The sequence below is a fragment of the Cynocephalus volans genome, chromosome 3, assembly GCF_027409185.1.
Source record: "Cynocephalus volans isolate mCynVol1 chromosome 3, mCynVol1.pri, whole genome shotgun sequence".
NCBI lineage: Eukaryota > Metazoa > Chordata > Mammalia > Dermoptera > Cynocephalidae > Cynocephalus > Cynocephalus volans.
Window position 1 is genome coordinate 60715825 of NC_084462.1, and position 288358 is coordinate 61004182.

Here is a 288358-nt window from a genome sequence, read left to right on the forward strand (position 1 = left end):
GCCAAGGTAAGCCAGGGAGTGGCCAGATACCTAGGGGTTAGTTGGAAATTACATTGTATCTACAGACCCCCAAGTTCATTCAGGACAGGTAGAAAGGATGAACAGAACTCTAAAAGAGACCCTGACTAAATTAACCATGGAGACTGGTGTGGACTGGGTGGTGCTCCTTCCCTCGGCCCTGTTTAGAGCTAGGAACACCCCCTCCTGGTTCAACCTGACCCCCTTTGAAATTCTCTATGGTACCCCTGCCCCCTTGACTTTACTGGGGGATGCCTTTGAACCCACTTGCCACAGTAACAGTGACTTATATGCCAGGTTAAAAGGACTGCAAGTGGTGCAGAAGGAAGTCTGGACGCAGCTGGTGGCCGCTTATGAACCTGGGACCCCCAAAGTTTCTCACCAGTTCCAGGTTGGGGACACAGTCTACGTAAGGCGACATCACTCTCAGACTCTGGAATCCCGCTGGAAGGGACCTTACCTGGTGCTCCTGACAGCACCAACGGCTGTGAAAGTAGGCGGGATCTCCGCTTGGATCCACACCTCGCACGTAAAGCCTGCACCACCAGAGGACCAAGGATCAAAAGACGCCGCCTGGAGAGCCCAAAGTTCCAAGGAACACCCCTTGAAGCTCAAAATTGTTCGGACTGGGGGTTCAAACACCTTAAATATTGTAAGATGAAAATTTTATTTTTTGCCCTTCTGTACCTGACAGTCTTTCCCAGGAGCCTGAGAGCTTCCGGCCCACATATCCCCCAAAAGTTAACTTGGTATGTTCTAAATGGGGCGGGAGATGAAATCTGGAACCTATCCAAGGTCACCACGGGAAAATGGTGGCCTGACCTGTTTCCCGATGTGTGCAAATTAGCCATGGGAGCCCCAGCCAGCTGGGATTTAGAAGGATACTTTGATGCTCACAAACCCCCTTCTACCCCCTCCCCACCGGGGAGCTTTGGGCTCAAACCGTGGGGGGGGGGCTGCTCTACTAAAGATTGGAGAAGTATGCTGAGTGACCTCACCTTCTATGTGTCCCCTGGGTTCCACCATGGCAGAGCACTAAACTATCAGTGTGGAGGCAAAGCAGATTATTTCTGTAAAGGCTGGGGCTGTGAGACCACGGGAGACACATACTGGAATCCCTCGTCCTCCTTGGACTATATAAAGGTAACTACTAATTATACCCACCTGTCTCCCCCTGCTGCAGGGTGGGCAGGCCGATTGGGAAGCAGCCACTCTAAGTGGAAATATAACCCTGCCTGTAATGGGTGGTGTCACCCCCTCCAAGTGTCCTTCACGGATTCAGGGGAAAAGGCCACTGGGTGGGAAAAAGGATTTATGTGGGGGATAAGATTTTATAAAGAGAGGTATGATGATGGGCTGTTTTTCACCATCAAGCTCGAAGTAAAAACACAGTATACTGCCATAGGACCAAATAAATACCTAGTTCCAGGGGTAAAACCAAAGACTACCCCAGCACCCCCAGGTACCCAACCAGAGTCCTCAGCCCCCACTAAAGGGTCCAAGACTAAGGCACCAAAGGGAATAACTCAGCCCCCTGAACCTAGGCCACAAGAACAACCTGGGTTATTCCACTTAATTTCTGAAGGCTTCAAGGTCTTAAATAGTACCAACCCCAATGCTACCCGCTCCTGCTGGCTTTGTTATAATGTTGCTCCCCCATATTATGAAGGAATAGCCTTCAGAAGTGAAATTAATACTACAACTGATGTCTCCAACTGTCGTTGGCAGCAATGACAGGTCAAACTCACTCTGTCAGCTGTTGCAGGGCAAGGAACATGTGTGGGAAAGATCCCCTCCTCACACAGCCAGCTGTGCAACCAGACTCTTAATTTGACTGAGTGGTCTGGTGACACATATCTGTTGCCCCTTCTAGAAGGATGGTGGGCCTGCACTACTGGGTTCACACCCTGTGTTAGCTTACAGGCCCTAGACGAGACCCAGGATTTCTGTGTCTTGGTTCGGTTGTTGCCTCGGCTTGTTTACCATCCCTATGAAGAACTATTATCACACTGGGATGAAAATAACAGGAACTACCGAACCAGAAGGGAGCCCCTAATTATCACGCTCTCTGTCCTCTTAGGCTTAGGATTGGGAGCAGCTGGGGCAGCTACAGGAGTTTCAGCTCTGGCTATTCAACATCAGAATTACCAAAGTTTACAGGCAGCCATAGATGCTATTAAAGAAATAGAAAATTCAATTACTAAATTAGAAGAGTCCCTCACCTCTCTTTCTGAGGTGGTCCTACAAAATAGAAGGGGACTAGACCTCTTGTTCCTTCAGCAGGGGGACTCTGCACTGCACTAAGAGAAGAACGTTGTTTTTACATTGATCATTCAGGGGTAATTAAAGACTCCATGGCCAAAATTAAGGAAGCCAAAAGAAAAAAAGAAAGAGAACAAAATCAGGGATGGTTTGAGTCATGGTTCAACTCCTCTCCATGGCTCACGACCCTCATGTCTACTGTACTAGGACCACTAGTCATTTTGGTGTTGCTTCTGACCTTCGGTCCCTGCATTTTAAATCACTTGCTAGCTTTTGTTAGAGAACGTGTTAGTACTATTCAAATTATGATGTTAAGGCAACAATATCAGGAATTAAACCAACAGGAATCAGTATTTCATGATTGAAATACCCACAAGAAAAAGGGGGGAATGTGGACCTGAACCCCTTCCCCCACCCTTAAATATTAACTGACTAGCTTTTCTGCTTCTGTAATTAGCTTGTGCAAGGTTTTACAAGCCCCTGCGGGTGGGACTTTCTGGTAAGGGCAGATAAAGGACTTCCCAAACCGCCCAAAGTTCACCCAGTTCCAGGAAGGGCCTAACCACACAAGGGGTGGGCTGTTGGGCAATTCCCCAGTTCCTCGTCTGTATACCTCCCCACTGAAAGCCACCAATGAATTTAAAAGTCACCTCAGGTGACCAATAAACTGTATACAACTCATCCTGTTGCCAAAGTCTGCCTACCAAACTGTATAAAAAGTTCTTATGTTAAGAGCTTGAGGCCACTTCTGTCCTGAAGATGGAGTGACCCCAGCATGCTGAAATAAAAAACCTCTTGCTTGATGGCAGCAATCTCTGTCTCCTGGTCTTACCAAGATGAGCCTTCCCAACAAGTAAGATTCGCACTTTCAGGCCAGTCTTACACATTAATTTATTTCAATTGGAAAGGAAACTTGGCAATGTATATCAAAAGGCTTAAAAACATACCAAACCTGTAATCCAGTAATTCAGGTTAGAATTTAGTCTAAGGAAATAACTCATTTTTTACATAGATTTAAACACTAGGATGTTTATGACAGCATAGGTTATAATAGCAAAAAAAAAAAAAAAAAATTGAGAACATCAAAGACTAGAGAAGGAAATAATAGGACAGCAGACAATAATATGTAACATTAAAATTGAAATTGAAGAATCATATTTATTATTGTAGGAAAAGCAGAGCACAAAATACGTATGACAATATATATATGTATTTTTAAAGTTTAAGCCCAGAAAAAAATTATCACTGACCAATAACATTATGGGTTATCATATGATTTGGTGTTTGGTTGTTTCAGTTGCATGCGTATATTCTATTAGTTCTAAGCATGTATTAGTTTTATAATTATAAAGGTCATTTTATGTCAAGCACACACGAAACAAGGAGTAAAGAAAGTACTTCAGAATAATGAAGATGTTCTTCTAGATATTTTATGTTACTTCAAAAAATAATATCCCAAAGGTAAAGTTATTACAGTAGAGTGAAGCAAAGCTCTACCAAGACCTACTGTGACCCACAAATGTGATAGTTTCTGCAGCAAATACAAAGATGAATAAGATAGCCCATAGTCCACCCTCATGAACCCTTTTTTCCTCTCTCTCTCTCTCTCCCCCTCCCCCCACGCTTTCTTTCATATCCCTCTCCCTTTTGGAGTCCCTGTGATCTGGTTGTATGAACTTTCTCAATGTCAGTACCATCTATGATGGTTAATTTTATGTGTCAACTTGACTGAGCTAAGGGATTCCCAGAGAGCTGATAAAACATTATTTTTGCATGTGTTTGTGGGGCTGTTTCTGGAAGAGATTAGCATTTGAATCAGAAGACTAAGTAAAGAAGATCTGTCCTCACCAATGTGAGCAGGCATCATCCATCGAGAGCCTGAATAGAACTAAAAGGTGGATGAGGGGTGAATTCTTTCTCAATCCCCCACCTCCCCATCCCACCTACCCTTTCCCAGTTCCCAGGCCTTCAGCCTCATATAGGGAGTTATACATCAGCTTCCCAAGTTCTCAGACTTTAGGACTGAATTGTCCCACTGGCTCTCCTGATTCTTCCAGCTTGCAGACAGCAGATCATGGGACTTCTTGGCCTCCATATTTGTGTGAGCATCTTGATAATAAATCTTTCACTCTGTCTATATCTTATTAGGTCTGTTTATCTGAAGAAGCCTGACGAATACACCTGCCTAGCCCAAGGCCGTGCTTTTGTCTTCTGTAATGGTTTCTGTGACAGGCTTCCTTTCCTCCTCTCCACTTTCCTCTGCCTTCCTTTCCATAATGATGGCAGCAGTCCTCACAGTAAGGATGCCCCAGATTAAGAGCCTGACCTTGCAGATCTCTATTGCCTCATCTCTTCTGACCATTTTACTTCTTCTCTACTGGACTATCTGTAAACATTGTCACCCCTGGACCTCGTTATCATGTGGCACCGTGTCATTCCCAGGACCTTGCAGTCCCCTTCCCTGACTACAACATCCTAGTCTTCCACCACTCTTCTTCCTTCCCACTGACCCCCTTCCAGATTCTTGTTACCCAGTCCCTCCTTGATCTGATAGTCCAGAATGCTCTTCCTGACCTTGGTCTCTTGGTAAATCATGTCAGTACTGCTCTTGTCAGCACCTTAATATGCAACCCTCGTCCATCCCCATATTTGTTCCTCTGCTGTGCCCACTTTGCTAATCCCCTTCCCTGGTTAGATCACATATACATGTATAACTAAATATTATTGAACATCTGCTCTGTACCATGGAGATCAGTAAAGAGCTGGGATATCCAGAGCTCATCATTTTTATTTTTATTTACTTATTTATTTATTTATTTATTTATTTATTTATTTATTTATTTTTAAAGATGACTGGTAAGGGGATCTTAACCCTTGACTTGGTGTTGTCAGCACCACAGTCTCCCACGTGAGCTAACCGGCCATCCCTATATAGGGATCTGAACCCATGGCCTTGGTGTTATCAGCACCACACTCTCCCAGGTGAGCCACAGGCTGGCCCAGAGCTCATCATTTTTAAAATCTACTTTTCTACTATTAAGTTAATAGAATGGGACGCAACTTGGTTCTGTGAATTAGAATGGACTAGATTTGTATTTGAATCCCACTTTTACCACCTTGGGCAAACCACTTCTCTACGCCTCAGTTTTCCCATCTATAAAAGGGGTTGACAACACCTCTCGGGAGGAAATACCTTGTAAGCTGATTGGAGCTCAAGGGTTCTGCTTGTCAACACTTTAGCAGCACATGACTAAATTCCAGCTCCTAACACAAGTTTCATAAAGAATTCCTTTCACCTCTTTTGTAGGCTAAGTGGTGACTAAGAACCTGGATTCAAATTCCAGCTCCACCAGTTACTTGCTCGGTAAACTTGTGCACATGGTTTAACCTGTCTGTGCCTTAGTTTCTTAGGACTTTGGTAAGATTGAAGGAGATAATACATGCATAGTATCCAGCACCTGGCACATAGAAATTGCTCACTAAATGTCAGTTGCTGTTCTCCTTTGGTAACTGTGAGGTATGCACCAGAGAGGAACAAACCACAGCATTTTTACCTGTTTTCAAAAAATTCCTTTCAACTCATTGTGTTTTGTGCTCTGCAAAGTGTAATGCCTGGCATATAATGATGATGATGGTGCTGATAATTACAGAAGCTAACATGTATTGAGAACTTAGTGTGCTCATGTATCAATGCATTAATACATGTACTTTACGTGTATTAGGTCAGTTTACTCTCACAACAATCTTATGATGTATATACTATTATTTGCTTCAATTTACAGATGAGGAAACTAGCACAATGAAGTTAAGTAACTTCTAAGGTCATATCACTAATAAGTGGAAAAGCCTTAATTCACCCTTGCTTTTAACCACTACTATATACTACCTTTCACTGTAAGTACTCAATAAATATTTGTTGAATGAAAGCATGTATTTATGAGTAAATCAGTGTCACAGGCTATGCTGAAAAAAAGGCATAAGAAACAGTCTATTAAATATTGCATATATTTTAAGGATGCTGTTTAGGATTGTGGTAGCTTGCCTCCAAGATGGTCTCTGCTAATTCCTTTTCTCCCTGTGCAAGCCATTCCCCCATCAACAGGTTTATTCTATTCTTTACCCTTTTGAAATTGGGTTTGTCTGTGACTGCTTTGATTAGCAGAACATGGTAGAAGTGATTCAGTGAGACTTCCAAGCTGAAGTCTTAAGAAGTCTCATAGCTTTCATCTGACTCTCTTGATGTGCTTCCCCTGGGGGAAGCCAGCAGCCATGCTATGAGGAAGCTCATGCTGTTCTAATGGGGAGTCTGTATGGAGAGAGATGTCTAACCAACCTCCAGATCCTCCAGTTGTTCCAGCCCAGGTATCAAATGTTCAAATGAAGAAGGCTTCAGATGATGTCAGCCTCAGCTGCCCTCTGACCACAAACTTATGAAGGACTCCCACCCATAGAACCAAGAGAAATAATAATAATAATAATAATAATAATAATAATAATAATAATAATAATAATAATAATAATAATAGTTGTCTTTGCCACCAGGCTTTGGTGCAGTTTCTTATTTAGCAATAGAAAATTGGAACAAAAATGTTTTTCATCATACCACATAAAGTCCTCTTTATTAGAACCCTTAGGGAAAATTTCCATTTAATCTTGGAACCAGGAAGAGTTGAGCAATTAATTGTCCCTCTCTCACCCACCCACATCCAACCATGGACATAGTGAATTGTACAATCCAGAAGATGACCCTTTCACTTGGCTGCTAAAATGCTCAGAACCAATGTTGCCTTGCTTGAGGCTGGTGTGACAGTGATCATTTGCAATTACAGCTTGTTTTTTATTTTATTTTATAGCCTCTCTGATTTTTTTCTTTGCTTTTAAAATTCCCACTTACAATTTATGTTAGCTTACATTTTAGGTACCCTTGTAGCTTTCTTAAATAATTTCTGTAACAAGGTAGGGTGTAATTAACAAAAATAAATATAATAATATTTTTCCAGGAACTGCACAAGGTTTACAAAAGGGTCACAAAGTTGAATAAGCCATGGTTTTGCCTTCAGGGAGAAAGATCCATATAAAAATAACTCTTACAGCTGGTTGGTTAGCTCAGTTGGTTAGACCATGGGGCTGATAATACCAAGGTCCAACGCTCCATCCCTGTACTGGCCAGCCACCAAAAAAAATAAATAAATAAAATAATTCTCGTGGTAATTATGCAAGTTGCATGTAGCAGTGATATGAGAAATACTGAAAGTGCTCTGAGAGTACAGAACGATTTATTCCATTGGTGGCATATGCTTTCTCAGAGCTGGGCTTTGAAGGTAGAAGGGGCGATTCTAAGCAAAGAAGAGAATGCAGAGGGATTAAATGCTTGGATGCCTGGTGAACCAATAGGTGATGTGGCTTCCACAGGTTTAGGGCCAGACATGCTGGGAGACAAAATTAGAATCAGAAGTTGGAGCTAAATTAACAAAGGCTTTATATTATTTGTTTCCTTCCTCTAATGCCATTCACTTCACTGGTCCACCTCTTAAAATGAGAGCTCAGACCCAAACTTCACACTCCAGAGGGAGCCTTACAAAAGCAGAGTGAAAGAAATCATTACATTCTCTATTCTGCATACAGTTTCTGTTAATGCTGCCTAAAAATTGCACTAGCTTCTTAACATATGACGTATAGCATGATGACAGCTATGTCATACAACCAACAAAAGATCTACAGTGGGGAAAAAAACTTTGGAAATATCTCTAAATATCAGCAAGTGTTGTTTTTGTCTATAAGACTGTGGGTTATGTTTATTTTCTTTAATTCCTTTGTGGTTTCCAGGTTTACTAAAATGAACATTACTACGTTTGGAATGTTGAAAAACAAAAATAAACTTTATTTTTTAATGCCCTTGATGCCATGCTAAAGAATTTGTATTTTATTCTGTAGGCAGCAGAGAGACATTGGGATATTTAGAGAAGTAATATTCCTATCTGATTTGGGAGGGATGCCCCCGGTGCCTTGCAAAGGTGTCTTGCTAAAGCCTCTGCATGCTCTGTTCCTCCAGGAGTACCATGTGCTGGATAACATTTCACACAGGATGGACGGGTTCCAGCCGAGGTCTAGCTTGGCAACCTCCCTGCTTCCCTGAGTCTGCTGTTGCTCAGCAACCCACGCATTGATGTCCTTTCTCCTAGGCCAACAGCTCTTCCAAATCTGCTCCCCTCTTCCTGCCCAGCTCTGCCTTACTTGCTCTCTACAGGTGACTGCACATCAGACTTTATTAAATCAAGATTCCGTGATGTGACTTCTTTCAACTTCTCTCTGCTCTACGGGGCTGACTGACCCATTAGGCACAGTGGGCATGTTTACTAAGTTATGCCCACAATACTTTGGGGGACTCTTGAAAATGTTTTGATTCCAGAAAAAGAAGAACTTTTGGGCTAAAGAAAATGTTTTAGTACATAGTATTACTATATTCGTCTTTATACGAATGTGGTCCTAAAAATTTTTTATATATTTTTGTGGAGGAAGGTGGCCACAGAGGCAAAAGTGCCCAGCACCCATGAAAGACTTATGTGATTCTGCTGCTCCATGTCACAATACCTCCTGTTTTAGAGTGTCACCTTTTTCCCTCCTAAGATGAAACCTTCCACTAGTGCCACTGATCTGTCACCTATAAGTATTATTCTAGAAATGTCTCTATCAGCTTCGGTCTTTACTGCTTCCTCGATCCTTCCCTTCATCTGACAAAGATTTCTAAGTGTCCCCATCTTGTAAACAAACAAACCAAACCAACTGTCACCTCCCCGCATCCTCCTACCTACTCCAGCGTCACGCACCATTGTCCCCTCACTGTCACACTTTTGAGGAAAGCTGTCTAGGCTCACCATCTCCACTTTGTCAATATCCAGTAATCCCAAAACCCAGTGGTTCCCAAACTTGTCTTCACATTAAAAATATCCAGGTAACTTTTAAACCTATTAAAGCCTAGGTTACATCCCAGACCAATAAATCCCAGTTTCTGGTGGAGGGATACAGACATCAGTCTTTGAAACTCCCCAGATAATTCTACTGTACAGACCAGTTTGGGAATCATTGCCTTAACCTTGCAGGCCACCCCCTTGAAGGTCAGCAATTATTTTCTAGTAAACAAGTCGAATGCTATCTACTTATTCTTTATCTTGCTCCATTTTTCTAAAGCATTGGAAATAGTTGGCCAAAAACTATGTAAAAACTCCTAGCATTCAAAGCCTTCCATGGCTTGGCTTCTAACAAAATTGGAACCTTGTGCTGCTTACATAGGTGGGTTTAGTAGGACATCATAAACAAAGTGGGGGCAGGACCTGGCATCTAGATATGGTACACCTTCTGTTACCTGGGATGGGCACCAGGAGGGTTGGGCCAGCTTCTGAAATAGAAGAACGTCCTGCTAGACAGGCAGAACTTGCCATCCACTCTGCAACCATTCTGTGCCTGCTATGTGCAGCATGGTGAGGTAAGTGCTGACAGAAGCAAACAGAAGATGCTATGGAGCATCAAGGGAGCAGTTACCCCCCACCCGAAGAAATTAGCCAGCCAGGAAGGGCTTCAAGGGGAAGGTGACTTTTAAGCAGAGAAAAGTATCCAGAATGTGTGGCAATAAGCAGTGTAAGTGGTAACCTGCGAAGCTGCTCAGAATCAGGAGGGAAGGAATTCACATTTATGGAACCTGACCTCTGTGCCAGGCAGTAAACAAGGCACTGTCACAGGCTGTTCTGCAGGAAGCAGACTCCGAGATGGAGGTCAACATGCAGGAAGTTTGTCAGGGAGTGTTCTTGGCATCAATGTCTGTGAAAAGAAAGGAAGAGAAACAGGACTGGGCAGAAGGAAAGTTGGGCTGTGTTGTGGTCTCGATGCAGGTCTCAGCTGTGCGCACAGGGGACTTTGAAGATCAGAGAGTTTGAACAACTTCTCCATAGTCATTCAGCTTACACATCTCAGAGCAGAAATTCAAATTCAATTCTGACTGCAAAGTTCATACTCACTCTAGGGTGTGCATTCCCAATAGGAGAGTTGGGGTGAGGAGTGATATTACCTTCAAGGGTATGAAAACTGGCTTTTGGGGGGCACAATTATCTTAGATATTACAGGGCTTGTAACTCTCCAAAGTTCCACAGAACATAAACACATACATACTATACTTGTGCTATTACAATTTCATGGGGGTGAGGGGGTGATTAAGGAAGAAATAGCTAAAAAGGCTAAGGGAGAGGCAATAAAACAAAAAGACTGAGAAACTGCTCTATAGAATACTTACAGTGGGGTTAAGAAGTATAATGTAAAACTAAGTATTATACACATTGGGACTAAATTATGGAGGAATTAGAAAATGCCAGGGTCCGGCACCTTGACCTCCCCTCTGGGCAATGGGTAACCATCTGGGAGTTTCAGTCAGGAAGTAGCGTGTGTTTGAGACATGTAACAGGAGCAACAGTGTGAAAGATGCACTGGCGATGGGAACAATGGAAGGTAGGAGGCCACTGCAACAAACCAAAAGAGAGATAGAGAGCCTGACTCAACCATTGATAATAGGATGGTGAGAAAAAGAGAGTTTCTCAAGAGATTAAAGAGGAAAAATCAATAAGATTCATAAACTAACAAATGTGACCATGAGCCTTGGTTGCTGGGAAGCGATGGTCCCATAAGCAGAGCAAATCTAGGGTGAGAAGCATGTTTGCAAGGGAGATAAGGTGAGAGTGAGGTTGCTGCAGGACAGCTGGAAGAGATATGTAAGGAAAAGGTGGCAATACTGGTTTGAAGCTTCCAAAAGAGGATGAGATTTGGGAGATTTTGGGGGGAATTGGATTGAAGCCATGGAGGTGGATGACGTTTCTGAGGAATAGAGTGCAGAGGAGGTAGAAAGCTGAGCAGATGCGTTTGGGAAATGCCCATGTGTAGGGATGGTGGAAGCAGTGGAGCCAGTAAAGGCATCAGTGAAGAATGAGGGTAAGAAATGCATACTTTTCTATACTGATGGAAGACTTACAAGGACAAGGGAGTCACAAAATCAAACATCCAGTGGAACATGAAGACATTTGATTTAGTTAATAAGGAGATGTTGCCATCTTTTGAGAGAACGTGTTCAATCTAGTGGAAGCCAAATTGCAAGGCACTGAGGATCATGTAGTGGCCAGGTGTTACTGTGACTGAGAGTCTGGACTGTGGAATCCGGTAGACCTGGCCTGAACCTAACTCTCCCATTCGCTAGCCTCGTGATCTCCCATTGAGCACTCTAAGCTCCAGTGACCTCATCTAGATACATCTGGATAATAACAAAGCCTACCTCTAGGAGGCTGAAGATCAAATGAGGTACATGTATGAAAGAGTTGGAATGTATTAGGTGTCCAATAAATTTAGTCACTCTTCTTGACCAAGCCTCTGGTGAGGGCAAGGAGGAAGCGGGTTGCCTTAGCTTCCTAGGGCTGCTATAATGAAATACCAAAAACTAGATGGCTTAAAACATCATAAATTTGTTCTCTCTTCATACACTTCTGGAAGCTAGAAGCTTGAAATCAAGGTATCATCAGGACCATACTTCCTCAAAAGGATCTATGGAAGAATCTTTCCTTGACTCTTCCAGCTTCTTTCTGGAGGCTCCAAATTCTTGGCTCGTGACAGCATCACTCTGGTCTCTACCTCTGTCTTCATATAGCCTTCTTCTCTGTGTCTCTCCATGTCTCCGTATATCCCTCTCCTTTCTTCTATAAAGACACCAGTCTTTAGATATAGGGCCCACCATAAATCCATGGTAATTTTTATCTACAGATTCTTAACTAATCATTTCTGCAAAGACTCTGTTTCCAAATATGGTAATATTCTGAAGTTCTGGGTAGACAAGAATTTTGGCAGGACACTATTCAACCCACTACATGGGTATAGAACATGCTGTAGAGGAGTCTGATGGTGAAGAGTAGGAGAAAAACATGACTGTATGTTGTTTCTAGGGAAGGGTATTTTTTTATAAGAAAGAGGAGACAGTGTTTGTGCAGGCAAAGGGAAGGATACAGTAAGAAGAAATAGAAAATTCAGGAGGGGATGCCTGATGGACCAAGGAGAGGAGGGCAGTAGAGAATCAAGAGCACAAATAGGACCAGGATTAACCAAAGACATTTCACCTGCAAAGTCAGTTGTAAACAAGAGAGGAAAGATAAAGACAGAGAAAGCATGAGGTCCTAAGTAGGGAAGCTGAAGGAGTTCTTCGCCTGCTCAGTAAGTTGTGTGGACAGTTATGGAATGAGAATAAGTGGAGGAAGGAAGGATTGGATTGGTTATCAAGGAAGGTGGAGGTTTGCAACATTGCCTGGAGTATGTGACAATGTGTGACCTCATGTTGAGCAGCAGTGAGGACCCGGCTGAGTTACGAGAAAGCCACTCATTGAAAAGGAACTAGACTGGTTAGCTCAGTTGATTAGAGCACAGTGTTGATAACACCAAGGTCAAGGGTTGGGATCCCCGTACTGGGTAGCTCCCCCACCACAAAAAAAGAATTTTGATGAATAATATTTACAGAACTTGCCAGCCATACTATATCAAACACTGAACTTTAGGAGGGAATCTCAGGACAGGTCATTCTTCTTTAAAACTGCTTATCTAATTAAAGAAAATGAGATCTAAGCATAATGTTCACCATTAAATCGGAAGAAGAAAAGAACACTATACAATTTAACATTCATCTGGTTTCATATTCAAATGCAAAAAACACTTCTAACAAACCCAGCCCCATTTTTCAATAATTTCCAGATGTACAAACTTTGAGGTGGGATTTATGGTTTACACTGAAAGAATGAAATCTTGGAGGGTGGGAGAGACAGTTGCGTTCTCTGTGAATCAGATATAAAATGACAGAGGGTTATCATTTCCATATGGATCTTGCCATAGATTTGGGGAATGACTAGACAAGGAAAATCATGTATCTACATATATAAGTATGCATACCAAATTGCATGACTGAAAGAGCTGGCTGTTATGATTTTTGTCACTATTTCTTCAAGGCTGCTGTAAATCAGAATGGTAATATTACCCATTCATAAGCAGATGTAAAACTTTGTTAAAATCTCTGCAATCAGGATTCATGGTCAAGCCTTGGGAGGAATCAGCAGGGATAAGGTGGTGGGGTCTTATATTCAGTATTTCAGGTTTGGACAACCCTCCCTTCTGCATCCCAATCTCCAGTGTCGAATCAAAAGAAGTAGAATTGCCAGGAGAGACCAGAAAACTGTTAGACCTGTTAGACCCAGGGTAGAAAGAGTAAGGAAACCAGAGTTAACTCAGCTTAAAAGGTAGCAGAAGCCCAAGGATAGCACTTGCCGTGATAGCCTGGTGGTTCTAGGACTCTACGTTCCAAAAGTTCCATTGAACTACTTGGGCAAGTCTAGTCCTCATACCTTTGAACACGGAACACTGTCTTTTTGCCTTTAGTTCAGTGACTTAGTATATCATTGACCTATCTATCCTTACCAAACAGGCCTTTGCTTTACTATGAATGCTTAACCAACACTGACCTGCCCAACTCTCAGTTGCTATCATTGGATATCTAACCCATGCCTTGTCTCTCTATCTGGAAGGTCCAAGAGAACAGGAACATCTGGTATCCCAAGTATGTTGAAAGATTTAGATTAAGTCAACCCACATACAATATGATTAAAGAGCACTGTGAAAATGTCAAATGCTATAAATATGGATAATACAATGATAACTGAGAAGCAGCTTGATAATTGAAGCCAATCCCCAGAGCTATCCTGTAATTATGGAATGATTGTGTCTGGTATGCCCGGAAGCGTGGTGAGGACCTATGCAAAGACACAGGTCAAATAATTTGCATCCCACTAATTTTTGTGATATAGTTTAAAACCAGGAAATGATGATATGCATTCTTAAGAGTTCTGATAATAAAGAGAATTTCTTGACTTGGGCACTGTATTAGTTAGGGTTCTCCAGAGAGGCAGAATGAATAGAATATGTCATAAATATATGAGAGGGGATTTATGAGGGGAATTAGCTCACATGATTGTGAAGAGAAGTCCCACGATTGGCCATCTGCAAACTGCATGCTGGTAGCGTGGTTCAGTCCAAGTCCAAAGGCCTCAGAACCAGGGAAGCCAATAGTGTCCTTGGTGTAAGTCCTGGAACCCAAAGCTGAAGAGCCTTGAGCTCTGATGTCCACATCAGACAGGAGAGAAGAGTGTATCCCAGCTTCAGCAGATAGAGAGAGAGCTTTGCCTTTTTTCTCTGTTTCTTGTCCTCTCGGGGCCCCCAGCAGATTGGATGCCCTCAGTATGGGCAGGTCTTTCGCACCCAATCCACTCAGGCTCTCATGCTAAACTCTGCTGGAAACACTCTTATGAATACACTTAAGAAGATAGCGTTACTAGGTTTCTGGGCCTTCCTTAATCTAATGAAATTGACACCTAGAATTAACCTTCACAGGCACCATCTTTCTGTCTGTCTGTCTTTACAGCATGTGTCCTCAGGCACCAATTGGCAGTTCTAAGAGACACTAGTTCTTCTACTGTACCTCTGGCCCTTGGCAAATCCATCTGAGTGTGAAATGCCGGAAAAAGATTTTCCCTGACCTGAATAGATGAGAAAGAAATATGAAAAATCAGGATACACACTTTTAAGATCAACAACTCCTAAATCAATAGCGAGGACCCCAGTGCAGTAATGGTGTTGCCTTTTGTTGAAAAGTTCATAGATATCTCCATTCTCCATTCAGATCTTGATGTTTGCCATGTCCCCAAATAAGACAATTGTGGTTTTTTTTTTTAGTCTTTAACTATTAAAGTTTTTTTTATTATTAATATTATTTTTTTACATTCTATGAAGTTGTTGTGGAGCAGTTGGGAGGGAGGGGGAGAGGGGAAAGGCGAAGGAAATGTGATGGAAGGAGGAGGAAGGAGGAAGGGTGAGATTGAGGCCTGTGGCACCCCCTCATTCCCACAGGGGAGATCAGGGGGCTTCCAGTGGTGGTTTGGTCATTGCCGGGCTGGATGCAGATGTCAGGGGCATGTGGCAAAAGCCCTCATCCCCCCACCACCCCAGCTCGGGAACCTGGGGCCCTGCTTGCTGTGACTCGGTGGTTGTCACTGGGCTGATTATATGTGTCAGTGGGGCATGGCTGAAGCCTTCAGCCCCCTACCACCCTGGCTCAGAAGAGCCCAGGGCACTTTCTGTGGCATCTCGGTGGTCATTGCCAGGCAGGCTGCACGTGTTGGGCAGGTGTGGCCAAGGCCCAAAGCCCCCACCCTTGGGACTGGCTAAGGCCCCCAGCCAGTCCTCCTCCCTTTCTGGCTTGGTAGCCCAGGGAACTTCCAGTCCTTCTAGGTGTTATACTCGTACTTTGGTGAAATGAGACCTTTACTAGTTAATATGAAACTTTATCTCTGGTTGTGGGTACTTTGTTTTTTCTTTCAGTTCTGTGTTGGGTTATTTGCTGTTCCTGCCACTTAAACTCTGAGCTGGAACTAATTTGTTGTCCTTTGCTTACTTCTAAAATGGGGGGACTTCCTGTGGGGACCAGTACTTGGGCTCTGTGGTTGAGCTAAATTGCTGCTTTGCTGCTGGTTCCCTAGGGAAGGCTTTTTATGTAGCTCAGGTTTTAATGGTTGACTTTGCAGGTACTTCTGGGTCTAGTGAGATCTGGTGCACCTGGGTTGTGTAGAAACTCCAGTCTGGGTCTGTCTGTTCATCACACTGCACCCCATGCAATTCTATATTCCTGACCAGTCTCCTCTGAGTGGTCCTATGCTGACTGGGGGGCAGGTCAGCTGTCCTTGCTGTGCCCCAATGTTCCCCCAGTGGGCCCATCTCCCCCACCAACTGTGCTCCAAACACTTCCTATGGGACATGGGATGGGCCATGCTCTGGTCCCTTGCAATGACTCACTGGCCTCTGAGCGGCTCCTTTTTTTCAGTTGTTGTGGCTCCTTGTTCCGATATGGGTCCACAGAAACCCTATTAGTGGTCTTGCTGGCCTGGGGGCCACCAAGGCCCTCTTGTCCCCTGCCACCCCAAGCACCTCCATCCAAACGGCACAGCTGTGGTTTTTGCCAGCTCTTGTTCCGAGCGCTCAGCAGGGCCAACCTTGAAGCAGCTGGGATTCAAAATGGTCAGAACAGTTTTTTCTTTCTGCCCTCATGGCTTCTCCCTCCTTCATGCACTGCATAGGTCTCTCCTCCTCTTCACCTGATCTCTAGCGGCCCCAGCTTGGCTATTATTGCTTTTTAATAGTTGTAAATTTGTTGATTTGTGGGAGAAAGTGATGCTGGGGACTGTCTCTTCCTCCATCTTGACTGGAAGTCAAGATAATTATGTTTTTAATTTGACTGATTAAAGCCTCCAGATGAGTGAACTCTTATAGATTTATTGTTTTAAACATGTTGTGGAGGGAGTATAAAGGAGATTGATATAAAAATATGTGCATACTCTGCAGTTTGCTTCCACACTCTATTTCACAGGTTTGTGTGCAGATGTATGGTTTCATTCTTGAGCCTCTCCCTGGGTAATCTCAACTTCTAAATCTTAAGCACCAGGCCACTCTCTCCCCACATCTTCAAACTACTATTCCACCTGCCTACTAGGCATTTCCACTTGAGTGATCCACAGGATGTTTTTACTTGAGATGGCCAAAATTGAGCTCAGTGTCTTCCCTAACTCCCATTCCTCCTAGCTGGACTCTCCTCCCAGGCTCCCAGCATAGCAAATAGCACTGCCCTGAAGCCAGAGCCAGAAATTTTGGCATTATCTTTGATTGCCTCTTCATTTTCATCCCCTATTTCTAATTGATCTCGGTCTTGCCAGTTCTAACATTTAACTGTCATTGAATCCATCCCTACCTTAAACCATGATGCAATCCTTCTTTCATAGATTGCCGTCTTAGCTTCTAGTCTCTGTCTCAATGGTTGTTCCCCATAAAGTTAGTTCATGTCATGTCCCTACTTCAAATCCTTCAGTAATATCCGCCTGACATAAGGATAGGTCTCAACTCCTTCACTTGGCCTGTGAGTCCTTTCTTATCTCTCTGACTTCATCTTTCATCCCTCCCCACCTCACAAGAACCTTCTCTCAACTCTTAAAGCAGCCCATGCTTTCTCAACCTACCCCAGTAGACTTTAAGCTCCATGAAGGCAGAAACCATGTTTGTTACAATCATCATCCTGTCCCTAGGGCCCAACACCATCCCTGGCCCTCAATATATGGGAGTGGTCTGTGGGTCTGTAGCACTATTCCATTGCACCTGCTAACGGGTCATTTAAAAATGTACAGTATTTTAATCTCCATATTTCTATCTCAAGTTCCTATCACATCAAGCCACCGTATTCTTATAAGATCGTTTGTACTGCGCTAACTATATCATGATCTCAAACCCACATTATTACCAGGGAAATGTGCATTAAGTAGGCAGCAGAGGTTATATGCATCATTTACAGAATAATTTTCTCCTGTGAATGATGAGGCTCTTTCTGGATAAGTCAAAACTGTCTTCGATAGTCACTGGTTTCACAGATCTGTCTGGGTGTTTGTCTCCCTCTTCTTCTAGATTCACTGTAAAACCCTTCTTATCTGGTCACCCTGTCTCCAAGACACAAACATCTGTCCCAACCCTCTTGAGGATCATTCCTTTCCTAGTCAAAGGTTAGTTTGCTATTTCACAGAGTGTTTCCCAGAATGTTGATGTTTAGCTGTGTTGCAGTTTCAATAGCTGGAGTTTTTGACAGAAGTTTTTTCTTTATGACTGACAACTTACTCCTGCTTTAATTTTGAAATGGGCACTCTAGGAAGGGAGAGTTCCACACACCCCCCAGATCCCCATCCCTACCCCAGTACTCTTCCAGCAGAGAGCAGAGATCTTTAAAGACCATTCCCTTCTTTCATGACACCTGGCATTGGAGCCTGATTCTCACATGCTTACAGAAAAACACCGATCATGGGTGACAGAAACTCCATTTTATTTATTTACATATTTTTTTATTTTAATTAATTAATTAATTGATTAATTATTATAAATACATGTGGAGTACAATGTTGATTTTTAATAATGGTGTAGAACGTGTAGTGGTTAGATCAGTATAGTTAGCTTACTCATCATTACAATATGCCGTCATTCTTTGTGTCCCTCCCTCTCTTTTGTGTCACCCCTCCCTCTCCCCCTGGCCTCCCCTTTTCCACCTCTAGTTTTCTAAAAATTCAGTGTATTACTGTGATTGTTTTTTCTTTCTTCCATTTCATTTTTGAAAAATCTAACGAGATATGGTTTACCTTGTTGCCTCACGTAACCTCTATTAAAGGAACTACTAATCTCTTAAATTTTAAGCAACAGAATTAGGGAAATAATGTTAAATGAGAAGTGATAGATTTCAAAAATATATCAGTAAATTAGGAGAATGCAGAGAGGAAAGTCTGAACAAATTCAGTTTAGATGCCAGTGTCTTCAGAGAACAAGGGGGCTGTTCTGCAGATGGCAGTGTGAAGAAAACGGCATGATTGGATGGAATGGGTTTCAAGAGAGGTTCTCTTCTCTGTGATCCTTCACCACTCTCACCTTGCCAGTCCCCAGCCCTGAATAAACACAAGCACCTGTCTCCTTTGTTCTTTGTCATGGTTGCTGAGCTTTGCTATGAAAAACTAGAGCATGTTATGCAATGTCAGCTGTGCCTTCATGCTGCTCATGAGTCTTCTTACTCATTTGCTGTTGACATCCTGTTACTAATCAGACCATGCCTGGTATTGTACATGATTCCAAAGCCACAGATCCAGAGAGACCAAGACAGGCCAAAACATGTTTAGAGGCTTAGAGACTCAAAACCATGGTTTATTGTTACTGGCAGACTGGGCTCGGCTTGCCCTCTTGCACTAAACAATGACTCAAAGGTCCAAAAGTTGGTGTAAGGATTGGAAGGTTTATTCAGATAACCAGTATTAAACTAAATGTCTAACCAAGCAAACAAACAAAGGGAAAAGTGGAACTGTGGGGTCCAGTTTATCCTAGTCCCAATTGGTGAGGCCAACCTCTTAATCACTTTTATTCCACTGACATAGTAATTGATAAAAACGGTTCCCCCCACTGTGGGCACAAAGAAAAGTACAGACTAGATTTATTTTACTTTATTTTTATTATTATTTTTTTATTATACATACATGTGGATTTAAATCAGAAACAAAGCACAGCCAGGAGCCCTCCAGGGTGCACCTACACAGTAGCAGACACAATCCGACCAAATAGCAGAAGAGGGCTCAGAAAACCAGAGAAAGGTAAAGAGAATTTTAGTGGCTTCCAGACTTCCAGTCACTGCGAAGCGTGGGAATGAATCCCACCACTCTCATGAATCCCCTGTCAGGGGGAACCTGCTTTTTGTGGTGTAGGACCGGGCTCCCCCACTCTGCTAGTCACCCTTCAGGGCAAGCTGTTGCTGGCCAGAGGGAGCAGCTTCTCACAGGCTGAGAGGAGTTTAAGCTATAGTTGTCCAGCACTCACTTTGAAGAGGAAGAAAAGGGAAAGAAAAAAGAAGAGTAAAAGAAAATAAAGTGTTGCTTTGTCAGAATCTAGGCTGGGGGCTTCAGGAGAGACTTACCAGCAGCAGAGCCATGGGAGCAAAATAGTCCCAGTGGCCACTTGCCTCTTGCAGCTGGAGTCTGCTCTGGTGCCCGAGGCTTTCCAACTTTCACTGGTGCAGATATTACAGCAGCACTTGTGCCACATGGGGTAAATCCCAGGGCCATTCCTAGTACCTAGAGTCCCCTTACCTCCTGGCTTGTATCAAATTAGGCTCTTGGGTCATAGAAATGAATAATGCATCCATCAGTAAAGCAAGTAATGCTTTATTAAAAGAGGAGATAGAAATGCACAAGGGGGGTAGATACAGGAAAGCTAGCCCCCCAAGGGGAGCTGTTCGGGGTCTTTTATAGGGAAAGGAGTTAAGGAGTACAGGCCAGTGTCACTGGAGTTAGTCCATTCTGTTCTTGCTGATTGTGTCAGGGGCGCATGCTGAGTTAGGGCTTTGATCCTTGTGCCTGCTCAGTAGGTCCAAGATGGTGGTGGTTTTCATTATCGTCACCCCAGGAGGGTCATTGTAGCAGTCACCTTGAAGAATTGTGCACATGGGAGAATTCCTAAAGGGGCCTTAAGGTTAATCTGTGACTTAATTTTTACAATTACAGTAAACAAGCTTTGGGGAGGGGTTTTACAACTCTGTGAATGTCTGTCTCCCCCTTATCTCAGCTTATTTAATCAGGACAGGCCATGGGGTAATCATGGGGGGAGTGCGGGGGGTCTCATGACTGAGGGGTGGAAAAGTAACAAAGTGTCCTCTGCAGGGAAAATGGAGTCAGTTTGGTTCACAGGCCTAGCCCTATTCTGTCTCATTATGAGGAATTCTTGAAAGAATATTTGATGTTTAGTCTGAAGAACAGGAGAGCTGATCTCAAAGTCTGATAGTCCTCCAAGAGGTTCCCAGGAATAGAAGTTGGACTAGCTGGCAAGGACTGTAGGTGGTCAATAGAAGGAAGAACCTTATAAGAGCACTCCAAAAATAGCATGGCTCCCTCAAGAGAGTTCCTTTTCACTGGAGCTGATGATTTCAAAGTTTAATCTTCAATAGGTGGCTGAACCAGAATTTTGGGATCCCTTGTAATCAAGAGAGACTATTATTCTGTGTTGCAGCTTTCAGATTTATTTTTTTAAATTTCTCATTGTCTTACGTACAGAAACACTCATTATAATTAAAACTGGGTTTCTGCCTAGGAGGAGTAGAATGGGAATGTAGAAAGACAATTACTGTATGGCATTAGAAGCGACATACTAAAAGAGTATCTAAGACAGCACAGAAGAGGGAATGACTACTGAAGAAGTCAGAAGGTTTTCTATAAAGGAGGTGGGTTTTAAGCTCAGTATTGTGGAATTAGGCCACTGTGTTCACACAGAAGTGGCAAGTATAGCCATTTTGGAAAACAGTATGAGGTTCCTCAAAAAACTAAAAATAGAGCTACTACATGATCCAGCGGTCCCACTTCTGGGTATATATATACAAAGGAATTGAAACTGGTATGTCAAAAAGATGTCTGCACTCCTATGTTCGATTCACCATTATTCACAACAGCCAATACATGGAAGCAACCTAAGTGTCCATCAGTTGATGAATGGATAAAGAAAATGTGGTATATATACCCGATGGAATAGTATACCACCTTAAAAAGACAGAAATTCTGTCATTTGAGACAATACGAATGGAACTGGAAGACATTATGCTAAGTGAAATACACCAGGTACAGAAAGACAAATACTGAATGATCTTATCAGTAGAATCTAAAAAAGTCAGTCTCACAGAAACAGAAAGTAGAGAGGTGATTACCAGAGGTGGGGGGGAAGAAAGAGGGGGAAAGGGAAGATTTTGTTCAAAGGGGACAAGTTTCAGTTAGACTGGAGGAATAAGTTTTAGTGCTCTATTGTACTACATGGTGGCTTCAGTTGATAGTAATGCATATTTCAAAATTGCTAAAAGAATATTTTCAATGTTCTCACCACAAAAAATGTTGGTGAGGCAATGTATATGTTAACTAGCTTGATTTAGTCTTTCTAAAATGTAGTCATATGTCAAAACATCACATTGTACCCTATAAATATACACAATGACTATTTGCCAATTAGAAATAAGTAAGTTAAGGGCCGGCCCCGTGGCTCACTCGGGAGAGTGTGGTGCTGGTAGCGCCGAGGCCGCGGGTTCGGATCCTTTATAGGGATGGCTGGTCCGCTTACTGGCTGAGCGTGGTGCAGACCACACCGTGCAAAGGGTTGCGATCCCCTTACCAGTAAAGAAAGAAAGAAAAGAAAAGAAAGAAAAGAAAGAAAAGAAAAGAAAAGAAAAGAAAGAAAGAAAGAAAGAAAGAGAAAGAGAGAGAGAAAGAGAGAGAGAGAAAGAAAGAGAGAGAGAAAGAGAGAAAGAGAGAGAGAGAGAAAGAGAGAAAGAAAGAAAGAAAGAAAGAGAGAAGAGAGAAAGAAAGAGAGAGAGAGAGAAAGAAAGAAAGAGAGAGAAAGAAAGAAAGAAAGAAAGAGTTAATAAGAAGTATCATGCAAATGTGCAGAATAATAAATGTGCACGGTATATATAGCCCAATGTGTACAAATGGCAAGAAGCTTTAAAAGTAGTTTAAGACCAGATTTTGAATAACCTTATAAGAGCCAAGGTTTATGTTTTTTGTAGGATCATGAAGAACCACTGAAGACCTGAAGCACAGGAATGAAAAGATAAGATTGGTGTTATAGAAAGTTGGGAAATGTTGTATGAGATAATGTGGACTTTGGAGCCACTGAGGCTAGAAGACTTCTGACTTTGTAGTGGCGCTGAAAGTAGGGAGGAACGGACGAAACAGATAATTATTTCAGAGATAGAATTGATGAAACTGAGATATGGGGACTGTGAGGAAGCAGGAGCAGTTGAATATGACTCAGAAACTTCTGGCTGGAGTGACTAAGTGGAGAATAAAAACAGTGCAGGAACAGGAGATGATCAAGAATTCAATTTTAAACTTATGTCAACTTAGAGGTACATGTGGGACATCCAGTTGGGACAGTCTGCTGATTCTCAGAAATATGGGCCTAGAGCCCAGGAGAGTGATGGAGGCTGGTAATAAAAAGTCAGAGTCACCATGATTGGATCATATCTACCCAGGACCCCTCCCTTCCTTTCTTCTGGAAGTAGAGCCGCCTTTATTTTGGGAACAGATCCTCTTTCCTACGCCATGGTCCCCACCATGAGGCTCTCTGCAGAGCTCCCAAGTTTTTAAATCACCACATCCCTCGGCCACTCTTGCTTGATCCAGAGGCAGGCTGGCATGATTCCTTCTTGGGGATTTTTTTTTTTTTTAAATTTAAATTTCCAACATATACAAGAGTATACAGACTAGCATCATGAACCCCCATGTACATCAATTTACAGCCAATCTTGTTTCAAATACACTCCTATCTTTTCCCTCCCCTCCCATATTATTTTGAAGCAAACACCAGATATCTGGGATTTCAGACTCTGGTATTGTAAGGTGTAGTAGGATGTAATTAAGATAGGAGTTGTCTGCAGTGATGTTTCTATCATGTTGAGGAAGCCAGGCTAAAATAAGAGAGGATGAAACTGGCCTAAAGAAAAAATAGGGAGAAAGAGTCTTAGTAGCTTTTGAGTTTGTGGTTCCTAATGTTCCAGAGGCCTCTGCACAGTTTGGTTAGTCAACCTGTAGATTCTCTGGGTCAAAAATCTTCCTTCTGACCCTAGCCAGGTTGAGTTGGTTATCTGTCCCCTACTACAAGGCGTACTGACTAATACACATCAGCATTTACCTAATGATTGAAGCCACCTTGGGGAGAGTGTTCTCTCTTGTAATAACAAATTTCCTCCACCCCGGATGTCCAAATCCTTCAGCACAAAGGCCACCTCTTTATTAACAACTTCCCTAATCCTAGTAGCAGGAAGTGACCTCTCCCATGCCTGGATCAAAGAGCACTTTATCTAAGCACCCTCACGGTATGTGGTATGCCTCATGTTCTCTTTTGTTCTAGAGCTAGTTAGGTGCATGTGTTAGCTTTCTGCTCCAAACTGTAAGCCACTTGACAGCACACAAAACTTTCTGAAGTGTTTTTTTATTTCATCTCACCTCCCAATATCACATACAGTGTAAGTTCTCAATAAATATTTGAAGATGGAATGAGAAAAAAGTTCAACTTTCGTAGATCAAAAGTGCAGTACTATTTAAAGGTTGGGGGAAATGGATGGAAAGAGATTTGGGGCAGTTTCTCTGGAGTCTTTTTAAGTCAAATCTGTGCAATAGGAAGGAGGTATATAATAATCATTTAGAAATACAGTCACAACAAAACCAAGAAAGCAATTTTATAGTTACATAATATTAATTTAATGAAAACATAAAGGCTTCCAACATGAAGCCATGGTTAACTGCCCTTTTCAAGAAACCTCCATAATGAAAACGTACTGAATTTTTTTTCACCTAAAAGAAGAATGCTATGTTTTACATCAGAGCTTCTCAAATTTTATTGTGCACTAGAAACACCTGGGGGATCCTGTTAAAAGGCAGACTCTGAGTCAGTAGGTCTGTGGGGGAGGGGGTCTGAGATGATATATTTCTGACAAGGCAAGCTCCCAACTGATGTTGAGGCTACAAGTTCATGGACCACACTTTGAGTAGCAAGAATGTATACCAGTGAGTCCCAAAAGTGGATGTCCAGTGAAACCACCAGGGAGCTTCAAAACCTACTGATGCCTGTGTCCCATAGATATTGTGATTTAATTCATCTGGGGTGTGGCTGGTCTTTGGAAATTTTAAAAAACATCCAAGTGATTTGAATGTGCAGACAAGTTTGGAAACTATAGCTCTATTCAATACAGAATTAGACTCAAAATGGCTGGATCTGAGTCCCACCTCTTCTACTTTCTGGCAGGCTGGGTTTCCTTGGACAAATAAGTTCATTTCTCTGAACTTCAGTTTCTCACCTCTGACAGGGAAGTGATAAACCCACTGACTGCTCTCTCAAGGAACAAACTAGAGAGGCATGGAGACGATTTTTCAGCCTCCGAAGTTCTGTATCCATATGAGGAGTTAACAAGAATGGGTCTGGATATTTCTATTCAACGGTGCTGGCCTTGACTCTTAAAAGAAATGACAGATGACAAAAAATTAACTTTACATTTCTAAATGCTACCATAGAAATTTTACATTCCTAAATGCAAAACAAATAAATATTGAAAAGGATGTCTTGGAATGAATGAGGTATTTCTATGTCTTGCCGGTCAGTAAACAGGAACATACTTAGTATCAAGGTGGTGTGTACATGAAATTAGATTCCTGAAGGTAGAAAAGGAAAAGGGTGAATTTTTTTTCCGGAGGAGAAAAGAGATGGACTATCACGGAAACAGACATCGTATGGAAAAACATACTAGTTTTGAGGGAAACACAGCAAATGAAGGGAGATCAGGAACTGATTTCTCTGCCTCCAGCCCTCCTTGCCAATGTGCCTTCTGGGTCTTACCACGGTCCTGCAAGAGAGCCACACTTCCAACTGGTGGACCTTCCTAGCCAGAGCCCAGAGCAAGAGAGGATTCTGCTGTAAATTCAGAATGTGATACAAGCAACCCTGCCACTTGGGCCATATGAATGGTGGATTCTGCCGTGCCAGAGGATTTCATGATGGGGAAGGACACCATGCAGGGTAGGAAAGTCCAGCACAGCCTCCCAGGGTTCTGGAGTCAGTCCGTTCCATCTGCAGCAGAGAACTATTACCATTTGAAAGCAGATCCTGGCATGCTACTGGGTCCGATCTGAGACTGTGCATCAGGATCTGGCACTGGCAAACCCACCAAGTCTTAGTAGGGTGGTTGCAAAAGCAGTGTACAATGGAAATAGTTCTTTTGAGATTAGGCCTGAACAAGTCTGGAGGGCACAAGTAAGTTCTACAAACAGAACATTTACCAATTCGTCCACTGCTGCTGCACCAGGGTGACGGCTCGTAACCGTGGCCTGCTGCGGAGGGCTCTTCTCAACCAGCCGATGGTGGAGGGTAGAACCCAAACCCGGATCACAAATCAGTCAGCTCAGTATGCTGGTTTGAGCTACAAATGGATTGGTGCCACTACAGCTCCACCTAGGGTCAGTCCTGAAAACCTCCCAGTGGACAGAGCTTCCGAAAGTACACCTGGTCGGCAACTTGATACAGAGCAAGAAGTTGCCGATGATACTAGACGTGTCATCTTGGGGAAGAGAAAGCAAATTTACTAAGGAAACGAAACAAGCTTGCCATGTGGTGTTGGTCGCCCATTTGGGTTTGTAGTTACGACTTCTAAGCTGAGCCAGGCACCCGGGATCTGTACCTTGTCTCTGGTAACATTTAGGTAATCGGGAGCAAGTACCAGAAAGCCACTGTGTGTTCAGCCAGGATTGGAATTTTGCCAAGTGAATGTGCTGGAGGGAGGAAGGCACAAGGAAGGGGAAGGTATGTTAGGAAACATTGTTAACGACGAGAGAAGACAGCACAGGGGAGGTGATGCGATATTGAAGATTTAATGGGGGAAAGAGGGAGGGAGGTTGAAGAGTTATTGAAGTGGGTTATTAGAGAAAGACATTTGGGAGGAAGCAAGACGTTCGAAAGGAAGGTTTCAGAAAAGATAAATTTACCGAGGGGTACTAGATCCAGAGTGTGGCAATGGGAGAAGAGGGCTGTGCTGGGCTGGCAGTGAGGAGGTTAAGGAATTGAGAGACCAGCAGAGTGAATAGTTAGACACTGAAGTCATCAAGAATTAAGGCAGGAGTGAGGGTGGAGTTGAAGACAAGAGAGCCAGGAGCCCACCTCCTTCATGAATGTGAGAGGAGTGGACAGGAAGTCTGTTGGGGACTGCAGAGAGGTAGGTGGCTGGTCGCATAGCTGCATGGCACAGGCCGTAAGGAGTTGGGTATTGTGAGGAAGAGAGAAGAGGAAGCCGGAGTGGCTCGGAAGGCACAACGGATCAAAGAAGATATCTTGGTCTCTCTTTCTGGCCCTCATCAGCCAAAACAATCTAAATTCAACAGCGGGGCTTGATTCAAACAGTTATCGGTTATTCAGAATTTATTGTTAGATGCAGGTAAAGCAGTAAGCCTCTGAGGCAGGTATTACCACCATTTGACAGATTTTGAAACGGTGAAGTTCCTCTACCCCTGTGCACAAAGCGGAAACAACCAAATAAGCCAAACAGATATAACTGGCATAAAATGAATGAATAGTTTGAAGTAAGAAAAAAGTTTTCACGCATAAAAAACTCTAGATCTTTGTGGTGTTGATGAGAAGTTCTTATTACAAAAGCACTACATGTTTATTGTAATATGCGATTACAGACAAGCAAGAGAATACAAAGAAAAGTCTTAATCCCACTCTATGATGTTAACTATCACTAATACATTAACATATATCATTAGACCATCCATATGTATACACACATATATATGTTCAAATAATTATATGCCTAAATAGGATCATATTCATATAGCTCTTTTATTCATCATAACTTATTTAAGCAATCTACCAATTTGGGGACCTTTGTATTGTTTAAGTTGCTGGTTATTTAAATTATTCCATGTTTAATTTCTGTACCATGCTCATGGGTTAAAATATGTTAACTAATTGTTTAATTCTGCCTCTTTAAACTTTTTTTCTTATGATTTTGGCTATTTTCATTTCTTTTTAAGATAAAATGTTCTGTTTATTTTTCTGCCCATATTTCTATTGGAAAAGATCAAAATTCATCTGCATAATCTTAAAAATCAATGATTACTACAATGCTTTTAATAAACAATTGCACTCTCCTTCTCTAGCTGTTTCCCATGACCTTTTTTTTTTTTTTCTTTGTCTTTTTGGTTCTTGTTTCCTGAGTTGGTTGCCAAATCTTGGGCTAAGTCAAAGTGTCTTCCTATACCTTTCAGATTCTTTGCCTTCTGTTCCAGAGCATGGAGTAGGTAGATAAGTACTTATTTCCTCTCTGAATTTATTGGGCTCTAGAAACTTTACTCTCTCAGATTTAACCTGAAAGAAATATTTTAATGCACAATTCCTAGATTTATTTGAGAAATCTAGAAAGAGTTCAACTGGAATGTTTCTCCAGGTTTGCCTTTGCTCTTTTCTGATCTTGTTATTATGTTGTCCATGCTACAGTCAAAATCTTTCAATATATTGATTTACCATAACACGTAAGAACCGCACCCATTATATGTAATTCCAGTGCTCTTCCTCTCTCAATCTGGGTTACTGCTATTCCAGGATAACTAAGCATCCCAGGATACAATTCACCTCCCATTCTCTCATTTCTACAGTCTCTGTAAGAAAGTAGACAGAAGTGAACATTTGAGAATTGGACTGAAGCTCTAAAATTATCTCCAAACCATGGTGCAGGGAACTAGAGCCCAAGAAGAGAGCAGGAATCTTGCTGGGTGAAAGAAACAGAGATTGGAGTTCAGGGCTACACAGGCCACTGGGGTTTGGGTCAGTGTACCTGTAAGAAGAGGGCCTCAGAAAAGGAATAAAAAAATCTGCAACAAAACAAAACAAAACAAAAAAAACAAGCAAACAAACCAAAAAACACTTCCATCATATCTTTGGCTGAATCCTAAGCTGTGCATTGGTAGGATGAGACTCCAGGTCACCAGGAAGCTGGAGAGCTGGGCAAAGATTTCAGTATTGTACCATGCTGAGGAGAATCTGAAGTTCAGGAGCAACCAGAGAGGACATACTTGGTTAACACCTGAGCTTTCGATTAAGACTCCAGAAAGACGACACATTAAAAATAAGGGTCATAGATTAGAAGTAAGGGCTACACCCTAGAAACAAGGGCAAAACTATAAGATTTACCCTAACAGAGCCTAAAACCAATCCTTGAGTCTCAAAATGATCAAGGTAATTCTTTGATAATTTAACTGTGTGCAAGAACAAAACTTAATGCTCGCTAAAGGAATATTACATAATCCAGAGCCTCTGCAACATTTGGCATACAATAAAATCATTAGGCATGCCAAGGGACAGGGAATACAGTGATCAATTACCAAGAAATAAAGCAGACAATAGAAGCAGACTCAGAGATGACCCTGTTATTGGAGTTAGCAGACAAGGACTTCTTTTGATTAATATTTTTTAGAAAATAAAGGAAAAGATGGACAAAACATATGAAAAGAATGAACATTTCAACATAGAACTGGAATATACTTTAAAAGAACCAAGTAGACATTTTAGAAATATAAAACCTGATATCTGAAATTAGGAATTTATTAGAATGGCTTAACAGCAGACTGGACACTATTCTCCAAAACAATCCTAGTTCAGTAATTAAAATCTCCAGTCTCATTAATACTTAAAACTTCATATTTTATTCAAAGTTCAGGGTGTTCCTCCTTTCCCAGCTTTAACCTATATTGTCTATAGTCAAAGGGGATTCGTTTCTTTTTCCTCACCTTAGTTTTCTGTCTCTCCTCATGCATCCTGCTAACCAGCATCTGACTCTCCAGAGTTGGATTAGGGCAGGATATAAAGGAGAAAATGGACAGGAAATTTCTTAATTGTGAATTTCTTACTATAGTGAGTGGGTGTATACTTTCCCTGGGCTTGGCAGGTGTAGAGCTAGGGTTGGGTCTGGAGCTCACAGACCCCTTGAGCCCATTCACAAATCCTTCGCATGCAGGTCTATGAGCTAAGTATCTGGCAAAAATGTCCTTGGAGCCTTGGTTGAAGAAGGAATAGTCTTTATTCAGCACACACAACACTATTAGCTAAGCAGTCCACAAGAGAAATTCAGAAACTCAACTGCTATGGCAAGTCCAAAGAGAAACTGAAACTGAGCAGCTACCAGCAGAGTAAACATGCTCTATTGTTAGACTTGAGCCCTCTGGCCCCAGCCTGCTTCACAAACTGCACAACACAAGAAAGCAATTAACTAGAAAGATACATGGGTGTACATGCCCACTAACTCCACCCACACAACTTGTTTATAAGAAATGTCTAGGGAGCCTGACTAAATTATTCTATTTTCCCCACAGCAGGGTTAAAAGTTAACTCTTTCTCTCCCATGGCATTTAAAAAGGTTTTCCAAAATCCCATCCACTTTACATTTCTGAGTTGATGCATTTCCTTCTGGCTGGTAGCTTGTAGTTCTTTTCTTAGCCCTGAGAATCCTGTGGTCCAAACCCACCCCCCACACGTTGGACTCACCTTTAACAGGATTCAAGAAGATCCTAAACTGACACACTCTTCCTTCTTCTACCAGAAACACTCACCTATTCTTTGTTGCAGCAAAATCTGGTAATTCAGTCACATACCAAAGTCTGTTGCCAGAGGAGTAAGCCAGTCTTTCCTAAACTAGATTTCTCAGCTGCAAATCAGTTGCCAGTCCATTGGTTTCTGAAACTTCAGGAGACACACACTGAGCTCTCCAATGGTCCCTTTGGAGCCCTAGGCTTGAAGTGAGGAGTAGACTCCCCAGCCACCCCAGTTTTTCCAAACATTTTGTAGGCTTGAGGTAGGTGGTTGGCTAAGGGTCATAAAATCTTTTCCCAGTCCAGGTGGAGGTCTTGCATCCCACTTTGAATTGTTTGGGGGCTGTGCAGAAAAGGGTTGACTCAGCAGGCTTGTAACATTCAATTTCTGCACATTCCAAAGAAAGAACAGGTCCCGGACATGCTCCTCGAAGATAACCTCTAATAAGAGTGTCTTTGTGTACCAGAAACTATACCAGATACTTAACGTTAACAATGTGATTTATGATGGGGGTCTTGGGCAACAATGTATCTATTTAACCTCTGGAGAGGTCAGAGACTGAGTAACTAAACCCTGGACACCAAGACTGATGAGCTTTCATGGCTGACAATACTTTGTGTGTGTTGCCACACGTTGTTCTGGGAGAATTAATTACTCTCTGTAAAACTCCACTGGGAGAGGACACATGGAAGCTCACACCTAGTGTCTCCTGGACACTGTGTTATGCACCTTTTTCCTTTACCAGTTTCCATTAATATCCTTCCACTGTAATAAACTGTAGCTGAAAAATAGCTTTTCTGAGTTCTGTGAGTCCTTCTACCAAATCACTGAACCTGAGAGTAGTCTTGGAAACCCCCAACACTGGCATCAAAACTGAAACTAAAATAGTTACTTTTATAGCATACTGCTACAGTATTATTTTTTTAAAAAATCAAGCCTTTAGAAAATTGTAAAGGTTAATGTAACCAACACCCATGTAGCCATCACCCAAAATGAATAAATACATTTTATCATATTTGCTTTAGTTCCTCATTTTATTTTTTGATTAATAAAACATGACAGACGCACATCAGGTTTCCTATGTACCCCACACCAGTCCTGGTCCCTGTGGCAATCACTACTTTGAAATTGGAGTATATTCTTCCATTTTTGGGTTTTTATACTGTTTTCCTGTGCATGTTTGTAACCCCTTATGAATTTACCTGTCATCCTAACATAGGGACCTTGTTATCTTCTCCGTATTGCTCCAGTTTCGTCAAACAAGTTGGCAAAGTGTTCATACTTGACTTAGTTTCAACTCAACAAATGTGTATGGGGTAGTCCTTACTAGGTGCCAGCCATTGTGCCAAAGGGCGTGGGCACAATAGTCTCAGTCTGCTACTTTCATGGACCTTCTAACCTGGTGAATATATTAACAGCTTGCTGAATTCAGTACATGTTTTCTGAATGGTCCTTCCTAAACACACTATTCCTTCATCACTTGAGGATTCTTCCACCACATCAGGTGTAAGCATGACAGGGGGAGAATATCAGGATTAGACCTGATATTCTAATATTAAGAATAGTCAGGGCAAAACATTTCTCAGGGCTTTTGGTTGCCTTGTTTAGAGCACTGATGCAGTATCCTGGGCTGGTTTAGACTCCCCAAGGGGGCGAGCTTTGCAGCTCAATGGTGGAAGGGAGAAGCAATGCTCTCCTCATAGACTCAATCACAAAGGCTTATTGAGTTATATTCCCTGCATATCAGGCTCAACAATCAAACCTTGTTCTGTATTATAACTTGGTCAGACCTCACTATGTGTATATATAGAGAGAGAGTACAGTGAGATCCACTCTATTGGCCATTGACTTGCTTCGATGGATTATTCTGTCTTTCTAGACCTTGGTTTCCAAATCTATAAGTTAAGATGGCTTTAAAGATCTAGATAACCTTTCAAGTCCTTGCTAACTCCAGGCCTTTAAAATTCTATGAAACTCAAAACAATAACCACCACCTACAAATTCCATGAACCTCTACAACCAGTGAAAGTTGAAGATACTAAGACAGGTGATTCTGTTTCAGAACTGATGTTCTTCCTGGATTCTCAGGAATATTGTTTTTATAATGTAAGGAAAAAGACTGTCCTGGTGCACGGAGTACTCCCAAGTCATTCTTTCTGTACTACAGTAGGAGCAAATGAAGTTTCATTTTCAACCAACTTTCATTCAGCAGCCATGTACTGAGCATTTTCTAAGTGCCCGGCAGTTTACCAGAGGAATGGCAAATCAGAAAGGGATCGGAGTTCACAGAGAGAAACAGGTGGCATGCAAAGGAAGTCCACAGGTGGAAATTTCTTTCAGGTTGGAAAGAGTAGGGAAGTTTTCATGGAGAAGGTGGCACAGCAAATGGATTCCTTTCATGTGCAGATATTTGTTTTTATTTAATATGCATTTACGGAGCCATCACTCCATGCCACGCACTGTACAATACAAAGGCCTAGGGATGCAAAGATGAACAAAGCACAAAGCCAGGTCCCTGACTGCAAGAGTTTCCAAGCAAGTATAGATTATGATAGTGTGTGACAGAGGGCAGTGGAGGGTGTTCTAACCAGAGTGGGGACACCCAACTCATTTCAGGGAGGATTTGTGAAGGTTTCCAGGAGAAAAGGGAGGGCTGGACTGGTGCGTAGAGGATGCATAGGAACAATCAAGACAGATAGGGAGAGGAAAGGCATTCTTTGCAAAGCTAACAGCCCAACAAAGGCATGGTGGTGTAAGGGAGCCCAGCCTACCTGGACTGCGATGAGTATTCCCATATCTCGAAGCAGAAGGCGTGTGAGTGGAGAGTGACGAAGTGAATAGTGTAGGCCTGTTTGTAGAGAGCTGAGTGATCAGTGAACAGACGTGAACACAGGTTCCCACTCAGGGGAAGCGAACCCTAATGGCACAGAATATTAATATCGGTAACATAAAGAAGCGGGTAAAAATGGCAGGCAGACATACCACAGAAACTCACGAGGCATGAATATTGGAAGCGTTGTATTTCAAGCGTGATGATCATTCCTAACACGTCATTTAACAACTCATCGTTTGAATAAAGAGAGAGGAAATGGGATTTATCATCTATTGAACAGTTGGATTTTCCATTTTCTCCTAAAGCGGAATGTAGTTCTCTTCCGGAAAACCACAATCCACAGAGGAGGAGAATATAACGAGACATAAATATAAATATACCCCCTGAAGGGCAGTCCACAGACAAAAAGCTTCTTTAGGAGATGTGCCAGTTGATGTCATAGTGAAGTCAGATAAAATTACTCATCATTATTCTGTCAACCAACAACAACAACAACAATAAAAAATGAGGGAAAACCCAGGGAAGGTCATGAAAACTGTGTCGATTCCAAATGATTCCAGGCAAAGCCACGGTACCAGGCACCTTCTGCTTGTGCTAGAATGAGTAAACAAGGGAAGCGCTCTTCTGGAGGCTGCTCGCTCTTTGCTCCACCTCTGAGCTCCCCTGTCCTCTGTCTGGATCCTCATCCACGCCCAGAAGCACAGCGCACAGCAGCATCTCAGGGGTCCAGCTCCGCCTCCCAGCCAGTGTTCTCCCCAGAGGGGGCAAACTTGCCAGCATGTGTTTTTAATCTAATGTGAATGCCTTGAGTCCTGCCCCGTGTTCCCCACAGCTCTTGCCAGTGTTGCTGCTTTCTACAGGCCTCTGTATACTCTGCACTCACCTCTGCAGGGCCCTGAAGCCCTTCCAGTTTTACCCTTGCAGAGCCCTGCAGCTGAGCATCCTGCTCCTCTGGAGACCTCTCCCATCTCCCAGTAAAAAAAAAGGGAGTGCAATTTCAGTTTGCATTAGAAGAAATATAGAGCCCGCAAGAGAGAGCCAGCTTTGTCCTGCCACAGTAACCTATTTTTAGGGTCGTGGTGAGGACTGGATGTAAAGCACTTACATGGCGTTTGGAACATAGACAGTGCTTCTAATTATTATTTTGTCTTCGGAAATAATAGATCTGCAACATAACCAGCGCCATCTCCAGCAGGAAGTAGCTTCAGAAGAATGATACCTCCACCCTTTCCCCCTTTTTTCCTATACTTAAAAGGCAGGAATAATAGATCTGCAACATAACCAGCGCCACTTTAGACAAGCCCAAGTACAAAATGGCGCCGCCCACCTCCTCCCCTCCCCTCCCCCCTTCCCTTTAGAGAAGCCTCCTGACTTAGAAACAAGTTTCCGGCTTCTGCATCGGTGCAGTTCTCCACCCAGTTACATCAACCTAATGGTCCCTCCCCCCCCCCTACACTTCGAGCCCAAAAGCAATATAAACTCTCGCAAACCCATTGTTGGGGCTGTCCACCATTTTCAGGGCAGCCCTGGGCCCTGTGCCACTCTGAGCACAGCCCAGAAGATTTCTCTCTTTAATAAAGCTTAAATGGTACCCGGCATTTCGGCTCACTTTCTTTCAGGAAACAGCGTTCCTTTGCCATAGACAGCACAGGACCAACCCCTCAGGCACCTGCTCTTCTCTGAAGCAATACAGGTGATTGAGCACCTGCATGATTAAGCAGGTAGCAATGAGACAGTGTCTCTACCCTCCGGGAGTCCATGGTTTATAGAAGGCGTAAGACCAGCAGGAATGGGTTAAAGACCTGGAGAAAGTTCAAAGAAAAGGTGGATGGTGGGAACTTGGGGAGGGAGACAGCCCTCACTCCTGGCCAAATCCCATTCCTGGTGCTGCTTTCTTGGTACCTTGTGCCTTGTGGGAAGCTAGAGGCCACCTGCCTGCCCCCGAATAGCTTTATTGTGCAGGGACTGATGGGCTGTGTTCTCAGGAGCTTCTGTCTGAAGCAGAGACACTCACGTGCCTCAGGTCTGGCTCTAGTCACAGTGTGAAGGAGGATTTCCCAGCACTAGCCTCCGGGAGCCCCGGAGAGAGTGGTGGGAGGCTTCACTCTCTGAGTAAAAGAATCCACCCAAGAGCAGTTCAGGCTCATCTCTCTTCCAAACACTGTCTAAAACAGAGTGCTGACTTCTTCACTCCTGGTCTCAGTTTGCTGGGTACTTTGCGGCACCTCAGTTGACACACTAGAGAAAGAAGAGAGGAGCAGCGAGTGTATGAGGTCATAAACACTCACTCAATGTTACTGGCACTGTGTCTTCACAAGCTGAGGATGTCCCTCTGGCATCAGGGTGACTCGTGGCTCGTGGGCACTCTTGGGAGGCAAAACCCTGTCCCTCCCCCCCATGCAGCAACCATAGTCATTGTGAGGATGGTGTGAGTGTACAAATAGCAGGCGACCAAATTTAACAATTGTGAAAAGATGATCTGATCTCAGGAAGTGACGGTGCTGCTGGGTGCACGGCATTGTGGATGTGCTTAATGCCAGTGGAATGTACACCTCAAAATAGTTCAGATGGTAAATTGTGTTTTATGCATATGAGGCTACTTCAAAAAGTTCAGGGAAAAATAGAAATGGAAGGTAATACAAATCTTTCCATGAATTTTTTGAAGTACCCTCGTATTATATCACAACTGAAAAAAAAAAATGATCTCGAGTGACCATGAATCAGTCTCCAGGCAGTATCCGGCCCCTTCCCAGCAGAGACACTGCTCGTAAAGTGAGACAACATCAGCTTCTGCGGCCAGTTGGCCCTACCCCTCACCACCTGTGTCATCTGGGCAAATTTCTTAACCACTTGGAGTCCTGGTTTCTGTTTAGGTAAAGTGAAGTGGTGTTGGAACGATGAAATGAGATCAATTAAAATTCTTCAGTACCTGGGTGACCAGCCATCCTGGTTTGCCTGGGAATCCCAGGGACATGAGGCATTCAATGCTAAGCCCACAATAAATCCAGGCTGACCAGGACAGCTGGTCACCCTAGCAGTGCCTGATTTGTAGTAGATGATCAGTAATGGCAGTTATTGGTACATATTACTACTACTTCTACTACCATAAATAGCAGCTAACACTTGGGGACTTACTATTTGCCAGGCCCTATTTTATGTGTTTTGCATGAATTAACCATTTAATCTTCATAATCAGCGTGAGGCAGGTAATTATTATCCCAGTTTTGTGGAGGAGGAAACCAAGCAGCCAGGATCTGAACCTAAGCAAGACTGGGTTAAGATCCTATGTTACATTATCTTCATCATTACGCTATGCCCTCTTCCACTAAACATATTAAGCACTATGTCCCAGGCACTGTTCTAAGTGCTTAAACTATATTAACTCATTTATTTCTTACAGTGATCCTATTACTATTATTCTAGAAGAAAAAGAAAGGAGGGCTTATTTAAAAGAATTGGAAGAAATGAATCAAGTACAAACTGCATAATTGCTGAGCCCATTATATAAAGACAAGGTGACCAACCCATCCTGGATTTAACACTGAAAACCCCACATCTCAGGAACCCCGTCAGCCTTGGGCAAACCAGAGTGGTTGCTCACTCTGTTTAAGGAGCTTCTACACAGTAGCAGGTCCAGGGAGGTCAAAGAAACAAAACAAAAACAAAAGAATTGATACCTGTCCAACCTTCCTACTTATCAGAGAATTGCAAAAAAATGTAACAACAAGGTTCAGTGTTTAGCACGAGTGAACACTTCAGGAAGCTGGCACACATCCACTGTTGGTAGCAGTGGTGAGAGCACACAATGAAATGTTGTGCGGCTATCAAACCGATGGAGTCTGTGTAGCAACACGGAAACATGCTCAGTATGCGAGGCTAAGTGAGAACAGCTGAATGCAGAACTGGGCCCGTGCTGTGTTTACCACAACATAACGTTTTTGCATAAATGTCACTGGGGCCTGGAAAAGGACTTGGAAAAATAAAAACATCTGATGTGTTAAGGGGGAGGGTGGTGGTGATTTTCCCCCCAGCTTCCATTGTTGCTGCTTAATTTGTTTGTCTAATAAATGCAAAAAAGAGGCCAACACCCCACATTAACCCACTTTCCTGTCTGCAGTGGGCCTGCAGCTCAGTGCTGGCCCTGCCCCTCTTAGCTTACCCGGTGACTCCAGGCTGAGCAACTCCTTCTTCCAAACCCCTCAGCTCTCACTTCAGCCCCTCCTGTGGCACTCGTCTGCCACCACCTTAGACCGGACTATAGTTTGGGGCCCTGAGAACAAGATTCCTGACCCATCCCCCTTCTTGTCACTCCAGGTGCCTGACAGACAATGGTCACTACAGAATTATTCTCTGGATCTAACACTCTGTTGATTTCCCCTTCCGAGTTTCTCTGCAAGAGGCAAACAGGGAAATGGAAGCCACAGTGAGGTGAAAAGAGCCTTTACGTCTCAAAGCTATTGGAAGGTAGATGATGAGGTGGGACATTTGGAACACTTCCCAAAGGAAGGATGGTAGGAAAGATGAAGGCAAAATACCAGTATGTTCCAAGGAAGATCCCCAGACCCACAGCTATGCATATTGGGACTTAGAGAAGGCAGAACACGAGCTGGAAGTTATCTCAGACAACATCTCCTTCGACCCTTCATTGTACAGACGGAGGAACCGAGGTCAGTGCGGGGAGTGATGTGCCCAAGGAGAGTTCCATGTTTAACACGTGTGACCCCCCCATGGGCCACCTTCACCGAATGGCAGCAGCTGTCTCTCCAGCCTACCAAGGTACCAGACACTTTCTATCGCTCATGAGTCATTCCCTTTGAAGGTGGCATTTCGATCTGAGGAGGTTGTCCCAAATATCAGCTCAGTTTCCTGAGCGTGGTAAGGACCCATTTGGGGCCACCATTGTCTCAGCCTGGATCACACCGACTAATGATCTAGCCTTAAATGAGGTCTTGGAGGAGACAGGAGAAAGAAGGGATAGATTTTTATGGAACATGAAGGGCTGGGGAGGGAAGCCCAGAGTGGATGGACATGGAAGGTTGAGGGGAAGGGTGGGGTCCCATGACTCGGATCATGGCGGCCAGCACGAGATAGCGGGGTGGTGCTGAGGGCGGATGTGGAGCAGCAAATGGAAGTTGTAGTCCAGGTGCCTCTTCCATGTACTAACTCACAACCTTGGTCGAATCTTCATAAGATTTGGCTTCCTCATTCATAAACTGGGGTAACAACACCCTCACTCACTACCAGTTATTGTGAGGATCAAACAAGGTAAGGTCATAGCATTTTATGACTAGTGAGAGCCATATTGTGCCTGCTGGGCAAAGGCGAGGCTGGGACAGACAAGACAGGGGTCTAGCCCAAGGTCACATGACACATCAGAGGCAGAGCAGGGGCTACCATGCAGTCCAAGTGTCTGATGGTGGGGACAGAAGTTCTCTGATAACTGTAAAAAGTGCTGATAATTCTCACTGGACCAGGGTCATCGTCCCAGCGGCTCAGTCAGGAGAGTTTGATGATGAATGAACAAAGCTTTGAACAAGAGTGCTCAGAACCCTCTGATCCTGGGAGCCGGCCTCCTTCCGCTCCAGGTCCCAAGCCTTCTGTCCTCCCCCTCGGCCACAGGCTGAACAGCATTTCCCACTGTTTGGGTGTGAGGGCCCAGTCCCCTCTGACACGGAAATGCAACACCATGAGGGGGATGTAAAGCAAAGCGGAGGAACACTGGGGCTGGTGCCATGACAACAGGATAAAATACCTCATGGACCATGCAGTGACTGTCACTAACTGTGTGCAGACACTGTTCCCAGTGCCTCACGATGATTAGCCCATTAATTCTAATGAGACTCCTGTGAATCTTCATTTTACAGATGAGGAAACTGAGGCACAGCGAGGTTCAGTAACTTGACAAAATTCTCAGTTAGTATGTAGTTGCGCCAGGATTTGAACCTGGGCACAGCGACACAAAGAGGCCATACGCTTCACTTCTCGACCAGGCAGTGAAATGCTTATTGTCCACACAGTGTGATCTGGCAAAAATAGAGCTAAGGGAAGTGGCAAAAAGTTGGTCCAACTCCCAACTAAGCTATTAATGTTCTGCCTAACCCCATCCGAGGCATCTGGAAGTTCTCTAGACCTTAGCTCCTCAGCCATGTAGAGGAGGGGGTTGCAGCGAGTGAAATCTAAGAGACCCATCAGCCTCACTGTGAAATATTTCCCTATTAAATCAAGAGTTTTCTCAACAACATTATGTGGTTGTCTGCTTAGGTCAATAGAGACAAAATCTAGAGGAAGTTTGAGGCTTCCAAATCAGAGAGAAGTCATTTTGCAAAATATTTTTAAAGGTGAAGAGAAATTTTCAAAAACAATTGAGGCATTTTCTTTTATTTCCAAAGGAAATGATTCAACCTAACTAAAGGTCACTAACGAAAGAGATGAAGTCAATCACGTTATAAACATCAGAGATTCAGCAATTCTTCCTGGCCAGCTGGGAGTCAGCCTCGGCTTCTGCTGTGGGTGTGTGTTTCTTCTTTAGGCTTCTGCTCAAAAGTACCTCTCTTTTTAAAACAATGGTTCTCAAGCCTGGCCGCATTAGAACCACCTGGAGAACTGTGACAATGTAGGAATGAAGAGACCTTGACCCAAGCAATTGGATCTGGGTCACCCTGGGAGGTCCAGGCATTTGTGTTGTTTTCAAACAAAAGCCTCCCAAGTGGAGCTTTTGTTTGAAAAGAGCATCAGGGTTGAGGACCATTGATCTAAAACAGTAGTTCTCAGTTTTTCACACTCACAGAATCACCTGAAGGGCATGTCAAAGAGAGCTTGCTGGAGTCTCTAATTCAGTAGGAATGGGGTAGAGCTTGAGAATTTACAGTTCTAACAAGTTCCCAGGGGACACTGATGTTGATGCTGCAGTCCTGGCACCCCACTTGGAGAACTACTGTTCTAAAACTGTATCTGCTGTTCTAAGAGCCTTTTGCGTCCAGTAGGGCAGGAGCTACTCAAACCTGGCTGCACGTTGGAATCCTCTGGAAGCTTTGGAACATACCGACGCTCTAGCAATACCTCAGACCAATTAAATCATCATCTCTCGGGATAGGACAAGTATTTATCAAAGCTCCTTGAGTGATTCCAATGTACAGACAGGTTGAGATCCACTGCAGCTGACACACACACAACCATAAGGAAGGCTGGGAAACTCATTCCTGTTACATAGGTGAGAAGGTGAACGTCAGAAAGACTAAGGCAGGCAGCTACAGTGCAGAGGGCCTGAGGTTTGAATTCAGACCCCCGACTCCTTGTCCCATGCTCTCTCCTTCCATACTACACACAGGCTGTTTCATGGCTGCCAATTTGGAGCAGGCCATGACCCAGGTGTGGGGCTATGGCTCTGGTCACAGGAAAGCAACACAGTCCCACAGCCTTCCATGGGAACTGTGACAGGCAGCGGGTGGCAAAATCTGAGAGATCCTGGGTGTGGGGAGGGAGTCCCAGGTGGACCCCAGCTAGGTGAGGCTGGATAGGACTGGAAGCCAGACAGCTCTTCACTCTTCAGAAGGGTTCCACCCCACCCCATTATTTTCCCTATGTGTTAAGTTCATTGAGGTGCTCAATGACATTTTGATGTTTGAAACATCAGGATCCACTTCCCCCACAGATAATTAGAGCTTCCGAATAGATGGCTTCCTTCTATGTTGTGAACACCTTTGATGGTTAATTTTATATGTCAACTTGACTGAGCTAAGGGATGCCCAGATAGCTTGTAAAACATTATTTCTGGGTGTGTCTATGAGGGTGTTTTGGGAAGAGATTAGCATTTCAATTATTAAAACTGAGTGAGGAAGATCCATTCTCACCTATGTGAGTGGGCGTCATTGAATATGTTGATGGCCTGAATGAAATAAAAAGGCAGAGGAAAGGAATCTGCTTTCTTCTGGAGCTGGGATATCTATCTTCTCTTGCCTTGGGACAGGCTCTCCTGGTTCTCAGGCATTTGGACTTGAACTGTGATTATACTGCTCCCCCACCCCACCCCCTCCCGGTTCTCAGACCCTCAGGTTTGGACTGGAACTACACCACTGGCTTTCTTGGAGGTGGCAGATCACGGGACCTCTCAGCCTCCATTATCATGTGACTCAATGTCTGATAATAAATCTCTCAATATATCTCCATATGTCCTACTGGTTTTGTTTTTCTGGAGAACACTCATACACCACCTTATTTCTTTTTTCTTTTTATAAAGCATGGTGCAATAAATTGAGGTAGAATCTTCTGGGTTCTGCCAGAAGGGTTCCTTCCAGAAGGTTCTACATGATACTTGTGGATGATTCTCTCAGGCAGAGTTAGGCTGGCTCCAGAGACATTCTAGACAACCTGACCCCAGGAATATGCTCCAGGCTTCTTTGTGGCAAACCAACATTGGGATTCTCTATTTTTTGAGGGCCAAATGCTCACCAAAAGAAATCAATTGGGATACAATACAAATATTGCACTTTATTTTGTAGGTAAGGAGGAGAGTTTATGGAATAGGGTGGGATGTGCTTAGAGCAGTGATTTGCAACCCTGGGTATACATTGTAGATACCTGATGGGCTTTAAAAACTAAGGGCTGGGTCCCACACAATGAATTATTACAATTTAATTGGTTTGGGGTGCAGCCTGGGCATCAGGACTTTTAAAATCTTCCCCTTTAAAAATATTCTTCCACATGTGTGTGTGTGCGTGTGTGTGTACACTGATACATATATTTAGTATAAATTGAATCATACTAAATGTATATACTATTTATTTTTAAATCTGCTTTTTTTGCTTTATTAATAGTCTACAAACATTTTTATATGGCAATAGATATTTATTTACAGAATTATTTAAGATATCCAAATAGTATGTCACATTGTGAATTTACAATAATTTGACATCATTCTATTGTTAGGTTGTTACTTTAACTTTTTCACTGTCACAAATAACACGGTAATATAAAGAATCTGTTACCTAATCTGTTTTGTGCCCAGCAATAATTATTTCCTGAGAATCAAAGTTTATCATCCTCATTACACTTCATCAACATGAGAAGTAGAAAATGGCATTTCAATCTTGGTTTTATTTCCTTTTTCAAAAAATTACTAGTGAAGTTGAACATTTGTGTATGTGCACGGTTGTATTATAAGGTCTACTTTTGCTTTGGTGGGTTTTGTTTGTTTGTAGCAATTTGTGTTTTTTTCTCTCAAGTGCTTCTTTGAGTCCTTTGTCTTCCATGTTTGGGGAGATGATAGAGAGGAATTTGGCTTTCTGGATGTACCTTACTCGTTTGCTATTTGGCCTTGTGGTGCCCTGGACTTCTTGCAGAATGTGATGAACACATTTTGGATGACATTCTAGACCTACTTAGACAGTATCTTGATACTCTCTTCAGACCTAGCATTCCACAGGCAAGGCTGGTTCTGTGAGTGCCAAAAGAACCTGGAAGCTGGAGCCAGCTGCTCCTGATGAAGTGCTGCAGGCAAAAACAGAGAAAACAGGAAGAACGCCCTTTCTTCCCTTTCTTTTCATTTCTCTCTAATTCCTCCTTTTGGCAAAACCTAGAAAGAGGCTGTCTGGCAAGGGATCTGGGAAATATAGTTTGCAGAGTCCCAACCTCAGCTCCATTTAGCAGCCTATAGAAGGTAAGGGTGGGTCAATGAGCCGCACACAGGTGAGACACAAGGAGCACACTGCTCCAGGAACGCGACTCACCTGGATTCAATCTCCCTCTGTGGCATCTGTCTCACTGTGCTCATGACCCTCTGGGAGCTCCCCTAACCAAAGTGACTCATTTCTAGTGCTGACTCGCTCCTACATCTATAGTCTACTCATGATCAGTGAGAGTTCTTCCTTCCTCATGCTGACCACCCACACGTGTGTTCTCTGACAGCCTGTTTGACCCTTGGTTTTGGAAGACTTACCAATTCAGTGGTAACTCCAGATGGCAAAATGACATCTGCCAACCAGGACATGAAGTATTTTCACTGCCATATTGAGGGAACACCACTAGACTATTAACTTGACCTTTAGAAAATTCTCATATAATAACTTACTGAACTCCTCCACCAGAATGTCATGTTGCACTCAATTATGGCTTCCCCCGGTCCTGCTGAGTCTCTGCATCTTGGTCACTCTGGCCACAGAACACAGGCCACTCTGCAGCTAAGAGCAGTAGAAATGTGCTGACCAATCTTTGGCTCATGTGAGTGGGAGATGCCCCTGTGGTTGCCATCCAGGACATGTCCTGTGTTTGCTCATGCAGAAACGAGCCAACAGTCATAAGCCCAGTGACTTTCCAATTCCACCTGCCACTCATGTGCAGGAATCTCATCTTTCCCTGCTTCTAGTTCTGTCCCATGACTGTTCCAGCAGTCTGCCTTGGAGATCCAGACACCAAAGCCTCGAGTCAGGTGCTCCTCAGAGTACCACGGCCAGCTCAGAGCACTTGTGGGAACCCGCCTGTAGCATCTGAAATGCCTCCACAGGGTTACAGCTTTCCACCGGCTGCCCTATCTCACCAATGAGGTATGCTGCAAGGGTAATGTAGATAAAGTCAGTGGTTTTGTGTCTCCTCTGCCCCTGCACACCCTCTCTCCTGCTTGGCTCTGGGAACTGTTCACAGCACACCTTCTGAACCTCTCACTCTGTGTTGTTTATTCACTGTTGTTGACCCTGAACTTTATATTCCATTTCTGCCTCTTGCTTTCTCCTCGAGACCCAGCCTCAGACCTTTCCTTGTGTCCATGCCTATCCTGTCCGGGACTAGCTCACCAGTACTGGTTTAGTTACATCAGAACTTTCTCTTTGGAACCCTGACCTCCAAGACCGGCAGTGACCCATTGCACTGGGGCCACTCTGACCTGCCAAGCAACCCCTTCTTCAGGTGGGTCACTCCCTTATCTCAGATTCACCCTGCATGACGCACACAGAGGTTTTCTCTGACTCTGTTCAAGGTCCTTGCCAGAAGAGCTAAAAGAGTGATTTTTGAGGAGGAGGATTTGCTGGGCAGGGGAGAGGGCCATTTTCCCACAGTCAGTCTTCCTTCCTCCAGCAGAAGCCATAGGAGCTTCAGAAAACAGCCCAGCAAAGCCACGGCCCTCCCTGGCCGCCCACCCACCGCTCAACCACGTAGCCAGCCACAGGCTTTATAGGGTGCCATGTGGAGCAAGAGCTGAGATTTGAGGGCACTAAGATCTGTTCCCCCAGCATGTGTATTCTTCCTCCAAACTTCCAAGCACTTGTAGGAGCTGTAACAGTCAACAGACAGGACTCTTGTTGACCCCTTGGCTTTCTCTGGTGCCTCCACTAGAAGCAGCCATGTAAACTCCGCTCTGTATTCTCTGGGAAAATGGAGGTGAGGACACTGTGCAGTTAGCGTATCGTAGAAAGCTCCTTGCAACGAAGTCCTTTTAGAAGTCTGTGCCAGAGAAAGTTCCAGCCCCTCAAGGAAAAGGCATGCTTTTTAATAGAAAGAATGATGTGAACCCAGTCTTTGTCTTTCCCTGGGCATGCTGAACCAGGAATATTGACAAAATTGGAGGAATTCCAGCTCCAGCCTTGTGGTCCATTCATCCAGGGAGTGTCTTTTTGTGCGCTTGGACCAGAGCCACCCATTCTCATCTGTCCTCTTCTGTTGCTATTGGCTCCCCACTCTCAGCAGGACAATGATTACAGGGAATTCTAGAGGCCCACAAGGACCCTGGAGATCAGTAGGGTGTACAAGAGGGAGGAGAGAAGCTGCGACTACTGGCACTCACTGTTAGCGAATACCCTAATGAATGCTGTGTCAATGCATGAGTGAACAGAAGAATGGACAAATAGATCTGTATTTGGTAAGGCCAATCTTCTCCAAGCTTTAGCTCTGCTGAGGGTGGAAATGAGGTATTCTCTGCCCGTTTAGCTACCTCAGGCCATGAAAGGCTCCACCACTCACCCCATGCTGGTCACTTTGATCTCTGGGCTCTTTCCTGCTCCTCTGTACTTTGCTTGTGTGGCAGGAGGCCGGAACCCCACACACTGCATTTAGATTCTGCACACTGGTTAGATTCTGCCAATGGTAGACACTGCCAGGAGACTGGGGGATGAAGAGGAAGAGGGAAGACCTTCCTAGTCTTTTTTCCTGTCTGCAGCAGCATTGTGGAGGGTGGACTCTGGGGTTCCTGCTCAGGCTGCAGTGATGATGGCTATGCGGACATCAGCAGCCTCAGCAGCATGGTGCTTGGTGAGCTGTGTCAGGTGGCATCAGTGCTGGCAGAGGTGATCTGGCTGCCTGGTGACAACAGCAGCAGCAGTGGTACAGGTGCTCACCTCCCTGGGCCCCACGGTGTCAGCAGCCTCAGCCTCACAATATCTAGGTCCTAGACTCTAGGTAACGCCATGTCCTGTTAGTGCTCTTACCTGGGGGTGATCCAGTTTCCTGTAGCTCTAGTCTCTGGCTAAGCTCATCTCTCCCTGTCTGCTCCTCTGGCCTTCCCAACACTTTTGTAACCAATTCCCTCTATTCAATTCCCTGTTGGCCACATATAGTGTGACTTCTGTCTTCCTGACTAGACATTGACCAACATGTCTTCCCTCCGTAGATCAAATAACCGCGTTAATCACTTGCCTAGACATCATTTGCTTCTGAAAATGATTCTGTGACTAAAGGAGGTTCCTCTTGGGGTGTGTGTCTTCTCATGTCCCTGCCCTTCTTGTGAGAACTAAGGAGAGGTTGATGTTGGCTGGAGTTAGCCCCCCTGGGTTTTCTTTGCATGGTCAGCTGCCCCTCTGCAGGGCCATCTTCATAAACTAAAAATAAATCAATTTCCTCATGGCTTGGAAAAATTAGACTCGCCAATTTCAGATCATGTCACTAGAGCCCCAGTTAGAGCTCAACTGTGTGAGATTAATGGGTGCAGTACAGCAAAGCAGGCTGATTTGCTAAAGAGCGCCTCTGGGCAGCTGAGGTCCCCCTTGGAACACGGCCGGGTGGGATTCTAAACATGAGAGGTCTGTCCTGTTGGTTTTTCCTCTATATTTTCACGTTCTGCATTTGCAAGATGCTTGGGTTCCAGTGTGTTTCAAGACCCATCTTCTCCTTGGCCACAAAGGAGTAAACGTTGGCAAAGGTCTGTGTCTTGGCCTCTGTGACATCAGTTGTTATCAGAGGGACTGTCACTGTGTTTTTTCCTGTCCTGATTCATTCCACAATTAGTAAGATGGGATGTTTACATATTTCTTGCCAAGGTACAAGCTGTCTGCTTAGATATGTGGACACAATTTTCTAAACTGTCACTTTAAAGTATACAATTTAGTGGGTTTTAGTACATTCACAAAGTTGTGCAATCATCACTATTATCTAATTCCAGATCATTTTCATCACCCCATAAAGAAACCCCAACCCATTAACAGTCACTCCCTTTTGCCCCCTCCCCAGCCCCTGGAAGCCGCTAATCTACTTTCTCTGTCTATAGATTTGCCTATTCTGGACATTTCCTATAAATAAAACCACATATGTGGCCTTTTCTGACTGGCTTTTTTCACTTAGCATAATGTTTTCAAGGTACACTCATGTAGTGGCATGTATCAGTGCTTCCTTCCTTTTAGTGGCTGAATAATATTTCATTGTATGGATATACCACATTTTACTTATTAGTTGATTGTCATTTGGGTTGTTTCAACTCTTTGGTTATTGTGAACAATACTGCTATGAACACTCATGTGCAAACTTTTGTGTGAACTTGTTTTCCGTTCTCTTGGATACATTCCTATGAGTGGAATTGCTGGACCGTGGGGTGACTCTATATTAAACCTTTTGAGGAACTGCCAGTTTTCCAAACTTCCCATGCCATTTTATATTCACACCAGCACTGATTTCTCTGTGGCTGCAATTTGACAGTGATTAAACTTACCTATACTTATAGTATCCAGGATCTGGGATATTTTCATTGAAAACTTAAGACCAAGGTGGGCACTGAGGTGAGGTTTCCAGGGTCTCAGTGGAGGTGATGCAGACTGGAGAGTTTGCTTCTCTGACTCCAGACATAGCTGTGGGAGTGTAGAAGACCACACTCATTTCCACACATAATTTTAGATTGTTAATGTCAGCTTAAAGAATGTCCTGGGGTAAGGGGTTTGCAATAAATGCTTGTGATTTTTATTTTTATTTTTATTTTTGTTCTTCGAGCATCTAAACTCCCTCTCTTCCTGTATTTGTAGAACACTAGACCATTTGAACCAAAATCTGAAAATGTCACCTACTTGCTAAGCCAGGATCCCTGGAATCAACCCACTACCTGGACTTTGAGGTGGAATCTGGTGACTATGAGACGTCCACACTTCTAATGAGAGGTGGTCCCACAGGCAGACCTAGCAGCACCATCAAGAATGGTTTTAACTTGCTTGTGATGTGGCTATATTTTCATGCATCCCACGAGGTACATGCATGCTAGATAAGGGGTTTCAAATCAGTAGCATGCTGGACAAAGCTGGACAGCAAATAAGTTTTGCTTGGCCTTCATGGTTTCCTAAAAATTGGGAAGTTTCACTGAAAAATCTGGATTTTTGAAAGAAAGTGAGCTGAGATGCTGGGTACGGTTCAGGCTTTATTAAAGGAAGAAAATCTGCTGGGCTGTGCTCTAAGAGCAGGCAGCCCAGGGCTGCCCTGAAAATGGTGGACAGCACCAGGTACGGGGGTGGTAGAGTGTGCCAAGGGCTGGCTGATACCATCAAGGAGGGTCATTATGCTAATGTGGATGGGGTGGAGAACTGTGTCCTTGTGGAAGCAAAAGGGGTTGCCGATTAAGTCAGGAGGCTTCTTGTAAAGGGAAGGGGGAAGGGGAGGAGGTGGGCGGCACCATTTTGTACTTGGGCTTGTCTAAAGTGGTGCTGGTTATGTTGCAGATCTCTTATTCCTGCCTTTTAAGTATAGGAAAAAGGGGAAAAGGGTGGAAGTCTCATTCTTCTGAAGCTTCTTCCTGCTGGAGATGGGTGAAGATAAGGAAAAAATAAAAGATTTAGGTGGTGGGGTATTGGTTTTGTGTGGGGAGGCTGTATTCCTCCGGGGAAGGGTCACTGATTCCAAGTGGCTGATATCCTCCTCGCAGGGACAATTCGGCGACCTTTTGGTTGGTGAAAGCCTGCATACGTTCCTGCAAGAAATTAGAGAAATACCAAAAGAGACAGGGACCAAAAAGTAGGATGAGTCCCAGCACAGTTGGGGGTCCTAGTAGGGGCATAAGCCAGGGTATCTGAGGGTTTAGTGAAACGGTTTAAGTTGTATTGGATCACCCTGGACTCATTTACATAATAACAGCATTCCTCCCCCAAGAAGAGGCAGGTGCCTTCCTTCTCGGCTGTAAGGAAGTAAAGGGCCTGACAGTTCTGTAAAGCAGCTGTGGACTGTCACGAGTGAGGTGACCTGTCACTGGAGGGAGGAGATGCCGTCTATGCTTAGTTCTTCTGAGAGTTTTTGATAGAATTGAGAGGCAGTAGCAGGGCCCGCTATGCCAGTACCAGTTGCAGGAAGGATCCCTGCCCCAATTAAAAAGGTACAATTAGTCCCCTACAGGAGCAGAGGGCACTTCCTGGGGGAGGTTGAAGTTAGTCCCAGTCCCCTCTGTCTGGACAGTAATATCAGGGGTGATCCAACGGAATATGCAAGAAGTCGCGTTAGTGGGCAGGCAGCAGGATAATGTAGTTTTACAAAGGGAATATATTCCAGTTTTAGGGCGTGGATGAGGAGGGGTGAGTGAGTGGTAGCATTTGGTGTTAGTGAGGCAGAGTGTGGGCAGGCCCCGCACGATGCTGACAGTCCCCACTGAGGTGAGATTAGAGGAAAGTGAAGAGACGTTTGTGGAAATGTTGTGGGCTGCATCGACAGGGAGGGGGATGACCACAAATAGTTTCTCGCGAAGTGGGAGACAGATGAGTCGCATGGGGACCAGTCTGATTCGCTGAGGACTGCATTGTCCCTGCGGACCTGCAACCTCCATGTTCCAGGTAAGGGGGAGCATTGAGATAGGAGGAAAAACAAGGGAAGGATGCGAAGGGTTAGGGAGCCAAAAGAATTTAAAGGGGACATTGCCACAATGAAATTGCTAACAAGCATCCTACCAATTGGAGGTAAAGAAGTGCCAGGAGAAATCTTCCTATAATGTTACACTGCTCTGGGGCAGCTGCCAATCCTGTAGCAAGTACTAGAAGAGATAGTATAATAGTAGCTCTTGTGTGAGGGACATGAAGCAGGCCTGCAAGAGTGAGAGAAGAATCACCAGGGGAAAGATCATCCTTCTTCTGGGATTGGGGGGAGAGCAAAGGTCCTGGAGATTTTCAGTTTTGTGGGTCCTAAAGTGGACAAAGTGTGAGGAGATGTCAGGTTGGGGGTGAGCAGGGGGACCCCTCTGGCTTGGTGTTAACAGATTCTTTGGGTAAAGTCTCAGGTGCTAGTTTTACCAAGGATAATTGATACCAAGGGGCCTTTCCTAGTACTTTTACTGCTGTGGGGGTGGTGAGAAGTACTGTGTAAGGCCCTTCCCAACATGGCAAGAGAGGCTTTGGGATTCAGATCTTAATATACACTTGCTGTCCTGGGCTCAGTTTAAAGTCTGAGAGGGTGTTGGGGAAAGGATGAGGTAATAGAAGGTTGGCCTGTTCCCTAAGAAGATCCTTAATGAGTGAAAGAGTAGGGAGATACTGGCCTAAAGGCCATGAGCTGGAAGAGAGGTGTGAGAGTGAAGGGCCTACTGTGCATAAGTTCGAGGGGGCTGAGGCCTGTGGGCTTGCAGGGGGGCAGCCCATAGGCGAGTGAGTGACTGGTGGGGAGGCCAAAACGAGGGACGATTTCTGAGGTGAGAGCATGCGTTACTGCTGTAGCATCCTCTGAAGTGCAGGGAAAAGCCTCAATCCAACCTGAAAAGATCCGCTAATGTTAGAAGATAACATGTCTTTTTTGTGGGGAGAGCAATATAAGGGTTGAAGAAGGCATAGTAGGAGTTCATAGCCTATATGAACTAAATTATGGAAATCGAAAAGGATTTGCTCAGCTTGTGTAGTAGGGAGGACATAGCAACAGGAGAGAGTATACCAGTTGTCCTTTCTCTGTGCCCCACAACTGTTGGAGGTGTTGTATTTCCTGGGGTGTGTATTGGGATAAGGGCATAGGGGCCATGAGAAGGACCTGAGCAGGAGAGGAAGAGTGGGGGTCTGATGATTGAGCAGCCTGTTTTGCAGTTAGATCTGCCAGTTTGTTTCCCTGAGCTATGGGGTCATTGGAGGTTTGGTGTCCTCTGCAGTGTGTAAACCCAACCTCCTTTTGGAGTTGTGCAGCCTCAGTAGCTTGTGTTAGATTTACTATGGCATAACTCACCCGGGGGGGGCGGGGCAGGCATGGAGGTGGTGCTCCCATCCATGAACGCTGTAACGGGATGCAGGGAGATGTGTGGAAAGGGATTGAGAAAGAGGTCTAAAGCCTCCATGCAATTGTGTTTTAAGGGTCTTGAGTGTTTTGGGATGAGAGTGGCTGGATTTAAAGGAGAGCGAGGTTCAAGGAGAACTGGGAGTTTTCAATGAAGGTAAGGTGAATAAATTGTAGGCGGGAAAGGGAGAGATTGACTTGGCCTTATGGCTGAGAAGGTCTTGACTGTTTGTTGTTTAAAAGTTAGTTTAGAGCTTTCTTATGTTGAAAGGGCAGCTGCCGCCAAGGCCCATAAACCGGGGCCCTTTCTCGAGATGTGGTGTCTAGTTATTTAAAGGTTTGTAACTGGGGAGAAAATATCTTGCCTTTTGTCCCAAAACCCTGACTGCCAACCCTTAGGTTTTGGTGATGTATAGGATAAAAGGATGAGATAGGTTTGAGGGAGATAGAGCTGGGGCTGCGAGGAGAGCAGCTTTTAATCTCTGGAAGGGAGAATGAATGGGCTTTGTGGGATCTAAGGGAATGGCAGAATCCCCTTTGGCTGCCCCGTAAAGTGGCTTTGCGAGCACACCAAAGGTAGGAATCCATAGGCACAGATGCCCTGCAAGCCCCGAGAAAGAAAGGATTTCACCCTTTGCGGTAGGAGTAGGGAGCTCAGAAATTAGACTCTTGAACTGAAGGAGAAGAAATCTGGGTCTTGCTGGGGGACACTCGATATCCCCTGGAGGCCAGGAAATTAAGGAGAGCAACAGTGCAGGCCTGTGAATCCTCATAGGAAGGGCTACAAAGGAGGAGGCCATTCACATATTGTATTAAAGTGCTAGAGGTTGGGGGGGAAGTTCAGATAAGTCTTGAGCTAAGGCCTGGCTGGAAAGTGAGGGCTATCCCGAACCTCCTGAGGCAGCACTGTCCCAGTAAGTTGTTGGGAATGGCGCATGTCAGGATTAATCCTATACTAAACAGTATGAGCCATTAGGCTTTATAACTGGAAGGATGGGAGTATTAAAAGGTGAGTGGGTAGGCTGTGAGAGATGAGAAGAAAGGAGTTTGTGTACCATGGGTTTTAAGCCTATTAGGTGTTTGTTAGCGATGGAGTACCGTGGGACATTAGTGAACAAAGAGGGGTTCAGCAATTTTACAAGGAAAGGGGAATGGTGCGTAACAATGCAGGGAGAAGCATCCAATACTAGCGATTAACCTTGTCCGAGGGGAAGGAGAAGGTGGAAGCCCCAGGGGCCAGGTCTGGGTGTGGCCTGTAACAGGAGTATTGTAGCTGGAGTCAAAGTGTTTAGGGTAAGAGTAGCTTTGAATTTGAAAAGAATGTCCCACCCCAGTAAGGGGGCTGGGTATTGAGACATTATTAAGAATTTGTGTGTGAATTGGGTGTGTTGTAGGGTGTAGGAAAGGGCTTGAGTGATCCCTGGGTGGTATTCTGATCCCATGACCCCTACTATTGTGATAGAGGACAGGGTTGTTGGTCCTGCATATTCAGGAATGGTGGAGTAAATGGCCTCTGTATCAATGACAAAAGGGATCAGCTTACCTGCCTCGAGGCAAGTTATCCTGGGCTCGTGTGTGGTGATCTCTGTGGGGGCCTCAGGCCCTGGGCATCGTCAGTCCTCCTCCTGGGCAAAGCTGAGAAGCTCCAGTAGGGATGGCCGTGAAGCCAAAGGCTGTAGGTTGGGGACTGGCACACTCCCTCTCTGGTGAGTGGCACAGTCAATCCCCCAGTGACCTGGCCATTTGTAGTGAGGACGGGTTATGACAGGCCCGTGCCGAGTAGCCCAGTCGACTGCATTTGAAGTACAGGGTGGCTTGCCTCTTGAGGCAGCCAGCTTTGGAGTATGTGAGCCTCGGATAGCATTAACCAGGAGCTGGTATTTGGTCTGATCTCTTTTACAGTTTTTTGAATATCAAGGGCTGATTGGGTAATGAGATGAGAGTGTAAGAGGGCCATGCATGCAGGGGAGTTTGGATCTATACATGTGTATTCATGTAAAGCCTCAGAGAGGTGGGTTAGGAACTCACTGGGATTTTCAGTGGATCTCTGTGTGGTTTCTCTAAGCTTGTCATAATTGACTGACTTGTGAGTAGCCTTTTGGAGGCTGTGAAGTAGGTGTATGATCATGTTATCCCGGAGATCCCGATCCCCGTGACTGGCCTGGTAGTTCCAATTTGGGTCTGTGCAAGGAACAGCAATGGCTCCCACAGGCCGCCTATTATTTTGAGTGTGTACTGGAGCCACGATCCAGACCTGCTCCCTGTACATGGACTCAGACAATTCTTTCCATCCCATCCACTTCACAGAAGGGTTATAAAAAGCTGGAGCTGAGACAGGGTTGTTACCTGATAAAGGGGGAGAAGGAGAGTAGTTGAGCTGAGGACGAGCATCTGGAGGTCAGGTGTGGGGGAGAGAGAGAAATGTGGAGGGCTGATGGATCAGAAGATTGATCCGAGTCTGGAAGGAGAGGTCAAGCGTGAGCTAGGAGAATTTGAGACACAGGACAGTTTTGACAGAGAGAAGAATGCGTTCAGAGATAGGAAAAGGCCTGAACTAGGAATCTCTACAGCTTTTGTCATTTTGGTGAGTGTCTAAATCAAGTGCCATCTTGCAGCCACTGGGATCCATTGTAATGAGGTGTTTGAATTTAAATGTCTCTCTGGAGGCTGAGAAATTGGCCAGGAGACAGCCCAAGGGTGTAGAGCATGGAGGTTTAGATCCTGAGGATCCCGTGTAGAGGGTGAGAAAGGGCAGTCAGTCCTGGTAGAAGAAGTGTGCCAGCAAACGGCATCCCCTTTGGTGCCCACCTTCTTTTTGAGAGAGTTGGGGGAACTGTAGAAGTAGGCAGGACAGACCCACTGACACCCTTAATTGAGGCCGGTGTTGGATGTGTTGGTTTGAAATGGCAAAAGGAGAGAGAGTCCCGAGTGTACCCAGTTCCAGCAGGTCCAGGAAGGGCAGCCGAGGGCCAGTCACCCCAGGAGAGAGGGGATTGTCCACAACATTGGCCAAAACCCTTCCCAGGTTTTGGCACCATAATAAAAGAAAGTGAGCCGAGATGCCAGGTACCATTCAAGCTTTATTAAAGGAAGAAATCTGCTGGTCTGTGCTCAGAGTGGCACAGGGCCCAGGGCTGCCCTGGAAAGGGGATAACACTAGGTGTGGGGGTGATAGAGCTTATATAGTGCCCCAAGGGCTGGCTGATACCATCAAGGAGGGTCATTATGCTAATGTGGATGGAGTGGAGAACTGTGTACTTGCAGAAGCAAAAGAGGTTTCTGTTCAAGTCAGGAGGCTTCTCGTAAAGGAAAGCGGGAGGGGAGGGGAGGAGGTGGGTGGTGCCATTTTGTACTTGGGCTTGTCTAAAGTGGCGCTGGTTATGTTGCTAATCTATTAATTTTCAGTTTATCTGAAAAAATCAGAAGCTCTGGCAGCCCCAGGCCAGCATTCCACATGAGGCAGCTCACGGGGTATGGTCTGAATAGCGTGTGAGCTCTTTGGTTGGTCTCTGTGTGACCTACCTGCTCCTCTTATTTACTTTACATACCTGCTTGCATTAAGACAACTGAATCAGTGAGAAATACCATGTAGGATTCCTTCCCACGCTTCACACAATACTTACTGTCCTGCCTGTTGAGTGCATGGGTCTCTGGATGAACTACTGTTCTAAGCACTTTCATGGAGGTCTGCAGTGAGCTGGCTTACTCTAGAACTGTTGCTTTGCCTCCCACAGATTTGTCACCCCTTTTCCCCTGGGTGACAGAGCCACCAAAGATTACTCAAAGCTCATCTCTTCTGAGCAGTGAGAAGCCCTGGGGTTAATCTCGCAGAACCCTCAAGCGTGGCATTCCTTCCATTTGGGAAATTAACCATGAATTGGTGTTCTCTTCCTGCGTTTATTCTCCAGACCAGCAAGTTACAGGAAGAGACATAGGTGGGGTTTTTGCTAAGTACAGTTTAACAAGTTTAACAATAGAAGCTGGTAACATGCAATTAAGTTGATACACTAACAAAAGCTTGATTTTAGCAAACATTCTCTTCTTACAGCAATTTCCCAGTATCTTTACATATCAATCAGTAACCTGTCTGTCTTTGAACCAGCAACCTTGCTGTGTTACAATTCTTTATCTTACAACAGAGACTTTATAGCCTAGGGAAAATTTACTGTCCTTTGCAAGGTCAATATTTGAAACTGCAAGGCTTTGGAAAACCAGGCCCTGTGAAGTACATTTGCTTTATGAATACTCCACATAGAACAGTGGTTTCCAGAATTGGCTGCACATTAAAGTCACCTGAGGAGTTAAATTAAATCAGTCTGTGGGAAAATAGCCTAAGTGATTCATCTTCAGGAATAGCTTAACAAGGGTTGCTTGACTAACTTGTGGTGTGATAACCCCTGAAAGTACACTTTCCCTAGGGTGACTTCTCAAGATGGAGGTTTGTCACCTTGTTCTTTTTACTTTTGGGTTCTGCTTTCTCCTCGGGACTTCTGGTGGGCCTTTTTCATGGACTTGTCCTGAGCCCACCCCTTTCCAACAGAGGGAAGGGGACAGTACATACCTTATAAGCAATAAAACTTAGGCAATGTTCAGGAAGATTGTGTACTCCATAGTAGCCGATGAGGAACTGGGGGAGGGACTTGCACACTAGGGAATAAATTGCTCAAAAAATGTAACTGTTTCGGGTGTGCCTGTTCATCAGACACCTGATCTTGCAAGACTGCCATTAAAATCTTGCTTCACCATACCTCATGTCTCCGTGTCCATCCTTTGGCATTGGACAGGAGAAGGCATTTCTCACAAGTCTCTGGGGTGGAACACAGGCAGCAGTGTGCTGGTAGGTGCTTCACAACAGATTCTCCAGGAGGAAAAGCCCTGAACTGTAGAGTGTGCTGATTTCTGTGGTGTAAATATTCCCATCATGGTTAATTTCAACTTTCCAATGTTGCCCTCACTGAATGCAGAGCTGGGAAGAGATGCTCGGTAGCAAACTGTTACACAGTATTTTCACTGTGCAGATAAAACAGATATAATTTTAAGAGTATAGGTAATAGTAAGATATAATAAAACTATTTGTAGGTGATGAGTTTTGAATATTTATTACTTTTATTTTTAATATACAATTTTTATTTAATTGTAAGTTTATATATAATTTAATTTTAAATAATGGCTGTGTTAAATACCTGACATAATTTCTGAAATTTAAAAAATCACCTCAAATAAGCTGGTCCAAGCTGGCTCTGACCCACTCTGAGACAAGCATCAGTGTTTTTTTTTGAAGCTCTCTAGTTTTCCAAAGTACAGACAAATTTGGGATCTACTGCTTTAGAACAATGGTCCTCAAACTCGAACATGCATCAGGACAACCTGGAGGGTTTGGTAAGACAGATGGCTGTCTCCTTCCCCACCTCCAATTTCTGATTCAAGAGGTCTTAGAGTGAGGCCCAAGAACTTGACCTTCTAACAAGTTCCCACGTGATGCTAATGCTGCTGGTCCAGAGACTCCACATTTTGAGAAGATTAAACACATGCTGCCTCAGTTCCCAGTCAGCTTCCTTTTGTGGAGCGTGCCAGGCTTGGTTACAGTGTCTGCCCTAATCCCTTCTGCTAGGTAGTAATTCCTACCCAGAGGACGGCAGGCATGGTGAGTGGCAGGTGCCTGGGAGCAGCGCTCTAACCTTGAAGATGCTGTGGGAGGCTCTGCAGCCCCTGCAACAGTGTGTGAGCCCTCACAACCCTTTTCCCCACCACACACACACACACACACACACACACACACACACACACACACACACACACACACACACACACACACACACACACACACACACATGCAATCCCAGGGCAATATGTCAGTGGAGGGTGGCTGGGGGGAGGGAGGAGCAAGCAGCCAAGCTATCATTCTGAAGGCCTTTACCAGCTCCCTTGAGGCAGTCCCAAGTGCCTGACCTCTGTCACCATGGAGATGACCAGTTATTGGTGGGCTGGGGTCTGGAGGAATGAGGACTGAGGCCATGCAAAGGGAGAGACAGCTTCTCTAGCCTTTTATGCCCAAAGGTTAAGGAAAGACAGAGCCTGTATTAGAGTTTTGCATAGAAACAGAACCAGTAGAAGACATATATATATTATGTATGTATATATGAGGATTCTTCAAAAAGTTTATGGAAAGATTTATATTATCTTTTATTTTTTCACAAACTTTTGGAAGTTCCTCATGTGCATATATAAGATATTTATTTGATTGTTATGAGACATGGGCTTACACGATTATGGAGGCTGAGAAGTCCCACAATCTGCTGTCTGTAAACTGGAGACCCAGGAGAGCTTGGGGTGTAGTGTGAAGGCCTGAGAACCAGGAGCACAGAGGGCAGGAGAGCTTGAAGTCCCAGCTGGAGCATTCAGGCAGAGAGCCAATTCAACCTTCCTTCACCTTTTTGTTCCATTCAGGCCCTCAGCAACTGGATGATGCCCATGTGCCAGAGACACAAATGCTAATCTCCTCCAGAAACACCCTCATGTACACACGCAGAAATAATGGTTATCCACCTATCTGGGCATCCTGTGGCCCTGTCAAGTAAGCATATAGTATTAACCATAACACAAGTATTTCGTATTTGGTCTATTAAGAAGTATAAGAGAGGCTTGTAATAATTTGTTACATTAGGTAGGAAAAGAAATAGGGGAGTTTATCAGGTTAGAAATAGGCAAACTGATGCAGGGCTTATTCTCAAAAGAGCTAATCAGATGTGACCTCTCTGAAGGCAGGGGTATTGTATTATTACTCCTCTCTGCCCACAGCACCCATGCCCAGGGCCTGCACAGAGCAGGATTTCTATATATACTTGCCCACTGAGAGAATGATATATGCCATTGTACCTCATAGTTGGATGGAGCCTTCTCTCTAGGTTCTTGTTCTTCCTAAATTCACAACATTATCTGAGAAGGCAGGAGCTGGAGACAGATTTCTGCGCATTCTTAAACAACTACTTAAAGTTTCTAAGCCTCAGTTTCCTCATCTGCAAAACAGATGTGCTATAACAGTACTTATCCTATAGGACTGACTGAGGCTCAAGTGACCTGGTGCATCAAAAAGTACTTAGTACAGTGACTGACAGTTAATTCACATTCCCTATTGCAGTACAGTGGGTTTGGAAGCAAAACTGGACTGAGGTTGGCACCCCCTACCCTACCCCTAGTGCTTCTGGAGGCACTTGAAAGTTGGGAAAGGAAGGTAGAGGGAGGATGAAAAAGTGCCCCAAACTGGGAATGGGTGGGGAATTAAATGAGCAGGTGTTAGGACGTCAGAGGGGACAGCATGTGGAGCATTTAGGGGACCACGTTCGAGGAGCAGAGGTCCCCAGCCTCACGAGTAACCCTGTGATGGGCACTGTCCTCACATCCTTTAGAAAAACCGTTTCACACAAATTTGGGAGCTGCATGTATAAATGAAATCCAAAGAAACCCTAAGAGAAAATCAAATTTAAAAAATATTTTGATGGCCCGGCTGACACATCTTTTCTAAGCATATGAGCATAGGCAGAAAGCATAAAGAGGGATGTACTGACTACATAAATATTCTTATCTACCCTGAGTTAAAAGGCTCACACAGTGACACTTAGGAGGCATCAGTAAATACTGATCGAGTGAATGAATGAGTAAACCAAATGAAAGGGTAAATTAGGCACTGGGAAAATGATTGCAACTTGATGACGAAAGATTACAGATTAAAATTCTTAATACATAAAGGAGTCTTATGAGATGATAAGAAAGAAAAGATAATGAGAAAGAATGAACACCCAAAAGACAAATGGGCAAAAGCTATGAATAGACAATTCACAAAAACAAAATGCAAATGGCTAATAAACTTAAAAAGCAGTGCAATTTTATTATCAAAGAAATGTGAGTTAAAACACCTAAGAAAAAATTTTTGTTGTTGTTTATCAAATTGAAAAAGATTAAAAATATACCATCTAGAAGTAAAGAATACAAGGAACTAGTTACCCTCATGCTCTGCTATTGGGAATAAAAAGAGCTGCAGTTTTTTTTCCCTTTAATTAAGATGTAATTCACATACTACAAAATTCACCCTTTTGAAGTATACATTTCAGTAGTATTAGTATATTTACAAAGTTGCGCAACCATTGCCACAGTCTAATTCCAGAACATTTTCATCATCTGCCAAAAACTCCAGAACAAGCTTGAAGCAGTCACTCCCTCTTTCCCCTTCTTCCCAGCCCCTGGCAGCCACTGATGTACTTTACGTCTCTATGGATTTGTCTGTTCTGACATTGTGAATATATAGAATCATGTAATATGTGGTCTTTTGTGTGTGGCTTCTTTCACTCAGCATAAGTTTTCAAGGTTTATCCATGTTGTAGCAGTGTCAGCACTTTGTTCCTGTTTATGGCTGAATAATATTCCATTATATGGATATACCACATTCTGTTTATCCTTTCATTAGTTGATGAACATCTGGATTGTTTCCACTTTTAGCTATTATGAATAACACTGCTGTGAACATTCATGTTTTTGTGTGAACATAAGTTTTCAATTCCCTTGGATATACATGTAGACGTAGAATTACTGGGTCACATGGTAACTCTATGTTTAAACTTTTGAGGAGCTGTCAAACTGTTTTTCAAAGTGACTGCACCATCTCCACCAGCATTATACAAGGACACTTCAAACAGTTAGTGGGAAAATAGAATTAAAAGATAATACCAATCTTTCCATGAACTTTTTGAGGAATCCTCAGATAATGGGTTCCTGCTGGGATTTTGATAGGGATGACATTGAATCTGTAGATCACTGTAATCAATTCGTGGAGTATTGCCATTATAACGATATTAAGTCTTTCAACCCACGAACAGGAGACGTCTTTCAATTTATTTAGGTCTTCTATATTTCTTTCAACAATGTTTTATAGTCTTGGGATTATAAATTTTGTATTTCTTTTGCTGATAATGCTTTTATTGTGATAAGATATATGGAACATGAAATTTACCAATTTAACCATTGTAAATGTACAGTTCAGTGGCATTAAGTACATTCACATTGCTGTGCAACCATCACCATCACTCATCTCCAGAATGTCTTCATTTTTCCAAGTGAAACTCAGTGCCCACTAAACAATAACTCACCATTATCCCCTTCCCCAGCCCCTGGCAACGACCATCCTACTTCTGTCTGTGAGTTTGACTATTCTAGGGACCTCATGTAAGTGAAACCGTACAATATTTGCCCTTTTGTGTCTGGCTTATTTCACTTAGCATAATGTCTTCAAGATTCACCAATGTTGTAGCATGTGTCAGAATTTCCTTTCTTTTTAGGCCTGTATAATATTATAAACCACACGTTATTTATCCATTTATCTGTCAACACTTGGTTTGTTTTCACCTTATGGTTATTGTGAATAATGCTGCTATGAACCTGGGTGTACAAATATCTGAGTCCCTGCTTATAATTCCTTTGGGTATATACCCAGAAGTAGAATTTCTGGATCATATGGTAATTCTGTGTTTAATTTTAAATTCATTATTATCTATTTGTTTTTTGTCTTTTTATATGTATTATATAATCATGGAACTATAATTTGTAAACACTAATTATTTGAATGTACTCTGCATTGTAAATAGACATCAGTTCTGTGAGCCCTTTAACACTTCCCATAATCTGTGAACTAATACGTGTTTATTAGCTAAGTGTGGTTCATGTAATCATTTTGCTGACAACTTGGAAGCTTGTCTCATGCCTCCTGCAGACCTGGGGGTCAGAACATGATCGGCATAAATGTCCTGGACTTTTTCTGTTAGCAGTGAGACTTGACACTTTCATCTGCCCTATACCTCTCACTCCACCTGTATGCCACGGCACCCCTGTTCAGTGTGGACACCCGCGAGGTTTACACCCATTCCTGGGTATGGAACAGTGGTGAAGATTCTCCATTGTTGACTTGCTGGTGAGTGACATCCTCTATCTTCTGACTCATGTATCTGCTATTTACACTCCAACCATGTTGTCTTCCTTTTCCCAGGCAGCACATAAAACGGGGAAGAACAGAGTTCAACCGAGAAGCTTTGGCAAGCAAGCCAACATGAAAATGGGAACAAGAGCCCTGGGACTTTCCTAAGATAAACAAAGGATTTAAAAGAAAAAAGCAATATTTAGCAGAACTCAAAACTCCCACTTCCGGAATAAGAAAAGAACTTGCTGCAAAGAACTCAAAATATTTAAAAGTAGCTCTAGTTTTTCCCCCCAAATTCTTCCTCTCGTCATAGCACCAAAAAAGAAACTGAGGTTAAGAAATATTTTTAAGATTGGAAAATACAAGTTTTTATGTCAAGGAAAAACTACTATTCCTTCAACTGGTCCAACTCAATGGCCCATCCCAACTCTTGGTTCATTCCTGCTTCTCCAAATGTCTCATTTCCTGTTAAGTTGCTATTGTCCCCAAACCTTCAGATTTGCTTGGAATCATGAGCCTTCCCCTAGGAAATTAATGTTCATGCATTTGCCCTTTTGCAGTAGTGAGTCAAAGCTCAAGACAGTTGTCAGATATCCCTCTTGTGCAGGCCAAGCCTTCCAAGGAATGACACCACAAAGTTGAGATGCAAACAGATGTGACGAGTCTGTTGACACTGGGCTAGGCATAGCCATGGGCAGAAGAATGGAACTTCAGGGGAGGAAACCACACAAAGACAGGATACACGTTATTTCCAGAAGAGTCATCAAGGATGTAAGCCCTACATGGCCCAGATTTAGAGCCCAGGGGGGCAAGTCCCTTGGGAGATCATATAGACCAGAACCTCTCACTTGGGATTAGTAAGTATTCTACACTGGGGGTCTGAACACTATGGTCTAGGGGCAAAATCTGATCCACTGTCTGTTTTGATATGACTGTCAAACTAAGAATGATTTAAAATTTGTTAAATGTTTGAAAAAACTCAAAAGAATAATATTTTGTGACAAATTAAAATGATATAATATTCAAATTTCAGTGTCCATAAATAAAGTCTTATTAGATCGCTGTACACCCACTTATCTACGGCTGTGTATAGGGCTGCTTTTGCCTTATAGTGGGAGAGTTGAGTCATTGCATCAGAGACCATTTGACCCATAAAGCCTGAAATATTTCTTCTCTAGTCCTTTGTAGAAAGTTTGCTGTCCCCCTTTTTAAACTCTTTTCCACAAAACCCAGCAGCAAGAGAAGAGGAGAAAGGAGGAGGGGAAGGGAAAGCCAAGCCACAACCATCACCTGCAAGAGGGTGAACCTAGTGTTGCAGGTAAGGAACAGGGTTTAGGAATGACTAATTAGGTCTGGCCCTTGTTTCCATGAGGGACACTCTGGATGCAGGGAGGAGGTGGGACATGCCCAGTGACTGTCTCCATTGAGCCTATGTGGTAGCTTCTCACCCTGTTAGGGCTTTTCCTGATCACTCAGTGTGTCTCTGGACCACCATTACAAGAGTAGCCATTCCTATCCTAGTCCCAAGGGAGAAAATGTTACAAGTTTAGCTCCATTTGAAAAGAAACTTGGCTGATGGAGAATTTGGATGTTGGTTCAAGAAAGATCTCATGTGGTGAAGCAGCAATGCTGGGTGCCATTGACAAACTCATGATCAGCCCCCCTCTACATTCAGTTTCTGCTCCAGTCCCTTTTCCAGCCCCAGGCTCAGGCCTGTATCCTGGCATAGCCTCGAGCTGGGGAGGATACTGTCTTCAGGCATCTCAAGGGTCATCTTGTAGAAAAATGGTTCTGTGAGGTCCTGGGGGTCAGAACTAGTACCAGTGGGTAGAGCCATAGTAGATGTGAACTCAACATGGGGAAGACCTTGCTCGCAATTTTTGCTGAGCAGAGCTGGAATCAGCTGCCTTGGGAGGTGAGCTTGCTGCTTTAACAGAAGTGCTGTGGGCAATCAGAAATGTGGTTGCATCAGAGGACCTCTGGGTGCTAGGATTATATGAGTCAGGGAACTCATGGTTCAAGTGGCGGAGTGAAAGAATGCAGACACTGAATACAGTAGCTCAGAGCATGGGCTTAGAAGCCAAAGCGGAACCAGGTTCAAATTATGGCTGTCACTTCCTAGCCAATCAATAAAGTTAGTGAAAATGAGCTTCAGCTTCCCTGTCTGTAAAATGGAGACTATGGTCCTTATCTCAATGAGATACTGACAGGGCTAAATCACAGCCCGTGTTAACAGGTAGTGGCTGGTGTTGGTGAATACTTATTACAAGGAATCTTTGGTAGGAAATTTTATCCGGGTTGTTTTTTCTTCCTCAGTTTTGAAACTATTTGAAGGCAGGGAATAGAGAAAATGAAAAAACAAATAAAACATCACTCTTGGGTCATGCACCGGCCTTCAGGCAGATGCTGACTGTCCTGTGTGTGTGCCTTCCCTCGGCTGGTGACATCAATGTGCACTTCATCAGAACTATTGCCTCAAACCACATTGTCAAATTTCTCCCCACAATTCAAGAGGGGTCAGCAAGAAGGAGAGATGCTTGTAGATGCCAAGATGGCAATGTGTTACAGATGGTGGTTGGCAGGGATTTGGGGATCAGAGAACATCACATTAATTTGTTTTTATATTTTCCCCAAATGTTTTACAACACCATTAATCAAGAAACCCATTTGGCTGAAAAACAAGTGTCGGTGGTGAGTGACGAATACCAGCTTCCGTCACTTTGCCCTTTCCTGGAAGTTTCTGAAGTTCTGGGCTTGCTAGCTTAACAGTTTAGCTGCCACTAAGGGTGGTTTTCATAAACCACAAGGTCTATCAGCTACTTTCCAGACATTAGGGAGGTGAGCCTATTTTCAAGCAAGCATAGGACAGGTCAACTTAACATCTTCTGTGGGAATGCAAATTCCTTGGACTCATTTTAATCCAGTTCTCCTACTGGGTGCCAAGCACTGTTCGAGACTTTGGAGATACAGAGGTGAATTGGACAATCACTGCCCTTAAGGGGATCCTCCGGTGAAAAATAACCAAGGCCCCTTTCAATGCAGAGTGGCAAGCGCACCATGTACGGACCAGGTGGCAGGGAGCATGGAGGGGAAACGTCCCTCCCAGGCCGGGTGCTGGACAAGGCTTCCGGCAGGGAGCATGCCCCAGTTGAGTTTCAAAGAGGATTTCATCAGAAGCTTAGTTGCTGTGAGGTCCGAGGTATGAAGGCCAGAGACAGGGTGGTGCCTGCAGGAGGGGTGATTTGCATTTTCCAACACCCGCAGATACTTTGTGAGCTGCAGGGTGGAGGATGGGCCAGAAGGATGAGATCGGAGCTCAGAGGCTGCTGAGGGGTTTGTGAGGAACCAGGATAAGCAAGGACCGCTTCTCTCTGTTGGCAGTCTTCATGATTTGTCTGGGATGCTATCCTCATCAGGGCCACCCAATGCTTGCTGACTTAATAGGAAGTCATATAGGTAGGCCTGAGTGGCGCTGGCTGTAAAGGTGTGTGTGAGGGGGTGTCAGAGGAGTTTCTACCGATCTGGACATGAAAGGGAAACCAGGCATGCTTGAGTTGTGCTGCACATCCAATTCAAATGTGAACCATTTGCATTTGAATTCAAGAGGCCCTTATTTAAGTCTGCCAGGGGAGGAAAAATCGCTTCTGTCAGGAAGCCTACTTAATCACGATCAAATTCAGAGCTTGTAGGAGGTGTAGGTAAAGGAGAGGAGGATGTGGTTTAAACACCCAAGTTGAAGGAAATAAGAAGGCACATGAATGACAGGAAACAGATTCTCAGGTGTATGTAGTATCTCCCACAGGCATCAGTTCCCTGCATCTTCAGAGTAGCATTTTATTACCCTATTTTATGCATGAAAACATGAGAGCACACGTAGGGGCTCAAGTTCAAGGCTCCTGACTCTGCCCAGGAACTCAATTCACTCCTTCTCAGCTTATCGTAAGGAAAATCTGGGAAGAGACCCTACTGTAATATAATGATTTTTTGATAACCACAGCACTCCCAACGGAATGAGGCATAGTCCTCTTGGCAGGTGTGGTAAACTGAGCAATGCCCGTCCCCCGCCCCCCACCCCTGCAAGATGTCCTCATTCTAATCCCTGGAACCTGTGAATATGTTACCTTAAGTGGCAAAAGGGACTTTGCGGATGTGATTTAGTCAAGGATCTTGAGATGAGAGATTACCCTGTATGACCTGGGTGAGCCCAGTGGAATCACAAAGGTCCTTATAAAAGGGAGGCAGGAAGATCAGAGTTAGCAGTAGAAGATGTGAAAATGGAAGCAAGAGGTTGAGGTTATTCGAGGAAGGGGTCATGAGCCAAGGAATGAAGGAGCTGTAAACAGCAAAAAAGGCAGGGAACAGATTCTCTCCCTCGGAGCGTCCAGGGGAACCAGCCCTGCCAACACCTTGATTTTACCCAGTGAGACTGGTTTTAGATTTCTGACCTCTAGAACTGTAAGAGAAAAAATGTGTGTTGTTTTAATTCACTCTGTTTGTGGGGACTTTTTAGAGCAGGCGCAGAAAACTAATACAGTTGGTCAGAGACATATTCCAACATGGCTCTGCTGGCTCAAGGCATCTTGAAAAGACTTATTGAGGAATGGCTAATGGAACTGATGATCCATTCATTCTTTTCAATAAATATTCTCAGTGATAGCATGGTTCTATCCTCATGGTTAAATTCAGCAAATATTTATTGAGCAATCAATGTCAGTAAACCATGTTTTTTTTCCCTCCAGGTAGCTCCCAATCTAAGAAGGGAGAAAATGTAAGTGCACAAATCCCAGTAATCAAGTCAAAAAAATACATGTCCTTAGAGGTTCCAAGTGTAACGGGATAAACTAAGGGAGGCAGCAGCTGGGGCAGGAGGGTCAGGGAATTGGTTCTAGCTGCTAGAGAGTAGGCACGGGGGTAGAGATGGCAGCCCAGATGGAGGCCTGGGTGAGCAAAGGCATGGTAGAGAAGGATGAGATAAAGGAAATGGAATATCCACAGCTTAATATTAACTCATTACCTTATTCCATAAATCAGACTAAAATGAGAGATTTTGTGGGTTTTGCTTTTCCTTCTATTGAGTAATTTTTATATAACAAATTCCTGGGTCTGGATGAATGGGTAAGTGGCTGTACATATAGGTCTGTGTGGCTTCTGATCCAGCACTAAATGAAAGTCAGAAACTTGCAGTGGTCTTTTCCAGGCCTCATGGGACCAATGCTACATTGCTGAGATCAATAATGACCACTTAGTGGGGGAGGGACAGCATGTACCGGTCCCATTTTTTATTTTTAAGACAGTTGTGCAATGCCACAGACTCATTCTTTGAGGCTAAGCTGAGCTTGGGTGAGCACCTGAATTGGATCCTTGGAGATTTGTGTGGTGACCCTTGTACATCCTTGAACACCTGCTTGTACAATAAGTGGCCACGAAGGCCTGCCCAGCTCCCAGATCCCAGACTGCTGCCCACTGCCATGGCCTCTTAACTTCCACCTGCAAGCTCTGCCCAGATTCTGCAACCATCAGGTCAACTGGATGCTTGCTCCACCTGTTATGCCTTATTTCTGAAACCTAGGCCTCACCTGTGATCTAGGGCTGATGACCATGCCCGTACCTGTTTCCTGGTGTCTCCAGGGGGTTAGTCTTCACATAAAGGGCACCTGGCTTCTGCCTCTGCCTCACCACTGGGCTTGCACTTGTCAACCTCTGAAGCCAATGGATGCTTTCCAGGCCGGATATTACTTTTCAGCTGTGTCATTTGACACAGTTGATGCTAATTTCATAATACATTGTTAAAAAAAATAATGGTTCCCTTTTGGCTTTCTTGACTGTTGGGAGCGAGTTCACATTAACATGACCAGAGGATACAAAGGTCAGAAAGAGAAAGTTGGAAAAGCATTCTATAATCATGAATAAACTGCATTTATACTGTTCTGAAGCCTCATTTAAAAAAACTTTTTATTTTGAAATAATTTCAGATTCACAGGAGGTTGCAAAGAAATGTACAGAGAAGCCCCTTTCTCCCCTCTCCCTTGCTCTCTTGTTAGTGTCTTACACAGCTACAGGACAATATTGAAACCGAGAATTGATATTGGTGCAATCCACAGAGCTCACTCAGATTTCACCAGTTCTGCGTGTACTCATTCGTGTGTGGGTGTGCACACGTACACAGCCCTGTGCAATTTTATCATGTTTAGCTTTGCATAACTACCACCTCATGAATACACTCAACTGCACCATCACACAAGACTCTCCCCATAACCACACCCATTTCTCCCTCCCAAGCCCCTGGCAACCACTAATCCGTTCTCCATCTCTGTAATTATGTAATTCCATGAATGTTAATAGAATCAAGCAATATATATGCTTTTGAGAGAAGTTTTTTTCACTCAGCATAATTTTCTTGTGGTTCATCCAAGTTGCATGAATCAATTGTCTGTTCTTCATTGCTTGTTTATTTACAAAAAGAACAACAGTTTGTTTCATGATATGAACGCACCATAGGTTTGGTTTTTTTTCATCTAGGAGGAATAGTTTCTGGCTATTATGACAAAAGCCATTATGAACATTCCTGTTCAATTTATTGCATGAAAAATAAGTTTTCACTTCCTTTGGATAAACGCCCAAGAGTACATTGCTGGGTTGTGTGTAAGTCCCCTTTTTTAGTCTTGAAAGGAACTGTCTAGGTTTCCAGTCAAGATGGCAGAATAAACAGTTCCCAGTGTCACTCTCTCCCACAAATCAACCAATTTACAACTATAAAAATGTAACAGCAGCCAAGCTGGGGCCGCTGGAGCTCAGGGGAAGAGGAGGAGAGACCTAGGGAGTTCGTGAAGGCGGGAGAAACTACGATGAGAGAAAGAAAAAGCTGCTCTGAGCATTTCGGGCTGCGGCTGTTTTAAGGCTCGAGCTGATGAGCACATGGAGCAGGAGCTGGCAGAAACTGCAGCTGTGCCCTTCAGATGGAGTTACTTGGAGGCAGCAGGGGAGAAGAAGGCCTTGGCGGCCCCCAGGACAACAAGACCACTAATAGGGTTCCCATGGACGCACACAGAAGAGAGGAGCCAGAACAGCTGAAAAAGGGGAGCCATTCAGAGGCTGGTGAGTCATTGCAAGGGTCCAGTGCAGGTCCTGTCCCATGCGAAGTGTTTGGAGCCTGGGCGGTGGGTGAGATGGGAACACCAGGAGAACACTGGGACACAGCAAAGACAGCCGACCCGCCCCCCAGTCAGCACAGGACCACTCAGAGGAGACTGGTCAGGAATGCAGAATTGCATGGGGTGCAGTTTGATGAAAAAACTCAGGCCCAGATCAGAGATTCTACACAACACAGATCCACCGGATCTCTGGAGAGCCAGAAGTACCTAAAAGATCAACTGTTAAACCCTGAGATGCACAAAAAGTCTTCCCTAGGGAAACAGCAGCAAAGCGGCATTTAGCTCAACCACACAGCTCAAGTACTGGTTCGCACAGGAAGTTCCCCCATGTTAGAAGCAAAGGACAAAAAATTAGTTCCGATGAAAAAGGTGATATTACAACTGATTCATCTGAAATACAAGGAATCATTCGAGACTACTATAAACAACTATACGCCAACAAATTTGAAAATCTGGAGGAAATGGATAAATTTCTGGACACACACAAGCTCCCAAAACTGAACCATGAAGACGTAGAAAATTTGAACAGACCAATAACAATAAAGGAGATTGACACTGTTATCAGAAGGCTCCCAACAAAGAAAAGCCCAGGACCAGATGGATTCACAGCAGAATTTTACCAAACATTCAAAGAGGAATTGACACCGATTCTTTACAAACTATTCCAAAAGATTGAAATGGACACAAATCTCCCAAACTCATTCTATGAAGCAAACATTATCCTGATACCAAAACCAGGTAAAGATATAACCAAAAAAGAAAATTACAGGCCAATATCCTTGATGAATATAGATGCAAAAATCCTCACTAAAATACTAGCAAACAGATTACAGCAACACATACGTAAAATTATTCATCACGATCAAGTGGGATTCATCCCAGGGATGCAAGGTTGGTTCAACATACGCAAATCAATAAATGTGATACACCATATTAATAAACTCAAACACAAGGACCATATGATCATCTCTATAGATGCTGAAAAAGCATTTGATAAAGTTCAGCACTCATTCATGACAAAGACCCTCTATAAGTTAGGTATAGAGGGAAAGTATCTCAACATAATTAAAGCCATATATGACAAACCCACTGCCAATATCATCCTGAATGGGGAAAAGCTGAAAGCTTTTCCTTTAAGAACAGGCACTAGACAAGGATGCCCACTCTCACCACTCCTATTCAACATAGTGTTGGAAGTACTAGCCAGAGCAATCAGAGAAGAGAAGGAAATAAAGGGCATCCAGATTGGAAAAGATGAAGTCAAACTGTCCCTGTTTGCAGATGACATGATCCTATATATCGAACAGCCTAAAACCTCTACAAAAAAACTGTTGGAATTGATAAATGATTTCAGCACAGTAGCAGGATACAAAATCAACACACAAAAATCAGTAGCATTTCTTTTCTCCAATAGTGAACTTGCAGAAGGAGAAATCAAGAAAGCCTGCCCATTTACAATAGCCACCAAAAAATTAAAATACTTAGGAATTGAGTTAACCAAGGATGTGAAAAATCTCTATAACGAGAACTACAAACCACTGCTGAGAGAAATGAGAGAGGATACAAGAAGATGGAAAGATATCCCATGCTCTTGGATTGGAAGAATCAACATAGTGAAAATGTCCATACTACCCAAAGTGATATACAAATTCAATGCAATCCCCATCAAAATTCCAAAGACATTTTTCTCAGAAATGGAAAAAACTATCCAGACATTTATATGGAACAATAAAAGACCACGCATAGCCAAAACAATGCTGAGCAAAAAAAATAAAGCTGGAGGCATAACACTACCTGACTTTAAGCTATACTACAAAGCTATAATAACCAAAACAGTATGGTACTGGCATAAAAACAGACACACTGACCAATGGAATAGAATAGAGAATCCAGAAATCAACCCACACACTTACTGCCAGCTGATCTTTGACAAAGGCACCAAGCCTATTCACTGGGGAAGGGACTGCCTCTTCAGCAAATGGTGCTGGGATAACTGGATATCCATATGCAGGAGAATGAAACTAGATCCATACCTCTCACCGTATACTAAAATCAACTCAAAATGGATTAAGGATTTAAATATACACCCTGAAACAATAAAACTTCTTAAAGAAAACATAGGAGAAACACTTCAGGAAATAGGACTGGGCACAGACTTCATGAATACGACCCCAAAAGCACGGGCAACCAAAGGAAAAATAAACAAATGGGATTATATCAAACTAAAAAGCTTCTGCACAGCAAAAGAAACAATTAAAAGAGTTAAAAGACAACCAACAGAGTGGGAGAAAATATTTGCAAAATATACATCTGACAAAGGATTAATATCCAGAATATATAAGGAACTCAAACAACTTTACAAGAAGAAAACAAGCAACCCAATTAAAAAATGGGCAAAAGAGCTAAGTAGGCATTTCTCTAAGGAAGATATAGAAATGGCCAACAGACATATGAAAAAATGCTCAACATCACTCAGCATCCGGGAAATGCAAATCAAAACCACATTGAGATACCATCTAACCCCAGTTAGGATGGCTAAAATCCAAAAGACTATGAACGATAAATGCTGGCGAGGCTGCGGAGAAAAAGGAACTCTCATACATTGTTGGTGGGACTGCAAAATGGTGCAGCCTCTATGGAAAATGGTATGGAGGTTCCTTAAACAATTGCAAATAGATCTACCATACGACCCAGCTATCCCACTGTTGGGAATATACCCAGAGGAATGGAAATCATCAAGTCGAAGGTATACCTGTTCCCCAATGTTCATCGCAGCACTCTTTACAATAGCCAAGAGTTGGAACCAGCCCAAATGCCCATCATCAGATGAGTGGATACGGAAAATGTGGTACATCTACACAATGGAATACTACTCAGCTATAAAAACGAATGAAATATTGCCATTTGCAACAACATGGATGGACCTTGAGAGAATTATATTAAGTGAAACAAGTCAGGCACAGAAAGAGAAATACCACATGTTCTCACTTATTGGTGGGAGCTAAAAATTAATATATAAATTCACACACACACACACACACACACACACACACAAAACCGGGGGGGGGAAGAAGATATAACAACCACAATTATTTGAAGTTGATACGACAAGCAAACAGAAAGGACATTGTTGGGGGGGAGGGGGGGAGGGAGAAGGGAGGGAGGTTTTGGTGACGGGGAGCAATAATCAGCCACAATGTATATCGACAAAATAAAAATTAAAAGAAAAAATAAAATAAAATAAAAAAAAATAAAAAATAAATAAAGAAAAAAAAAAAAAAATTAGTTCCGGCCTAGGCACACCACCAGCACCTTGGGGTCTTCCTGGGAACCAGAGGCTTGGATCCGGGGACTGGACCCCACTCCCACTTCCAGGAAAACTGTGCCAGTGCCTTGGGGCCAGCACAGGGAACAGAGGCATGGAGAAGGGGACTGGACCCTCCTCCCACAACCAGGCACACCATGCCAGTGCCTCAGGGCCCACCCAGGGCATGGAGACAGGGACTGGACCCTCCTCCCACAACCGGCCATGCCATGCCAGTGCCTCGGGGACCACCCAGAGACCTGGGGCATGGAGAAGGGGACTAGACCACCCTCCCTCAACCAGGCACACCATGCCAGTACCTTGGGGCCTGCCCAAGGACCTGGGGCATGGAGAAAGGGACTGGTCCCCCCTCCCCCAACCAGGCACACCAAGCCAGCTCCTTGGGTCTCACCTGGTGACCCGAGGCATGGAGAAGGGGACTGGACACACCCCACAACCAGGCACATGACACCAGTGACTTGGGGCCTGCCCAGGGACCAGAGACATGGATAAGGGGACCAGACACACCCCACAACCAGACATACTGCTAGTGCCAAGGAGCATACCAGAAACAGCACCTCCATGTAGGTGGCCCACAGCAGCCTCCACAATAACCATGGCTGCCGTGAAAGTGGCTAGACACCTCAAACACCACGCAAATGGTCCACCAACGACTGGAATGCATTCACACAAGGAGAGTCACCAGCAGAGTCAAAGAAAAGAAGAGGATCTCTCTTTCCCCAAAGCCCATTTCAGAGTGACAGAAGCAGCATCTGCTCTATGATAACATTGGGGGACCCGATCACATCTCTCAGCATTGGACAGATCATCTAGGCAACAAATTAACAGAGTAACCATGATTCTTTCAGAAGGAGAGAAGAAATCTAGGGTAACTAGAGGGGGGAGGGGGAGGAAATGGGGGAACGGGAGAGATTGGACAAGGAGCATAAAGAATAATTACGATTTGTAACAATACATATGCTAATAATATTGATTTGATCAACATATCTCAATGTTCAACCCCCAAAACATGTATAATTGATTTTGATTCAATAAATAAAATAAATTATTTAAAAAAAAAAAGAAAGGAACTGTCTGTTTTTCAGACTGGTTGCAACACGTTACATTCCCACCAGCAATGATTGAGTTATCTAGCTTCGCCACATCCTTGTGAGCATTTGGTTTTGTCTCTAGTTTTCATTTTAGCCATTCTGATATGTCTGTTGTGCTATTTCATTGTGGTTTAAATTTAGCTAATTCTCTAATGGCTAAAAGCCTCAAGTTGTTAGTAGGAAAGGGTCAGTTTATAACTCTATGACAATCCAGATTTTTAAAAAAATCTGTCTATGGTAACAACCCCAGTGCCCAAAGTATTATTGACAATCATTTAAAAATACCTCTTAATGTCTTTTCTCTCTTACTAATCTGGATATTTTCCTTCTTCTGTAGGCCTTTCTGCCATTTAAACTTAATGCATGGAAACTAAAACCCCAGGGAAGAGCAGGGTGGCCAGCATCTAAAACAATAGAGTCCTTTGTGTAGGGAAGAAAAAGTATGTGATGTAGAGAAAGTGCTTACCAAATAGGAAGAGGAGGTAGAAGTTCTTCTGGCAGGGGGAAGATGGATACTCAGAAACAATCAATCAATTGAAAGTTATCTTCCCACCATGTAGCAGATAATATTCTCAGCAGGTGGGAGATGTCAGTGAACAAAACATACAAAGATCCCTAACTTTATGGAGCTTAAAATGCTGTCCTAATCCAAAATTGTGAAAAATGAAACAAACAAACAAAAAGACCAAATAAACCAGCTGACACAACATATATGGAGAGAGAGTATCCATGTGTATTCACTGTCTTCCATTTCCCTGCTGCAGTCAGCATGGGCCAGGTGCAGTACTGCAAGGCCAATAGAGACAGAGAAGAAGGTGTCCAGGTCAAAATGGCTTGAAATAATATTCAGCTTCTCACAGCACAGTGAGCAGAGTGCAGGAGACCCAGAAGCTCCAAATGTCTAAATAGAGGGATTTGGAGGTGCAAGGAGACTAATAGATGAGCAGAGTTTTGGGTTCAGACAAGAGTAGAAGGACATGGGGCCTTGGAATTGGAGGCCAAGGCCAGGTTCATGGACTTCAGAGCAGAGATCAGTACAACTCTCAAAGAAATTAGGCAGGAAAAAAAAAGAAATTAGGCAGGAGACTTCTGCTTCTAGACAAGACGGAGAAACAAGATTTATCCTCCCACCTGAGTCAACTAATAACACAGATAAAATATGTAAAATAGTGGTTTTCAGACATTGGTCATCTGGTAACAAAGTCTAGAGATTACTGAGAGGGGGGAAAATATGAGGGGAGCACCAAAATTTTCCCCTTAATTTTCCCCAAATTTTTCAGCTTAATACCTGAAGATAATTTTTAGGTTGCAGCACAGAGAAAGGGAAACCAGGTAGAGCCTTTCAGTTTCTCTGAGTTGAACAGACAGAGCTGGGAGTTCAGAAAAGCCAAGGTGGCTATTTGGCAAGGCTAAGTGTACACACACACACACATGATTGCACGCACACATACACAGGAGAGAGAGCGAGCTATGGATATCTGCAGAGGGGTCTCTTGAATCTTCAACTGAGTTCTGATCGGTGAATGCTTGTGAAGAAACTAACCAAGGTCAGGGAAAAAACCACCCCAAAAGAGCACAGAGAACAATGCTGGTGCACAAACGGGACTGGCAATAGTCCATATTTCCACCAGCTAGGATGGGAAATCTTGTAATACATAGGGCATCAGGGAGAGTGCTCAGAGGGTATTTTCTCATGAAAGAAGGAAAATTAGCCCTAGATTATAGACTGCTCTGATCCCTCCTAATAAAGCAAGACTCAAAAGATCAACTTGAGGGCTGGCCCATGGCTCACTTGGGAGAGTGTGGTGCTGATAACACCAAGGCCATGGGTTTGGATCCCTATATAGGGATGGCCGGTTAGCTCACTTGGGAGAGTGTGGTGCTGACAGCACCAAGTCAAGGGTTAAGGTCCCCTTACCGAGCATCTTTAAAAAAAAAAAAAAAAAAGGATCAACTTGGTTTCAAGTAACTTAACTGCACCAGAACAAAGCTCAGTAGTATTTATAGGAGAAAAATATTTATCATCCATCAAGGTGAAATTTATGTCTATCATCCAATCAAAGATTATCAGGAATTCAAAGAAACAGGAAAAAGTGATCCATAACAAATAGAAAATTTCATCCCATACCCCTTCCTCCAGGAAGTAGAGCTTAATGTCCCTCTCCATGTGTGGGCTGGACTTAGTGACTGGCTTCCAATGAATAGAGTATGAAAAGGAAAAAGTCATAATTTTACAGTGGTGATACCTGGCAGAAAACACCTTAACTACATAGTAAAAGGTAACATCACCAGTTCTTCCCAATGCAGGTGGGCACCATCCAATCTGTTGAGGGCCTGAATATAAGAAAAAGGTTGAGGAACATGAATTTACTCTGTGCCTGACTGATCTTCTCCTGTCCTCAGTACTGCTGGTTCTCGAGCTTGCCATTCAGACCTGGACCAGAATCTATACCATCAGCTCTCTGGCTCTTATGCCTTCAAACTACACTACCAACTTTCCTGGGTCTCCAGCTTGCAGACAGCAAATCATGGAACTTCTCAGCCTCCATAATCACGTGAGCCAAAATACCTTATAATAAATCTCTTTCTAGATAAGAAAGACCCTAGTCAAAGCAATCCTGAGCAAAAAGAACACAGTTGGAGGTATCACACTGCAAAGCTGTATTAACCAAAACAGCATGGTACTGGCATAAAAACAAGCACACAGACCAATGGAACATAATAGAAAACCTTGAAATAAAGCCATGTGTTCACAGCCAACTGATTTTTGACAAAGGCACCAAGAATATTCATTAGGAAAAGAATGGTCTCCCAGGCTCCCCTGCCGGAATGAGGAGAGTGCCACAGGCCTTGACCATGACCTCCCTTCCTCCTCCACCCACACTATCCCCCTCCCCTTGCCCCTCCCTCCTAAGTGCTCCACAACATCTTAGAAAGTAAAAAAAATAATAATAATAAATTAATTGATAAATTTTAAAAAAGAAAAAGAATGGCCTCTTCAAAAAATGGTGCTGGGAAAACTATATCCATATGCAGAAGAATGAAACTAGACCCCTATCTCTCACCATAAACAAAAAAGCAACTCAACATAGATTAAAGACTTAAGTATAATACCTGAAACCATGAAACTACTAGAAGAAAACATAAGAAAAACACTTCGGGACACTGGGCTGAGCAAAGACTTTATGAAGAGGATCCCAAAAGCACAGGCAACAAAAAGCAAGATAGACAAATGGGATTATATCAAACTAAAAAGTTTCTGCACAGCAAAGGAAACAATTGACAGAATGAAGAGGCAACCTATAGGAATGGGAGAATAAATTTGCAAACTATGCATCTGACAAGGGATTAATATCCAGAATATACAAGGAGCTCAAATAATGCAATAATAACAAAAAGCTAATTACCTGATCCAAAAATGGACAAATGAACTAGACATTTTTAAAAAGAAGGCATACAAGTGACCAACAGGTATATGAAAAAATGCTCAACATCACTAATCATCAGGGAAATGCACATCAAAACCACAAAAAGGTATCATTTCACTGCAGTTAGACTGGCTATTATCAAAGAGACAGAAAATAAATGCTGGCAAGAATGCAGAGAAAGGGAAACTCTTATACACTTGATGGGAATACAGTCCTACTAGAAAACAGCATGGAGGGTCCTCAAAAAACTAAAAATAGAACTACCATATGATCCAGAAATCCCATTACTGGGTATATATTAAAAGCAAAATAAATCAGTATATGGAAGTAATATTTTCACTCCCATGTTTATTGCAGCACTGTTCACAATAGCCAAGAAATAGAATTAACCCGAGTGTCCATCAACAGATGAATGGAATACACAATGGAATGCTATTCAGCCATAAAAAGAATGAAATTCTGTCATTTGTGGTAACATGGATGAACTTGGAGGACATTATGTAAAGTAAAGTAAGTTAGGAACTGAAAGAGGAATACCGTATGTTCTCACTCATATATGGAAGCTGAAAAAGTTGATCACATAGAAGTTGAGAGTAGAATGGCGTTTACCAGAGGTTGAAAAGGATGGGGGCAGGGGTAGTAAGAGGTTGGTTAACATACAAAAGTAGAGCCAGAGAGGAGGAATAATATCAAGAGTTCTGTAGCACTGTAGGGTGACTACAATTAACCATAATTTATTATATACTTTCAATTAGCTAGAAGGGAATTTTGAATATTCCCAATACAAAGAAATGATACATGTTTGAGGTAAAACCACTAAAAAAAAATCAGTGGTTGTCAGGATTTCAGGGGTGAAGGGGAGGAATGAATAGGTGGAACACAGAGGATTTTTAGGGCAGAGGAATGAGAAACTATTCTGTATATGGTAATGGTGAATACATGACATTAAGTATTTGGCAAAACCTATAGAAATGCACAACAGAAAGAGGGAAACCTAATGTAAAACTGAGTTAATGATAATAATAGTAGATTAATATTGCTTCATAACTATAACAAATGTGCCACACTAATGTAACATGTTAATGATGGGAGAAACTGTCGGGGGCAGGGGGTGCATGGGAAGTATCTGTATTTTCTGCTCAATTTCTCTATAAAACTAAACTGCTATTAAAAATCGTCTATTACTCAGAAGGAAATAAAAAGTTTAAACACTGAGTTACCATATGACCCAGTACCTCTCCTCTTACTTTTTATTCATATAAAAACTTGAACGTGAATGTTCACAGTCACATTAACCATAATATCCCAAAAGTGGAAACAACCCAAATGTCCATCAACTGATGAATGGATAAATAAAAAGTGGTATATCCATATAAGGAAATATTATTTGGCAATTAAAAAGTACTGCTCTGTATCACAAGATGAATGAACTCTGAAAACCTCGTGCTAAGTGAAAGACGGCAGACACAAAAAGCCACATGTAATATGGTTATGATTCCATTTATATGAATTGTCCAGAATAGGCAACTCCATAGAGACAGAAAGTAGATCTATGGTTGCAGGGGTTGAAGGGAGGGAACCATGGGGAGCAACTGCTAATGGGTACTGGGTTTCTTTATAAGGCTATAAAAACATTCTGGAAAAAGATGGTGGTGATTGCACAACCTCACTTATACACTAAAACCTCTCAATTGTGCAGTGTAACACAGCAAATTTTATAGTATGTGAATTTTATCTCAATTTAAAAAATACAATGTTGTCACTGGAAGAATTTCAATAATGATATGCAACTGCCATCCTCTTTCCAGAGTAATCTTTCTAAAACACACTCCAGCCTGTTTTTGTTTTCCTTTAGGAATAGACAATGAAGGAAGATGTATTGACCAATGAACCTATTCAGAGAAGGAAATGCTCTCTAGCACAATGCTTCTCACGCAGTTGCTCTTCCCAGCACAGCCTCCTGACCATACTGGGAATGCCAGGCCCTCTCTCTATCTGGGTTGGGTCAGCATGCACTCTTCCTCTGATGCTCAAGAGTGCGTCTATCTGCATCCCGTCTGAGCTGGAAATACCCTTTTGTTCCCTCTGTTAGAGAATCATGTTCATGGGACATCACTGTTATTGGAAAATACAAACATAGCAGCACATGATGTTGTGAGGCTGCTGCATGGAAAAGGAACCAGAACACCCAATTGAGAATTTAAAAGGGGGTTTTTATTGGCTGGCAGGCGACTGTCTCTCCAAGAAAGCCTTGGAAGGAAGCAGCCCTGAATTTAAGTTTAAGGGGTCTTTAAAAGGTACATTTTTACATTAGTCACACAGTTAAAATTATCAATTAGTCACACGTTTACAGTTATCATATAGTTACATACATACACACATGCCCTCCTGGCGTGAGGAGGGGGTTTGGGGAGGCCTAGCACAAGCTGATAACAGAAGCTGAAACAAGCCAGTTAATCACTTAGGGACGGCAAAAACTTTCACAGGGCGGTTTCCTCCTTAGGTTGTCTAGATACATCCAGATACAGCTCTTGGTTTTATCAGTCAGGGACAGCATGTTCTACGGGGGGGGGGGGGCTAAAGAGCTGAGGGGTATTTTTAAACAATAGCATTTTAAAGCAATTCAAACAGTATTTAAACTTAATCTACTTTGTCACACAGCAAGCAGTTTCACAGAAGCAAATTGCGTATGTTATGAAAGTGGGGGTCACCCTATCTCATTTCCAACTCTTCTTTAGGAAGGAATCAAATCATTGATTCTTCAATGCTTAATTTATTATAAGGAGTTTAATTGACTGTACCTGTTCTCAGATGTAACTAATGAGGCGGGAGACCAGGCAAGATCCAATAGTGATGAGGAGGAGGAAGAGGAGTAGGGGGCCTGAAACTGTTTTTATTAAAGATGTTAACCAAGGTGACCAAGAGAAGAAGCCCTTACACCAATTTTTGTTGTTATTATATGACTCTTCTCTTTCTTTAATGTATTCTCTGACTAATGCAAGGCTGTTTCTTTTTTCTTAATTTGGGACAGGCTGTCCCTTATCCCAGAGTGGTTAGTATAAAAACAGCAAGTTTCTTATAATCCCCCTTGCTTAAGGAACAAAAGATTTAGGCCTCTCCTATTTTGTATTATTACTTTAGCTAGGGAATCCAAGGAGCTTTCTAATGTGCCCACAGAGGCTTCTAATTCCCCTAAGTCTAGGTCAATTTGTTGCCTTAAAGCTTTGAAGTTTTGATCATTTGTTATGAGAGCTGCGGTACTAATGGCAGCAGATCCTGTTATACCAAGGCTTACAAGCAGTGTAACTAAAACCAGGACGGCTCTTTTAGCTCTGTGAGCAAGAAGGTGTTGTCTTCCTGCTTGTCCCTCATAGAAACAAATCTGGGGAATGATGTGGACTAGGACACAGAATTCAGTTTCGTTAGGAGTGAGGAAATACTGGATAGCAATGCATGGGGTCAATCCTGTTAAACAAGTAAACCAGGTATTTAAAGAGGCAACCAGGTAGTTAGAGGCTTGGGATCCATGGCTAGTTTTATTAATAATTACTACATATGTGCATTCCTCTTTACAGGAGGAGCTCTGAATATTACAATTGGCAGTTTTTATATAAAGACCTTGGTTGCATAAACCACCAAGTGTGCATCTGGGCTTCCTTCCCCATGGGCAAAGCTTATTATTGGTGATTTCAGTCAGATTTAAAGTTCTAACAGTGCTGTTATTTGTACTGAAAGAACCATTTACATCTAGACCAACATAATAAGGGGGCTCTATGGGTATGGATGGACTGAAGGACTATCCCAGTGACAGTATCCCTTAATTCCCAGGAGAAGTGTTTAGGTTGATGGGGGCTGTCCCCAAACACAGGTGTTACAAGACACAAATAATTAAGAAAGCGAATGAGAAAGTCTTATCTTCAGGGCATCTTCTCTAGAGCGCCGGACAGTCCATTTTCTTGGTGTTGATCTGGTTCCAATGAGTCCAGTTCGGAGGCCCATTTGAGTTGGGTGTGATATATCCAGTGGCTCTTTCCTGCAACCCAGAGGAGGTCCCCTGGCTGGTGCGAATGTGGCATCAGGTTTTTCGTCAGCAGGTGGGCTTCTCGAACCAGATGATGAATTTGGCCCAGCACCTGTTGAAGGGCTTGGAGAGACTGAAGTAAGTTGTGATTAGTGATTTCAGCAAGTTTTTCATCCCCGAGACGTGGTAACAAAGGGGGTGGCCTTTCAAATATTATTTCATAAGGAGTGATTCCCTTGACATAGGGAGTGCATCTAGTTCTTAAAAGGGCCAAGGGGAGGAGACTCACCCAGTTTTTGCCAGTCTCTAATTTTAACTTAGTTAAAGTTTTGTTTATGGTCTGATTCATCCTTTTTACTTGCCTTGAACTCTGTGGTCTATAAGCACAATGTAAATGTCATTTTATTTGTAAAGCTTTTGCTAATAATTGGGAAATTTGGGATGTAAAAGATGGACCACTGTCAGACCCCAAGGATATAGGCAGGCCGAATCTGGGAAAAATCTCCTGTAATAACTTTTTAAGTGTTATCTGAGCAGTTTCAGACTTTGTAGGAAAAGTCTCTACCCAACCTGAAAAGGTGTCTACAAATGCCAAGAGACAGCGGTACCCATATTGTCCAGGTTTTACCTCGGTGAAGCCAATTTCCCAATGTTCTCCGGGACTGGATCCTCGTGCTCTGGTTCCTGCAGGTACCTCAGACTTTTGTCCTGGGTTTATTTGGGAGCAGACATCACAGCGTCTCACAAAGTCTTTTGTTAGTTTGTCCAAATTATGAATGTAATAATTTTCCGCAATAATTCAGTCATTTAGTAGCTCTGAGGTGTGTCCCTTGGTGGAGCTGCTCTTTTAGCAACGTTCCTAATACCTTGGGTAGGTAAATTCTGTGGTCTGGTAAAGCTTTTCATCCTGCATCATTATCTGAGGTGCCTAATGCCTTTGCATGAATGATTTCTTTTTTGTATAGTGTAGGACTGATGGCAATTTTGATACCGGTATGACCACCATGGATTTTGTTGGCCCCACTGGTTTTAATGTGGCTTCCTTTGCTGCTTGATCAGCAAGGGCATTCCCTTCCCTTGGGCTTCAACTGAGTCTTCTTTTTGGTGTCTTTGGCAATGTGTGATGGCCACCTTTTTAGGACACCAGATAGCTTCCAGGAGAGCCAAAATTTCCTCCTTGATTTTTTTTAATGTCCTTTCCTTTTGATGTTATTAATCCTCTTTGCTTATAAAGAGCCCCGTGTATGTGGGCTGTAGCAAAGGCATATCTACTGTCAGTATATATATATTGACAGTTTTGTCCTTTTCATATATTAAAGCCTGTGTTAAGGCTATAAGCTCAGCTTTTTGAGCAGAGGTGCCTCGGTCGACAGTTTGTGCCTAAATGACCCATTCCAGTGTCACTACAGCTGCCCTGGCATACCTGATCCTGTCAGCAATGAAGCTGCTTCCATCTGTGAACATCACCTCATCAGGTTCCATCCAGGGCACAACTGTCAGGTCAGGTCGGAGTCCTTGGAGGGCTTCTATGGTTTCAAGGCAGTTATGGAGAGGCTCCTTTGGGTTGTCATCTGGGAGAAGAGTTGCTGGATTCAAAGCTGTAGTCTTAACTTTATTTGAGGTTGATCCAAGAGCAAGGCTTGATATTGAGTGATGCAGGCATCAGTGAGCCAGTGCTCAGGAGTGCTCTTTAAAAGAGTTAGCACCAAGTGAGGTGCCACCAGGCTTATATCCTGCCCTAGCGTCAGCTTGTCAGCCTCCTTCACTAGCAGGGTGGCTGCCGCTATGGCATGGAGACAAGTGGGCCATCCGGCTGCCATATAGTCTAGCCTTTTGGAGAGATAGGCCATAGGCCTCTTCCATGGCCCTAGGGCCTGGATGAGCCCTCCTTTGGCCATGCCTTGTTTTTTAGTGACAAATAGGGTGAAGGGTTTATTCACATCTGGCAGGGCTAGGGCAGGTGCTGTGGTGAGCGCATGTTTTTGATTATCAAAATCCTTTTGCTCAACCTCAGTCCACAGTAGGGAAGTATGTTTCCCCCCCTGTACTGGAGTATAGGGGCTTGGCTATTTCAGCAAACCCAGGTATCCAGAGGCGGCAATAACCTCCAGCTCCCAAAGACTCGCGAATTTCTTTCTTATTTTGGGGGGTTGGGATCCTTAGGATTTGGTGAGGGACATCACTATTGCTTTAGCCATCTTTTTTGTCTGTCTTTCTTCTGGGCCCTCTCTGGCATTATAGACCCTTTGGGCTATTTCAGCTAGCTCAGATAACAGCTTTCCTTCAAACCCTTCCTGTTTCTGAAGTTTCCTTCTAATGTCTGGGGCTGACTGGGTAACAAAGGCAATGTTAATCGCCCGTCAGTTCTCTGGGGCCTCTGGGTCCACAGGAGTATAGACCCTATAAGTTTCCATGAGGCGTTCCAGAAAAGCGGCTGGGGGCTCGTGGCTGGACAGTTTCGCTCCCCTTTGAAAGATTTGTGGGCCTCTGAGCAGCAGCGTGGAGCCCTCTAAGGAGAGTCTGGAGATACTGATGGAGAGTCTGGCGATACTGATCGAGAGCCTCCTTACCTAGGTCTGTGTTGGGGTCCCAACTGGGTCGACTAAGGGGAAACACATGGTCAAGGTGAACTGGGTCATCAGAGGGCCAGCCATCTACATCAATGATGGTCTTTTGAGCCTCCCAGCAGATGCGCTCACGTTCCTCTGAAGAGAAGAGGGTCTGGAGGAGTTGTTGACAATCATCTCAGGTGGGCTGATGGGTAAAGAACACAGTCTCCAAGAGGGAGATGAGACCTTGGGGTTTCTCAGAAAAAGAGGGATTTTGATTTTTCCATTTATATAGGTAGGTGCACTGGGAGAGATGGGAGGAAGGGGAGAGAGGTCAATAAGATCTTCAGAAGTTGCCTGCAAGACCGCAGGCGCAGGCGGCATGGGGGGGTGGCCCCCCCTTCGAAGGACCTGTTGGAGAAATGGATTTAGTAACCAGAATTTTTCCTTTCTGTCTATTTGGTTTCTCTTGTAAAGGGGTTGCCCCACTAATGGGCTTGGAGTTGCTCTTGCCCATTTTACTGATCAGCATACAAAATATCTTTACTCCTAGAGCAGGGTGAAATCTTTTGGGGCTATAGACACTAATCCTATAGTTAGTGTTAAGATGAGCAACACAATAAAGGTTAGAGACACAGGGTGGCAGACACTTATCATGTCCTGTAAAGGCAAAACGGGAGATGATGAAGGGTAAGGAAGTGCTGGATTGAGATTATCTCCTAGACCTGTTGGGAGAAGTCTTACCCATGGTTAGTGACATACACTCAACTGACAATACACAAAAGACAGAGACAGTGGCCACGTTCAACACTTAAACTCTAAACCATCACTGGGACCAAGGTGACGTCTCAGGGGTCCCCGGACTTGGGAAGTTCGTGCTGCATCCAGCCTTCCACACAGTCCTACATCAGAGCTCTGTTACCACACCGCTTGAGATCTCAAAAGCTTACAAAGCTTACCTCTCACATAAGCTTTTAAGCCTACGAAGCTTACCAAGCCTATCTCTCACACAAGCCTACTAAGCTTACCTCCGGAGGTCCACGATGCAGAATACTGGCCAGGATGCAAAGCAATAAGTCAACAAAAACCCCAGTGCCAATTGAAAAATTTAATCCGCTGCGAGATTAGCCCTGGCCCGGGGAGGGGAGCTCATCCGGGGAGGCTCGTCGCGTTGCTCCTCGTCTAGAGCGTGATTTTTCTTATTCCTTTAAACAAGCGACAGGAAATCCCACTGGAGCCTCCAAATGTTATGAGGCTTCCACATGGAAAAGGAACCAGAACACCCAATTGAGAATTTAAAAGGGGGTCTTTATTGGCTGGCCAGCAACTGTCCCTTCAAGAAAGTTTTCGGAAGGGAACAGCCCTGAATTGAAGTTTAGAGGGATTTTTTAAAGGTACATTTTTACATTAGTCACACACTTACAGTTATCATATAGTTACATACATACACACATGCCCTCCTGGCGTGAGGAGGGGGTTTGGGGAGGCCTAGCGCAAGCTGATAACAGAAGCTGAAAGAAGCCAGTTAATCACTTAGGGATGGCAAAAACTTTCACAGGGCGGTTTCCTCCTTAGGTTGTCTAGATACATCCAGATACAGCTCTTGGTTTTATCAGTCAGGGACAGCATAGGCGGGAAATAGCAAAGGCAGGCTAATATTTAGCTTTTAACTTCTATGGGGCGGGGGGAGCTAAAGAGCCGAGGGGTATTTTTAAACAATAGCATTTTAAAGCAATTCAAACAGTATTTAAACTTAATCTACTTTGTCACACAGCAAGTAGTTTCACAGAAGCGAATTGCATATGTTATGAAAGTGGGGGTCACCCTATGTCAATGATTGTTTCTGTATTGGAGCCCCCTCCTCCCCTCCACACACACACACATCATACTCTACCCCTTAGATGACTTTCTCCTACTACATCATGCTGAGCTCTCATCTTAGCAGATGCTCTGAGCCTCAGACTCAGTGTTGTAGCTATGACTTGGCTTTCCTCCAAACACCTTCTGCTATGGACTGAATGCTTGTATCCCCCCCAAATTCACGTTAAATCCCTAACCCCCAGTGTGATGGTATTTAGAGGTGGGCCCTTTGAGAGGTAATTAAGTTTAGATGAGGTCACGAGGATGGGGCCTCCATGGTGAGATTAGTGGCCTTATAAGAAGAGGAAGCAACAAGAGCTCTCTCATGGCCACATGACACAGCAAGAACGTGGTTGTCTGCAAACCAGGAAAAGGACCCTCGCCAGGCACCAAATCCGCCAGCACCTTGATCTTGAATTGCTAGCCTCCAGAACTGTAAGAAATAAATGTCTTTTGTTTAAGCCACCCGTCTATGGTATTATGTTATAGCAGCACAAGCTCTAAGATCCCCTCTAAGCTGGATATAGTACATAAGATTTTATCTCTGAAACTGGAGTGGACTCTTCTTTTTCTGTGCTTAACCAGCCTCCCTTCTACTATTCCTCTAAAGAAGATAGTCCTATCTTCTTCTAATCTTCAAATCTCAACACAAATCAGACAGGCTCATGTGTGGGAGGTGGGGAGATCAACCATCTGTAATTTATAGGCCCATACACAAACTCTGAATCTCTGAACAAGATTTCCAAGTTGTAGCCCTGCCCATCCCAGGTGTCCCTGTGTTTGGTCCCTCTTGGAAGAGCCCAGGATTAAGTGTCTCAGCAGACTCAGAGAGACTGAGTCAGACAGCAGGGGCCAAAGGAACTAAAGATGACCTCTCATCCAATGCATGTACATGGAGAGATCCCAGCCCTCTTCTTCACATTCTAACTTTCTCCTTTTATCCATAATACTCTGAGGGTCTTCAGGAAGTGTCTTTTGGGATTCATTCTGTTATTTTGCATTAATACCCAAGAAAGTCAAAGTTGTAATTGAAAATTAAGGTCAATACCCTCTTGTCCCTGTGTTTTTTTTTGTGACAGATATTATCAATATATCCAGGCCGAGGAGGTACATACAAATGTAGGGCAGCAGTACCCCAATGGGCAAATTCATCACTACCCTTTGATTAATTTCCTCATATTCAATCAATCTGCAGCCATGCTCTGATCCCTTTTCCATTCATCATGTTAGAAGGTAGAGATGAATTACCATACCACATCCCAGGGGACTTGCTCATCCTAGGGCCTTTCTAGAGTATAATCTTGATCTCTTAACAAACAGATTCCAGAAAGAGATAAGAATGCAATACGTTTTAATACCAAACAAGAGCAAAGAGAAAAAAAAAAAAAAAGAAACAAACAAAACTCTTAACTTTTATCAATGAAACTGTTAACCTTAAGCTGTGTGGATATATATTTTTGAGAACAGCAGGTACTTCTTACCATAATGCATGATTTTCTTTATGTAGGCCCTGTTCTCTTCTCTGCATGGACTGCCGGGTGAGAAAGTGTCAGTGCTGGTTTTAGGGATTTACAACTATGGCTCATATTCTGTCAGATTTCTCCATTGCTCCATTTCCTTAACTAGCCATTATTTCCATCTTTTCCCCATCTCATTCCTCTTGCCCCCATAAACAACATATCTGGGGGCTGCCTTTCTGGAAGCTGTCTTCTCTCTCCCAATGAATCATATTCCAGTCCCAAAGAGTAATGCAGCTGGGCCTCAGCATCCTGAAAACCTCACTGTCCACTTGAGGTCCTAGCTGCCTCCCTTCTCCTGGGGTACAGTGTCCCCCTGAGCCTGCCCTGAGGGCGGAGGTCAGCTATCCCATGCCCTGTGTGAGTATTGCATCTTCTAGACCTGTGCAATCATGGTGGTGGAGGTAGTGGCAGACTGAAGTGCCCGAAAGGAGGTTCTTAGAGAAGAGGCCTAGACCTTCCACTTCATTATGAATGGAGGTTCCCCGGGATGTGTGTTCCTGAAGCTTTTCCCTCTGTGGCACTGAGGATGGCCAGCTGTATGTCGTCTCTCCCAGGTCTGCTGTTTTTGCATCCTGTCCATGTGTTGTTGCGGATCATGCAACCATTGGCTCAGATCATCCCTGTGCTTGGCCAGGAATCCACACTTACCTTTCCTTGGCCTCTGCTTCTTAGTGCAGATGTTTTTAGCTGTTCCTTGCACTCCCAGCTATTCAGTTTGCGCCTCCACTCTTCTGAGGCACAGCAGCTGTATTCCAGCATAACTCTGTGGAAAACTTGGCAACGGGAACCCTCCTTTACCCCTTGCTTTGTATAGTGGGTTAAATTATGTCCCCACTCCCAAATATGTCCAGGTCCTAACCGCTGGTGCCTGTGAATGTGACCTTATTTGGAAATAGGATCTTTGCAGATGTAATTAAGACCTTGAGATGAGATAATCCTAGATTTAGGGAGGGCCCTAAATCCAATGACTGGTGTCCTTATAAAAGAAAACAGAGGAAGACTTGAGACACAGAGACACTGTGAAGATATAGGCAGGAATGGGAGCCAGCCAAGAAGCATCAAGGATCGTCAGCAGCCATGGAACGAGTTCTCCCTCAGAGCCTCCAGAAGGAACCAACCCTGCCAACACCTTGATTTCGGGCTTCTGGTCTCTGGAACTGTGAGAGAATACATTTCTGTCATTTGAAGCCACCCAGTTTGTGGTAATTTGTGGTGACAGCCCGAGGAAACTCGTATGCTGGGCTTGTTCTGAAATGGCCTTCTGCTTGGGGAGCCCGGGCTGCAGGCCAAGCTTTGGAAGCTGTGCTCTGTGGTGGCCCCTCCAGGGTCTCCGCCCAGAGTCCCTTCCCCTTCTCTTCTACAGTGAAGAGCCAGCCACGCCCTCCTCCATGGGTCCTCAGAGGGTCTGATGGGACTACCAGGGATTGCGTTGGTTTTCCTCAGGGGAGAAATAATGTTTTGCTCTCTTCAGAAAGTTCAGCCTCAAAAACTCAGATTTCTTTCCATGGGCAAAATTGCCAGGTTGAGCTCACATTCAGCCGCCAATCCCTTTATGGTGGGGACTTGGGCAGAACATGCACATTTGTCCCAGTTCTTCAGCATCCTAGGACCTGACCCTGGTCCTCTTTTTAACACTCCCCCTGGCCCCTGCTCCCTTGAGTTCAGCCAGTTTTTGACACAACCAAATGCCAATCAACTACATCTCCATCACAGCCCTCTGCTTCCTTACCATCTGCTCAAAACAGGAATGAAAACACTAGTCCCCACGTTCACAGCAGCCAGCATAGAGTTGGGGTCTGAGAACTGTCCAGAAGCCTCTTTCAAGCCGCCATCGATCATCGTGAACTTGTTGTGGATGTGGACAGTTGAGGAACAATGGTGTGACCCAGAGTAAAATGAATTCCTCATCATTTAAAGACCATTAATTGGGTGCCATTGACTGTGCACTGTGCTGGGCGTCAGCTGATGAACGGAAAACCTGAGATAGCCTTCCCAGAAGTCTTCCTCAGCACCGCTCCCTGACTTGTTTCTCTCTTCTCTGTCCTGTCTCCCAGGGGAGGCGGCCCTGTCCCTGTGCTGACACCCATGCATGGACAAAGTCTCTCTCCCACCCTTACCTGATGATAGGAAGAGAGCCTGCTAATCTTGAACTAACACTTCATTCTGCCTGTGCAAAGTGAACTGAGGATAACTCCAAGCTCTCTCGTGGCCTCTTAGCATTCGGGGTCCTGGCACCTCACAGAGTTGGTGACCAGAAGCTCTGTGTGCCCTTCCATGGGGAACCCTCAGAACCACACTGCTCAGAAGAGTAGTTGGTTCTGAGGGGTCCGCCAAGGTTTCCAGGGATCCTGTGTGATGTCATCCATGATGTGGCTCAGTTCTGTGGACCCAGCTTGAACTCAAACATGGCCACAGTGAAAACATGGCAGCCACTAAGGGTGTGGAGATTCCATGAGAAAACTGAGTAGGCACGTCTTCTGCACTCAAGGAGCCTTGTGGATGAGAGAGGCTCACACGCTGATAAATCACTGTGATGAAATGTTTTCCCTGCCTCATCTGCCTCGGGTCAAATTTCTTTATTTCCGGCATGTATATTTGACTCTAAGTATGGAAAGAATTAGGAGTTGGGAGGTTGTGGCTGTAGAACCAGAGGCAGGCTACGTTCCAGGCATTTTAATCCAGTGTCCTGCTGAGAGGCTGTACCTACCTTATGATTTACAAGGGTCTTGAACTTGGGACGGGAATCCATGAAGTGAGTTCTGGAAAAGCTGAGCCAACGAGTTGTGAGCCCAGAGGGTAGACTCCATTTCTGATGGGCCCCACCTGGGACTTGTTGGTTGAGTTCTGCTGATCACAACCTTCTGAGCACTACATCCCTCCCCTCTTCTCTCTTCTGTGTTGGCACAGGAAGGGGGCCCTCTACCTAAACCGTCAGCACATTCCAGAATGCCATATTCTGTCTGCTTGTCTCTCTCCACTAGGGGTGGGACACTACTTATGGATGGGGCCTGGGGCTTTTTCCATGTAGCATCAACCCCAGCACTGTGTGTGGCAGGTGGTAGGTGCCACACAAGTGTTTAATGAGAGGCCACATTTGAGAGGGTTTACAGGAGAAATAAACTCATGATCGTCAGGCTTCAACATGATAACAGGGGAGATAACCTTATTTTTTTCAGTGGAAGACAAGGACCCGTCTCCTCACCACACTCTGGGAGGGGAGGCTGGGAGGTGAGCGAAGTCTCGCTGCACCGTGAGAGTGCATGCTGGTTCTCCTGATGACTTTATTCCCCCCGAATTCTGAGCAGGTGCAGCTGTTTCCCTCTCCTGTAGTTGACCCTTTCACCTCCCCCTACTCACTTGGCTCAATCATCAGCAAGAATGGAACACAATCATTTTGTTCTTCATATTTTCCTATACTCTCTGCTTTAAAGATAATAAATGTATATTATTGGTAAAGTCAAATAATTACTATTGTTCCATCTATGTAAAGGGTATATTTTTGTTTTATTGTTTATTTTGAGGATTAAAGACAGACTATGGATAAAGCACCAGCCCAGGTCATGCAAGTACGTGGTCTTTAGTCAATATTCCTTCTCCATGTGTCCTTGTCCTGCAGTCCGTTCACCTTCCCACCTGCCGCAGGTCTGTCCAGCTGTGGAGCAGCCGACCATCACGCAAGTGTACACTTCTCTTTTGCACCGCTTGGCATTGAAATTCCTAAGTATTTCAAGATACCAAGGCGCTGTGGCTAATTGTTTATTTTCTTTTAATTCTGGTATGCAATTTGCTTTTTAATTTTTTATGATTTTATGAGTAATGTATATTCTTTATAAAACAAGTCATATTAAATGTTACAGAAGAAAAATTTACCTGAGATTTTTATCATGTGAAGACTACCATAAAGATATTCTCAGACATCTTTTATGCACATAGATGCACACTTATAATTTTATGTAAATGCAATGTTATCATACTAAACGCATTTATTTTCACTTTTGCCTACTCTCTCCATTTCCGCAATCACTCCAAATACAGACTAATACAAGTATTTTATACATTTTTACGTATATAACTACTTATTCACAAATGAACATATACAATGTACTGTCTGTTTTATCAACATGGATTAATATTACTTGTACTTTTCTGATTATTGCTTTTGTTAATACACTGAGGTGATGCTATATAATACTTAATGACGTAGATGTTCTCCAATTTATCCATCCATTCTGCTATCAGTGGGTCTTGCCTTTATTTACAATTTCCCCCACTACAAAATATGGCTGCAAAAAACATTTTTATACATGTACTTGTACATTTCAAGGTTTGGTTTTTATTTCACTGGGATGGGCCTGTAGAAGTGGGATAGCTCAGTGATAGATATGGTTTTATTTAATTTAATAGATATTGCCACATTCCTGCCAAAATAAGTTGTAAAAATTTATATTTTTACTAAAAGCGGTAAGAACTCCTCTCACATGTGTTCTCATTCTTGCCAATCCGTTGGGGTGAGAAAGGTCATGTTATTGTTGCTTTAATTTGCATTTCTCTGACTGCTTGTGAGATTAAGTATCTGCTGAATATTTCCGTGATACAGCATATCTGAGAGAAGCATAACAGACTGTATGCTCATCACTAAGATGGAACAGCTGTTTGACATTTTGCCATAATTGCTTCAGACACTTTTTTTCTTCCCTTTATTTTCAATCAACGCCTCCCTGTCCCTCTCTCTCTCAACCACACAAGCCCCTCCATCTCTTCCTTCTCTCTAAGAGTAACTGTTATCCAGACTTGGACATATCATTCCATAAGGTTTTTTCCTTTTCTTTCTTTTACCACATATCTATTTATTCACAAACAAAATATGTTAATGCTCTGAGTTATAAAATATGCAAAGCATTTAAAATTCAGTATTATATTTTTATAACTTTTGCGTGCTTCAAGATCATTTGAGTGCTGCAATATATTCCTTTGTGTGACTAAATCACAGTTTACTCTGATTTCTCTATTGAAGGATAGATTGTTTCCCACTTTTCCACTATTACAAACAGAGCAATGAATATTCTTTTATCTGTCTTCTTGTGTACATGCGGGAAGTTTTCTAGGATAAACACTTGGAGTCAGAATCGCTGTCATAAGGTCTGTACCTCTTTCATGTTCCTGAATGTCGCATAATACACTCTAGTGCAGTTGTACCACTTCCCACCAGCCAGGAAAGAGAGTCCTTGTTTTGCCCATAACCGCATAACAGTCGTGTTTTCAGACTTGGTAAATCTGAGTGACATAAGCAGTTATCTTGTTTTAATTTTGCATTTCCCTTAATTATAGTGAAGTTCAGCCTCTTTTAACAGATTTAGTGCCATTTGAGTTTCTATGAATTGGCAATTCAAACCCTTTGACCATTTATCGGTTGAGTTGTATTTTTCAAACTGATTTTTAGGAATCCTTCATATATTCTGAATACTAATTTGTTGGGTATATAAATTGCAAATATTTTCTACCAGTTAACTGACATTCTTTTCCATTTTTTTGAGGCCATATTTTTTTATTGGGTTCAAACTTACCAGTATTTTACTTCTTGGCTTGTTGTTTTTCTGCCTGGTTTAAGAAATCCTTCCCTGACTTGATTTTATACATATGTTTTCCTAGATTTTTTTCCCTAAATGTTTTACTTATTTTGCTTTTAACATCGAGCTGTTTGCATCTGCGTAGAATTTCTTTTTTCTTTTTTTTGGTGGTGGCGGGGGGTGCTTGGCAGAGTCAGTGGAGGCTTTATTGTGGAAAGACACTTGAATTGGTTCTTAGCTAGGGGCATGGGCAAGAGGGGCAGAAGACTTCCCCTCTTGGCTTGGGAAAGAGGAGGGGATTATAGGGGTGGGCTGAGGACTAGGGCTAGGCTGAGCCTCAGGGGGGGTCTCCTGTTCCCTACGCTCCCTGGCACAGTGCCTCCCTCACAGGCTCTGGGACAGACACAAGAGGGGGTTGCCTGGGAGGGGCTGCAGTGGCCATTCACTTGGGCAGGACATCAGAGGACTAAGACACCAGCTTCCCACCTTGGGTTTTGATCTTCACAACCATGGCCTTGGAGGAGCTGGTGCGGCTGAAGGGGCTGGAGCTCCTGCCAGAGACAATGCTGGACTGGAAGGAGCTCAGGCTGTAGCTTGGGCTTGTGAAGACTCTGTAGGCTGAGCTCAACCCACCTGGGTAGCTGCTGGTGGTCTTCATATGGATATTCACGTTCTGCATCCCAGACTCCAGCCGGCTCTCCTTGCTGTCTAGTAGCCTGCAGTAGGTGGTGATCTCAATGTCTAGGGCCAACTTGATGTTCACGAATTCCTGGTACTCACTGCCACATGTCCTGCTTGGCCTGCTGCAGGGCGGCCTCCATCTCAGCCAGCTTGGTGTTGGCATCTGTTGGGGAAATAGAATAATTTGGTTAGGGTCCTCACCTCGGGTCCAGTTGGGTGTGGTTCAGCATCCTTTGTAAGCAAGTTGTGTGTGTGTGTGCGTGGAGTTAGTGCACATGTGCGCCAATGTATCTTTTTAGTTTTCTTGCTATTCTTGTGTTCTTCAGAGAGAGAGAGAGAGAGAGAGAGAGAGAGAGGGAGAGTTTTAGTGAGGCAGGTGGGTGAGCGTTTGCCTTGGGTATCCCCCCTGTGTGGCCATGCTTTCCAACTTACAGTTTCCAAGGATGTTTTGGCCGGTTACCTAGCTCATAGACCTGTGTGAAGGGGTCGGGTGACCCAGCCTGATATGTGAAGGGTTTGTTACCCAGTCTGTGAATGGGCTTGAGGGGTCTGTGGGCTCCAGAACCAGCCTTAGCTCGACAATTGGCCCAGTCGGTGCAGGATCACCAGCAGGTAAAAGAGCACCACAACTGGCATAGTCGTGGTTGAGTAGCTTTACAATTGGCATCACGAACAGGATTAAGAGCTAGACAATTGGCGCTGTGAGGATTCCAGGCCTAAGCCTAGCCAGACAGCATCCTTAATGGCCAGCTCCCCACGCTGCTTGGAATCAGCGACAGCCGCCTCCAGGGAAGCCCTCTGGCCTTTGAGACCCTTGAGCTCAGCCTGGAGCCAGCTGATGTTCCAGTTCATCTCAGAGATCTCTATTTTCATGTGACTCAGGTCATCCCTGCACTTCCCAGCCAGGGTCTGTAGCTCCTTATACTTGATCTGGTACATGCTCTCAGGCTCGGCCTGGTTGCGGTTGTGACCTCCTTGTAATGGACCTTGACCTTGGCAATGATGCTGCTATGTCCAGGGAGAGGCTGTCATCTGTGGACAGGACCATAGATGTGTCTGAGATCTGGGACTGCAGCTCCCACCTCTCCTCTTCATAGAGCTGCCTGGAAAGTCGATCTTGTCTGTCTGTCCTTCCAGGAGACTCCAGCTCTACCTTGTTTATGTTAGCGTCACCCACGTCCTTCCGGATAAGGACAAGTTCATTCTCCATCTCTGTATGCTGGTTGATCTCACCTTCGTCCTTATTCTTGACGTCCTCCACCAATCCCTTCATGCTGCCAAGCTCCGCCTCCAGCTTCAGCTTCTCCTGGCAGCAGTGTGTCCAGTTGCTGCTGAAGGTTGTCCATGTAGCTCTCGAACACATTGTCCATGTTGCTCCAAGCTGCCTTCTGCTGCTGTGGGAGGATCCACTTGGTCTCCAGCATCTTGTTCTCCTGCTCCAGGAACCGCACCTTGTTGATGAAGAAGGCAAACTTGTTGTTCAGGGTCTTGATCTGCTCCTTCTCCTGGGTGCACACGGCCTGGATGTGGGAGTCAATCTCCAGCTTAAGGGGGCTCAGCAGGCTCTGGTTTTGACGGCTGTGATGCCCCCTGTACCACTGGCCCCAGTGTAGCCCCTGCCCAGGCCCAACCCTATGCTGGAGGCCATGCCCATGTCAGCACCCAGTCTACCCCAGAAGCTGCTGCTGCCCTCCTGGGAGAAGCTTGAGGAGCAGATGCGGGCACCAGGCACACTCATGTAGGATCAGCTGCTGAAGGCCCAGGGGCTAGAGGTGGACACCTTGTAGGACTTCCAGCTCACCCTCATGGACATGGCAGAAGTTGTAGTGGAGGAGGGTGGGCTAAAGCAGGCAGAGATTCAAGAAGGAACTGAGAGGTTACTTCTAGGTGCAGACTTTATTTTTTCTATATGGTGTAAGATAAGGATGTAATTATTTGTTTTCCTATGTGTTTTCCCTCTACCACCATTTACTGGAAGTCTATCTGATCTCTGTGATTCATAATACTGACTCTTCCAAATAATCTCCTTTCAGAATGTGTGTATATTTTTAGGTTTTGCTGGTGTTCTATTGATCTAGTTTTCTGTGTCCATGCCAATCCCACACTTTTAATTATAAAGCTTCCCACTGTCTTGTAGGATGAACTTTTGTTTGTTTTCTTCTTTTTTCCCTCTTCCTTTTTCCTCATATTCTCTCTTCTTTTTTTTTATATCTTATTCAACAAAATGTATTGGGTATTTGTTGGAAGTGCTAAATAAGTGCCTTAGGCTAATTTAAGATGGAGGAACTTTGGTCAAGGGAACTTACATCATGAACTTGGCAGGTCTAAGCAGGTGATGTGAACACCCTGGGCCTTAACCAATCACACCCTTTGGAGATATTATCATCTGGACGAAGGAGCTCCAGATGGTCATCCAAGTGACATCACCTTATCAGCCTTGCCAGACACCCAAGCAAGGACGACATGACAGACCATCTGTTCTGCATCTGTCAGCTGTGGCAGGTTGCTGGCCAGTCACTTGGATCCTTGGTCCAGTGGACGGAAACAGATTGGAACTGACACTTCTTGGTGTGGGCTACTCTCACACAGAGGTGGAAGCCAGTCTTGTTGAAGCCCACGGGACCTTTAGCCTGCGAGGGTAAGGACCTTTGAGTGCTGCCTCTGCCACACTGATGAGGGACCCAGGTGTACACTGCTTTCAAGCCACATTCTCAAGGATCATCAGTCATGTTCCATCAGATGTACCCAGTTCCTGCTGGATGTGAGTCAGGAAAGGACCTTGTGCTGGAGACGTAAGATCTCTGACCTGTTCCTAACAGGATAAAGAATAGGAGTTGTGTGCACTTAAGGGATAACTTATTCGTTAGAAGTAGTCTAGGACATAGAGTAATTGAAAGTGAAAGTGTGTTATGTGTGATATGTGTGAACAATAAACCGTGTGATTCGAGCATCAATAACTTTGTCTCGAGTGATCTTAGCCTACCAATAAGGGTCTGCACATGACAGTGTTATTTTTCCTTTTTTTTTTTCCGTAGAAAATTTGGGATCACCTTGACAAATTCCACAAAAACTCTGCTGTGATTATTTTTACATCAACTTTATTTAGATATAATACACACAATGTAATTCTAAGTACCCATCTTAAGTGAACAGTTTGTTGAGCTCTGTCTTTGTGACCATCACACAATGAAGATATAGAAACTTCCCATTATCTCAGAAAATTTCCTTGTGCCTCATCCCGTCTACTCCCCACCTCCTCCTCTGGCCCAGCAACTATTGATCTGCCTTCTGTCCCCATTGATTGAATATGTCTCTCCTAGAGTGTCATATAATGCAATCATATTGTACGTTTGTGCATGGCTGCTTCTGTGCCATATGATGTTTTGAGCTCTTTTTTACACTGCTGCTAAGCAATGCTCCATTGTGTGGACATTCCACAATTTGTTCATCCACTTACCTGCTGATGGACATTTAGGTTGTTTTCCAACACATAAAGCTGCAATGAATATTCCTAATGAAGTCTTTGTGTGGAAACATGTTTTCATTTCTCCTGGGCAAATACTTAAGTATGGAAAAGCTCGGTCATATGGTGAGTGCTTAACTTTATAAGAAACTGCCAAACTGTTACAAGAAGTGGCTGTACCATTTTGGCTGTAGGAGGGGCCCTGTTGCTCCATATCCTGGACACTCGATGTTGCCAGTGTTTTTAAATTTTAGTTAAATATTAGAATGATGTCTCATTGAGCTTTTAATTTGCGTTTCCCTGATGACTAATGATGTTACCATTTTTAAAATGTGCTTATTTGTCATCTGTGTATCTTCTATGGTGACATGCCTGTTCCAAAAAACAAATTTTTTTTTTGTTGCCTGTTTTGTAATGAGTTGTCTTTAGTTGCAAGAGTTCTTTACATATTCTGGATACAAGTCCTTCATCAGATATATGATTTACAAATGTTTCCTCCCAGTCCATGGCTTATCTTTTCATCCTCTTAATAGTGCCTTTTGAAAAGTAAATAGTTTAAATTTTGATGGAGTCCAACTTGTCAATTTATTCTTTGATGGATCATGCTTTTGGTGTGATGTCTCATAAGCCTATTCCTAACTCAAGGGCACAAAATTTTCTCCTATATACACTTTAAATATGTGCAGCTTGTTTTATGTCAATATTAAGCCAATAATGCTGTAAAAAGAAAAAACTGGCAATGCTGGATGTTTAATGGAAAAGAGTTTTCAAGTGATTTTAGTTTGCAATATTTGCTAGAACCCAAATAGCCTTCTTTCAACAGAAGAGAACTAGAATTTGTGTTTATTAGAGGTTTGAGCATATTAAAATACTAACTTAATTTTGTGAGGATTTTAAAAAATAATGACTGTTTGAAGAGGACTATATATACAGGGTTTTGGGGTGAGGCCTGAGATCAAATCCTGATTCTGCCATTTCTTCCTCTGTGTTCTTAGATAAGTCACTTAACTTCTCTGAGTCCCAGTTTTTTCATCTGTAAAGCAGGAATATTAACCACATAGAAGATCTGTAGTGATTGCAAAGAACATTCTAAAGAGACTTGCCTATCATAGGTCAAGAATCGTTAGCTTCATTTTCTATTCTAAGCCACTGGAACCCTCTAAAGGGTTGCTGTCTAGCATACGTGTACTCCACCCCCAAGTTGTTTTTTCTTTTTTTGGTGGCTGGCCTGTATGGGGATCCGAACCCTTGACCTTGGTGTTAACTCCATACCCTTTACTGACCATGATACAATACAGACCTTAGGAACAAAAGATATATCCCAAGCTTCGAGGGGTAGTTCCATAAACAGTTCAGTTACAAAGTTGGACCACTCATTGTTCAGAGCAAAGTCATTTTTATTGTAATTAAATTTTAAAAGGCAGTTACATTAGTTACACATATACACAACCAACTTAATAACTGTTAGTCATAGAGAACATTCAAGGAATACAAATGATGATTTATCCACAGCACAGTTCACATTCATAGGAAAAAAGGTTAAAAGAGAAATGATTAAGTGCTTAAATTGTCCACAAAAGCCTGCTTGTAAATTTTTTTTTTGGAAGGAAACTGAGATAGAAGCAAGCTTCTCTGCTCCCCCACAGTATTTTGCTACTTTCGTAGTGCCCCACAGGCTTTAGCCAGTGGCTTGACCATTAAACCAGCTTTGGCCACCAGACCCAGGCACACCTACATGTGCAAATGTGCCTGAACCATTGCGTGGTGTCTCTTCAAGTCACCTCAGACCCCAGGCAGTTGAAAAGGCGGACAGCCAGGCAGCTCACAGCTCTGAAGTACTTGGCCAGTTAGGACACAGCAACTTAATGACCAAACCCATATTTGCTGGAAAAACAAAGAGCATTTCTATTGTTCCTTGTTACCGGCTAGAGCTGTTAGGTTACTGGCTTGTTTTTGTTTATGTGACAGGTCAGAACTGTTAGGAGCAGGTGGGCCTGAGAGGCAAGCGTTCACTGTTCTGCCAGAGCTCACCAGGAGCTAAAGTGCTGCTGGGAGGGAAGAGGGCATCATTCATTCCCTGGGGCTGGCCTCATCACTTGGCTGAAGCTAGCAGGGGCACGGACGTCTGCGGGTGTGGCTAACTGGGTGAACACAGAGTCACTCCACTGACACGGAAGATGTAAGCTGAAGGTATACATCTTCTATTTGCAATATTCGTTATGCATGAAATAACAGAGGGGTTGAACTTGATGTGCTGGAAAATAAAAGAGAATGTGGCTGTTTGTGATGGCTCTGTAACTCCCTGACACCAAAACTAAAAAAAACTAGGGGGCAGTGACATACAGGCAGAGTGTTCTAGAACCATCCTGGACCACCATCACAGCCACTGACCCAGTCCTGGTGAAGCCTTGATGTGGCTGCATTTGTGTCCTTGCCAATGGCTCAGGCAGCCACTGCATGGTCCTCCTCTGCTTGCTTAGCCTAAGAAAACCAGTTGAAAGTCTAGTAGTACAGATGAGGGGTGAGCAAGCAAGTGTCACAGAGCCGAGTCATAAGTGTCTCTCCCCTTTCTAGTCCAGCTTCACCTCTGTCTCCAGCAGGAGAGGCATCTGGCTGGGCATGGGCTGAAGGACAAGCAGACATGGGGCCATGAGCATTCTGGCCTCCTAGGAAGGGTGCAACTGGCATGGGAGGTTCTTTTGCAAACAGGATAATTAAACCCTTGAGGGCTTTAATTCTTACTCCAGTGTATCTCAAAAATCCTTGCTGAGCAAATCCCTTGCGTGTGGGATTCTCTCAGTCCTGGTTTTCTCCTCCTCTATCTCCCCTGTCTCTCTTCTTATTGGCCACACTATGGTTACAGTATAAAAGACAGGGAACTCAAGCCAGCAAATCAGATTCCACTCAGAGTCCCTGCCCTGCTCCAGGGCAAAGCTGGAAGGGAAGGAGGTGGGGCCTGTTTAGTCAGGATGCTCCCCCATTATGTCTGACTTTCAGTCAGGCACGAATCCTTCCTTCCCAGGACCGAGAACTGAGTTGGCTGTATCCTAAACCCCTATTTAAGTGAGAGGAGTAGATGTAAGGTCGTTGGGAGCAAGGATCCACTCCCATGCCTTCTGTGTCCCCCGAGTGCCCCACACAGACCTAGATACTAGGCAGATCCACAGTCAATGTGTTCAGCTCACGTGTGTACCTAAGGAAAGCCCCCAACTTCCTTCCAAAACACAGAAAGCAAAACCAAACAGAAGACCCCAAAACTTCTGAACTAGTAAGCTAAAGGTCACAGAAAGTCTCTTTTTATTTCACTGAGAAACTCTTCTTTGATCCAAAAGCCATCTTTGTGCCTGTTTTGGAAATAACTGTGCCCACTGCCTAGGGCAAGCTCAAGGCTGCTGGAGGCAGAGGTGACCCCAGGGACAGGGCACGCAGAGGGAGGTCTGTCTCGAGGAGGTTCCTGTCGGGATATGTGGAGTTTCAACCACCTGCCATTTCTGCAGAAGCAAGACAGCCTCTGAGGTTAGAGCAAACACCACATGCATCTAAATTCAAGACTCAGTTATAACTATACACAATCTATAAATTGTAAAGTCAAGGTTAAGTTAGAGTCTAGGAACTGGGGTCACACAAAGCTGGCTACTGGCTAAAGGCATTCTACTGAGCAGTATTGGGCTGTTATATGTGAGGCTGCCCAGCAACACTGGGCACACAGATCTCCCCGGGTTCCAGACAGGGCTGGTGTTCAATGCAGAGCTTTCAAAGGATCAGAGCAAAGGTTCTCCCCTGATGCCTTCCTGCATGCTGGGTTCACTCTGCTCTCAGGCAGCCTAGAACCAACACACTCCCCTAGCCCTCCAGAATCTGTGGGCAGATTCTCAGGTGGTCTCTGAGCATATGCACCACCAAGCAGTGCCTGCGATGGGCTGCTGGAGGGGACTCTGGGAGGGATGCAAGGGTTTTCCTGGGGGGTGGGCTCCTCCACCTGCCCCAAGGCGGCCATGGCAGCCTCTCCTGCATGGGAGTGTGTGGGCTGGTGGACTGGTGGTGGGAAACGTGAGGGTGATGGTCACAGACAGAAGAAAATGAGAGAGGCTGAGGGGCCTTTGCTAGCACAAAGGATGTGGGAGGCGGCGAAGGTGCGTTAAGACGGGCGGGGTCTTACACTCTTCTCAGATCTGAGCAGCCACAGCAAGCCAGGGGCCCTGGGCTCAGAGGCCAGTCAGGCAGAAGCTTCTAGAAGTCAGGTCCTGTCTTGAGACTACCCGAAGAATTCAAGTCTCCAGTGAGTGTGTGAAAGAACAAGAACCCAAGTCTTTTGCCCTACTGACCTGCACTCTGTCCCTCCCAAGATGCCGCAGTCTTTCCAGCTGGGCTGAAGACAGAAAGCTCAGGCGACCTGGAGGCAAGTGTTTCAGAGCATCCATCTCCACGCATGACCCCTAAGCCACCTCCAGAGTCACTGAACAGACTGTGGCACAGGACACAAGGAAGCCTGGGCGTCCTGCGCCTGCCACTCACACCTGCACACAAGGACTCAGCCTCTGAGACCTCAAGGTGTGCTTTCCTGCAGGCATTGGGCACGGTTAAGCCCCATCGCTCACCAGGGGAGCAAGGATGAAAGACACCTACATGTGACCAGGAACAGGGTTGTCCAGACCTGAGCAAGACAACAGTGAGGGCTCCCATGAGGGCTGCCACAGGAGGAAGGGACTGGTTCCTCGCAGAGGAGGAGCTTGAATCTGCGCCAGGGGGCTTGGACCTATTAAAGTGAGCAGGTCCCCAGCCGTGACTACAGCTGATGCTGAAGTGTCAGCCCAGCTCCCAGACCCTGTGGGCAGAGCATCCTCTGATCAGGGTGCTTCTGAGCTTGGGATAGGGGCTGCACTTCCGGGCTCTCATACTCACTACACACTCTGGATTCTACACACTCACTCTGGCCACACACAACAGACATGAGGCACGACACATCCATGAGGACAGGAGTTCATGTCACACTACACAAAGCACATATGTCCCACAGCACAATGGATGCACAGACACATCAGCGCTTGGAGCTAGGGGGTGGCCACTTCTGTCCCTGTGCTCCTCGGCTCCAGCTCACAGAACAAAGGCTGCACGTCCCGCTTGCCCCTTTTCCCACCCCCACCCCCAAGCCCCACCCATGCAGCCGAGGTGAAAAGCAAGGAGAAACCTGACTTCAGCATCCTGGACAGGCTGCTGGTGCTCCTGGTCACTCTGGACGTTAACTAAAATTTTATAGGTGTAAATGGTCTATTAAAAGATTATTCACAACCAAATTTGAGGACCCAGTAGGCTCACCTCCTGAGCACACACAGGTAGATTACAATAAATACAAGTGATCCCCGAATGTCTACCAGGGCCCCTGTTCAGTGGCCACCAGGCAGCCACGGCTGCAGGTGAGAGCTGAGCACTTCTGTGCCCGAGGGGACACAGGGGGTTGAGATGGCTTCTGGTGGGGGTTCCTGTGCAGGGCAGGCAGGGCAGAGGGAGGCCCGTTCACACAGGCAGCGTCACAGCACGGGTGGCACTGTAGGGCAGGAGCCTTGTTCTGCCCGCAGCTATTCAGAAAATGGTGGAAACATGCCCAGGTCGGCAAAGTCTTCGATGTTATAGTTGCCAGTCCCCTGGGTTGGGTCTCCTGGCATGGGCAGCATGTCCTGCAAAAGAGAAGAAGAGAAAGCCACAGGGAGTCAGCTTATTTGTCCATGTACTGGGCACGTCCCAGGAGCCCAGCCTGCCACTCGCCCTCACAGCCATCTCTTTAATGGGGCAGCCCAGGGACACTCCCCCGCCTTCTGGTGGGTGGGGGAGGGGGAGTTCTGCGTGGGTCCTGGGAAATTCTCCTCCCTTGGGAGCCATCATGCCAGCAGGTAAACAATGACAGGACACAACCTTTGTCTATCTAAAGCTGAGCCAGGACACAGGGTGGACAAGAGCCCCACTGGTGGGGAGAACCCAGCACGGTACACAAAGCAGATGATCAGAACGCAACAGAAATGCAAGGTGGCCCGGGGCGGAAGGAGGGTGCGTGTGCAGACCTGCGTGCCTGTCCTCAGCGCACATACTAGGGCTGGCCCAAAGCCTGAATGGTCAGACTTCAGGTTTCACAAGTCCTCCACATTCTCTGGGCCTCAGACTATCCATCCAGAAAACAGGAATGGCCATATTTCACTTTCTTATGGCAAATTTCCTGATGTATGTTCTGTTGAATTCTCGGCCCATGTGATACTCTGTGAGAAAAGAATTCTGTGGACAAATAAGCATGGGAAACAAGGCAAACTTTGCCTACCTCCTAGAAATCCACAGTCCTCACTGGTGTAATAAAGGCTATGATAATTCCTGCAATAGAGAACTGAAAAACTTTGTTTGACCAGTGTTTCATAAACTTAGTTGACCAAGAATTCTTTCTAGCGTCGTGACCAAGAAGATGCCTGCCAGGAAGTTTTGTCTTGTAGGGCTGCCATGAGGCCTAAGGACGGGCAGCAGCCAGGGCCTTACAGAGGGAAGAAGGACAGGCAGTCACTGCAGGTCAGGGGAGATGGCTACGACCTGGGGCATCCTCTGCACATTTAAAAAGAGGCTGCCTCTTTGGAGCCCTGAGGGACACCTGGATTCTAGGCCTTTGGGAAGATGCTGCTTGACCTGGTGGGAATGAATCTTGGGATGTGGGTGGGGTAAATGGAGGGCTCACCATCCGAAGAGTCTCAGAACCCTCCCACTCCATCTTTGCTTTTCAGGCAGGGCTCTGGGCCACGATAGGGGGTGTCTGGCTCTTTGACAAGGACCTGGTGGGATGGGCTGAGCTCTGGGTGGAGGGGAAGTTAGCTCGTACTCCCATTTGGAACCCTCCAGTGGAACATTTCTGGCTGAAAGTGGAGCCAAAGAAACCCAAAGTAGGCAGAGCCCTGTCGGGTGGGGCTGCGGAGGGGCTCCCTCCAGCTGCACAGTTAGGCCAGGTCTGCCTGAGGCACAAAGGACAGGCCAAGAATTTTTCAAACAGTGGAGAGCTGCCAGGTGCCCAGGTATCCTCAGCCAGTGGGCATCCGCCTGCCCTCAAGCAGAGGAGAGCTGAGCCAGGCTGCGGCCAGAACTGGGACACGGGCCTGGGTGGGGAACGTCCTCCCCATCCTGGGTGCTGCAGTGGGGAGGAGGTGGGTGGGGCAGCAGGAGGCAGTGAAGGCTGAGGCGCCAGCAGCTCTCAGGAGAGGCTGCGGGCCCTGCACCAGACCAAGCTCCCTGGCACCTTTGGCTTTGTGCATCTCTCCTGGGTTGCTCTGGAACTTGGGGCAGGGAAGTCTCCAACTTTCGTGTGCCTCTGTTCAAAGGCTATGTGCCCCTTCGCTTTCCCCAGTGCCCCTGAGCTTTCTGGTGGGGCAGGACGGGACCCTCTATTCCTGGACCCCCTCTAGCCCCAGGCTGGGCCAGAACTCACGATCACTATCTGGCAGGCAAGATGCGGCAGAGCTCGCAGGGGAAAGGAAGCAGAGAGAAGGCGCCGGTACCTACGAGAAGGCGCTGCTCGCTCGATTTACCTGGAACACTTCAGTCTGACCGGGCTGCTGGTGGGAGTGCTGCTCACCGCTCTGCTGACCATGGTGCTGGCTTTGCCACTGCGACCAGACTTCCGAGGGCCGCCCCTGGAACTGCCCGCTACTTTGTCCACTTTCAGCTGAAAGATCCGACGTACAGGACACTGCCTTTAAAACCCATCCTGTGGTGCTGTGAGACCTAAGAACCACTGCAGCTCAGAGGGCCCCCCTTTTCTGAGAGGCACACTCCATCCAGAGCCAGCTGAACGAGTTTGCTGTCCCTGTCTTTTTCACTCTGGCTGAAAGAGAGCTGGGGAGCCTCTGCTGAGTGCTGCAGGTTCTCAGCTGGAGAGGGTGGCTCTCGCTGGAATGCACCCACCAGGTGGCCAGATGCTTTAAGCCTAAGAGCCCTCCATGCTCTTTGTGACTCCTCAGGGAGGCTTCGGTGGGGCATCGGGGGACAGAGGCATGTCTGTGGGACTCAGAGCGTAGGCTGAGGGAGGCCCTCTCGTCGGCACGAGAAGGCAGATGCAGTCCTGCTGCTCCTAGATTGCCCATTAGTCCACCAGCTACTCTTTACAGGCACCTGGCCCTGCTAGAGGAAGAGCTGCGGCTCAGCATTCCCCTGGGAACCGCCAACCCACTCACTGCTGTTCCAGCAACTCGGTTGAAGCCACACATGGTGTTCCTACAAGGTCCTTCTGCAGGCCAGAAGCCACCCCCCTTTCTGTCTGGCTCTTTAGTCGAGAATTTCTTAACATCAGTTTGTCTCAGAGGGAAGGAATTTGGGCACTGCTCAGACAAGAAGATAGGTCCCTCTCGGGAATCAGCAAATTAGTTTATATGAGAGCCACTTAGCTTCTGTCTACAGTTTACAAAAAATACCCGATGGAAAAACAGAAAATGGGAACAATCAGCAGACTTTTGTCTAAAACCTTTTTGAGACTCAACCAAAGAGAATTCTTAAGAAAAAAGTATCTTTAAATAGGATATTTTCAGGCACATCAAAAACCTTAGAAACTTTTTTCTCGTTTCAAACCATTCAATAACATTTTCGAGACAATGGGCTCTCTGTCAAGCTCTGGGTGGCAGGACAGGCCCCATCTTGTCCCATCTTGCTCTTCCGAGTAGCCATGTGACCACAGGCAAACCTCAGACTCCCGCCCCTCCACTCCCCCAAATCTGGGCGCTGGGTTAATCTGAGGTGAAGTGAGAACGGGAGAAGAATCTCTCATCACTCTCTCTCTCTCTCTCTCTCACCATCCCCCCATACTGCCTGAGACATAAAGGGCTGATTTGATAAAATAAAACACATCAGGTCCCCTTAATGCCACACCATTGGTGCTTTTCAAACTCTGCATGGTAACAAGAGTTGGCAAAGAATTCTATAACATCAAAGCAGGGTACAATTTTAAATCTGTGCACATGGGATTTTCCTGTAAAAAACGCACATCTGACGATCTGAAATGCCTTTTCTTAGTACTCTCACATCAGACTCCAAGGATTCTCTTTCACAAAATAGCATCCACTGGCCTGATTTGGAAAATCTAAAAACCTAGAATTGACTGAGAGTAGAGGACAGACCTGGTTCACAAACTGTGGCCAAATTCAAGGAGCAGCAGCACCGGTGGGCGCCGTGAGGGAATCCCACCTGACAGGCACCTGTGCAGAGGCTGAGCACAAACTGGCCTGCCCTTGCTCGGTGGAAGGATGGACAGACATGGCCGCCTCTGCCGAAGGAAGGGCATGGCAGGTGTGGGAGTGTCCTCGTGTGTTCAGGGAGAGGACTGCCATGCAGTTTGTGCCAGGACGCTACTCCAACAGTGACCTCCTGCTGGCTGCTGCCCATCACGAATCAATGCCGTCAACCCTCCCTGACCTCCAGCCACATGGCTACCTCTGCTTCCCTGTGCTGCCCAGCTTCTAAAGCCATCCACGCATGCAGCATCTTCTCCCTTTCCCCTCCCTCCCCAGCCCTGTGCAATTACTCTACGGCCAAGTCTGTGTTGCCAAGCCTGCCCCAGTGGGCATTCGAAGAGTTCCTGCTCCTCTCAGTCTCTCTTGGGTATACAACTCTCTTGACCACTCTCTTTCTGAGGTTGTTTTGTAGACTTCCAGGGCTGCATCTGATTTTGGTTCTATGACCTCTAATGCTGCCCCTCATCAGATACCCTCTGGTCTTTCTTACATCTCTGTCCCTTAACATATGCTGACAGCCGGGGTCTGAGCCTTCCCTCTCATCAACAGGCAGGATGGGAGCAACCCTTTCTACTCCCATGAACTGACTCATTTACTTATTCACTTGGCAAATATTCCCTGAACTCCTGCTCTGGAGCGGCTCCCTGCTGGTACTGGGCGTGCACTGGCAGACAAGACGGTGTCTATCTCACTGAGCTGGCATAGGCAGTTCTGCTCAGTCGAAAGCAGCTACACGGGGTAAGCAGAGCTAGGGTGAAAACTCTTAGAAGGGATGCCAAAGTCAGTCATGGTGACTACGAAGGGCTTTTCAGAGATCTCAGCTGCGAACAGAAGGGAAATTAGTAGTTAACCAGCAGAAAGGCTTGGAGGTGGGGTTGAAAAGAATTCCAGAGGGAAGGATCAGTCTCTTCAAAGGCATGACGATGAGAGAGGGCTTGGTCCATCCAGGCATCTACAGGTGGCTCAGTATGAGCGAGGAAGAGTATGACCGGGCAAGTGGTAAGAGATGAGGCTGGAGGGTAAACCAGGGCTCAGATTCCACACCAGGAGTGTGACTGATGTTCAGGGCCACAGAGCACCACTGAAAATTCTTAAGCAGGGGTGTGATTTGAACATTTAGGAAGGTCATCCTATGAGTGGGTGAGTGGACAACGGGGAAAGAGACTAATTGAGAAAGGAATGGGGCAGACAAGAGGGGAGGGAAGGAGGTCCATTGGGACGAGGCTGCTGCAGTTATCCTTGCAAGAATGGAAGCAAGCTGGAGAGAAGTAGGTGGATTTGAGGTATTATGGAGAAGGAGATGCCCAGACTTGCTGATCGATTATTGGCTGTGCTGAGGGGTGTGAGTGGGAAGAGCTCGGGATGATAAAGTCAAGTTTCTGGTGGTAGTTACGGTCCCGGCCTTCCTCCTAAACTCTGGATCCACCTATCCGTGCCGAGGTGACAGGTCTAAGTAGTGTGAAAGACGCCTCAGACTCTTCATTCCTAAAGCAGCCATCTCATCTCCTCTGAGTCCGGAGAGGAAAAGCCTGAGCATTGACTCTTCCCTCTTGCTCATGCCTCATGTCCAATATGTCACTGGGTTCTGCCAAGTCCCCACACCCCTAAATACTATCTCTCAACTTCCATCTCCCTTTTCCTAAAATAGTCGTCCACTGCTTACAAAGTGCTTAACTGTTGACCACTGTCTACGAGGTAAAGTCCATGTTCCTTACAGTTGGCACCAAGATCCTTCTGCAATCCTAGCCCCTCTGGCCCTAGTCACATGACAGTATTTGGATGTCCCCACAAATGCCACATGCAGTTACAACTCTGTGCTACTGCATGTGTGTTCTCTCTGTTGTGTGCATCCTTCCCCTTCTCTGTGCCTGGAGAATTCCACTCATGTCAGAGCTCTAATCACATGTGGTCTGGGTGCCTGGGTCCCTCAATCATTATCCTCTTGGCTTGCCTCTGTCATTTGCAAATCTTTTATGACAGTGCTCACAGCACTATATTGATTTACCCCAAACTGTGAGTAACTTAAGACCAAGGATCATATCTATGTCTATCCCAGGCTTTACTGAGAATACTGCTTGAAATACAGGAAGCTTCAATAAATATTTGCTGAAGGGAAGAAGGAAGGAAAAAAGGAAGGAAAGGAGGGAGGGAGGAAGGGGAGTAAGATGGAAGAACATGAACATTCCATAACTCTTATTTCTACTCACGTTTGAGGATTCCTGGGTACAGCTGACTTGCTATGAAACAAGTGCACATTCTCTCATGGTCTTACTCAGTGACACCAGAGATGGGGTAGGTTAAAGGGGGTGAAGACTAGAGGAAGAGTAGCTCTCGATTCATATCTGGGGGTACTTGATTCTATGAATCACAGATACAAGATTTCATAGTAAAAATTCTTAAACTTTTGCGAAGGGAGGTACTCTTCTTAAATGTTTGCAATAGAAAAAAAATCAATTGACTGGATTGTTTTGAAAACAGCATAAAATAGTTAAGGAAGAATGAAAAGGACTTAGTATTTCTGGTGTACTGACTATGTGCTATGCATCGTGCTAGTATTTTACATACATTATTTCAGTTCATTTTGTCTTCACTCCGACTCTAAGAAATCAGTCCGTTATTCTCACTTTTCAGATAAGAAAACTGAGGCTCAAAGATGTCAAGAAATTAGCCCAATTCATTTAGCATATAAATGTCACAGCCAGGGTTTGAACCTAGGTCGTTCTGACACTGGAGCCCATGTGCATTCATCTGATAAATACAGTGTTTAAACTGAATGCCTACTATGTAGCTGACAGTGAGCAGTGTGTCGGCAGTGCAGTGGTGATCAAGACTGGCCTAACCCATTGAGAAAGTCAGACAAGTAATTAGGCAATCAGAATTATTAAGAGCTCTTATAAGGGAAGTACAGGCAGCCATGGAAGACATGGTAGAGGGACCTCACTCAGACCTGAGTCCACCTAGAGGACTTCACATCCAAGGTGATGACCTGAAGGATGAGTTCACTGGCCATGTGATGGGAAAGTTAGGGGAGAAGGAGTTCAGTCCACGCTACTGATAGGTTTTGTGTTAGTGACCTCTGACTCTCTGACTAGATAATAAGCAAGAACTTCAATGTCATCTGTCCTGGATGACCGAGCATTGTGGGTTGTTAGCCTAAACCTGACCGACCTGTGCTGCGGAAAGATGGTGAGCAAGGGCTGCACATGGCTTTTCCCCAAGATGTACCTACAAGCCTCTTTCTGGAAAAAACCCATTGGTTTCCAACATCCTTGTGCTACCTCACTGTTCCAAAACCATGTATATAGCTACAAACCATGAGCTGGGGTCTAGCCATGCTGTGTTTCTTTTGCTCTGTTGGTTTCTTGAGCAAGGACTAGACTGGTACAGCCCTGGCTGTGTGTAGGCCACCTGCCAGCCCAGGTGTCCAGATAGATTATTGTTCGCTGCTACCACCTGGGCCAGCTGAGTGGGCTTTTAGACCACGGGCCAGAATTTTGAGGAGCTTGTGGATTCTTAGATTGTAGAGGCAGAAATGACATTCCCTTTTCTTTTAAGTTGAAGCTCAATGCTATCATTTCACTCATGCTAACTAACATTTTTCTTTGTGAGATTCAGCTGATTTGAAACAGCCTTATGATTTAAAGCTCAGTTGAGTCCTACTCAGAGGTCCCAAGCAGTTGGGTTAACTCAGTGGTTCTCAACCAGGGGTGATTTTTCCCTCCCCTCCTCCCCCAAGCAGAGACATCTGGTAACATCTGGAGACATTTCTCATTATCATGAAGAGAGGAATGCTAGTAGGTAGAGGCAGGGATACTGCTAAACACCCTAGAATAGACAGACAGTTCCCCACAAAGAATCATTCAGTCCAAAATGTCAACAGTGCTGAGCCTGAGAAACCCTGCTGAATTAAATCACCAAAGAGCACCAAAGGGGCAGATTATTCTCTTACAAATGCCCTCTAGGCAGGAGAAAATGGCACCTCATAGCAAGGATCACAAACTTCCCAAGATTTCTGGCTAAGACCTCACCTTTTCAACACTAACTAGTAGGAATGAGGAGGTCTATAATTCATCAAAATTTGCTGGTAAAAACATACAGGGCTGAGTTTTGGGGGCAGGAGCTGGGGAGTAAGAGGGTGTATGGTGTCTGCAAACATTTCAGATGATTGAAATCCTGTCCCCCACCTTACTGTGCTGACTCTCCTCTCCTCCCCTATCTCTAAAATAACAAATTCTTTCCATTCCCCTCTCCAAAGTAAATCTGGGCTGTGTAGGGCAGGCTGGGATGGACATGGCTCTTTTGAGGAAAGGCCATATGTTATAAATGTGTTTCCTGAGCTGTATAAAAGATGCTCATCCTCAGAGTTGTAAGTGTCATCTGTTGTGACCCGATATGACCTGATGTGGCTTGTGTCATGCATGAGTGAATTGCTTTAGTTACCTCATCCTCAGCTGAAAAGCATATGGTGAACAAGAAGCCATGGCCAGGTTTGTGCCTGCCAAACCATTATATCTGGAAGCATGCTGCTAAGAAAATAATGTAATCTAGTCCATATACGTATATACTTGGGTCAGGTCAGGGGATGAAAGCCTGGCTTGCTATAGCACCTTTGAGCCACTTCTCCTTGAGCAACCTGTATGTTTGGCTCCCTGAATTTCTCCAAGACACATCATAATATCCATTAGCAGATGCCTGGTGGTAGCTGAGACAGAGAAAAACTGACCAGCTTGGAGATTCAAGTCATATGCACTTCTGGCAATTATTAATTTATTGCTCTTAGCTCTAAATCCACCCTTCTTTGCCCTGCTTTGTGATACTAGAACTGGACCCTTTGAACATTTCTCCTTTGTTAGCTGGTGCAATGTTAGGCTTTGTTGATAGACAGCACTGGAGAGACAAGCAAGGCATAGCAGAGAAATTGGCTTCTTTTCCTGGTTCAGGTGGTTTTCTCCTCCTTAGTGTGTCTAAGAGCAGTGTGCATGAGGTCAAGTGGCACTCACTCTTCAACAAGTTTCTATACCACCTAGAGGGCTGCTTCCTGTGACCCAGTTCTACCTGAAGGCACTCTTTGGCCACATGGTGGTTGGTCTCTGTGGGCCAGTTCTGGTCCATCTACATCCTCTATTGAATTTCTCAGCCAGCTGGCAGGCTGCTTCTAGAGACCAACTGCAGCCCATAGTCTCTGGCAAGTTTACCAGGCTGTGTGTTCCTGTGGCAGATGTACCTTCTCCAGCAAAGGCTCAACCTCAGGCTCTGTGGGGTGGCATCTCACCTTCCAAGTTCTTAGTTCCTTTCTTGTCTACTTTCCCTCAGCCTTAGAGGTAGAAGCTGCTGCCCATGTTTGCTGTTCCTGTATTCCTCAGGGTCCTCCTTTACCACCTTTTATTAGCTAAAAAATCTTTAAACTTTCCTTGTTCAAATTACTGGTGTGGTTTCTGTCTCCTAAATGGCCCCCAACTGACACAACACCTTCCCCATTAATCTTGTTAAAAACATAAATGCTTGCATTTGTCAGTGCTTAAATAAATGGACTGTGTGGTTTCCTGGTTCTACTTTGGATGCTACATTTCAAATGGCTAGGTTTTTGCTGTGACCTAGGTTGAATTAAAATTGAAACTAAGATTGGACACAAATGCGACAGTAGTATAGCTCAAGAGAGCTCAACAGACCTGCAGTGGATTCAGTCCTGAGAGCTCATGAACAAAACCAGCGTGTGGATCACAGAAAGGGCTGAGCCCAGGTGGGGCCATTGTCTCATTCAGTGTATGAACTCCACCACAAAGCTCTCCCAAGGAGTCCAGCTGTAGTCGAAGCACTGTTCAAAAGTGACAAGTCACGCTTGTGTCAGCCACCTAGGCCATCACTGTGGGAGACTGAGCAAGTCTGCTCAGCAGCCACTCCAAACCCGCAGCCTGCTCTGGCCAGCCAGAAGGGGGAGGTCAGGATTGCCGTTGCTAATTCTCTGGGCTCTGGTATCTGGCCAAGGATAACTAGCTGAGGCCAGGTACTGCGGGGTGCTGCCACGCTTGGGAACCCGTCAGTGCGCCACAACAGGCCCCCAGGCTGCGGCTGTCCTGCACACACCCTCAAAGAGGCCTCCAGGAAGCCACTAAGATGTGCTCACTCAGGGTCGGGGTGTGTGTCCTCTGCAAATGTAAACACAGCCCGCTGTTTTAACTGTTTTCTGTTTAGTTTGGGCCATTGGTGGAGACTGCCTGCTCCTTCTCCACTCACCCCTTCTCATCTGCTCTGTTCCTCGCAACCCTTCCCCTGTGCTCACAGGCGCGACCCTCCTCAAGGAACAGCTGCTCAGGTCCTGTTTCTCATCGCACACCTCTTTCCTCTGATCTTAACCAAAGCTCGCTCCTCACCCCAGCCAGGCCTCCACTTCCCCGAAACCCACGAGGGTAGAGGCTGACCCCAGGTCAAAAGAGGCCTAGCATCCAGCCCATCTCTAGGCGCCCCAGGCCACTGTTCTCCACTCTGACATGAACTCCAACAGCTCTGCCTGCCCTGGGAGCCGTCTTCCAGCAGCCTCCTCATCACAGACGGTTCTGGAAACCAGCACCTCAATCTTCCTCCCCACCCAAGGCCGAGCCTCCCTTCCCTGCCTCTCCTCCCCGGCTTTGACCCCATGTCATCACCTGCTTTGACCCCATGTCATCACCTGCTTTGACCCCATGTTATCACCTCCTCACTCCACTACGGTCTGGCTTCAAATGCAGCCCACCTGCATCCTATTCCACTCGAACTGCTCCTGTCAAAGTAACGAGGGAGGCACTGATGGCTAGGCCACAGGATACCTCTGTTCTTAACTTCTCTATTTCACAGTTTCTTCTGTGCCCTCATTGGACGGGGTCTAACCCTGTAGTAGACTGAATTATGTCCCCCCAAAACTCAATGAGGCTTGAACTGACTCCCAAGTTTTATGTATTAGAAACTTAGCCTCCACTGTGACTGTTAAGAGGGTGGGAAATCCTATTATGGTAATTGAAATGTGGAGCATCGAAGAGGTGATTGGATTGTAGGACTGTGCAGTAGTGAATGGATTAAAAGTGGTGGTCATGGGTGGGGTTCTGAGGGTTTTAAAAGAAGACGAGAGTCTGTCTCTCTCTCTGCTTTCTCTGCTTCCACCATCTTGCAAATGTGAGACCCCCTGGGTCACTGTCGCCACCACCAGATGGACTTCGGACTTCTCAGCCTCAGAAACTAAGCAACAGATGTTGTTTTTCTTTATAATTACCCAGTTTCGTGTATTTTGTTATAAGCAACACAAAACAGACTAATACAAGCCCTTTCTCTTTAATATAAATCAAAAGACACCTGCTGGGACACCCAGCTCCTGCTTAATTCTAAGATCCCCTAAGAACAGATTAGAGGATGATGTAAGGACAGGGCAGCGGTGGGAGCAGTCCCAGACACACTGCCTGGGTTCCATTCTTGGTGCCACAGGTGTGGTGTTACTCTACCACTTATCACCTATGAGGCTGTGGTCAAGTCATCTGACCTCACTGTACCTCAGTTTATTTGTCTGAGAAATGGGATTAATAATGGTAGTTCCCTCCTAGGGCTGTTGTGAGCACTAAATGAATGGAAGTGTGTAAAATGCTTAGCATGTAGTAAGCATCCAGAAGGATCAGCTGCTATTAACACCATTACTATTACAATCTGAGTGTGAGATAGCACAGGGGTGACTGTAAAAGTGGCTGCTGAGCCTGGAGCCCCATTTGTGGGATGCTGTACTTGTCCATCAGAGCTGTGCAGTGGCCTCAATCCGGGGCTTTGTCCTTCCTGTGTCCCATCTCCATTTATACTTCAGGAGCTGGCAGTTGCTTAGTGGAGACTGGACAGATGCACAGAGGTAAAGGCACTGGACTGTTGGGTCAGGGGAGTGGCCTGCCCACCTGTCTTGTTATGGCGACAATGAGATGCTCCAAGGCCTTACCAGGGACGTGTGTTAGCTCTCCTCTGAAGCCTCTCCTGACCCTGTTAGACATAACAACCGTCCTGGCCTTCAGCCACCAGGGCGTCCATGCAGACCTTGGCTTGCAGCACCTGCAGTACTGTGTTTCCCGTCTTTCTTTACCTGTCTATCTCCCCTGCCTCAGTCTCTAGGCTGTGCCCTTCTCTGGGTTGGGAATGAGTTTTCCCAGGGCTTGCACAGGGCCTGTCACTCGTGAAGGCTTGTTGATTAAGAATAAGTCAGTTACAGGTGACCCCTCCCCTCCTGCTTCCACGAAGTGATTTGTCTACGCTGCCTTGAGTCTGCAAAAGACCACTTCCAGGAGGAGGTAAAGGGCCTCTCCATGCCCGGGTGAGGAAACCAGATGGAGAGAATGTCCCCACACAGGGAGGTGGGCGCTCTCCTGGGAATCAGAGACTCCGACCTCAGGGTAGTTACTAGTTGAGTGCCTGGCTGATGTGAAAGCGGCCGCCCCAGGGCTTCTTCCTGAAATAGGGGACTGTGCCTCTAGACTTGGTTTCATTGAATAATACGGCAAGAATATTGAAGGCTGAACATGAGAACATGCTGTAAATAAAGGAAACGAATGCTGGGGGGACAGCTGACTCTAAGGGGGAGGGACAAACAAGAGGTCAGAAAAGGCTGTGCCCCAAGGTCTCAGGCTGAGCAGGTCACAAGTACTGCTGTTAGCGCTGCAGGTGGAGGGGTGGGTGCAGCCGGAAACTGCATGCTACAGGTTGGGGGCACTGTGTGGCATCTTTCATAAGGCTGATGGACAAGCAGCTTATATGGAAGCTTTTCACTTGCCCAGTGTGAACTGGTATTTGGGGGCTCAGTATCATGCTCATCCGAGAATGATCGATTTTGCAGAGGAAAGGCCTGTGGGTCACACTGTTAGATGTCACCTGTGACAGCACCGGGAGAAAACGAGCACCAGGAGAAAACGAGCACCAGCCAGGGCTTCTTTCCAGGACCACAGGTCCCTTATTAGCCCTTTCTGATGTGAAATGGAACTCTGTCCCTGGGAGATATGCTGAGGGGACTCATTAAAGACATGGACACGTGGAGAGTGAGGAACTGGCAAGGGCTCCTGAGAAATGCACCAGCAGGGGCAGTGACTTAACCCTTTATGGCCTGAGGTTTTGTTAACAAAGCTGAGAAAGATGTTCTTACACGAGAGAGGATCCCTCTCATAAAATTAAAACAGAGAGAGAAAACTTTGCAGTGTTATTTACACGATTGGTCAACCCTATTACTGTTCTCTAGTTTTTTGAAACAAGACTATAGGGTTTCTGACTTGGGGGACCTGGAAGTCCTCACCAAGGGCCATAAAGGGTTAAAAAAGCATTCAGGTCACATGGAGCACAGGAACACAGTCCCAGTGCCTTGAAAATGATAAAGCCAAATTGCAAAGCCAGGGTCTAAGCACCTAGTTTCTTAGGAACACCACAGGCCTCCGCATAGTCAGAGAGAGGAGAGGTGCTTGGACACCTCCAGACCTTGTCCCGGAATTCTGAGAGCTTCGGGCTCAGCCCCCTGAATTCAGGATGTTCAGAAAGCATTTTTGCTGGCTCTCCCAGGACTTCTTTCCCTCATTCCCCACCTACCGAACCCTGGAGTCCTGTTGGCGAGACTGGAGTAGGCATTCCCACTTGGTGAGGATGTAGCCGGGCTGGAGAGAGGACTGTAGGAAGAGGGGTCTGCCGGGTAGGTGTGGCTCGTTCCGATCCCAAAGGGAGATGACTGAGTCTTGCTGGACTGAGATGGGATTTGCTACAATCAGGACAAAGCACAGAGATGGCAAACATCACCAGCAGGCCTCTGCCCTGATGTCCCAGGCAGGTGCAGCAGGCAGTGGCAGTGCCTGCTCTGGGTTGATAGAGACTCCCCATGGCCCTCTTGGTTCAATGTGTGGGGCCCAAGAACTGCAGGACTCAGACCTTGGATCTTTAGGGCAAGTTTAGATGAATTTACCCCAGGGCCACACTGATCTGGGTCCTCTGGCTTCCAGTTATGGAGGCCTTGGCATTACAAATCCCCAAAACTCCCTCAGCCCTATCACACCCATGCTCACAGCCAGTACACGAGAGCTGGGTACATCACAATTGTGTGTTTTCACACGCCCCTGGCACAGAAGCAACCAGAGGTTGAGTAGTAAGGCGCTCATTCCTGATGTTGTCTCTGCATGGCTGACCCCTTCCTGCTAGCTCACCCAGGGCAAGGCTGGAGGAGAAAGGGCTGCAGAAATGCAATTATTGGGGACCTGGCTCTCCAAGTGCCCTTGGGGTGGCCGGTGCTTCTGAGTAGCCAGCTGCTGTTGGGGTGGTCGGCTCTAAGTAAGGGCCCTGACCCACTCTCAGAACTGGGATCCAAAGAAAGCACATCCTGGGGTGCTCTGCCCCTCTGGGCACTGGGGCAAAGCCCTCACCCATGCCCATACCTGTCCTGGGAAGGGTGGACGACTCCCTGTCCATGCCACCTGACTCTGGTTCAGCTGTCGGGAGATTTGGGACATGTTCTGGCCTGTTGAAGAGGAGGACTGAATATCGTTCACTCCAGGCACATGGACCACTGAAGAGCTAGAAGGGAAGAAAATGCACCGTCCTGAGGAAGTGTCCTCCCACCACATGGGCTCCGCCCGGGACTGCCTTCCTGAGCTCTCTTTCCTGTGAGCCCCAGAGCCCCTTGGTCTCCCTCATCTCCCAGGGCTTCCTCCGCCACTGCTGAGCAATCCTGCCTGTCTCATCTCTTATCTCCCCGCCTCATTCTCCCCAGGGTCTGGCAGAGCTCCCCTCTCCTCAGCCCTAATCCCACCCTGGTGCATCCTCTGCTCTCACGGATGATTTGCTTCCAACAAAGAGAAGCTTCTTAGTACTCCTTTATGCTCTGGTTATTTTCTTCCTTTGGGGCACCTATCAGGGTTTAAGAATTCAGGAAATAGGCTGCAGGCTGTCACTTATTTAAACAGAAAGAAAAGCCCTATCAATGGAAACCCACTGGATGGGGCCTACTCCTGCTATCCAGAGCACAACAATGCTTACCTAGTCCACCTTCAGTTTATCGTCCATTTAACTCTATTCGTCTTTACTGGGCACCTGCTGTGTGCATCACACTGTGCTGGGGCTCTCTGCATGTCTTTCCAAGGCTCAATCTCAGACCCTGTCTTCGCTCCTAGGCATGTACTGTCTGCTGCTAGCCACTTCTTCCAGGAGATTTTCCCAGCTGTGCTGATTATTCAATTAACTCATTAAAGATTGCAAGGTTGGGGGCAACTTTCATTTTGTTTCAGGCCCTTCCTTCTGCCTCCCTGGGACTAGCTCAGCATGCAGGACAGAGTGTGGGTGGCCTTGAATGAATCAAGTCAAGTGGAATGGGGCTAATCCCAGAGTGGAGGTGGATTTTCAGCTGGGATTTGAAAGAGAGGCAGGCTATAGACCAGTAGAGAAGACTGGGTACAGTTTTACTAATTGTATTATCTAATATTTTTTCTGTACTATCCGATCCCTCTTAAAATGGGTAGAAACCAAGAATGTCAGAGACATTATTGCATTGGCCATCATAAAACAAGTTCAGTTGCTTATGTGAAGGGAAACATTATTTCCATCTTCCTAAAATCAATTCTTCACTTAAGGGCTCCTTTCCCATCCTCCTTCCTCATGAATGACTTAGAGGACATTTTCTGATCCTTGTTCTCTATGGTGGCCTCCTGCGACAGACTGATGAGGGCCGGCTGTAGCATTGCTGGCCCTTAGGAAAGGTGCTCTGGCTGAAAGGCAGAGGCTGGGGCTTCTTGGAACAAAGTGCTGGCCCTTGTGTTCCACTCTCCCCAGGGGCCTCTGGGCTACAGCTGCCTGTCTTGGTATGGACAGGCTGGGGCCAAGGCTGGCTGGGCCATCGTGGAAGGACTCTGGGTAAAGATGTATTGCTAGAGGATCAGGGGTACCTATGACTGTGTCTGGCACTAGAGTACACCATTCCACTCCTTCCCCATCTCAAACCAGCTCAGGCCCTTTAGATTTACAGGAAATTCTACCCACTCAGCAGGCTTTAGCCTTCACCGGCATCCTTTAATTCATTCATCCATCCATTCATTTCATAGACTAGTATTTAGCAAATGTCTTCCCTATGCTGGGCTCCACACAGGTGGTTGGTGCTCCCGGGCCTCCTACGCACACAGCCAGCTGGCTTCAGCCTGCTTTTCCCTCTCCATCACTGCCCTCCAAGGCACCCCATTCTTTTGTTTCTATGACAATAGCCTTGCCCAGACCCAGCACCTTGAGCTGGACCTTCTGTCCTGAGCACCTGTCTATAGCCTCACTCCTCCACTCCGCCCCATACCCCACTGCCACCCCAGACTTTCTCCAAACCCCATTGCCTCAAGCTGCTCTTCTCCTGGATGCCATCAATAATCACATCCAAACTCCTGAGCACAGCCCCCCAGGCCTTGTAGTCTCGTCCTCCATTTCTCCCATCGTGAAGCCTCCCCAGTCACTCCTCCTCCCAGGCTTTGCTCAGCACATGCCACATGCCCGTGTGCCCCATCACTTCCTCAGGAGGCAAAACCCGACTTTGGCTTCCAGGCTTAGCTGAGGAGTCATCAGGCCTTCTCTGGTCACACCACCTTGGGCTGCCCCTCACCCTTGAACTCCTCAGACCCTCGTGGCCAGGGCAGTCCTGTGACAGGGCCGTCTCTCAGGGTAGCCAGCCATGCCTGTCCAGTCCTGGTCTCCAACCGCACTTGGAAGCTCTGTGTAGGTTCTGGCCAAGTTTGTCAGAGGCCAGGAAGACCTGTGCCCAGGTCTGGGATGCTTCTCCAGGTGAGCCTGGGGCATTTAGTGGGTGCACACGAGTGCCCGCACACCCTCCAAGAGCACTACTGTCTCTCCTCTGGCAATTCTCCTCAGTTCATCCTCCTGTTTCCCCAGCAGAAACTGGAGCCAGGCCTTGCCTCCAGTGACACTGTCGGGACTTCCTCAATGATCCACAAGATGCCCTGGTGCTAAGAACCAAGCCTTGGGAAGGGTGGACACCCTGCCTGACCCTCGAGCGGCCCTTTAGGCTGAGGCCCAGAAATGATGGGCTGAGTCCCTTCTTCCTTGGATTTAGCAATGGCCTCTGGGAACCAGGGGGCAGAGTACTTCCTGCTACCTTGTCAGCTGTCCCCAGCTCCACCCCACCTGGGTCATGGCTAGAGACCACCTTACTCCCTTCTCCTGTTCTGCTGCAGAACACAGTGGCTGGTGCCTTTCATATCGAAGAACGAGTAACTGACACCGAGCATCCATGGCAACCCAGAAAGGGCTTGCGGAGCAGAACCGAGCCAGAATCCTCAGCACGGCCCAAGTCATGCGGGACGGTAACCTGTAACTAAAGTCTGCAGCACCCAGAGCCAAGCTCACAGATCCAGAGCTTCCCTGGAGAGGAAGCATCTTCCTGCCCCCTCGCCCCCCTCCCAGCACCTACCTGAAGGCCTTCCCCGAGTGTCCGGCGGGGAATGGGCTTCCTTGAGGGTAGATCTGCTGGCTTCCTGCTGCAGAGGCTGAGCTCATCATCTTCTTCTCCGCTAGGAAAACCAGAGCAGGAATCACATGTGAGTGCTCCCTGCCCTGCAGAACCCGGGGGAGGCTGCCCCGAGAACAGGTGCCGGGGTTGGATGGGAGAGCAGGAGGGCACTCATGGGGCAGCCCTCACCTCTGCACCTCATCTCTCCTGGGCCCCCCCAGGATGAAGGAGCACTGGGCAGTTGTTCTCTGACTCCTAGGCTAGGCCACAGCCACCTAAAGGCAAGGCCCTTTCTGAGAGGTGGGAAGATGAAATGAACTAATGAGAGTTCTTCCTCAGAGGCTACTTTGTCCAATCCTCCCAACCCCCTGGGGTGGATATGTACGATAGGTCCTCGTCTCAGGGTGAGGAAGTGCAGCGGCAGGGGAACAGGGCAGATTAGGACCCTCGGCCCCCTGGCCTTGAGCCCCAGCTCCACCTTATTTATCAGAAGTGTGACCTTGGACCTGTTATTTAAGCTTCCCCTGCCTCAGTGTCTCCAACTGGAAGAAGGCTCCTCACAGGACTGTGGTGGAAATTCAGTGAGTTAATGGGAATAAAGTGCCTGGTAATGGAGCAAGCAGCATCTAAACGTTTGCTATCAGTTGTTTCAGATGAGATAACTGAGGCGTGGCTTGTCCAAGGTCATGAGCCAGCAAGGAGGACCCAGAGCTTGAATCCAAGCCCATTGCTCTGCCCACTGCCCCAGACCTCTGTCCACACTCTGCCCTCCCCCAGCAAGTGCTGCATTAGCCACAGATTGACTAACCAGAGGCAGCCCTGAACCTGTGCTCCTTGACCTCCCTCAAGGGTTTCTTTGAGACCAAGCACCTCATGCAACTGAAAACACTCAGGCTTGGCTAGGATGTGTAGTCACTGACACTTTTCTGCCACCACAGAATGGTGAGTGGAAGACTGAGCTCAGCCGTCTCACCCTCAGAAGGAGGCTGCTGAAGTGGGCTTGAGTCCCAGCTGGGATGCTTAGCTCTCCCAGGGGGAAGACAGTACTTTCTGCGGTGTTTTGAGAGGCAGGAGTGGGAACGTGAATGGCCACAGACTGCAGACAGCAGGGCTGTGACACCAGAGTGCTCTGTCCCTTTCATCACTGGGTGCCTGGGGCTCTCTGATGTGCCCTCTCACTTCCCCAGAATCTCAAAATGTCTACATGTCTCATTCCCACAATCTCTGACATCCCCGCCTGCAACAAGATGCTGGAATGAAGGAAATAAATGTTAGATACACAGCAATTATTTTGTGCCTAGACAGGCCCCACGTCTGCACCCATCTCTGGCTTGCTGATGGGGAAGGGGTGGGCAGAGGGGTAGGTCCCCCCATCGGAGTGCATGTGAGCAGTGACGGATGTTCAGGCTCATGGGCTTGGGACTGAGAGAGCAGACAGCAGGGACCATGTGCCAAATCTCCCATGCATGTAAACCACCTCCGTGACATTTTCGTAAGAAGGAACAGTTACCTTGGTCTACTTTCTTTTGCTGCAGTGACAGCCGTGGGATAGTGGGAAATCCTTAAAGAATGGAAACAGCTCAGGCTCTTGGGGGGGGTGTATTTCTAACCCAATCATAAGGCCTTGAATCTTGGGAATAAAGAATGGAATGGGGAAGATATGAGGCTAAAATTTGCAGAAATAAGGTAGGCTTAGGCACTTCTCTTGGCTCTAAATGCAATGCAAGCCATTTTTTTCCCCTCATGTGTTGTTTTCATGGTTTGGGTAAATAAGAAACATTTTTTTTTCTAACTGCTTTAGGAAATTTGTAGGGTATATTTATATATATAAATATATATATATATACATATATACAAAAGATCTTTGATTCTATTTTCAGTCTTTATATCTTTCTCCATTTTATTTTATTATCTCGATCTACTTGATTTATTAAAGATGAAGAAAGGTGTACTGAGATCTTCACTACAATTCGGCTCTATCAGCATCTTCTTGTGTTTCTAATTATTTTGGTTTTCACAGGTTTCAATGTCCATGGCATTTGTACCTTCATTTTAGGTTACATTTTCTATCTGTAGCATGCACTGAATTCTTCTGCTTGGAGACACTGACAACTCTACTTTCCTCCTTGGGTTTGCAGAGAGCACCCAACTTCACCATGCACAATTTCAGGTTAAATAGTTCATTTTGTTTTGTTTTGGTGACAGCATATTCTGGCAGCACATTATTCAGGAGTTATTGATTGGGAGTCAACTTATTTTATTACTCTTGATATTCATACTTTCTTGGCACCTCACTTTATTTTTCTTCTAAGTATTTTGTGATTTGCCAAAAATTTTCTTTCATTTCCTCGGAAGTGATTTGGGAGTAAGACTTCTTTCTTTTCTCTATCTCTTTTTTTCTTCCATTAGTGGTTATGTTTAAACATACTTGAAGCTATATTTCTCTATAAATGTCAGAAATAAAATAGTATATAGTGATAAGAAATTTCTATTTTCTACCCCTAGCTCAAAATATGTCTGGGTCTTTGCTGAATTAATCTGAGATTTTAGATTCTAGTTTTTATTTATTGTTTAGAGCTTTTGTATTTTCTAATAATCTTTACACTAATTCTAGGTATGACCAGTTTCATTTTTTATCACCACTGCTTTTCCAACCTATCACTTCCATTCTTGTGTTCTATATTTTGATTCATCTCACAAACAAGTGCAATCTTTTGCAAGTAATTTTTTCAGAAAGTATAGGACGACAGTGCATGTCTGAGAACATTTTTCTGTTGTTTCCCATATATGACAGCAGCTTGGCTGGTGATAAACTTTGGGGTCACATATTTTCCTTCCACATTTTCTAGTTATTTCCCTTCCCTCAGTTGCTAGACTTCTGGCATTTAGTATTTTGGAGATGTCTAACTCAAGATTTCTCTTTGTAGATAAGGTAATTTTTTTCTCTTGGACATTTGCAGGATTTTCCCTTAATTGTTCAAATTTTAAAAAGTAAATACAACAAGCCATGTCAACTGTGAGTTTCTTTTTTTTTTTTTTAATTTTATTTTGTCGATATACATTGTAGCTGATTATTGCTCCCCATCACCAAAACCTCCCTCCCTTCTCCCTCCCCCCCTCCCCCCCAACAATGTCCTTTCTGTTTGCTTGTTGTATCAACTTCAAATCGTGAATTTTCTCAAAATGCAAAACTTAGGTCTTCCAACTGAAACAATTCGATGAAGACTAGACAGAAAAGTTTTAAAGAAACTCACAGTTATATCTTCTTCCCAAACCGGGGGGGGGGGGGGGGGGGGGAAGAAGATATAACTGTGAGTTTCTTTAAAACTTTTCTGTCTAGTCTTCATCGAATTGTTTCAGTTGGAAGACCTAAGTTTTGCATTTTGAGAAAATTCACGTTTCTTTCTAATTCAATGACTTGGATTTCTGCAACATTAGTCTGCTTTGTACTGACTTTGTTAAATGCTCTACTTTCCCCACCTCAAATAATTTGCTCTCAGAAATGCAATGATGTCCTCTGGGATCACCTAGAGAAGAGATACTGGAAATTTTCTGAACTTCCTCCTTTCGTTATAAAAACTCATTTCCAAAGAAAGACATTTGTTCTGATTCCTCCCACTTCACCTTTTTCCCTCTTCTTTTTTATTGTCTGTCAGTTTTTCGTTTTTTGGGTTTTTTCCCTGTTTTGTCATCTTTATGGGAAAGTGTCTGCATTTGTATAATAGTAAAAGTTCAAATGGATTTCTCAGGGGTGCGGTGGGTCTCTGGTCAATATTTCAGGCTATGTGAGAGAAGAAAAACCTTCTAGATGTGCTGGTCTCCTCATGCCAGATGAAGTGACCTTTCTCTGTAAAAGTCGAGGAAACACTGATGTAAGCAGGATGTGCGTCTGGATGGCCACGGCAACCACCAGCAGGAAGTGTCTCTGTTGTGCTAAGGGGTCTGTGTTCTGCTGGGTGTTGGCAACTAGACACAGTGCTGTGCTGGCACCTACTGCCCTCAGCGGGGGGTGGCTCCAGCACCCTCCTTGCTTTCTGAGTATTCGGTCCTCAGCCAAGTGGGAATTGAGGCTTTGATATTCCAGCAATGTGCTATCATCAAGAAGGTTGAGATATGCTCCCTTCCAACTGCCCGCAGGCCTGTCTGTCTTCCCCGTCTTCAGCCTGTTAGTCCTAGTGGGCTGGTACTGGGGTTCCCCGACAATTACGGTTCTGCATGTTTCCTTTTCATGAGGCAACTGGTTTCTCCCTTCAATTGATCCCAACTACACTGTATCTTGCAGACTTCTTTGACCACACGGAAATGGAATCCTTTTTATTTTCCTGATTTTTAGTACAGACAAAGACCTTTGCAAATTTTATATTTTGCTAATCTCAGGAGTAATGTGAGTGGGAGAGTGAGGCAGCTAGACAAGTGAGCTCCACGGGACACCTAAAATTACAACTGTATTATCTTCTCTAACAGCAATACTGACAAAGGTAGACAGCCTAAAAACAGCCATAAAGGGTAGACCACGTGGATTACAGTTCATCCATATAATGGAACTCTGCAAGTGACAAATATGATTTAGACTGTTTAATGATCTGGAAATATATTTATAAAAAACTGTCATGTGAAAAAAGTAAGCTGCCAAACAGTATGAGCTGAATTTTACATATAAAAAGAATAAATATGTGTAAAAAAAGACAGAAAGGACATAACTTAACAAGTTAAAAATGGTTATAACCAGGTGGTGGGACAGTGGATCATTTTAATTTTTTTAAAGTGCATATTTTTATTTTAAAATGTGGCCCTCTGTATGCTAGGGATTAAGTTGCTATTTTTTACAGAGACATGTCTTTAGATTAATAACACTGAAATGCAGAATGGATTGAGAGAGTTCATTTATTCCAACCCCTTAAATTTCAAAGATGAGATGTCAGGGCCACAGGTTGGTTGCCCCGAGTAAGAGGCAAGATCTGGAGTAGAGAGAATCCATTCTGACTCCTGCACTTAGGTTTCTTTTTATACCCTGCAATGGTCACACCATGGCCCCCTCTCTAAGGATGGCTGTCTGTAGATGGCCTGAAAACAACTGTAAACCCCCCATCTTCATAACCTCAGTGACCTTTGGAAACTTACATGCACTGATTCCTGCAAACATCTCAGCAAAGCGGGGATCTCTTTCCTGGGAGAAGATAGTATCTGCCTTCTCCACAGACTTCCCAGTCTCGTGAACACCAGCTGGTAGGTTGGGGACAGGGACCTGTTTGCACATTAAAACACAACAGCAACCCGTCTGAGGAAAAGAACACACATGTCCAGAAGTCACTAGTTCTCCCTCATCAGATGCCCCTTCCACTGTAATCACGGGCATTTCAGGCTGGAACATTTTAGAGGATGGAGAGCTCTTCTTTATGTCAAAGCCAAGAACAGCTGGGGTGGGAGTTGTGAACTAGAGGTCACATAAAGGACAACAGAGTCACACTGACTCCTTTCTTAGAGAGAGATAAATGAAAAGCAATCAACTTACTCCAAATATCAGGAAAAGGGAGCCTAAAGTTTAATTTAGCAAAAAGGCCAAATGCCAACACGTGCTGCAGTCTCTGTATGGCCAGCTGTCGGAGCAGCGAGCAGAGGAAGAGAGGGGAGGTGGACAAAAAGGGGGCACCATGGAGATGGGAGAAGGAGACAGACGGTGCAGGTAACATGGGAGACACGGAGCATGACCGCAAGAAAGGGACACAGACAAAGGCAGGGACATGGCTAGGAAGCCAGAGGACCGAAGAGGCTCAGAACCTACTTTTGCTGGCTTCTGAGCATTTAAGTACTAGAGTTTATTCCTACATGGCTTTTTGAAACATCCAGAGCCCTTTGAAATTTCCAGGGCTGGCTGACTATGGCTCAGGGGTCCTTGCCTGGTCTTCACATGCTCTGTACTCTTCATGGCACTGTTCTGCATGGAAGAGTCACCGTAGACCCCCAGGGGACCAAAACGCTCTTTGCACCATCGTCAGTGGACAGGACAATAGCACCTTTTGGACTGAGGGGCTCAAACTAAGGGCTAAATTTAGTCCCCAGCCCACTGGGTTGGAAACAGTTGGGAGACAGTTTTCCAGATTTTCACCTGAGATAAGTCGTATGATGACAAGCCATCTCTCTGGTGCACTTCCAACTCTGCCTGCTGTTGCTGAAGTTGCCTGTGAAACAAGTCCACAAAGAGAGTCACGAAGAGCAGAAGAGGTAGCAATAGGACCGTGCCAGAACTTTTGCCACACCCTGAAGTCCCAATGGGCAAAACCCAATGGATCTCTGAATTGTTTTCAATTTTTAGTTTATTTTTCATGCTCCAATCAAGACTCCAAGCTCTATATTTCAAGTTTAGGCTTTCATACTGAACTATTTAAGAATAAATTTTGATGTGTGACTTTATTTTATATAGGGCAAAAAGATATTACAGTAAAAAAGTATTTTTTTAAAGGTCAAATTCAGAAAGGCAGTTGAGTTTAAGACTGAATGAAGCAGTTGGCTTCAGCTAATGCTTACTTACAAACTGGTAGGAGTTTACATGATCTCATCCGATCCTCAAACTAAACTCTTATACTGGGTACTTTACGCCCATATTAAAATTAAGAAACTGGGGTTTACAGAGGTCAGGTGGTTGTCAAAGTTGGCCGACTAGAAGTGGTCAGGACAGAACAGAGCAAGGATCTGACCTAATGCTTCTGACCCCAAGGGGCCTGCTTCACTTGGGAAAGGAAAAGTCTTGTTAGAGGAAATGGCTGCTTTAAGTTGTAAACTATGGAAACTGGGCTGCTTTCAAGGGACTGTGAACCCTACAGCACAGAGCCTAAAAATGGGGCAGAATGACATGGTCTTCTTCAATTCTAAACACCAATAAGAATCACAGGCAAAAAGTTATTAGCTGTAATATGCAATTCAAATTCCTAAAAAAATTACTCCCCCCCCACCCCAGGCCTGTGAATCAATTTAAACGACTTGGGTAGAGAATTCAAGGAAAAATAAATAAACTAATCGACAAATATATATAATATATATGCATATATAATAATACATGTACATATAACATATAACACATATATGATAGATATAATAAGCAAGTTAGAGAAACATTTTCACTATTTTATTTTTAACATTCCAAATCAAGACTCCAAGCCCTGTATTTCAAGTTTAGCTGCTACACTCAACTATTGAAGAAATAATTTTGACTTATGACTTGATTTTCTACAGGGTGAAAAGATAAAATTAAAATAAAATGCTATTAAAATAATCAAAAATAAATGCAAATTAAAACAACCTTTGAAGTACGATTTTTCATCTAAGGTGGTAAAAACATGCTTAACATGGTGGCTTTATGTTGAAACTACGGTCACACTCTGTTGGGGAAGCGTGTGCAGACACACCTTTTTGGAAAGCAATACAGCAAGCCTCACTAGAAACTATGGACATGTTCACGCTCTTCTGGGTGGTCATCCTGCTGCTGGGGCTTGTACTAGGGACATTACTCAGCGGAAGGAAGGAATAGCTATCCACACAAAGTTGTCTGTAATAGGGGAGTGACTTTGTAAGCCATGTACATTAATTTTCTGAGTGACCACTGCGTAGCACTAACAGTAACCACAGTGAAGATCATCTAGAAACATGGAAGGAATGATAAGAGCGTGTCCAAGAGTTCCAGTTCAGCACAAAGTGTTACATACATTGTGATCATGGCCACAAACATTGTGTCCTATGTGGGTGACAAAATTTGAAATAGCCTCTGGCACGTGTGTGCTCCCTCCATAAGGAAGACCTCCTAGAAGAAACCCCAGTGAGAGCACCTGAAAAACTGTCTGTTTAGACTTAAGCCCAGATTAGTCATCCATTCAGTGAACTGCACTGAGACAAGTGAAATATCTATGCCAAGTCCCATGCTAGGCACTGGGGACAGAATGATGAGTCAGAACCCACAAGATCCCTGCCCTCATGGAGCTGACAGTCTCCAGGGAAGACAGAGAAGTAGCCCAGTGATTGCAGAGTGGCGAGTTAAGACCGTGATGCAGAAGAACGAGGTTCCACCCAAGCACACAGCCTGCCTCCTCATCTTCGTGTAAGAGCTCAGGGAAAAGGAAAAGGATGGAACCAGAAGCACGTGATTTCCCACCAGGCAGTCTCAGCCCCTGCTTATTACACCAGCAAAGTGGAGGCACTAAAAATACTTTTCAAAACAAATTGATATTTCAAAAATTAAAAAAAGAATCAATATAATCATCAATAGAAAAATCATAACTTTCTATATTTTCTTATGCTTACTTGATGGTTTTGCTTTATTTTACATTGATCTATATCTTGGGGGCACTATCATCTTTCATTTGCAGGGCCTCCAAAATCTGAATATAGGATTGACAGCCAGTACCTTGCCAACGTCTCTGCAATATTCCCATTGTACAGATAAAGAAACTGAGGCTCAGAGAGTTTAAATGATGTGCCCAGGCTGACACAGCTACAATATGGCACACATAGGATTCAAATCTAAGTCTCTCTGGCTGTAGACTTGGCACTCTTTCCTCTGTCCTGGGCTGCTGTCCCAGCCCAGGATAAATACTCGCAGTTGTAACAAGGACTGTTGTTCCACATCTCCCATTCCAGAGGCCTGGGCCCAACAAAGTAGCATCTTGAACCACAAGGAGGAGGAAAATCTGTTCCTTGGGTTTTACGTGGGATCGGAGCAGTGAACTCCCGCCATAGCAGAAATCTACGGACCTTCCTCCTCTCCAGGGCCCAATCTTCAACCCATAAACACTTTCCCAGGAAATAACCACTCCTATCTGTGGCTCAGCTGTGTCCAGCCCAAGCCCAAAGTCTTAGGGAGTGGGCAGGGCCACTGTGTGGGGTTGTACAGCTGTGCCCTGGGTGCCTGGCCGAGCAGTGAGTGGGGCACAAACCCAGCCCTCGCCCTGGCACGGGGCTGTGCTGCAGAGAGGAAGGCGAGTTGCTTCTGATTTGCAGAAAGGTGTGATAAGTTCCCATGGCATGAGGCTGGGGGTTTGCTCTCAGTCCTATTCCTCTTTGGGCTACTAAACCAGAGAAAGCTCCTTTCACTGAGAAGCAGAAAATAAGGTCTCAGGTGTGGCTGGCAAATCCCCAGGTCCTAACCTCACTTGCTCTGTGGTCCGGATGTCGGCCTCTCCATCCCACAACCCTTGGGTTTCCGCTTCCATAGCTGAGTGCGCATTGGAGGAAGTGCTGACCTGCAGGCCGCCCCGTCCTGAGAAGGGGCCTGCGGAGGTTTCTCAGCCATTTCACAGCCATGAGATAAAAATAAACCTCAGTGTGCTTGCAAATTCCAGAGAGGGAGAAAGCTGACCAACAGCAAGGGAGGGAAACGGGCTCCCACCGCAGCAAAGTGCTGCCCTCCATTAGCCGGAGATGAGGCTGATGACTAGAAACCCAACGCATGGAGCCTGGCTTCCTATCAGTGAGGTACAGGATGCTGGGCGGATGCTGTCAATTGCTCCTGATGCTCCCTGGACAGTGGTTTTTACTCAGCCTGAGTAAGCGGGAAAGGAGCCATTTAGGGGGGCATTCAGAGGCAGCTGTGATCGCGCCCCTAGGGGTAACTGGAGTCTGGCTGGGAGGCATCTGGGACTCAGCAGGCTCAGCTGACCAGAGGAAGGCTAATAATACCACCATGGATTGAGCGCTATCTGCATGCCTATCATGAAACACTCTGCATGTCTCTTAAGGGCTTGGAATTGATTTGATCAGGGGCAGGGAGTGGCATGGTCCCATGTGTGTTTTAGAGATGTTCCTTGGGCCATGTGGTAGGCTCACTGGGCCAGATGAAAGGCAGGGGGAGCTGATTCTTAGAACTGAAGGTCACTTGTGAGATGGCAAAGGCCTCATCTGGGGCATGGTAGAAGAGGCAGAGGAGGACACAGGCTAGAAAGACTTCCAGATAGAGCTGTGGGGCTCTGGTGTTGCACCAGGTTGTCTGTTGCAGGTGAGTGAAAGGGACCCAGGACAACTCCAGGTTTGGGGCTTGGTGACCACATGTTCCAGCCCCTTATGGGCTCTAAGCTCTGCAGAGACCAGGAATGCAACCCTTCTTTTGTACCTTCCCCTATTCTCTGCCTCCTGCTTACTTACCAAGCAGGTAAGTACCACAACCTTCACTAAATACACATGATAGTCGACTGGATCTGAGACTCAGACCCGACTCTGGGCATGGTGGGGCTCTGAGAACACACACATGCACACACTAGCACAACAAGCAGATGTGGTGATGAAAATCTATGACGATTTTGGAATGCTGCTGTCGCAGGAAAGGGGGCCAGGCCCAAGCAGATGCTAAGGGGTAACTTAGGATCACTCTCCCAAAGAGATGATGTGGAAAATAACATCATGAAAGAATAGCAGCTAGGTTGTGCAAATGCAAAAACACCAAAATGTCATATTCAGAAACAGCCCATAAAAGAGTATCGATCCCCAAACATCAAGACGGGCGCATGTTTCAAAGTTGTGCGACCAGCATGTTAAGTCAGTCTGTGTTTTTCTGGACTTCATTCTGCATTGACGTAGTAGGAAAAAATGCAGGGGTGCTAAAGAGGGCTTCTTTTCAGCAGCTTCGCACAAATGCTAAACATTAAACACTCATTTCTCCGGGAAGTTTCTTTTGGATGCTCTTGACTGAACACAACTGAGCTTGCAAAATTTTCTCCCAAATACAGAACATTTCAAGATCCTTTCCTAACAAGTCTGCCTACCGCTGGCAAAGCTCAGCCTTGCAAATTTAAAAAAGGACCAGACCATTCACAACCATGGTTATCACTGCCCTCTACCGTCCGTAGCAAACTTTTCCAACCATCTTTACCAACTGGGGACTTTTCCCGTCAGAAGACACCAGATTCAGGTTTCTGGTGTAACTCTGAGTCCCGACGGGACATTATAACGCCGTGACCTCAACTGGCTGCCAACAGCGATGGGTCTGAGGAAATACGCAGGTACTTCCATACAGAATGGTTTTTCGGTTTTGTCAGTGCTGCCTGACTTCCAGAAGAAGACAAAAGCCTAGCCGGGGCTGGTTTTAAGAGCAGGGTCTTTGCTCTTCTTCCAGGCACCCCACCCCCCAGCCCCCGCGGTGCTGTCCCCTGTGGAGCTCTCTGCAGGCCCTGGGCAAGCGTTCATTCTCTGCCTCCTCCGTTTCCACACTGTATTGTATCTGTCCCTCCCGTCTGCCCCTTCTCACGTTCTCCTTGTTATAGGTGCCCTAGTCTTAGCCTTCTGGGGACATGGGCTCCTCCCTGATGGCAGGAAACATAACGGAGCCCCCTTGGCCTGGCGCAGGCCCATGTCCTTTCATGGTATTTAGCGAATATCCACTACACTGAATGTAGTTGCAATAGGTGAGCAAGAGTTCTCCTCTTCACAGGCTTGTGCGGACCCCGGTCCCGGGATGGTCAGGGCTCCTTGTTACAGGAGCCCAAATCTTAGCCTTCCTGGAACATGTCCTTGTACAAATGTTGGAAGTGAATGAAGAATGATGAAAAAATGTAAAAATACCAAAAATCCAAAAAAGGGGAGCTTCAGTCAGTTCTTCTGCCCCAAATCTATCATACTCTGCTGGGCCCCCAGCCTGGGACCATGCTCCTTACTGCAGAGGGGATGGCCCAGACTCACTGTAGAAGTGGCTTCAATGATAGGTGGGACTGACGTTTCGGAGCAAGGCACAGGCTGTTCCCATGACACCCTAAGAGCTCAGGGAAGAGACAACCTCATCAACAGGTAACAGACAGCCTCAGAGCTCCTGGTGTGTGCAGACACCATGTACATGGCTGTGAAAATAATCAGGGAAAAGGGCACAGGAAAAGGTAAAAAAGAGGCAGAGAGGGGTGAAGGGAAGGGGGACGGGGTTGTATAAGGAGGCAGCTCTCACTAAGAACTGGTCGGTTTGTTGGCACCCCAAGGGGGGAGATTCTAGAACAGTGCCCATGATTCTGAACAGGTGGCGTGCTTGTCTGTTTGCAGGGCTTCCAGTGCAGGCAGCCTGAGCTGCTGGAGTGGGGCCATGACGGGAGGTATGAGCCGGGGGACAAAGCTACGACTTGAGTAGATGCTAAGCAGATCCGGGCTGGTGTTTTCCTCCTTCTTTCTCTCCTGGGCTCCCACTGCCCCGTCCCTGGCTCCATTAGGCCGTTGGGCACACCCTGTCTGCCTGACTCTTGTGTCTCAAGCTTCCCTGTTTTCTTCAAGGCCCTAGGGAGGTGCCTCTCTGCTCCCCAAGTGAAGAACTCCCCTTCCCATGTTGGGGAAGTGGGAAAATAAAACACCCTCGGTTTGACCAACTTTACCAAGTTTGACTAGATAAACTCAGATATAGAAAGAAATTAATAACATTAGCTGTTTGCAAACCTGGATCTATGACTTGTTATATGTGTTCCCCCCATGTTTACAACCAGGAAAGTCTTGGCTAGAAGATGGAGGTAGAAAAAGAATCAGAACATTGAGTCAGCCAAAGGAGATGTCAAGAAAGAGGAGCTGGTTAAGCAGACAATTTGGGGAGGATGACCTGTGAGAGAGCGTTACTCTGTGGTATCACTGGAGGCTGCTGGAAGAGCAATTTTGACAGTGTAGGGGCAGGAGCCGGGATGCAAGGGGTCAGGAGGAGATGAATGGTGAAGGACACACCTGGCAGGGCTGGGGGTGTGCAGCGGGGGAGAGAAAGCTGTGGTGGCTGCAGTAGATTGGCACCCCGGGGGTTCTCCAACACCAGGAAGCCCTGTGCCTGGTTGCAGGCCTTGGGAAGGAGCCTGCAGACGGACAAGACAAGGAGCGAGAGCCATGGGAGACAGAGAATGTGCTGGGAGATAAAGAAAGTCGGGGGTTCAGCCCTGGCAGGAGGAGACCCCGCCCTTGCTAGGAGCCAGAAAGGGAGGGGAGGAGAGGACTGAGAGGGACACTGTCACGGACAGCAGGGGCTTCACGAGGAGGCCCTGGCTTCTCAGTCCACTGGAAGGCAAGGCGATCTGCCCAAGTAAAAAGCAGGCAGTGCACTTAGGGGATCAATCAAGATCTGGGGCTGCCTGCAAGAGCTGGTCCAAGAAATCGCGAAGCAGCTGTCACAGCTGGCAGAGTCGCTGCTGCTGCCAACATCAGCGATAGTGACTGCAGACCACTTTTACCTGTGCCTGCCCCACAGCACTTTGAACTGAAGGGAAGGGAGTGCCATGGGGTCATCACTCAGTTCTTTTGGTCTTATAAATTGGGCGGGAAATGAGAGGGAAGAGCGAGGGAGGGAAGCAGTGATGGAGACCCACAGTCCCCCCATTCTTGCTCCCGAGCCCCTGTTTCCAGCTGCAGGTAGAGCCTGCGGGGAGAAAAGAGCCCCAAAGTAAATTCACCAGCTCTGACCCCAGAAAGGGTATGTAGATGCCAGGAGAGGGAAAAGGCAGAGCACGTACTTGACGTTGGTGTTGGTGCAGATGATGTACTCAATCTCATCAGAATAGGGGTTCTGGAACGTGAAGCTGCTGGTGCGGATCAACACCCACTCGCGGTTCTTGGTGCGGAATCGATACATGACCGACAGTACTTGGCCTTTCAGCTTAACCACCTGAGAAAACATTTGGAGAAGGAAGTCAGCGGGAGGACGGATGGTGCCAGACGGCAGGGGGAGAGGCGGCAGCAGTGCGGTCGCTGGGGAGGCCGGCAGGACTTCAGAATGGGGGCATTGTAGCTAAAAAGACAAGGACAGGGAGAGCGAGCGGAAGAGCGAGGGTGGGCAGTGAAGCCGCAGGAAGCCCTCCGTCTACTTCCCCCTGAACCAGGGCACTGCCCTGGGGTCGTTCTGTCATCACTGTGAGAAACCAACTCGCCAACACCTGTTTTATATCAGGGCTTTTTATTTAGCTTTTACAAATCAGATCATAAAAGCTGTACAAGAGCTGTGTTTCTCTTTTTGCCTTGGCCACTAGGGTCCTCTGGGTTTGGTGCTAGTACCCCCTGAAGTTGCAATCTCATTCAGGTATGTAGATTCATTGTATTCATGGGCTTATTTCTTCATATCTCACCTTAAAAACTCTTATCCTCTGTTTAACACGGTAAAATGCATGAAATTTACTCTTTGGGAGGAGATGTGATAAAATGATAAATTTGTGTGAATTATTTACTTGTATGTCTCTCTGTATTACTACTTTTATATTGCAGTATGGTTTCCAACATACTTTCAAACGTATCACCTCAGGTCTATCTTCACAAGAGTCAGGTGAGGTGGGCTTTGCAATTTACAGATAACAATACTGAGGTTCAGAGAAATTAAATACATAGTCCTAGATCAGACACCTATGATGGAAAAGCTGAGGCAGGAGCCAAGATCTTCCTTCCAAATCACAAGCCTGCACAGCTCTCCCTGTTGCTCTGTGTAGACACACATACTCAGACACATGCAGCAACACAAAGACATGCACAGACACGTGTGTGGGTGAAGGGAGCATGCAGGTGCAGCTCCCGCAGCTGGAGACAACGTAAGAGACTGGGTATGTTAAGCCACTAGGACAAGATTAGGTGGGCAAGAGTTCTCCTCTCCACAGGCTTGTGCAGACCACAGATCCTGGGACTGGTCAGGGCTGGTAAATCTCTGGGCCCGTGGTAGTCGGGCTTGCCTGACCAAGAGATCACGGAGTGATTACAGAAAAGAATGGGGATCTGGTCCCGGGGGCCAAGAAGGCCTGACCCCCCTTTTCCTAACACTCACTGCACTTGTAGTTTATTCCCTATGGGATGTCTGTTGTCTCTACCAGAGTGTACATGGCATGGGGAGGGGGACATCCTGGTCACCCGAGTCTCCCCCTGCCTCCAGCCCAGTGCCCTGTAGGGAGCAGGTGCTCAGGCACATGGCCTGGGATGATGCAGCCAGGGTGACCATCCTCTTTTTGCACTGTCCCTGGGGAAGCCAGACAGATCCAAGCCTGAGGGTGGCAGACAGGGTTCCCTGGTGGGGAACCCCTGAGGCTGGGAGGCCTTCCCTGACCCATGCAAGGAGGCAGAACTGTGGGGTAAGGTAAGGCTGGCACACTCAGAGGATGCTGTCTGACAGCAAGTCTGCAGCCCCAGCTGGAATCTGGCTCTTTCCTGATAGGAGCCAGAGGTCAAGGCCATGTGTCCCTCAGGTCAGCATTCTGAGGGCCTCCCATGGGGACTGCTCTGTGTCTTTACCAAATGCAGGGGAAATAGGCAGCCACTCTGCATGTTTTGAGACCCACATCCTCTGCACTCAAAAGGAGTGCCTGGAGGGGGTCTTTTGTGTTTCTTCTAACTGGAATGCCTCAGATGGTGTGAAATTTTTTAACCCCATGTAACAAACACATGGAAGACACTGCCTGTGTGCAAAGCTTGGCCCTAGGAGCTATGGACAGAGAACAGAAGAAGGGAGCCGACAGTTCTGCAGACTCCCAGGGGATGAGTGATAGGCTAAGCATTTTGTGTATCTGGAAAGTGAGCCTCAAGGGAGACAAATACCCTGCCCAAGGCCTCAGGACCAAGGAGTGGCAGAAGAAGGACCGGATCCTAGATCTACCCAACCCCAATGCCCCTTTCACGAATCTTTATTGCCAAGGCAGAATCTCTGTCCTCAAAGAGCTTTTCACCCAGCAGGGGCAGGACAGACGTGTAGATAATTGTATCCAGAGACAGAACGCTAAACACCACTACACAAATGAAAGATCAAGCACCATGGGGTTACCAAGAGAACAAGGAGAGACAGACTGCAGTGAGGATCCAGAAAGGCTCCTGGAGGGAGCTGGGGTTTGGAGCACAGTGGGAGGGTGGGTGAAATGTTGGCAAGTGACATTGGCTGGGGGGCAGGGGAGGTGCTCTCCTGGCAGAAAGAACAGCAGGAGCAAATCTTGTGTCTGGGAATCTGAGATGCAATGGGGGACTGGACTGTGCATGTAAAGCAGTGTGGGGAACCCGGTCCAGGCCTTGAGACCAGAGTCATGCCTCTGACTGTGCTTAATTCAGATGCAATGCTAGTTACATGAAACTGCAAATACTGAACATAAACCCCAGCTTAGCCTGGCTCTTCATGAAAACAGTCCTCTTCATCATCATCTTCTTCATCATCATCATCATCATCATCATCATCATCATCATCATCATCATCACAGAAGGTGTCAGAGGAGAAAGGAGAAGGAAAGGATGGGAGCCTGCTTTAAATTCCACTGGGTTCAGCTCTTACATCTGACTTCCAGGTAAACTGTGATCCAGAGAGAGAATCCAAAAGTAGATGCAAGATTCCCAGCCCCCAGGCTGGCATGCTTTCACTGCACCAAACTCAAATTCCTTGCAAACTTGATCGTGTTCTAAGGGTCTCCTGTCTGAGCTATTCAAATGCTTTTGTTTAAATCCAGAGTTCAAGAGCTGGCTCTTAGCCGACATAGCTGCCTGCCTCTGTGCTTTTGCAAGATTAAGCTGCTTCCCTTTATCATTATCTGTCCCCCACCTCAGCTGCCAGTGGCTGGAGCCCAAAGAACACACACAAGGGTCCAAGATCTGGCGTGTTCCAGAGTATCTCTGCAGCTACATGGCTGCTGCCCACTGAGCCTGGGGCCAGGCTGGGGCTGGGCTGCCGGCCCGTGGGTGTTGCTACCTTGGCTTCCCCTCCCGCCCAAGGAATGAGGTGGCTGCTCACAGAGCAAGAGTTACCAAAGCTGGACACCGGGATGAGATCAGATGTTAAATTTCTTCTTTTTCTTTTCAAAACCAACAAGGTTCTAATAGCATCAGGAGTTTAAAGTCTCAGATGTGCTGTCAGAAGGGAGGCAGACCTGTGCTCCAGCTCTGGCTCTGTTACTGACTTGCTGTGTGACCCAGGGCAGGCAACTGAACCTCAGTGTCTACTGTGAAAAAGTGGGGATGACAACACTTGCTGTGCAGGGTTGAGGATGACATAGGGTATGAAAAAGGGTCTGGCTCATTACTGGGCACAGAATGGAGGTCCCATCACTGTTAGAGCTTCATTACCATAGAGCTGGAAAAACGAAGCCACGCCAACCCAAACCTAACTATGCCAGACTATGCGAAGTTTATCATCATTTCCACATATTTAGCAAACATATGGCATAAAATGACGTATTCTTGTAATGTTTAACCATTCTAATTTCACGTCTTTCCAAAACAAAGCCACCTGCTATGGGTTCTGATCCATTTAAACTGCTTTATTAAAAGCCACTCTTATGCCGGACTCTACACGTGATGGTGGAGAAGATGATGAAAAACACAGATGTGGGGTCTGCTTGCAGGAAGGTTAGGTTTTAGTGGAGAAGATAGAAAATAATAATAATGATAAGCAAGCCAATGGACAAACAAATAAAGCTGGGGTAGTTGTTGTAGAGGAAAAACAGGGGCTGAGAAGGAGTTTGAGGGCTTTTAGCTAGGGAAGTCCTTGATGGCATCTCTGAGATGACATGAGTTGAAACCTAAAAAATAAGAAGACATCAGTCTCATAAAGAGTGAGGGAAAAGCATTCCAGTCAGGGGAACAACACATACAAAGGCCCTGAGGTAGGAAAAAGCATGTTCAAGAAACCAAAAGGCCAGTGTGACTGGAGAGCAGGATCCAAATGAGGATGGGATAGGACGAGGTTCACACACAGCATGAAGCTACAGTAAGGAGCTTGGATTGGATTCTAGAGGCCCTGAAAAGCCGCTGGCAGGTTTTAAGTAAAGACATGGCAAAACCTAATTTATGTTTTCAGAATGACTTGGAGTGGGGTGAGAAAAAATGCAGAAAAACCAGAAAGAAAGTTATTGTAGTAGTCAAAATGGGAGATGGGGGTGGCCTGGCCAAGGTGGGTGGGGGCGAAGAAAGAGAGGAAGGATGGATTGTGGATGTCTTTGGTGGAATCACAGGAGGACTTGCTGAGGCTGGATGCACAGAGTGAGATTAAGGGAAGAGTGAAGGAGTTTCTGGCCTGAGAGAGTGGGTGGACGGTGGTGTGAGGGAGACGGGGCTGTGAGAGGAGAATCAAGCATTCTGCGTTAGGGTTATTGGGCACGCAAGTGGAGGTGTGGAGTAGGTGCCTGGCTATATGCAGGTGCGGAGCTGGATGGACAGTCTGGGCTGGGGCTGTCTAATGGACACTAGAGAGAGAAAAGAACAGAAGGCAGATGAAGGACAGAGCCCTGGGGCATCACAGCTTATGGAAGAAGGCACTTTTAAATGACTGAGGAGGGAATTTAAATTCCTTAGCATGGTATATGAGGTTTTCCATAATTTGGTCTCACCAAGCTCATTTTTTACCACTGCCCACCTCCTCCTTACAAGTCGGCTGGTGTCACTCCAGCCCCAAGGAACTGTTTATGCCTCTCCCAATAGGCCATATTCTTTTGCATCCCTGATGCTGCCCCTCGGTCTGGAATGTTCTCTCATTTCTTCTGTGCTCACCCTTTAAGATCCATCCCAATTGTTCCCTCCCCTGGGAGACGTTCCTGCCTCTTCCCCACAGATTTGGCCTCTCCATCCTCTGTTCTCTGCAACATTTTCTGCATGATCCTTAGAGCTCTTCTGTTACAGTGATTCCTTCCTCCACTAGACTGTGAGCTCCTACCCTGACTGATGTCTCAGGTAGAATTTTATAGCCTGCTTGGCACACAGTAGGACTGCTGTCCTGCCAGCCACAGTCACATGTACCCAGGCTATGTATTGGCTGTAAGCAGGTGTCGGCAGTACCTGCTGGAAGCTCTCACGCAGATGGCTCTGATCCTCAGGGTGGCAGAATTCCAAAATGTCCTTTCCCAGAAGATCCTAAATAAAAGAGAAAATGATAATCCCAAATTTAATAATCCCAAATTCCATTTCTAATTATTTATATACTCACTGTTAGATAACAGTGTTCAATTACATCTCTTTCAGCCCATCTCCTTTAGCCTGCCCCACAACAGATTAAAAAAACATGGATGCAAATTTTCCCTGGGAGCCACCATGGAGCTGGCTTCCTGGTATCCATCCTAAGTTCCTTTGGCATGCTCAATACCAATTTCTAAGGCATTAGATAAGCAGCTTCAGAATGCAATTTTATTTTTTGTTTGCCTTGGAGAGGCAAACTGTAATAAACATATTTTAATAAACATAAAAAGAGAGCAAAATGATAGCACAAGGACAGATGTGTTGCCTATGAAAACTGAAATTGTTTAAATGTGGAAACTGTAGCTCTCTTGTGGCTGCAGAAATGAGGTTACCATAAAGTAACTGTACTTGTTAAAAGCCTGTTTAATTACTAGTCTATGTTTTATTCAAAGGACCTAATATTAACCCAAAACAAAAGTGTTTTTCACAACAAAACAGACCAAAGAAGATAAACTGTCAAAAACCAACTTCATTTGTATCATAAGAAAGTGGTCCAGTTGGAAGTGCCTTAAACAGCAAAAGACTTAAACGAACTCATTGGTCAGAACCCAAATTAGCAAAGGACCTAAGTGTGAGCTGACTATGACAATGGAGGGGAAGTCTCATCTGCATGCCAAGAAGCATCCAGATGCTCATGGAAGGTGCCAGTGGATGAATGGATTTGGCTGGAAATATATTGCCTGAGAAGCAATGGTGAATTTAAAAACAAACCAACTTTCCTCTTTATTCTGTCCAAGAATCTGAAAGTTTGCATGAATCTAGAGATGCAGAATTATGTGAAGGGTTCCAATATTCCCGGTTTCAAATGTTTCTAGTTCTAAAATATACATGTAATTAAAATACATATTCATGTCAACATATGCCAAACTTTGTTCTTCAGAACAGAGATCTCTTTCAACTTTTTAAAAAAAATGCTTTTATTTTGAAAGAAATTTAAATGTATAGAAAAGTTGCAAGGATAGTACAGTAAACAATTATATATTCTTCACACAGACTCAATGATTGCCAGTATTTTGCCATATTTGCATTTTCTTTCTTCATATATATACACATGAATACTACACACATATGCATATATATATTAACAATTTCTTGCTGAACCATTTAAAAGTAAGTTGCAGACACCTTGACACTTCTCCCCAAAGTATCTTAGCATGTATCTCATGGAAATATGTTATCTTACAAAACACAACATACCATGCTGTACTCAAGAGAATCAATAGTTATTTGATAAAATCACCCAATATTTGCATATTAACATTTCAGTGGTCTCACAAATGTCTTTTCTAGTTATATGTTTTCAGGCTCAGGACACAGTTAAAGCTCTCACTTTGCATATTGTTGTTTTATCTCTTTGGTTTATCTTAATTTGGGACAACCACTCCTGCCTTTTTGTGTTTCTCATGACACTGACTTTTTTATTTTTTAGCACAGTCCTTTTTTTTTCAGCAGCTGGCCAGTGTGGGGATCTGCACTATTGATCTTGATCTTGGTGTTATCAACACTGAACACCACGCTCTAACCAACTGAGCTAACCTAACTGGCCAGCCGTAGAACAAAAACCTGAAAATGTTACCCCTGTAAAAAGGGTTTCCAAACACAGCTGAGAAACAAGAGGCTAGGCAGAATTAAGTGGGTATCTTTACAAGACTTTGTAGAGTCTTTCACTTAATAAGCTTTGTAATAAAAATTAATTTATCAGAGAGCTCCTTTTTAGCAGACCATCTTAACTCTAGTTTGTGAAAAATCAGCTAGAGAAAAGAAAGGCCAGGGCAAAGAATGAAAAGTTAATTTTAAGAGGAGGAGTTGTTTGCCATGTCCTTCCTTGCTTTGGGAGGATACCACTCCCACCAGGCAGGGCACATGGATCCTTATTCTGCTTCCCTACACTGTCATGGTGTGGTATCTTGAACAAATGAGACAAGTATGTTTTAAGGAAAGTTCAATCTCTAGGCAACTGCCATGAGCTCAAAACTATTTACTGACCTGGGGTTGGTAGCCAATCACACTGATACATCTTGGATCCACAAATGTGATGATTCCATCAGGGTTATGCCGGGATAAAAACTCTGTGGGCACCGACATCCCATTCATGTCCATGCACACGGGAGAGCTGGTCACCTTGAATGGGGAAAATCCTGGTGAGGTGGTGTTGACAGAGACGGTAGGAATAATCCATGTCGATTTAATTTCGCACATCCTTCCATGAGATTAGTACAATGAGTCTAAAGTATTCAGTATCCCCCACCATGTCTCTAACTGTAACCGTGGGGCACTTTCTTTATTTCAGGGCTTCAGTTTCCTTACCAGCCAATAGGAATAACGAAACCTATAATCTCACAGGGTGATTGTGAGGTTCAAAAGAGACACTGCATGTTAAACCTCAGCACAAGGCCTGGCACGTAGTTGGTGCTCAAAAAATGTTAACACTCTTCCCTTCTCCTGCCTTCCCTTTATTAAGGATGGCAAGTGGGCCTAAGGAACTGGATAAAATTAGTGGAAAGTATACATTTGTGGACCAAATTTACCCAAATATTCTTTCTTCACCTATCTGCGAGGAGGACCCAGTGCTTTTATATGTGAATGAAACTGCTTATTCGTTTGTCTGAAAATGGTCAGACCTAGGAAAGCAGGGACATGAAAGATGAATGTCCTCTGAACATGTCTATCATGTCTCCCCTCACCAGTATGGAGAAGACCCTCTGTCACCGGAGAACAAACAGTCCAGTTGATTGAGTGGTTATGGCGTGCCAGGCATTGTGCATATTTAATTTTCACAAGACAAAAAGGACCCATCTCCCACCCTTGAGGAGCTTGCAGGGAACGAGCAGGTGCTCAGCTGACTGTACTGAAACAGACAGTGAGAGAATGACAGTGGGGAGGACTCAGTGCTGTGAGAGCAGGGAGGAGTGATGATGAATTTGGACTGAGGAGACTGGGAAGTCATTTTATCTGGGTCTTGAAGGGTGAGTAGGTAGGAAGCACACAGGAAGAGAAGGAATTCTGAAAGAAGAACAGGGAAATACAAGACAGAAGAAACAGACCACGAACACCCACAGGGGTGGGGAAGTGCGCGGTGGGTTTACGGAAAGGACAACCATGTGGTCTGGGAATAGGATGTGGTGAGAAGGGAAGGAGATGCGATTGTAACGATGAGTTTACACGTTATCCTGTAGACCCTGGGGAAGCATTCAAGGTGTGATGTGAGCAGAACTCGACTTTGCATAACTGGCACAAGCACGGGGGGGGGGGGGGGTTGGACCAGTGCAACCCCTCAATGCAGCCAGAATTCTGTTGCTTATAGTTCACAGTCCCCTTGTCTTCTCCTAGATTTGACCTTAGCCTTGTCCCACAGAGGGAGACACAGAACCCACCAACTACTGAGTTCATGAAAGATCAGAACAGGCATCCACAACTATAGTCTCTTGCTCTTTCCAACAATAATCCCTGATCTGAGATTAAAAAGGCTATGAGTTTTTACCTGGAGTCTCCCGATTGCCACAAGGCAATATTTACTGCCTTGTCCTACATCAGCATCTTCTTCAGGTATAGTCATTCCTGAAATGGGAAGAGCCAGTCATCAACAACATGCCCAAGATGAATGGAAAAGGTGGGAAAATGTCCATGATTTTACTTATGCAATCAAAAACACAGATCCACTGTTGGCCGGTCAGTGTTGGGAAGCAAGCCAATGAATTAACTAGCCCCTCACTCATTTGCTGCTCCTCTCTGTACCTGGTGTCTTTTGGTAATTTCATGGTACATTATCATCCACATCTGTAGGAGATGCAAAGGAAATTAAGGAAGGTGAAAAGGAAATAATTCACCTATACATTTGCACAAGTTGGCCAAAACATTTAGTTAGGAAAGAAATTTCAGTAAGAAGCCTATATGGGTCTTTCAGGGTATGTAAATATTTCACTTATCTGTTGACAAAGAATCAAACCAAGACCATCAGAAACAAAAGGAAAAACAAAAATAAGCAAATAAAACCCGCCAAAGCAGAAGTTACTCACTTGCCAAGCAAGAGAACACAATCAGTGTTTCCCTGTTGTGGGGACATTCAGGGGTTTTCAAGGGCTAGGAAGGAGAAATTGGTGATGGTTATGCCAATTAAGCTCTGAAAACCAGTACTCCAAATAGGAAGGAATTGGTTAAAATAACCCTAATTGTTCATTAGTCAGAAAAAAGTCTTCTGTTTGGCCCAGTAAGGGTATGGCATCCGGGGTCCCTCCAGGTGCAAGCTTCTTGAATATCTGTAGCTGGTTAGAACTGTTGTAGTGAAAACAAGCTTTCTGTTTTGATTCCTCCTGGGCAAGTGCTGTTAAGCAGAAAATTTCCTTTTACACTGCATAACACTTAACATAAATACTTCCACACTAAGTCAGACTGGAGGTTCACAGGGATAGAGTCACACAAGAACAGTGGCAACCCATCACTGTAGACTTTGAAGGGCTTTTAGATAGAGCATCACTGTGGTCCTAAGAGCCAGAGAAATGTCACTCCTTCCTCATCCCCACTACACCCTCCCCTCTTCTTTCCATTTCTGCCCCATCCACCTCCAGTAGGAAACCAATCCCTTTAGTTTCTGGTTTATCCTTGCTGAATTTCTTTTGCACACACAAGATACATGTGTATTTTCCTATATCCTTTTCTTTGTTCTATGAAGAGCAATGTACTGTAGATACTCTTTTGGGCTTTGCTTATTGCACTTAACAGTATGTCCTGCAATTCACTCCATATTCATTCATAGAACTCTTCCTCAATTCTCTTTTAGAACTGCATAGCGCCTCATTGCGTCAACGTGCCATGGTTTATTCAACCACTCTTGCATGTGTGAACATTTAGGTGTTTCCAATATTTCGCAATTAGAAACAATGTTGCAATAATAACCTTGTGCATATGTATTCTCCTATCATTGGTGGTGTATCTTCAGGGCAGATTCCTAGACGTGGGATTGCTGGGTCAAAAAGTAAGCACATGTGTGGTTTTGTTCTGCCAAATTTCCCTCCAGAAGGGTTGCACCAATTTGTGTTCCCACAGCAACGTATGGGAGGCCTGTTTCCCCACAGTCTTGGCCAACAGCATGTGTTGTCACATTATTTAATTTTTGTCAGTCTGGCAGGTGACAAATGATATTTTAATGTTGTCTCTATTTTCATTTCTCTAATTATGAGCGAGTTTGAACATTATTTTATATGTTTGAGGATCATTTTTACATCTTGTGTTTCAGCGAATTGTCTGCTCATATCTCTTCCCCAGTTTTCTATTGGGATTTTGGTCTTTTGACTCAATTTTAAAGAGTTCTCTCTATATTAGGGATATTAAGCCTTTGTGGTCTATGTTGTATGTTCTTCCAGGTGGTTCCATCTTTTGGCTTTGCTTACGGTGATTTAAATTTTTAAAAATTTTTATGTAGTGACATTCATCAGCCTTTTATTTTATTACCTCTGGGGTCTGTCATAGTTAGAAAGCCATTTCCCACACAAAGGTTAAAGAGAAATTCACCCTTGTTTTCCTCTGCTACTTTTATGGTTTCATTTTTTACATTTAGATCCCTGACCTATTCAGAGTTATTCTTGTGTAGGGTGTGAGATATGAATCTAATTTAATCTTTTTCTAAATGACTATCCAGTTGCCCCACAAACATTTATTTAAAATGCTGTGATTTGAGATGTCACCTTTATCAAATGATAAAGTCCTAATTTTGATCTTTCTCTTCTCTTCCACTGGCCAACTGCCTATGCACCAGTACCACACCATTTTAATTACAGAGGCTTTATTGTATGTTTTAATGTCTAGCAGGACTCTTCCTCTCTTGTAGGTTTTTTATTTTCAGCATTTTCTTGACTATCTTAAAGGTTTGTTTTCCCACACAAACTTTAGTATTAACTTGTCTAACTCCATAAAATAGTTTGATAATATTTTTATTAGGGTTGCATTGAATTTGTAAATTGACTTCAGGAGAACTGACATGTATATAATGTCTAGTTGTCCTGACCAAGAACAAGGGTTGCTTTCCCATTTGTTTAGCTTACTTTTGTGTTTTTCAGGTGTGTTATAAAATTTTCCTCATATATACTTGTACTTTTAATACTTATTAAAATTATTCTTAAAGGGCTGGCCGGTTAGCTCAGTTGATTAGAGCATGGTGGTGCTGATAACTCCAAGGTCTAGGGTTCGATCCCTATACAGGCCAGACACACACACACACACAAAAATTATTCTTAAGTATTTCATCTTCTTTGTTGCTACTGTAAATGGGGTTTTCTCTACTACTATACCCTCTGTTTATCATTTATGTATGTGAAGGCTATTGATTTTTGTATAGTAACATTGTATAGTGATACTTCACTGAATTATTGTTTCAGTTAGTTTTATCATTAATTTGCAATCTGAAAACAGAGACAGTTTTCCTTCTTTTTCACATACTTTTTGCCTCTGATTTCTCTTAATTGTATGGATTAATATCTCTATTACAATATTGAATAGCAGTAGAGTTAGTGGGCATTCTTACCTTGTTTCTGTCTTAGTGCAAATATCTCAAGGGTTCCTTCACTAAATAAGATACCATCTTTTGGACTAACATATAACACACACACATAAATCATGTTAAGAAATTATCCTTCAATTATTGTTTAGCATTTTTGCAAATCTCTTTAGTGCCTACTTAATATTGGACAGCTACATTCTAATACCTGCTGTACTTAATCTGTTACAATATGTTGTTTTAGCTGACGCGTATGCAAAAATATGGCCTCACATATTTCTTCAAAAGAAAAGGGAGAAGCTTTTCAGAATATTGTGAATATTCTTCTTTAGCATTTTTCCAAATCTTCACAAGTGGTAGTCGACTTAAAGGTTTATTGCAATATAAAATCCAAAACTATATCAATGAATTTTTCATCCCATCATATTAAAATAGATTGGTCTGTCTAACACTTTGGATGAATCTTTTACTCATAGATGATTTTATACCTCATGTATTGATCATTTGCAAAATATTTGTTCACAGTATCATACAGATCTTCTAAATGTTGACACACTACATTACACAATATGAAAAAAATCATCCTTGTTAATAACACCAGGTATCTCATCAGAAACATCTCTACATACTGGTCAAGATTACGGTGGTGGATACAAACTTCCCAAAATTCAAATTTTCATTAGAAAACTCTGAATAGCTATAGTCTGTTTGATAGTCATTCTTTCTAATGAAAATAGTGTTTAATAAAAAAAGCAGCTAGTTCAGCTCATAACCCAAACAACTGCAGAAAACACAATCACTGTGCTTTGGTACACGGCAGGAGTTGCTTTATGCATGCTTCCCATTTCAGGGTTTAATACAATTCATAATTTTTACTGTCTCTTCAAGGACATTCTTAAGTAAATCCAGCATTTAAAGTTTTTTTTTTTTTAATTGCAAGTAGGTAGTGATAAAGAATACAATGACTATGAAGACAGTTTGGTAACACTGCCTTGATTCATTCTACAGCTCCAGCAATTTTTACCCACCTATTTCCAGCAAGTTTTTACACCAGCAAGTTTTTACTCCATCAGTGCAAATGCCGACATGGCGAACAAAGCAATTAACATCTTAGTGTTGTTATGAAAATAGTTTTAACTTCACGTGTTTCTGAAACCATCTCAGGGATTCCAAGGCCAACAAAACACACTCAGAACTGCTGTTTTATGTGTGGCCGTTCCCCAGAGTTAAGTCTTCCACCTGCATCTATTTTTAATCCTTTTCCCACTGCCTCTAACCATACATTAATGAAACCCAACACTATGTTTCTAGTCTAGATTTTCCTCTGCAGTTCCAGACCCTGACTCCACTTGCCTGCTAAAAATATCTACCTCAGTCTCACAGGTCCTTCAAACTCAATCATGCCCAAATCTTCCTACCAAAACCCATTCCTTTTTCTACTCGCCTGTGGAAAAGACTGCTAGTGACCTACCTCATATATGTTCTCTCCATATTCCATGCTAAAAGAACCCTGATTTATTCAGTGGCAATGTGCCTACTGTGTTAGAGTTAGAGGTGGCCAAGTGACACAGCTGTGGCCTGACAGATGTATGCAGAAGTCACCAAGTGGGGCTTTCAGGAATGTTCCTTCTCTTGCACGTGACACGCAGACATGATGGAAGAGTTCCAGCAGCCATCAGGAAAGCCAGGGCCACACAATAAAGATGGTGGAGTAGAAAGCCAGGGTGATGAGTCCCTAGTTATGTCACAGTCACTGTACTAACTCTGGACTGCCTACCTACCCTTGGAATTTCTGTCTGAGAGGAAAACACATAAAATTAATTTGTTTATAGACTGATATTTGAGTTTTCTGTTAGACGCAGCAAAACTCAATCACTTACTGGTATACATTCCAGCTCCTACTAGAAGCATCACAATCAATACTTGTGGTAGCATCTGTCACTTATTTCAGTTGACCAGCAGCCAAATCCATGTCCTATTTGGAAAGGATCTCCCTTTGTGAAGGATTTTGGTGGAAGACCATATCCCAGCTTCTAGTCTGGAAATCAAACAAGCCAGATTTTACCTCTTTCCAACCTTCCAGGAGGAAGAGATGGTTAGAATTCATCAGCAGAGCAGAGCTCAGTGTCTTGGCCAGGCTGTTGCTAGCGATAAATAGTCTCTGGGCTCCGTGCTCCTTTGGCCTGCTGAAGTTACCTAGGTTTCTGTTCATTTTCCAGCTCTGGTCCCCTAACCTCTGACTGATTGATCTGATTGATATGAGTCATGAACATCTATCCTACAGTTCTATTTTGCTTACGTCTCTAGGCTGTTTTCTGTTCTGTACTAGTGACTCACTATCTCAGGTTAGAACGTCAGCATCCTCCTCCTCCCTTCCTTCTCAGCATTTACGTGTTCATGGTCACCAAACCTGGCTGCTTCAACTTTACAACGTCTCTCTAATCCATCTGCTCCTCTCCATCCTGTTATTCATATCTCCACTGGAAGCTGGCTGTGCCATGCTTCTGCAGGAAATGAACAGAACTTCCTGTTGCCTCCACAATGAAGTCAAAAGTCTTCAGCACAGCACATGTGGCTCTTCATGACACTCAACCATGCCAAATTACCTACAGTTCCTCCAAACACCGAATGCCAGTCAGGACTCACATAAGCAGCACACAGGGCCTTTATCAACGTTCAGTTTCCTGCTCCTCAGGAATTTAAATAACCATTTTTTCAGGGGAACCAGCTGATTCTAGAATGTTGAGCCTGGCTGGGCAGCAGCACGCACAGCTGACAAGAGCTGGCTCTGAAAGCATGGAACTGACAGCAGGACGGCTAAGCAATAAGGAAGAAGGTATTCTCCTGCCAGTAGGTGGACAAGGGTACTGCTCCCAGGTCTGAGATGGAAGAAGATGGCATTCCACATAGCAATGGCATTTCAGGGTAGGAAGTGCCCTTAGAGGACACTGAGTCCAAGCCCCCTGTGATGCTTGAATCCCATGGTCATTCGTTTCTGCTTGAAATGGTGGTGGGGTGGTCACTATATCCCCAAACAACTCAGTCTATTGTCTCCTTGAAGATTTCATCTGTTGTTCTCAGACTTGCCTTGGGGTCACACACTCTTCTGCTGCCTAGTCCTTCAGACAAGCAAAGAGTCTAATTGTGTTCCTGAGTCTTTTCCTTTCTAGGCCAAACATCTTTGTGTCATTTAAGCTGTTCTTCCTACAAAAATGGTTGAAGTCTCCTTATATCCCTGTCACTTTTATGCATATGTTTCAAATTGCCTGAATTCCCCTAAAATGTAGTGCTCACAATACATTAGGTGTGATCCTTACAGAGGCCATTCACTTCCTCTGTTCTGCAGACTAGGGAGTCTGGCTTACCGGCACCAAAGGAAGTGCATTCGGAAGCAAGGTGTGCATTATGCTGGCAGCTCTCTATAACCACAGTGCCTCTTACTTAGCTTTTTTTTTTTTTTTAAATCACAGTGGAATTATTCTTCTAGCCAAGATAAAATAACAGAGATCAGATTTACTTTCTTGTCAGAAACAACCTTAAGAAAAATAAAATCGAAATACAAGAAACAATGGTTTAAAGACACTAGATATCAGGCAGTGAAGAACAGCAACCCCCGAGAGATGGGGAACAAGTAAGATAAGCCCTATGACTGCCCCAACTCTTAAGAGAGTTTCCAATCCAACAATTTAAATTTCACAATGCCTGGCAGCAAATTAAAAATTACTGGGTATGCAATAAAGTAGGAACATGCAACCCATGAGGAAAAAAAAAAAAAAATCAACCAGCTAAAACCTGACTCAGAACTGACAGATTTTTAGACTTGAAAATAAACACATTAAAGCCATTATTATAACTGTATTCCATATATTCATACAGTTAAAGGGAGCCATGGAAGACACACAAAGAACTAAATCAAACTTTTAGAGATGAAAACTACAATGTCTGAGGTAATAATGGACTAGATGGTATTAAGGCATATTAGACATGGCAGAAGAAAAGATTAGTGTACTTGAAGACATAGCAATAAAAGTAATCTAAAATAAAAAACATAGGCTGAGTAAAGCAGATTGCCTACAACATAAACAAAGAAACAAACAAATAAATAAATAAAATAAAAAACAGAGTTATGGGAAACTTCAAGTGGTCTAATATATGTGCAGTTGGAGTCTCTGAAGGAGGAGAGAAGGGGAACAGAAAAAATATTTGAAGAAATAATGGCTGCATAATTTCTGAATTTGATACAAAGTATAAATCTTTGATACAAAATAAAAAGTGAAAAGATACCACATTTTGATGTGGGATGCCATCAGCTTGAGGTGAGTCTGAACTCATACAGAACTGTCCACTGCAGCTGTGGCTGACATCAGAGTTGGGTCACGTGGACGTGGGGTGGGCAGCAGAGGCTCCTGTTAAAGTGATCCAATCTCTCTGACCCTCCGTTACCTTACATAAGAAACAGTATGAGAACGCTCACCTCATGGGTGCTGCGAGGACTGAATGAGAAGATGCGTGGGGAGCACCCAGCCTGAGGTCTGAACGTTAAGTGTCCTTCTCACTTCTCCGACCTCACTTCCCAATTGCTGATAAACAGGTATATTTGTGGACTATATATGAAGGCAGAGGACACAAATGTACTTTTGCCATACTCAGGGATCAGGATGCAATACCATAGGCCAGAAATGGAAGCAGAGAGGGCAGCTTGAAGAATTCTAACCCAGCTGACACAAAGAAAACCATGCTTTTCTCAGTTCTGTCCTTTGGAGGGATCTTTCAGTATTAAGCTCTCACTAGCTAAAACTTGAGACCGTTTACCTAGAGATATCCCAATCCAGTTTGTTAATTCTTCATCCAACAAGTATTGATTGAGAACTTTTGCAGATTTTAAAAAATACCCACAAATTCTCTTTATACTCCTTCCATCGAGTTGAAGTAGATTCCCTTGTGACTAGTTTGAGTAATAAAATACAGTGACAGTGATACTATGTGACTTCTAGATAAGTGGCTACAGACATTGTGGAGCAGAAACAAGCCATCCTTACTCACCCTGTCTGAATTACTAACCCACAGAGTCTGAGAGTACAATAACATGGTGGTGGTCTTATGCCAATCAATACAATAAAATAAATCCCAATTAGAAGGTGCATCAGTCTAGAAATTCAGAGGAAGAGACTTTATGGGGGCCCTGAGACACCAGTCCTTTAAGCATATAAATGGGTTCTTTTGTAAGAATGTATTTTAATCAGCCATTCTAACAAGTAGAATAGTGTTTTAAAAAATTACTTGGCTTTGCAGAAATGTAGTGGAAGAGTTGCAGCTTATTGAATAAATAGTTTGAGCCTTGATGTGAGCTGTAGTTGTAAATGAGATGCAAGTGTGTGTTTGTAAAATTTCCAGAAAACCTTCAGTAAACCCAAACTTCTTTAAAAGAATGAGTTCTTTATGTGCCTAAGTTTGATGGTTCTCCTCAGGACACGAGGCTCAGCTTCCCCAGTGAAGGGATGGCATCTAAGCCGGAGGGCCAAACATTTGTAAAGGCGGCCCTGACATTAACCCCCAAAAGCAGCGGTAGAGATTCGACTGCCAGTGAACCAGTGGCCATCACCACTCAGGTGACCAGGGTCTTGAGGTAGGGGTGGATGGCTGTAGGAAGGCAGAGAAAAGCTCCAGCACTAGCAGGTAGAAAGAATTTAGAATCAAGCTCTCACATGTTACTTGTGACAAAATGCCTCTGTGACAAGATTGTACTGTGCAATCTCCATGCTGTCATCTGGATATTTATATTACTCTCTATTTTCCAAGCGTACATGATCTCTAAAAATGATTTTAACTCTTACTACTCAACAATAAAAAGACAACAATCCCCTATTAAAAATGGGTGAAGGATCTGAATGTCACCCCAAGGAAGATATACAAATGACTAATAAGTGCATGAAAAGATGCTCGACATCAAAAAAAAAAGCAAATCAAAACCACAGTGAGCTACCACTTCACATCCATTAGGATGGCTATAATAATTGTTTTAAAAGCTTGTTTTAATAAATACACATCCACACACGTTTTATTTAATTTTAATTTTTTTTTTGGCAGCTGGCCAGTAAGGGGATCTGATCCCTTGACCTTTATATTATAACACCATGCTCTAACCAACTGAACTAACTATCCAGCCCCCAATAATAATAATTTTAAAAACCACAATGACAAGTGTTGGTGAAGATGTGGAGAAACTGAAAGCCTCATACACTGCTGGTGGGAATGTCAAATGGTGCAGCTGCTTCAGGACACAGCCTGCAGTTCCTCATGAGGTTAAACACGGTGCTACTACATGACCCAGAAACTTCACTCCTGGGTACACATCCAAGAGAAATAAACCTGTATGCCACACAAAAACTTGTACATGAATATTCATAGTAGTATTATCCACAATAGGTAGAAAGTGGAAAGAGCACAAATTTGATGAATGAATAAACAGAATGTGGCAAATCCGTACAATGGAACATTATTCAGCAATAAAAAGAAAGCACTGATACAGACCAAACATGGATGAAACTTGACAACATTATGCTAAGGGACAGAAGCCAGGCATAAAACACCGCAAGTCATACGAGTCCATTTACGTGAAACGTCCAGAATAGGTAAGTCTGTAAATACAGAAAGTAGATTAGCTGTTGCCTAGAATTGGGGGGAAGTAAGAAGTGATTGCTAATGGGTACTCAGTTTCTTTTGGTGGTGACAAAATTATTCTAAAATTGTGGTGATAGTTACACAACCATGTGAATATACTAAAAACCATTGAATTATACAGTATAACTGGGTGAATTTTATGATATGCAGATTATATCTCAATAAAACTAGTAAATAAAAAAATAATTTAAGAAAAAAGAAAGGTGGCAAGGAGGGGGGTAAAAAACCATTCAAAAGTCCCATTGAAAAAATACCAAAGATGACATTCTGGTATATTTCTGTCCAAGCCTTTTTGAACAAATTTAAAAACTATAGATAAGCGGATAAGATTATCCTTAATTATGTTAATATGCTTTACACTCTTTACTGTGTATAAGTGTAATAAAATACGTCTCGCTTGACTTTTTTTTTTCTTACAATGTTTTGTAAACTGCTTTGAAAACTTTATAACATACTGGGAAAATCTCTCAATGTGTTAAAACATCTATGTTTTTTCATTTTTCCTCTGTATCAATGTATCATGATTTGTTCAACCCTCTCTCTTTGATATTTATATATTTAGTTTTTCCCAGTTTTTCACTCATATAAATAATGCAATTATATGCATCCTTGCAGCCACAGTCTTGAGCATATCAGTTATTTCTTTAGTATAAAATTCCTAGAAGTGAAACTGCTGGCTCAGAGAATAGATGACACTTTATTGTTGTTTATATTTGCCTTTCTTTGATTTCACTTGGACATATATTTGTTTTCCATTTCATCTTTTATGGACAGCCTGTTAATGCTGTGTAAAGGATCTGTTTGGGGGGTTTTCCTCATAGATTTTACACAATCATCATACATTAAGAACATATTTGCATCTCATATAAGTTGCTTTTTCTGTTTGTTTTCTTGAAAGTGTTTTATTTATTTATTTATTTTTACATGGAGTGGTACTGAAGTATAGATAATCAAAACTACCACTTTTTACTCTGTGGTTTTTGCAATGTGGGGGTCATTCTTTGAGAAGAACAACGTGCACCCTAAGATTATGTGAAATATCCACTTATTTTCATACAGTACTTTTATAGTTTTATTTTTACCTTTAATAAATCTAAAATTTATTTTTGATATGCTATACTTCAGGTTTTTCCAAATGAAAACTGTCCTCAAAGTATATACTGATTAATTTTTTCCCTTTTCCCACTAACTGAAAATACTTCCTTCATTACACATCACATTTCTAGAGATACTTGGGTCGACTTTAGGTCTTTTATGTTTGTTCAATAATTTGATTTATAGATTCTCTTACCACATCTTTATTTAGGCTTTAAAATATATTATCATATCTAGCAAGGCAATTATTCCCCAATGCTCTGTCCATCAAAATTTTATTAGCTATTTTTATATTTATTTGTCCATATGAATTTTAGAAATTATTTGTCTTTTAAAAGAATTTCCATTGGGATGATTATTGAAATTGTATTAAATTTATAGATTAAATTAAAAAGAACTGATATCTTTATAATACTAAACCTTCATATAAAAAAATATGCATGACTCTCTACTTAGCCAAATCAATCATAGCCCTCATTTTATAGATTAAGTAACCTTATATATTTTATGCTAATATTATTAGCATGTATTTTGCATTGTAATTTAATATAGGTATGTTTCATATTGTGTTTTCTAACTTGTTGCTGATTTTTTTTTTTAGTATTTCCTAAATGGCCTTGTACTCACACTTCTAATAGATTTTCAAGTGATTAAATTTGGTTTTCCAGGTAGATAATCATAACATCTGCAACTAATGTTAATTTTGTCTTCCCTTTCTTTCTTTTCTTCCTTTTAAGTAATTATGTTTTATTTCCTTTTCTTATTTTATTTCCTTGGATAGTGATGGAGTTTGGATGTGTTGTCCCCTCCAAAACTCATGTAGAAATTTGATCTCCAAGTGGCAGTGTTGGAAACTGATTGAGTCATGGGGGCGGATCCCTCATGAATGGATTAATGCTCTCTCTGGGGGAGGGGGGTTTAATGAGTGAGTTCTTGCTTGATTAGTTCCCGCGAGAGCTCATTGCTTAAAAAGACCCTGGCGCCTGGCACCTTCTCTCTCTCTCCTCTCCTCTTCTCTCTCTGTCTCTCTCTCTCTCTTTCTCTGTCTCTCTCTGTCTCTCTCTGTGTGTGTCTCTCTCTCTCCTGGCACCTTCTCTCTCTCTCTCTCTCTTGCTTCCTCTCGCCATGTGATCTGCTTATACCCACCAGCTGCCTGCCACTTTTCTGCCATGAGTAGAAACAGCCTGAGGCCCATGCCAGATGCAGCTGTCCCAGAATCGTAAGCCAAATAAACCTCTCTTCTTTATAAATTACCCAGTCTCAGGTATTTCTGTTAGAGCAACACAAAATGGACTAATACAGATAGAAATTCCAAAACAATGTTAACTAACAATGATAGTGAACATTCCTCTCAGATTCCTCCCTTTTAATGAGAACCGTTCTAATATTATACCATTCTGTGTAAGATATTGATTATTGCTTTCAGGTATTGTTTTGTCTATGTTAAGGAAATATATTTCTATTACTAGTTTACAAAGATTTTTTTTTAAAGAATTAATACCTCAAATTAATTTTTTGACACAGTTTTTATTTTTAGATTAATTACATTAACAGATTTCCTAATGTTAAGCCATACAAGTATTCTTATAATTAATACGCATAGCTATAACTATTAATTTGATTCATTAATATTGTATTCAGTATCTTTATATTTATAAATGAAATTGGGTTTATAGTTTTCTTTTTTGGCATATTCTTGTCAAGTTTTGTATTAAAGTTGTGCTAACTTTAAAAAACAAAGAACGTACAGCGTGGGTGGTGACGGACATGTTAATTAATTTGATTGTGATAATCATTATAACAATGTATGCATATATCAACTGTACACCTCAAATATATAGTCTTTATACAATATACACAATCTTTATTTGTCAATTAAATATTTTTAAATAAATAAAGTGCTACTTGCTCACCAAAAACAGAAAACAAATGAACAAAAAACCCCAAAGCAGTAGGCTTTCTATTTTTTTCTATGCACCTCTGGAAGTGTTCAAAAAATTTGCTCATAAAACCTTCTAGACCTGGCACCATTTGGGGAGAAGTTCTTTGCCATCTTTTCAATTTCTTGCCTAGCTTTGATAATTTCTCATTTTTATCAACACCATGCTGTTACCAACTGAGCTAACCAGCCAGTCCCTGATATTTTCTCTCTCTCTCTTTTTTTTTTTGACTGGTAAGGGGATCACAACCCTTGGCCTGGTGTTGCCCGCACCACACTCAGCCAGTGAGTGCACCGGCCACCCCCATATAGGATCCGAACCTGCGGCCTCGGCGCTACCAGCACCGCACTCTCCTGAGTGAGCCACAGGGCCAGCCCGATATTTTCTCATTTAAAAAAAAAAAAATTCATTGATTCAAATTTGGCTACAGTTTCTCAGAAATTAGCTCTCTTCCCAAAGATTTTAATACATATAAATTTAAGTTATGTGTACTATTTGTTTATAAGCTTTTAAACTTTCTTTGTTAAATCTCTTCATTCTTAATATTTTTTTCATTCTTTTTAAAAATTATGATCAGGTTTGCCAATTTTTCAGTTTTGCCGTTCTTGACAAAGAACTATTTATCAATTGCGTAATACTTTTACAATTTAATTTTTCTCATTTTTATTTTTTTCATTAATTCCTTCTTATTAGTTTGCTTATGGTATTTTATTATTCTTTTTCGATTTTCATAAGTTAAATTAATAGGTCATAAATCAAAGTCTTACCTTTCACATTTAATAATAAAAGCACTTCAAGCCATAGCTTTCCTCTAAACATTGTTCTGGCCACATTCCCTTGATATGGAGTGAGGCCACTCATGGTTAATTAAAATATAGTCTGTAATTAGAGTTTTGATTTCCATCCTTCACTAAAAGTTACTTAGGACAGTTTCCTGTCCCAAATAATTGACTTTAAAAAAAAGCGAAATAATTGGCTTTTTAAAATATAACTTTTTGTTATAAATGGCTAGATTTATTGCGTTGGGATCAAAGAATGCGGTCTTTCCAAGTTCTATAGTTAGAAATTTACTGAAGCTTTGAAAATGCATTTTAAAGAGGCTACATGAACATTTGACATTGAATAAAAGTATGTATTCTATGCACGTGGAATCAAGATTATTGACCATACTATATAGCCCTCTATACCTTATTTATATTTAGACTACTTGATTTATCAAAATTTGAAAAAAGCACATTAAAGGTGCAATGCAAAAATGATTTTAGTCATTTCTTCTTGCATTTCTAACAGTTTTGCTTCATATATTTAAATGTTAGTATACAAAATTTCATGGCTATTCTGTTTTACTGTGAACTTATCTTTTTGACAATATAAATGTATCTTTTTATTTGCATTAAACACATTCTGTTTTGAATTTACTTTGCTTAATATGAAATATGAATATTCCAACCTATGTTTTTATTTTGCTGCCCAATCTTCCCATCCATTTATTTTTAACTCCTGACAGGAGTTAATTGACAATTTGTTCTTAGATTATCTCTTATAAATTCACCAGTAGTATTTTTTGATCCCCTTTGAGAGACTCTGTTTATATTTTAGGCATTTACCCATTCACATTTATTGACTTAACTACATGTTTAGTCTTACTTTTTGTGATTTTATGATCTTTATTTTTTATGCTTCATTACTCCTTCCTTTTTTTCTTTTTTAATTCTCTGGCTAGTGGTGAATTTTTATTACTTTTTATCTAGTAATTTGTTATATATTCTATTTTCCTTATAATTATTTTTACTTTTATATAAAAAATAATTGAAGTTCTATTTCTTTACTAACATCAATGTCTCTCCTTAAAAGATGAGAAACTTAGCTTATTTCTATGTCCTCCCCTCCCACCCACCTTCCAGTTTTTGGCTGAAATAATCTGGGCTGTTTAGATTTAGATTATTATTAAATTAATTTTTATCCTATACATTTTGTTTTTCAACAATTTTATTTTAACATTTGCATTATGTTTAATAATTAAGAATACATAGTGTTACTGGTCTCATTGTCCCCTGTCACTCCTATGCATAATTTCTTCATAAAATTCTTTATTCAGACAACTGGAATATGTCTTCTGGTACATATATATATATATATTTAACATGGATCAAGTGGATGGCACGTTTTCTGAGTTTTTGACCTTGTGTATAAATGATATTTCTAATCTATCCCTTACTTTTTGGTTGATGCAACTTTTCTATACTTGCTTGTCCTCAAAGGAAGAGGTCAAGGTCCACCCTATATATTGAGAGTTGAGATGGATTCCATGAGGCCTAGATGAAGGGAGAAGGGAAAAATGTAGCTTTAGTATAGATTTAATTAGTCAGAATAAACATTCATTAGTCTGTATGGATTGAGAAGAGTGTTATAGTAACTCTGGAGTAGCTTGTTTTCAGCAATGTTCTTTGTGACAAAGTATTTATATTCTTTGTTGTGCTGGCCTGTAGCTGGCTAAAGTAATGACCACCCCACCCCGCCCCAAACTCTCATGCTTGTTCTCATAGGGGCCAATTTTAAGAAGGCTCCTCCTGCCCATCTTGGTTAGCAGGATGCACCAATAGTGAGCGGTGATCACTTTAACAAGATCATGAGGGCAGTAGGTTCTCCTCTAAATCCTTTCTTTTTGGACCTTCAGGTAAGAGTTACTATTGTGTGTGCGGGGGGTGGGGAGCTTCTATTTATTCCCCGGGGAGCACTTTCTCAATCACAAAATGAATTGTAAGCAAGTTGATGCCTCCCTAGATCCAGTCTTACCTACATCATATCTTGCAGATTTTCCCTAAACTTTCTGGCAGGTGGATGGCCCCCTTTCCTACTTTTCATGCTGACAAAGACATTTCAAGTATAATCACATTTTTTTAATAATTTCCACAGGAATTTGGAAGAGGAAAAAATTTTCAATGGATTGTTGTTTTTTGTTTTTTTTTTTTACATAAAGGTAACTATTATATAGTACTCCTTTTTGTGTAGCTTTATAAGAAAATGTATACATTACATTATATTCTTAGGTATAATATTTAATTGTTGCATACTGATCAAATGATGCTAACTTACCTTGTACCTACTGTGGATATTGAAGCTCTTTTTCTTTTTGTTAATAAAACTAAAATGAACATCTTTTTGCATCAAAAATTGTATGCATTACAGATTAACTCCCTAGGATAGATTCCTGGAAGTAGGAGTGTGGGTTCAATGAGTACAAAATCTTAGCAGCTCTTAAACTATATCTGCAATTAAAAAAATAAAGCTTATAAACAACATCATTCCCAGCAGCAGTATATGAGGTTTCCTGTTTTATCCTACTTTGTTAACACTGAACAGTTACATCCTTAAAAAACTTATAAATTCAGCAAAAGTAGAAAATGAGTTCTGTTTATTTCATCTTTATTGTCCACATTTTCTTTTTTCTTTTATTTTTTCTTCCTTTTCTTCATTATTCTCCCTCTGTATTAGTTTTCTAGGGCTGCAGTAACAAAGCATCACAACTGTGTGGCTTAAACAGAAATGCATTGTCTGAGATGGAAGTCTGAGGTGGGAGTGCGGGCAGGGTTGGTTCCTGCTGAGGGGTGTGGAGGGGACTCTGATCCATGCCTCCTCCAGCTTCCTGGCAGTCTTTGGTGTTCTTTGGCTTGTTGACACATCACCCTGTTCTCTGCCTTCATCTTCACGTGGCTTTCTCCGTGTGTGCCATGTCTATGTCCAAATTTCCCCTTTTGTAAGGACATCAGTCATATTATATTAGGGACCCACCCTTCTCCAACCTATGCTTTCATTTAGCTGCCCAATCTTCCCGTCCATTTATTTTTGACTCCTTTCTGTCAATTTGTTTCCAGATTATCTACTATAAATTCCCCAATAGTATTTTTTGTTCCACTTCGAGAGAATGACTTCATCTTAATTTAACTAATTTTATGTGCAAAGACCCTATGTCCAAATAAGGTCACACATTTTGAAGTACTGGAGCTTGGGAGGGACACAATTCAACCCATAAGAACTTCTGTGAATACTTTGTTTATTCTTACCCTTTTCTCTACCAGGTCAGGCATGGCACAAATACAGCACGTGAACTGAGAGAACCCCCTTCTGTACCCATGACAGTGATTAGCAATTGATCACAGACATTTTCCCACTAGTTATAGAAGCAGATCCAAAATAGTTAATCAAAATGGATCCTGAAATAAAACCTATTTGCCTTTCTTTTTTTTATCTCAGTGTTTTATTATAACGTTGTATAAATTCTTTCAATAATAATGATTAGATAAAAATTTTAAATGATGATACTGGTAAATCTGAGTACCTTCTGTGTAGGTACTTCAGGGTGTGTCACTTGGAGACGCAAAGAGGTATTTAGTCACCAAACTTTCACCAGGATTCCAGTGCCCTAAGCTCTGTGCTCAGCAGTTTCAATACTATGGTCCTTGCCCTGTAGGAGCACCAGGTAGGCAGGGGAGACAAATGGATGCAAAAATGGCTATAATACAAAGTACAAAGTGACAAAATCCACACAAACTGGCTGGGAAGCTGTTGGCAGAATGCTGGAGAAGACTGTTTGGAGCAGGATCATCAGAATTGGGCCTTGCACCTTCAGTGGGACCAGGAGAGACTGGGAAGGATGATCTAGGCTTTGGAATGATATTAGCATGGCGTAATGACGGTCTGGCCCAGTTACACATGACATCACCCTCTGGGCTGCCAACTCAAGGCTCCGAGCACCCCTGTAGTCAGGGAGGAGGCTCCCCTGATCTCCTCTCATGTAAGACAAACACCTACAAAAGCATTTCCTTCATCTGGAAATGACCCGTTTATCAGTCTCAGCTGACCAGGACATGGTCTCTCTGCAGGCCTAACAGATGCCCTAAAGGCCATTCACTATAGCCGGGGCACTTCCCTCTCAGAAAAGGCTGCCAGTTTCCAACTCACAGTCTATTTTGTTCACGTTTACCCACTACACTGGCAAGTTGTGCTGTTTGGTTTTCCAGACCATGAAAGATGAGAAACAGTAATTTGTGATTGGATGGGGTCAGTATATGAAGGCATAATGGAAAGATTCATATTATCTTTTGTTTGTTGTTTGTTTGCTTTAGCGGATGGTTGGTACAGGGATCTGAACCCTTGACCTTGGTGTTATCAGCACTGCACTATAACCAACTAAGCTAACCAGCCAGCCCTTGTATTATCTTTTAATTCTATTTTTCCTTGAACTTCTGAAGTACCCTCATAAAAGTAGGCATATGGAAAGAAACAAGATGTGTCAGCCACCAGCAGCTGGCAGGACCACGAATCCTTACAGGGCATGCAGAGAACTGAAAAGCAGACAACTGCCGCAGCAGCAGCAGCATGAGCTAAAAAGCTCCAAGTATGTTGAGGAGTCCTGAAGACACCTTTGAGAGCTCTGGGTCTGTAATGAGCACTCGGAATCAGCAGGGAAAAAGAAAGCATGTCCTGTGCCTTTTATTTAAGCAGACAGAAATTCCATGTGATGCAGGACAACATAAACAGAATTAAAAGACCCACAACAGGTTGGAAGAAAATATTTGTAACACATATAGTAATCAAAGGGTGAATGTTCATAATGCTATAAAGACCTTCTAGAAGGGAATAAGAAAAGCACAAATCACCCAGTAGGAAAATGGGCACATACCACAAACAAGAAATTCACAAGGAAATACAAAATAGTGAATATACCCAGGAAACATGCTCAATTTCACTAGTGAAAAAAATCCAATTTACAATACGTCATTCCCCCCCTCTCCAAACTATGAGACTGGCAAAACTTACAAAGGAAAATATCCAGAGTGCGTAGGAGTGTGGGGAAAAGGGCACACTCCTGCCCTGCTTTGCAGTTAACGTGGTGGTAGCACCTAAACCTTAAATGCATCCTCCTAATGCCGCTTCTGAGACCATCCTTCGGAAATATCAGCACTCATGGAGAAAGATTCAGGTGCAAGGTGTCCACTGCAGTATCCTTTGCAAGAGCCCCAACTCAAAACAATCTTAACGTTCCCAGCTGAGGAATGGTTGCTGGAATATTATGCAACCGTTTAAAAGAACAAAGTAAAACTATACGCACTAACTTGGAAATTTATTTATGATATCCATAATAAGCTAAAAAGAAACCAGACTGTGTAATAAAATATACAAAATGAGCTCCATTTCTTTCTCTCTCTCTCTCTCTCTCTCTCTCACTCTCTCTCTCTCTCACACACACACACACACACACACACACACACACACACACACACACACACACACACACACGTCCAGAATGAAAAGCACCAGAGTATAGCCAATTGGTTTTTGGGGGTAGGACCAGGGTAGAAAGGAAGCCTGACGCTTTTCAGTCCATAACCTTTTAAAAATAATAAAAAGTGGATTTACAAGTAAATTTTACTTTATTTTGCAGCTTTTTCTATATCTTCTACATTTCATTAATGAACACAGGATGTTTTTGTAATAATAAAAAAGTGACAGAAAATAAAAGGCCACCATGTGATGTCTTCGTACTTGAAAGGTGGGCTTCATATACCTGGCATATTTTCTTATGTTGCCCCCCATTTTCCAACAATGCCAGAAACATGAGTGGTGTACATAAATTCAGCCTTTAGAATAATGCTCCTTGACTACCGTATGAAGAGATAATGTGCCTGATGATGGTAGAAATTTAATCTAAAACGTTTGGCAGAGATGCAACATTTCTTTCCAAATTTACTGTCACTAAATCACAAAAATTAACAAGCATCTTCTTTTGCCTACAGGGAAAGTTGCAAATGAGTGTTTTCTGTACAAACTTGGACTTAGGAAATAGAGCTTCATTTCCGATAAATCAGAATCTGTAAACACGGTGTTGGCTACAGGGCTGTAACCATGAAGACATGCGGAGGTGTAAAGGGGACATCGGGAGAAAGGAACAAGGGAACACAACCACCACCCCACTCTAGGTCTCGGTTGCACCATTGGTAAAGAGAAGAGAGGGCCAGGAGGCCCGTAGGTCACTGTCCACCACGCCATGCTGAGCTGGTCTTCTCTTCGCTGACAGAGAAGTGGAGGGAGTTCGATAGGAACGCAGTGGGCTGCTTCCTCCCATCTAAGTACTTTCTGAAGTAGATACCAGGCACAACACTACTTAGCTCCTGAGGCCCTGTGGGTTGTTTTCTAAGGGAAGCAGAAGGACCTGCATGGAACCTCCGATCCTTTCTATGACTTAGCTGTGTACTTCATGGCTATTTTCAGCTTCAGTTACAAAAGGTTCCTAGACACAATGGCATGCTTACTGACTGGCTGGCTTTGCCCCTATTTCCCACTATAACCTAGAAGTCCCCACCAGTGCAGCCTGGGCATCTAGAAGGCTGGCTGTGTTGGCAGTCCCTGCCATCCAACCACATATAGAAGGCTGGCTGTGTCAGCAGTCCATGCCACCTGACCTGTCCTGGGGCTATGCCATTACTCCCTCTTTCCACCACGATATTTCTGCCTTGGGTGCCCTGGGGGCTGGCTGGTGTCACAGTTTCTCCATGACTTAGAGTTTTGCCCACTCCTCTCTCACCGTGGCTGCTCCTCCAGTGGCCCCAGCACCCCTATCTGACATCGTCTCTTGGCACCATCAATGTCTGGCTCCTTCCTGCTTCATACTTGTCCCCCGTGAGGATCAGCCTCCACCAGCCCTTGCTCACCTTTCCCAAACAAGTTCCTTCTACTCAGCCCTTGCAATTGTATTCTTTGCCACCAAAGACCGACACCCTTGGCTGTACACCTCTTGCAGGCTCTGGGATCTAGCCTGCCCCCAGGGCACTCCCTGACTGTGACCACCCTCCCCAGCACAGGCTGCTCCTTTCTCCATTGGACCCTGGTCCTGGACGCTGCTGCCTTCCCCTGGTGCTGCCTCTTCACAACTCTCCTGTTACTGCCCCTCAGGAGTCTCTTCTTGTTGCAAACTCACCTCCCCACATCCACTCCCACGACTCCCTCCTCTTCTGCCAGCCTCCCCTTGATCATGGTCTATATATCACCACATTCATCTTGCCAAATCACAGCCTTGACTGTATTTGAGTCCCTTTTCAAAAAACCTCAAAGGTCGCACATTGGTCAGCAATTTCATGGCCATTCACTACAATTATAAAAAAGATTCTAGTAAATATTCCTTTGAAAGCACATCTCAAAATCTGCTTTGGTGATCAGCACATCTAAGTAAGAATCTTAACAGTAAGGATGGGATACATGCCTTAAAGGGCAAATATTTTTTGATAGAATACAATAACTTTCTGCTACAGGTTGGCTGGGTGCTTCGTCCTGTCTCTCCTCCCAGCATACTGGCCACTCACAGGGGCCTTTCAGAAAGTGACCTGTGGCCTAAGCACAGGGAGCAAAGTGGGCATTTGTATTCTTTGCAGAGAAATTTTCAGAGCAGATCAGCTGAGCTTTGTAGGTTACCTCTTGATACAGGAAGACACAAACAAATCTTTATATTTGAAATGTTGATGACGAGATTCTCTCTGGATGTTAGGGACACAGACTGCCACTATGGAGGCCTCACAGTGAGTACACTGTGGCAAAACTGGTTTCAGGAAAGGATCCTTTAAAGGTCATTGTGTCTGGCACCAACATCAATAGAAGACATGTCCATGGGGGCAGTGTAGTTCAATGGTTATCAAAGCCTCCAGCTCTGGGGTGACCAGAGGTGTCCTGACTTAGGAATCCTGACTCTACCACTTTCTGACTGCAAAAGGTATGAGTTATCTGAGAAGTGGGAATAATCGCAGTCCCCATTCTGTAGTGTTGCTGTGGGCATTAGATGAGAAAATATACATTAAGCATTTAGCACAGTGCCTGGCATGTGGGGCTCCCCACATCCAGTTCTTGTTTCCACTGCGATGCCAATGATGCCATCTTTGCCACTGCTCAGAAGAGTTGGAGTCAGCCCAGGGCCGAGCTGGCTCCTGTGTGGTTGGGCTCTGCCTGGCTGCAGGCATCCTACGCAGGGTTTGGGCTTGTTGGGAAAATAGAATAGTTTGGTCAGGCCCCCTCTCCTTGGGGCTGGTTGGGGGTGGTGCAGCATTCTTTGTAAGCAAGTTGTGTGTGGATGGAGTTGGTGCACATGCGTGGCGCCCCAGCTTTCCTGGCGTCTGCCCCAGGCATCCGCTCCATGCAGCCATGCTTTCAAACCTATGGCTTTCGAGGACCTGTTTGCTGGTTACCTAGCTCATAGACCTGCGTGTGAGGGGTCTGGTGACCCCCTGGCATGTGAATGGTTTGTGGCCCAGGCTTGAGGGGTCTGTGAGCTCCAGACCCAGCCCTAGCTTTACAATCGGCCCAGTCAGCAGGATTACGGGCAGGTAAAAGAGCCCGACAACTGGCGTGGTCATGTAGCTTTACAATTGGTGTCATGAACAGGATTAAGAGCGCTACAACTGGCAATGTCGATAGGATTCTGAAATTAGCCTAGCTATACAGGGCTGGGGAGCTTACAGATGTTGGCGTCAACTGAGATTGAGAACCTTGCAGGGCTGTAGGTTCCCTCTGTGTAAGAGGAGGGGCTGGCCTGACACAACACCCAAGGTTCTCTTTGGCTCCGATATTCTGTGGGTCCAAATGCCATGTAAATGTCTGACACTCTGCTACAGACTAGGGATTTAGCAGTGAATGAGACCTGGTTCCTACTCTCAAGGAGTTCACTGGCTGGTGGGGGAAAGAGAGAACCAGATCATTACAATGCCACATGGTTAGTGTTACATCAGGGAAAGGAACACTCTGCTTTGAGGAGGGGCACGCAGCCAGGGCTGGATGCCAGGGCTGAGAGGGACAGTGTCAGGAGGGAGTGCTTCCTGGCAGGAACTGCATTTATCAAAGTGGTTCTTAATATGAACAGGATAATTCCAGCTATTTTAACAGATTTCAATGATTCTCTAATTAGTTTCACTAACTCATTATGCCCTACGTTAAATTACCTTCTCCTTGGATACACTCTTCCCTTATGCCAGGTCTAAATAAATTTTGAGTAATATGAACAGCACACAAATGAAATGTAACTGGAAACTGCTGTTTGGGATGAAACTCAGCATTGGCCAGAAACACTTCTTCATTTCCTACCAAGGATTGCATTAACCCTGTGCAAACACTCATGGAAAGTTGGACTGTTTTTCAGTAATACTGGGTGGAGGCTGTCCTGGGACTTACATCTTCACACATGAATTAAGACATATTTTTGCATTCTGCAAAACACAGGGGGATAAAACAACCACCTTTTGCGGTGAGCCATTCAGGGCACTTGCTCATAGCACACTTCCAAAGTATGCTCAGGAATGTTAGTAAGTTTTAGGCAAAAAAATATTTCTTTGGCCAAACACATTTGGGAAACATAGTTTAAACAAAGATAAAGAGGTTTCATCACCGTAGTATGCTCAGAGAATTTAATATGCAACTTGGGAGTATGATTCTCTAGGAGGGGAATACAGAATGCAAAGATTCTCAAAAGTATTGACCATGGAATCCTTTTTTTCCATGGGGACTTTGATCTTGGAAGATATTTTGGGAAACGCTGATCTGTGAGTATTTTGCATTTCAGTCTTCCTGATGTCCCTAAAGAAACGGATCCCCACTTTGCAAAGCAAAGCTTTGATGTTTGACTGGTACTTTTGCTCAAAAGATCAAACTGAGATCACTTGAGTTACTACCCATCCTTCCAAGTTATGATGGAAATGCAGAGTCTGAAATAGGGAGAAATATATACCAATACTGGAAACCAGGGAAGGCTAGCAATTGTGAGAAAGTTTTGAAGTGCATGGTTCACGCAAGACAGGATTGAGGGAAGAGACGACTAAGGCCAATTCCCTGAATATGAAGGAAAGGTTACCCAGAGATTGTGTGGAGGGCTCCCAGCAGGACCCACCCACACTCTTGGAGCCACCGTGTCTTGAGATTAGCACAGAACAGGAGGAAATCATAAGGGAGAACAAATCTTGATCTCTCACCTCCCAGGAAGCAGCACGGTGGCAGAATGTCAACACTTCCTATTGGGGCTGGTTGTGACTTTAGTCATCTCCCTGCTCCCACCCTGGCCCTCATGTACAGACAAGTGAACCTTTGGTCAGGTGACAGTAACACTGCAGCAAAAGCTCAGCATTCCTTTTCTGCCCTTGTCAGGGCCTGAAAGCTCTTTCTAGAACCCTCGTGATCAATGACGGGACCATTCTCAACTCTCAACAGTGGACAACCACATAGTGACCTATGTAAGTCGAGCCACATGGAAAAAAAATCATGAGCATATAAGTAGGAAGAGATTTCGAGTTAAGGAATCAGAGCAAATGTTCCCACTAGAAAAGAAGACTTTCTTTATAAAAAGAGGAAAGGAAAAAAAAAAATCTAAATCCATCTATTCAGTGTGACTCAAGAGGATATAATATTTACGAAAAAGGCACAACCTTAATTCAGGAGGATTGAGTTCAGATGAAAAGCACACTTGCCCAATTTAAAAAAAAAAGTTACATGGCAACCATAAATAGAAGATTTGGATTGAGAAATTCTCCAAGATTTTGGAGGAAAATGATAAAGAAATTTATATGATGAGCACAAATCTAAGCAGCAGGAAAAGCTGATCTGGGAAACTGATATGAAACTTCCAGGAGTGAACAGAGTGTCTGAGAAGCAACAGCAACTCTGAAAGATCATAGTCAAATTTCCCATAGTGAAGGAAGACTCGAGTCTGCAAATGGAAACACCCACCCACTCCAATTGAAATGAATGGAAACGGACCAGTGCTAGACGTGTCTGCGTGAAATTCTTGAATTCCAAGGACAAGGAAAAGACAACCTAAGAGTGTCATTGTGGAAAAAAAGAAAAGCAGTCTGCCTAGAAAAGAAGAATAAAAGCTGGTCTCAGACTTCTCTACTGCTAACTTCTGAAGATCTAAACATGCTGGAGCACTGTCCCCAGAGCACTGAGGGAGAACCCCGTGACCCAAGAATTCTCCATGCAGCCATGTAAGATCAACAGGAAGAACTTGTCACACTTGCTAGGAATCATGAAATGTAGCACCCACTCACGCTTCTTGAAAGACATCATTTAAAGAATCATTCCGGCACTGAGCAAAAGAATAAAATAATGGAGGGAGAACGGTATAGATACAGTGAGGGGTGAGCAATGAAACCAGTAAAGGCGACTTCACGTCCGACTCATTATAGGTAACGTGGTCATGGACTTTACTGCAAAAGGCAAACCTATTTCTTGAAAGGCAGATAATATAGATGGATCGATCAATCGATCCATCAATAGATAGATATAAAATCATAGTGACCAAATACGTAGAGTTTGAATTCTGGATTGAAAGCCCCAGATCATTTCCACCTTCACTGGCGGGGTTAGGGAGGCAGTCAAGTATAAAGCATAAACACGCTGGCTCTGAAGTCAGCCTCCCTGGGTTTGGGTCCCAGCTTCCCCACCCCTCAGCTGTGGTCCTTCCCTGTGCCACCCCCGCCTGTGGCCTGCTTCGTCCCAGTCATCTCACATCACAGGGGCTCTGTATAGACTCTCCACACCCCTCCCCATCTGCACGGCCACTGCCTAATTCAGCCCCAGTCTCTCCCTGGGTTATTGCATAAGCACTAGTTCTCTCTGGTCCCTTTGCCTTGGCCTACTCTTGCACCTCCTCCCGCTTCAATCCAATTTCCAGAAAGATCTTTAAAAACCTTCAGTGACTTTCAATGACCCTCTGTAGAATGTAGGGAAGGGTTCAGACTCCCAGGCTTACCACCCAAGGCCCCAGCCCTTAGCTATCCCCTGTCCAGCCATCTCTCCTACCAGCTATAGCAAATTGCATGTGGTTCCCACTACAGTATGTCTCTGTCACTTGGAGAAGACAGAGTGTTATGTTAAGGGCATCCTGACAGCCTGGTTTTGTAACCCAACTCTACTACTTACCAGCTGTGTGAACTGGGCTAATTGCTTCCCTATTCTAATCCTCAGGCATCTCATCTGTAGAATGTAGATTACAATAGTGACTGTACTTCATTAGAGTTGAGAAAATTAAATAGCATAATGCCTGTAAAGAATTTTTCATTAAGCCTGGATACTGTGGATTGAATGTCCTCTCAAAAGTCTTTGAAGCACTGAAATCAGACTGTAGCAGTGTTGAAGAGTGGGGTCTTTAAAAGGTGATTGGATCATGATGACTAATGCCCTCATAAATGCATTAATCCATTCGTGGAGTAACGGGTTGATGGTTTAGTGGGCTGTCACAGGAGTGGCACTCGTGGCTTTATCAGGAGAGCAAGTGAACATGTTAAAGAACTCTTGCTATCCTCACCAAGTGATCTCTTGCATTGCCACAGGACCCTGTAGAGAATTTCCACTCAGAGGAAGGCCCTTACCAGATGCACTCCCTGGATCATAGACTTGCCAGCCTCCAAAATGTAAGAAATAAATTTTATTTCTTTAAACATTACCCAATTTCAGGTATTCTGTTATAAGCAGCAGGAAAAGACTAATCCTTCCATAAGCTAAAGTCACTTGTAGAGTGAACAATTACAAATGAAAACAGTCATCATTATACTTACAAATAAAAACTGTCAGTTAAACTTACAGTGAACACTTACAAATGAAAACTGTCACATCTCCCTTGCTCTGTTCACACTACTTCCCATACCAGTAATGCATTTTTTCAACTAGAAAATTCCTACTTCTATATATTTATGTTTCAGCTCAGTTGTGACTCTCTCTTTGCCCACTAGGCTTTCAGTAAGGCTGGCTCACAGCATGGAGGAGGGGTAAGCCAGGCTTGACGCTCCTAGCAGGTGGCTTCCCCTCTGCATGCCTCTGTTATGACTCCTGGCCGGTGTCTTTGCAATGACCTGCAGGCCTACCTGTCTCCTCCACTGTACTGTGACCTCGTTAAGGGCAGGAACTATGTCAGACTCACCTTATGATCCCCAGGACCTAGCAAAGCATCTGGCCTGTGGCAGGAGTTCAGAATGTATTTACAGAAGGAAACAGAAGAGTGACTACCCTGCCTGAGAATGAGGAGGCTGGAAGACCTTGCCAACCGTCCCTCTCCATCTCATAAGCTAAGGTCACAGCTTTGATGTCTTGCAAGGTCCTGGGCAGGATACCCAGAGCTTATGCATTCATGCAACATGGGCAGGTGGGGTGGCTGAAGGCTGGAGAGAACAGGGGTCCTGACGTTGCCTTGTGAATTGGTGGCCTCAATACAGACAAGCAGCTTTTGGAGATTTTCAAGTGATGGAAAAACAAACAGTGTTCAACAAGCAAATGGCAAGAAGTGCAGGGCTCTTATAGATGAGCTCACGGCAGGATTGAGCTGTCTAGTGAAGTGATAGCACTGGCCTGACCATGGCAAATTCTAGCCAAAACCCCAAAATAACCTCAGGCCTCTGGCATGCTGTGGCCAAAGTTTACTGAAAGTCTAGCAGCAAAGTGAAGAAAAGCATCAGTTTCACCAATGAGAGAGCACACAGGGGAGTCAACCACTGAGCCCCCTCCTGACCTGGACGGTCCCAGTGGGAGGTCACCAGCTCTGCGTCAAACTCCCCCTCCCCTGGGTCAGACCTTGGCTCTCCTGTGCAGACACACTGCCAGTTAACCAGACATTTTCCATGGACTGTTAGGCGATGAACCAAGCAGATCAGATGATGGTTCCTGGAAAAGAAGGCCTCTCTTTTAGAAATGACTTCTGGCTCAAAGCTGAATGCCAGCATGGGAAGTGCAAGGTACCGGGGCAATGACATGAGGTGGGGCAATCCACATCTTCAGAATTTGAGTGTCTTTTGGATTCTGAACACACCCCACGAAATGAAAAATGCAACCCATCATGGGTGATTTCTGACAGACTCAACAACTAAAGGCTTAGACAAGGGAACTGTCTTTGGAACTCTGCCTTTTCCTTTAGTCACATTTAAAATGAAACCTATATGGTATAAAATGTTGCAAGGCTAACCGGAAAGGCTACTGTGTAACAGCAAGGGCTGCTGGAATATATGTGTACATTTAGCAGGGAGTCAGCAGGCACAAGGGAGAACCATGAATGGGATGCGTACATTTAGCAGGGTGTCAGCAGGCACAAGGGAGAGCCGTGAATGCACCACTAAACCTCTCAGGCATAAGCGCACGTGCTGCAAGTGGGGTGTCAAAGAATCTGTTTTAAAAGCCCTTGTTTGCTTCACAAAGTCCACCTCCATGGCTCACCTTTAAAGATTTTCAAGGTCACCCTTAGGTATTTTTAGCAAGTCTGGAGCTTAGGAATCTTCTTATTTCCTAACCAAATCCTTGTTTATAATTAAGGAGCTTGCACTCATGAGTAAGCGGGGGCTGCATTCTTCCTGAGCATTTACAAGACATCGTCCAATCAAGTGAGCTGCTGCTCCGATGCTCCAACCCCATGACCGCATCACAGGGTAAGAGTGCCATGACCTCATCTCAGTCACCTCATCTAGGCCAGATTACTGTCTCTACCATCTTAAAAGCTTTCCGGGAAAGTGGATTCTATAAACTTCTTTGGAAATTCTGGCAAGAAACTCTTGCACATACTCATCCCTCTACGTTGACTTTCGCCTTTGTTTAGGCAAGCACCCCTCCCTCTTTCTTTCCCTCCTTCCCTCCCTCCCTTTCTTCCTTCCTGTTGTCCATCCATCCATTCATCCATCCAGTCTTCATGAAATATACATACTAGATGTCAGGTCTGAGCTATGCCCTGGGATGAGAAGAGGAAAAAAGCAAGCCCCTTGGTCCTGAGTCATTAAAGTAAGCACAAAATAGTGTAACGTGCTAAGAATGTAGTTATCAATCAAGAAACAGTGCTAAGAGCCACAGAACAAGGTGGCAACAGCTAAGTATCTTGTAGCCATGCTCTAGTCGTCACACATGGAGATATCCTTGTTTTCAGAACCTCTATCTTCACAGAAACATGAGCAGCTAAATACACAACCAAAACCGAAAAACAAATAAAAAGCTACAACTTCTACATTCAGTGCCAGCCACTCTATCCAATTGTCTGAAATGCCTCTTTAAAAAACTTGGACTGATTTCTCAAAAATGACATTTTCTGTGATTATTAAAGTCATGTAAAAATTTGGAAAAATGTAGAAGTGAATAGAAAAAAAAAGTAACAATCTACTACACAGAAATGACAGTGATTAATATTATATACATGATCTTTCAATACATAGATATACTTTATTCATTTATAACTTACAAATGAAATTGGAATCATGATGTGCATGTTTTACAGCCTGCCATTCTTTTTAATATTTCTTAACACCTTGCTTTATTCTTAAATATCCTTTGAAAACAAGCCTGCTTAGTGGCTGTCTAGTATTCTACCATGTAGATGTTCTATGCTATTTTTAACCAATTTTCTATCACTGAAATTTAGATTACTTCAGGGTTTTCACAATTATAAATAATGTTAAACACACAACACATATGCACCTCTGCTTAATTCCTTAGAATAAATTCCTAGAAGTGCAGTTCCTGTATCTTAAGGAATTCTCATTTTAAGGCATTTAATACATACCACCAAATTATTCTACAGGTTTGCACTAATTTATATTCCCACCAGCAGTACATAAAACTGTCCATTTTTTTGAACCTTACCAATACTGTGTATTTTCTATTTTCTATTTTTTGCTCTTTGATAGGTAAGAGGAGATGGTATCAAATTGTTTTAATTTGCAGTTCTGATTAATAGTGAGGCTGATTTATTTCCACGTGCTTATTGTGTCTATGTACACATTTTTTAACACCCTGTTCATATCCTTTGCTCATTTCTCTCTATGGAATTAAAATCTGCCTTCTGGTAATTTTCCCCTTTTGGTCCAAATTGTGCCTTCTGGAACTATCCTAAGTGAGATTAATTCCTCCTTCATATGACGCCCCCTCAAATACTTGAAGACAGAAATCATGTATCACTTTCTCCAAGAGAAACACCCTGGGCTCCTTCAACCATTTCTCATGTGGCAAAGTTTCAAGGGCCCTCACTGAAGACTTAGTGCATAACGAGTTCTACTGCCCCCATTACCCTGTCCACTCTAACATGCACAGTTACAGAACTACATGCAACTTCAGAAAAGCTGGTCCTGAGTCATCTCTGCAGACTCTCTGGATGCAGCGACCTCGGGCCTCAGCCTCCTTTCTGCCCCTCATCCACAAGGACACTACAAGTGAGTGAGTGACCATGGCAGTTCTCACGTGATACCATAGGCCCGGAGCTCAAAAAAGAGGTACGAAAGAGATCCCTTTGAGGCCAGAAACAGGAAGAGAAATTTGCCTGATAGAATGAGAGTGATTAACTAATTCCAATGAAGAAAGCATCAAGAAGAATGAGATGGTGACCTTGGAATGGGGTCCTGACAGGCAAAATTTGGCAGTACTGATCCAGCACTCTTATGAACTTCCTCCAGGAAGTCTCTCCTGACGCCACGGTGGGTTAGGGACCCTTCCTCTGTCCCCAGGGCTGACTGCCCTGACCACACTCTCCGTAGTCAGCCCATGTCTTGTGCCTCCAGGAGTCTTGCTCAACCACTGCCACACGTCAGGCCATCGCTGTGCCTGGTGAACTGAGCCACTGTCATAACACCCTGCAAGCAGTCACGTCCCATTGCTTGTCTTCTCCTCTCATCAGTCCACCCTCTAATGCAAATCCAGTTTCTCAAGTCCTTCAAAACCTGACAGGTTCCCTGGACATGGGACAGGAGCATCCACATCACCAACAGGGACCCCCACGGCATTACTGACTTGCACCTGGTTCATGCACCAGCTTCTGAGAACTACTCCACATGCCCCAGTCTGAGCAATTTCAGAGCATTGTCAGCACTGTTTCTGGACCTGCAGAGATGAGGTCCAGGCTCCGAACACTGTGAAGGCATTGCAAGGCAACACTACATATCTCAGCAAAGGAATGCACACAGCAGGTACCTGAGCTGGTTGCAGATGGGGCGTGGATCATTCCCCTAATACCAGAGATTCAGCTTGTCACCACCATAATCCATCACTAACACAATCCACTACCCGACAGAGGCAATGCTATAATATTAAGTTCAAGGTAGTTTATTTTAGAATTCATCATTTACATTGGCTTGCCAGTTACCAACATTCTATGAAATATTTTATTTGCACTAGGCATTAGGATGGCATTAGTATTTCTATAAATGTATTATTGTGTCATATGCTTTGAGTTTTTTTTTTTTTTAATTCAAATATTTGTTTTTTTGCAAGGACTGCAGTGACCTGTGTAGGAATTTAATAAAAATGTATATTTTGCAGCTTGATTTGTAACAATTATTATTGCTATAGCTGATTTATCTACAAGTACTTTACATAAATTGATTCAAATTTATTTAATATCATGACTTCTTTGAGTAGTCACTGAAATACAGTATCGGTATTTGCTTTTATATTATGAAAATAGATGGTATAGGTCTTCATTTGTCAGTAAATTTGTGGAATTTGTGTGTGATAATTTTTCATAGTATTATTTTTAATTTTTTATGCTTTAAACACTAAAAACTACAGAGAGTAATATAACAAACACCCATGTATCTAATATACAGATTTTTTCCCAGCTATATTAGTCCATTTCTGTTGCTTATAACAAAATCCCTGGAACTGAGTGATTCATAAACAAAACAAAATTTATTGTTTACAGTTTCAGTGGCTGGGAAGTCCAAAGTCCAGGGAACACATCTGGTGGTGGCAAAAGTGACCCAGGAGTCTCACATTGCAAGATGGTGGAGCAGAGAGACTAACCTCTCATGTGCTCTTCTTCTAAAGCCCTCAGAACCACACCCCTGACCACCATTATTAATCCATTCACTACAGCATGGTCCTACAATGTAATCACCTCTTCAAGGCCCACCTTTAAATTACCATAATAGAATTTCCCACCCTCAACATTTAACAGTGGAGATTAAGTTTTGGGGGACATTCAACCCAGGGCAGCAGCCTTATTATGGTATAATTGGTATACAAAAACTGCACATAATATTGTATAATTTGGTGAGTTTGAACATATGTATGTACTTGTGTTACTATCCCTACAATCAAGGTAATAAACATATCCATGACCTCCAAACATTTCCTTTTGTCCCTTTGTTGCTGCTGGGTTTTTGGCTTTTGGTGTTTTATTTTCTGTGGTAAGAACACAACATGAAATCTAATCTCTTAACTTGTTTTTAAGTGTACAATTTCGTATTGTTAACAATGGGCACTATATTGCAGAGTGGATCTCTGGAACTTATTCATCTTCTATAACTAAATTTTCTAATACGTGGATTTAAAACATGTTAACACGCTGCCATATTTGTCTTATTTTTATCTTTCAACAATAAAAGATGTTCAGTGTAATAGGAGGGCTTCCTTATCCCATTCTGCTTCCTTTCTCCTGAGAAGTAAAAAACATTATGGCTGTAATAACCATCTATATGTTCATGATTTCTGAGTTTATACCTTCAGCATAAATTATCCAACATACTCATCTTGTTTATTGTCTATTTTCATTTTCAGAGTATAGAATGTTGTCCATTTTGCGCACTGTTGTGTCTACAGTGTCTGGAATAGTGCTTAGCACATATATAGCAGGCGTTCAATAAATGTGTTCAATGAATGAGTGAATCTACGTGTTTAAACTTTGCTATGTGTATGTATCCTTAAACAATGTTTCTTAAAAATGTACACAAATGAGCTCTCACATTTTCCTGGGTTTAACCTCCAGGAGGCCCACCAAATTCTTACAGTGGAAAGCCAAGAAAAATCCCCTCCTGTGATTTTTCACAGGAGAAAAATCTCCCCCTTGTCAGCCAGGAGGAGAGGGAAGAGGAAAAGTAACCATTTTGAAATATGCCTAGAGCATTCTCCATAACAAAGGCCTACTCTTCAAGAGAAAGAGTATTTCAGACCTTATCTTACTTAGGGGGAAGGGAAGTTACCCAATTTCAGCCCATTTTCTCACTTCTATCTGATCTAAGGGAGGGGTGCGGGGCGGGGAGGAGGAGCTAAGAAACACTTTTGAAGGACACAGGCCTACTAAAAGATTGAGATGTAATCATAAGATTATAGAAAAATTCCTCTCCTGCACTCTTCACCACCACACCGACAGGGCTCCAGCATAGTAACTGGATTATAGCTGAAAAGCTGCAAGGCACAGACTCATAGAGCTCCAGAAGAACCTAAAGGAAGGAGGGGAGTAAAACAAAGACATAAGAGGAATTTATATCCTCTGACACCTACAGCTACATCAAACATTAAACACAGCCCAACTCCTAGCAAGACTGACAGAAAACCTCACACTAAAAGCCTATTTACCTCAGTAAATTACCTAATACAACACGGTTGAATTTCAACAAATATTACAAGCCATGCTAAAAGGCAAGGGAAAACTCAGTAGGGAGAAACAAAGTAAGTATAGTCTCAGATATGACACAGATTTTGAAATTACCCCATGGGGAATTTAAAATTAATAAGTTAAGAGCTCTAGTAGAACAAGACAATATGCAAGAACAGATAAACAACATAAGCAGAGAAATGGAAACTCTAAGAAAGAATAAAAAAAATTCTAGAAATCAAAAACACTGTAACATAAATGAAGAATGTCTTTGATAGACTCATCAGTGGACTGAATACAGCCAAGGAAAGAATCAGTAAGCTTGAAGATATGTCAGTTGAAACTTCCCAAGCTGAAATGCAAAGAGAAAAGAGAAAGGGGAAAAAGACAAAAAAGAACAGAACACCCCAAAATTGTGGCACAATTTCAAAAGGTATAATATATGTGTAATTGGGATATCAAAAAGAGGAAAGAAAATGGAGCAGAACATGGATGAGTAGTAAATGCATATTGCAAACCTAAGGAAAATAATAAAAATATTTTTAAATAAATATAATTGATATTCTAAGAAAGGAAAGAAAATGAAATAATATAAAAATGCTCAATGAAAACCAGAGAAGGCAAAAAATGAAGTGGGAAAAGAAAGAACAAGTACAATGAACAGAAAATATGGTAGCTATTCATCAAACTATATTAATAATCACATTAAATGTGTAAATTGTCAGAGTGGATTAAAAAACTAGACCCAACTATATGTTGTCCACAAGAAACCCAATTTAAATATAAAGCACAGTTAGGTTAAAAGTAAAAAGATGGAGAAAGATATACCATGCTAACACCAGTCAAAAGAAAGCTGGAGAAGCTATAATAATTTTATGTAAAGCAGAATTAAGAGCAAGGAAAACTATCAGGGATAAAGAGGGGCATTATATAAAGGGGTCAGTTCTCCAAGAAGACTTAATAATCCTTAACATGTATGCACCAAACAATAGAGCATCAAAATATTTGAGGTAAAAACTGATAGAACTACCAGGAGAAACAGGCGAATCCACTATTAGAGCTGGAGACTTCAACACTTCTCTTTCAGTAATTGATACATCAAGCAGGTAAAAAAGTCAGTATGGATATAGTTGTCCTTAACAGCACTATCAATCAGCTTTATCTAATTGACAGCTAAAGAATACTATAACCAACAATAGTAGAATACATATTGTTCTCAAGCTGACATGGAACATTCACTGAGATATATCACATCTGGGCCATAAAATGTAACAAATTATTCAACATTTATATATATCCTTTTGTTTAATAACAAGTTTACTGAGATATAATTCATGAATCATAAAATTCACCATCTTAAATTGTACAGTGGTTTTAGTGTATTTACAGAGCTGTACAACTATCACCACTATGTAATTTTAGAATGCTTTTGTTACCCCCAAAAGAAACACGGTATCCATTAGCAGTCATTCCCAATCTTTCCCTCCCTGTAGCACCTGGAAACCACAAATCTACTTTCTGTCTTGATGGATTTGCCTATTCTGGACATTTCATATAAATGAAATCATATAACATATAGGTTTTTGTGTCTTGCTTCTTTCACTTAGTGTGACATTTTCAAGGTTTGTCCATATTACAGCATGTAATCAATACTTCAGCAGTACATCAACACTTCAATGCTTTTTATAGCTGAATAATATTCCATCATATGAATATACCACATTTTATTTATCTATTCATCAGTTGTTATACACTTGAGATGTTTCCACTTTTTGGCCATTATGAATAATGCTGTTATAAACATTTATGCACAAATTTCTTTGTGGATGTATGTTTTCAGTTCTCTTGGGTATATAACTAGGAGTGAAAATTGCTAAGTAATAAGGTAACTCTATGCTTAAAACTTTGCGGAACTGCCAGACTGTTTTTCCGAGCAGCTGCAACATTTTACATTCCCACCAGCAATATATGAGGTTTCCGATTGCTCCACATTCTCACCATCACTTGTTATTACCTTACTTTAACCATCCTAGTGAGTGTAAGAGGTATCTCATTGTGGTTTTGATTTGCATTTCTCTAATGGCTTGGACACAACTATCATTTCAAATTGCCACCCTGACTTCACAGAGTGTTCTGAGTGATGGAACCTAAAAATTAGTTGCTAAGGCTCCAATCACCTTTGGAGAATTAGCTCTTTTTTAAAAACCTTTGTTTCAAGAAGCAGGACTTTTGCCAACTACAATGATCATTATGTTCTAACTACAAAGGAAAATAAGAATATTTTCCTGTGTCTTCCTATAAAAGTATATTTCTAACAGGATACCAAGGTCAGGTGTGAGGAGCATCCTGTCCCCTAGGAATACATAGGCAGGTCTGCTTACCTGCTGGTGGCCAGGCCTTGATGTACCCTGTGCAGTGGACCACAGCATATTGGGCTTCTCCTTCCTTCACAGGGCCAAGGCCATTCCTAAAGAAAGAACAATTGTGAAATTGTTTCCATCACATGGGGGTGAGGCAAGGGTGTTGATGACTCCTTTGGCATCTGAGCTACTGGGTTCTCTTGTTTGCCTCTGTGGTTTTGAATCCCGACTTCCCACCATCCTGTTTTCCCTCTTCCCACACAGTCCAAAAGTCCAAAATAGATTCCACCCAACTCCCCGTTCTCATCTCAGCCACTGCCAGCCAGATTTGTTGGTCTCTTGGTCCTCTTTACAGTTAGCCCCCTCTTCATGTTGGGCTACTTCTTAGCTTAGGTGATTTAAGCTCTCTGAGAGCACAGTCCCCAGATATACACCAGAAAGGGATACTGACCTGAACCTTTTCCTCATGGTGGTTATTCTGTTTAGAGGAAGGTGGTCCAAAGGAGCATTTCCACACCTAAGATTTGACCAATGTATTAGAATGAGTGAAGACCCAGGCAAGAGAACAAAACATAAAGTGCTACAGTCAAGCAGATTTGCCTTAACTGATGCTACACTATTGTTCAGGTGAGACCTATAGCCAATTTCCTTCCAAAGTACAGAAGCAGGCTTGCATGCCTTTGAGTTTTGACTGCCACCAAAGGAAGGAGAGTGTGACTGACTTTGCAATACACACCAAAATTGTTTCAGGACCCAGCCCAGAAGCTGGAGACTCTCAGGGAAACCTGGCCATGCTCAGTCCTGCAGATCATTTCAGTGGAACCGGGTGGCTTTCAGGAAGCAAGGCGAGAGGGTGATGACAGCATAATGTCTCTTTAGGCCTGAGCAGAGACATCAACTCAACACAGATGTTGCCAGTTGATGAACAGTAGCATCTTCTCAGGCATTAGCATCACAGCTGTAGAAACTCTCCTTCCTTCCCTGCAATGTTCTGGCACTAGAAATAACTAGTCAGCTGGAAGTATGCTGATGGCGGAGGTCAGAGGAAAGACGAGGAACAAACAGATATAGAATCAGGGCTTGTGTGGGTCCTTCTCTGGGAGGTGGGAGATGTGAGGCATCATGCTGCCCACTCTGATAGGACCTTTCCTGCCTCTCTTCTCAGTGACCCTCTCAGCACCCCAGGCATGCCACACCCAAAGGCTACACTGTGACCAGCCTTCGACTGCTGTTTGGTATGCCCACTTGTTACAAGCATTTCCATTTCCCAACTACATGACAAGTAACATTGAGATGTCTTAATCTTCAATAAAGGAAAGATAAGAGTCCATTTATACCCCGAGAACTTGGACAGCTGCCAGCACCAGCCTGGTTTTCAAGGCAGGATCAATCCAGGACATTGTCGCCCAGGAAGGCTGGCATGGCCCTCTGCCCTTTTCTGGAAGACTGTGCCCAGTGTCCTGCTGAAATTAATCTGCCTTATTTGGCAGCCCTCAGCTGATGACAATGCTCCCCACTTCTCAGTAAATCCAGACAGTGCGGGCTTGGCACTTCAAAAAGCACCTGGAGCACATCCCCTAGAGGGGCACTGGGGCAGGGAGGGGGTTGCCTGAATTTGGTTGATAGGGCAGTTATAATAGCATTATATGCTACTAAGAGAAATGATATACTATGACGCTGCCAATCAACTTAATAAGGGAATTCTTAGATTAAGAATTGATATTGCTGGTGCTATACTGAATGCCTGCCAAGCTAGCATGGGTGTTTATTCACCAAAGCACTTCTAGGCAGACCCTACTGTGACTGACTGCACTAGCTGATGGCATTTTCCCCCTGGGTGGACACTGATGCTTGTGAATCGTGCCACCCAGCTTGCCCCTGTCGGATGAATGGGTGGCAGGCAGGCTGCAGAGACTCCTAAGTCGGATGGAGACGTGTGTGTATTCTGCCACTCCAATGCCAACTTGTGACCTGAGGCAGGTGGTGAAGGGGATTTCATCCGTGACTTCTGGAAGAATTCCAGATGCCCAGCCTGGAGTGGAGCAGACTCAGAGGAAGGGACAGCTATACTCCAATCCCTGAAGGGCCATTTCTTGTAAAAGGGAGCACAATGCCTCTGCCAGCTCCGAGGGCCCGGCTAGGGGGTCAGAGTGGCAGTCTCCCCCAACACAGGCACCTCAGTTATCTGAGGTGGATTAACCAGTCTGAAGATGAACAGATCTTGTTTAAAAAATGTAGTTGCTTTAAAAGATTACTTTGAATAAGGGAAAATATATGCTTATTTTAAATCATCTATTGTTCGGAACTTCATGGTACCCAACAGATGCTCAAGTGGTGAGTTATGGCTCCAGCAGCAAACAAAGAAGTAGAAGTGACATTAGTGAGTGGCTCTGTTGTGTCGGGCCTGAGACTGGAGCATCACCAGTACCAGACAGCTGGGCCGGGGGGCGGGGAGGGGGTGGCAGTGGTCAGACAGTGCGGGAGATGCTGGGGCCCAATCAGGATTGGTGCAGAATCACGTGGACTTGTCAGGAGAGGTGCTTGAGGGTAGCCTGGGAGACCGCATGCCTGGGATGGCAGGAACAGGCTCCTCTGCTGCAGCAGGTGGCTGTTTGTCCTGCTTACCCTCCTGCAGCTCCAGCTCCTGCTAGTTCTCCCTCTGAGCTCCAGTGGTTGATCCTCAGTCGTCACATTCAGGACTCATCAGTAGCATTTAGCAGTTGATCACTCCTTTCTTCTAGAAACTTCCTTTGCCCTCTCTCATTCCCCTCCCACTTGCCTAAGCTGCTCCTTCTTAGTCTCCTTTGCTGGTTTTCCCTTACCTCCCCGATGTATGAGAGCCCCAGGGCTCAGGCCTCTGATGTCTTCTCTGTCTATATTCACTTCTCATGTGTATCTTAGTCTCAAGGCTTTAAATACCATCTCACTGATGTCAATACCCAAGTCCTTATCTTTAGCCCAGACCTCTCCCTTAGAATCCAGAATCACATGTCTAACTATCTACTGATCTTCTCCACTTAGTTATCTGATAGGCATCTCAACCTTAAAATTCTTGAAATTCCCCTCTACTATCCGAAACTAGCTTCCCCAACAATCGTTCCAATCTTCCCATTGTAGCAAATGGTAACTCCATTGTTTTGATGGGGCAGGAAAAAATAATAGGCTTATCTTTGACTTCTCTTATTCTCTCACACCCTATCTGTAGACTGCCTCTAACTTTGAAATACATTCAAAATTTGAGCACTTCTTCACCACGATCACTATTGCCACGTTTCTCAGCTGAATTAATACAACAGCCTCCTCCCTTCTATCCTTCTTCTTCCCCTGCAAGTTTATTTTTCACGCAAAGCCAGAGCAATTTTTAACATCATTCAGAACATGCCACTCTATGGTCAAACTCCAATGGCCTCCCATCTCATTCAGAGTAAAAGCTGAAGTCTTATAAAGTCAACATGACCTGACATCTACCACCCCTCGGCCAAATCTCTTACCATTGCCCCCACTGCACCCCATTTTCACTCTGCTTCTGAGACACCAACCTCCTTGCTGTTTCTTGAGCATACCGAGAACATTCCTGTCCCAGGGCCTTTGCACCTGCTATTCCCTCTACCTGGTGTTCTCTTTGTTCAGATATTCCCATGCCTCGCTCACTCCCTTTCTTCAGGCCTCTACTCAAATGTCATCAATGAGGCCTTCCCCTAACCACCCTATATGACATGGAAGTTAATAACACCTACTACTTCCTACTCCTTCTTAAATTTGCTTTATTTCCCTCCATAGCACTTACCACCATCTGACATTCCATATATTTACTTGGTACTTTTGTCTACTGTGTGTCTCCCCACTAAAATGAAGTTCTATGCATGTAGGGATTTTGTCTGCTTTGTTTGACACTGATTTCCCAGCACCCTGAAGAGCACCTGGCACAGGCAGGCCCTCAATGTAAACTTGTTGAGTAACTGAATGAATGAATGAATGACAGGCATCTTGTCACTGCCTCATGAACTCCACATCCCAGACAGGCTCAGCTCCCATCTTGCACCTCCTGCCTTGCGGCTAATACCATCATCCCTCTGGGGCCAAAGGGTTGAAGGTATAGGGGTGTCTTAACTGGACTGGACTGTTCACGATCCTAGCTCTCTCTCTGAAGACATGGCTAAACTCCCCTGCTCACTCCAAAGTTCAGTCACTCCTGCAGTTCTCCAACAACAATGTATCGACCGAACATGTGCAGAACACTCTGCTAGATGTCAGGGAGGCTCAAAGAGGTATAAATCAAGGCCCCTATCTTCAGGGCATTATAATTTACTCATGGAGCGAAGACATTTACACTTGAAATATAAGAATAAGTACGAAATTAGTAGGTGTTAATATAAAACATGTTGAGAAATATGGAACCTTGGAGAGGTTGGACTTGAGAAGGGCCTTGAAGAATGGGTAGAAAGTTGAGCGAGACAGTGGACAAGGGGATGCAAATTTAGGAATGGGCAGAAAATGGTGGGAAATCAGGCAAAATGGGATGGGAGGAAGAAGGAGGGGGTCCTTCCAGGACAGACCGAGGAATCTGTATATTCACATGCAGAGGTCAAGAAGATGAAGTCACTGGAGTGAAACCAGGTTGGCACTGTGACCTTAGCAGAGCCATTGAAGGCTCTTAATGGAGGATCACCCATAGCGATGGCCCATAGTTCAGCCGAACACACCTCATCCTGCAGATGAAGGACCTCCGTGAGCCCATGCACATCCTCATGGACGACTGCTGCCCTTCTTTCTTGACTGTCCCAGTCTTCAGGTCCAAGATCCGGCCTAAGAGGGAGAGAAGGATGTGTGCGTGAGCCTCTGCCTTAGATTGGGAGATAGGGAAGGAGGGTGGGGGACAGCATTCTCCAAATGCTGTGCAAATGATCTGGAATTCTCAAAATTCTTTGGCAGAAACTCACTGAGCGATGAAATCCATACAATTTGAAATGCCTTGTTTTCTTCAGAGCAATCTACACTTGCTGTCTCTGCTTTGTTGGATTCCATCACTCCCAGTCCTACAACCCAGCTTCCCCCCCCCCACTCTCTACCACTCTTCCAAGGTCATCAACAACTTCTTTATTGCTAAATCCAAAACACGTTTTTCCTTTATTTTACCTGACTGCTTTGCTGAGCTGGACGTGACTACACCCGAATTCCTTCTCAAACATCTTCCCTCCCCTTGGTTTCCAACATGGCACTCGATTCTTGTCTCTTGTCTGCCCCTCCCTCACCAGAAGCTCATCCTCAGCCATCTCCTCTTCTCATTCCATATGTCCTCCATGCGGTTTTACCCAATCCAAGGTTTGGTGTTCTGGAAGCTAATGACGCTCCATCTACACCTCTAACACCAACCCCTCCATCTCCTGAGCCCCAGACCCACATCACCAGCAGCTGAATACACCTCAAAGGCAGCTTCACCCAACCCTCCCCAAACACCCCAGACATCAGCAAGAGTATCGCCATCAACACGGAAGTGTAAGTCAGAAACCTAGACGTTCACCGTCTGCACACACAGTCTCTGGCCCTCCAGTTTCCTCTGCATCCCCTTGCCTCCCCCTACCTCAGAGGAGCATGTGCTAAGTCTCAGTGTATTCTCCACATCCCCAGGGGGCTTGGCTCTTCAACTGACCTCTTCCCTCTCAATTATTTCTAACTTCTCCCATCCCTACCATCTACTTCCTCCAGTATTTCAACACCACCAAATCTCTTTCATCTTAGCGAGGGAAAAACAAACAGAAGACTTTCTCTGACCCTGAGTTCTGTCCTCTCTTTTTTTTTTTTTTTTTTTTTGTCGTTTTTTCGTGTCCTCTCTCTCTGCATCTGCAGTCGATGGCCTGTCCATGCTCATCGAATCTGTCCCCTCCTCCTGATGGCTCAGCCCACCACAGTCTGCCTTCACTCTCGACAGCCCCATGGACACTGCCCTAGCCCAGGCCCCACGGTCTCTCTTTGTTGCCAAATTTAATAACAATCTTCAGCCCCTCCCGACCTTGACCCTATCTTCCACCTGTCCTCCTTCCTGGAACCTCCCTGTCCTGGGACACCCTTTTCTCTGGCCTTTCCTTTGCTGGTTCTCAGCCCTGTGGTGGCCCCTCTTCCTCAGTCCAGCCTCTGATGCTGCATTCCCAGCACAGGGCCTTGGACCTTTTCTCTCTCACTATTCCCCAGTGACCCTCTGTGACTCTTTTGGTTCCACCACCCCCTACAGGTTAATGACATCAAGATGTCCATCTCTAGGGGCTGGCTGGTTAGCTCAGTTGGTTAGAGCACAACCTTAAAACCCCAAAGTCATGGGTTTGGATTCCTGGACCAGCCAACTGCCAAAAAAAGAAAAAGTTCTTCATCTCCAGCCTCTCTCCTTTGACCAAAACTTTAATTAGGCTCCTCTGAGTCCTCTGCCCTGGGTTTCCCTTCCCTTTCTGCCCTCATAGAATCCAGTTTGAGCAAGACTTCTGCTCAGCCAGTTTGGCAGAAATCTCCCACCCTTGGTATCTGACCACCATGGACATCTTATTACCCTGGCCTGCCGTTAGCAAGAATTCCATCGAGTCGGTCTAGCAAAAATCCCCCTACCCCTGATGTTCCCTCTTAGTAATTCTCCATCCACTGATCCCCCCACCCTGCTCCTTGGTTAGAAATCCCCTTTTGTCCTAGTTGGAGTTGGAGTTGAGTCCAGTCTCTCTTCCCTGTTGCAAGACTCTGTTGCAGTGGTCCCTGCACCTATTGCCAGGGTCCCCTTGAATAGAATCTTCCTTACCATCATTAACATGAGTCATGACTAATTTTTTCTTTAACACAGCCAGACCTCTCTTGGAAGCTTCAACGTGCCTAGCTGTCTCTTGGGCATCTCCCAGACATCTTACATTTCACAGGTCCCCAAACAAATTCACTTTCCTGTCCCAAACTACCCTTTCTCTGCAGTTCCCTGTCTTAGTCATTGGTGTCACCACCACTCAGTTGCTCAAGCTATAAATCGAGTAGCTAAGAGCACGGACTCTAGAGCTCAACCATCTAGCTTTAAATCCTGCTTTCCTCACTTACTGTGTGACCCTGGGCAAGTTACCTAACATCTCTGTGCTTCAGCTTCCTCATCTGTAAAAGGAAGATAACAACAGTACTTTCCTCAGATGTTTTTTGTGAGCATTAAATAAGTTAACATGATAAAGTAACTGAAACTGTGCTTGGCTTACAGCAAGTGCTCTATAAATTCTTATTAAATGAAGAACATGGAAAACCCACTCCAGTATCTGATCAGTCACCAATAATCTGTCAGTTCTGCCTTCCACATATCTTTGTCCTATGCACTTCTGTCATCTGCATCACTAGATCTGTCCTCACTGATTCCTGGATGGATGGCTCCAACAGGGCATCTCTGCATTGTTACCAGATTTCTTTACTTAAAACACAAAAATGATCATGGCTCTACCGTTTATGTGATCTCAGACACTTAGCCTCACTGGTCTATGGTTTTCTTTTCTGCAAAATGAAGAAGTAAGATCTCACTTTCAGGATTATTGTGATACAACATATGTAAAACTGACTTGCACGCAAGCAATCAGGGTGAGTTTCTCATCAGACTTAAACAATTGTGTCACACTCCTCCTTGAAAACCTTTCATGCTCTCCACTATTGATTCCCAGTAAGAGCCAGTCCTGCAGCCCAGCATAAAAGCTCCTTCAAAGTCCAGTCCCTGCTTACCTGCTACCCCTCCCTGCTCACCCTAGCCTTTCACTGCGTCCCCCAGGCCCAGGTGCAGGGGAAAACCCATCGCTCCCCAACAAGCTGCTCCTGCCTCTCTCAGCTCTGGGCCTTCCCAGCAGCTCCATCTGCCCTGAGCATCCCCCTTCCCTTTGCCTGACTAACTCCTGCTTTTGTCATATCTCAGTCATCCTTTCATACATATCGGCACCTGCAATATGCTAGGCACTGATCTAAGCACAGAAAATTAAACAGGCAAAGGCCATTATACTCTAGTGGGTGAGACAGAGAACAAAGAAACAAAGAAAAGAATAGAATAGATTGTAAATGGAGATAAGTGCTATGAGCAACAATAAAGGAGGTAAGAGAGAGGAAGTGACTGAGACCTGCCCTTTGCAATAGATAGTGTTATGGGTTTCTTTCATTTGAAATCAAAAGGGCCCTGTGAAGACATCCTTTCCAAGCTTGGGTCCCACTGCTTCAAATGGGGGGAGGTGGGGGAAGGGTGACAGAGTGTGCAAGACAGGCTCCACTCCTGCAGCACGCTCTGCTTGCCCAGCCAACTCTACTGCTCTGCCCTGGAACTGTCTGGCACTCACAGACTGACCGTGCCTCGTCAGCTCACCCTCCTCAGCACCCACAGCAGCCCTGGGACACGGGACCGGGGCTCTGTAGCAGGCACGGCACTACACATCCCCGCAGTCACCATGTGCTCATCACTGATGCATGCATCTCTGATCAGGATGTGTGCACGAGCACTGCACTCAGTCGAGAGGCCCGACTCTTGGTCTGTAGGAAAGAGCTCTGGCACGGCTGGTGTAGAGGGGGCCCACGCGTCTGCTGGTTCTGTGCCATCTGCTGTCCCAGCTTGACACCTGTCTGTCTCACTCACAGACAGCATCTTTTAACAGTCGCTTTAGTGTAAGTTGTCATTTGCTTTATCGTCTACCAAATGGCAAATGGTTTCAGCTGTGAAGCAGGCCAGCATGCCGGTCTGTCAAATTCCAAAGTGTGCTCTGAAAATAAATCACAGCTGTGGAGCACATAAGCGGTGCAACAGGAGGAAATGAAAAAACACATTTCCCCGATCCACGGTCATGACCCTGAGAGACAACTGCTTCAACGTTTATTTCTCTGTGAGCTTCTCTGATTTCCCTGGGCACAATGAACCCCCTTTCCAGCCTCCTCTGGAATGAAATCATGCCTGACTTCACATAGTGGGTGTGCTCCTGAAAGGTTGTGTGTAAATTGGATTTTTGACAAATTTAACAGCTGTCGAGGTGTACTGAGGCAAGTGGCCATTCCCAGCCCCCATATCTGACCCACCGGAGACCCGGGTGTTGGGTTTGCTTACTACAATGGGGCTCCTAGTGGAGAAGCAAGCATGGGGAAGGTCCTGCCACTTACACGGTTCCTAATCTTTCTTAACCCCAGAAGCCTTGAGTCTGCTGGATTGCTAGGGCTGGTACCCAGCGGATCCCAAGAGGCACCATCAGTCCAGGCCAATGCCGACTCCTTCCAGAGTCCTCCTCCACCTTCATCCTCACCTGCTGCATCAGAGGACTCGTTCTTTTGCAGCGGCGTCCCTGGGCTGGTCCCAACACGTATCCTATCCTGCCCTCCTTGGCCAGTGCCTAAGCTACCGGCTCGCCTGGTCACCTCTCCTCTGTGCACTCTTCAACCCTGATCCATGCCCCCTGCTCCCTTCCCTCCTAATCCTCTCTAGGGTGCCCTCTGGAATGCCCGCTCTGAAACAAACCAATTCCTACATCTTCAGCTCCTTCCAGAAACTCTCCCAACCTCTGCCTCAAAAGAAACCAACCTGACCTACTGCTTCCCCAGAAGCATTCCCTGGGGAGAGGCTCCTGCTGCCGTAGCCCACACTCCACTGGGTAGAGGCAGTCCTGCTTGCTGTCTCCCAGAGCCCTTCCAAACCAGCCCTGCTCTGCTCTCGTGTAACCCCTGCCCCTTCCAGCCTCACCCACCTGGTGTTTCCTGTTGTTCCTGTGGTCTTCCAAACTCTGGTCACTCCTCCTCCTTCATCTTAAACGCCAGCACATCACTCGTAGTCTTTCTCTTCACCCCAAGACCTGCTATCACCCTACATGCTTTTGGCATCCATCTGGATGACCCACCTGACACCCCCGACCTCAGCATTGCCCCCTCACTTCCGTTATGCTCTTCTCCTCTCCACGAAGCAGCACACTCCCATCACCACATCTGGTGAGTGCGGCCATCTGTCACTGCTCCATCTGAAACGGTACATTCAAGCATTCCTGCTGGACCACAACTTTCCAATCTACTAGTCCTCCCACTCTGGTCCTCCTGCTTTGCCAGGTCTTTGAATTCAGCAAAAGTCTAGGGCCCGAATCCTCAACGTCCTAACAGCATTCTCCTTTCAGTACAGATGCAAGGAGAATCTCTGTGGCACGGGCACCTGTCACCAGAGCAAACAGTACTCAAGTTACACAGGGCTGGCTCTGTCAAAGAGGCCCCGGAAATCTTCCAGCACAGCCAAAAGCTGTGGAAGCAGATATCGCTCTGGGTTTGATGTACAAAGGAGAGCCACTAGTGAGTTAGTAAGTTATTAACTATGTTATTTCAAATGAAAATGGCAGCAAGGATCCAAGACATAATTCCCCCACACGCCAGTTGTGGGAGTTTGAGCAGGTCACTTAATCTGAGTCTCAGTTTCATCAACTGGAAAATGTGATCAGATATTCCTACTCTGAAGGGTTATGTGAAGATTCGAAGACTTAGGCATTAATCCCCTTAGAGAATTAGAGTACAAATGGCTGGTAGGCTCCAGGCAGTAACTTTGAGGCCACGGGTCCAGCCCAGCCTGTGCCTCCTGGCTCTCTAGGGAGAGAATGCATTCAGGCCAGCTTGATAATAATGCACAGAGCACTGCCTCAGGCTAAAACTAACATGGTCTTTTTAGAAAAATCTCTCTCTCTCTCTCTCTCTCTCTCTCTCACACACACACACACACACACACACACACACACACACACACACACACACACACACCCCATATCAAAATCCCAGATAATCTTCTCCAGAGAAAAACTCTGCTAACATTTAGGCATATTTACTGTCAATCTTTTTTTATGCATGCCTGCTCTTTATTTTAATTAACCGAGGTCTCGTGATCTATATTTTTCCACTTTACGTCACTTAGCATAAACTCATAAGGATTTTATCAGAAACCTCATGTTAAAGGCTCCATAATATGGGGCCGGCAGGTTAGCTCAGTTGGTTAGAGCATGGTACTGATAATACCAAGGTCCAGGGTTGAATCCCTGTACTGTCAGCCATCAAAAAGAAAAAAAAACCTCCATAATATTGTTTGAGTAGATAATTTACCATTGGATATTTAAGTTGTTTCCAGGCTTTCCATATGGCAAATAATGCTGCGGTGAACATATATGTGAAAAAAAAAAAAACCTCATACTGTCTTAGAATATAGTCCCAACAAGGAAATATGGCATTGATAAGGAGAATATTTTTAAGGCTATTAACACCAACACCCTAGTCTACTTCTAAAGCACATAGTGAGTGCTGCTGTCAACCTATTTACCCATGTTCAGTTTTTCTACTCTGTTTATGATCCACCCCACTGCAAAGCTTTTAATTGTAATATTTCTAAGACAGTTGAAAAGTATAAAATGCTTTAGAATAGGGGTGGGCAAATGATGGGCTGTCGCCCAATTTGGGCCAACTACCTGTTTTTGTAAACAAAGTTTTACTGAAAAATGACCAGGCCCATTCATTTATGTATTGTCAGTGGAGACTTTCATGCTACAATGGCAAAGTTGAATAACTGTGACAGAGCCCATTTGGCCCATGAATCCTAAAATGTTTATATCTGGCCCTTTACAAAAAAGTGCTTGCTGACCCCTGCTTTAGGAGAAGATTCTAAAACACAGCATCGTTTTCTATGGGCAGAGGGCCCTTCTGTAATTGTTTTGAGTAAGCTGATTTTTAAGTATTATTTTGGTCAACAGTAACTTTTTAAAAAAGAAGAACCAGAAGTTTGTCTTGGATAAGATCACAAAGGAAGGTTTTGTGCACATAAAAATGCTCCCCAGGCGACAAGAGAAAACAAATATAAATTAGAAATATTTCATCAAAAGAATCCTTAAAAAAACTGGAAACATCTTATCTTGGTTAAGAAAGGAGGAAAACCAAGATAGCAAGGGAGGAAAACAAGAGAAAATGATTATAGCAACAAAAGCAAAGCGATGGCCCCGTGATAGACAATATTTGATGTGATTCCAAAAATGTGTGGCCCCCTGAAATGGGGGCCCAGAGGCTGAAAGATGGTTTGGTTGCCATTCCAGTGACAATGTGTTCTCATTCTCAAAAGGTTGACCCAGCCATTATAGCAGCTGTGCACACAGGAACAAACACCCCACCACAGCACAGGAATCCAAGCAGCGTGCCTAAGGTCTTCTGAACACAATGAGCCTGGGGGAAAACCGGCTTCCTACTGCTGACGCTGGGTGCATTTTCCTTACATTTCATGATCTCTGGCAGGTGTTTAGAAATGGCCACAGGTACAAAGACATCAACTCACATGTTGTAGCCAAACCAATTTCTTCCCAAACCAGAAGAGGGGGCTCTGGATGGTCAGTAGAGTTGTACAGGAGCATCTGTTCCTCTGTCTCCTATTACCTCCCCAACCACAATGCTTTTTTGAGAAACAGCTCTCATCATATTCCTTCATTATGAAAGTCAAAAAAAGGAGCTGCCATCTTATTACAAGATCCCACCTCCCTGGCCATAGTGATTGGTTGAGGGCTGTGCACTTGACACAAGCTGGGCCAATCACAATACCTCATGCTACCCTCTGTCCACAGTGATTGATCCAAAGACAAGGATATGATTCAACTAGGCCAATCAGAATCCCCCACAGGCAAAATGTGACCCTGGCCATCTTTCCCCCTCTTTTTTCTTTGGGAATCTGAGTGTGGCTCTTTGAGCAGCAAGTGATTCAACTTCATGGATAACTGGGTCTGAAAGAACAAAACTAAGTCCAAGAAAGCAGTGAAAACACAAAAGAGTGCCCTCGCAGTATTCAAGCCATTGGTGCCAATAAATTGCCCTTTTTTAGTGCCTAAACTAGTTCAATTTAAGCTTCTGTCACTTGTAACCAGACAGCCCAGACTATAAATGTTCTCTGGCCTTTGACAGAAAAGGAAGGATGAGGGAATTAATTTTTCACTCACTGAGCACTCTACTAATGGCCAAGTTTTATAAAATTGCACATACATTATTTGTTTGATCAACACAACCACCCTAGGAGGTAGGTCACAGTGGCCTCGTACCCAGGTGGGGTGGGGAGAAAGACCTTCGCAGCGGTCTGCCTCAGAGGGAAGAAATATTTTGTCACTGATATGCCAAGACTTGCTGGAGCATGGCGATAACGAAAGGCAGGTTAACTTTTAGGAGGTTCTATGGACAACGCAGCTCCTCACCGCCTGCACCCTAGGCAGACACTTCCAGCAACACCTCCTCCTTGGCAGCCCCTGGTAGGTTGTATTGTTACTGTGAGGAAACTAAAGCCCAAAGATACTAAATAACTCACCCAAGACTGTCCGACAGCTTCTGAACAAGGGCTGCCTGACTGCAGAGTTCATACACTCCACAGCATCAATGGCTCCGGGAAGCGTCGAGCCCACTCCTCACAGCAGCAGATGAGATGGCGCCCACCGAACAGAAGCAGAGGGACAGGGAGGGGCAGGAAGTCGGCCATCTGAGGGGGACTGTGGCCAGCCTGTGGCTGTTTCAGGGTTAGAAACCTAGACTGAGAAAATCTGGTTTTGGTTCTTGTTTTTTAATTCTTTCTGTATATAGTATTTGTTGATTGCTTTTTGGTTTGTTCTTTTGATGCAGTAGAAACCTTCGGATCACTGCAGTCTGTCCCAACCACTCCTGGGAGACTCAGGGAAATGGGTTTGCATCTATATTTGAGAGGAGTTAGGAGAGGAGCAGCTCCCCGCAGGGCAGGCATAGTTGGAGCGACCATACCTCCCGGTTTTGCCTGGGACAGTCCTGGCTTGCCTGTCATCCCAGCATTGTTATGAGTAGAGCTCCTTTTCACTCTCAAAGTGTGCTGATTTAGATGATAGATTATATATATATATGAGGGTACTTCAAAAAGTTCATGGAAGGATCCATATTATCTTTCATTCTATCTTTCCACAAACTTTTTGTTTTTTTAATCATTAGTTATTTGTACTTTAAAAAAAAATTTAGAGGTGTATTGTTGCTGTTTTTAAAACAGTGATAAGATCTACCCAATACAACCTTCTCCAATGAATCTTAAAACGGATTTTCAACTACTATCCCAAAGTTGCCAGAATTTAAACCTTAATGATACATTTATACTAAACCAAATAAAAATGGAAATAAAAATAAAGTTGCTTCTCTCCATTTCTCTCTCCTCTTATCAGCACAAGGTCAAACACACTTAAAAAAGAGATCCGAAAGGGTCCCAGTTTGTATAGCTTTTTGCTGTTTTCTTTCTTTTTTTAGACACCCTGCTAAGGGGAGGCTGATGGGAACCTTTATCCCATTCTATTGTAATTGCTTCCTTATCTGTCTTAAAATTTATTTATTTTTTATTGAAACAATCGATTGTGTGTATGTATGGGGTAAAGCTTTGAATATCAATATCTGTGTGCAATATGTGATTCTCAAGTCAGCATAACTAGTATATTCAACATTACACAATGTAACCATTTTTTGTGATGCTTTACCAATTTCATGCTAACCTCCCCTCCTCCTCCTTTCCCACCTCTGATGGCCTCCATTCCATTCTCCCCATTGAAAGTGCAACAAATTATTGTGATTGTTGTATCTTTCTTTCTTTTTTAATTTATTTGTTTATTTTTTTAGCTTCCGCTTATGAGTGAGGACATGTGGTATTTCTCTTTCTGTGCCTGGCTTGTTTTACTTAACATAATATTCTCTAAGTTCATCCATGTTGCTGCAAATGGTAGATTTCATTCTTTTTTTTATAGCAGACTAGTATTCCATGGTGTATATACCACATTTTCCTTATCTAGTTGTCCACTGATGAACATTTAAGTTGGTTCCATCTCTTGGCTATTGTAAATAGAGCTGGGATAAACATGGGAGGGCAGGCATCCCTTTGACATGATGATTTCCATTTCTTTGGGTATATACACTGGATGGTATGGCAGTTCTATCTGTAGTTGTTTGAGGAATCTCCATATGGTTTTCCATAATGGCTGCACTAATTTACATCCCACAAACAATGTAGGAGGGTTCCCCTTCTCTCCACATCCTCACCAGCATTTGTTATTCTCTGTCTTTTTGATATGGCCAGTCTGACTGGCATAAGATGGTACCTCAGTGTGGTTTTGATTTGAATTTCCCTGATGCTGAGTGATAATGAACATTTTTTCATGTGTCTGTTGGCCATATGTATATCTTCTTTGAGAAATGCCTATTCAGCTCCTTTGCCCATTTTTTTAATTGGCTTACTTGTTTTTTTACTGTTAAGTCATTTGAGTTCCTTGTATATACTAGATATTAACCCCTTTTCAGATGCATGGTTTGCAAATATTTTCTCCCATTCTGTAGGTTGCCTTTTTGCTCTCTTAATTGTTTCTTTTGCTGTGAAGAAGGTTTGTAGTTTGATATAATCCCATTCGTTTATTTTTTTCTTTTGTTGCCCATGCTTTTGGCCTCTTATTTATCAAGTCTTTTCCCAGTTCTGCTTCCTAAAGAATTTCCCCAATGTTTTCTTTAAGGAGATTTATAGTTTCAGGTCTTATATTTAAGTCTTTAATCCATTTTGAGTTGATTTTGGTATAGTGAGATATAGGGTGTAGTTTCATTCTTCTACATATGGATTTCCAGTTTTCTGAGCACCATTTATTGAAGAGGCAGTCTTTTCCCCAATGTATGTTCTTGTTGCCTTTGTCAAAGATCAGTTGGCTGTAAGTATGTGGGTTGATTTCTGGGTTCTTTATTCTGTTCCATTGGTCTGAGTGTCTGTTTTTATGCCAGTACCGTGCTGTTTTGGTTTCTATAGCTTTGTAGTATAACTTAAAGTCAGGTGGTGTAATGCCTTCAGCTTTATTTTTTCTGCTCAGGATTGCTTTGGCTATTCGGAGTCTTTTGTTGTCCCATACAAATGTTAGGATTGTTTTTTCAGTTTCTGTACAAAATGTCATTGGTATGTTGATGGGGACGGCATTGACTCTATAGACTGCTTTGAGTACTATGGACATTTTCACAATGTTAATTCTTCAATCCAAGAGCATGGAATGTCCTTCCATCTTCTTGTGTCCTCTTTAATTACTTTCAGCAGTGATTTGTAGTTCTTGTTGTAGAGATCTTTCACCTCCTTGGTTAAATTGATTCCTGTGTATTTTATTTTTTTGGTGACTATCATAAATGGGCTAGCTTCCTTGATTTCTTTTTCTGCTAGTTCATTGTTGGAATATAAAAACACTACTTATTTTTGCATGTTGATTTTGTGTCCTTCAAGTATACTGAAATTGTTTATCAGCTCTAAGAGTTTTTCAGTAGAGTTTTTAGGTTTTTCTGTATATAGGATCATACCATCTGCAAACAGGGATAGTTTGACTTCATGTTTTCCAATATGGATGCCCTTTGTTTCTTTTTCTTGCCTGATTGCTCTGGCTAGTACTTCTAATACTATGTTAAGTAGAAGCGGTGAGAGTGGGCATCCTTTTCTTGTTACTGTTCCTCTCTGAAAGCTTTTCCCCATTCAGGATGATATTGGTGGTGGTTCTACAGTGTAGTTTAAACCCTATGTTTCTCTGTTGAATTGATGCCTAGATGATCTATCCAATGCTGAAAGAGGGGTGTTAGATCCCTAACTATTACTGTATTGGGGGTCTATTTCTTTCTTTAGGTCTAACAGTGTTTGCTTTATATCTGGGTGCTCCAGTTTTGGAAGCATAATGTTTATGATTGTTATGTCTTCTTGTTGGATAGATCCCTTTATCATTATATAATAGCCTTCTTTGTCTCTTTTTATGTTTTTTGGTTTAAAGTCTATTTCATCCTACATAAGAATATCTACTCCTGCTTATTTTTGGTTTCCATTTGCATGGTATATCTTTTTCCATTCCTTCACCATTAGTCTGTGTGTGTCTTTACAAGTGAGGTGGGTCTCTTGAAGACAGCATATAGTTATGTCTACCTTTTAAATCCAATCAGTCAGTTTGTGTCTTTTGAGTGAGGAATTTAATCCACTTACATTTTGGGTTATTATTGAAAGGTATTGTTTTACTCTTGGCATTTTATTGATTTTCATGTTGATGTTTTAAATATTCTTTGCTCCTTTCTCCCCCTTTTATTATTCGCCTTTGGTGTTTGTTGATTTTTGGGGGTGATAAGATATAGTTTATTTCTCTTTCTCATTTGCATTTTTGTTCTACCAGTGAGTTTTGTTCTTTCTTGTGGATTCATGGTGGTGATTATCATTTTTAGGATTCCAGAAGCAAGACTCCCTTGAGGATTTCTTGTAGGCCTGGTCCCACGGTGATGAGCTCTCATGGTTTTTGTTTGTCTGGTAAATACACTATTTCTCCTTCATTTCTGAAGGACAGCCTTGCTGGGTATAGTATTCTTGGTGGGAAGGTTCTCTTTCAGTATGTTGAATATATCATTTCATTCTCTTCTGGTTTGTAGAGTTGCTGTTGAGAAATCTGCTGTTAGTCTGATGGGGACTCCTTTACAGGTGACTTGATGCTTTTCTCTTGCTGTTTTCAAAATTCTTTGTCTTTTACTTTTGCCACTTTGACTCTAATGACTCTCTGAGACATCCTAGAGAGGATCTTTTTGGATTGAATCTGTTTGAGGATCAGAAATTCTTTCCTCTAACCTGCTCCTTAAGATCTTGGTTGTATTTTTTATTTTGTTGAATGAATCCTTCAGTTCCAGAAGTTTTGCTACATTCTTTTTTAAGGTGTTAATCTCTTTGTAAATTTCCTCCATAATATCCTGGATACTTTTTTGTTGTGTTATCTAACTGAGGCCTCTTGCATCTCATTGAGATCCCTTAAGATTGTTAGTTGGAATTCCTTTTCAGTCATTTCAAGGGTTTCCTACTCTATGGGGTCAGGCACTTGAGAATTATTACATTCCTTTGGTGTTGTCATATTTTCTTATTTTTTCATATTTCTAATATCTCTACATTAATGTCTGGTCATCTAGCAGAGCAGTTGCTTCTTCTATTACTCTGGAGTGGGCTTTGAGGAGAGGGATGTCCTCCTATTGATGTGCTTTATATTGATGTTAAGTATCATGTTGTAGTATTGGTTCCAGGTAGACACAGTAGTGTAGTCTCCATGTGGGTATTTCAGTTGTATTCAGTGTTGGAGTTGTGTGTGAGTACCTCTGTGTCCCAGGCACTAGGGCACTTAGTGATTCACTGCTGAGGTTAGTGACAGTGTGTTTGTTCATTGAGGATGTGTGCATGCTTTTGAGTTCTTGGTAGAAGCAACTGGGTTCCCTGTTGCTCTTTGGCTGGTGTGGGTGACCCTGGGTGGGCTTGTTGGCAGCCCAGCTAATGTCCTGTGACCCTGATGGGTACACTCTTTCCCCAGGCTCCACTGGTGACTCTCCATGTGTCAATGCAGTCAAGTGGTCTGTGGGCACCTGCACAGTGGGTGATGGCTGCTGCTGTGGCATCGAGCTGCCTTTGCAGTGGAAATGGCTGTGGTGGACCACCTATTCAGCAGCAGTGTCTATGGCAGCAGTGGGGGCTGCCCACAGCTACTGAGGTTCCCAGGAGTGCTATCTGCTGTCTACTGGTCTACTGACTGCCATGGTCTCCCTCCATGAACTTTCTGAAGTGCCCTCATACATACTTGTATATGGTCACTATTTGCAAGGTGGTAGCGACAGGGAATCAAAGTTAGATGAATCTGACCCCAAGGAGGTTGAGGAACTCAGGTAGATTCGAGGCCACCCAGCAATCCTGCCCCTCACTTGAGCTTTTCTCTGCTCCTAGACAGGGCTATGCTTTCTCTTTAGGGTAGAGAGCAATGCTCCAACAGCCCCTCAGAAAAACATGGTAAGCTATCAGCTATCAACACAGTACCTGGTTCTCAGGAAGGAAGGAGGGATGCAGCCAGATGTGTTCATGAAGGGTAAAAGTTCATTCAAGATCGGTAAGGGGGAGTTAATGCTCAGGTAGAGTCAGAAAGCTCCATCTTCTAAAGGAATGCTTTCTGAGGCCCAGATGGAGTGGCTGGCTATGCCTCATGCTGTTCTGCCCTGCACTGCACCAAGGCTGACTCTATGTCCAAGCACCATGCTGGCCACATTCAGATGCCCCCCCTTGTCACAAACACTTAGAGAGTCACACGAAGGTGAGATCACAACGTGAAATGTATTAGAAAGTTCTTCCCTTTCCCCTTCTCTCCCAAATTCTTGCTCTAGAAAGAAGCCTTTCTTCTCACAGTTTCCTCAGCAAGAACATACTCATAATTATCTCCTGCAACACTGCTCTACTACTTCGGATCCACATTTGGCCCTTCAATGGTCATGACAGACTGCGAGCTTCTCAGGGCAGGGACCCTATCTTATTCCTCTGGGAATCCCCAGTGGCCCAGGGAATGCTGCTGCCCCAACAGAATGGTACCCATATTAGTTTCTATTGCCATGTAGCAAATTACCACAAATTTCTCAGCTTAAAACAACACCTATTTATCAGCTCACAGTTGTCTGGGTTCTCTGTGGAGGGTATTCTAAGTGTAAAATCAAGAAGTCAGTGGCACTGGGCTCTTATCTGGAGGCTCTGGAGAAGAATCTGCCTCCAAGCTTATTCAAGTTCTTGGCAGAAGTCAGTTCCTTGCAGGTATCGACCTGAAGTGTCCATTTCCTTGCTGGCTGTGGGCTGGGGGCCACTCTAGGAGACTACTCACAGATCTTTGCTCATGGCCCCTCCATCTTTAAAGCCAACAACTATGCACCCACTGTGGAGGCTAAGCTGTCATGACTGTAAGGTGGCCCCATTACAGCTTCATAATGCTCTTATGGACATCCCATGTGTATCTCTTTCCCTACTTTTCTAAAGGATCCTTGAAGTTTTAAGACTAAGGCTACTCTCTAAAAAGCTTAAAAGCAACTTCATCCCACCTAACAGCATTTTCCTTTTGCAGCAGGAATCCTGAGCAGTTTCTAGAAGCTGAGCTCCTGACATCTTCTCAACAACCAAGAGGCAGTAAACACAGATCCTCCCTTAGAAACCTGGGCCGCTGATCAGCTAATGCCTCTCCTCTTTTCTGGTTCCATATGGTTATCCACGCAGGGAAAGGCTGGTGACCTCCAATGAATGGCAGGCTATGTGTGTCCCACTGGCCAGTTCAGAACTATTGATCCACTTTGGACATTGGCACTTGAGTCTGAAGGAGTTTTTAAGGAGATGTGTGGTTTAATGGCAGCAAACAAGGGCAACTTCATTACTCAGCTGGAGTTGCAGGTTGTGTTAAACTCTACCCACTCAGACCATGAGCTGAGCAGGGTTCTCCCACATCACACAGGAGGCTCGCAACTCAAGCAACTCAAACTGCCAGGGGTGCTGGGCATGTGGTAAATTGAGACAGGAACGGATTACATAAGATATTGGGAATGAGTTCCAGACCAATAGATTTTCTTTTCTCAAGATAATATTGTCAAAAGAGGGTATAGAAGCTCATGAACATCTAGAGACTGCATGGGGAACAAGAATCTATGATTTGACTTCACCCAACAGGAACTATGTCATGCAAGCTACAGTACTAAACAATGTGGCTCATTGTCTTGGGGAAACAAGACACTGCTCCCACCATACTATAAAACCAACTCAGCTGGGGTGTGGAGGAGAAGTCTGCACAGAGTGCAAAGACAGCATGGGGCAGAGAGAGAGAGTGCTTCAAATCAGAGACAGCAAAAGGGGCATTTGGGAAAGCTTCCTGCAATAGGAGGTGTTAAAGGAGCCCTGGAGGTTTGGAGAGGTAAAGCCGGAGAAGGATTCCCCAGGCCAATGGCTCAGAGCAAGGTGTGGGGAAGAGGAGAGAGGGGTCTGAGACTAGGGCAAAGTCCTCTTGGGCTGGAGCTCAGTAGGAGAGGAGCTGGGGAGGTGGGCTGGAGTCCACCCCCCACAACACAGAGCCCAGGAAGGCACCAGCAGAAGCAAACAGAGAAGTCATGCTGTGAAGACAGTTCTGCTCTCTCTCACACAGGCAGAAAAGCCAGAGACTCTGAATGTTTAGGAAATGTGCTTCCACACTTCCCTTCATGTTGTTGGCAATAAATACCAAGTGTGCTTTGCAAAGGCTGTACCATGTTGTAAAAGCAAAAGTGCACCTACCCAGAACAGCTAGGGGAAATTAACACGATTTGCATTTTAAATATAACAATATCAAAAATTTAGATTTTAGAAGCAAACACCTGTAAGATTAGCATTCATATCCAATGCTGCCCATATCTGCTACTTAGGGAAAGAGAGACACCCTACCTTGGGAACTGAGTGTCCCAGCTATCTGGGGAGGTTGCCAGTCTACACACAAAGTATGCTGGAGAATGAACAGTTGGCAGCCACAGTCATGTTCGCTGAGCAGAATGTTGCCCCTGGCTGACCCACAGAGTAGAATCATTTTAGGGTGTAGGGACAGACTTGTGGGGAACCATCCGCCCCAACCCAAGCCCTCTTGCTTTTCTGACCAAGGAAGATGGCTGCTGGGTTTTAGGTTAAGACTCCAGTCTGTGGCCATGGAATAACAACAGAAAAAAAAAAAAGAAAAGGTTCCTGGGGGCGCCTGATGAGGACTGGCAAAAGTGACTAACAGGCCCCGCAGACACTCAAAAGAAGCCTTTCTGCCAAGCAGTCTGGTTTGCACGTCAATCCCTTCTCCCCACATTACCATCTGGGGAGGGTGCTAATGAGACGCTAACTAGGCAAAGGGAGCGTAGCCACAACCTGCAGAACATCAAGGAGCTAATCATCTCATAAGCAATTAAAACTGGAACATTTGGGGTTGATCCATACCGAAGGACAGAGAACTCCAGGATGGGTTACAGTCCATGCCACTTCAACAACTGGGCACTTGTAGCTCCCTGAAAACCCCAGAACTTTGCAGCTTTCTCCTGTGCTCACATTCCAAACATGACGTGGAGTCATGGGGCGCTGTGTGCTGCCGCCTGTGGCTCTGCTATTCATTATAAAATCATCACCCCACAGTCCCCCACAGCCAGCACCTCTTCTGCTATTTAATCTGTAGACAAAAGTACAAATTCTTCATCCTGTTTAGAATATGCTGGAGTGTGATTTAAAGAAATACATTCCTCTCCGGGTATCATGCTACAAAAATGCCAGCAATGCAAGCCTGAGGGTTTTAATTTGAATGGTAAATGATTAACCCTCTCAGGCTGTTGAAAGGCAGCCTGGTGTAAGGCAAGAGGCCAGGCGAACACGGAGTGCAAGAAGGCAATTTCAGGTCGTGCCTTCCCTCTCTTGCGATTTGTAAAAGCAGGAAAAATCTTCACCCATGCAGAAATACAGTAGAAAGCACCTTGAATAGGTAAGAGAGGCACTGAAGAACTACTGCAAAAAGCAGTGCACCTAGGGCAGGGTAAGGTGAGTATGAGGAGCTCCATGGCTCAACAAACACAAAGGTATGGCTGCCTGGGAAGGGAGTGGGAGAGTTCCCGAGTAGAAGCTTCCAAAACTCCAAGCAGGAGACTGAGGACATCGAGTCAGGAAGTAGTGGACGAGGGGCCCAGGGTCAGAATATAGAGGGGCCCAGGGCAGGATCCTCACATCACCCTGTCTTCAAGCAGCCGACCTGCCAAGTGAACAGGAAAGGCTGCTGTGGGCTGCTTCCAAGGGGCAGCATTCCAGTTACGGGAGTGGGCAATGGCCCTGTAAACTTCAGGTGACCATGACCAACACACAGAACTGCCTCTGGCTACAGCTCCCAGATAGCTGTAACCCCAATCCAAAAAAATTCAGTTTCAAAGAAATAGATGGTAACTGTAACCATTTCAATCTTAATAAATATTAGAAACAGGATGAATAAAAGAAGATAGCTTAATACATGAAAAGATTCAGTCTATTAAAAGAAAGGAAGTGATCTGAAAAATCAGAACAAATACCACCCCAATCCATGTAACAGAGTTCAAGAAAGAAGACAGTATGCTGAAACACTAAATATCAGCAATATTTCAGAAGACGTTTCGTAAATAAAAAGGGAACCTGAGACCAGAACAGATGGCTTTTAGATGAAAAACATGATCTCAGAATTAACACCCAATGGAAGCAATAAATAGTGATATTGCTGAAAACTCAATCTATGAATTAGAAGAAAACTTTGGGAGATTCTCCCAGAAATCATAGAAAAGGAAAAAGAAAAAGTGGTGAGCATGGTAAACATAAGGCTACCATTCCCAGAGGACAAAGTCAGGAGACTGTCACAGGGTTGCAGAACTAAGCTAGCAGGAGAGGCGTTTGGAGAAACTCCATGAGGACTTCTGCTCCCACCAACAGGGAGGAACAGACCAGACTGGTCTTCCCTCCCAAAGCAGTCAAAGCACCAGCCACAATCTATAGAACAGTAGCTCTCGAACACTGGACATCAGGAAGTGAAGGGCAGTGACCCCCGAGAGGTCAGGAAAGAAGAAAGTTGGAGGACCAACAATACCTGATGTGAAGATGACAAAACCACAGTCACCAAGACCCTGTGGCTCGACAGAACAGCAGAGTCCAGAGATACACCCTCCCACACACAGATAACCGATGTGCAAAGGCAGTCCAGTGGAGAGAGCGTGCTCTTTTCAGCACATGTACTGGAACAACTGAGTATCCATATGCCAAAGGAAAAAAAAAAAAAAAGTCCTGTTGTGAGGATTAAATGAGAAATATTTGTGAAGTCTCCTCACATAGTATGTAAATATTAGTTCCTGTTCTTCTTAAATTAAAAAAAAAAACAAAAAAAAAAACCCTTTCCAGCAACCAGAACAGTCTTTATGTACAAAAATGCAAATCAGATCATGTTAACATCCTTTCTGGGACTCTTTCTTGCACTTTGCATAAATTCTAAATGTATAATTGTCCTCTGTGGCTGTCACTGGCCTGGCCTTTCTCTCTTATCACACTCCATGGCCTTCTCTTCTCTAAATTTGCCAATATCTTCCCTGCCACAGGGCCTTTTCACGTGCCATTCTCATGGCTGGGACTGTTCTTGACACCCCACCTCCACAACCCCACAAGTTGCCAGTCCCACTCCCTCGTATCCTTCAGTCCTCAGCGTCGGTCGTTTCCTCAGAGAAGCCTCTCCCCGCTCCACTCTCCCGACCGCCTATTGTGCGCTAGGGTCCCGTTACTGTCTCACAGCTTCCTGTTCTTTTCCATGACAACCCATCACCATTTTAGTTCTATATTCACTGTATGACCATCTATCTGACCACTGCCCCCAGCCATAGCAAAAGCTCCACTATGGTTCGTAACTGTATTTGTTTCATCCACTGCTGCGTTTTCAGGTTTTAGCACAGTGACGTGCTAAATAATTTGCAGAATTAAACAAAGACACATAATTTGCCTCCCATAAAGAGGTTTCCCTTTACCCATGAAGACCTGGTGGTCAAGCCCTGGAGGCTTGGGCCAGGCTGTCGCAGCCCTGAGGAGAGGTGGGACCCTGGGGCCCACACCAACATGGCTCTAGTCTTGGGCAAACTTTAGCTGCTCTTGTGGGCAAGCTTGGGGTTGCCAGCTCTATCCATGGCCTTCCTTCCTTAGAGGGCTGTAGGGGACACTGCTGATGTCCCATGCAGGTCCCTGGGCCTCTTGTACCACTTTGGTGGATTCCTCCCCCAGCTGCTGAAGGTGCTTTAGCTAATGGCTCACATCTGTATCTTCTCCAGAAGACTGTCCCTGAAGCTGCCTGGCCTGAAGGTGCCTGGGAGTTACATCCATCCCTCAAGGTCTGCGACCAGTGACTGACTGGGACGAGGTTACAAAAGCCTGCTCCCTTAACTCCAGGTGGGACAAACTCTGTGTGCAACTTATACTCCAGAGCTCCATCCCTGTGGGTAAGGCTGAGGTTAGCCCCTTCAGACCACATCTTCGCCTGGCTTCTCCTCCAACCTGTCCTGACCTACCCGGCTTCTTGGAGAGGAACTTTAAAACTGAGTAGAAGGATATTGTTCCAAAGTAGAGAGGGCTATCTCCCGAGGTGGCCGGCTCTGCCGCTGCAGATATTCAAGAAGAAGCCAGGTGGCCACCTCCCGGTCATGTGATGGAGGGAGCTGTGTGACAGAGAAGAGTTGGGCTGTGTGACCTCCACAACCCAGAGCGCTTGTGAGTCTAACTCTTCAGAACATGTGCACTCAATGCAAGGTTAAAGGATGACATTGTAAATAGCTCATTGGAGAGTAATTTATGTCATCACCCAAAAGGGGAAAACCAAGCGCCGTCCATCGGATCCCTGCCTGAGTAAATGACAGGCAAGGGAGGCTCTGCGTTGGAGTATAAGAAAAGAATCTATAAAAATAAAGGGAAAACTGGATGCAGATGTTTTCCTCAATTAGCTTCTACTGAAAAAGCAATAAACAGGAAAGATCAGTGCTATACAACGCATTTTTATTTAACCATTTGGCATGAGTCATGACGTTTCAGAAGAAAATGTGTCTTTCTCTAGTGAAGCTAAAGAAAACTATTTCAATTTTCTTGATCATGCTGGAGTTTTTGCAATCAGGCTATTTTTAAACAAAGCATTACAAAATATGACCATCACGTGAGACCATTACTGAAATCTAAATCATACCAGCAGGAAGCAATGATTCAATTTATCTTCTCAAATGTCCCAAAATAATTCAAAATAATTACATTTGCCTAAAAACAACACTACTTCTAAGTTATTTTTGTTACAGTTTCCTTTTACAGAAGGAGGGAAAAAAATGTCTTTGTCTATTACTTCTTGAGTATGGAAGTCAGGATAAAAGAAGCTTCATTACAAAATTAAAACTGTTGCAAAGAAGGTTTAAAATGCTTATGCTGAGCATTTTTCAATTGTGCTACTAATTACATTTTAACATTTTGTTAGTGGTAGTAAATAGAAAAAATTTTTTATCTTCCTGAAAATTTTCTCCTAGATATAGAACAAATTGGGTCATATTATTTTTATTTGTGTTTTTTCCCCCTTCCCCTCCCCTCTTTTTTGCAGAGGTCTCATTGGGGTGCAGTAGTTTTCAACCTCTGGTTCACATTGGAATCATCAGGGTTGCTTTTAAAAATACAGATGCCTGGACTTTACCACAGCATAGACAAATTCAGAGAAATGGGGTGGAGACCCAGCATCTGTATTTTTAAAAGATCCAAGTGAATTCTGATGTGCGCTGAGATTGAGAACCACTGTCTAAAGAGCTGGGAATTTAAAAAATTTATCTACAAAGATGTAATAAATGTTTTTTAGGTGCTACTTGGACATTGTTTGTTTCAAGAAAAGCCATGGTACAAGACTGAGAATGTGAAAAATAGATTTTTTTTTTTCTTTTTGGTGAGCTGACTGGTACAGAATCTGGGATCCGAACCTGTGACCTTGGCGTTACAAAGCTATGCTGTAACCAACTGCGCTAACTGGCCAGTCTGAGAGCAAGTTTTCAGGAGGTGTTTCTCAGCATTATAAAGAAATATACCAATGGTTCTTTTATATGGGCAAATCTCTGCATGCATTTAAAGCAAGATATAGCATTCTCAAGTCTAATTCGCATACATTTTTGATGGGATGGAAAATACGTATGTTGAGAGAACCATTTAAGAGAACTTTAACCTCCTGCTCCCCATTTACCTGCTCTTGGGAGGTGGGAAAGACTGGAACTTGCAGAGCACTTCCCCCGTCTTCTCCAGCCTAGCTTCCTGATTCACAATTGCCCAGTTCAGGCAGAGGCTGGGGAGCTCCCTCACCTTACCTACACAGAATCTCATTTGCAGAGGAAGCGGCTTGTTCTCTAGAGCCAAAGGAGAGAATCCAGGTGGTTGTGTATAAATGAAAGAAGCACAGGCTCTCAATGCTGCTGATTCTCTTGCAGCCCTGGCTGCTCCCTGATGCCCCATAAGCCCCTCGCTGAGGAGGCTGTGTGCGTCTGAGTTACTTCTCTTGTAGGGGATGTGCATCAACAGTGGAAAAATCCAATCATTCAGGGACACTACTGAGCAAGTCTCCTCTTCAAGCCTTGCAAAGCCTGGGTACGATTCCATTTTAGATCCCTTCCCTAATAAGTTATTACTCCGGACAAAGCATAATAAGTCCACAGACATGGGACACAAGGACAGGAAGAGAAAGGAGACTGACGATGGGACAGCATGCTCTGCCCTGGCTTCAGGGTCCAAGTACAAAGGAAGCACCTGGAAATGCGGGCACAGTGGCTGAGCACCAGCTGTCTAAGTCCTACATCTGGATACTGAGTCTGTACCCTGCAGCCTGACTGGGCCAGGTTCCAGTCATGGCAGGATGTGTCCTGAGCTGGAGGCCACTTGCCCTCATCTCCCAGATGTGCACAGCCTTTCCCCTCGGGCACCCCAGTGCATCTCCCACCTCTCTCTCCTGCTTCAGTCCCTGACCTGGACCCCTCTACCTCCCCCCCCAGTCTGAACCCACCTTCAGCTGTGGCAACCATCCACTGTGGTCAGCAGAAAATGGCTTTGGCAACATGGCAAGTCAGAGACATTAAGGAGGGGCCTTCTGCTTTCTCTGTGGTGAAACTCTGGCAGAAGAGATTTGCCATCAAGAACACAGGCAGCAACAAAGGTCACCAAAGACCCTAGATATCAGGTTTTAGGTTTTTAAACACTATTTGGTTAGAAAGAACTAGAGGGAGTACATCAACCCTCCTTGTTGGCTTTGCTGCCTAAATATCTCTTGAAACTAACCACTTCCCTCCAGCTCCACCGTCACCACCAGCACTGGGTTGTACAGTCTCCTGCAAAAACTCACGTCCACCCAGAACTGCAAATGTGACTTTATTTGGAAATAGGGTCTTTGCAGATATAATCAAGTTAAAATCAGGTCATACTGGATGAAGGTGGGCCCTAACCCAATACAACTGCTATCCTTCTAAGAAGAGGAAAATTTGGACACAGATACATGGGGGAAATGCAACTTGATGACCGAGGCGGAGATGGGAGTGATGTGTTCACAAGGAACGTCAAGGATTTTTTGCAACAACCAGAGGCTAGGAGACAGGCATGAACAGATCCTTCCTCAGAGCCTACAGAAGGAACTAACCCCACAACACCTTGATTTTGGAATTCTGGCCTCCAGAACTGTTAGAGAATTCATTCCCATTGTTTTAAGCAGTTTGTGGTCATTTGTCATAGCAGCCCGAGGAAGCGAAGCACCATCCCCACCCAAGACTGGATAACTCTAATCCCTCCTAACCTTGACTCCCCTAAGCCAGTCTGGTCTTCCTGCAACATGCTCTCCACTCTACAGCCAGAGTGAGCTTCTCACATCTAACACAGACCATGAGGTCCTCCCGTTAAAAATCTTCAGTGGCCAGCTATTGCTCTGGGAATAAGTGTCCACCCTCCCACCCTTTACCAGCTCCTCACCAGGTTACCTTCAGCCCCCTTACCAGCTCTCACTAAGCATCCCTCATTCACAAGAGCCTTCTCTAGACTTCCCAGACTCTGATCCCAGGTTATCTGTTCTCATTGCCCCCATGGACTTTTCTTCCGCAACGCCATCATGGTGTGTTATCTGTGCTAATTTCCTCGGTGTCTCCCTTCCCCACTAAACTATAAGCTCATGAGAGCCAGGCTACCTCGGTTTTATTTACCACTACATCCCAACACTTAGCACAGCATCTCGCACAGTTAGTTAGTACTCGATAAATATGTGCTGAATGAAAAAGTGGATGAATAGAAAAAGAGAGAAAGAGAATAAACACATCTTTACTCCCCCCTCCTCCACTGGAGCCTGGGACGGATGTTTGCAACCACAGGGAAGAAGGGGAGATGTCACCCTATGATAAGGGAGCAAAACTAATAAAGGTCAAGGTCTACGTATTTTCCCTGTCTACAGTACCAAAATCCTAAGACACATGTTAGAGAGGTAAGAATAGAAATAAAGCAGGGAGAGTTTGGAAAACCACTGATCAATATTAGTGTTTTTATATAATTTTCAATTATTAAAAAATGAAAAAAAACCTCTACAATTCCCAAACACTACCATTAATACTATTCCATAGGTCCATCTCATGCATGCTTCAAAGCAGGAGTAGGGGATACATTACTATGTGCATTTACAGATGAGGAAACTGAGGGCCAGGAAGCATAAGTCATTCACCCAAGGTAAGGGACACAGACTATAAGTGTCACCAGGCCCATCCAACTCAAGTACAGGGTTTTTTCTACTATCCCAGGCTGTCTCCCCTACACCCCCATGCCCACCCTACCCTCACCCCTTGGCCTCCATGGTTAGCACACTCGGGCTGGTGAGAGCTCTCTTTGCATGTAGGGAAGCCAGCCTTCCAGCCGGAGTCTGCAATGTGTGCAAAAACACTGCTCTGGCTCCTTTATCTGCTGTGACACCAGGGTGATAATGAACATAGCAACCCGGGCTGGAAATCTGTCCAGATTCATGAAATATCTTTCAACATGCAATATGAGAGAAAAACACAAACAGTTCAGCAGCATCAGCATGCTATGTATGTAGTGAAGCAAAACAAGGCAGGTTGTATAAATATTTAACAATGAGAAAGAACTGAGCTGGCTCCAAAGAAACATCTGAGACAACAGATCTAAGGAGGCTGCGGTTTCTAGTGGGAAAGTCACTGTGAAGATACAAAAAACAACCAGGCTGCAATTCTCAGATTTCACTCTCACGTGCATTTACCAAGCACCTCTGGCAATCCGACTGTAAATGCTTTTTCCGGTGTCCTAAGTGTTTACTACACATTTGGGCAATTTCCAAGGGGCCTAAATCAAATAAACATGCTTTCCTTCCCATTAAAATGCTTTATTTCTATTTCAAACAACAGAAACTCAATAACAGTGTTAATAGTTGACTCGAGATAAAATCGGGATTTTTTTTTTTCTTCTCTTTGCCATATTTATCTATGTTACCTAATATGGCAAGAAATGGACTGCTGAATGTGTTTAGGATTTCAGATTCTGGCATTAGTCCAAAGACTAAGTTTGGGTATTCCAAAGAAAATAAGCTATATATTTGAAAGCATGGTTTTCATGAAGTTACCTTCATGACTGACATTTAGACATAGACCATCTTTTTCCAGGCCTGATACCACAGGGGTGGACTGCATAGTTAACAGGCCCCCTGTGGGACCAATTATCTGCCTGATATTCTTCCATTGAAGGACTCAACTGCACGGCTGACTCCAATACCACTTGTCCTTGCCCTCTTTTGCAAAGTGTTACAAAGAAGGCCCAGCTGCCTCGGGTGGGCTGAAGCTGAATGTTGACAACTGTCAGCTATTTTCCCAGGCACACACGTCCCATGAGGTGCATGCTGTCCTTTGTGGCATCACACATGACTGGGTTCATTTCTGCGCTAGCCTGCGGCCTCCCAGGGTAGCAGTGTGGGCGTGTCCTCAGTTCCCTGCTCTCTTCCTAGTTCACAGTGGAGGACGCTGCCCGATGACCCTGGTGGAGAGTCTGGATGTGTGAACTTGCAGAGCGAGGTTCCCAGGGCTGCTGCAGGCTGCTCTACTGCCATGCACATTCCCCGTGCCCTAGACAGCAAGGAGAGGGCAGGAAACCTCCAGAGCTGCTCCTCCAACAGCTCTTCTCAAAGGCCTGGGCCTGTCACCCGAGACCTGAGCAAACACAAGCTGGGCAGTGGAAGTCACTGGGTCAGATCCCATCACTTCATGCCTGTCCCAGCTACAAAGGATGTCCCTGACCCCAGCTGCTGCAAGCCCCCCAAACCCCTGCCAACTTGCTAAATTCTTTAGTTCGGCACTTCTCAAACTTTGATGGGCATATATGTATTTAAATCTACTGGAAATCTTATTAAAATGTAGATCCTGAGCCAGCAGGTCTGCGGTGGGGTCTGCAATTCTGCATCTCTAAGAAGCTCCCAGGAGATGCAGGTACCTCTGGGCCACAGAATACCCTTGCCAGACCTCACCAGGTTTTACCTACCAAGTCCAAATCAACATTTGCATGGAGTTTTATTGTTAACAAGTGATTTCACAAAATCATACATCCCCCATCTTTCTGAGGAGGAAAATTAAACTCAGAGACCAATGAGCTTGATGACGTCAAGAATAAAGGCAGAGTCAATCCAGCTGACTGCATATTAAGTCGCAGGATGACTTCACCAAGCCAGTGGTTCTCAACCTTTAGCATGCATCACAATGACTTGGAGGGTGGGTAAAAATACAGATTACTGTGCCCCCAGAGCTTCTGATTCGGTGGGTCCAGGGTGGAGTCAAGAATCTGCATTGCTAAAAGTTCACAAATGCTCAGGCAGCTGGTCCAGGGACCACACTTTGAGAACCACGTGAGATCCTGGAGATACCTAGGTATATGCCTTAGTCTTGGAGTTTTAATGCCATTCACTGCTCATATGTCCCTGAGCCCCACTGAATGCCACCCTGGTCTGCCCTTTATGAACTGGGATCCCAAAGCCCTGGGTTGAGCTTCTATGGCTGGACTACCTCCTGGTGCCCCAGAAATATTGGACCATGCTGAGACTTTTTTGTATATAGGTGTCCCCAAAGGCAATAAGCTCATCTGCATTGACCAGGAGCTCTACTTCATAGCAGTTGCTTGGCCTTGGTTGTGTGGTCCTGGGAGCCTGTTGGTGATTTGAAGCCTCATGTTCTTTACCTGTGAAATGGGCTCAACCCCCCGCCCCCGCCCACAGTACTGTGGTGAGGCTCGGAGGACCACTGGTTCTCAGCCTTCCCTGTGCATCAGAATCATTGGGAAGCCCTGACAAAACCCCAGTGCCCAGCTCCTTCCCCAGATCCTGGGCAACTTTTCTTGTCAGATCTCCCCAGGTGATTGATGCTAAGGTGCACGCAGCCAGGGTTGACAGCCATTGAAATAGGTTAAAAAGTGCTATAAAAAATGTAAGAGAATTCACTATAGTTAGTAATATTTCACTGTTGCGGTTGAAGGAGAAAATAAAAGCAACAAGTGCCGAGCACCCCACAGGTGTCCTCTCTCCCAAACAGGCAGGGAGCCTCCTAAGTGAATGTACCACCTTTAAATTCTCATGGAAGAACAGCCCGACGAAAGGTATATGAGCTGAGCTGCAGAGCTGGCTGAAATGGCTCCCTGGTGGCCTGCTCTTGTGAGCTGCTATCTGTGCCCAGACCATGGCCTGGCCAAATCCGGTGATCCAAGGCTGAAAGTATTTCAGGACTTTGACGAGGCTCTTGGGGAGATAGCAAAGCTTAACCACAGCTGATTGGGACTTGTGAATCATGCATGGGGGCTTTCCAGCTGAAGTCCTTGGGGTGCAACCTGGCTCAGGCTCTCCCCAAGTTATCACAAAGAATCTGGGCTGGAGCAGCTGGAATCTGGGTTCATTCATTCAACAACAGCATGGAACTACTATGGGAAATGAGGAGGAGAGGCTGATCACAAGGTGAGTGGCATGCCACATGACCTTTCTGCAGCCGTGCAGAAAAGGTATTTGTTGAATGGATGAATAAATGATTAAACGAAGCAGTGATTAGACAAAGAAAGAAAGGGAGGGAGAAAGAGAGAAAAGGAAGGAATTAAAGAATTAAGGAAGGAAGGAAGGAAGGAAGGAGGGAAGGAATTCAGGCTTTGCTTGTATGCTCTTCCACTGTTGGAAAGTTATAACTATTTGAAAGTTATTCCCTATACTGAACCAAAATGCTGACCCAATTCTCTGAACACAGGAAGAAATAGCACCACAGAAGTGCAGTGCAGGAGCAATGGGCCAAATAAACCTTGTCTTGAAGAGCCCATGGGTATCCTTTTCCACATCTGCTTCCCGGCCAGGGAATCTAGGCAGTTCCTACACAGGGCAGTGCTTGAGGTCACTGACAAGGCACATCCACTTTCTGCTCACCATGATCAAGGTTTTCCAGAGTTCAGCAGCCACAGGGGGGGACTTGGGAAAGGCCACCGGAAGACACACAGAGGAATCTGCTCTCTCTGTGCTCCCTGGGCGGCTCCTGTTGAGTATTTTTCTGCTGCTCCCTGCTTGCCCTCTGAACCCCATCCTTTGGGCATATCCAGTTACAGTCCCAGGCTCTGCTCTCACCTGGAATGCCCTGGGCCTCTCCTTGGCTCCCCTGCTTCCCCACCGAGAGCTGGGGCTCAGGCCACTCAGACACGCGTGATCATTATTTCTGCACCCTTTCCCCACAACACTTTCATCTGACCTCTGCTCTCCTGCATGCCTGACACCTGCTCCACCTTCTGCTCGGAATCCCATAACCCACACACCCCAGCATTCCCAGTGAGAGCAGAAGGCACCCCCCATTCCCCACAACGCTCCATCCTTCCCCATAGGGATCCCTTTGGGCACCGCCAAGGCTTGCTCTCCCCAGCCAGCAGTGCACACCTGTGTTTCACCTGCCTGGCATCCCTTCCTTTCTCCTCTGAGTGACTGCACCCCATTTCCTCTGGGAAATCACCTCTCCCCACCTCTCAGGTCCAAGTGCCTTGGGTGGAGAGGCTGAACTCACACGCTGGCTCAGAGTCTCCCTAGCCATCAGGACTGGTCAGGGCAGGGCAGGTGGCCCAAGCTGAGCCAAGAAAGCCAGCCCTGGGATATTCCCTGGAACTATGGCAAGAAGGCACTGTTTCCACTGGTGTTGCGTAGCCAGTAGAACATAAGCCCAGAGCTGCTACTGCTGTCATGTGAAGACAGCCTGCCTGAGAATCAACCCTGCACAGGGGAAAGCTAAGCCAGGAGATGGAGAAAAAGACACATGGCTGATTTTCATTATTCGAGGTAGCTATGTTCTATGGCATTGCCGTGAACAGTGATTTAGCAAACATGGAACCATTGCTTCTAGAGGAAATACAGCATTCGGTCCCTCCAAACCTCTGGTTATGACATTCTTGTCCTCAGTACATAATCTTGCTTTATGTGTTTCTGTTTAAAGACACCTTATTTAACGTATATTGCTGATTCATTAGCATTGAGCTCATGGCCATCAGCACTACAACTCATGCCTGAATGAAGCTCATCTAACACACCCACTTACTCCGCAAGGCACATCACAGCCTTCCTGTGCTTAGGAGCACTAGACAGCACTTCAGCACAAGTTGGGGGCCATTTTAAACAGCTAAGTAACCAACAAAAAGCACAAAAATGCAAAAAATGTGGCCCCAAATAGACCACGAAAAGGATACGTGTTTACAGTGTGAGCTGAAACAAGATGGCCTTGCTCCACCTCAGCTGGGAACATGTACATCAGGAGACTCAGACTTTTTTTTGCCACTCTGCGCATGCTCATGAATGACCACAAAAGCTCTGCAAGTATTGATTTTGGGGTTACAAATAAGTTCTGGCTAGGAGGTGAGTTAGCTAGTATGGAATCAAGAAATAGTGAAGATTGACTATATTTGTTAGCAGCATTTCATCACCTGGATCCTTCTATGCCTGAAACCAGTAAACCCCTTTCAATAAATTCCTTTTTCACCCAAGCCAGTTGGAGATGGCTTTTCTGTCACTTGGGCCCAGGCTGGTTTCACAGCCTCTCTTTTCTGTATGCATAGAGATCTTTGGAAGACTCTGCCTCCCCTAACTGGCCCTTCAAACCCTCTAGAATCCCCCGAGTCCTCAACATCTAATCACCCCTACAAAAAGAAAGTTCAGTCTTTTCCAGGCATTGTTTATGGAGAGATTTTCCAGGTTTGCATCAGAGTCACTCAGCTTGAGACGACAAGCACTGTCAAAATAAGTGCTTGAAAGGAGTGGCATTCTTCTGAGAGCCACAGTAAAAGCACTTCAGCAGAGTCTGCCTCAATCCACTGCCAGTTCAAGTCCTGGAGAATGGACAGGCTTTCTGCATGGCTCTTGAGCTCCCAGGGCCAATGCTGCCCCTCTTCCGACATGTGCTGTCAGTCAGCAATGAAGGGGGTCCCAGGGACGGGCTCAGTAAGGGCGTGGGCTCATGGCCTTGAGCCATAGGACTTGGTTCTGTTTGGTTTTTGCACCAGCTTCTAGTCCCTACCTCCAACTTCCCACCATTTCTTACATTGGTGGATTAAACCCTACACTGGGGACTTGGGCAACGGTTGGAGCAGAGCCAGAAGGAGCCTTAGAAATTTCTTGGGATGAGGTAAGGAGAATGAGGGTCAGAGAAGAAAGAACCTGTCGAGATCACTAAATGGAAACAGAACAAGAACAGGGGGCTCCCAACTCCCTTTCCAGCACTTTCTCTACTAGCAACGTTGCTGTTGCTAGGTGAGGCCTCCACCCATTCTCTGTCAACATTGATAAATTCTAGTTTGTATTCACAGACAAACTGAATCATTGCACTGGTCCACCCCATTCCATGATGCTTCTGAGCCAACTTTACATATATCTTCTCACCCACCCTTTGTCACCACCTCCCCTGCTAGGGAAAGGTTTAATTCAACAAAGAACTCCACCATCACCATCACCCCAGATACTGCAACCCCCTGCAAGCATGGCTGTTCTGGGGTCCCTGAGCCAGCATGGGAGTCTGCAGACCCCACTGTAGTTAGGCTTCCTATCCCCACTGCGCTCACACAAACCTCCACTCACTCGGTACAGGTGACCCTGCAAGTCTAGTGAATGAGACATGGTCTCACTACTGACCGAGAAGCTCAGAAAATGGACACACACCCCACTGCAGGAAGGGGTCAGGCCACCCTAGTCAAACCACCCCCATTCTGGCAGGCCTTGCTTGGCTCCCTGCCCCCATGTCTTCCCAGCCTGACTCCCCAAAGTGGACCATGTCACCTCTTTCTGGGCCTCAAACCACACAAGTTCAGGAATGGGAAGGTTTGAGAGACCCTAGACCAGTAATTGAAGGCATCAAATTACCTCTGAGGCTTTTTAATACAAGTGTTTACTACACCTGCACTTTGGCTGGTTGCACATGAAGCCCAGCTCCTGCCCTGTGCTGAGCACCAGGGGAAGCCCAGGACCTGTCTGTGCAGCAGCCCTGCTACAGGGAGCTCCTCAAAGCCTTCTCCGACAAGGTCAGCAAGCATTTATGTTGTATGTCCTGGGAGAGTCATCATACTCTCTGTGGCTCCAAGAGAGATCTTCTGTCCTAAAATTAGAACCTACTTCTCCAGACCCATCTTGTTCCTCAGAGAAGAGGCTAGCCAGAAAGAGCTCAGAGGCCCCGCTGTTCACCGTTCACTGGGTCTTCTCCGGCATCTTGGAGGACTCCCTCCACTGCAGCAGCTCTGGCTGCCATGGCCACCACCCAGCGTCCTCTCCAAGGACATTTCCGCCCAAATGCGGTTCACACTGCTGCTTTAAACTCTGCCAGACACATTAAGATGCATTTACATGGACAGACATGTCCACCCAACTCTGGTCAGCCAGTTAGCTACACCCAAGGCCAGAGGCATTCTTGACCACCACTTCCCCTGCCATCTGCTGGGTTTCAAAAAGGCACATCCTGTGGTCAATTACAGAAGTCTGGAGGAAGACGGCTCTTTCCAGAGAAGGTAATTTCAGCTGTCCTGTTTTCTCCCCATTTATATCCCTCCCAAATATGTAACTTTATAGAGTATGTCCCTTAGGATTTCTAGATGGAGTTCTCTAATTCAGCCCAGGGACTGGGGCGGCACAGCGAGTTTTTCTGAGTCTGTTTTAGCATCATTGTTTTACAAGCACATCAGAGCTCACTGCAGGAGATGCAGAGATAAGTTAGACACTGACTCTGTTCTCAACCTTAATTCTCTGTACTCTTCATCCCTTTATGTATCCTTGATCACCAACACTGAGAATTACTATTATCCTTCAGAAACAGCTGCACTTCTGTAGCTCTGGACAAAATCTGATTTAGTCTTATTATAAGTGTTATGGGTAGAACTGTATCCCCCAAACAAAATTCATATGCTGAAGTCTTAACCCCCAGTACCTCAGCATGTGATTGTATTTGGAGATAGGCCCTTTAAAGAGGCCATTAAGGTTAAATGAGGTCACATGGGTGGGCCCTAGTCCGATAGGACTGGTGTTCTGATAAGAAGAGGGAGACAGCAGGGATGTGCGTGCAGAGAGACCATGTGAGGACACAAGAAGGTGGCTGTCTGCAAACCAAAGAAAGAGACCTTAGAAGAAACCAAGTCTGCTGACACCTTGATCTTGGATGCAATGGACTGAATACTTATGTCCCCCCAAAATTTATATGTTGAAATCCAAGCTCCCAAGGTGATAGTATTAGAAGGTGAGGCTTTTGGGAGGTGATTAGGTCATAAGGGCTGAGCCCTCCCGATGGGATTTAAGTCCTTATAAAGGAGACCCCAGATAGCTAGCTAGTCCCTTCCACCATGTGAGGACACAACTAGCAGGTACCATTTATGAACCTGAAAGTGGGCCCTCACCAGACACCATATCTGCTGGTGCCTTGATCTTGGACTTCCTAGTCTCTAGAACCGTGAGAAATAAATTATTGTTTAAAAGCTACCCAGTTCATGGTATTTTGTTACAGCAGCCCAAATGGACTAAGATATTGGACTTCCAGCATATAGAACTATGAGAAAATAAATTTCTTTTGTTTGTCACCCGGTCTGTGGGATTTTGTTATGGCAGCCTGAGCAGACTACAATGAGCAAAACACAGACTCACTTATTCATCAGGCTCCTGCTGAATGCCTAAAACGTGCAAAGTAGTGAGTTAGGCACTACGGGGCAGACACAAAAGTAAGTGAGAGTCCAACAGCTTGCAATAAGGTTGGGGAGAATGACACAGCACAAATATATTTGTCATCCAGCAGAATGCAAACATTTTGGTATAATGCTTCAACAACTCTTGTTTTAAAAGTGCAAATTTGTTCCAATGTGATGGACATACTAGGGAACAATTGAGCATAATGTGAATTTTGTGTTTGCTTATCTGCGAGAATTACTAGATGAAGACAGAAAACTGCACCCAGCTGAACCAAGCCACATAACAATACACAAAATTCACTCACCTTGGGCATCCACCAGCTCTCTCAGTTCACTGCATGTAATAAGCCACACTAATCCACATCTGGTGTTAAAACTCTTCGTCTAATTTCACATGACTTTCTTTCCACCATTTCACAGTAACACGCAAATGGCAATACTTTCTGAGACTCATTTCCACAAGCAAACCACAGTGCCATGTTTATGGTAATATTTATAAATTTCTTAACCACTTAATGTGTAAAGCTGTGCTACCATTTTAAATGGTTCCTGTTTTTGCTTTTACCTGCTACTGACAAATTATTGAGTGTTGTGCTCTTAACCCACTCCCCCCCCCATAAATCCTGTAGTTCTTATTGCATGATTGTGTATACTGCAGTGATTTTTAAGAACATGTATGTTATAGCAGAATGACTGTATTTAAATGTTTCAATAAGGAACTACATTTCAGGTAACTAAGGCCTGGGTAATGAGTGTCTATGAGCAGGATCACAAATAATCACACACTTGATGCATAAACCTCACTACACAGCATGAGGATCTGACTAATGTATCAATGGTGACTCCTAGTGGCAATGTACACTAATTGCAGGTAAAATACAGAAAAAGTGATGTATTAAAAATGGATTTTAAAAATGTTATTGAGTGAATAAAGCCATCCATGAGCCAAGTCAAATACTCATATATCCACTCACCTTTAGGTAGCTTTTTTATAATCTCCAGCTTCCTGGTCTGTTTACTGAAATAATTTTTTTTCTAGAGTCAAACATCTTCACAGAGGGAGCTACACTGACCTGTCATTGAGTTTTCTGAGGTGCACAGCTGCTCTCTCAGCTTCTCCACATCATCAGGATGTACTTGTTCATAGAGAGTACTCCCAAACCACTCTGACTGGGGCTGGTTCAGAACAGGGGTGACGGAGTCAGACACATAAATCACTCGTCCTGTCTCAGCCGCCACTACAAACAGAAATCCATCAGCTGCTTCAAGGATGAGATGCTTCAGCTCCTGGGAAGAAAAGATTATGATGAGCACAACCCACTGACAGACCCAAGCCAGTTAAACTTTCTTATTAGCAATCTTCAACTTCTTTTATTTAGATATTCATTCTAGTATGCAAATAGTTTGGGAAATGTTGAGTGTTTTTTTTCTTACTGGGAAATGAGCTAGAAAAATGCACAAAGCATGCACCATCCCTAAGATACAGCTACTCTAAACACTGTCAGCCCTGTCTTAACCAGTCCTTTCTTAGGGAGAGAGGATAGTTCCTGCCCAAGGGAATGGGAGAGCAAGGAGCAATCACCAGAAGATGCTGGGTTGCCAGAGGTGTGAACAGCCTGACTCACACATTCAAACTGCAGTCATGTCACTGGAGCAGAAAAGCATGGCACAAAGTGTGTGGCACCAAAGGTGCTGGATGGAAGGAAGAGAAGGAGAATGGGAAGGTGAGAAGAGAGAAGGAAGGGGACCATGTGTTCCCCACCCACAGCATGACAGTACACTTTTTTTCCTCTTCTCTTTGTATTTCTGAGCTGAATGCTGGCATTAGGTTTAAAAGTGCCCCCTTACACCTGCATGTCTGCCAGGCTTCAAAACTCTGACAACCATCACCATCATCTTGACAGACTCTCAGAGTAATCCCGAGAGGAGGCAGGGCATATAACATTATCCATATCACTTTACAGTGAGAGGAGGTTTGGAGAACCAGCCCTGGGGTCACATTGACTCATCGGGTCATGACTGTCATTTAAGGCTGCTTGGGATCAATGAATGGGAAGCAGGAAGCATTGCCATCATCCCCAGGGGACGTGGATGGGGAAAAATCAACTTTAATAAAATGAGATGTCTTTTCTTTGTAGTGCCTGAGGCATCTCAGGTGTAGCCACCCCTGCTATTCTCACATCAAGCTAAGGAGCCCTTTCCTGCTGAATGAAATCGGCTCTGTACCTGTTTCTGCCCCACAGCCACCTTTCCAACCACTTTATGCACTGCTCAGGCTCCAAAGAACAAAGGTATCCTTCCAGGTCAGTGCTTGGCAAACATATTGGGTGAGAATCCTTTGTTCAAGTGTAATTTTATGTGGAAGTCCTACTGTGATATACATCAAGGGCCAGCTGAGTGGAGGCAAAAGCTGGAGAGTCTGCAGCCTCTGGCCCTGCCCTGCATCCCAGTCCCCGAGGGGGGATCAAGGACCCAAAGACTAGCAAATGTTGACCTGCTCATGGCAGAACCCAGGGAGCTTTATGAGTGTCTTTAAGCATTTGGCTGGGAGGAATTCTAATATCCTCAGCCTGGGAAACTAGGGCGGAAGCAGAGTGTACAAGTATTTTTCAAGGGTAAGTTTATTTTGCTCATTTCTCTTGTTTTGCACTTCTGCTGTTCTGTATTTCCTAGATGCACATTTAGTTCAGAGGATTGGGTCAGCATTTTTATTTTCGGTACTGGGAAGATCTTCCCAACAGTAAGAGCTGTTACATAAAAAGATGAAACAGGATGTCTGGGGAAGTGGCGAATTCTCTGTTACTAGAGGAGAGGAAGCAGAGGTGAATGACTTCATTTACATATTCATGTTTTCACCCAGTTTGCAAGGATTCTGGGAAGGTCACATAGGATGAAGCCTTACCCTCACCATGGACCCCTCTTTCTCCTACTCTCCTCCTCGTGTTCATCTTCTGGGAGCACGGCACTCATTACCAAGGTCCTGTGCCCTGAATCCTAAGAGCATGGAGTTTGGAGTAAAAGGAGATTATCACCCATGGCTCTCCCACTCAGCTGTGCAACTTTGGGCATGTGACTTAATGTCCTCAGCTTCTGTTTTTTCATGCAGTTTTTTTTTCAGTGAGATTTTGTGAGGTTAAATGAGATCTTGTGTGTGAAGGACTTAGTAAGGGCCTGGCACATAGTAGGTGCTTCATAAATGTAGCTGTTATCATCATCATCAAGTAGCCGAGAGAGAAACATGGGCAGGACTCATATGACATGCACAGCTACCTCCTCTCTCCATTCCACTTTCATAATCCCCAGTCATTTAAAGATAAAGAGATCATTTCAAATATTGGCCCTGCAGGATTTTTGTAAGGGTTAAAGAAATATAGAGAGTAAGCTTTTTACTGACCCTAGCAGTTAGCAGTGCTTAATAAATTTCTATCTGGTTACCTACCAGCTACTCATGCTTCACTGTACTCCAAGCCCCTTGTTAAACAGTCTACACTCGTTTTCTTCCTCACCACAGCCACACGAGCTAGGAGCTATTATGCATTCGTTTCTACAGAGGTGGAAACAAGGCTTGAAGCCCATGCTCTGAACCTCCATGCTCCATGTCCTCCACGTGGCAGACATGACCACTGCCACACCTTGCTGGCACCCATGAAATGAGGGACCACATGACCACTGGGGTGATATGAAAAGGGACCGAGTAGGTAAAGCACTTGCTATAATGTCTGCACGAACAGACAGTAATACATGTGAGTTCCTCTTCCCTTGTTCTTTTTCTAAACCTAATTCCCACAATGTGAATAGATTCTCACTCCGGCAGAATACAAGATTCTGTCTCCCAACCAAACCTTCTCCAGTCTTACCTCTGTGCACACTGCTCCCCTTTTGTGAAGTCCCTTTTACAGCTCCCTCACAGCCTACCAATGCTGTCACTGTCGTGAGAAGTCCCCTCGGGTGACACCAGGCCACTTCTACTCTATTTAACTTTGGCCGCATGCTCTGCATCCTGTTACTCCATTACTTTTGGGATTCTACACTTTCCCTGAAAATCATATAATTTTGTTTTTCCCCCCCATCCACCATATACAAAGTGCTTTCAAAACCATCGTATAATTTATCCTGCAAGAGCTCTCAGAGTCAGGAAGGCAAAAAGTTCCAAGTTCATTTCATAGACGAGCCATCTGAAGCTTGGAGCTTTTGCCAATGTGCTCTAGGACCAGAATGTGGGAGGATAAAGACTCCGGACACAGGCCTTAGAGTTCATATAAGTCCATTTATAAAATACCATCTCACTATTTCATGTGTCTCTTCTTCCCAACTATTCAAAGACTAGTGTAGGTGTTAAAAATATGGCTCTGGGGTCCTATCAACCAGTCTTCATTGGACCGACTCCTGGCTCCTTCATTAAACAGCTGATTGACTCTGGGCAATTTGCTGACTCTCTCTAAGCCTCAACTTCCTCATCTATAAAACAGGGACGAATAATAGTGGCTTCTTCACTGGGCTAGAATAAGGAGTAAATAAAATAATGCACAGAAAGACAGGACTTAGACCAGGTACATAGTGATTGCCTGCTAAGTGCCAGCTATAACAGTCCTTGTTCTATGACTGCTATCACTGCTCCCGTAACTTCCACAGGCTAGCCATCACTGCTATTCTAGCACACAAGAATTGTGTGTTTTACTGACTTCTTCCTGTGTCAGCATGCTAAGCACATTGCTCAGAAGCTCAATATAATTTTTGGGTGATGCCTCATTAAGGAAATATCAAGTCTTCTTTGAGAAGACTCAAAGATATGACGCACACTCTCTTGAAGAGAACTTCTTGGTGAAGAGTAAAAACAAAATTTCTTGGCTTCATCCCTTCCTCAGCTTTGAACCCTGTTTCCCCACATAGTTTACTTCATCTTGGTGATGCTGTGATTCTCCCCCTCCCAAGGATGACGCTCTCAGGGGGGAAAGGACCACCCCAGTGCTGTCCAGGCACCTGCTCCGTGAGGAAGGAAGGCTTGTACGCGCCGTCTGTGGACTTGTTCCCGGTGCCCCTCATGGACTTCATGTGCGACACAGCCATGCGGAGAATGGTGAGCTTGTCCGGCTTCCGGGCCAGGGCGCTGCATGTGGGGACCATGTCCGAGAGCTCCGTGATGTATTGGGTCATCTTGTTCCTCCTGCGCCTTTCAATTTCGCTATGATTCTCTCTTCCCAGAAAGCATGAGAGCAGCAGGGGCGAAAAGAGAAGTTCCAGATTAGGGGTTACTATGTGATGGGATAAAATGACACATTGCTAACACCAAGTGACTGAGAAACGGGGCCTGACTCGTGGTAGCTGGGTGCTTGGAATACATATTGTGCAAAGCGGCTCTTCAGACACTTCCACAGGCTCTGGTATCTACATGTGGAAGCTTCTACAGGTTCAGTCTCTAAATAGGTATTACAATCTTCTAATTATTCCCATTTACTTAAATACTTTTTAATAAGCATAAAAATTAAGACACGATATTTCAGCAAAATAAAATTTTCCGACATGCTTTCTATGTGTGCACATGAATCTGTCCATGGATGTGCACACATACACACAGACACACACTAAACGTAGTTACTGACTGCTTGAACATATGGTTTACACTGACCTTATAATAAGTGCTATATAGCCTTGCTATTCTTTATGTCACTAAGTAGACCATAAACTTACTTTATATAAGGTTGTGAACAAGCTTTGTTCTACACCCAACACATTTTCTGCAGTATCGTGACAGAACGGGTGCACCCCTGGCTTATTAAACAACAAATAGCTAATTTTTAAAAAAGTACTGCAAGGAATTACTGAACTCAATCTCTGCAATGTGTTAAGACAGAAAACCAGCAGAAGGGATGGTAGAATGTTCCCATTTCAGGATTATTAACTTAGGCTTGAGAGAGAGTCACAGCCAACCCAGTTCAACAACACTAAGACAAAGCTGTTACTTGGGATAAAAGAATTGTCTAAAAATACACCACCTGTCTGTGGCAGGATTTAGGGTTTTGCTGGTGCTCAAAGAACAAGAGCAACACTAACAGCAGGAAAGGAACAACCCCGGGCAAGGCCACCTCCAAACACCACAGGTATTAAATAGGCTTAGCACCCCATCCTACCAGTCTGGGGAACAGACGTGCTAATCAGCCCTGATTACCTGCACGTCTCACATGCTGAGGCTGTCTGTGAACATGCAAACAGCGGGGCACAGAGGGAGGGAGAGAGACTGCAGTAGAGGTCACCGCAGCTAGCTGACCCGAGCTGTTCCGTGTGCACCTTCCATACACAAGGGTGGTGGAGAAGACAAGGAACACCCAACCCCTGTCCTCAAGCAGCCGAGGTTTAATTAGGAATGTAAAACATACACCTTGCACAGTGGAAATGAGGCAGAATATGAGTGAATGCTCCAAAAAACAGTGGAAAGTAAAAACCACAAGAGAGGACAAGAGGGAAGAGGAGGAAGTGGTGCTGGGGCCGCGATGGGCTGGGAGAGGAGGGGAGGAGGACCCGGGAGGAGCTGTGCCTAACCTGTCAGTGGGTACGGGGGGGTGTCTTCTGGGATGGTGATCAGCAGGGTCAAAGAAAGACCTGTAATTGGGATGGAGCATGTGAGCGTGGTGAGCAGACAGGCCTAGATGGAAGGAAAGAGCTGTGGCCTGCAGGAGAGGGTCCAGGAGCAGGAGAAGCTGGGAAACGTTGCAGACCACAAAGAGAAGCTGTCAAGGCAGCCAGGCTCATAACAGAGGCTTGATGTTACATGACCCTGCGGCTGGAGACCAAGGCTGAGACCAGTAAAGGGATTCTGGAGGCCTGGTGCTCTCCTCCTGCCCACAGGGAGAACGCTTGGAGCTGACCCACTGGACTGGTGGAAACACACCAGTCCCAGCACGAATGCTCTTGCTCCACAGAGCAAACACATTCCTGGGTAGGGATGATTAAAGATAACCAGAGAAGAAGAGGGTTGGTGGTGGCAATCACAGAGAGAGAGAGAGAAAGTGATGAAAAGGGGGAATTTGGTTAGGGGATTGCTGAGTTCCCCAGCGCATGCAGGAATCCTGCCCTGGAAAAGACACAGGATTCCTTTCCTCAAGCAGGTAAATAAGCATTGGCAGCTCCACTGAACTGGGTCTTCATCAGTATCCCCTGCACCTGTGCCCTCAGCTAGGCACTTGTCACCGGTGGCCCTGGAGGCGCTGGCTGTGGTAAGCTCGCGGAGGTGTGTTCTCCCCCACCTCACCGGCTCGCACTCATCAAGGCAGACTAGAGGGAGGTGGTACACAGAGGATACTGCCTGGAGCTGCTGAAGTGGCTGAGATGGCAGTCAGGGGCTCCGGCCACCTGTGGACAGTCTATTCATCATGCAGGACCCGGTAATTCATTCCACCTGTCCTGCACACTCCTGCTGGGGACCCTGGAGGACAGGACTTCCTCTCATCTGCTTAAAGCAACACCTGAAGTTGCTCGTGCCACCAGGAGTCCACATTCCAGTTCCTCAGCCTGACTTTTAGGACCTCCCTAACCAGGCCTTACACACCGCCCCCTCCTCTACTCCAACACACATTCAACTACTCATCGTCTCTCAGTGACACAAGAATGTGAGGTCCACTCCTACTTGTCTTCAATTCAGCACATGTTTAATTGCTTCTTTCCTTTGAAATTCTGTCTCCATCAAGACTCTTGCAGACACTCCTTGACCCCCCTGACTGCCCACAGTGGCTGTCACCACTTTTCACCTTGTCTCTGACAGCCTCCTCTTTCTCCAGTCTCATCTCCCTCTATTTCAGTCCTCATGTTGTGGCCAACCGGTATTTCTCAAAATGCAAACCCACCCTTCCCTTAAATTCCTTTCGTGGTGCCCCAAGACTTACAGAGTCAAGTTCAAACTTCTCAGCTAGTTACTGCGGTGACTCCTCCAGTGTAGGACCAGAGGCACACTTGCTTCTGATACTGTCTTCCAAAAGAGGCTGTACTATATTGCCATGGAAACTTTTACTTTATAAACATTTCAGGGGAAGAAAATCTTTGTGAGGTTCTTAAACAGAGATCTAAAGAAACTTCACCGCAGGGCTCGATAAACCTGATTTGTGAGATAATGTGCGTGAAGAAGGCAACCTCAGGGCAATCATTTACAAACTGACTGTATTCAGTGACTAGCCCAGAAAATGCTCCAACCATTTTATACTTGATGAAATTGAGATGGATAAAGTTACGAGCAGAATGTCAAAATGACTGAGAGCCACCAGTTACCTAGCAACAAGATTTGATAAATAAGCAGCATGCGTATATGTATGTATAGTTTCACTTTGAAGCTTTCGTGGAGATGGGGGAGCAGGGAGGAAAAAATGCCAGCTTGTGAACACAGGAAGACACATTATTCCACGATATGCTTGCTGGACCAAGGCCATCTCGCCCAGGGTGAAGAGGTGATCTGGGGCCTGCTCGGAGGAGCTGTAGGGTGGGCCTGTGAACTTGGCGTTAAGTGCATTACGTGAGCCCCACACACTTGTTGGGGACCGAGCAGCACCAATACAGAAACTAGCGCCTACATATATGAGAGCAGGACCAGAGGCTCTGCAGCAATGACAGTGGAGACACAGGCAGTGCTGTCAGCTCCAAATACTCCTCTGCTGGCCAAGAGGACCCCGAGTTTGGCCCAAACCCAGCCATGGAAATCAAGGGCACAGTAAGAAGAGGTGTAACTAACTACACGTGACTTGGGCTTCTTTTCCAACTGCTCCAAAGGGGGGCCTCCTAAGTTTAATGAGAACAGTGAAGTCTACCCTAATCTTGGTTAAGATACAAAAAGGAGAATTTTACAAGATCTCAGTAAAGGTCATCCTTAAACTCTGTTGTTGGTGGTTGAGTCTCTCATCTCCCACAAGAGGGGAACCACAGACCCAGCAGAGGCAGATGGAATAAGACTGCCCCATGCTGGGACCTGTCCCATCGCCTCAGGCCCGAGACACCTGAGGCATGCTGCAGGGTCTCGGAGGCACCGTGCTGGGCGCTGGGGACGGGTGCTGGGTGGGCAGACAGTTCACAGAGCAGCAGGGGCAAGAGAGAGTGACCAAGGGCTACACCAGCCCTGTGTCCTTCCCTCATACACTGCACAGGAAGGAGAGGATGTGGGAGAGTGTGCCATAGGAAGACCTTCCTGAGCACAGGTCCCAGGGAAATATCCAGGAACCTGAGGTCCCTGAGACACCAAGAGCCCCCAAGCAGGCCTGGCCTCGAGGAGCCACACAGTAAACTTCAGTGCCTTCTGTCACCTCTCTTTGCTCCTATAGACAGTGGGTGGACCAACATAGGATACCATCAATTCATGACCAGGTTCAGCTCTAGTCAAGGCACCTGTACTGTCATGGTCCAAATCTGGGAAGTCAGCACTGGAAACAATACCACTGGTAACTATGCAAGGTCACCAGCGTTGCAGCCACATGGGTCACACATGGACTGTTTGCAGAGCAGCCCTGCTGCAGACGGCACCAAGGCCACATTTCTTGATGACCCTTCAGCTTCCATTTCTACCTCCTGTTATCCACACCACCTCTAGACCACTGTGGTCCCAACAACAGACCTGCCGAAAACCAGCAAAATGCTTCTCCCCACCTCCTCCACCTGGGTAGACATCACCAAACAGCCCCACTCTCACAGCCATCAGGCTTTGGGACAGCCTCACACAGGGTGAGGTTTGTGCTCCTTTCCCCAGATTGCATCAAAATGGGAAGATGGGTCACCAGGAGATTTTTCCTTTTCAGAACTCACAGGGCGATAGCCTCTGCTGTTGGACCATTCACCAAACTGTGCATGCCCTAAATTACTGAATGGACAGGCTTTCTGCCTACAATTCCTGATTTGATAGAGGTCTTCAGCACTTCTCTTGCAAAAGAAACATCAGTCCCCTTCTCACCATGCTATGGATTTCTCCCTGAGAGCTGACCAGCAAGGGAGGAGTCGGAACTGTGGGAAGAGACCCTCTGCAGAGGCACATACCACCTGGCCTTCAGAGTTAGGCTGGGGAACCATCCAGACCAAGAGGGGCTGCTTGGGTGGCTACACATGAGTTCTTTTCAGCTGTCAGCAGCCTCGAATGTAGTCTCGGGCACAGGCTGGCTCTGGTCCCTCCTCACCGACACCCAGGAGGGAAGACTGTATCTTGCTGGGCTTTCATGGAACGTCCTTCCTGGCCAGCCCCTCCCAGGTAGCACGGCAGGGCGTTGTGAAAGCCACAAAGGCCAGAGGAAAGTCATTTGGGGAAGCCCCATGGAGGGCTGGTCACAAGCCTGTGGAGGGAACCCGCAGAGGCATATCCAGTTGGGCAGTTTCCCCAGATTCCGAGGCTTCTCCAGGAAGGGCAAAGGATGTCCTCTCTGTTCTCAGGTGTCCTGCTCCCCAGCAGCCAACCAAGTCATGGTTTTCTGCAAGGTAACTACAAGGTACCCATGTATCTAGGCTGAACACAAGCTCACCCAAAACACAGGGAGAAGCCTGAGAAAACCCAGATCCTCTAAAGAGGGGGCCCAGGCCCAGTGCCTTTGATAATCCCGTTCCCAGCGGGACACACCTGCTGCCTGTTTCTATAGCACCTTACAGCTTACCAAGTGCTTCCCAGCTGTGACTGCATTTGATACCACCACCCAGTAAAGGAAGTATGTCCCCTCTCCGTGGAAGAGGAACCTGAGGCTTAGAGAGGTACACTGAGGATTTAGGACTTGGACCAGGCCTGCTCTGATGCCTGCTGTGTCTCTCACTACCTCTCCTCAGCAGAGCGCTCAATGGTCCTGGACGCAGAGCTATAATGCCTGGAGAGCCTGGGGGGCAAGGATATTTAAGACTTTGTGGGGGTAGGAAATGCCTGGTAGTTTCCAAAGAGACAAAGCTCAGGACTAGTTAAGATTCCTTCCCTCCCACCACAGAACCCAGTGTTATCCAGGCACTATCATCTCAAATCAAGGTTAATCTCTCCAGTAGAAAAACAGAAGGGGTAGCTGAACACGGTAAGAAAGACACCAAACTGCAGGTCAGTCACACGAGCACCAAACGTCTTGTAGGAAGAAACAGCCTATCCATATTGGCATGATGTTACACAGGCCTCCTTCTAAAACAGATTTCATTCCAGTGTGTTCTAACCCTGATCCTAACCCTAACCCACCGAAACAACATGAACTTTGGTTGCTCATGGGCTACATGTACTGAGTTCTATCCACCTTCTCTGCAGCACTTTTCTGGTTCATAAGAATCAAGAAAGCCAAGGCAGGGAGAAAGCCAGTGAAGTCTGGAAGGGCTCATGGTGTGTGTTTGCTCTGCAGCATCATAAAGGTTCAGCTGGACTTCTTCCTGCTTGGAAGAGACCTGTATAGTCCATCCAGTGTGTCCCACACGTGGTGACTGAGAAGATTAGGTCAACAAAAATGGGTAATCCTTGCTGCTACCTGGTCATCCTCTGCATCAGCAGTACTTTGAGCATTTCCTCATCTAGAAACAAAGTAACCAGCTCTCTAAGCCAAACTGCACAGACTAAGACAGCTGGGAACCCACCACTTCTTTTTCTGCCAGGAAAGATCTCTGCAGGACATGCCTGCCTCGCATGTTTGTCCTTGTCGAGATGGGGGTTTTGATGATCATACACAAAACAGAGGCGGTAAATTCAGACTGAGAGATTAAAACTAAAAAATCACGACAACATATAAAGCCAGGGAAAAAATGCCTATGAGCTTAAATACCACACAAGATTAAGAGGGAAGTATCAAAATGGGTGAGATGAAAAAACAAAAGGTCCATTTTGCAGAAACTTCTCATCATGCATATCTTTACTTTTAGATAAGTTTAGAGGTGCAATGGCAAGATCCTGCAAAATATAAGGAATGATTTGAGACTGGTGCAACTGAGTGCTCCAAACTCCCCAGGAAACAGCCGATGGAGGTCACTTAATGTTGAAGGTGAGAGAGAGGCTAGCAAGCCCTTCCACAAGGGCTTTGGATTCCAAGCTCTTAGGAGGCCCCAGCACTGCGAACTGAGTCCACAGAAACAGCTGTGAGAACTCCTTGGGAGGTTTTGGGGGTCTTTTGAGAGAGGGCACAGAAGGAGTCCGAACACGCAAAAATCAGGTTGATAACACCCCGTGACAAGGATAAAGGTGTTGGGAGTGAGTATTTGGCTGTTCCTGAGTTATACATCTAACATAAAAAGGTATTTGTGTTAGCTAGGTTTCCATAAAACATTTTAATGAAATATTACACACAAACATATATAAGTCACATGAAGGGCACAGTGTGCAACTTTGACTCCAGGATGTCAGCTGTCCCCCAATTAAACAATATTCAAGATGCCACTACCCATTGGTGGCAGCTGACCCCAGCTGCAGGCACAGGAAGAAATCCCAGGACTCCATAGAAAACGTATCAACCCATGGGATTGTTAGAGCAGGAAGACGCTCCTGAACTGCTCAGTGTGATAGAAGGTTTTTGGCCTCTCCTTGGGTGTGGGGTGCAGGACATGCTAGACAAAATGGGCATGCACCTCCCAGGGACACCAGAGCCGTCCACGTAGGGAGGGAGACCAGGGAGGGGCTGCTGCTGACCTCTCTGAAGGCAGCACCACTCCCAGCTGCCAGGGAGGCTCGTCTCTGGAGAATGACTTTCTGGTGTGTAATCAGTTTTCCCGGAGACGGAGAGCTCTCATCAGCCGCTGTTGGCATGGGTGACTTGATAACGGGAATTCCGCAAGAGGAGGTGAGGTCACGCGCTCGCTGGCGGCGCTGCTTTCTCAGGCCCAGCCCCAGAAGAAAAGGCGGCCTGCACCCCTCGTTCTGGCCTCCTCCTCTGAGGCACATGTCACCCGGCCCTGCCATCTCAGGGCTCTTTCTCACTGTCACCGCCGGTCACCCATGCAGATACCACGACAGCCTCAGCAGGAGCCAGCGTGGAGGGCACCTTCCCGTCCCCTCGCCACCCCGTCTCCCATGACCATCCCCTCCTCCACCAGACCTCAGCCAGCCTCTCCCATGGTTGCAACTTCCCACTATTTGATCACAGCTTCCTACTTCCAGCCCTCTCAGACTCCCACAAAACCAGAACTATCCTTGGACCACACTCCCACTTTCAGCCTCCCCACGCCCTCCTTCCCTCCCGGGATCAGCTCTCTGTCCTCGCCGGCTCCTGGCCTCACTCTGCTCCCATGGAGCGTGGCCTCCCACCCCCTCTCACCAATATCTTCACCACCTTGACCCCGTCCCTCTGGTGCACCTGCCCTGACCCCCTAGCTCTGAGTCATGAGAAGTCTGTCTCATCCTGTATCCAACCAGCCAGGTGTTGCTGGAGGGAAACGAGACATTAATACAGATTGGAGCCACCTCTCGCTGGCGGCCTACAATTTCAAATACCATCTAAAGTTTTTACATTTTGCCTCCTTTGAATTCAACCCGGGGGAATCCCAAACTTCTCTCCAGCACACTATTCAATTTCTGACCATCTACTGCACCCAGCTACACTTCCTGCTTAACCCAGAGAGTAGAAGCCACCAGAATTTACCTCCTCAACATCTGACTCAGCCACCAGCGTTATGCTTAGCTGCGTCTGCAGCTCCTTCCCTCTGCCTCAGAGGAGTGGTCTTCTGGGTGGGCTCACATCTGTCCCTCCTCCCCCCAGCCTCTGGATCCATCTCTCCCCAGCCTTAATCCTGAATCTTCCAACTCTCTGGCTGATCCATCTCTCCCCAGCCTCAATCCCGAATCTTCCAACTCTCTGGCTAACCCCTCTCTTTCTCCTCCTCATGCAGATGCACTCATGGTCTTCCCATCCTTGAAAAGTACTCCCTCCCTGAGACCTAAATGCCCTCTCCCTTTTCACCCACATCCAAACTTCTCAGAGTGCTGTCCTCACTCACCTTCACTTCCTTATCTCCCAGCCAATCCTCAGCCCACCGCAGCCTGGCTTCTGCCCCACCAGGGCCTGGGACTTTTAGCTTCTGGCCCTAAAAGGCAGGATGCTGGAGCATATGTGCACAAGTGTGTGTGTGTGCATGTGCGTGTATGTGCATGTGAGGTCAGGCAGAACTGGGCAGCCTCCATCTGAGGCCTGCTGTGATGGGCCTAGCTGTGTTAAGGTAGGAACCACAGCAAATAGGCTATGACTTAGCTCCTAGGTGACTATGACCATATTTCCCAAATCAAAGCTTGAGACATGAGATCTGATGATAGGCAGGGCATTTGAATTTGGGACCACTCTTGACAAAAGCTGGGAAAGTAGGTTGAATACACATTAGGGGACAGAAATCACAGCACTGCACCTTGCCTGGGGTTCTGGGTCAACACACTACAGTGGGCACTGGCTTGCATCTCAGCTGCCATCTCTTCTGGGGCCTCACCTGAGGGGACTTCTCTTGACTGACGGTAGGCAAGAAGCAGGAAACAGGAGTGCCCCAGGGCATGCCATGTCACCGCTGGCAGGAGACCATCGGAACAGACTCTCCACCCCTCCCCGAGACAGCAGCCACAGCCACCGGCAAAGTGGAGGGGTTGGGGGTTAACTCTGAGCAGCTCAGATGCACCCATGGGCCCATCAACTATGGGTCCATGAATGATCCTATTGCAAGAGAGTGAAGTGGCCTCCGGGGTCCTACAAACTCAACCCCGTTCATGACTTCACGTCCCATCCTTCTCTCTTATTTTTAATGTGTAGGGGAAAGGACACGGTTCGCAGAAGCCTAGGACTGAACCTGAAGGGCTCATGCGACAGCTGCACGGAGTCTAGGGTTTCTGTTTCTTACCGATCGAGCCTAACACAATGAGCCCTCTGTATCTGCGCACTGTCATCCCATCACTGACACTGATCTTCAATGTCAAATAAACATCTCTCCTCCTCTTTGTATCCTGGGACCCCAGGAATCATCATTTCCTGAGGTTAACGTGCTATGGAATGTTATCTCAAGGGGAGTTTTGATGCAGAGGAATCAAAGTCATTGTTCCCTTATAAAGGGAGGCTGTGTATGGGGAGTACAAACTGGGCCAGGGAGACACGTGCCCTTATTTCTGAAGCTAGCTCCATCTCAGGAACAAATCAGCCCTGCTGCTAAAACGTATCCTAAGAAATGGGTCGACATCCAAGCAGGGGTTCTGTCTGCACAGAGGGAAAAACAATTCACGCTTTTGTGGGTGAAACGCGTGTCTTGTTTTGATTAGATACTCCAAGGTGTTAGCAATGGAGATTCTCCCATCTCCTCTGTGCTGTTATTCCCAAAGCTGAAGCCAGAAGATGGAGATAAACGTTCTCTGGGAGGGAGGTAAGTTTACAGGATGATGAGAAGTTTACTATGGACCTGGAGATGCTGGGAACCCCTGGGAAGTAACAGGATGGATGCTTCTCTTGGACTTGTGGGAAAGTGTGCTTAATTCGCAACCACAACATGGGTAGAAGGAGCCATAACCAAAAAGAACTGCCACGGAGATGAGCAGTCAGGGTAGTTCAGGGGACCAGGGTTCAATATGGAATTGTTCTTGGAAAAACTGTTTTGAAACAAATAGAGGCTGTCAGTCCGAACTGTGGACCATGGACACAGTAGAAAAGCAACTGTCGCCTGTGGCAAGTGTTCAAGTTCATCAATGACCAGGAATAAGAAGGCGTGGAAGCTTGGCTGACGGGAAGGTCAAGGTGGGCTCTCCCGTAAGTGAGCTGGGAACAGGCGGGAATTCTGCTAAGAATGATGGACTGATTTGTGCCTTCCCCTCAACATTGCCAACCTTCTTACCATACCTTAAACGAAACAAAACCAATGAAGAAATAAATAAAAGAGTCACAGGGCTGGGCCCACCCTACTCTTCATGCATGTAACCCATATAACACCACCAGCACCTGTGACCCAGTACCCTCTCTGGGAGGTGGTCTGCACTCAGGACAGGCCCACGGAGCCCAGCTAACTGCTGTCACATGGCCAGTGAGTGATATGGCTCTAAGAAACTCAAAACCAAGTGTTATATCCTTCATCCAGAACAGGGCCACCCAGGCTTCTCATATTTCTACTTATTTTCTATCATAGTAAAAGAGGACTCGTCTTGATAGCTTTTTCCTAAACTTGAACTCTAGGTCTGTCTTTCAAAATGGAGACCATTAAAATTGGCAGTCATTGTTTAACTTAAACATACAGTTAAGAACTTGTTACTTATCTTTTGATCATCTGGGCTGGCATGTGACAGGGTCGCTGAGAGCTAGCTGCCACTGCACCAAATATTGAGGCAGACTGAGGGTCTAGTAAGAGGGTCAGAATACACGCAATGGCTTTTTCAGTGACAAAAGACATTAAATCCCTGTATATTCCAACAAAGTGATTGCTGGCTATTGGCGTCTTTAAATCTAAGGAAAATAAAATAAACTTACCTTGAAAATTTACTGGGACCTTCACCATCTTCATCATCAAAGTCCATTCTGAAAAGGCAGGATCACAAGTGAGCATTGATTACAGGTAGAACATTTTACCAGTAACATGAACTGCTGGAACAAAAGGAACTTTAATCCATCAGATTGCTATCTGATGGTCCCAAACTTTGGCAGGGCTAAAAGCAGTCTCTCCACACAGTCAGCAGACAGGTTCAAGACAGGAAGAAGCAAATTGAAAGGTCTTCAGCATGGGCACCATTAATTATATGGTTGGGAAAGCTTATGTATCAGCTCTTCCCTCTAGAACTCCTTGAAGGTTGCCAGTGGATTGCTTGGACTGCATTGGAAAGGTCAACACTCCTTGTCTCTCACCACCTTTGGGGATACCTGCTTCCCTTCACTTCACATTGTTTATTCCACATCGAAACTTCTTTTTTTAAATTTTATTTTATGGCACATTAACAGACTAAAAATGTGCGAGGGGTTTTGAAAACAGGAAGTTTTAAGGGTGCTGAAGGGATTACAAGGAAAAGAAAACACACTACCGGTTGCCCTGCTTGAGAACTTGGCAGGATTCGATGAGTCAAAGTGAAAAGGACATTTAAGGCCATTGTCCTGGCCATGGAGGGGGATATGGTTGTTTGGGGCCTACGCTACTCAAATTGGCTGTCTGCTTGTTGAATCTCACCAAGTGATTACTCAGATTCCCACTTTACAGGGCCTCTCAGTATAAACATAAAACAAAAAGTCTTGATAGATACTTGTTTAACTGATATCCCAAACTTTTTTCTCAAAAAAAAAAAAAAAAGAAAGAAACCAAGAAAGAAGCCTCTTTAATGTCAATTAACATTACCCCTGAAGATGTTAGGGCGGAGGGGCACTTAACTGGTATCCCGCAGCCTCTGGGGAAGAGACTGAGGACTAATACAGGTGTCTCAGCCCTCCTGGGCATCCAGGGTGAGTGGGGTCCCTTGGGTAGAATGTCTCAGAGCTCCTACAGTCCCCTTTCCATTCTCGATGGGCCTCATGGAGGAGGCACAGTTCCCACAAATCCAAGCAGAAGGGAGGCCAGCCTGCTTGACAGCCAGGATTGGGAAATTCATTGTGTGAGCAGCTCAGTATGAGAATGGAGTGTGCGCTAAAGACCACAGCTACAGACACAGTGCTGCTGGCTTCCAGCCCTCAGGCTCTAAGTGTGGAGCTACAACAGCTAATGGGTGACTTGGGGGAGGCACAGAACACCCAGGTGACCATGAAACAGCCAGAGCCATCCTTGTATGAACACACCCAAGAGGTCTCCAAAGAGACAAATCATATTCTCTAGGCTTTGGGGTAACTTGGAGGAACTAGAGACTGGGATCAGATACAGCAAAAGAGTATTTTCTTCTTAAAAATAGTATCTTTTGTTCATTTTAGTTTTGCTTTATGTGCAGTGCAGCCAGAGTTCTAATCTGGGCATTAATTTGTTTAGGATGACCTGATGGATCCCTTCTCAATTTGGAATTCCTGGTTCTCAGACACAAGTTTTGTATGAAGGGCTAAGAATAAAAGAACGAAAGGAGTTAGATAATTGGAGAGGATGACAGTAATGATAACAGAAAATCTATGGACAAGAGAAGGGAGGTGGGGAAGAAAAGTGATACAAAAGGGAAAGTACAGTTAAAGGACTGTATACACACCACTGAGGGGACACACATGCACCCCCTACAATGCAGTTTGGGAAATCAGGCACCAGGCAGCCACTGCAGAGTTGTCTATGTTGTGGACAAGTGGGAGATGAACACATGGCTTTCTACATGAAGCAAAGCCATCAATGTTCAGCATAATTACTAAGGTATCCCCTTACCATTCCAGAAAATACATTTGGGACATAACCACCAAAAAACATTGCAACCAAAGCCACTGGGCATTCTACAGAGCCACAGAACAACACTGCCACCGAGTGTTCATTATGGGGAAGAGCAATTTTGCTGTCCACAGGAAGGTTACTTAACACCCTGCCGGGTCAAAAACGTTTCAGTGTTAAGAAAAAGAAATAGCTCTTTCAAAATCTCAAAGAACTCGTACAAGCATTTAACAAAACCTCAAGTGGGTGCGACACATATACTTATCTTTAAAATTCCTTTTAGCTCATGATATGAGTGTGATCATCAGGCTCCCGCAGCATGCAATTCACTAGTCAGCCCTCCTCCACAGCCTACACAATCTTTGGGGTATACGGGGTGACCAACCATCCTGATTTTCCTAGGACTGAGAGGATTCCTGGGATCCAGGACGTCCGTGTTGAAACTGAGTGTCCCAGGCAAACCAGGAAGATTGGTCACCCTGCTTTTAGCAAAGCCTGTTCTGTTCTGTACTGAGCCCCTCGTGGAGCAGACAATGGAAAAGTGAGCCGTGTGGTGACGGGTCCCAGCTTGGCCAGGTTGGCTGTGGCTCAACCAAGCAGAGGGTTTAAGAGATGGGTGGCCCTGCTCTGGACCCTGAGTTTTCTGAAGTCTGCTGGAAACTCGGGAGCCAGGATTGGTCCATGAAAAATTAGGGAAACTGTGCCTCTCACCTGTGCATGTGTGTGATCACACATGGGCAGCAATCAGATCTAGTAATTCAGAAAAACATAAAGTGGGCACAAACCCAGGCGATAAATCAGTACATAAACGAATGTTCAAATCCTCAGGATAAATTACCCCACCCCAAAACAGTCTCACCAGCTCATCAGCAACACGGAAAACAACACAAGTCCTGAGGACACACTGGAGCTTTCAGAGCGACACTTGCCAAGATGCTGCCTTTGGGTCTTCCGTCACCACTGCACAGTCTCTCTTTAAATATGAGTACAATAAGCTCCGCTTTATTTCTTCTGCTATAAAAAGTCTAAGTAAATCATCCTTTGTTTTATGTCTTTTATGTGTCTCTATTATACTGAAGCATCTGGATAATAAAGAAGAGAAATCAATGTATGACTTTTTTAAGTCTCACTGTATTCACTTTGAAGAATTCAGCACAATGAGTGGATGATATGAGAGTCTTCAAAAGGTGGGCTGCAAATGTGCTTTACCTCTCTCTCCTGTCTATGAGCCTGAGTTCTGACCTTGATAACAAACCAGAATAGGCATTTCTGAGCTTGCAATTGGTTAAGAGTGGGCAATGTGGATCTCCCTAACAGTGATTGTGTAATAATAATAATAACTGTCAAATACGAGCCACCGAACAGAATTCACTCATGTCCGGATGAGAAAAGATAAAGGTCGTGCCAATAGGGCTGGTCCAACAGCAGTGCAAAGGAGCAATCCTGGGCCAGCCTGAAGCGGCTGCTAAAAAATTGGGAAGAGACAGGTGCTGGAAAATGCTCTTCCTTCAGAGCCTGAGCAGCTGCTGAGACAACAGCAGTGCTCATGCATAAATGTAACCAATTGAGATGTCTGCTTATGTACACAAGTCTTTTATCTGACCACACTGCAGCAGCCCGCAGGGTTAGGTTACATCACAGGGAGACGCTGGTTATTGGCTGTATGCAACCTGAAAACAGTTTTCCCTCAATGATGATGGTTTGTTTAGAGCTCTAGCGTTGGACTCCAAGGCAGTAGGATGGGATGGATCCATGCCTGACCACAACCTCCACTTCCACTCCCAACAAGGGCTAGCCTCGGGGGTGGGCACAGATCCTAACTAGTCACTGCTGCCTGCCCCTTCTCCCCCGATCACTGAGACTGGGTAGGTCACTGCAAAAATGCATCTCAGGTGACGTGTTTCAGCTCACTTCTCCCACACGTGTGGAAGCACTTCCAAAGAATCTGGAACTTCTGATGCTTCGTCTTGTGTCCCAACTGCTGGGAGAGCCCACGGCTTGCTAAGATGCTCCCCGAGGAAGGCTATCAGGCAGCTGGGAAGAAAGTCCAGCTGCGAAGGACCCACAGAGCTGGGCCAGGCAAGATTCAAAACCCATGAGGGTCAGTTCTACTTGGCTTTGAAACACTGGGGCGGGATGGGTGCTTATCCTGGGAATTTGGGACACTTCCTTCCACCAGAACAATCAAGTCAGAGTGGAAAGACCTAGGCAAGGAATCGGAGGGGTGTGAAGAAGGTCCTTGCCGACCCTTTCCCCCTCTCCCACCACCCCCATTCCCCGAGTCTCTTCCTTCTCTCCCTGTGTCTGTGCAACTGCGTCCCACATTCTCAGAGGGAAGGAGGAAGTGGAAGAACTCCAAACCAATGGTAGGGAGGGTGGCAGTAAATCCACGTCATGGCACAGGAGCGGCCTGGCCATGGGTTACCTGCTCTTTGATGCAGGTGACTTCCATCAGGGTCTCCTTTGTACTTAGCTAAGTGTTTAGGCTGTGGTCGAAGGGGTTGTTACCAAGAAGTTCCAGAGCATCGGCGGCCTCAATCACAGAATTTCAGCAAAATGTGCAAAAACGTCAGATGTAAGAATTACTATGGAACCAGCCCTGTGAAAATGGAGGTTTCTTTGCTTAGATACATAAATCCCCAGGTTGTTGAGGCTTAGGAAATGGAACCATGGTTTGCTTGCCCCTCCCTCTGAGAAGGAAAAGGAAGCAGGCACAGGGACCCCAAGAACAAGGACAATGGACAGGCACCCCGGAGAAGGTCAAGCTCGCTGCTCTGACCTCAAGGGGCCACTATCTCATCTGTCCTGCTGGGTAGCCGGGCACTGTGTCAGCAGTGGCTGCTCATCCTCTCGTTTTTCTTGGTGCTTTGCTTTCTAGGTTGTCAGTAGAACTGAACATTAGGCTCTGTCTCAGCTGCTCAGGGTCCCGTCTGCCACCAATGCCATGCTGTGTACATGTGTGACTGGTGGGAAAGGGACAGCTGTGGAGGACTTCTTCAGAAATGAGACTGAGTCCTGTCAAACCCTCAGCTCAGGGAGCAACCAGAGATGAGGGTGTGGAAGCCAGGCTAGGGTCAGGAACACAGAGGCCAGGGAGAGGAGTAGCCTTGGCTCACTTCAGCCAGGCCCTGTGGGAGGGGAGGTGAAACTCCCGACAGAGGCGCAAAGATGAGTCCCCGGCACAGACAGGGCTCCCAGTCCTGCAAATACTGGGCTGCGCCTGAGCTTCTCTGCCTGGACTTGGCCCTGACTCAGCCCCACTCCCTCATCCCAGAGTCCTGTGCTGGCCTCTTCTGAGAAAGGACTTGGTCAAGCAATGGGACTCTGTCCCCAAGGAAGGCAAGTGAGAGTGCATAAGCATTTTAAAGAATTTCAGAAGACCAGGAATTTAAAAAAATCGGTAAGTTGATATGGTGACACCATGTACATTATCTTTTAGCAACTTGGACTCCTGAGGAGCTGAGCTTAGTACCTCGTTAGCAAGAATGGCTGGTTAAAACAAGCTATGTTTGCGGGAAGCCCCAGAGGCAAGCCACATCACTTATTACAGAGCTGATCTGAGGAGTTTTGCTCCAGGCACCAGCACTGCTCATTACAGCTCTGCTGGTCCCGCTGTAGCAATGACAGCAGCTGCGGATGGAGGATGGAGAATCGGCTGCATCAGCACCAGCACAGAGTGAACTTGAGTGTGCTGAGTCAAGGCAACGCTGGTGCGACCAAGAGCTCAGCTTCTCTGCCTATTTAATCCTCTCACTAATCATAAAAATCTCAGGCCCTCCTTCAAAGACTATATACTACAGTCCATACAGAGACTCACAATAGTCTTTCTTACAACCCCAAATTACAAGGCTGAATGTGCCTTTTCATCCCTGTCCCACTCCATCCCAGATCCTGATACATACCTGTCCCCCGCCTCCGCCCCCTTCAAGAATCACATTGGTTTAGAGGAAATTCTCAAGCTTAAAATGCTGGACCATTTAAAAATGAGCCCACCCACAGGCCTTGGGCTGTGAGAAGCATGTTCCACTGTAACTGGACGGTTGTATTTCTGGGGAGCCGTGTGTTATCAGAAATTGCATCAAAAGTACAAACTGATTTGACTTCATGAGCAATCTTGCTTATCAAATATTTCATTGAAAATAAAACAGATTCAATAGGGAAAAGGGGTTGGATGATATATTGGGTTAGGAAATGTCAGTTACGTATTTCCTGCAGAATTTTCCTTGGTCAGTTTGTTTTTCAGTTCGGCGCACAGCTACAAACGTTATCCATCGTGAGCAGACGCAGTTTTTGTTTCCATCTGCTCAAGAGTGATGGTCTTTCTGGTCCTACCAGAACTAGTACAGTCATACTGCTCTCAGCTTTACTAGCAGAGCAGTGTACAGTGCGCGCTGCCCGGCCTTCAGGTGCTGGGCTTGAGCCAAGTCTTTTGAAAGGAATTCCTGTAGTCCACTTTGAGAGACGGACAGCCCAAGGAAAGGAAGTGCTGCCAGCTCTGGCTGAGCATTTGGGCAGGTTTTTGTGAGCCCCCTCCCTTCCGATGGCCTGAGCACAGCCCAGCAGGCTCACAAAGCACATTCTCACCATGAGGACAAGCAAACAGAAGTCCCCAGCTGGGTGCCGAGGCCCAGAACACTTAGAGGCAAAGCATGTGCACATTTAGGAATCTTGAAAATCTAAACAGGATGCAAACTGCTGAGCTTTTATTCTACAGGAGGGGGAGAAACAATATTTTCCTGACAGGGCAAGAGCATTGCTCAACATTGATGAAGCCCAGTTCCTGGAAACGCTGGGGTTGCTTACCCGGAACGCCGCTTTCCTCCGCGGGCAGGCATGGCCCCTGCCATCCTCACCTGTCCAGTGGCCGCCATGGGGGCGACAGGCAACGTCACCGATCCCGGTATGTCTGAGGCCATTTCTGGAATTAAGCAAAAATGAGAGGTTTTCTCAATGCCAGAAAAACCCAGTAACAAGCAAGAAAGTTGTCGTGGAGCACCAGAAGTACCCCCTGGGAGGACAGCTCCAGGACCTGGGTCCTGCAGGCAGCTCTGACCGTCACTGGTTATGTGGCTTGGATGAGTCCTTCCTCCCTCTCTGGGCTCTGCCTTTCTCCCCTGGGAAAAGATATTTCCAGGCAGTACTCCCACATTTACTGCTTGAAACAGTGGTTAAAAAGAAGTAGTATAGCTTAGCAGCTTTCATAAGGGACTCCAGTCTCCTGGTCACCTGTAGGCAGGTAAGATATCCAAGAATCCAGGGAGCATGTCCAAAGAACTGCCTATGGTCCCAGCTACTGGTAACCCAGATGGCATAGGCTCTCGCTGGTGCTCTGCACTGTTCAAGCAGAAAGGCTGGTCCTCCCTGCAGACTGCACTCAGAACCCTTGGGTGTCACAGCACTGCTTGGCTCCTCTCTTCCTGCTGAGGACAGTGAGGTCTGTAGGTGTTAAAACCATCACTTCAGGCTGCACTGCACCAGGCTGAGCCACCCTGTCTCCATAGCCAGGCCCTTCCAGGAATAAATATGAATTTAAAGAATAAGCAGGTCTGGCACTAGATGACGTTACCTTTCCTGCACATTGTGATCAACATACATTATTTCTTATAAGCCAGACACTTTCGGAAGCTCAATAAGGCCATGTTAAGCAACGCTGATTTCAAAGAAACCACACGGTTAAAAAGTTTCTCCTTCCCACTTTGGGAGGGTTCCTAACTCAGGCACCCTTTACCCAGACCAATTCCGGCAGGATAAATATTTCAAATGGCCTCTCTGATTCTGTTTATTGTTCTCGGGAATGACTTTCAAAGTGTCTGCTTTTCTTAGCTTTTCTTAAGGAAGCAACAGTGTAAAAAATATATTTCCATACGAGAGTTCAGGATAAATACGGGAAGGTCTAGGGATGTCAAATGCACATTCAACAAAGGTTACTGCTCTCTGTTTCCTTCCAGCAAACCCAGGGGTCACGTGACAGTTGAGCCACAACTGTCCAAAGACATGTTTAATAAACACATTTGAAGGTCAACTTGAACTATTCCACTCAAAACACTTGAAAAGTAATTTTAAAATACTAATAAACAAAATCTTAATTTAGATACTCTACTATGTTCACAAAGCTTTGAGAACTATTACAGCATTTTTGGGGTTTGTGTTTAAACCAATGTACCCATAGAAGAGTACTCAAGGAAGAAAATCCCTTTCTTTAAGCAATTCTTTCCTCTTCAGGTAACTACTGCACTGGGTTTGTGACAGCTAGACAGGATTAACAGCGATGACCTGACAACCTTATCACATGCCTGCTTCTGATAAGAAATGTATATATTTTTTTCTGAAATGAAGCCTAAAACACACTAAGTCCATTAAGTCCCAAATCTGACGGGCAGCTTCACTGCAAGAACAAAATCAGGTAAAAATAAAAGTCACCACTTTTTAAAATAAGTTCCACAGAACAACAGTCCCTTACATTCTCCAAGAGAAAGGGTCCCAGGGTCAAACATGCTAGGAAAAATCTGCACACTTAGCCGTTTTCCAGAGATTCCAACACCCATTAAACACACACAGAGAAGTCCTATACAAAGAAGTTTAACTTTGATTAACTCAGCTCGTCATAGATATTTCTAATTGTGGAAACTTTGGAAATGCGTTACCTGCTCGGCTAATATTCCATGCAACACTAGTTTCAGTATTTTAAAACCAACTACTTCATTGTCACCTTCGAGTTAAGGAAATTTCAGGCTGGAAGAGATCCTGGCCATTGTCCCAAACCTGGAAAGGTTCCTCTTTCCTGTCCCAGTTACCCTCCAGCTCAGAAGGGGTGTGGGGTGGCAAGTGGAAGGCATAGGTAGGGTGGTTTGGAAAAAATGATATTCATCTAATTTTATTTGGGGAAAACAAAAACACCAATCGTTTTTTTAATACAAGTTGCAGAAAGTAAAGTTCTCCAAAACCTTGGCTGGTGGGAAAAAGGATGAGGAACACCGAAAATCCAATCCTTTCCTCAGACCGATGAGGGAAGCAAGGCAAAGAGAGACGAGGTGGCTTGCCCAGGCACCCACAGTTGGCCAGGGCCAGGCCCATCTTGCTGTCCCATCAGCATCTCACTGTGCTCCCTGGCTGCTCCCTGAGGGTAAGTTCGGCTGTCCATCCATGGGGCCAGCTTCCTGGGAGCAGACCCACCACCAACCTGCCTTTAACAGACCCACTTGTGTATGCCAGTGCCCTCCAGGCTTGTGCAAGATACCACGTGCAAGCTGACACGTGCTACCATGGAGAAATTTTACACTTATATGTGATAGAATTATGCTCAGAGACAACTATAATCCTTACAGATGACATGCATGTGCCTTAAAGCCAGTGTACTATGGGATGAGGGAAGGGAACGAGTGAGCTTAACTCACAAATGCACACACATCATTTGAAATTGACAGGTATATATGCATCCCCAGCAAGGGGAGCTAAACGAGCAATAACAGATGGAGGTTCAACATCTCCAACACCACCACAGAACATTTCTTAAGTAGGTCTGGCTTCTCTAGTTCCATTTCTTCTTTTGTAAACTGTATTTGTATATCTTGTGTTCATTCCTCTACTGAGATTCAGAGTATATTTCTTTTTCTTATAATAAAGAAATTAGAACTATGTCATATATTCTGAAAATATTTTACAATATTTATGCCAGTCTGTTTTTTGCTTTTCATACTAGAAGATTTTTTTATAATACTAGCGAAAGTTTTAAGAAGTAGCATTTTAAGATGTCTTAGTTTTCTTGGGCTGCCATAACAAAATACCACAGACTGGGTGGCTTAAACAATAGACTTTTACTTTCTCACAGTTCTGGAGGCTGCGAAGTCCAAAATCAAGGTGTCGGCCAATTCAGTTCCTGGTGAGGGCTCTTTTTTTCTGGTATGTGGATGGCTGTCTTCTCACCATGTCCTTTACACGGTGGAGAGAGATGTTTCTCTCTCTTTCTCTTCTAATGTGGCCACCAGTCTTATTGGATTAGGACCAAGCCCTTATGACCTCATTTAACCTTTCCCTCCTAAAAGCTCCATCTCCAAACATAGTTACATCAGGGGTTAGCACTTCAACACGTGGATTTAGTGGAGGCGGGTGGAGGGGGCTTGAACACAATTCAATCCACATCAGAAGACAAGATCAATTGTCCAAACCCTATTTATTCAAGAGTCTTTCCTTTTCCCTGTAAATTTTATTTGGTGGCCCCCTATCCTATATTTTATCTGTACTTAGAAAAAGTGTCTGTTTCTAGAAATATCTGTTTCTTTGTCCATTACCTAGTGATTGATCCTTGTTCTAGTATTGCACTTTATAACATGTTTAGTGATGCAAGTTTCTCTCATTACTCCCAACTTTCAGAATTCTTTATCCTTCCTTTTAGTTTATTCTCCCATTTAAATTTTTGAATAATTTGATTAAGAAGTAAATTGGGAATTAATTGTATTACCTGGAACCTACAAATTAATTTTGAGGAAAAACTGACATTTTTACAACATTTAAACTTTTCAACCAGTAATTGGTATATGTCTATAAATTTACTCAAGATTCCCTTCTTAGTTCAATAAAGTTTTTCATTTTCATCACATAAGTTCCCAAAATTTCTCCTTTGGTTTGCCTCTAGGTATTTTGTATTATTAGGGTGCGATATTGTGTTGTATGTTATGGTCATTGCTACTAATGTGAATGGGAACTTTTTTCCCAGGTTATTTTCTAACCAGTTAGTAGCTATGAGAACAGTTACACTGCAGCTGATCCAACTGATTCGACCAGAAGCTGAGGCAGGTGTTGCCCTCCCCTCCCTCACTGTTCTGTGTATTATCCATTCAAAATTTACATACTTGGTTAAAGAGTTTCTTGGGTTATTATTATGTTTCTTGCCTTTTCACCAAATTCATTTATTGGTTCTAATAGTTTTTCATTCATTCTTCTAAAATTTCTAAGTTTAGAAATTCTATTGACTGAATAATGATGCAATTTTCTCCTTTTAAATGGTTAAATGATCGATTTCTTTTTCATGTCTTATTTCATTGGCCAGAACTTCCAAAGTAATATTCAGTAATTATGACCTATAAAGGGGTAAGAGAAAGACCATGGGAAGTGGATATAAAGTATGCCCGTTTTACAGATGAGGGAACTCGGGCAGGGACAGGTCAGTACTGTGCCCTGGCCACATGGCTGGTGAAGTGGTAAAGTGGGTTATCATGTGTTTAGACACCCACTGCACCTCACTGTAGGGCCTTTGCCTCTCTTGGTGTCCTAGCAGAGACTGGGTGGCCTGTCACACCCCTCCCCAAGGGTGATGAGAGATGTCCTGGCACTGAGATTCTAGATCACAGGCCCAGATGGAATTTGGGTGGCACGAAGGAAATGTTCATGCTTTGGGGTCACTCTGTCTAGCTGTGGGGTCATGGGCAAGCACTTATCCTTGCTAAGCTTCAGACTCCGCATCTATAAAATAAGCAAAACACTTATATCACACAGTTTATTGTGAGGATTAAAGAAAATCATTTATTTAAGATGTCTAGCAAAAGTAATTTTCCTTCTCCCCTCTTACTTTCCCCCAAGAAAAGAATGTCTTTCAAAGCAGACATTGTGTGTGTGTGTGTGTGTGTGTGTGTGTGTGTGTGTAATGTTTACAAAATCATCGAGCAAATAACTTAACCTCTCTGTGCCTCAGTTTTCTATCTATAAAATGGGGATAATAATAGTACGTTCCTCCTGAAGTTATGAGGATCAAAGAAGCTAGTATTTGTAAAGCACTTAGAGTGACGCCTGGCACAGAGTAAGTACATGTAAGTGTTTGTTCAATTAAAAATGCACATACACATAGATGCTACCAAAACACACAATCATTTTCTTGCCATAAGGAGTTAAGTCACTTGCATGATCTTGTTTTTCTGGTTCTGTCTCACAGGAGTGCAGGACAGCTAACTGTGGGGCACAGAGGTTGGGGTGCATAAAAGTCATCCTGATTCCTCAGCACCCCCATTCATAAAATGTTCATGTTGCAAAGGCATGAAAGCAGGGGATGTGCCAACCCCAGGCAGCCTATAGGAGGTTCTCCTCCTGTGCCCATCTCACACTGCCTCTCTACTCAGACTTCTGCCTGTAAACCCACTGGCAGGCTCTCCACATATATCTCAGGAAGGGAGCAGAACAGGCCTGGAGTCCCTTCCTTAGGCAGAGCTGTAAGCCTCCACCCTCCACACTGCTCCTGATGTCCTCTGTCCTCTATCCCCTGCTACCTCCTCTCAGGGCTTCACATACGCACACCACATACACATACCGTGCACCAACATACACAAATGCACATGCCAACACACCAACACACACGCACATACACATCAACCCATACATACACACATACACACAAATACACACACCCTGCCCCAGACCTGACAAGGACACAGTTTCTCCCTTGCTGGCAAGGGCTCCCACCCTGAGGAGAATATCACCCGAGCAGGGAAGAGCACACCTGCACCTGTCACAGCCCTGGGACCGCCTCAGCCCCCCCACACCCTTCAGTGGGTTGTTTGGGCCAGCGAGGGACGCAGGAATCCTGGACAAGTCATTTTCTCCTTTGACTCCAGCTCCCTGTGAGCAACCCAGGCACAGGTGGCCAGGAGTTCAACTTAAGAGAACGTGGAGGGGCCTCACCTCCATTTCCCACACAGTTGAGGGTTTGCCACATTCAGAAAGGACAGGCATCCACAGCAGCACAGAAACATGAATGCATTCTATGACGCCAATGCCACATATCAAAACTCAAATCTTACAAACAGATGTGGAATTTTCCACTACACAGGGAAATGTTTGGAACTGGCACAGGAATCTGCTCACCTACATGGAGCAAATCCTCACCAAAGAGCTGCCTCACCTTGTGGACGCCTCACCTTAGTCTCTTTTCAACCCTCTCTAGTCAGACTTTTGTCCCCATCACCCCACTGCTTCATCACAGGGGCCACATCCTGTGAAGGCAAAGGTCACTCTTCTGACCCCAATCTTCTCTGTGGGACGCAGCTCCCTGGCCCCATCTCAAGGTTTTCCAGGTGCTACGTCCTCTGGCCACCTGCCTTGGGCCCCTCCTTCTAGTCTCCTTTGCCAGCTCCTTAGAGCAACTCGCACAGCCTCCTTTTCTCTATCTGTGTTCTCCCCAGGGGACCTCACCCAAGTCTGGCACCAAAACCATCTCCTTGCTTATGATTCCCCAATCCAGTCAGCAAGTCCTGCTGGTACCTCCTGCCAGGGCTCTCCATCTGGGCTCTACTGCTTGCCTGCCTTGGGACCCCCAGTTTTCCTGCACCTACTCTTGCCCCTCCCACTTATCTCCTACTTGGAAGCCACATCGGCCAGCTGTGGCTTCCAGTTCCTGTACAGTCAGGCTGCTGCCCACCGCTCCTGCTCCAGCCACACTGCCCTGTCAGTGTTCTGAAGACACCATGTTCCCTGCAACCTCAGGGCCTTTGCACATGCAATGCCCTTTGGCAGGAAAGTGCTCTTCCCTGTCATCACCTAGTTAACTCCTCATAGTCATTTAGATTCAGCTCAATCATCACTTCTCAAGGAGGCTTGTCTCCGAGCAGCCCCTCCCCTACTCAATCTGAGTCTGGTCCCTGATGATTCATTCTTACTGTACCTGCACTTCTCCTGTGGATGAATGAAGGTCGCAGCAGTCCAGGTGAAAGACGGCAGGGCCTGAGTGAGGGAGCAGCAAGGAGTGTGGTCAGGAGGAAAGAGTGATGTCACTACCTCAAAATACATAGTGTGTCAGCATCAGAACCTAAAAAGGGAAAATTCTAAAAAACCTTGGTCACCTGATCCTCCTACACTGCTTGAGGCAAAAAATTTCTAGAGAAGAAAGAAAAATATGGTTGGGCTGGTTGCATATTTACATCCAGGATGCCACACCTGCTCGATACACAGGGACTTCTGCAGCAAGGTAGATGCACGAGCATTCACGCCTGCCAGGACTGAGAGCGATGGAGGCACAGAGCTGGGTAACTTCACACTGAGAGCTGCGCACTGTGAGACAGACTGAACGCCGTGCTGTGGGAACGAGTAGGAAGAACCAAGAAGGCTTCCTGGAGAAGGCCACACCTGTGCTAACCTGGCAATGATCTGCAGAAATGCTTTGGGAGGAACAAAGCACAACGTATAAGATGCCTTTTCCTAAACGCATTCCTTTGACTGCTCCAGAGTTTCTGAGCAGACTCATTCAGCGTCCTTTGAGGGGCAGGCTTACTTGTTCACTGCCAGTCACTGGAGCTTTCTGGCCTTTTACCCCAACTGCAACCCCTACCAGTCTAGAGTTATTTCCCCACCTCAGATGCAACCCTCTTGTATAGATCTCTGTTCAGCATCGCCGATCATAACGAATGGCTAATGCACAAATAGAAATATCTGTATTCACAGGAGTCCGACCCTAAATGCAAACATCCCCCCCCAGGAAACCGTGTTTCCCTTTACATGCGGGGGAAATGACTGCCTGCTCTTAGACAAAGTTGCGATGAGGTTTAGAACTCATTTTAAAATCCGTACAAGCTAAGGGTTTTGCAAGCTTCACCATAATACAGAAAACATATCTGGCTTATGCAGCATCTAGCTACAGACTATTTCACATTTCAAATGCAGACATATTGTGTAGAATTCCTGCAATACAGCGTAGGCAGCAAAAACCTGGAAAAAAATGTGAAACTAGAGAGCATTACAGATGAAAGGAATGAAAGGAAATGAAAAGAGACATTTTGCCCTCCCCACTATTTCATGTGAATCCAAATAAGAAAAATATCCCTTGATCTTCACATTGGAAAAAATTAATCACATGCAAACTTTCACAGTATGACAACAAATAATATTTTAATGATCATTCGAATGAATGGAAAACCAAAAGGCTCTCCCCATGGGTGGGAGGGGGCTGCGGGGAGGAAGCTAAGCAAAGAAAAACACTCTTCTCAGTATTCATTTCTCTTAGAACAATTCTTTTCACAGAAAGCACATCGAATATCACAGCCCTACCTTTTCAGAGGGACTAAACAAAGATCGTTCTTCTTGTGGCCAACACCTTCTTAGGAGAATCTGTTATCCGTGGTAGAAGAAATGTCAGAAACCTCTGGGAGGAAATGTGGCTGCATTTGTATTCTGCTCAGAAAATGTCATCACAGATCTGTTTACCTTAACTGTGGACCATGATTCAGCCGTGACAACTGTCTTGCATACTGATCAATTTATTTGCAGCAAAATTCCAGGCATTAACTGCTTAGGTTCTGAAAAATCAGTTACTTGCATTTCTTGTGCAACCTTAACAAATATACATTTGAAATATCTAGATTGTTATCAAAACATTTCAGTGAGAGACCGTAAAGGATTTTTCTTGAAGTGTAAGCAAGGGAGGGCCCCTCTCACTTCTGGATGAAAGACAGGGCATGAGATTCCCAAAGGTCCTCCACAGGGTGAGATTTTTATAGCACCATGTACCAAAAAATCATTAGGCTGAAGTCAGGGGACTCTGACTCCAGGTCCTTGCTAGGCTCTAACCAGCTGTGTGATCCTCTGTAAGATCCTTATCTGACAGGCAGGCTGGGTCTGGGGCTCTGCACTGGGGCAATGAATTGCTGAAATGGGAAGAGGAAGGCCACTGGACTCAGGAAGAGGAAAAGACCAGGTCCTGCCTCCACTGACCAGTGCCTCCAGCCAGGACACTGGGTCACAGCAGCCTGCCTGACTGACTCCTAACAGGCAGGCAGGTTTTGGCTTTAGGGAACAGCAACCAGCCCCAAGGCAGCCTGGGGAGATGCCCTCCCACCTCAGCTAACAGTGCTGGCTTAGGCAGAGCCCTGGTTCCCCAAGCCCCCCTGGGCCCTGGGCTGTGTCCCTTGGAATGGGGGTACCACACTACATCTCACTATGGTGTCAGTATCCGTGTTCCCACTAGTGTCTGAGCCCACTAATTGCAGCTTTCTTCCCCACCCAGTTGACTGAAGTCCCAGAACCTCTGTGCTAAACTTTATAAAAGGGATAAAAAACACAGACCCAGCAAGAAAATGGGCAAACAGTAATTCCAGTGGAAGAAAGGCAGGGAGGTGACTGTGGAGTGATGATTGTGGAACAAATACCATGAGGAAGGATGCCACAATGAACTGGCCCCCGCTCTGAGAGGTGATGAACAAGGGCCCACAGGTCTCAGCACAGTGGGACATCCACCCATGACCTGTCTCATATCAGAGTCAAGTCAAACAGCCATGGACCATCAGATGAGAGTGGGTGTCACCAGCTACGCAGAAGACAGGCCAGACCACCTGGGCTGGGAGGCCTGGTGTCTGTGAGAGGATGGACTGCCTTGAAGAAGACCTCAGAAAGAGCTTTGGCCAAAGTCCAGGCTGTGGCCTACCAAGGCCTGAGCCTCGGGACACAGGAGCCCCGTGCAGCACACAGACCCCACAGGAGGAAGTGCAAGGTGCGGGCGCTGGTGGGAGAGCAGGCAAGGGGGCTCAAAGCTCTGATTCCCACATCCAAAAATATAAGGGAGCACCATGGGATGGTGAAGGGTTCACGTGCTGCACCGAGGACAACCTGCCAAAGAGACAAAACTCGACAAGAGAGATGAAGCTGTCTTCAAATACCCGAGGGACCTTCCTGTATAAAAGAGAGGATGCCAGTTCTTGATTACTGCAGAGGCCACGTCACAATGGTAAAGGGGATGAAGGGCAAGGTGAAAAATGAACGACCCAGATGCGTGTTGACAGTCCGAATGCGTGTTGAACAGAAACCAAATGAATTAAAACATCTGAAAAGCTAATAAATTACAGAATACCCACACAAATAAGAATCACTCAGCTATTAAATATCATGATTTCAAAGAATAATGGTGCAGGACAATGCTAAAGGTAAGTTAATAGAGCAGGATACAAAACCTTATGTGCAAACATTTTTGTAAGGGATCCATCAAAGTTCAGCTTCACCCAAAACCTACTCTGTGGCCTTGGCTTCTGAATGAACGCCTTGGCCTTGGGAAGGACAGTCAAATAACCATTTCAGACCATCTCTGGCATCCATATCTTGTGCGTGATCAACAACCATATGATACAAAGGTCACCATCATCTCTGCGTACAGTATAAGGACATGAGTACTATGAACAGGGCATGTCACATGAACTTATGGTTCAAGTCTGAATATTCACTTCTGAATGTAAATATACATTCTGCATGTACTTAGATTGAAAATCTCCTTGCAGGTATGATATATGTTTCAATTCTCCCAGTCAGTTGATTTGTAAATACAAATGTACTGTTATGGGAATGAAATGCGCAATAATCCATGACTCTACAGCAAAAGCTATTAATTTTATGTGCGTAAATTTTGTGCAAAAACAATTATTACAAACTTCAACAAACAGTTAAATGTAAAAGGAAATGGTGAAATACTACAAATATTAATAGAGAATGCATTAGCTTGCTACCTTTACGAAGACTGTTATATCCTCTTTGAGCCAAGATGTGTACAGAACCATAAATAATAATACAAAGAGGTATGAAAGAGATCATTAGAGCATATCATGACTCATGTCTTTGTAAACTTGGTTTTGTGTGCTGGCCTTCATAATAATAAACAACCTTTAGGATTTAAAAAAATTTATGTGTTTCTGTTTAGACCATGCACCTTTGGAAGCTTTTGTATCCCTACAAAGACAAATGAAAAGTCGACTTTGTTAACTGTGCTACCTCAAAAATTCATACGGGGCAAAACCTCCCAAATCACACTACAACACCTACAGTAAATCACTGTCAATATAGATATAACCAAGAGAACAAAGACAACAAAGAAAAGAAAATATTAAGGAAATATGAAATATCCCCAACATATCTCATTTCTCCACCAAACTCAAAACCAAACGAACATCTGTTTAGTGTCACAAATTGCAGCTTGGTGAGCACAGGAGCAATCTAGTAGTGGACAGTGCCCAGATCTGCCTGTTTCACACCTTGCTGTCTAACTTTTACACTGTGACTACTACTAATAAACAATAATGAAATGGTAACAATACCTATTTTTGTTAAAATGTCAGATTTTCATTCAACGATGGTGATATTTGGCTTCATCCTCAATCACAGCAAAACACTAACTTTGAAGCCTATCTATTCAGCATTAAGTCAAACTGAATTAATTCAATGTATATACAGAGAGACAGAGACTCTGTGTATGTGTGTGTGCGTGTATGTGTGTGTGTTGAGGTATATACACTAAAAAGGGAACAAAGGTAGTATCTGAATGGCGAGATTAATGTGATTTTTATTTCCCATTTATTTTCTCTAAGTTTTTAACACTTAGAATGCATTATTCTTTGGCTGGGAATGAATGCAGGTGATGCAACTGAAAGCAAACGAGCAGACCCAGGATGTGGGACTCCATGGGCTGCTGCTCGGGGACTAGGAACACGGAGCTGGGGCAGTGTAAAAGCAGCCACAGTTGTGAAATTGTGTAGCCACCTACACCCGAGCAAACTGACCCGACAGGGAAGGAAGAGGGCAGGGCACGAAGTACCTACTGAGTTCCAGAGAGGTGCCAGGCCCTGCACAGGTTCATGAACCCTCACGGAGAGGTTGTGAAAGAAGCCTCACTGTCACCATGTCCCAGGTGTGATGATACTTAGTGTTCCCTGATTAGAACAGCACTAAGCGCACATGGTAACCATTCTGAAACAGTCAGGGGAGCATTAAAAATGGGGAGATGTGGCCAGACGAGAGGAAACCAAATGGAATAAGAGAGACAGAGAAGGTGAGACTCCAGCAAAGCGATATTGGAAGGTCAGTTATTCAAGGTGTGGGAGATGCTGCCACCAGCTCAGAAGTCGGGGCGAGGGGTGACAGTGGCCAGAAGAATGTGCAGCCCCCGCTGGGAGGAGCCCGGGGCTCTCTTCCCCTCCTCTTGACCTCTCGCTGCCAGTGGGCAATGAGGAGTGAAGGCTCACTCCTCGCTTCCCTCCACAGAGCATGGACCAGAGTCACTTCACAGCAAGGAAGACGGAGCCCACCGAGCCCAGGGAAGCAGCAGCAGCAACCAGCCAAGGACAAGTGGCTGTGAACAGAGTGACACAACAGGTAAGTCCAGAGAGCACTGGGAACTCAAGGGGCCGGCCAGTTGCAGACCAGGAGTGCCCACACCGGGAAAGGTCCAGAAGACTCTGGAGCAGGTGGTAAGTTGGTGAATTCTTCGTGAACATTGTTTAGGTAAGTAACAGATAAGGCGGGTCAGACTTGAGTCCCACCCCTGGGCTTATACATACAATGACCTGATCGATTATCATCCAAAAAAGCATGCCTTTGAGGGAGAGTGAGACAAATATTAAACCCAAAAGCACAGAGATGTTAAAATCCCAGGCACAAATGGAGACTTGTCCAGATAACCTGGGATACATGTCCCTTCTCCAAACGATGGACTGTGGGCCAGCCACAACGAAAGGGGCTACCATCTTTACAGGTGCTGGGACCCATATTAATAATGAAGCAAATGTATTCCCCCAAACAACCCAGGACACCGGATGGCTAATAATCTGGGGCATGTGGCAACCTGGGAATATTACTGCCTAATGTAGACTCCCCAAACCACCCAGCAACCTGGACCTGCCGTATACTTCACTCAAACCCTAAGGAGGTCACGGTGCTGTGATGGGGACATTTGGATGAAGGCAGTGGAAACAACACCATATTGTTACAATCTGTCACCTGCTGAGTGTGTGACTCTGCTCCCCCAAGCAAGAGAAGCTCCCTGAGGACAGGGAGTGGTGTCTATTCATTTTTCTTACAAAATCATGCCCCCTTCAACAATGGCTGTGTTTTCCTGCTGGCCATGTTTGAGTCAAATAGGTCCTGTGGAAGAGGGTTCCTGGAGGCCTTGGTGAGTGCTCAGCTCCCAACTGCTCTTCTGGGCAAGAGTGCTTCACCTTCCAACACCCTGAAACTCAGCAAGAATAGAGACCCTACCCAATAAGTGGGGACTTCACCCATGGCTGCCTCCCCAGGCTGAGGAAGCATGGATCCAAGACTAAGAGGCCCATCCCTGTGTCTTCAGGTAAAGATGGGAGGGTACAGCTCCATGATGATGGCAGCTGGGCAGGGAGGGGAAGGACAAAGGCGGGATGACCTGGGGTGTTGTTGGGAAAATAGAATAGTTTGGTCAGGGCCCTCACCTGGGGTCCAGTTGGGTGTGGTTCAGCATCCTTTGTTAGTTGCTATTCTTGAGTGTGTGTGTGTGTGTGTGTGTGTGTGTGTGTGTGAGAGAGAGAGAGAGAGAGAGAGAGAGAGAGAGGAGTTTCAGTGAAGCAGGAGGCCAAGCAGCAAGCTTTGGCCTCGGGTGTCTGCCCGGCACAGCCATGCTTTCCAACCTATGGTTCCAGGGACCTTTTGGCTGGTTACCTAGCTCATAGATCTGCGTGAAGGGGTCTGGTGACCCAGCCTGGCACATGAAGGGTTTGTGACTTCGCGTGAATGGGCTTGAGGGGTCTGTGGGCTCCAGACCCAGCCTTAGCTCAACAATTGGCCCAGTTGGCAGGATTACAGGCAGGTAAAAGAACCCGACAACTGGTGTGGTCGCCATAGCTTTACAATTGGCGTCACGAACTGGATTAAGAGCTAGACAATTGGCGCTATGAGGATTCCAGGCCTTAGCTTAGCCAGACAGGTATGGTAAGTGGAGGCTTCCTGTGCAGTGAGCTCGAGATCATTTGTTGACAGCTGTGTCTGTGCACAGCGTCATAACCGGGGCATACTGGCCGTTCAATATGTATGTTTTACTTGAATGAATAAATGAGTAAATCAGTGGATGAATTTTACTCTAAGTCTGGGTGCTGCTCAAAGAGGCACATACAAAGTTCTCAATTATTAGGTGGAAAAGCAGTGCCAAGTGATCAATGGCCACTTCAAAGCTACCTCTGGAGTCCACATGGCTTCCATGTCTGACCAGATAATGGCCTTGCAGAGTGTGCCTGCTCCATATGAAGGGACAGAGGAGAGGCATCAGACCAGAGGAACATGGGAGGGGTTCTGTGGTGAGAAATGTGCACAGGAGGTGGCTGCTGTCTGGACTGGGAGAAAGTGGTCCTGATAAGAAGGGGTGGAAAAGAGGACTAGGACCCCAGGATGAAAGGAAGCCAGTTCAAAAGAGTGAGTAGCCCTAGCTCAGTGCACTGGGCCTTGCTGCTTTCAAAGCATGACTGACCAGGTAAGGGCTCTTTTCAGAGGGGAGTTACTATGCCCCGAATCCTGGAGCCCAAGAGCTCTTGAACAATAAGAGCCAAAAAATAAAGGGAATGGCATTCTGGACTGCCAGCCTCTGAAACCCAGTGAGGAAAGAGAACCCAGGCAGAGATCGTACCTGGGGAGGCAGCGATGGGGTGTCTTGTGCTGCCAGCCCAGGGGAAATGAAGGATGAAGGAAAACAGAGGGCCTGAGGTGTGCGGTCAGGTGGCAGGAGGGCAATGCTGGTTACTGGCTGTGTCTGTAGACACCAAGGGATTGGGAGTTCCCTGGACACTGGGCTTCCATTTGAGTGGAAAGTTGTCCAGGTCACAATGAGCAGAAAATGGGTAAACAGATCCCATCGGTCCCAGTGGTAAGAATCCAGGTGCTACCTGTCAGGAGCAGGATTTGGAAAAAACAAAGGAGAATGTGGCCTTGGACTGCCCCACTTTCACATCTGCAACCCACCTACCCTGCAGCCAGGACTTCAGAAAAGTTCATGAAAACCCTCCATGAAGGTAACACTTTTTACCTGTCTTAACCTAAGCTCTGGCTTCATCCCTCAGGTAGGTCTATTGTCCTGCTCCTGGACATCCCCTCCTTTCTTCCTCTTGTCCTACGTTCCTCCTCTTTTCCACTCCACTTCCCTGACACCCCTCTGCTCCCTCTCCCTTCCCGTGTGTCCCCTCTCCCCCTCCACTCACTTGCCAATTTTCTCTTGATCCCTCACTCCCTTGCTTTCTGTTCCCACTTCCCTGCCCTCTGGACATCTCGGATTCCCACCAACGCTCCATTTCCCCTGACACAAAGCACAGATGGACGCACACTCATGCCTACACATAAACTTTCTTTCCAAGGTCCCTTTTCTCTGGTTTTGTCCCTCTGTACCGTGCTCTAGCTTCAGGTTTTCAAGTGCAGCCAACATGCTACTGTCTGGCTCTACATGAAGATCACTGTCAATGATGCAACTTTGCATTAAGGAAAGGTAATTTTGTTATTCTCAAGTCCACCAATACCCAGTGTACACTAACTGCAGAAAGAGGAGCATTTCTTGTTCAGGAAATCTTGTAGAACCATAGCAAAATAGCATATGATTTCTTAAGTACAATTCTTTCCTTTAAATGCCTTTTCTTAAAAGGAGAAAAATGTGAATGTACCCCCTGTTTACACAACAAATTGATTAAGGAAATCACATATCTTTCCACAGACATAAAATGTCCTTGAAGAAGTTTTATGAAACAAAGTGGTTTCCTTGTTGAATATATTCCTTGATGAATATATTCATCCATCATTCAACAAAAACATTTTGTGTTAAATTTTAAACAGCGAATTACTCTACAAATATAAAATATGCAAAATAGTAAAAAATGTTTACATGCAAGGCATTAAACTCTGCTTTCTTTTTAAAGTGGCTAAGGCATTATTTTATGCTCTCTAGTACTATAGACCAAATGGGATCTGTCTCCCATGACCCAATTTCTGCTTGGGACCCCGATACTTGCAGGGAGGGGAGCATGAGCTCCTGGAGAGGAAAAAGGCTGTGAGATTTTCTAGGAACATAAACGCTTGGGCTGGTGATCGTGAGACCTGTTATAGATGAGGACAGAGGGCTCAGAGAGCTCCTGGGGACATTGTGTGTTTCTCAGAGGCTTCAGCCCAAGCAGAGGGTCCACCTCAGCCTGGGCCATCTAAGCCAGAGGGCAGCAACTTTTTCTGTGAAAGGTCAGGCTTTGAAGGCCATAGGGTCTCTGTGACAGCTGCTCCCCTCTGCAGTTCTGGTGCAAAAGCAGCCATGGACAGTACGTAAATGACAGGTGCAGCTGTGCTTCAATGTATGAACGCTGAGATGTGAATTCTAAATAATTTTCATTTGTCACAAAATATTCTTTTGGTATTTTTTCCATCCATTTAAAAATGTGAAAATTATTCTTGGCTCACGAGCCTTACAAAAACAGGAGGGAGGGCAGATGCGGGCCAGCAGCATAATTTGCCAACCTCTGATCTAAGCATCAGGCCCTGGAAGATCTGGGAGAAGTTGAGGAATCTTCTGTCTCTAATTCAACGGACCCCATGGGCAAGGCACAGCTCTCCCACGGTACCCTAGAGACGCAGGTGAAGGGCTGGAGCTGCCGCACCTATTCCATCAAAGTCCACACCCTACCGCAGCCGAAGGGGAAACAGACATCGCACTCCCACCTACTGAGAAAAGCCCCAAATCTTTGAGGCTGAGCATTCAGGAGAGAGCAACATCGGTTCTCCAGGCAGTAAAACCCTTGTAATGACAGTGGTCAGTCCCATCGAGCCATCTGAGGAGGGGACAGAGGCTGGCGCACCTGAGCTTGTCCCAGAGGAAAAGGAGAGGTCCTGGGCAGTGATCACCAGAGTGGCCGGTCACTTGAGAGCTGCTTCCACTGCTTGGCCTCCTGCTGGGTGCTGCCTGCCAGGAGGGCGAGAGAGAGGGCTTCGGTCACCAGGTGATCTTCGAGGAAGCAGCGGAGATTCATGAGGAAAGAAGTGGAGGCAAAGGAGGCTGTAGAGACCTGCAGAAGCAGCTGCATGAGTGAGGACAACAGCCGGGGAGGCCCGGAAATCAGCCAGACAGCGTGCAGAGACAGGGGCTTCGCAGCAAGAAAAGGGAGGCCCGAGGCGAAAACGCACAAGCAAGGGGGCCAGGGAAGAACAGCAGCAAAGAGAGGACTTTGGGCTGTGTGTAAGAAGCTCTATTCAAGAGGCTCCAGTCTGTTCTCTGCTCCACCCCCAACCCCCTACTACCAACTGTCCAGAACAGCTGGCTTTAGAGACAGGACAGGCTGGAAGGGAGCCAGGAGTCGCTGTGCCATCCTCAGGACCCTGAAAGGAAACCTCACTGCTGCTGAGAAAGGAGCAAGGGGACTCTGGAGGGAAGTGGCTGGCTGGAGGAAGGCCCCAGAAAAGGCCGCCTGAGCTGTGGCAGTGGGAAGGGGGTGGATCTGGTCATGCCATAACTAGGACATTGGTCATAAATACTCTACAGACTACTGCCATAGTTCCATTGTCCCCAGCAGTCTGCCTGCATGGAAGAGCCAGGCTCTCTAGAAGAATGTGCAGAGAGGACCCAGGGCATGCTGTTCACAAGGCCCAAGGCTGCTGGTCTCTCAGGGGCACATGGAGGTTTGGGGTTCTGATTTGGTTGTTGCCTTTATTGGGGGGAGATGGGGTAGTGGCAGCAGGTGGTTGGTTTTTCTTCAGAAAAATTCCACTGTGTATGTACTCCTGACTGCTGTCCAGGGCTCTGTGGGGGGATCATGATATCGGATGCTGGTGAAGGATGTAAATGAAGATAGGCAGACTGACAGCTGGTGGGGGAAACCCTGGGGAGGGAGAATGTATGACTCCTTGCTGTATATATGCGCCACCAAGAACAGGGCCTAGCACAGAGCAGGTGTAGACTGGGGTCACAGGTAAGCTGATCAAAGATCAGTGCCGGATGTGCACAGTCGTGCCTGCTGCTGACCTGCACAGGCTGCTACCTGCTCTCAAGGTTCTGTATGTGTGTGGTGGTAGTAAGGGGGGACGTTAATGGGAGATTGAGATCCTTCATTCCCACATTTCCCAATTCTGATTATTTCTCTGTGTCACTAAAACAAAAGAGATTACCAGAGCAGGAAAAATCCCTGAGGTCACAACCAATGCCTCTGAAGGATCAAGCAGATCCCTGACCTTTCCAGACATTAGGAAGCGAGAGTATGAAGAAGCCAGGACAGAGAGCCAGAGGCCATTTACATCTCAAATTGAGGTTGGACAGTCGGCATCTACTGTCATCTTGGGCTCTGTTTCCTTTGGGAGATTGTTCCTCCCAGCTGTGGGCTATCCCAAGAAGAAACAGATCCACAGAGCTTCCAGGAAGGGAAGGGTTTTGACTTAGGAGCTTTGCTATGAATTTGACTGTCTGGTTTGATCACAGAAATGACACATAATCAATGTTTCTGCTTTCCCATGAGGCTACCTTAAATCTGCAGTCTGGAAGAAAACTGGCCAGCCATGCCTGGAGAACAGGTGAGAGGGAGGCTGCACGGACCTGCGAAGTGAGGAGACCACACAGATCTCCGAGCCAGGATCATGGACATGCAGCCACGTGGCTTGTTGCATCCAGCACAGAGGGTGACCCAGGAAAGTGCAGTGGACAGCCATGGTATCAAGTCAGAGGGCCTAGGAAGTCCTGGTGGCTCTATCCTGGGGAGGAGACCTGGAGGGGCACGGAAGTGTGCTGAGAGGACAGAAAGACCCTGATGATGGCTGGTGGCCTCAAGAATGGAATATGCATCCATGGCTGCCCTGTTGGTATTTTTCACAGTGACAGTGATGTCCTGGGGCTGTGACAACTCGGGAGAAAAGAATGGGGAAAAGAAGAAGCTGCCTGGCAGGGGGTGCCGGCTGTCTCTGCCACTTCCTAGAATGGAAGGGGTGGCTGTGACATCTACAGATGAAGGGCCTGGCATTCCCTGGCTGGGCAGGAGTTCTGTCAGTGCATGGGTCTTCCCTCACACCAACCAATTCTTCAACTCTCCAGACACCACTGGATCTCCTACAACTTGATTCCGTTCTGACGCTAACTACCTGGAGTTAGCACCCACAGGTTAGACCCCATAGGTTAAGGGCTCAGTCCCACAAGACTGCCCCACTTCAGATGCCAATCACAAGTCCAGCTCTCCTGTACTTCTGACTTGGCATGCGGGTTCCCTCAACTCTCCTTCTCAGGATCGAATACTTGCTAGAATGGCTCACAGAACTCAGGAAGGCACTTTACTTACTATCACCAGCATACTATAAAGAATACAACTCAGGAACAGCCAAATGGAAGAGATACACAGGGCTAGGTATGGGGGGAGGGGGATTCTATGTCCTCTCTGGGTGCCACCCTCCCAGTACCTGCATGTGATCACCACCAGAAGGCTCCCCAAACCTGACACTTAAGGTTTTTTACACAGGTTCCATTACCCAAGCATAACTGATTAACTCAATCTCCAGCTCCCTTAGGTAGCGGTGGGGAGGACAGAAAGTCCCAACCCTCCAATCATGTCTTGGTCTTTCAGGTGACCAGCCCCCATTCTGAAGCTCTCTAGAGTCCTCAGCCACCAGTCATCTCATTACCATTTGGAAGACACTTTCATCACTACAGAGATGCCAAGGCCTTTAGGATGTGTCAGGAAAGGCTGAAACCCAACAGGAGCTTCAACTAAGCAGCATGAGGCTGTACCATTCTCTTGTTCCAAAAAGCTGCATCAGTCAAGTTAATTTCTTCTGCTCAACACCCTAAAAGGAAACCTGGAATGTAGAAAGGGCGTTCTAGGAAGAAAAAAACTTCCAGTGACTTATATTATATCAAATAAATCCTACATCTTTTCCAATCCACTTCCTGGCATGAAGTATGTGTCATGTAAATGTTGAGGATTCAGTTCATTACACATTGCAAAATTATTTTTGTCTATTTCTAGATCCAGAGACCAGATGTGGATATGAGCAGATGACAGAGAATACAAGTTGAGAATTGTATATTAAAGGTCCTCTGCTTCCTTCAGAAGCCTCTTCATCTTCCTTCCAGGAGAGAGCGGAACTGGCTCCTAATAAATTGAAAGTCTGCATCAAAAAAAGCATGTGTCAGGGACTTGGAAGACAAAGCTCAGAGTCTCAGTTCTACCAGTTCCTCCTTCCCTGTGACCTTGGCCCTCCTGCAGCCTCAGTTTCTACATTTATTAATTGAGGGTACTTCAGTGTATGGTAGTCTCAAGCAAATGCAATAATCCTGCATCCTATCGTGTAAGGTTTAACACGACACTGTGGTTAAGAACACAGGCCAGAAGAGCTGGGACCACATTGAGTTTCCTCACCTGCTTGCCTAGGAAACTGGGTAACAGTCTGGCTCCCTCCCTTTGTGAATTATGCATCACATGTATTCACGCCTCATGAGATAATGTCCAAGACATTGTCAGGAAGGTCACAACGGCAATGCACCTATGAGTACTGATTATGCTATTCCATAAATTCCTTGGAATCCTTTCAGTCTGTGTACAGACATGATCAGGGTGACCCATCCCACAGTACTGCCTCTTTCAGGATTGCAGGAATGCCTCTAAAATCGTGGCCCTCTGGCCCACTCTGAATCTTCTTCTTGGTCATTGAACAAGAACAGTTTATACTGTGCAAATACTCGTGGTGTTAAAGGCACTGTACTAAGCCCACAGGCTAACAAGAGACAAATAGAGATTGCTCCTCAACATTATCAGGACCAGCTAGTGAGAGGGAATGATCCTGACAGTGGAGGCAGAGCCCCTCACGAGCTGGGGTCAAACAGGCCTGAGGAAGCGACATCAGATGCAAGCTCTATTCCCTCAGATGACAGACCCAAGACTAAGGAGGAACTGTCAGCGAGGCAGATTTTGAAGAGTGGCAGAGAACCTTCCAAAAGCCAGAACTGTCTAAATGTAAAAAAATTGCTTTATGAACTAAAGAGTTGTATGTCTCTAAGAGTATACCAAGCAAGGCCTGGGGAACTATCAGATTGTGGATTTATCATAAGGATTCCTGCTGTGACTATGGGGTAAAAATAAATGACCTATGTACTCCTAAGAGTGTATACTTATATCACCTTCAATGCCTTCTTGGCATATACGTACCTACAGGTTTCACAGTTAACCCCATACTCTATATTCTAAAACTGAACTCAATTTTTTCCCTCCCAACCCATTTGCTACCTGACTTCCATTCTTTCCTCCAGCAGAACCTCACTTCTTTCAAGTCTTGAGGCTCAAACCACTGAGCTTTCCTTCCACTCAGGTATTCTGGCCACCCAGCTTGTATCAGGTACCAAACTGAGCACTGCCTTCATGCTCAAATCAGAGCTGGACAGTCCAACAGAGAAGTAATTTGAGCTGTGAACCAGAAAATAATTTTAAAAATGTGTCTTGGTAGAGAGGCAGACAAGAGACACAAAGCACACATGCTAAGTCTCAGCAGAACAAGCCTCCCGCCAGTCCTACGCTCATGGGTCAGGTGCTCCTGCCAACTCCCTTCTTGATGTCTGTCTTCTCTCATCTTTCCCACTCAAGTTTACAACCTTATGGACCCAAACACGGGTCACTACAATATCATCTAACAAAAATAATTTTGAGCTGCTACAATAGACTGAATTATATCCCCCTTCCCCAAATTTATATGTTGAAGTCCTAACCCTCATTGTGGGTATTTGGAAATGGGTCCTTTGGGAGACAGTTAGGTTTAGATGAGGTCATGAGGGTGGGGATCCCACGATGGTATTAGTGCCCTTACAAGAAGAGATGCCAGAAATCTTGCTTCCCCTCTCTTTCTATGATGTGAGGACACAGCAAGAAGGTGGCTGTCTACAAGCCAGGAGGAGAGCCCTCACCAGGAACCATATCAGCCGGCACCTTGACCTTGGGCTTCTGGCTTCCAAACTGTGAGAAAACAAATCTCTGTTGTTTAAACCACCCAGTCTATGGTATTTTGTTATGGCAACTTGAGTTGCCTAATGCAGCTGGTCCACAGCACCTAGCCAAAAGGATATTTCTAACGTGTGAAATGTGTCCCTCTAAAAGAGATAATTTAACCAGGTCAACAGCAGGAAACCTCCTTTCCTCTTTATACATCCCAAGGAAAAATCAAATGAGAGATAATCATGCCCTTACATTAACCAAGCCCTCCCTTCCCGTAGCCCTCCCACCTCTCATGTGGTAGCCTTGGGAGAAAGGAGCAATTGAGAAGTTGGGTTTTACTCTGAATTCCAGTGGCAGCTTGGGGCTGCTGTGATTGCTGTTATATCTGTCCTATTAAGATGGTACCCTAAAACCTACCTCTACTCCTCCAGCTCTGCTCAAAATAGAAAATATGGGGACCAGCATGAACACAGTGTGGCTGAGAAGCTACCTATAATCCACATTTACCTTAAGAAAAAGCACAGACCTCAGGAATATTCTACCTTGGCCATAGAAGTAGCTAGGTAACAATCACCTTTCTATCTTTCCTCTTTTATCCATTCACTGAATAAATGGCTGTTTTAGTCCATTTTTGTGTATCTATAAGAGAATACCTGAGACTGGGTAATTTATAAAGAAAAGAGGTTTATTTGGATTCTGGGACAGCTGCATCTGGCATGGGCCTCAAGCTGCTTCTACTCATGGCAGAAAACAGCAGGGCAGCTGGCAGGTGCAAGATCACATGGTGAGAGGAAGAGAGGAAGAGAGAGAGAGAGAGAGAGAGAGAGAGAGAGAGAGTGAGTGGAGGTGCCAGGCTCCTTTTAACCAGCTCTCATGGGAACTGATAGAGCGAGAACTCATTCACTACTCCCCATCCCCCCAGGGAGGGTATTAATCTATTCATGTGGGATCCACCCCCATGACCCAAACATCTTCCAACACTGCCACATTGGGGATCAGATTTCAACATAAGCTTGGGGGGACAACATATCCAAACTATATCAGTGTCATTCTCTTCTTTTTTAAACGTCCAATTCTAAAGAGTACTTAATTCGATTTAACACTGCAATGTTAAACAGACTCAGGAACTTGACATAGGGAGTAAATTATGGAACTTGGCCCTCAGAGGCCATGTTCTCGTTCCTGTACAAATGCTGCTTCACTGAAATGGCAATCTTCATCAAAGAGACAGGAAAAGAAATGTATCCATTAAGTCTTCAAATAAAATCACAGCCATTTGGGAAGATATTTGCAAAAACAGTAAGTCATCTATACATTTAAGAAGTCAAACACTACACAACACTCCAGGCTCCTGAGAAAGACATTCTTGGTGTGAGGCCTTTAAAGACATGTTTGAGTCCCTGTTCATCTTTCTTGATAGAAAAAAGGCCACTCTGAGCAGACCTTCAATTTTATAAAACAAAACACCAATGTGCCAAGACTTGGTCACGAGCAGTTGAATATGGCCTGATATTTTAAGTTACTTTACAAAAACATCTTCATGATATGTTTTTATTTTAATAACTCATTTGTTGGATATCTTATGCAATCTTTCAACTTCAAGACTTTTTGCTACAAAACAGGATTTATTTTGCACAAGGAATTGTACAAAATTCATGTCAGATTCTTAGAAGCAACCATAGATATAGACAGCTCCACTACAATATCTTCAAAGCAGAGTCTGGGTTTTAATTGTTTCTGGAAGCCTGAGTTTATAAGATAAATTAGAAGTCCATCCTTTATTTGCTTATTTGTTTTTTAAGGGCTGTTTTGGAAGAAAATAGTAAAAGCTGTTTTGTCAATAAGCCAAAGAAGAATGATGACTCAGACAACTGGGGGAAAGGTTCCACGCGATAGGGGAGCAGTAAGAATATAACCACATTGGCTTCTACCCACAGGTAAATGTTCTATCTGATTATCACAGACAACAGGATGCCATAATAAAATCAAGCTTGACATCAGCAATGGAACTGCCGTGGCTGACCTGTGAGGTGCTCAGAGAGAGGTGACATCCTTCCTGGAGAAGTACCCCATTGAGCGACAGGACCCTGCAACTCAGACCTGACTTTGTCACTTTATTATACTGCCACAGTAGGCAAGCCTCTGAACATCTATGAGGTCATCTCCTCCATAAAAATAGGAATAAAATGTCACAAAATAGAACTTCATGGGAGTGGTATGCAAACCAAATGAAGTAACCAAAGACTTTGACACACAAAAGTACCTTGTCAAGCAGGGGCAGACCTCTGTTGTACTGCCTGTCCTGCCTGCCCCCTTCTCCCTTCTGGTGACAACACTGAGAACCTCATTCCAGGAATGTCCCCTCTCTCACTCACAGTCCATGTGACTCAGGTAAGTCTGACCCCATGAGGGCTCCTGGGGTGGAGACATGCCCAGATCTGGTCAGTCAGAGCATGGTGTCCCCTGGCAAGAGAGACTGGTTCAGGGACGTTGTGTGGCGTTTGCTGGAGTTTCCAATGATAAGATGAGTTACATGGGCCACCACTTGGGTAGAATCTGCCTGAGAATAAAGCCAATACAATGGAAAAAAGGGCTAAGGGACCATGGGGAAAATACATAGTACCTGAAGTACACTGCTAGCACTCTTGGATCTTTACCTGAAGCCAAATGCCCACCTGGATATCCTAGTTTTATGAACAATTTATTTACGGTTTGATTAAGCTAGTTTGAACTGGGCTGTCTGTCTTTGGGAGTTGAAAGTATCCTGGCAAATACACTATGATATTCTCTCTCTCTCTCTCTCTCTCTCTCTCTCACACACACACACACACACACACACACACACACACACACACACACACACACACACACACACACACACACACACAAAGAAATATTGTCAAATGCTTCACTGACTACACCACAAATTTTCGCATATTTGCAGACAAATCTCACTACTAATATAGATGGAAACTAGTTATCTCACTAACATGGATTTTGGCGAATCAAATTCAGCATATCTTTTAATAATAATATTTAAATTACCATGCAGTGATACCACGTGTCTTTTGTTCCAGGAAGATATATAGAGTTCAACAGTAGAAAATCTACCAACAGCTTAAGAAGAAGAAAAAAAAAAAAATATATATATATATATGTATACACACACACACACACACACACATGCTTATCTCAATAGACACATAAAAAGACATGTGACTGAGCTGATTATGTGACACATAATCACAGACTGAGTGTTCCTAGTTTTAGGAATTCCTGCATGTCTCCATACTTACTCCTCAATGCTGCCATTGCTCAGAATGTTTCAGAATCATTTCTCGACTCATTTGCAGAGATGGTCCTCAGATTCAGGATAATGGTGATGATGACCCCAGTAACAGTAACAGTCAGCATGTACTGGGCACAGACACTGTTAGGAGCTATACTAAACACATGACATGCTTCATCTCATTTACACACAACTGCTCTAAAAGCCATTGTCATTATCACTCCCATTTTACAGATAAGGAAATCAAAATTAAAAGGCTAAGTAACCTGCCTAAAGACACACAGCTAAGTAAGTGACAGCTGAAATGCATGCAAACCAACATACGTTTGAGTTAAAAGCTAATGCTTTTAAACACATCATGCAAAATATATATTAGGAACACATTCTCTTTTAAAAACTTTTCTTCTATTAAAAATTACAAGACCAAAAAGGCTAGAAAACATAATTACACAAAAAGTGATTATTATGATTTACATTTTGGTATATATGAATCCAGACCTTTTTCCATACATATATAAATACAAATAAATATAGAAATATTTAAAATGAATAGCATCACGCTATATATACAATTTATTTTTTTCAATTAATAAATCATGAAGTTTTTTTCTGTCAATAGAAATAGAACAACATCATCATTGCAATATCTAATTGGTAGGCCATTAAAAATATATACAAATAATTTAACCATTATTTGTCATCACTGGACATTTAGATTGCTTCCATTTTTATGAACATCACTGCAGAAATAATTTCTGCATGACATTTTTTCTTACTGATTATTTTCTTAAAATCCATTAGCACACTTGAATTACTGAATCGAAGAGCTTACATATTTACTACCATCAGAAATGGTGTACTAATTAACATTCCTGACCACCATGATATAACAGTGCTTTTTAATTGTTGCCAACCCAACAGGCAGAAAGTTGTTTCAGCTTTTATTTCACTAGTTGTTAATGAATCTAAACATAGTTTTGTGCAATTACTTTTTATTTATTTTTCAAATTGCTTATTTCTATATCTCAAAAAGTGTTCCCCTTGAAGTTTTAGTCTTCCTTTTATTGTTCATACATACACACATATAGACTCACATTCACTCACATATACACGTGCACATACATACACATTTGATATTAACTCTTCATACTTTAAATATATTTTCTCCATTGTCATTTAACTTGTTTTAAGCGGATTTTTAAAATTTAACTTATCAAAAAATTTTAAGACATACAAAAGGGAATGAAAATTTATACAAACTCCCACCTTAAGAAATTGAAGCTGTAAATGGAATCCATATTATATTATATTTTAAATATGTCTCTTATAAACCCCATATTGCTAAAAAAAATTTTTTAAAACTAATTTGACAATCTTTGTTTCCTAACTCAGAAAATATAGTCCATTTATTGGGACTATTTATATATACAGATTTATTCCTACCATTTCTTTTTTGTTATTTGTCGCACTTTTTCTTTTTCCCTCCTCTATTACTATTTAATTGGGTGGGGGAGTTATAGGGTTCATTCTGTCATTTGTTGTTCTACTACTCTACATGCATTAATTATTACACTGGAAAGATTATTATGCCTACTTAACAAAAGCTTAGAAGTCCTGAACTACACAGCTTTACCTCTGATCACCCCATAGAGTCTATGTTGTTGTTATTATTTATAGCCAAAGCAAATTTATATTTATTCTTGTGTTCATTATTTTCTTTGTTCACCATTCCTCCCTGCACCTGAGAATTTCCATTTGGGGTCACTTATCAACTTCCAGAAGTAGGTCCTTTCAAAGTTCCTTTAATGTGGTCCTTCATTCTGTTGTTTTCAAACATTGTCTGAAAATGTTTTTACTTCCCTCTCCTTCTTAAAAATTGTCTAAGTATAAAATTCCGGTTTTACAATTATTTTCAACTAGTACATTGAAACCATTCTATTGTCTTCTGGCTTGCATTATGAATGTTGAGAAGTCATTCATCAATCCAATTGCCATTTCTGTGTAGGTGATCTATTATTTGTTACTGCTTTTAAGATTTTCTCTTTATATTTGGTATTCTCTATTTTCACTCCATTTCATTTAGGTTTGGATGTGTTTATATTTATCTTGCTAGCATTTGTTATAGTTCCTGAATCAAAGGCTCAATGACTTCCATTGGTTCTGGAAAATCATCAGCCTCTTTTCAAACATTGTCGACCCTGTGTTCCCTACTATCTCTGACTGGAACTCTAACTTACGTATGCAAGGAGGAGGAGGTCTCATCTCTCTGTCTCTTGACCACTCTTTCACATTTTCTAACTCTGTCTCTATGCTAGATTCTCTGTAATTTCTTTTATTCTACTTTCTAAGTCATTAATTCTCTATTCATCTGTGTTTAGTAGCTACTTCATTCATCCATTGGTTTGCTAATTTTGTTTATCTTTCAATTCTATACTTTCCTGACAGCCCACTTGGGTTAGATGACACCCAGCCAGCTGTCGTTTGCCCTCAGTTGGAACCTGAGGACTTGGCAATGAGTGTCTTATTAGGAAAGACAATTAACAGATGACCAGAAGTTCATCTCTAATCTTCCCAAGCTGCATAAGGCCCAGAGTATCATGAATGATCCTAGGGAAAAGGTGCACCTTCTCCAAAACAAATGTTGAGATTGGATGTTCAAAGAGCCAAGCTGAAAGGGATAAAGTGGATTTAATTTGATGGAGAAAATAAAGCAATAAGATGGGATTTGCACTGAACTATCAGACAATTCATGTCAGCTATACAATGTTGTTCAGTGTATTGCTTCAAAACCATGAATTATAGGTTAGAAATTACCTTCTTTGTACAATTATATATTATTTTTACTGATTTGAATACTGTGGCTACAGCTTTCTTTGCCTTGGCCTGACAGACCACTGCCAATCCTTTTATTTTTAAATCAAGTCACTTTCTTGAAGTTGTAAACAGTAGCATCTAACGTCATAGACTGGCTCTTGTTGTTTCACCCAATTAGAGAATTTTTGTCTTTTAGAAGTTAATCTAAGTGCTTCTTTTAAAGGATTCCAATTCCTAATGCCAGTAAGCTGTCCCCAACCCCTGGGGAAAGAGACTGGAGGACTGTTTTCCAAAAAATTGAAATCTCCCAAAAAGCAATCAAGAACTTAGGAGAAATAATGAGAGTAGAGATAGGAAATGGAGAATCAATCCAGGAGGTCCAACTAATAGAATTTCTAAAAAGATCAAAGAGAAGGAATTTACTATGTTTAAAAATTATTCAAACCTGAAAATCAAAGAGTTTCAAGATTGAAAGGGTCCACCGATGACCCACACCAAGGACAAACAGAAGATCATAGGTGTGTTCAGTGTGTGGGGGAGAGCGGAATCACCTACAAAGGGAGAGAATCCAGATGGCCCACAGTTTTCATCAGCAGCATTAGATGCTACAAACAGTGAAGCACATCTAACACGCTGAGAGAAACCGATCTGAAGCCTGGCATTCTATACCCACCTACCAACCAGGCACACAGTGGGACAAAATAAAGACAATTTCAGATAGGCAAGGATTCAGAAAATGTATCCCCCATGCCCATTCTTAGGTCACGTCTGCATGTATTCCAGCAAAATGAGAAGTAAACAGAGAAAGAGGAAGACATAAGATCCAGGTCCTTCAAATGGACCCTCAGTCCTGGTCCTGCTCTCCTGGGAGAGTGGTAAAGTTCTGGGATGAATGTGGTGCCTCAGGCCTAGGACCAACCAGTCTTGATCCGTGCAGGTGGACAGAGGGCTCTGGCGATGCAATTGCGAATGTTGCCAAAGCGTGATTAAGGATATTCTAAACACTCCACTAGAGAAGCTCCACCATAAATTGCCAGCGGCAGAGCATATGGCATGTCAAATGCCCAAACCTGCCCCAGAGAAGGCGGCTCCACCCACAGGGACCTTCATATTCGGCAGCCTGGAGAATGGAAAGCTTGGGAATATATCTGGCTGCCTGTGAGAGCTGAGAGCTAGGAGCATTTAATGACTAATCTCAGCAGAGAAAGAAAACTTTACCCAGATGCTTGAACAGCGGTGTGGTAGATAAGTGTTTTCTTTTATCTTCCCTTTAGATAAGAAAGCATCTGCAATAGGAAAACAATCCACAGTGACTTCTGTCCAGCGCAGAGCATTTACTCTTGACTCTTGCTACAGGGTAACAAGCACCTGCTGAATCCTCACTTAGTGCCAGGCACTGACCTACGTATTTTATGTGTTTGTCTTGTTTTGTTCTCACAACCCTCCAAGGTGTGCATTATTATTTAAGGGGAGGTGGGCATTGTTTTTGTTTTTGTTTTCTATTTGACAGACATGGAAACTGAGGCCCAGAAAGGTTGTGGCTTGCCCCAAGTGACAGAAATGGGATTTCATCTCAGGAGTGGTCATGCTCTTCTCATCGTGTCTTGCTGACTCTCCCAGGACAGAAGGTAAGTCATTTCTATTGGAATTAATATATATACATACATAATTCATATATTCATAATATATGTTCATGCTTTCAATATATATATTCATATGTTCATGAGGTCTTTTTTTTTTTAACCAAGAAGAGAATATGATAGAGGAAGAGATAAAAGACAGATCCAGAGCATGGGTTCTGGTGTGAGATAGCAGAACAGGGAGAGTGACTCAGAAAAACAGGTGGATGGTGGGGTCGAATGAGGAAGTGGGGTACATGGCACCTGACACCAGTCTCCCCACTGCCCAGCTTTCCACACACAGATGGAGCCCACAGTCACCTCCTCCTGGCTTTTTACTTACTTCACCTCTTATCATAAGACCCTCTGGTGGGAGCCTTACAGTAGATTCCAAGGCAAGTACCCCCAGCTATTCAGGGCTGTCCTGCTTTTACAGACACAGGAAGAAGACCACCTATATTTATCTCCCCAAACACTCTAAACATTCTCTGAAAATTGGGGCTATATCTATTCAGCTCTTTCTCCTGGGACTTTCCAGCACCCTGCCACATCAGCGGTGCTTTTGTGACCAACCCTTCATGTTATAGATAAGAAAGTGAAAGCCCAAAGAGAAAAAGTAGGAGCACCCAGGAGCAAAGCGCCAGGTCAAAGCCAGCCAAAGCCAGGTCTAGGCCACTGATAAAGGTCTCTTCCTACCCTCTCCCGCTGCCTGGAATGCCTAGTTAATGCCTCTGGTTAACACCCCATGTCTCCTCAGTACAGCTAACTAATTAACCCACTTCCCTTCTCTCCCCAAACTGCCCAGGGAGAGCCAGTGTGACAGTGGAAGAAGGTACACCAACAATCAGGAAAATGGATTCCCAGTCTTAGCTCAGCTGTCTAAGTCTCTGTATTTCTTCATCTGTGAAATGGGGCTACTGAGCCCAACCATCATGAAGAGCCGATGAGTTCATGAACACGGAAGACCCGAGCCAAGTGAGAAGGGTGGCAGTGGACACAGTATTGGTTTAGTGCTGCTCCTGCCTCCGTGGGTCTGAAGTGTGGTCCCCAGACCAGCAGCAACAGCATCACTTGGAAACTTGTTAGAAATGCAAATCTCAGTCACCCTCCCCTCCTCTGACTCAGAAACTGAGATGGGGCAGTACTCTGTGTTTTAACAAGCCCTCCTGGTGATTCTGATGCAGGGTTAAGTCTGAGGGTCACTGACGTACCTACTTAACCATGCCATCTAGTGGCAGACAGACCTAACAGATCCTGCATTCCGGAAAATGGTTTGTTTCCAGCACTGGAGCATTGAGTGTGAGAACTCAGGACAAGAAGCTGCTGTCCAGAAGATTGTAAATACACGAAGGCACAGACTGTGTCTGTCATTCTTTCTAACCAAGCATCGTGGTTAATAAATATTTGCTGAATGAATGAATGACAAATGAATAACCTTGAACAAAAAGGCACATGTCCTAAATCCTAGACTGTCCACCAAATGTTGTACAAACTCGAGTGTCTTGGGACTCAGTCTGAGCCCAGCAGGGCCAGGTAAAGTATTAGAAGGCGATGGAGGCACCAGGTGGCTGCAGAGGCAAATTCCAGGCAAGCAGGCAGGCTGGGCACAGCATCTGCCGAAGGGCACAGCAGCCCTAGACCATCAATAGAGGCTCCACAGGGGGTGGCCAGATCCCATCCTGATCTGTCCAGAGCACGGGAAGGGTCAGGAGGCAGAACAGTCCTTAGGCAATGAGACACCCCCCCACACACACACACACACCAGGGAGGACAGGGAAGAGAGAGGAGTGTGCTACGAGGGCATTACTGATCTGAACTTAGCAGCAGGAGCCAGGGCAGAAGGCCAGCCCAGCAAAGGAGGATATCAGAGCACGGCAGGAGGAGCAGCCAGATCCAGCAGGGTCAGGGAGCGGACTATTCTGAGGCTGCTAATGCACTTCACCCCAGGGCTGAGAGGAGTGGACCTTCCCTGCAATGAGACTGGGAAGGAAGAATGGCCAGAGCAGGGACAGATTATGATCCTGCATGAGCCCAACAGCCCCAGAGTGCCAAGGGAAGACCCCCTCTCTTCAACAAGCACATCTGCTTCTTAGCTCCCCAAGTTTTCACTGCCCAGCTGGAAAGATGCCCTAGCTTCCGACCCCTGTGCTATGCTCCACACTGCTGTGATGGTGCTCAGAGAAAGAGTGTGAGGAAGGGCAGTGCTTGCAGAGCACCTCTGTGCCAGGTACTGCCCCAAACATTGGCAAATAGAACCATTTAATCCTCAAGATAACCAAATGGGGTGATCGCCCCCATTTTACATATAAACAAACAGCAGAACAAGAGGGTAACCCACTAGCCACGCACCAGGGCTGCCTGGCGCACCATGCCATGCAGAGTATCATGTACCTCTGAATCCTGAGCACACAGGAGAGGCCCTAGTGCACAGTCAGGACCCGATAATGAGCCACCTCATTTCCCAGATGGGAAGTCGGAGGCCCTCGATATCTGTACCCTCACATCAGCACCATGCACGTCATGTCAGACAGAGGAGCCCAGGTTTCTACATACCTGTATAGCACAATGAACCACCATTAACTACTGCAGTGACCAGACGTCTCCACCCCATCCTGTTCCTTTGGGTCTTTGACAAAAGAGAGAGGGGGGTGGGGGGAAGGAAGAAAAGAAGGAAGGAAAGGAGAGAAGGAAGAAAGGAGACTAAACTTGGATATGCACCAGCAACCAAGAACAGGACAAATTGCACACTAATTGCTGTTTGAGTGAAGATCCAGTTGTTAAGTGCAGTGTGTTCCAGGCACTCCACATGAGCAACCTACCTGAAAAGCTTTCCGATTTGTATGTTGGAAGAGTTGGAAATTAAATACTTCAACTCCCTATTGACTTTATAGAGATATGATCTTTGCACAGTTAACTTGTAATTATTTTATTTGTCAAATGAAATTGATATTTAGCTTTGGAAAGTGTTAACCTTACAGCCTTTTAAAAAAAAATCCCCTGGGACCTGTACTGAACAAGGAGGAAGTGAAACTGCCTATATATGGTGTATAGAATCCAAAGAAGAGGTTTGCCAAGCATTCTGGGAATGGCACCTTAAATCACTAACCACCTTTCCTTAGTCTTGTGTACACATGACCTTGACTTCATCAACTGAGAAACTCACTTTTAAATGACTGTTAAAAATAACCTTGTGATACAACAGCACTTTTTTCATATTCTTGCCAAAAAATAAATAAATAAAAATTTTTAAAAAGCACAACTCCAATGTAATTGTGAGGCAACATCAGACAAAACCAAATTAAGGAATATTCTACAAAATAACTGGCCTGTACTCAGCAAAAATGATAAGATCATGAAAGACAAAAAAAACCCTGAGGAATGATTCCAGAATTAAAGGAGACTAAAGAGACATCACAATTTAATGTGATTTTTAATCCTGGATTAAACCTGGACCAGAATTTTATTTTATTTTATTTTATTTATTTATTTTTTTTGCTATGAGGAGCAATTGGTAAAATATAATAAGGTCTGTGGATTAGATAAAGCTATTACATTAATGCCAACTTCCTGATTTTGGTCATAAATTGTACTTATGTGGGAGAATGTCCTTATTCTTAGGACATACACATGGAAGTAATTAGAGTTAAAAAGCACATTGTGTCCACCACTTATTCTCAAAAACTACAAAAAAAAAAAAAAAAAAAAGAGAGAGAGAGAGAGAAAGAAAGAAACTAATAAAGCCAATATGGTAAAATGTTAACTATTTGGGACTCTGGGTAATAAATACACAGGAGCTCTTTGTACTATTCCTGCAACTTTTCTGTAAGCCTGAAATCATTTCAGCATAAAAAGTTACCAAAAACAAAAAACCCTGTGGTGGACACATCTCTTTTCATTGGTTTAAGATATGGAAGACTTGGAGATCCATTCATTCCCTCATTCAACAATTACTTATTAAGCACGAGTTATGTACCAAGCCCTACACAAGGTGCTGGAGGTGCAGCAGTGAAAAAATGCAAAGTCTCACCTCCACTGGGAAATGAGGAGACTCAGAGGTTTCTGGCAAATTCCCATTTTCTTTGGACATCTTGAACTCAGTGTGCCTTAAACTCAGCACATGCAAGATCAAACTCATGATCTCCCCTCAGCCCCCAATGAGAAACCCCCAAACACCCCGGATCTCACCCAGTGTTTTCTATCTGGGGAAATGGCACCCTATCCACCCAGTCGCTGAATCAGGACCCCTGCCACATCCTCTCTCTCATCTCCTCCTAAATATCTCAAGGATCCATCTTCTTCTCTCCACACCCACTGCCGCCCAGACCAGGCCTCCACAATTCCTTCCCTGGACTGTGGACATGGCCTCCCAGCAGGTTTCCCCCACCCGACCTGTCTGCTGCCTGTAAATGTGTCCTCTGCTCAGCAGCCAGAGAGATCTTTTCAAAACGCACCTCTGATCACACCTCGCCCCTACTCACAACACTTCAAAGGCTACCTGTTGCATTCAGAAACAAAGTCTCCCTTCTTTCATAATACTTATTCAATTGATATCTATGTGTATGTGTGACTATTTAATAAATGGCTGGCTCTCCAACCACACAATAAAGGCCCCTGAAAGCAGAAACCACGCCTGGGTTTGCGTAACACTGGGCACACAGTTGGCATTCAATTAATATTTGTTTAATTAGGTGGATAAGCAATGAAAATAATTAATGTCTGCCTTGGGCCAATGAATGGAGAGTGGTGCCATTTGCTGCCATAGGGGAACTTGGGACAGGAGTAAATGTGGGAGATTCGGGCTTTGCAGAACCAAAGGGACACCACAGACCCAGCAGGGAACCGGAAACAGAGACCTCCAGGCTTGAGATACTGTCTAGGAAAAGGCACACACTCTGGTCCTGAAGTGTGCTGTATTCCCCTGGACTATCTCTTTACTATTCTCTCTTTGCCTGCAAGATCCACATTCTCCTCTGCTCACCAATTTCTGGTCGGTCATTTGTAAAAACTTGCATAAAGTTGTCCCAATGCTGCCTGCTTTACAGACTGGTTGAATGCACAAATAGCCAACCTGTTTCACTCAGCATCTTTCTCTACCCCGAGTACCAAGCACAGTACCCTCTGTACAGGAAATAGGGGTGGTGTTCAGGGAGGTTAGCTGACCTGCAATGAAAGTTTTCTGGTGTGAAATGCTTTAAAAAAAAAGAAAAAAAGAGAGAACACAGCTGTGATCCTTGATCACATTCATTCATTTTATTCTTTGGGGGACTTGGAATCCATCAAACATCAAATTATGGCAAATGATTCCAGACTATGCCTCATTTCAAACTGCTGATGTGATGGAAACATCAATGCTGTTCTAAAAATAATAATAATAAAAAAACTTCTTGCAGTTCTGTTACTTCATATTTAAATTAACTTCCATCAAGGATTTCATAATTATCTCAAAAGCATCATCTTGCTTTTAAACCTGTCATGTTTTCTTGACCTGTTTCATGGGAGCCGGCCCCTTTATTCTCTGGGAGCCACTTACCCTAGTGGTATCCCTGGGTTTCTTCTCCAGTGGCCGCTGTCCAGAAGACTACAGAAAATCTTGTCCCCATAGACCAGAGTTACTCAACCTCAGCATCAGTGACATTTGGGGCTGGATAAATTCATTGTTATGGGTCCTGTCCTGTGCACCGTAGGATGTTTAGCAGCATCCCCGGCCTCTACTCATAGAGGCCAGTAGCACCCCTACCCCCTGGGGTTGTGACAATCAAGAATGTCTCCGGACATTGCTAATGTCCCCAGGTGAGGAGCACTGTATGGACATCCCTCTTGTCCCTGTACCCAGGTTTCCCACATGACCAGCCACTCAACTCAGAGATCTATTCAAGATGAGAAAGAGAATGCCATTTTGTATAGCTATGAATAAAAAAAAAAAATAGGGCACAGATTAACTTCAGGGTTCCTATTGCGTCAAAGTCTGGGACTCATCTCATCTATTGATGCTTACAGAGGGCAACCATGTAGCTTTCCTGGCCTCCCTTCCGTCATTTAACACTTTCAGTGGCTTTTTCTTAACTGCTTTTAGGGCAATTTGGTGGTCCAGGCAAAAACAGACAGGAAGTTGCCTTATGCACAAGGCAGAAAGCCTCTGATGGTCAAAGTGGGTCACTGCAGGGTCCCAATGCATGTCTAGTGTATGGAAGACCACCCTCCTCTCCCTTGGTCCCACCTCCCTCACCCAGCTACCAGCAAGGCCCACAGCTAATATGTCTCTTGGAAGGCCCTAGATCTATTTCAAGAGCTGGGTCTCAGCTCAGACAAACTCCCCTGGTGCTCCCCACCCTGGATATAATGCCCCTGAACCTTCCCAGGCTGTCCACTTCTGAGTCTTTCCTTTTGCAACCTGAGCCTGGTTACAGAGGTGCCCCATTCCACCTGCAGCTGCTCTCCACTTTGTTTAAGGTATAGAGGAAAAGCAGAGATCACCAAATCAAACACAAACATATTCATCCTCCACTATTAAAACCTTCTGAATCTGCGTTTGAAACAGGAATAACTACCATGACCTGTCTAATGGCACAAAATGCAGGCAAGAAGGACAAGACATCACCTTGCCCCATGCTCTCTAAGCCCTGAGGACTAGTCAGCAGGTGGTCTGGTTGAAAATGTGCAACTCAATCCCAGGAGGACATGTGGACAACAGACAGTGATCCAAGGTTTCTAAGTCAGTCAGTGGCACCTGCAGTTGAACTGGTAATAGTAAAGGAGGAGGCAGAAAGAAAACAATGGGGTTAAGTCTCTGACCCTCTCTGTGCCTCTAGTTTAAACTTTGTGGAGAGCAATATAAAATAAAAGCATAGAAACCCATTTGACTGTTTAATTCCACTTCTAGGAAGTTACCCTAAGGAAAAAATCATGTATTCATATATTTATATACAGGAATGTTCTACCATGCTATGTATAAGTCTGACATATGGAAAAACACACCAAATATTATATTCCAAAATATAAAAGACTGAGTTAATAAATGACAGGACCATAAATACTGTGCAGACTCTCAAATCAGTATCCCTGGTAGGATACACCATTAATGAAGAAAAAAAGAAAAAGAGTAACAAAACAATATATTCAGAACTATTCTATCTTGCTGTATGTGTGTGTGTAATATTTAGGAAAATATCTGTAAGGGCATGTGCAAAAACATTCATTGTGGGTGGTAGAACTAACTAACTAACTTAATTTTTATGATCAACACAGATCTTAGTTGTATTCTGAGGGAAAAGCGGTTGCAGTGAAGGAAAGCCAGGTCCTCAGCAGGGAAGAAGAGCCCGGTGCTGCTCTGGCTGCTCTCACAACACAACTGAGGCAGTAAGAGATGCCTTGTGTTTCCATACAATGTACAAAAGCCGGAACCAGCTATTTGTAAACATTTTGTCATTTTCGTGGATTTGCCTGAAGAATGGTCAAATTGTTATAGTCTTGGCAGCCACAGAGTCCGCTTATCTGCAAAGGGCCTTGGCTTCCAACCCTGGAGCCTGCACCACTCAATCAGAGGGCAGTGAATGCCGCCTTCATGAGTCGACCTCGATGCCACCTTCAGGAGTCTCGTTTCAATCACCCCCTTTAAGATGGTTGAATCTCAAAGCCAGCCTGGAGTCTGCCTTACCAGTAACTGCTGGTAATTAAGCAAGCCACCTGAGACTTTCACACACAAAACAGGAGGCAGTAAATGGGAGGACACCTCCTGAGAGGACCCTGGTGGGACTTTTAACAAGGAACCTTCCACTACTACCAGTCAGCCTCCAAGCGATTACCAGTCTGACCTACCCTTCTTCTGGGAAGAATTACAAGACTTGGGAGTGTCCAAGGCTCCTTAACCTTACTGTACCGTCTAGAGGAACGGTTTGGGTCTGGACTGTCCTGGTGGGATTTTTCACATCAAAATCAGTTCCCACAAATAAAAGTCAGAATCTACATTAGACATCTCTGGACTATTTTGTTAGAGACTCACAAGTACAGGATATATGCTTGCTTTCTTATTTCAAGGCAGATATTTTAAAGCAGCCACATGCAAAAATATAAGGCAATTCCCTGGCATCATACATTCACTCATTATCCAAACCTTCCTGGATGCCTACCGCATGGGAGGCGATATGGCAGGTGCTGGGGCTGCCACGGCCGCGGATGCCTTCCCTGGCCTCAGGGGCTTCCAGTCAGGCAGAAGACACAGGCACTGATCAAAGCACTACACAATTTATCATTTAATCCCAGGTGAGGGGATGTGCTCCAGAGGCAAAGTACAGCCCTACAGGGCCCTGGCAGAATGCAGGTACACTTCACCTGGATAAAGGCATCAGGACAGGTTTCCCTAATAGAGAAAGGATTCCTGCTGAGACCAGAAGGGAAATAAGGAGTTGGACAGGGAAATGATTAGGTGAGGAGGGGGTGGGGAAGGGAAGGAGGGACAGGGGAGCAATTAATCATTCCAAGAAGAAGGACACAGCACAAACAAAGGCCCTCCAGCAAGAAGGAGCTTGACTAGAAACGGGAAATAATTTGTATTTATTGAACAAAAAGTTCAGTGTGGTGAATTAGTCCAACAGCCCGATCTGCTGCATAACAGCTCCTATCAGTTTCTGTTTGAAAACTTCAAGGTCTCGCCAGGCAGCACATTTATTACTGGTCAGCCCTAACTACTGGGCATTCCTTTCTTATGTTACAGCCCAGCACAAACCTGAGAGAGAGATCGATCCATGGACAGACAGACGAAAGTGAGTGGAATAATGATTCTGGATGAGATGCAGAAATAATCTCCCTATGACCTTGTGTTTTAGTGAATCTCAGTAAAGACAGACAATAAAGCAGTAAATGAATAACTTAGTTCCCACGGCTTGGGAACTAAGGTATTCAGTCCAAGTTCCTTACATTCTGTGACCCAACTTAGCCCAAGGAAAGCACTTAGAGAACCTTGCAGAAGGCTGGTGAGCACCTCTCTTTGCTTATTTCTCCAGCCCATATCTCTGGGCCCCCGTGTCCCACAGCCTCCCGACAGCTCCACTTGCATGTCTCACAGGCATCTCAAACTCAACGGTCTAATACTGAAGCTTCCAGCATGCCCCACAGGCCACCTACACCTCGCTATCTTCCTATCACCTCCAACCACCCAGGTGTCAGGACAGAAAGCTGCTGTCATCCTTTACTCTTCCACTAACACCTTCCCATAAAGTCACGATGATTTTACCCCGAGCAGAATGTGCCTTGCCCAACGGCAAGGATGGACAAGAGTGGGACTGGCGGTCCTGGTGTTGTTAGGCATGGCTTCCCCGCCCCAATGTATCTCACCTCTGTCCACCTCGCTCCATGTCCACTGAGAACCCCTGGCCCCAGTTAGCAGCATCTTCCTGGAGTCCTGCTTCACTTGCCTCCCTCCAATCTGCTCTCCACACCGCAGCCCTGATATCTGAATATCTGAAACGCATATCAGATCATGTCTCTCCTTGCTCAAAACCCTTCAACAGCCCTTCAACAGTGGTCCACTGCTTTTAGACTCAAATCAGAAGTCTTTCACCTCAGCCCCATGGCCTTCCATGAGCCGGCCTCTACCTATATCTCCAGCTTCTCACACCACATTTGCCCTTGTTGGCTGTTCTCCAGCCACGCTGCCCTTTCTGGTTTCTCTTTCCAACCTCTGGCCTTTGCAGGGGCTCCTCCCTGTGCCTGAAATGCTTCCTCACATTTCCCTTCATTCCTCAGAGCTCAACCTAAAGGTCAACTCCTCAAAGAGGCTTTCGCTGACTTTAAGTGGCCTTTTCCACTCTTCCGATCTAAATTAGGTCCCTTGCTTTTTACTTATTTTTTTTTTTAAATCTCGGGATGGTTTCTTCATAGGATTAACACATTTTATAACTAACACATCTGTGTGATTCTTGATGACTGCTCAGCTCCCTGGGCTGTGAGTAGCACGATGGCAGGGGCTGTGCTTATCTTGCTCACTACTGTAACCCCAGAACTTAGACCAGTACCTGGCATATAGCAGTTGCTCGATAAATATTGGCCAATAGCAGCTTTATTCATAATTGCCCAAAATTGGAAGTAACCAAGATGTCTTTCAGTTGGAAGGGTAAATGATAAACTGTGGTACATACAGACAATGGAATATTCTTCAGTGCTGAAAAGAATGAGCTACCAAGACACTGGGAGATATGGACAAAATGTAAATGCATACTATGAAGTGAAAGAAGCCAACCTAAAAAGGCTACGTGCTGTATGATTCCAACTATATGACATTCTGGAAAAGGCAAAACTATGGAGGCAATAAAAAGACCAGTGGTTGCCAGGGGTTAGGGGGAGGAGGAGTGAAAATGTAGAACACAGGCGATTTTTAGGGTGGTAAAAACCCTCTGTATGATACTATAGTGGATATACGTCACTATACATTTGTACAACCCCATAGAATGTACAACACCAAGAGTGAACCCTAATGTAAACTATGGACTTTAGGTGATGATGATGTGTCAGTGTAGTAGGTTCATCAACTATAACAAATGTACCAGTCTGGTGGGGGATGTTGATAATGGGGGAGGTTATGCACATGTTTGGGGCAAGAGACAAATGGGAAATTTCTGTACGTTCCTCTCAATTCTGCTGTCAACCTAAAACTGCTTTTAAAAAAATAAAGCCTTTTTGGAAAATAAACAAATTATACATGCATACACACACACACGAGTACATACTGAAAAAATAAATAAACCTCTATTTTTTAGTTATCACTGCCTTCTTTCTTTCTTTCTTTCTTTCTTTTCTTTCTTTCAGTGGAAGCCAAAAGGCCATCCGTCCATCATTGGGCTCCCTGACACATGCCTAAAGAGCAAACTTTATAGGGTTTTTTTTTTTTTCCTTTTAATTGAAAAGTAGACCATGTGCTTTAGATGGAGGTGGTCAGGGAGCAAAGTTGAATTTCTTTTTAGTGCACAGTATTTTAATGATTCTCAGATGCACATTTTTTAACATCACTGAAATCAAGGTGTTTTATAATAGATAGTATGTCAGAATTGAACTGGCAGCAGTTTTTTTCTTAGCAATACATAAAATAATGATGTGTCTTGCAATTGATGGGCTCATAGATCCAATGAAAGACAGTATGTAGAGAAATGGGACTGAGTTGTACGTTCAGCTAGTTTGGGTGTTCCTAATCTACCTAAGGCTGGGTGGTTTACAAACACAGAATGCATCTCTCAAAAGCTCTAAATCTACCCCTGCTATGATTTGAATTTTCCCTCCAAAACTCATGCTTAAACTTCATCCCCAATGTGACAGTGTTGAGAGGTGGGGCCTTCAGGAGGTGACTGGATCATAAGAGTTCTACATTCAAGAATGGATTAATGGATTAATGGGTTAATGTATTAATAGGTTATCATGGGAGTAGAAGTGGTGACTTTTCTAGAAGAGCAAGAGAGAACACATTAGCATGCTCTTTCTTGACTCCTCTCCATGTGATGCCCTGCACCACCTTGGGACCCTGCAGAGAGTCCCTACAATTAAGAAGACTCTCATTGGATGTGGCCCCTTGACCTTGAACTTCCCAGCCTCCAAAACCATAAGAAATAAATCCTGTTTCTTTATAAATTACCCAGCATCATGTATTCTGTTACAAGTAACAAAAAACAGGCTAAGACAACCCACATTCTTGGGTGCCCAGCTGGGTCCGCAAGAGCACTGAGAAGACAACCACTCGATGGTACCCCGTACTTTCACAAATCTGTCCAACCCCCACCACCAACCATCCACTCAAAATGACCCTTTCTAAATTCTCTATAGGTCAAAATTACTCTCTTCAAAGGGCTGTTTCAGAAGCTCCCTCCTCACAAGGCTTCCTGTGGGTCTCCATTATGCTACGTACACACCTTGTCAACAGTCATTTCTTTCTACCTTTTGTTATAAAAGTAGTCTACTAGTGGAGGGTAGGCACAAGAAAAATAAAATAAAATAAAATTAGTCTACTTATGCCTCCCCTATTAGACTCAGAACTCCCTGAGGTCAAGAAACATCCTCCATCTTTGCATTACTCTGTACCCTGTAGAGTGGTTGGCACATCAAAGGTATTCAGTATGTTTGCTGAGCTGATCCAAATGTCCTTCCCACCTAAGGCAATTTACCCAGAGAACCTTCCTGTACTATACAATCAATTCCAAATTAAAATGCCAAAGACCAGAAACTTGGAGGGAGGAAAAAGTCTAATAATTGATTTCAGAAGAAAAAAATGGAATTCTAAATCTCTTAAAACATATGTTTGAATTCCTTGAAAATATACAAGTCTTATTACTCTGCAAATACACATTTCAGAGAATGTCCAGATAATGCATAATTCCTAATGCTTATTGGTGTGAATTTGTACCTGATTCCTCATGCTTAAGTTACAAAACATTAAGATGGAACGATAGCATTGGGAAAACAGTCCCCTTCTTTTTTGTTTTGGTGGCTGGCTGATACAGAGATCTGAACCAGTGACCTTAGTATTATAAGGCTGTGCTTTAACCAACTGAACTAAGCAGCCAGCCCCCTGCAGTCCCCTTCTTAATTGTGCCATTTTGGCTGCAGATTCCCTTTTATGCATGTAACTAATTCAAATCTTCACTATTTCATATAAATCAGAAATGCATCGATATCACCCAAAAAGGTAGCAAAACAAATAAATAATACACACACACACACACATACACGCATATACACACACTCAGAGAAGACTCTACACATCCATTCTCTCATCTAGAGGACATATGTTGTCTCTGGCCAGAGAAAATAGAGAAAATCAGCCAATACGACAGTATCAGCAACCAATGTAAGGACTAACAATGACCCTGAAGTAGGGAGGTGTCAGGGGCCTCAGTAGATGGGAAATACACCCAGGACTGCTGGGACAGAAGCCATAAGGAGAACACCTGGGCGCCAAACCCTTCTTTCTCCAGAGACTTCTCCTTGATCAGAGTGGCTGATAGAATCCTAAAGTAAAACCCAAACAGGGGACCTAGAAAGAGCAGATCAGAGGTTCGAACCTAGGCCCCAGAGTATCCCCACTATACATCACAGAATAGTGTCATTGCAAATGCTTCCACTAGCATGTGGTGTGGTCAGCTGGAAGAAAAGAAACACATGGGTGGGGTGGGGAGGTGACTAGCTGTGGCCTTTGTACCTTGGGCACAAACTAGCAGCAGAAATAAATCCTGGTGCCTCCCAGTTCATTTGGCTGTGTTTACCAAGCTCTTATTCTTTACAAAGCAAAACATCTGGGGAGAGAGGAAGAGGTAGGAGGAATTCAAAGTGTCACAAGACTGTCCATGAGAGGTAGGCTGTGAGTGACAAGCTTGGGTGTCACACCTCTTTTTGTTGTAAATTGCCCATAGAATCTAAAATCCCTCTCTTTGGCTCAAACCTTGAGCTATATCCTTTGAAAGAAGAAATTAGAGATTCACAAGGGACAAGACAACATGGTCCATAGATCTGAGTGTTACCACAGGGGACCAGTCAAAGAAATGATGATGGATAATAGAAAAGGTGATCACATCAAGGAATTTTCACTTGAGAAATTCTCACCATGCTCGAGATCTCTGGTATCTCTGTCAACAGAGAAAAGACAGGGACATCACCATCTGTCAAGCTGATCAGGTGCTGACAAACACACAAACAACACCCTGCACTTGGACCATTCAAGTCTCCTGCGGTCCAAGGCACAGCACCACAAAGCCAGGCATTTGCCCATCTTTATTCCACGTAGCTCACAGAACAACGTAAAGGACAAAACAGTTTTAAACGGTGAAGTAACGGTATATAAATTCTTTAAATCACCTGAGAGTTTATTCCTATTCCCAATATAAACCTATATTGGACTAAAATATCCTCATTTAACTCTTTTTGTTTTTTCTAATTTCATAACATTTAAATCTATCCATTTTCTACTGATGTTTAAGTAGCTGAGTGGGTCGGAATTGAAGCTTCAATCTCAAGCGAATGGCACAGTTGTGTTTTTAAACCAGTCATGTTCCAACTCAGTGCTCTGGATGGGGGCCTCCTTGTCTGTTCTTCCAGAATTCCCTGTTTGTGTTAATGGGACTCTTTGGAATGACACTGGCTCTTCACCTGGGTGTCTCCATGGACACCTCACCGCTGTGTCTCCTTGGCCTCCACCTTTACCTTACCCCAAATCTAACCAATGCCAAGTCTGAACTCCTCTACCTGCCCAATAGTGCTTTTCTTCCTCTCTGTTCCAAGCTGCTGCCCACTAAGTCTGACCTCCCCAGCACCTGCCTCATGTCGTCCTGGCCTCCCTGCCTCCAGTCTTGCTCTCTTCTTTCTATTTTACCTATATATAGTTAACAAATTAATCTTTCAGAAAAACAGTGATCACATGACTCCCCTGTTCAATAGCACTGAGGACTCTCTTAATGTGGAGGGAGAAAGTCCACACTCCTTAGCCTGTCCTTTAAAGCCCTCTAAAGACTGGCCACGCACAGCTAACTCAATCTTAAATCCCTCTGCTGCCTCTTATTTCCCCAGTGCTCCAGCCACTCACTGACCTCTGCGCATGCTTGGAGCAAGGCCACCATCACTTATGCCTGCAATTTCCCTCATCCCCTGGCTCTGTATGTTCAAATCTTCCAGTTCTCCAAAGTGCAGCTAAAATGCCCAATCTCCAAAAGCCTTCCCTGACCACTTTAGATGGAAGGGATCCTTCACTCCTAGCTCTCTGAGGACACTTTCTCTGCTAGGAATTGCGGGTGTTCACCCCACCCCCAGCACATGACCTCCCTCTACCAGGAATTTCCCAAGGGCTGACCTCTGTGACTCTCCCTGCATCCTCTGCAGGGACCTAGCAATCTGCCATGCTCATAGCAGTCACTGCACAATACCCAAAACTCTGCAGCAGCCTAGGTGTCCACCTTCCCTATCTCAGACACCCTGCAGCCAGTCCTGCTCACCAGGTAGGGAACTTTCACAACTAAAACAGAATTTCCCTATCACAACTCCAAAACAGGTAAACATTCTCATTTGATCAAAAACTCTATTTTTGAAATCTTCCAGAATGAACACAGCTGTCACAGACTACACCCTGAGGACAGGTCCGTCCCCTCAGGCAGAGAACGTGACCTGGGCAGGGCGCGGATGCTCCACGCTACGTTATCACAAGCTGGATTTTCGTGCCCCTGAATGATTAGGACACACAGCAAAGGCGCAAAGGACCCGCGCTTGGGGGGCGGGGCGGGCAGGCAAAAATCCCGGGAGTTCCACCCTGTTGAATCCTGGCTCCAAACTTTTCCCTCCGTCAGCGCGGAACCCTAACCCGCCGGGACCGGCTGACGCCGCGATGCCACAGCGGCCGGGACCGGAAGAGGAGAGAGCGTGGGACGGGGAAGGCAACGGTGGATCTGTTCGCAGCTGGACGGGCTCCGGGCGCGCCCCTGGGGGTCCCCAGGATGCGGGGCCAGCGTCCGGCCGCCCGCGGGTCCGGGCTGGCGCCTGCGGGGCCCCGAGATGGGGCAGAGATCGAGATGCAGATGCCGCAGCTGGTGCTGATGCTGAGGCTGCCGCGCAGAGTGACAGCCGCTCCCACGCCCGACCGGGGGCCGAGCGCCCGGCCCCGCGCTCCCGGGGACGCCGGCGCGCCTGGTCCGCTCCGGCCCGCGGCGGCCCAGGGCAGGGCCCGCGGCCGCTACTCACCCGGAGGGTTGACCGCCGCCGGGGTTGCCATCTTGCTCGGGAGGACGGCGCGCCGGGGGAGGCGGGGCGGGGCGGCGCGGAGCCGCGCGCTCAGCCCCGGGGACCAGGCGCGGGCCCAGCGCCGCCGCGGCCGCCGCCACACAAAGGACGGCGCGGGCGGGCGGCGCTCCCTCCGCGCTCCCAGCCGCCGCGGCCGCTCGCCGCCCCCGCCTCTGCCTGCTCCTCCTCCCCCTCCTCGGCCTCCTCCTCCGGGTTCAGCCTTTGTCGCGCGGCGGGGGGCGCCCGGCCCGCGGCTCCTGGGTCCGAGCTGTAGCACCGCGAGACTTGGGGCTGCGGGCGGCGGGACACCCCCCTCCAAGTTGGGGGCCCCTAGCTGGCGGGGACTCCCCGGCGGGCCGGGACAGGCAGGCAGGTGGCCGCCCTCTGGTCAGCGCAGGTGCTGCCGGGGTCTCCGGCACTCGCTTGATCTGAGTTGACCCCCCGCACGCACATCTCAGGTGTCGGGACGCATCACCTAGGGGCGCTGTGTCCAGGCCAGGGGTCCGGAGCGCGCGTGTGGGGGAGAAGCCCATTTAGATTCGGAGGGAAGCCGGTTCTTAGAGGCGGCCGCGAGAAACAAAGGCGCCCCAGTGCTGCCCACTTAGCATGCCAGGGCCGCGCCGCTCGGCTCCCAGGACCAGGGACGCGGTCCCGGAGCCGAGGGCAGGGCGCCCGGAGCCCAGAAGCTCCTAAGGCCACGGGCACCTCCAAGGCCACCGCCGCATACAGCTTCCGAGTGCGCCCGGTAAACACACCCAGACTCGGGCGGCGGGCCCCGGAGATCGTGAATGGCGTGGCTTCTAGTAAAGGGTACCGCTCTGCTTTCCTTCTCGCCTTGGTGACTGTTACTGGTTATCACCCGAGGTCGTTGCAAGAGCCTATTTACACGGTCCAATTTAGAATTTAAAAAGATTTTTCCAGTGGTTTTATCTGCATATCCTGGTGAAGGTAGGCTGCAGAGAACTTGGGGGGCCTATTCACTACCAAACGCTAGGATCCCCGCGAGACATCATGGTTCTTAGGAAGAAAGTGTCAGTATCGTGGGTGCCCTATAAAGGTTAGATGGAAGAATAAATGCTGTACAACCAGGTTAGAGCCAAGAAGGGCAAGATGGCCCCTAAACGTGTATATGTTTGCAAAATCCTCAGACTGTCCTAAATCCTTCCAAAGACACATTTGGGGGAGTAGAGAAACAATGTCCCAGTTGTATTTTCAAATAAGCATTGTCTTCGGTCCTATTTGTCACTATTGATCTGACTAATAGCTTATTGACTCAATAAACGTTGAATATCTGCTGTGTGCCAGACATACCCTGGAAAGAAAGCCCCGGGAGCTCTGCCCTCCAAGGGCTTCTAGTCTGGGGGTGGGGTGGGGAGGAATGAAGCAAAGTGTCTACACTCAAGAAGCACACAGCTGCCTTGGGGACTTAGGGAAGAACCCCTGAAATGGGCATCTCTAGATTGTGGTCACTGCTGAATGAATGAGAGCAGAGAGGACTGGAGTCATCAGGGAAAATGAAAAGTAGGCTTTGAAGAAATGAGTAGGATGTGCAGAGGTGGAAAGAGAAGGCATTTTAAGCGGAGGATAAAGCATGTGCACATCCAGCCACAAGACAGGCCAGGTTCAGAGAGAGAGAGGAGAGAGAGATCAACTGGGATATCAGCAGGGACCCCCTCCTCCTTCCCCAGTTTCAGAATAGACTGTCCCTGATTTCCCCAACATCAAGCCAAGTGAGAAATCAGCCTCTCTTCTACATACTCCAAAAGGCAGCACTCTCAAATGCCCACTCAGTTAATGCACAATGTATACTTGACTGGAGATTTCTTAAGGTAAGCGCAAGAGGAGTTTCACCTCTCTCACTCCATATCAAATGAGGTAAAACTTCATCTCAGGTGCGTCTGCTGCCCAGGGTCCCTTCTTGTCCCTACTGCCCACAGGAGCTCTGTCCCAGATGGCCCATCCACATGCACAGCATCACTCCCACACCCCCCCTCACATCCCCACCCCCAAGTTCTTTTTATCCTCTTACTTTCCACACCTCTTATAAGTAAGCAAATTCCCCTCCTTGGGGTTTATATATCAGTTTAGCAACTGTTGCAGCCACTACATTTGGCTCACTTTGGTATTGTCTCCAAACAAATATATTGTCCCCTAAAAATAAAATTGTGGAGAACATGACTATTACACACACATGCACACACACTTAACCATACATGTTTGTTGACAGTTTTACTTTCTTACTGTGCTGTTGCCTTCTGCCCATTTTTCTAAATGTCACACTGCAAAAATCTTTAATACTGAGTCTTGCACAAGCCTCCTGCTTCTCGCACTTGTCCACTGTAATAAAAGACAGCATGTGAACAGCTGTTGGAGGTTGGGACACTTTTCACAGTCGGCTTGGACTCTATCATACTGTGGTTTTCAGTAAGTAATAAACATGGTTTGAATTTTCATAATGAAGGAGACATTTCATCTTCTCCCCCAATTCCTGCACTTCAGAGGTAGAAAGGACCTCTGACATCACTCAATTCAGCCCCCAGAGTTTGCGGATGAAGAAACTGAGGCTGAGGATAGAGAAGTGACTTTCTCAAGGTCACACAGCTCAATAACCAGACAAGACTCAGAACTGGGTCACCCACAAGGCCGGGATTTGGTGGCTGGGATGCGGCCATAGAGAAGGGGTAGAGGAATGGGTGATTTGGGCCCTTACTCACCTTCTCTCTTGTCTTTTATTTAGTATTAAATTGGTTAAATGCCCAGAAACATCGATTGTGGATGAAAGCCTCCCCTCTTAAGTAAACAGACTGAAATGGAGTGGTTAAGTCATTGTTGAGTACTGAGAGGCGTTTACACAATACAGTGGTCTCGTGCTAATTATGAGAGTTAGTAGACTGTGACCAGTTAACAGGCTCAGGAATTCCACTCAACCTTTAAACAACCTAGAACTCTTTTAAATTCCAAAGGAGTCTGTTGAATTTAAAGCTGAGATTTGCATTTTTTAAAAAATTAACACAGACCAACTGGGCACACAATTCTGGGCACGGTACTCCCAGACGTGATCAGGATTGGTCATCCACAGTGCTGATAAATACCAGGGTCTCAAAGCCTTTCTTTTCTTCTAACTTGGTGGGAGAAAGCACTCTCTCCAGTTCCTCCTCATCTCCCTTTGAGTACTAACACTAGACACAAAGGGCTTCCATTGCACAATATACCGTGATCTGAGACATTTTAATTGTGTGTTAACTTCACTTTAAGATAGCAAGAGACTGGGAATGGAAACATGGCCTTCTGCAGAAGTAGAGGGAGCAGTAGCGCAGATAATGACCTGCCATATACAGTTGCCCCTACATATCTGTGGGTTCCATGCATGCAACTGATAATATTCAGGAAAAAAGTCTGAACATGTACAGGCATATTTTTTTTTTTTTTTTTTTGTCTTTTTCGTGACCGGTATTCAGCCAGTGAGTGCACTGGCCATTCCTATATAGGATCCAAACCCATGGCGGGAGCGTCGCTGCGCTCCCAGCGCCACACTCTCCTGAGTGCGCCACGGGCTCAGCCCTGTACAGGCATTTTTGCTTGTCATTATTCTCTAAACAATACAGCATAACCACCATCTGCACAGTATTCACATTAGTTATTATAAGTAATCTAGAGATGATTTAAAGTATATGGGAGGATGTGTGTGGTTTATGTGCAAATACTACACTATTTTACATAGAGAACTTAAGGATTTTGGTCTTCTCAGAGGGTACTGAAACCACGGGCTTTTTCTCTCGGCCCCGTGTCTGCTCTCAACCCTCCTCCCTCCTCCATTCTTTCTAACTTGTTTCTCTTCGCTGGAGAGAACTACTTGTAGGTTTCTGTTATCCCCACACCTACCTCCTTATCTTTAATTCTACACAGCAAACAACTGCCCACAAGCTCTCTGTCTGGGCAGCCTTCTTCTCTATCAGGTCTCTCCTTTACAGTAAGAATCACAGACTCCTAAAAGATGAGAGGTGGTCAAGATCTTCGTTTTATACAAAAAGATATAAGCATTGGCCTTTAAGGCAGAAAGCATGGTACAGGTTTTTGCTGTTACTTACTCTATTGCCCCCGGGACTTTGTTAAATCTAAGTCTCACTTTCCCCATCTGTAAAATAGGGATGATGTTACTTACCATGCTGAATTAACGGTAAAGATTAAAGTGAGCTGACGCGTGGGCTCTATGCACTTTAGGGACGTGAAGATGCGATTGTGATGGCATTACGGAGAGAAGAAGAAAAGTGTGGCAGGTTCCTGTCTGTGAGAGACACAGGAAAGAGGAGCTCATTGTGTTTTACCTTCAAGGAGAGCAGGGAGAAGACAGGAGGGAGGGTGGGGAGGCAGGTGGTCAGACCCGTGTGCTCTGTGCCCCCTGTTCTGGGCCCAAGTCCCAGGGAAGGCAAATCAAAGAAGCCAATGAAAAAGCCAAAAGCAAAGGGGCTTTTGACTGCTCCCCACTTGGGAGCTTAGGTGGAGACACCATGTGAGGTAGTGCTGTAGGGATTGAAAGACATGGCTACAGAGCTGTGCCTGATATGGTGCTCCTGGCTCCCCATGGCCTTATGTAGTGTGCTAGGTGTCCCACCGGTGAAGGGACACGAAGGTATTGAAAGTCTAGACTAAGGGACACCTGGGTAAGAACTACAAGGCCACAGTGGGCAGGACTCAATGAACACAGACCCCAAACCAGGGTCACGGATATCAGCCCCTAGTGCAGGGCCTCCTAAAGACACCTTAAAGGCCACCAGACAAATGACCATCCCAGCCATGCAGAATGGAGAGGAGCAAGGGTCCAAGGCTCCCTCCTCCCCTTCCATTCCCTCCACGACCACCTGGACACCGTGTGGAAGAGGAGCAGAGAGTGGGAAGGTAAGGACTTCAGAGCAACTATGCATTCACCTGAAAGACACTGAGCATTCCAAAAGAGATGGTGTAAACCAAAGAAATGCCATTAGTTGTGAGAGGTTAAAGTTTATTTGGTTTGAATTAGAACGGTGTGAGTTAAATGTCTGCCTCTGCTACACAGGTAAAAAGAGACCATTTAAAGTGAAAATGTAGTGAACATAAACATATGAGGGCACTTCAAAAAGTTCATGGAAAGATTCATATTATCCTTCGATTCTATTTTTCCATGAACTTTTTGAAGTACCCTCAAATCAATGGTAAAAATGTACCACCCATGAACTCTTAGGAATCAAACCCATGTAACATGGTGTGAAAATGTATGCAACAAAAACCACTAGACATTTAAGAAGAAGCTGACAAAAATCTCAACAGCAGTGGAGACTTTAACCAAGTCTTTTCTCTTTTTGGTAGGTGGAATAAACACTAAAGATAAATGCAAAATACACTGATTGGAGATTTGTAGTGTACTCTTGACCACATTATAAAACCCTAAGACCCAGCTACACTTGCCCTCACTCCTCTCCTCCCCTTCACCCCAGCCCCAAGGGGACTGCAGCTGTGACTGAGTGGGTTTGAAGGCAACGATTGGACCATTACGCTACAGGCATCATCTTCCTCCCTGGCAATGTCCGTCTCTTGGGAGTGGTTCTCTTACTAAAAGAACCAGGTGTCTTAAGGCCTGAGCTCCTTTAGGTGCTAGGGCAGCACTAGCCTGACCTGGCCCTTTTGCTGTGTTCTCTGGCTTTCTCAGTTGCTGGTGGCATCTGGATTGGCCTTCTTATGACACAGAGCAGTCATGGCAAAGCTGTTTAGAATCAAAGCTGCTCTTGAATATGACCGTGGAAGCCAGACAGCCCCATGTTCAAATCTGAGCAACTCTACTTACCTGCTGTATGAATTACACTCCCTGCGCCTCAGTTTCCTCATCTGTGAAATAACAAAAGTAGTAGTACTTACCTCCTAGGGGTTTTGTGAGAATTAAATGAGTTAACATTTGGAAAAATCTTAGAACATTATCTGGAACATTACTTGGTATAGCGTATTTGTTGATATTATTGTTTTTAGCAGGGAGGTAAAGTAACGTTCAACAAAGATGAGATGGGGCAAATGGAAAAAAAAAAAAAAACCTGACAATTTGGAATATAGCATAATGATGACTGTGTCTATCAAAAGCTACACCTAGAGAAACATTCACATCTGCAAGTACTTGATTATTAAACGGGAATGAATGAAATAAGTGAACTTAGAATTCAGCTCAAAAATCTTGGGGTCAATTTACAAGAATTCCTTACTTTGTACATGAAAGCTCCCCAACTCAAATTAGCTCCAAGCAGTGAGCTTACTGGTAAGATGCTCGGGATGCCCAGGTAATCCTCCAAAGAAAGGGTTAACAACCAGATCACTGATGGGCAGGGATACAGTTAGGCTTCAGGAAAACTAGAACCAGACACCTGAAGTTCACCAGGACTAGCTGTACATATTTCTTTTTTTCTACTTCTCTTCGTGGGCCATTCTTTCTCACGGCACACTTCCTCCCTCCCCATGCTGAAGAACGTAGCCCCTGACATTCAGAACTGAAACTATCTTTGGCTCCCATGATCAGAGAGGGACTTCATCTCTTCCTCCAGTTCAGGGAAAGAATGGGATCTCAGGACAATTTTGGGGGGTAGCCTGGTTTGCGTCACATGCCTACCCCTAGAACAACCATGTCCGGGTGACCATGTCCAGGTGACCATGACAGTCCCACCATGGGAGAGGAGACAGGATCATGTGAGAAGAATACATCTCCCAAGGGAACCCTGAAGCAAAGCTCAAAAGAATGGGGATACTGTTTCAAGAGCCGGACAGAGACTGGAGAGCAATTCCACAGATGTCTGCTACAAAGTGGGAAAAACATTAAAGCAGGGTAAAAACAAACAAAGTAAATGCAGAACTGATTTAGCAAGCACAAAAAGAAACATTGATAAATTTGTCCAAGGGCTGAGTCTTTGGAAAGAACTTCCATGTCTCTGATTCCACCTTCCTGTCCATTTTTATCCCTTGACCCTTGCTCCCATCCCCCACCAACAATTATGCTA

General features: G+C 44.8%; 1 protein-coding gene and 1 pseudogene across 1 annotated transcript; both read right to left on the reverse strand.

Annotated features, from left to right (window-relative positions):
- Positions 1-91226: 91226 nt before the first annotated feature.
- On the reverse strand, positions 91227-93317 carry LOC134373692 (keratin, type II cytoskeletal 8-like; annotated as a pseudogene).
- A 7187-nt stretch (positions 93318-100504) lies between these two features.
- ARNT2 (aryl hydrocarbon receptor nuclear translocator 2) lies at positions 100505-236132 on the reverse strand. The gene is made up of 18 exons (XM_063089501.1): positions 236020-236132; positions 229371-229418; positions 217972-218185; positions 214065-214278; positions 180152-180254; positions 175900-175965; positions 175470-175555; positions 140002-140078; positions 138507-138641; positions 136344-136418; positions 131078-131229; positions 123745-123817; positions 122760-122883; positions 117600-117699; positions 114577-114715; positions 113744-113909; positions 102479-102615; positions 100505-100603 (listed from the first exon to the last, which is right to left on the reverse strand). Exons 1-18 carry the CDS (start codon positions 236130-236132, stop codon positions 100505-100507), a joined length of 2121 nt encoding a protein of 706 aa, XP_062945571.1.
- Positions 236133-288358: the final 52226 nt, after the last annotated feature.

Excerpts from the sequence above, each read along its gene's own strand:
- ARNT2 (XM_063089501.1), bottom strand. The coding sequence starts at position 236,132 with ATGGCCTCAGACATACCGGGATCGGTGACGTTGCCTGTCGCCCCCATG. Across the intron at positions 136,419-138,506 it reads TGATTGGCTACCAACCCCAG|GATCTTCTGGGAAAGGACAT; the intron begins GTCAGTAAATAG and ends TCTTTTATTTAG. Across the intron at positions 100,604-102,478 it reads GTCAGACTGAAGTGTTCCAG|GACATGCTGCCCATGCCAGG; the intron begins GTAAATCGAGCG and ends TCTCTTTTGCAG.